Raw genomic sequence first — 255,034 nt, forward strand, 5'->3', positions numbered from 1 at the left:
GATGTAGCGTCTTCATCATTCACATTTCATAGATGTTATCTTCTGACAAATGACACTTGTCATTGTTACATTGTCTTCCTTAGTTGCAGTCATAAACACTCCTCCCATTACTGTGTAGGCTCAACGAGAAGACAGACCTGCCTCTGTCATTATCAACTGTATCCCGCACCCATGAGGAAGCCTAGAGTCAGGCAGGCATTACTGTCTGCCTGGAAGGCTGGGGGATGGTGGGGAGACAATCTTCCTCAGGAGGCTGAGCATACAGGAAGCTGAGTGAGGCAGTACAGTGAGGGAAGGTGCTGGGGGATTGGGGGTTTAAAGTGGCAACTGAACTGGTAGCTAGCGGTTAAGTGAGTTCTCCAGAAGACACAGATCAGAAGAAGGCAGAGAACAGGGTCTGATTGTTCTTGTGAAGAGCACAAACAAATCTCAGAAAAACACATTAAAATATCACCAGCAAAGTGAACATCAAAAGGACAGTGTTTCACTCCTGGCAAACTAAATTAGGAAAAGAACAATCCAAGCACAGACTCTAGCTTTCCATAGACCAGAGATTATGAACTAAATTCCACAGTGTTCCTCAAGGATCTAATCCTTTTGTGACCTGGATGAATGGCAGAGCCAAAATAATCCAAGGTCATGTACAGACCCTATGCTCATGAACTTTGCCAAGTTACTTACCCTGAGTCTGTAGACGTAAGGTTATCGTGTAATTCAAATGCTGATTCTGTACCGCCATATCTGGTTGCAATCCTTGTTCTGAGAATCTCCTGTCTCAATGTTGTGTAAACACTGCTCCCCACTGTTGCCTGATATACCAATAAAGGAGCTTACATCCAGTTATTGAGCAGGAGAGAGAATAGGGCTGGACTTCCTGCTGGCCAGGGAAGGAGGAGTTAGAGGAAGAAGTAGGGGATTCTCCCATGGGCAGAGGTCCGGAAGACATCAGAAGAAGGAGCTGGAGCAGGAAAGCTACAAAATGCAAGTATCTCTGGGAGGCACACTGGGAATAAGCCGAATAGCTTAGAGGGTTAAGAACGAAGTTAAAACTGCTCAGCTCTTGGGCTGTGAAGTTGCTGAAATATTATAATAGAGCATCAACTATTTGTATGATAGCCAGGTTAAGAGAGAAACTGAGAAACAAACACGGTTTTGTAAAAATAACTGTAACATAAGTCTGTTTCTTCATCAGCAAAATGAGAAGCAGCATCTGGCCCTGGGGGGGGCTACAGAGATTTATTATGGTACCGGCATTTGTGTAAGCCATTAGAGGAAGAGGACACCCTGGAGAAATAATCCTTGGCTCCAACTGGGAAAAGATGGAGGCTAATGATGGACCAAAATGGAAGTGGGTTCCATGGTGAGAGCTGAGAACAGACCAGTAGGTTCTAGACACCTTGTCTAGGACTTGATGGCTGTGTTCTAGGTTTGCTGGAGAAGCAAAGCTAGGTGTGGGGTGTCTCCTTGTGCAGACAATGGGCCCACTGGGAGGTAGTGCTGTGCTGAGAATTGCTCAGCTTCTACACCACGGTTTACAACTTTAGTACACGTTGGTGTCAGGAAGCCAACAGCCCAGCCTTCTGTTGCTTTTGTCCATCAGACCTGTGAGCAAACAGCTGTCCCCTAGAGCCATCGCTGGCAGCCCTGTGCTGTGGATCTGAAACTGGCAATCTCTTACATTTTAGTGGAGACTATTTCAGGAACACTTAATATTCTGTAAAGAATTGCCTTTAAAACTCACAAATGTATTCAAGTATGTAGATGAGTTGTGCAGAAGTGGATGGTGCTTTGTGCATTAATATACCATGCAATTTCTGAGCCGGAAGAGGTCACTAAAGCAAATCGGGAAATCAGAAGAGGTCCCAGTGTTGAAGGAGGCTGAGAATGCTGGGCTATAGGACCCCTCTGCTGTTGAGCAGAAGAGGTGTGCACGATCTTTTTCTGATCACCCAGGGAGTGGGTGATCAACTAGCATCACATAGGCTGGGAGCCAGAAACGGCATCCATGTGAAAAGGCTTTGCACAGAAACCCCTTCTCATAGGATCCTGGGAAGTGATGGCTGAAAGCCATAGCCGGGGCCCTTTTCAAGGGAAAAAGAAACAGCTGAAATGAGAGCCATGGGCATATCATATCTGTTACCCTTTCTTATCTGATTTATTTTTTCTTCTTAGTTTGGATAATTATTTTTTTGGAACTCCTCAGCTAGGGTCTAATGCAGACAAAACTCACTTTTTTCATCACCAGTGGTATAGTGTGGCTCCTGCCTGTCCTCCAAAAGCCTACATGTCAAAAGATTGGCACAGAGACTGGTGCTACAGGGAGGAGGTGAAGCTCTGACAGGCGGGGCTTAGTAGGGGGTCTGAGGGATTTGGAGGCGTGACCTTGAAGAGGATTGAGGGACCCAATCATTTCCTCCTCCTCTCTTCATGTCCCATGATGAGATGGATGGTTTTGCCAATATTTGCTGCAGTGATGTTATCATTAGTCATGTTTCAAAATCATGAGCCCAATCCATCCATCCATCCATCCATCCATCCATCCATCCATCCATCCATCCGTCAGTCAATCAATCAACCTCTTTCTCACATTGTATGGTATGGCATGGCACGGCGCGGCGCGGTATGGTGTGGTGTGGTGTGGTGTGGTGTGGTGTGGCGTGGCGTGGCGTGGCGTGGCGTGGCGTGGCGTGGCGTGGTGTGGTGTGGTGTGGTATGGCATGGTATGGTGTGGTGTGGTGTGGCGTGGTATGGTGTGGTGTGGCATGGCATGGCATGGCATGGTGTGGTGTGGTGTGGTGTGGTATGGCATGGTATGGTATGGTGTGGTGTGGCGTGGTCTGGTGCGGTGTGGTATGGTATGGTGTGGTGTGGTATGGTGTGGTGTGGTGTGGTGCGGTGTGGTGTGGTGTGGTGCGGTGCGGTATGGTATGGTATGGTGTGGTGTGGTCTGGTGCGGTGCGGCGTGGTATGGTATGGTGTGGCGTGGTATGGTATGGTATGGTATGGTGTGGTGTGGCGTGGTATGGTGTGGCGTGGTATGGTGTGGTGTGGCGTGGTCTGGTGTGGTGCGGCGTGGTATGGTATGGTACAGTATGGCATGGTATGGTGTGGTGTGGTATGGCGTGGCGTGGTCTTGTGCGGTGCGGCGTGGTCTGGTGTGGTATGGTGTGGTATGGTGTGGTGCGGTATGGCATGGTATGGTGTGGTATGGCGTGGTCTGGTGCGGTGCGGCGTGGTATGGTGTGGTATGGTGTGGTGCGGTATGGCATGGTATGGTGCGGTATGGCATGGTATGGTGCGGCGTGGTATGGTATGGTACAGTATGGCATGGTGTATATATGTATGCATATAGATGTAAATGATGCAGATGTATGTCCCTGTTTGAGTGCACATATGTAGAGGCCAGGTCAGTTTGAGTGTTATTTTTCAGATCCACCTACCTTATCTTTTTTAATAATTAATTTTATTTTATATGCACTGGTGTGACAGTGTCAGATCCCTTGGAATTGTAGTTACAAACAGTTGTGAACTGCCATGTGGGTGCTGGGAATTGAACCTGGGTCCTTTGGAAGAGCAGACGGTGCTCTTAGCCACTGAGCCATCTCTCCAGCCCCTCTGCCTTATCTTTTTACATTTTAACTTTGAGGCAGTCTTTTCTCAGGGCCTGGGGCTTGCCGTTGGCTAGGCTGAGGCCAGCTGCAGCCAGGGTCTCCGTCTCTTTTACCCTCTCCTCAGCTCTCGGATGGCAAGGCTCCTTCACCCTTTTTATGCAGGTTCTGGGCTCTAAGTCCTGCTTACAAGGAAAGTGTCACTGGAACCATCTCCTCAGCCCCAACCTTTCCTCTAAAACTTTTTGAGAAACTTCAATTTTGAGAATTTCACACATGGATACCAAGAGAAGAGGCTCCATTTTAGCCATTACATTTATTTACTGTGTGTGCTGGCTGTGAGCACACCAACATTGCATGTGCAAACACCAGAAGACTTGTTTTTAAGAGGACTTCTCCAAGGGGTTTGCTACAGTAATGGGGAACTGATGCGCACACTGGTCTCTGTGAGCACACGTTGGCTGTCCGGGGTCTGAGGCGATGAGACAGAGGACACTGCCTGATTGTGTGGTGGGGCTTCTCAGAGGAAAGCAATGTTGGCCCTTTCAAAGCTGTGTAAGTGTGGACTGGGGCTGTGGGAGAGCTAATGCCGGGCCAGGCAGGACAGAGGATGAAGACATCCTAAGGCAGCGCCTTGCCAGGGCTCGAACACGTAAGGCTTGCTGCCTCCTCTCCCATGTCACAGTGTCAGTGGACGGGCGATTGCAGGGCCTGTGAAGTGGCTCTAAGTGCCTCAGAGCTGATTTGACCTGCACAGCTGTAGGGTAACGGGCCAGCCACGGCTCTGTGGGTGCAGCTTGTGGGCAAAGTGGCTCTCTAGAAGCTTAAGCAGGCTTCTGCCGCCCAGCTGAAACGCTCTGCAGCTACTTTAATTGGCTTCATGTCTAGAATGAGGGGCTGAAATGGAAGTGTGGTCCTCAGGGGAGCTGTGCGGGCACTCGGTGGCCGGGGAGCTGTGCGGGCATTCGGTGGCCGGGGAGCTGTGCGGGCACTGGGTGGCCTGTCGTATTTCTTTTTTAATCTGCTAGTCTTCTCCTCCAGAAGAGGGAGGTGATCTAATCATCTTTTGAATCAAGCCTGTGCCACAGTCTACCAACTTGGGCTGTTCACAAGATGGAGCCGCAAGTGTGGGTGTGGAGATGCCATGGGTACCATGACCTTTCCTGCCAGGAGACTGCCCCCCCGCAAGGACTGTCTAAGGCTACCAGAGTTTACCTATGTGCTGGCCTCGTACAATTTTTTTTTTTTTAAATCCATCCTCTCCTTGGTGGTTTGACTTTGCCCCAACTCTGTGGCTTCTCTGAAACCCAGTCTCTTCCATGGCAAAATGAAAAAATTCCATCTTGAAACTGCGCTTGCAGTGAGAACTGACAAGATCAGGTCATGAAGCCTTGCTGCCTTGTGCGTGGTGCATGAACTCTTGATGGCCAGCAGCTGCTGTCCAGGGGCCCCTCAGGAATGTGGCCGCAAGGCTGGCTACATCCTGGCAAGAGCTGACCCCACCTCCCCTGGGCTGGGAAAGCCTGGGCTGGAGCTGACTCACCGGGTCTCCAGCCGCTGGGTGAGGGGTTTTATAACTCCACCGGGCACACAGCAGCAGGTGCCTGGAGGGGTTCTTCCCGAAATTGAGGCAATTAATCTTGCAGGAGGTGCTGCAGAGAGGCTGCCAGTGCTCTCTGGGCTGTGTGGGTGCTTCGTTGGCTGCAGCAGGAAACTTCAGCCCTAAGGGAGCTCTGCGGCAGCGGGTCATCGCCTCCTCTCTCCATAAAGTAAGGCTTGGAAGCTGAGCACTCGCCGCATGAAGCAACCTGAGTTTACTCTGCTGCTGCTTCTCCGAGACACAGTAAAACTATGTGGACATATAGTCCACGAATTCTAGGTAATGCCTCTCTCTCTCCCATTGAGATCTATCACGGTCTATCATCTGCTTATGATCAATGGCTCTTTTTCTTCTATTTCTGTCTACTTATCTCTAACATACATTATCATCTGTCCACCGGTCATCTAGTTATACCTATACTCTAGAGCTATAATAAATTTATAATCTCTTGCCTGCTTATCAGCTATTGTCACCTCTATATCTGTCTGTCATTTATCATCACTTTTTGAATGTATACTGGTAAGACCATGGTTTCTATTATCCCATATTTTTCCTTCCTACTTAATCATTATAAAAGCAATCATTTTCAGCTTATTTGCATATGCATTTTAAAAATAGTTGCATAAGTTAACAGGTTTCTGGGGAATCAGAAGTTACCTTCCTCAGTAGTTAGCCATGGCTAAGCTGCCCACACTCTGGAAAACAGCCTCCACTCATGCTTACAGAAGTAACCTAAGCAAGCCAGTGGGTCATAAAAACACCAGTAGGGAAAGGGGCTTGCTAGAAAGAGGCCATCAGCAGGAGAGGGAGCAGACAGCGAAGGGCGACGGGGTAAACACACTGGACACGTGTTCATACATTGTCAGGAACTTAAATAAAAACAACAGTGGCCGTGTACAGCTCCCTTTCCTGGCCTTTTCAAGTTATTCCACTATAAATCATCCTGGGGAGGAAACACTTCTGCATGGATTTGGGGATGCTGCAGAAGGACTCTGGATGGACTTCTTGCAGCAGGACTGTGGCTCCCAGGGTGTGAATATTAAATCAGGACTCTTCCAGAACGGAGTTTCCAAGGCTGCAGCGTGGTTAGGCTGCTTTGTGGTGAAAGCCCTCACTGCGCAATCATGAAGACCAGACTTCAGATCCCGGCAGCCATACAGCAAGCATGGCATCCTAGCAAGGGCTTGCAACCCCCACTTCAAGGGCTGTGACACCCTCTTCTGGCCTGCATGCACTCACACACATGGGCCTGTATGTGCTTGCACACACAGTTTTAAACTTCTTTAAAGGAAGATGCTGTTCTCTGCCCATTTATGCACCCATCTGAGCAGTCGGAGGCCAAGGCTCACTTTACTTTTTAAGTGTGGTGACCCCCTCCTCTGCCAGCCTGGGAGAGGATCTTCCCGAGCCTGAAACCCTCGGTGCAATGCGCACAGTGGTTGATGGGACTTTTATGGCTACGCCTGCTCATATCTTTCACATCGCTGTGTTTTCGTTTATGCTTTATTTATATCACCAAACACAGGCAGTCTTGTATCTTGTTCCTGTCACTGTTTTTATTTGCTTTCTTGGCATTTCTCTCAGGGTTTTATTAGACATTTCTTGTTTCGGCTCCTAAAATTTCTATCACCAGTGTCTTGGGGACTTGGCTGCGATCAGAAGATGATTAGAATATGAATGGATGGCGCAGGTGGAGGGGCCTGAGGGTCCCCAGGTGCTCTGCTCTGCGGGATGCTGCCTCCTTGTTTCTTCTGGTGGGAAGACCCTTCCTCTGCCCACCTCTAGAGCCCCAGCCCTTCCTGTGGAAGCACCGAGCAGCTAGAAGTCATTTTTCTATGTCACTCTCCCTGAGAAGCCCAGAACATTTTGTTTTACAGGTCTGAATGCCTGCAAACTTTTAACCCAAAAGGACCCAGAAGTTCTGAATGTAATCAGCCTTAATTGGCTATTTGACATCAGGCACTGGAAACAAGGCAGGAGGGAGTCCCAGATGGATTAACAACTCAAGAGAAAATCACCAAAAGCTGAGGCTGGCATGGGCCACAATGGAGAAGCTATTGCTGGTGTTTTGCTTGATGGACAAGATATGGCTCTCAAATGGCCTTCTGAATATTTATCTTTATGCTTACAAAGTCCTGCTCATAAGCAAGGCTTCATTTTTGCTATGGGCAGAGACTCATAAACAGTCACAGTACTGAGGCTGTGTGGCAGTTGAATGCTTATCCCTAATGGGACGCCCCTTCCAAGACCCAAGTGATATTACAGAGAGGGCAGAAACCCGCGGGTGGAGTGTTGTGGAATGCCGTTTTCTGGGCACGGCACGGCTGTTGCACTGTGGTGTGGTCAGCAGCTGAGAGAACCTTCACAGGACCCACACAAGACTGCGCATCTGTCATGAACATGGAAGAGGCTCAGGAAGCCCTGTCCCTCCCTGGGGGCTTATGGTAACTAATGGTTGCTAAGAAAGGCAGGCATTTTCTTCAGTACTGTAGCTACCAGCAAGTATCCAGGCTTCTGTAAATAAGCCCTCACCCACGCTCCTGTCAGCAAAGCTAATTAAACTCATCAAGTACCCAAAAGGCAAAGCAACAGACACGTAAGAGGAAAAGAGGGGTTAACTGAGAGAAGGACAGGGGTCAGCAGGAGTGGGCTGACAGGGCAATGAGGAGTAAATGTGATCAAACGTATGTTCCATACATGTATGGACAGGGCAATGAGGGGTGAATGTGATCAATGTATGTTCCATACATGTATGGACAGGGTAAACAGGAGTGAAGGTGATCAGACATGTTACATACATGAATGAAAATGCTGCTGTGAACTCCACAGTACCAGGCATATGTTAATAATGTGGTCCCAGAGAAACCCAGAGGAGGCGCCCTGCCTCGGTGGCACACAGCAGCCAGTACTCCCTGCCCCTCAGGCTGTAACAGTGAGTACAGAGGCATGCGGCAGTGGAAAACTTCTATAATGGCACTGTGTCTAAATATCCTGCTTCACCCAGTCCTGATGGAAAAAGGACACAAGTGACAGCCACTTCACCAGGATAAGAGAACTTTGGGGTAGCCATCTCCAGGTCCTATTACAGAGAAGACTCTGAGCCCTCAAGTGACTTCCTTGACCAGGCACTGACCTACATGCTGTAAGTAAGAAAAACATCCCATCCTGGAGACTTGTGGAAGAGTGGGGAGGACAAAGGGAGGAGACAGGACCTCCACAGGAAGTCTAACAAACGTAACTAACCAGGGTCCAGGGGACCTTATGCAGACTGAAGCACCAACCAAGGACTCTTCATGAACTGGACGTAGGCCCCTACACAGATGTACCCAGTGGGCAGCTTGGTCTTTTATGGGTTCCCTAGAAAAGGGAGCAGGGGCTGTCTCTGACATGGACTCTGCTGCCTGCCTGTCGATCACTTCCCCCTGGCGAGGCTGCCTCACCACGGGGAAGACAACGTGCTTGGGCGGGTTGCTGGGGAGGCTCCCCTTTTCTGAGAAGTAGGGGATAAGAAGAGGGAGGGAGGGTGGGACTGAGAGGAGAGAGAAGACTACAATCAGGATTTAAAGTGAATAAACAAAATAACAAAAAATCGCCATTCTAAACAGCTGTCTATTATAAAGAGAATATCTGTAAATCTATATGAGTCACTCACTGCATATGACGGAAACCCAATGATGAATCCCAATGATGCGATTATAAAATTGCTTTTAGCAGACAATATAAATGTCAGCTGTGGCCCCTACACTAAACCAGCTCCTCTCGGAACTTTCAAGTGAGCCATCATTTTGGGTCTAAAATGTCATTTCGGCCCATCGAAGTGAACACTCAGCAACGTTTAGAAGTGTTTGAAGACAGGGTGCCCAGGGATACTGCCAAACATTGACGACGGCCAGGACCTGATCCATCTTCTCCACCCAGGACCTCTCCTCTCACAAATGCCAGCAGTGTCCACATTGGGAAGCAATGACACAAAGCCTGTATTAACTGCATTGTGTCCTTTATGCTCTGCCACGCCAGAATAACGGTGTCCCCCTCTTGTAGATCTCTGTACCTCTTGGGTGTCAGCCTCCTGGGCGTGGTGCTGCACACAGCTCCAATTCTAGCACTGGAGACACAGAGGCAGGCCGAGCTTTCCACTAGGCCGGCCTGGTCTACACAGCAAGTTCCAGGACAGCCGGGCTACACAGTGAGACTTTCAAAAAAGAATTTTTTTATTAACATAATTTTCTAAAATTAGGGTAGAAGCAAAAGACATCATGGTAACCATTATGGTCTGAATGTGACAGGTTCCTCACTGGCTTGTGTCTTTGCACTTGTGGTCCCCAGTTTGTGGCATTATTTTAGGGGGTTCCAGAACCTTTAGGAAGTGGGGCTTAGCGGAAGGACATGGGTTGCTGGATGGTGGGCCTTGAGGGCTCTGGTCTGGTCCCACTTCCAGCCTGAATTTTCTGATTCTTGACCCACAGAGCTGTGAGGAGTCACAGCCCACATTCTGGTATCACGGTTCTTCAGAGAGGACTGTGCCATCCCAAACGCCACGCTGACGTAAACCCTAAAGTTGCCTCTGTTGGGGATGTTGTCACCAACACAAGAAGTGCAAACCACTGTTTTATATAAAAGAAAAGAATGTTTATTATGGTATCTGGGGTGGAGGGGGCCAAAGGAACTACATACATTCTGGAGGGTTTGAGCAAGAAAGAGGCAAACAAAAAATTCAAACATCCCAGAACCTGTGCCAGAGTTCACACAGAAAACGGTGTCCTTCCATGCGCAAGTGGTCTTCTGAAGCTCAAAGCAGTCCACGCAGCTGTGAAGACGTGTGGGCGACCTGGGAAGATTCGAAGCTCAGCAATTTCCCCCCAGGAACCCTGGCTGCCAAGATAACATGGACAGCCTGCCTCTCCTTACCCGACTCCTTTGCCACGCTCACTCTTCTCCCCTGGCTCTCAGGAGGCTGGTGTCTGGACCCTTGCTCAGGTCAGAATTCTAAAACTACCCTCTGGACCAGAAGCTGTCCTTGCCTCTACCTGCATAGCTCACCTGCATGACCTAGAACTGCAGCATCTGAGACATGCCCTCGAGTTAGGAGGAGAAGATGCACCAGCACCACAGCACTGGGAAGTACAAGAGAAAATCCCGCATCCCAAATCCCACACAGCTTCCCAGCAGGAGCCGGATTAAACGGAGAAAATAATTTCCATATCAAGGGATAATGTGCACAAGGCAGGAAACTCTTTCAAGCAAGCTGTGTGATGAACAGCATTCCCTTGTTCCCCGGGTGAGGGAGAAGAGAAAAGGTAGATCATTAGGAAAGCTGCAAGGCTCAGGATTTGGGGATCTGAAGCCACTTTCCAACTCTCTGAGGACACCAGCTCTTTCTGAATCCAGAAAACTACAGCAGAAGGGCTTGAATGCAGCAAAGCCCCAGCCAGGGAAGGCAGGGTGTCTGTGATTTGCCCTCTCCTCTCCCTCTCTCTCAGCTGCAGCTGAACAGTAAAAATCCAAATTCAGATCAAGCCCACCTTTCATGCCTAGATGATCCCTGCCTGGATGAGGAGATGGAGACAGGTGGGGCGGGGGAGCTGGTGGTATTGGAGATCCAGTGTGTAAGGAGGCGCTGTTTGCCTTCTCCTGGCCCTACACCCACCACCACACTGACCTGTTTCCGGTGCCGCTCTTTACTAGTAAAAACAAGAAACCTTGGGTTTCCTACAGGGCTTGCATTAGGACTTTCCATTTCGTTGTCCCATGAACTTAGGGGTCTGTGTTCCATGTGGTGGGCACCCATGTTCCTTGTACACATCCAGAGTTTTGCTGTTTAAATGGACCCTGATGAACAGCACCAGTAGGATGGGGAGTGAAAGCAGAGAAAGGAGAATGAGAAAAAGTGTAACACACTGACGTGTGGATGAAAATGTAACCACGAAAGCCGTGGCTCTGCACGCTAACTCGGTTAATTCTAAAGCAGCACTGCCTTTTGCCATCCCACCCAAAGCAGCTCTGCGGCCCTCCTGCCTTTGCCCTGCAGCCGGCTCGGACCTCTGAGACACCCACACTGGCGCACCTGTGCAGCCAAGCTCATGGCCATCTGCGGCTCAGACCACGGGGTACGTTTGTGTCCCCCACACAGAGGCCAGCTTTGCTGTGTCCAGAGGGATGGAGATGCGCCTCTTGGAGACCATACCCATAGTCCAATAACTATAAGGATGGTATCAGGCTGCAGGACTGTAGCAGTCTGCCAATCTAACGAGGGCTGGGTCTCTGCGGGCTCACTGCTCTGCAGGCACAGGTCTGTTGGGATCAGATGGTCACATTGGGGATACGTGTTCCCATCTCGGCACCCAGCAGGCATGGTCATCTGAGCACCTTCCTCCACTCAGGGCGATCTCAGTACCTCAAGAGTCTACCGTAAGGGCCATTCAAGGCCAGAGCAGGCATGTGACTGGAGGCCCCCGCTGTCATGGAGCAGAATGAAGCCCTTAGGTGTCTTGGTTAAAGTACCTACTATGGGGCTGTGCCTCCAAGGGGAGGCAATGAACTGGGAAGAGCCGTGTTCAGACTCAAGCTGTTCGTTTCCGGTCAGGCTCCCAGCATCTTCTATAAAATAAAAAGTGGGGACTAGTAAGAAAGTTGCAGACTGCTGAAGAGAGAAAGCGCAGAGAATCCTTCTATTGATGCCGGTGCTGAGCTCTGCAGCTGCCCTGTACTGAGAATGAGCTCCTCCTCATGGCAGTGGGACAAGATGCTGACACTGGCACCTGCCAGAGGCAGGCAGCCCAAGTCACAGCTGCGTGGGTCAAATGAGCTTGGAGACAGACCCCTCTGAGGCCTTGGCGGCCATCAGCAGGCTGCAGCACTCAGCAGGCGCTTTATTGGAGTTGGGTCTGCATGCCTTCTCCACCCCTCTGGGCTGGGTCTCAGAACTCATCAGAAATGCAGGTGGTACATGCAGATGAACAGGCTCCCTGAGCCGCCTCCAGGAAGAAGAATGGGCCATCAGAGAGCCCCAGGAGTAGCAAAGGGATTCCCTTTAGGATGTAAGTGGCAGGACACCCCAAGAGAAGGGGGATCTCAAGAGGAGGCAACGGTGGCTCCCGAGATAGGTCTCCTTTCATACAGTGAACACATGATGGCACACGGTGGATTCTGGCGGCACTTAGAGTGATGGCTGAAGGAGGGATGGAGGAGACTGTGTGATGTGGTGGATTCTGGCGGCACTTAGGGTGATGGCTGAAGGAGAGATGGAGGGACTGTGTGATGTACACAGATAACAGGAAAGGGAACCCAAGGGCTTCAGTAACGAACAGGAAGGGAACTGAACCAACTGCAGCTGAAGACAGCTCTCCTCGGGAGATAAATATTCTACGGAGTGATGCCAGGACGGAGGCAAACCCCATGGGAGTAAGGCCTCTGCAGTGACTATTATTCTGAGGCAACAGTTATTCATGAAGAATCCTAGACAACAAACTTAAACTCGCTCAGTAAGAAAAGCTGTGTCAGACTCAAGACAAGTCAGATAAAGATGTGAGCTTCCCTTGCTCAGGAAAAGAAAAACGTAGCTTCGAAGGTTAGCTGGCCACATCAGCTGGTTTTCAGTTCACCCAGACACTGACCCCAGCTTCCTGTCTACAGAGGCCCTCCTGCTGTTTCAGGACACTGGCTCTTTTATCAGGAGAAAGGCCCTCCAGTGAGAAGGTCAGGAGAGCTGCCCCCCATGGCGGCTCCCTGCTGCCCTGGATTCTGCTGCATTTCTCCAAACCCTGTGAGCTCAGGGCACATGGGCCCCGTGGTGCCCAGGTCACGGTGATCCACTCATCAACTGCCACTGTCTGTGGCCTTTCTTACAGAGATGCGTCTCCCAAGGTCTCATTTGCTTAGGCAAAGAGCACAAGTAAGATCAGTGGAGAGGCAGGGCTGCGAGTCTCAGAGACCAAGACAGCACTCCAAAGTCAGACTGTGAACTCACTTAAGCAAGCCCTCTGCCCCACACTGATTCAAACAAGCCCTGCGTGTCTGACTGTATGAATAAAAACTTACACTCCACAGGACAGCCCCTCTGAGTCGACTGTATGCAATGACTGAAGTGTGTTTATGTGGGAATCTAAGAAAACAATTTGCTAATTATACAACCCTCCTCTGCTTTCACGTCTCTTCCTAACTACAGACTCAAGCACACTTCCCCCTCTCTCATTTCTCTGACCCAGCAGACGGGGTGTTCTGGGGTGGCTGATATGGAGACAAGGAAGCTCATGGGAAATGTGACCTACCCTTGACTTACAGGCACAGACAGCCCTGTACAGCCCAAACACTGAACTCAGGCCTTGGGAGAGCTCGTGCAGGGATGAACTCAAAAGCTGTAACTTCTGAGACATTTCTGCTTAACTATACGATATGGAACTGCCTTAAAAATAAAACGGAAGCCACCCTCCAATTCCATCTAGACACAGTTTGCTTTACTCGATTAAAAATAGCCTATGCAATTTCCAACGTCTACTCTTTCTGTTAGAGATTTGAAGAAAATCAGATGTGATAAAAATAAGTGGCCAGCACTGTTGTGCACCACCCTCATGCTTTCCTAGTGCACTCTGCTGAGCACACCTTCCCTCCTGTGCTCTTAGAAAGACTCAGATGGCATCTGTTCAAGGACATTTCAGACCAAACTGAATGGATGTGCTTCTGCTCACTGAGGCTCTGCCCTTGGTCCCTCTCTGGAGCAGGGCAGGGCTGGGCTCTGAGTCACTCTGTGGACACAGCTGTCTGTCGCACTGGCAAAACAGGGACTCCAGCCTCAGCAGACCAACCCTGGGTCTGTGACAAGGGACCGAAGAGGGACGGGAAGCAGTGGAGCTTTTGCTTGTCAGGGCTCCAGAGGAGGTCAGGCACACGAAGACTGCCACGTTTCCCTGCTCTGGTTTTGCGACAAATCACTTTCTCAAGCTCACAGTGGCCAGCTGAGATCACAGCGAACGACAGGACTACTTACTTAGTTCGGTTTTGTAATGCTCTCTGACATGTGTCCCCAAATGAGGCCTTTCCCTCTCTTATTTAATCAGCACCTTGTTTTTCAAATTCACAATCTGGTAACTCTGATACACTTTTATTTCTGAAAGAAAATGAGATTTTTTGTTGGTGGTGGTGGTGACAGAGATTTTCAAGGTTTAATTTGTAGGTTGCCTATCTATGAGTTCGTGCTGAAGGCCGCCCTTGTTAGCATGGAGCCCCTGTTTCCTCCTCGGTCCTCTGAAGCTAATTAGAGCCGCAGCGTACTGCAGGAGGGATCAACAGCTTCCTCTGGTGGATCACGTCCAATCTGAACCATATGCAATTAGTCCAGCGCACATAGATGGATATACCTCAATTAAAATGAAATATGCTCAGGAAGGGATGTACTTCCATTCATGACTGACATCCTAAATGTTTCGACACAAGGAATGTGTTTATTCAAAGTCTTCATGGAACTTCCCACCGATCAGGTCAGGTACACTTGGTTGTTGGATGCATTCTTCTAGAAGACACTTTGAAGTGGAAAAAATGTTGCTGCTGAGTAATTTACATTGGTATTCATTAACATTTGGATATAAATACACTTCAAAAAACAAAAGAGGCCCTCCCCAGGTGAACTGTCATTCCTCCAAGGCAGACCTCAGAGAACACGGTAGGTGTCTGTACAATGCATACACCAGGGCTCCCTCTGTCTGAGGGTGGGAAGCAAGATCATACTTCCAGGACTCAATGAGGGGAAGGCCCTCCTCTCCTGTATTCACTTTGGGGGAGGCACGGTTGCTAGTACACAATCATTTGCAGATTCTGAACCTGCCCATGCAGAGCAGACTTTCGATCTATTCCTAAGGGCTCTGCTCAGGCAAGGAGGCAGACTCCAGGAGATGGTGTGTGTGGTCTAAACCAGGTGTCAGAGTCCCATCCTGTCCTGTGGATCTGCGCCAACCAATTCACCAGACCCCATGCTGGCCCTCTACATCCATACACTACCATTCCTTTTTTGCCTGGACTGTCCATCATGAAGGTCCTAGAACCAGATACAGAAGATGCTTGATGACCTCAAAACCAAACTGTGCTACGTGGTGCTGCAGTCAGGGACAAAGACACTGTCTCCTGGCAAGGGTCAACTTTGAAAGAGAAGGCAGCCCATCTCCATCTCAGCCCTGTGCCAGTCCAAAGCAACGGCCTCTGCCAGACAACATGAAAATAGAGTCAGGCCCGGGACTGTGTCATCTGCCAAGTAGAGCCATCAAACAGTGACGCCCTCGACCTGCACAACCTGTTCCACGCATGCACACAGCTACAAGACATGGGCTGGCTGCTCTGCCTCCTCCTCCCCGTGCACACAACTGGGACCTGCTTTTGAGAACCATATCCATGAAGTCAGTGCTGGAGCTAGGACTACCGAGGAGAGGAGAACACATGGCATGTATTGAAGCATCAGTTAAAAATGAGGACAGATCCGTTACTTCCAAAATGTAGAAAGCCAGTATCTGGAATCACTGAAGAGAAAAGTAACCCCTTCTCTCCATGTAGCCTCGTAAGCGTGGAAAGCATTAGGAGTTGCTGCGCTTCAGCATGTCTCGCTCTTGTGAGTTTAAGGGCTTCTCACTCAGGCAAAGCTCAGTCAACTGTCAGATGCTGTGTGAGGGCCACACCCACTCTCCTGTACTGGACTAAATGACCAGTTCTCCATTTGGGTGTGACCAGGGATTCTCTGTTCTGCTGGAAAGCACGAAACTGTGTGTGGTACATACACACTCCATGGAGAACACACAGAAAGGTGAACAATAGGGCAAGTCACAGTCCACAGAGTCCACTCCTGAGGCTGACCTTCACCTGCCACCCACATTAGGCTGCAGTCATGTCATCAGGATTCAAAGCCATCACATAATATGTGGGGGAAGCTTTATCAATCGCATCTCCTGCTCTAGCCAGTGGAGAGAACAGGGTTTAAGCTGTTAAAATCATCATCTCCATCACCATCACCATCAAAAACATAACCTCGGCTTGCTTCACAGCCCCGTGTACAAATGGTCCCCTTGAGCAACCCCACGCCCCAGAGCCTTCTGAGTTTGGAATTAGCCCTGCAGCAACTGTTCCACAGAAGCCCCTAAGGGTCACAAGAAGCTTTCTTAAAAACAAAAGAGTTCCAGTTGGATGAAACCGAGCTTTTAAGACTGGATTTTCAGATATACAAGAGGACAGGAAACAGATTACTTGTTTTTCTTTTCTTTCTCTTTTGTCTCTTCATATTGTTTTCTGAATGCAGCTACGATGTTTCGGCCAATGATAGAGATAACAGGGTGGCCAGAGAGGTAACCACCAGCAGTGCACCCCGGCCGCAGCTGGGAGGAGCAGCCATTGATTTTGTGGTTATGTGGCTGGACGCTCCAGCGAGACCATCCTTTTCGTAATCATGCTGTAAAAAAGAACGTTTTCATTATCAGCCACAGCACGTACCCACTCCATCAGGTTGTATTTTACCCATGCTCTCTACCAGCTTCCTCTCTCCCTAATGACCAGCTCCTCGCAAAAAGCTGACCTGAGCTTTAACCACTGAGCTTAAGCTGGCTAACTTTTGGTTTCACGAGGACGTGAAGTTGGGTAAGAAGTGGATCCTTTAGATCAACAGCTGGCCGATGCTTGCTGCTCACCCCTTCACACTTCCTTTCTGATGGGAAAGGTTTAAGCCTGGGGGGCTAATGTTTAAGCCTCTATGTCTTTCCCTATGTCGCCCAACAGTGACAAACTCCTGGCTTCTTTCTGGCTCTTCCCACTAGGTGAAGGCACAGAAGAAGCATCTGGGGATGTGTAGGAGAGGCAGCCAGACCACAAAGAATGCCGGGGCAGACAGTCACCACAGCCTTTCCCCGAGTCCCCAGCCTTTCCCCGAGTCCCCAGCCTTTCCCCGAGTCCCCAGCCCGCCCCACGGAAGACTTCACGTGAGGTCAAAGGAGCTGGGTCCTTGTGTCAGGAGGCAGAATCACTTCAAGTAACTGGTCACAGAGTCTCAGCAGGGAACGATGGGCTTAGAGCAGAGGCTGCCTTTCTGGTAAACATCACTAGTTATGCATTTAGTTCTAACTTCGCACTGAATCTTAGTTCTGCACCTTGCTGCAAAGGCAGATCAGCACGGAGGCTGATGAGACTCTTTCTGTATCCAAGACCTTATTGGTATTCAGATATTACATATTATATACCCAGAGCCAAAAGTCTATGTCCTTATAAAGGTAAAACAATAACAAAAAAATATCACTTACATCAGAAAGACAGAGATGTGTATTGCCCGACACATTGGATTTCAGCTTCTGTGCCTGGAGAGAGACAAAGGCGAGAAAAGCTCTCAGACATAATAGGGAAGAGTAATTAATTATAATCCATTAATCAACAGTCTAGAGCAGAGTGAGATGATAAATACAGGAGCCACGACTGTGAGCCTGTGTGTAATTTACAACATTCAAGTGCCTACCTAATAAAGAGGTAGCAGGTAAGGTTAATTTTAATTATATATTTTATTTAACCAACTGTATTATCATTTGAACATGAAATCAATATAAGAAATTAATGAGATATTTGGCGTTCTTTCTTCCCAGGTCTGTGACTGTCCTATTTCAGAGCTCAGTCGCTGCCTGTCACCAGTAGCTGTCTCAGGGACAGCACAGTCAGGGCTGGGACACTGAAGAGAGAGCTTTGACATGGCAACTCATTTATCTTTCTGGGTGTTAATTTGAGGAAAGTGCTTTTTGCTTTAAAACATCACAACAGACACATCCATGTATTAGTAATATGGGTACTCCTGGAAACCCTCTTCTTTGCTTATTTGCCAACCCCTGGCCCCAGGCAAGAAATAGCAAGGAGCTCTCAACGTTCCCTAACGCTGGGCCTGGGGCAGAGGAGCTGAAAGGACCCAGTTCCTGGGGTCATGGGGTTCCCTGTTTCCTGGCCAACAGTTCCACAGAGGGGTTAAAGCATACTGCAGAGCCTCCGGGACGTGCGTCCTCCAGGAGTCATGCAGCACTACAGACCCTATGGCAGTCTGAGTCAGAATGGCCGGTGGTCTCATACCTTTGAACGTTTGCTTCCCACCCAGTGAGCTGTTAGGAAGGACTTGTTGCGGGAGGTGCACCGGGGGGTAGGTTTCAAAAGCCCACACCAGACCACTGTCTGTCTGTCTTTCTCTGCCTGCCTAAGTCTGTGGGTCAGGACACAAAGTTTTCAGCTACTGCTGCAGTGTCACACCCACCCGCATGCTGCCATGCTCCCTGCCATGAGGATCATGGACTAACGTTCCAAAACCGTAGCCAAGTCCCCAAGTAAATGCTTCCTCTTCTAAGTTGCTTTGGTCACGTCTCCTCACAGCAATGCAACAGTAACTGAGACAAATCCCACACCAGAAACTCAAACACTGCCCCCGAAGGCAGCTGCTAGAGTACTGAGCACTGAAAGCCTTAAGCTCTCTTCCTCTTACTGGACCAACTCCCCCATTGGTCTTATGCTTGGTGGCAGGGGTGCTTCCATCACTCAGACAAAGTGCAAAGAACAGACCTTGAAAACTACCCACTCAGTACAACACTCACACTACAAACAGACAATTCAAGCCCAGGGACATTAAACGGCTGATGTGCCTATAGAGCCAGGATGCAACCCAGACTCTGCAGTGGACGAAAATACGCTCTTTCCTGGATCACAGACTTCTTCAGTCTTTGTCCTCCCAAAATCCACACAGGAACTCTTCCCATGATACCCACCCTTAGCCCGAACAGCAGTGGCCCTGACACCAATGGGAGCCTGTCTGACGGGAAGGCAAACCCTGGTAAAGAGGCAACACCTGTGAATCAGGCGGTGCCTGGGCAACCGGCTCTGAGGGCTGCCTGTGTGCTGTGAGCCGCTGTGACTCACCAAAGATGCACGAGGCTAACATGACAGCACGCACACCCAAAGAGTAATTTGTTGACCATAATGCCACTGGGAAAGCATCATAATCTTTACCTATATTTGCATATGCCAGCAGTGAATATGAAATGGAAACCTTTAAGCAGGCTTCAAGAACAAGACACTGTGAAGCACCCCGGGCTGTTCAAAGGTCACTAAATGTTATGTATAAGAAGATCAGAGGGGAAATTGGAAGCGGAATTGAACTTACTCAAAAGCCTCCTTTTAATCTATAATAACAGCACACCTGATCCACTGCTCGGCTACCTAGAGAATAACGCGTAGAGCATCAGGTTTCATTTCTTGTCAAGTTTGGAAGTGTTCCCAGACACCCGAATGGTCCTAACACATTCCATTCTGATTTTCTTCACTAGGACAGAAGATAAAAGAGACAGACAATCCATTTTCTGACTGGTCTGGGGAGGCAGTGGACCCCTGGGCTGTGATACAATGTGGCTTCAAGCTGTCTCTGTCACCTGGTCACGGCAAAGTAGCCCCTCCATGGACACTGGTGGACACTGGCCTCCACGAGCTCGCAGCAGGGTGTCTCTCTCACCCGACTCGCACCTGTGAGCCTGGATTTGCTCAGCATACTTGTAATCTGTGATCCTGTCACTGTGGAGCCAGGGACAACCTTGGGACAATGTTTCCACGGTTAGGTGATTATGACGGGCCTTCCAGTAGCTAACCAGAAAGGGCTGCTGTCTTTCCGCCTGTTTTCATGGGCTTCTCCACATGAGTACACACCTGTGCCCTATCACTGAGGGCCTCACACCAAATTAAGTGTTTATGAGCCAGCACTCAGGGAGGCAGAAGCAGGTGGGTTGATGTGAGTCTAAGGCCAGCCTGGTCTACAGAGTGAGTCCAGGACAGCCAAGGCTACACAGAGAAATTCTGTCTCAAAAAATAAAACAAAACAAAACAAAAAAATGTTCATAAGCTCTCCAACAGGTCACCATGCCTTAAATAATCTGTCAGCTCATGCGCCACCCAAAGAACGGCTGCTGTGATTATTTACTGGCTCTGGAAAATGCACTTACAACACCCCACATCTGGAGCATCTATGGGCTCCTGCTCCCCAAAGTAGCACCTCTACCAGTTAGCTCGTAGCCTGGAGGACCATCCTGGAGCCTAACTACACAAAATGCTTAATACAAGTGAGAATGTGGTGCCCTACCCAGAGAGGCTTCCCGTGGTAGCCTTCCCAGGGCCAGCACTAAGGCCAAGGCAGGTCTCAGCTCTGCTGCCAGGAAGCACTTGACAAGCTTCCTGTCGAGGGCTCTGATACTGGGGATGTCACTGCCAGCGTAGAATAATGCAATGGTCCTGCAGGCACCCCAAACCTATCGGGGACACTGTAAGGTATGTGGTATTAAAGAAAAGGTGAAGGCAGATGGCACTTGGGCAGCAAAATCAAAGGCCTGCTCACAGGTGTGAGGCATGTTTAAGCCCCTCCCCCCCAAACCCATGATGAGATGCACGCCAAAGGATCCAGGCCTACCCTGGAATTAACTACAGGCCAAACATCTAGTTACCCTGTCCATAGGTGATGAGCAGCAGAAGGGCAGAACTGGACCCACAGGTGATGAGCAGGTGGGTGGGGGGGGGAAGGCAAAACTGACCACACAGCTGTGCCCAGTGGCTGGTTGCACGGTTAGGAGGCTTGTACTCAGCATGAATCCCAGTGACCACTGAGGATCAGGAACAGCCCACTGCAGTCCCAGAATCTCCGTAAGAGAAGACGGGTCTTAAAGCCCACTGTGTAAGCCAAGGGACCTGTTACTTGAGTGCTTGCCACATACTTGAAGTCTTGTTTCACTGCTGGAAACTGAGATGGAAGCAAGGACATTAAAAAGAACACCCTCCACACACACACACACACACACACACACACACACACACACACACACAAAACTTCTGAGACTTTGAAGAGAGTAAAATGAGCTTGAAAGTGGGAAACAGCTGTCATCACCAATGCGTGAACAAGCAAGGCCAAGGGCTCCATAAAGACAGCACTGGCACAGGGTGTGGGGGGAGGGGCCCTGTGGCGCCCTGCTACCCGATGATGGGGCGCACATCACCTGACTCAGAGCTCAGGCCGTCCACACCTACATGGACCCTGACCCAGTAGTCACAGGCTTCAAAATAGGGTATGTCTTTAAAAACTGTTTTTCTAAGGGTTAATTTGAACAATTTTTACAGTAGGCTGAAAATTTCCAAATTCTTCAGTGTCTTTTGGGAAAGCGTATCCCTATCTGCTCACCCCTAGTCCTGCGGTTTGGGTGAAGACTCCCGACTGCTTTGTAGAAAATGCCCACAAAGATACCGTCCCTTGCAGCTTTCATCTCAAGGACAAAATGGGTGAACACAGGCTCTGAACGCCTTCCTGACATTCTAGAAAACTGCAGACACTTGCCCTTAGAATCTCCACAAGCTTGTCCCTCCAGCAGCTGTGACAAAACTGTCCCTGGTGGTAATGAGTAAGTCCAGGCATGTCACGTAATAGAATTTCCAGGGCGCTGTAATTGGGAGGCCAGACCCTAGCAGTCCCTGGCAGCAGAGGGTTAATAACTGCATTAGATGCTGTTAACCTCTGGTACCTGGAGTCAGAGTGGCCTCTCTGCCTCTTACCTCAGGCATCAGCAACTGGAGAGCCAGTCTTGGCGGCAGCCGCACTCTACTGTGGAATACACAGGCACACGCGTAATTCCTGGCCGGCAGTGGGGTCTCCACCTGCTTCTGCCCGCAGCAGGCCCTGCAGGACTTTGGGAACAGCTCAGGTTTGTGAGCAGCAGGCCTGCTCTGTTTATGGAACTGGAGACTTAAAAGTGCACCCATGTAGAGCCTGGGCTTTGCTTCCCCAGGACTTCATCTCTGTGGGGAAGCCAGTGTTTAATCTCGGGTTTTTAGGGAGCTGTCAGCCAGCAGGGCATGGAACATTTCTCTGTTCTCCTCCATGCAGGAGAAAGCTGTTCGTTCTCTGCTCTAACTCCAGGAAATAAACCAGAAGAAACCACCCTACCCAATAGCAACAGACTGTCCAGGCTACAGCCAAACAGTCATAATTAATGTGCTCTGGTTCTTCTCTCTCTTCTTTCCTGATTAGAGATTTGCTATATTAGGAGCCTGTTTGCTTAATGACAGAATACAAGCAATAAACAGAGAAATCGCAGGCTGTAAAACACAATCAACTTTGCTCTCACTAAGTACCTGGCTGCATGTATCACAGTTGTCAATACCAGCTCATTAGCACAGGAGCCTCTTCTACAGCACGAGCTGGACTCTGGCTGGGGAGACGTTCTGAGAGATCTTTCTCGAGTGTCCGGAAGTGAAAGCCTAGGACTTGAAGCCACTTCTCAGTTTGAATATGCGTATTTGACGTTCTCTTGTGGGACCAAACAGAGGGAGGGAGGTGTGCGCCTGACCCCAGAGGAAGCCGACAGGGTAACTGGCTACACAGGCCCTATTTCCTCACGGTACTTGAATTGCAGATTCACCTGATGATGGGCGTTCATGGTTCATTCTTGTTAGGAGTCCACCGTGTAAATGACCTGCATCTACCCATATCAACTTCTGCACGTAGAGAGGAAACAGAAGGAAGAAGCTGCCTTTGGGTAGTCTGGTGAAGTTGTGAACTGCAGTGTTCTCCAGCCTTTCACAGTCTGCGGCTCTGCAGACTTCTGACTTTTGGGAGAACTGGAGAGGTTTTTTTCATTACCAATCTGGTCACAAGCGGTTGGCCAGCCTTCCTGACATCTCTCTGCTGTCTATTCTGAGACTTACCTTCCCAAAAACTTGGTAAAAAACTGCTTGTAGCCACTGGCTTGAATAATTTGCAGTGCAGTCGGCTTTGCAAAGCAAGTGAACACATAAATACGGCTGCCTGGAGCCCTCCGGGCCATTTGTCTTCTGGAGCCTGTGCTTATTAGCAGGGAGGGGACCCACTTCTCCACTCTGTCAGGAAGAGGAAGGGACTGGGAACATCCCCCAGAAGGGTTAGCCACAGCTGTGCTTAGCAGTCCCACCATGGAGCCTGCGTGTGACCCTGACATCCTCCTGTCCCAGAACATGTATCACCGTTGCCCGAGCCTCGGCCAAGGCCTCTGACCGTGAGACACACTTAGAAGGCTAAGGGTCCTTCCTCAGCGAGGGCCCTGAAGACCCAGCATGGGCCCTGAAGACCCAGGGTGGCAGGCTCTACCAGCTGGGAAAGCCACGCCTGGTCAAAGGGCTGGGTGACAAAAGTCAACGGAGGTGACTTCCTTTCCAGGAGCTGGACTGACCCAGACTCCAGGAGGACCCTGTATAGATGAGGCTCCCAACAATGCATCCTGGAGATCTAGAAGTTAGTCAGACTTGTGTGGGGCCTCACAACCTTCAAGGCGATGGGGAAACAATCTAGGAGGAGTCTTGTGTTTTCTCATGTATTCAGCTAGTTTGTCTGAGATCAATTACTCCTTATTGTGATTCTGCTCATCTACAAGTTACTGAAATAAGTTTCATAAACAGTATTCTCATAAACAAACTGAGAGCAAGCACACTCGGCCCTGGATGCCTACGTTTCCGCCAGGGAGGGCAATGGACGAGGGTGCTGGGCACTAGTGTGCAGACCAGAACAAGCTTGGACCTTCAGTTGGCTTTGCGTGTGAGTACATCTAGGGAAAGGTAGGCTGGCTTCTCAGAGAGTTGCGTGAAAGTCGGTTAAGATAGCTTCTACCATAGTTTGGTACTTGGTCCAGGTACTGGCTTATCGGGTTGGGAAATGCATGCGTGTATACATACGCGTGTGCAGAGGCATGTGTGCATCCCTGTATGCAAGTGGCAGACATCAGGTTAGTCACGTTCTATCTTATTTTTCAGCAGAGTCTCTCGCTGAACCCAGAAACCAGCAGTTCAGCTGGACAGGTGGCCCAGAAAGCTCTGGGGATGGCCAGTCTCTGACCTGCACTGCTGAGGTTACAGAGAGGCCGCTGGCTTTTGTATGAGCAATGGGGATTAAGACTCAGGCCCTCGCGTGGGTGTGAAGTGCATGACCACTGAGCCATCTCTCAAGCTCCACGACATTCTTTGAAAGCTGCTGTTGACATGGCCTTATCCTCTCAGTGGTCTCTAGACAGTCTTGGATTGAGACAGGACATTATTATTAGAATAGAATAGAAAATGCAAATGAGGTTAATTTAGCTTGAGAGAGAAGTAGTTCATGGTCATCCTTAGATTTTAAAAATGGATGCCACAAAAGATACAGGAAACAGACATACATCTAGGAAGACGCCAACACTCCCTGTGAGCTAGCCATCCCTCGGTGTCACCATCAGCCTCCTGTACATGGAAGGATGCTCGAAGCCCACCGCTGTCATTCAACACCGGCGGCAGAGTGGCGAGAAGCCATGTGTGGCTGTGGCTGGAGCTCGCCAGGGTGCTGCAGCTGGCTCCCTCTTGTTTTATAACCCCACACAGCCATCTTTGTTTTGTTCTTCCCCATGTTGTGGTAAACACGGGTTGCAAAATACACAACACAACTTCGTGCTTTTATTCATGGTTAGCTTGCTTGATTAGTAAGATATTCAGACAAGAAGCAATTACAGGCTGTAGTTTGAGAATTATGCCCAATTAACAATGATGCTAAACAATGTGTGAAAGACACTTTGGTTCGGTCTGCTTGGGGAGGAGGGGCATTCTGTAGTGCAAACACTGCCACCATGGCGCAATGGCTCGATAGCAGAACGTCTATTTTCTAAGCATATGGTTGGCAAAGATTTCTAGCTGTCCCCCATGAGAAGTGCGTGTGGCGTGGCTCATGGACGTCACCCTAACGTCAGCAGAAGGCATCTACTGAGCGTCTCACTCTCCGAATCGCGTGCACACCCACGTGGCTCCCTTTGTGCAGGTTGGACCTGGGGGTTCAGAGCGCGGTTTTTACAGAAATCGGAGCACACTTTCTCAGACCTTGACACCCATAAACATTGGCTCCTGATCTGAACCCTACCATTAGTTCACATATTTCTTACTTGAAACTTCCAAAAGAAGTCGATGTTCTGAGGTTTACTACGGGGGCAATTACTACAGGGGCAGCAGTGATCAGGGTCCCACATCCAACATGACAGAGCTAACTCAGACAGGAACAGGGCTGAGAGGACCTCCCAATCCCGAATCCCAACACTAGGAACAATGCTCGGAACTAATGCTAGGAACACTAGGAACCAATGCTGCTGTGAGAAGCTGAAGGTCAGCTCAGGCCGAGTGGCTTTTCTTCTCTAAAGGGTCTACGATGTAACCGCCCTGCATCATCTCTGGGGTCCCTGGAATTATAGCAGTGGACAGAAAGACAACCATTTGGGAGGGAAAACTCCCTCAACATCTGTCAGTGCCCGATTACTTATTTTCCCCTATAGATAGCGTCTTCCATAATATGGCTCCTGTAGGGCCTGAAATAAGAGAGGCAATGGCGGGGGGGAAGCAGAGGTTCAGAGCACATTTCTCCATAGTGAGTCCCATGTTCCAGCGCTGTGGAGCCTATTATCCAAGGAGGCACGGATGGTTGGAAGTCCTAAGGATAAAAGGTCAGTAGGGAATTGAAGAAATTGGATTTATTTATAGTATGTGACTAAGTGTACTCAGAGGTTTTCTCGTAGGTTTCCCGCAACAAGAGAGCATATTTATATCCAAGATAGGGCAGACATCCTATTCCTTTTTATTAAGCGTGTTTATTACCCAGCAATTGGGTTAAGCAATTGTCCAAGGCCGCATTACCGGCCTTCGGATGAGCTTGGCCACGCTGCTCTCGGGAACCTAGGCAGGTGATTCACGGCTCCTTCCTGAATGTGGTGACATGGAAGTGAGTCTTCAGACCCCATCTCAGTTTTTGAGACAGGTGGGTTTTAAGCCTACTAGGGAGAAGATGTAGTGTGCAGGTGAGCACAAACACGTGCTTTAACCCAAGCCACTTCTGCAGGGAACAGACGGCTTTGAAAGGCTCAGGTTTACTTTCCAGAGGAATCTTGCTGTCCTATCTGCACAGGTCCTCCTGTCTCATGGTCAACAAGGGTCACCCAGGAACAGAAAACTGTGATAGGACATCCTGCCTGGAGCCGGAGGGTTGTCATCTGTTTAATGATCCCAACCCTCCAAGGCAGCGGGGCTTTCGGGCTCCCCAGGAGAGCGGACAAATCAGAGCATCTGGGAGATTAGAGGACTCTTCACAGTCTGTGGGGCACCCCAATTTCACTGTAGTCCATCAGCCTCATCCCCACCAGCAACTCCAGCACGCCATCACCTGGAGGGCCGACATCTCTCTCACGTCTGCATGAGCCTCTGCCCGTCCTCAGCACACTTGCTGCTGCATTTGGTTGCTTAAGAGAGATTGGCTTTAAATGCCTTTAACGGCGGTTTCAAGAGTACTTACTGCTCTTCCAGAGGATCTGAACTAACAGCCTAACAGCCACACGGAAACTCACAACCACCTGTAAACTCCAGTACCTGGAGATCATACCCCCACCGGCAAAGCATGCATGTGGTACACAGGCACACACTCAGGCAGAACACACACACACACACACACACACACACACACACACACACGACTCTAAAATGCATTCTGTCTTTGGGAAAATGGATGGAAATGTTGCCTGAACTCACCACAGGCCATGGGATCAGTAAGCACAGCCATCTAACCCCATGAGAAAACAGAGCAGTGATGAACTAGTGCCCCAGATCCCTGGACTGTACCCCAGAGAGAAAAGAGCCCTGTGGCAAGGGATGTATTCTGGCAAGTACCATTTTCACGAGCCGTAGACAGGGATCTGATCCAGGTGCAGTCAACGGAGAGCCACACAGGACTCTGGGCCCTGCTACTGAGTCTCTGTAAGGCAAGACCCTGTTTGTGGACATGGCCTTCAGCCACTTACTGTATTGATGCTGGTTGTCCAACAACATTCCCACGCCATATTCCAAAACTACAGTAACCTACACTACAGTTTCAATGACAAAGTGAGATGGGCCCTTCTCCTTGATGCTGTATGCTAACATTTCTATGACTCATAATGACAGCACATATTTAAATTATTATAATGCAAGGCTCCCATTTTTGCTACTCACTTTACAAAACAGTGGAGAACAAGCTATCTGCAAGTGTTAATAAGAGTCTCTGTTAGACTTAGGAACTGGAGCTGAGACTCTGTCATCAAGGAGATGTCTATGAAAAGGAAAATACTTCTGAAGAGAGAAGCAATTTATTGTCTGCTCAGCTGAGGCTATCCAGCCTGGCTGCTCACTCAACAAATAGGTTTATTCTATTTGCAGGAGATTAGGGATAAAAGGGGGGAAGAGGAAAATTGTAAGCCAGAGTTACTGCGCTATGTGTGCTTAATTGGGAAGGTATCTAGTTGAGAAAAATGGTCTCTGTTGAAAGGGGGACATCTGGGCTCATTAAAGGTGTGCAATGGATTTTGATAAAAGCTATTTTTCTAAGTCATTAAATTGGTTTTAAGGAACTTTATATTCTCCTTCATTTGAACAATTATTAAACTATAAAACAGAATTGCACAATTGCAAAAACTGTAATCTGAAATTTTACAGCCAGCTATAAAATGATGTATTATTAACTATACTGAAGATGCTCAAGCCCATTACAACTTTTTAAATGAATTACAAAAAAGCCTTTACCGCTGATAAAATAATCTTAAATTACGGCATTATGTAGTCTAACAATATGCCGAACCGAAGCTTGCTACAATACAAACGTGCCAATACAAAGAAATGGTTTCCTGAATTAAGTTTTTACAAGCCCACAATCTGATAGCAGCTGCTGCCCGGAGGCAGCGCAACACCTGATCCGCAGGCTGCCTGGGACAGCTTGGCTTCTGTGCAGGTGCACCTTCTGACGTCCCTGCGACCTCAGGCCCCGGAGTCAGAGCCTCAGCGTGGAAAGGCCTCCCGAGTGACACTTAGCACGACTAGTAAGAAGTTGAGGCAGAGAGGATAAGTACCCTGCCCTGGTTTTCACGGCTGGAGGACACCGAGGGAGCCAGGCTCACTCTCGAGTCCAGTTCCTTCCATCAAGTCTGGCAGCATGTGTCGAGGCCTGTAGCCCCATGTTGAAACAACCTGCTCTGATGTGTCCTTCTGCCTAAGAAAGAGTGTGACTGGCTTTTCCCCTTGTTTCTGAGAGACAACTTGTAAATCCTTCAGCATTCTTGACAGTGTCTTTACTCGTCAGCCCCAAGAGAGTACCTGAGTGTGTGTGAGGAGATACCTCAAGATGGAGGCCGGCAACCAGAAAAGCCAACCTTGGGTTTCTGGGGCGGAGCTTTGAGTCCAGGAGTCAAGCTGACCTGACTCCTGAGACTATCTGAGGAGGGCTGGCGGTTATCTTCAGTTGGGATTCAGTTCCTACTTAATGCAATTCCAACAGAAACATCAGCCAGTGGTTTGCACGAAGCTTCGTGAGTAGAAAGCACATTCCTGTGACAAAATACTGTGTGCTCAGTCCACAGGGAAGGGCATCCTGAGAAATCCCTGACGAAAGCCCTCCCGGACCTTATTTATACCGTCATTTGGCCGGTCCTGCTTTGCATCCTTTACAACAAAGCTGTTAACAGCAATTTTTTGAGTCCATGAGTCGTTCTAGTGACCAGAGCCTGAAGCTCCTGCAAATGTCTGCATCTGTAACCAGCTGGTCAGACTGCATAGGGGAGGAGAGCCCAGAAACGGAGCTGGCATCTGAAAACGGTCTGCATGTGGCCCACGGCCTGACAGCAGAGCCTGGCGGCAGGGCCGAGGTCAGGCTGTGCCGAGGCACACCAGCGGGCCTCAGAACAGTCATCGTCACCTCTCTCTCCGCTGGTTTATGGGCCATACGACACTTCAGTGTGCCAGATGTTCAACAAGAATTTAGGGACTGATTTAATCTACGGTGATGAATAACGTTAGCGGGAAGCGAGATGTTTAAAGTCCTCTGATTTAGGTAACACGGACAGGCACGTTGAAAGCACGGAGGAGATTTCGCTTTAGCACATCTCCTCTCCTGGTCAATGTTGTCTGTTCCTTGGTCTCGTCCGAAAAACAGACAGGGTAACAGTACTGATTTCAGGGGCTACTCTGGGCTCATTCATGGACGCTGGTGTATACAGCCGGGCTTATTAACACCAAACTGTTTCACTCTAATTTTAATATGCTTGTGCACCTGTGTATGTGTATGAGGAGGGCAGGAGTGGATTGCACACGTGTGAAGGTTCATGTACACATGTTCATGTAGATGACAATCTTGTGTGCTGCAATTCAAGCTGCCATCTGCTTTCTTTCTGAGACAATGTCCCTCACTGGTCTGGAGCACACTAAGCAGGCTATGATGGTTGACCAGTAGGCCCCAGAGATCTGCTTATTTCTGCTTTCCCAGAGCTGGGATTATAAGCATGTACACTGAGTACACAGAATCCTTGATTGCACACATGCTATTAAGAGCCTATGATGGATGACCTTTTATAAATGAGAATATCAAGATAATCAATCTTAAACCCAGACTGCGCCACATTGAAATGGGAACAGCTCCAGCCCTGGGCTGTGACTCCTGGAGACGGGGACGGTTCTGGGACACCATCTCTTTCTGTAACTAAGAGCGTTTGCTGCTAACACTTCTGACCACGCCAGCACTGGTCAGAAGCTCAGCGAGGCTCTCGGCAGACAGACTCTTTCCTGACCTGCTGGATGGTCTGACTTACACTGCTGCTCCAGGGAGCACTGTTAGGACAGAGCTACCGAGAGAATTACCTAGTTGCCAAGATGGCTCTGGAGCAGTTCTAACCCCCTAAGAAAGACCTGGGCCTTTCTCTTCGGGGTTCTCTTCCTTTCCTGGCCCAGAATACGAAGAAAACCCTACCCACCCCTTGGCTGTCTGCTGATATTTAATTCCTTCTAACAAATAAGAAAACAAAATCTAAAGAGCTTCAGCATCTACTGCGGCCTCCTCCCGCATCCTCAGAACAGACTCTCCTTAGCAGCTTGAGCATTCCCAAGACGTCTCCGAGGCACTGAATACACCTGTGAGGAGTACAGACACTTTCCAAGTGCCAAGGGCTTGGCTGGCCCCGTGCACACTTGAACTGTTCCTTAATAAAAGCCAGAAACTCAAAACATGAATTGTGTTTGAGAGCAGAAATTCAGAAAGGTGAAGGAACCTGCTTCACTGACACAAAATAACAAGGAGGCGGGAGTCAGGTCCACCTGACTCCATAGGTCTGCTTCCTCCCCAGGAAACAGCTCCCGGGTTATCCAGCACACTTAGGAGGAAGGTGTGAGAAATACCCGGGGCTTCTCCAGGGTGAAGCAAGTAACAGAGGAACTCAGAGGTCTGAAGAGCCTGCTCCAGACAGACCTGGAGTAGAAACGAGGCCCCTCCTCTCGGCCCCAGGGCTGGCTGCCTGCTCACCAGGCAAAGCCCTACCACCATGGGCTCTCTTGTGTCTCCTCACCGACAGAAGATTAACAGGACGCCAAAGCACCCCATTGCTCTGCAAGCATAAATTGCAAGAAAAACATTTAGAATATTGATTAAGTGCTTCATGCTCGAAGATTTAAATTTACCTCCTGTATTTCCAGGATTAGCTGACATAATGGGGTCAGTCTGCCGGCACAAATGATTTACAGAACACCCACTGGCAGCTTTCCTTTGAAAACTCGACACTTAGAAATTTGCGCTTGGTCACAACCAGCAGAGCCCTGGGTATTTAGCAGTTTGGGATAATCACCTTCTTGCTGGGAAGTTTCAAAACCAGTTCTAGACAGGTCTGGCCCTATCTGGAACAAATGGATTGTGTTTGGAACCCATGAGGTACTGGGGCAGAGGAGGCAGGGGAGCCTTCTAAATATAGATCCTAGCCAATAGTCCCAGGCATAACACGGAAGAGTTAAACCAAACGTCCTCCCACATGCCTCTGATCTGGCCCTAGGTGGCTTCCCATCAGATTCAGCCTGCAGCGAAAGATGCAGTAAGCTTAGCTCTGCCTCTGACTAGAATGAAGAGTTCAGGCGACCCTGCTGAGAACCACTCAGAACTGATGAGCTCTAAGAAGGAGAGCGCACTGGTGGGTACCCATTTCGGGGTGCAGGGGCAGCAGGCAGGCTGACTCTGCATTGCTGACCAGGGCAGGAACCCTCCTGACAAAGCCTGGCCTGACCCACACCTTTCACAACCCCGACAGCTGCTCTCCCGCTCCTCTTTGCAATGCTGTCTCGGGCATGAGGGGACGCACGTCTTGGATCAACGCCTGGTAGACTTCCGTGTCTCACACACAGATGTGCTTTGCTGGGCTCACAGAAAGTTAACATGGGGCCTGCACTGCTGCCAATGGCCCGCAGCCGTCCTGCTGGATCTGGACTGAGCATGTGATCTTTCACCTGTGGTGTCTCGACCTCAGGCCCAAGGCTGGGCTTGTTTTCTGGCAAGACCGCTCAGCTGGTAAAACATGCCAAGCAAACACTGAGGACCTGCCACACGCTCGCACGTCCAGCACCAGGGAGGCAGAAAAAGGCAAATCCCTACTGTGGTCTGTGGAGCAACCAGCCAAACTCAATCTGAAAGTTCCAGATCAAGTGACACACTGTCTCAGAATAGGGTGGATGGCTTCTGAGGAATGGCACTTGTACACACACTCACACATGTACACTGTACCCCCGTAACAGGCATGCATACAAGACTACACACAAACTGAACCCGATTAAGGTATGTTCACTCATATGTAAAATCCAAGCACTTGGACTACTGAGGTAGCCAGAATGAAACAGATTTAAGGTCACCCTGGAGTACAATGTGAGACCCTTTCCCTCTAGAAAGAAAGAGGGTGTGGGTTTTGGTAATCCTGGGAGCCTCCCCCTCCTGATATCCAATGCAAAACTCCTACAATTAGACACTGCATAAAGGGTCTTCGCTGAGGCGCTGGAGCTAAGCAGTGTGTGGCGACTCCCAGCAACAGAGCGTCTTCACGGGGCACTGGAGCGAACAGCGCGCAGATTCCCAGCCAAGGACTCTCCACTTACATCCCCAGAGGTGTTTGCTTTACCTAGGCGACAAGTACACTCTCTTGGTTTAAATACTGCAAGTGTTTCCAGCTGCCAGGCACTCAAGTGCACAGATGATGAAGTAATTGGTAGAATTATTAAGGTTTCTTCGTTTCTCCTGTGACCGTTCCGTACAAGCCAGAGAGACAGGCTAACAATAGCCCAGCTTGCGTCATGCTTGTTACTAATATGCTGCCAATTAATCCTGACATGGGAGCTTGGCAGGTTACCCCAAACCCGGTATTTTGTCACCTCAGGGGGCCAGCACTTGGACATTGCCTTGACATTTTGTACTAATCAATCAAGTTGTTTCTTAAAGCAGATCCTTCCAGTTACCCGCGAGCCCGTGATCTCCAGGCCCTGCACTGCCCTTTCCCAGGTGGATCTGCGGCTGGTTTACCGATGATTACACTTCTAAGCAGACTTTTGAAAAAAACAAATGCATATTCTTGTTTCTTTCCTTCCAAGGGGGAGTCTCTCTCAAATGTTAAGACAGGTCCTCCAGTCCCCAAGAGTCTCCTCGTGTTATTGTGTATTTAAAAATATTACAAGAGGGCGCTTCTCACGGGAAGTGAACTTTAAGGCTGCCAACGTCTTTGGCTGTCTCCAGATCTGTTACCAATTGATTCCAAGATGGTTCAAGCAAGTCCTGTTCTGAGTCATGACACAGGCAGCAGGGACAAACAGCATTTGAGGATATTTCTAGGACCTCCTGGCAAACGGTAATCCAGCTATCCACAGCCAGGCAGGCACAGAGGAAAGGCAGACTTAGAGAATGCGCCTCCTGGGAGTCCTGTGCTGAGCAGAGTCCTAAATCAGCCGCAGGGACCATGTGCTCAGGTGACGGCCCTTCACTTGTCACTGTCATCAACCCTAGTCTACGGCCTCAAACTATCTTTCCACCATTCTTCATGTAGGTCACCCTGAAGAGGTCACAGAGCTACAAAGCTTTCCCTGGCGAACTTTCAGTCCTCCTTCCCTGTGTCCTGGACGTGAATCCAGAACAGCCCTGAGTGTGGGCTGCAGATCTGCCCTTCACCCCTGTCTTGACCTTCAGTGGGGCAGCACCCTTGTCTTTCTTTCCTGCCCTCTGCTTACTCTCACTCTCCATTCCTCATGTGGAAATGAGGCAAAAAGATACACTGGCCTTGGGATTAGCCTGCCAAAGACACTAGTTTCAGGGAAGTCACTATCCTCTCGATTGTCTCCCTGTTCTGAGCCGTGACACAGACAGCAGGGACGAACACCATTTTATTTCTAGGACCCCCTGGCAAATGGTAATTCAGCTATCCACAGCCAGGCAGGCTCAAAGGAAAGGCAGACTTAAGAGAATGCGCCTCCTGGGAGTCCTGCCCCACAGGGGTGCTCTGACGAGAAAGGGGACAGAGGGGCCACATCTCTGGAATTGTGCAATGCGCTGCTCTCCACCCACCAGCTCTGCCTCACACCAGTGCTCCTCAGCACACACAGACTCCCAGCCCGGAACACAGCCAAGCAGAGCCGTTCGTTCCTGTAACGGACCAGTCATGTGGCCAGCCGACTCAGGATCAGCCAAGTCATCCTGGAGCATCCCTCTGGCCCTGTCTCAACTCCTGCAGCTAGGCGATCCTCGTGCTCACAGGACAAGGAGAACAAGAATTAGCATGCCCCCTATGAGCACAGTGCTAACGCCCTCCTCCATGTCTTAGGCATAACCACAGGTTCAGTGAAACCCAAGGCCTCCTCTCCCAGACGCCAACCCCTGCTAACCTTCCCTGTGCATCACAAGGAGGGGAGGTGTGTTCGTCCTCAGTCCTGGCCAATCCAGGTTCTTTGGAAGTCAACAGAGGCAGACCTGAGATAAACGGCCCTCTTTAATTTCATCTTGTCCCTCTGTTTACAAAGCAGAGCGCCTGTCCTAACACAGGAAGTGGAAAGACATGGTTTCTGGGGAATGAAGCTCATGTGTGCCTCAGTGTTGCCAGGGTAACTGTACGGTGGTACACAGAGTCTCCTGGTAGGGAGGGTTGGCATGGCATATCTGTGCTGGAGGTGACACACGCATCCTAAGAGCCCAAGCCAGGAGCCAGGACAGGGAAAGGAACTGGGAAGCAGAGGACACATTTTATGGCAGACAGAGTCTTCACCACTCAAGGAAGGATAGAACTGCAGCATCACGGTTTCCGGTGATTCATCTGAGATGTGGGCAAGCTGCACCTGGCCTGATAGATGTCATTCACTGAGAAGTGAACCTTTGAGTTAGTTCTGAAAGCTCATGTCTGTGTAATCTTTAAGTCGCCTTCTGCGTCTCCAAGTGTGTATGGAACGATGCAGGTTTTGCTGAAGCAAAAGCTCCCTTTCCTTACTGATCGGAAAGCATTCCTGGACGACCCTCAGTGGCTTATGATGACGAGGTCCTGACCTTCATCCAGTCGCTGGGTTTACCGACACTAGAGTCTAAGTGTGGGAGGCACAGAGAGCAAAGGCTGACTGTGTGTGTTTGCAGCAGGAAGACAAGGTGATGGGGACTGCCATGTTTATACTCTGCTTCTGCTCAGGCACACCAGGGTTGGTCTTCAAGAAGTTTGTTGATCATTTTCACTGGTTCTGGACACACATGAGGTTTTCCATGGCACTGTGCAGCTTCCCTTAATCTGGGAAAACTTTTTTTCCTTGCATATAACTAACTTTTCAGGGACTCTACACAGCAGCTAGTAACACTGCCTCCGACTTCCCTTCAGAGACAGTGAAATACTCCAATAGGTTTGAATGGCTGTAATGGTAACAAGCCAAGAACTCCCTTTTTTGATATGTTGCTGCTTTATCAAGAACACAGAATCAGCCACAAATATAGACAGCCAACTCACTCACCTCTACCACCCCCACCCCCAGAAAAATCCTCTGTGGTGCATCTGCCCAGACCCCTCACTTCACAGAGCCTTGACCGAAGTCACAGCCATGACAAGTGGCACTCAGCTCCACGGTTGTCTTTCTCATCACTCTGAGACATCACGACTCCCAGATGAAATGGGGCTGGAGAGATGGCTCAAGCAGCTCAGCACTAGTATGCTCACCATACATTCGTGAAGACCTGGGTTCAGATTCCCACAACCCATCAAAGCCAGACACAGTAGCTTGATGTGTAAGCTTACAAGGCAGGAGGCAGAGATAATACCCAAGGCTCATACCTAGCCTGGCTTACACAGAGCCCAACAAGAGCTCTTGTCTCACACAAGATGGAGGAAGATGGCTGACACCAAGGTTCCCACATTGTATGTATGAACACAAGTGTACATGCCAAGAAGCTTTCTCTGAAAACCTTCAAATCTGAGTGACACCTTTCCATGAGCGCAGCTCCTCCCAGAATGCAATTCTCACAGGAAACCCAGGCCAACTCCTCACCTGCAAATTTGCACAAGGTGGCAAAACGTGTGTGGGGATTTCATTCTCAGACCCTGCTGGCCCTAGAGGCTTGTTCTTGACCCGGAAGGCAGTGGTAGTGGTGGCAGTGGTGGTCTGTGCTGGGAGGGCTGGCTGCCACATGGTCACATCGGAGCCATTGCCAAAGGCTTGAATTGCATTTTCTGCAGTAAAACAAAAGGAAATCCCAGTTCAGAGGCCAGCAGCAAACATAACAGGCAGGACCAGTACAGCAAGAGGCACAGGAGCAATTTTGGTGATAGCACTGATGTCTCAGAACAAAACCTGTCCCCCATTCCCCCATCAACCCTACCCATCCTCCCCCTTACCCGCCCCACCCCCCCACTCACCCCCACACAGCCTTCCCCCACTCACCACCCATGCCCCCACTCGCCCCCATCCCACACACCCATCCCCCCGTCCCTAGCCCCCTTACTGGTGCTGAGAACCAGTCTCTTGGATCAGGTACTCAAAAATCAATCCACTCATTAACCACTGAGCAGGACACTGGCTACACCCCCAGCCAGCAAGAACTCACTGTCAGCCCTTTGAAAAACATCCACAGACTCAGAAGTGGTGCCAGTTTCATCATTTTCAGGAAAAAGAAAGCCCTGCGCTGCATTAGAGCTCTACACTGAACAGAGATTTGCCAGTGCCATTTTCTTCACCCCAAAGCAGCGCAAATACTCACTTGGCAGCAGAGTGCAGCCAGTTTCTTTAGAAGAAAAATCTACCCCAAACCTCATCGGTATCTAGTGAAAATTTAAGTATGATTATTTTTCTCCTTTCTGCTTCCAGTCTTCCAAACAAAATCTGCATAATTAGATAGGCAAACCCTGTCTAAATGAAAAGTTTGAAACGTGAAACTTTCAAAGCTTATTATAATTTCATGGGATTAGATTGTTTTTATGGCAAGAGTAAATTGGTTGTGTGTTGTTCCCTTCCCAAAATGAATAAAAAACAGTTTTTAATCAGGTCTTTAGGGATTTGCCCTGGATTTACGATTTTTTTTTTCATAGTCACTGTATAAGAAATCAAACCCCTTCATTTGGGAGCTGAAAGTGCACACTGCTAATACATGACGCTTACTCGGCACTTTTCGATATGTAAGACAGAATAACGGAGCCCCGTCGTCCCTGAAGAAGTGACATTTTGTCTTAAGGTTGTCACCCTTCAGGTTTAGGAGAACTGGAAGCTTGCTTTCTGCGACTCCATGCTGGGGCCGTGGGGTCTGTGCGACTCCACGCTGGGGCCGCGGGGCCTGTAGGAGCCCGCTTCCAAATGATGCAGCTTCATCCTCCAAGCCTGGCTCTGAGGTTTGAGTGCTAAACAGACCACGGAGAGAGCCAAACCTGAGGACCAGATTCCCCAAGTGGCCTCAGGACAAGGACAACAGAGCTGTCCACGAAGCCCACTCCCCAGCTGTGCCAGCCCCAGCTTGAGCTCAGCTGTTCTCCTGCTCAGTTACTGAAGTGTTCCTGATAAACCCACTCACTTCAAGGTGTGGCTCCATGTGCTAAACACAAGGTCTTGGACAGCAGAGACAGCAGCAGAAGACCAAAGCCACACCCCCAAGCACAACTATCACCAGGAAGGCAAAAAGCAAAACCTACCCCACAAGGGTGGTGCAGACCTCCAAGAGACAACAAAATCTCTCTTCCTTACAAGTCCATCTGCCATGCACTTGGCTTTAAACAGACCATTTCCCATTCATAAACCATAACCAAATGATGCTGCAGTTGCACTCATGGTAAGGGACTTGGAGAGAATGCTGGCTTAGCTGGCAGGACGCGGAATGAGGGGTCCACATCTGAGTCGTGTTCAAGAAACTGTGACGGCTTCTGCTTCAGGCCCTCTGTGAGACACTGTGTTTGCAGTCCTGTGCCCCATGCAGACCAGGGTAAGTGGACCGATAATGAAAGATTTTGGCTTTGGCATTTGTTTTTATTCAAAAGTCAGTAATAAAACTATTCTTCTCTTTACCAAAATATTGCCAAAGAGGGACAACTTTAATTTCTCTCTAAGGAACAAATTTTCCACTGCTTTATTTTTGCTAAAACTTGCATTCAAAAAGAAGAGTACAAGATGTTTTAAAAAAAAGAAGATGCATAAAATGAAACCCAAACAAAAGGTCCAACTGTCTCACACTGGTACACCCAGTGTTGAGCAAACGCCTCCATATTTATGGCTCCTTTTCCGAGTTTGAATGGTACCTAAGAACTCAACAGATCATTTTGTTTGTAGAAGAACCAAACTAGAGCATTGCAGCTACATTGTTCAAAGCACGTATCAAGAAAGCTTGGGTTTTACTTTCCACTGGAGGGACGATGAAGAAATTGAAATCCCCATGAGATGTTTTCCATATAGTCGGTAAATCACAAGCTGAAAGAAGCCAAACTTGGCCCTGATATCTAGATTACACTCATGACAGCAGATCCTTTGGTACCAGCCATGAACAGGTCACTGGGAGTCAGGGGGCTATGCAAGGGCCAAAGCTTTGGACCATAACTCTACCACTCAGGGTCCGTAAGAATGTTACCCTTTTACCCAGCTGTCACGTGGATAAGGCACGTGGATCTCCTAGGGTCCTCATGTGGAATACAGAGAAGGAAACTGCATGGAGCCCACCCCCTTACAACACTGGGTTGGACTGTCCTGCAGAGGATGCCCACCATCATGGAACCACGTGTGAGAGAGCCGGTGTCCCACCTTTTAAGATTTTCTGATATGTCCATGGTGCACATCTGTATGTCCGTGTCCCTTTGCCAAACAGAATTCCAAAGTGCCATAAGAGTGACCAGTCCTGTCCCCAAAGAGGAATGCCCTGGTCACCAAGGCTCATCAACTCCCAACCAAGATAGCCATATCCAGGGTAGCCCTGCTACATGGCCAGACTCCCCAGCCAAGACACTGCTTTGATTTGGAGCCAGCCCTGACTGCAAGGGACTGATGATCCTGGAGGCCAGTCCTACAAACTCTGTTTGAGCTTTTCACATTACATATTCTTCCAAGCTCTTCAGAACCTGGGAAAGGACTCTCTCCTGGCTGCCAAGACAAAAAACCTCATCTGTGGGTAGAGACATTCTTTCCCCTCGGTTACTAGAATCTCTTGTCCTCACAGGCCTTTGGATCTCCGTCCTAGCAGCACCTGGTTCATCACTTGTGTGGCTCCCTGCTGTGCCACTGAGTGTGCCAAAAGAAGCAGGAGTCACCAACAACCATCAGGAAAGGGAGGGAGAGAGGGACGGAACAGGGGAGCTAACAAAGGGACGGAACTCAGCTCAGGAACACGTGTACGCACTGACATGCATCTTAGGTTTTGAAAACTCACTGAGACACGTATTGTCCTTAAAGAAGTTGAGGAACTTCAGGCACTCCTCCAGGTCATTGCCACTGTTGCTGCAGTCACACCAGGGGGCCACACTGAGGCTGTTGGAGTCTATGTAGTTGGGAGTCATGACTGTGCCTAAGAAAGAAAGAGACAAGCGGTGTTGCCACTGCTGGCCTGTGTGGACGCCACTCTCCTGTGGCCTAAGAAGAAACATATTCTGGCCTGACAGTGGAAATGCCACAGCTAATTGCAAACTCTCTGTTTGCTGGGTGGGAAATTACGTTAAGCGGAGCATTCTCTTAGCAATTTATCTTGAACACATAAAATAATTTACACAGTTACTTTAAAAATTATAGGCAAACTCCTTGGGTTTTATTTTCTTCCTGCACAAATGGTATGGATGTCACGGAGGAGGCGAGAATTAATTTAGAATCTATGAGTTGCCAAATCCCTTGCATTTTCTTGAAAATGTCATTAATCTTCATAAATAGAGAGTTCTGGGTGCACATATCTTAAAAAATTTCTTTAAGGCTTTTAATCCAGTTTTCTCAGAAGTAAGCAGCTTCTTTAGGGTAACTCAGGGAAGAGTAGACGCTTCTAATGAGATCCCCACATCCGGAATGTCTACAAATGTATACAGGAAAGCTTCCATTCCCCAGATGCTCAACTGATTTAAGTAAAATCATGCACAGTGAAAAGAGATGGCTGGTGTGTAGATCAGCTGCTGGGTGTCTGTCCAATCTACAGCATGGCAGAAGACAGGCATGGCGCTGCATGCCTGGCACCCAGAGCTTGAGAGGTGGAGGCAGAGGAGGTCAAGGTCATCCGTAAATAATAAAGACAATCTGCAGTCAGCAGGCTACACCAGACTCTAAGGAAGGAAGAAGAAAGAATACACCAAAGGAAGGAGGGGGGAACAGTGGGACCCCCCACTCAGGGACTCCGAAGTGTTGTCTATGGATCCACAAAAGTTCCCACAGAGATGGTGTGTGGGCGGGCCTTCCTGCTTATGACTCGTGGTTTTTCTGGTGAGTTCTCTGGGAGAAATACACAATGCACAGATATTTAATAAAATCCAAATGTCTTCTCTTGGGTGGCTCACACCAGGCCCACAGACGCCAAGAACTTTCTGTTTTCAGCTGCTTTTGTGGAAGGAAGAAGTAGTAGGTGGTCAGAAATCCAAAGGATGAGTTTGGCTACAAACAGAACAAGAGCCTGAAGAAGCTCTTCTGCGGCCAAGGGCCTACTGTCATTATCCTACTGGTCTATTACTTTTTTGGACTCGTATCTCATCATTAGCATGAGAGTTTGCTCTGCATCTTACAGAGAGGTCTGATTGGCCAGTGAGGAGGTCAAAGCCTCTGCCCTTCGGATGCCACAGTGGATCCATGACAGCAGAAAGCCGGAACGATCTCTGTGCAGGAGTTAAGAGCCACCAACTCAGGGCACCACAGAAAGAAGAGATCCTGACCCAGGACGGAAATCCTGGCCTGCACAACACACTCCATCCGCCACGTGCTCCCTGCGTTTCATCATCCTCAAGCACATAAGGCTTTGCCAAGCCTAGGAATGAGCTCATGCAGATGCTGGCAGGCCTCACCCTGGCCACTCACAGGGGAGTCAATGAGCGTCAGCTCCTGGAAGGACACAGACTGAAGCACTAACAGTGATTGCATCTGGGGGTGAGATTACATCTACAGACTTAGCACTGCCTTCTGGGAGCATCCCTGGCTTTACTTCTCTTTTCGTTTGTTTTCTTTTTAAACAGTACAAACGGCTTAACCGCTTTTGTTATTTCTGCAATTCCTTAATTTCATGTATTATCCCAGGCAGGGACTAAGACCCTCAGTACGGAGAGTATGAATACATTCTGCAGTTCTAACCTTGGTTGGGGCTGTGTAGAGCCACAGAAATGGTGCCTACCTGGAGGAAGTGTATGACACGGCTCAGAGGTATCCACTGAAAACCTGGGAGTGCCTGGGGCAGCCTTGCATTAAACACCCACCCCCTTAAACCAAGGGCTCTCACTGAAGGCACTCTGGTGACGAGCTCAGCCTGTGCTGTCATTTGGAGTGGGAGGTTCTTCCAGCTGGTCATGTACGTGAGCCTCCCTGGGGGGAGATGGAGCTGAGGCAGGGCTGTGTGTCACCTTCCACAGCCAACTGTGATGAGCCCTGACAGAAAAGCCTCAGCCCTCCCTGGCACATGGGGCCAGCGCCTTTCTTCCTGCCAGCTCTATTTACCCCAGATATAAGTCTGCCTCTGTCTGTATCTTTCCCCAAGGAGTCCTGTTTAATTTTACTATTCTCTTGTATACTGAGCATATGACTCGCCTAGCGCCCCACCCCTCCCAAACAAGAAAACGCAGTTCCTGTTTTCAAACAGTTATTTACAGTGGGAAAAAAATCTCAACAATCCCTTGTACATTGGGAGTCACAGGACCAAGAACGAGAATGGCAGGGAGCTGTTCTGAACTGGGTGTCCATTTCCAAAGGGCCATTTCTTGGAAAGTTTCTCTGACTTCCAAGCTCCTTCTCCTCAAAGTTCTCTAATTCAATTAACTCTGTTTGATTTTCTCTCTTCTTCCAAATAGCCACATTCCCTGATTTTGTTCTGTGTGGCCAGTTTCTCAATGCAGATGCTTCACTTTCTTTAAAATTGTGGCTTTCCTGCTCCTTAATTACCAGTTTTTCCCTTTCTCCAGCACTTTCTCCCTCCCTTCTCCCCAATTCTTCCTCCCTGCCTCCCTTCAGGCTACCTTCAACCTCCCCGGTCCAGAGTCCACTAGGAAATTACTGCTGCACAGACGTGGCCTGACGCTGTAGACGGATGTGTAATCCAGGTTCTCCTGGACCCCTCCCCAGGTCTTACCAATCAGTCCTGAGTAGGCCAGGAGGCAGTCTGCATAGTTCTCCTTAAGACAGCTGCTGGCTGACCTGGACTCTGGCTGGCAGTTGGTAAAAAAATCTGCAAGGCGAGATCTGCAACAGAAAAGGGGGAAGGTACACTGAAAACACCCCAAGCCTCTGAGCAGAGAAAGGGGTGCAGGGGGAGGGAGGGCTATAATAGGCTCAGAGGAGCAGCTTCTGATGCTTCACAGCCCAGGAGGTGCTGGTGGCAGTTGCTGACACTTCAATAAGTAGAGGATTTTGGATGTTCACAGTACAAAGACACGATACATTTCTGGGGCAATGAACACGCCAATTAGTCAAATCATTACACATTACATATGCACATGTACTAAAATGTCACCTCATAGCCGATAAATATGTATAATATGTTATGTTCCTATGACAAATACAAAGCACACATGAGGAGGGAAAAGACACTAAGTCTTGGCCAGACATGACAATAATTCCTTTGGCAATAGGCTTCTTGTGCTTTCCCCCCACACACTAAAATATGGGTTATTCTTTCATTTATTCAACCTTCCACCTGCCCCTCCCCAGCCTCCATCTACCTGTGTGTGTCTGCTTGTTTGGACAGAAATCTTCAGGGTTTGTAACTGGAGAAATCTAAGAGGCTTTGAAGTTTCCATTCAATATTTATTTCTGACTAGACTTATTTGCATCTTTAGGAACTACGCTTCTACTCGCTCACCGGAGATCCACAGTGGGAAAATATTTACTTTATACAGAAACATGTTCCTGGCATCAAAATTGGATCCTACAGCCCATCTGTTCCCATAATTCCTAGAGCCTTGAAAAATGCATGCCTCTGTCTCCTGAGGCTTTTCTCTCACCCCAGCCCAGGCACAGGGATGTCCCAGGTGCCCTAGCCCCATGCCACTAGAGAGCTGTTTTGTCTGGGAGCCAAGGGAAAGCCAAGAGGGGTAGCTGAAGCTCTCCGTGGACACAGGCCTGTGGCTGGATGCCTTGTCTACAGGGTCCTTCCACCAAGACATGGCTGTTAGCACTCCCTGATTCATCAGGAAGCCTAAGTGAGTGATGGTGAAGGTGGAGGGCACAGAAGTGAAAGCAGGGAAGCCATCCATCGACTCACTCGGGGATGGAGAGGGCTGGCTGGGGCCACGAGGCTGTTTAAGATCTTCAGGAGATATTGTTGGGACTGTGAAGTGGCCTCCTGTGAGGTCATCTTGGCAGTCAGCAGTCCCTTTTCTACAGGAGAACACAAGGAACATGGGGAGCTATGCCACCCAGCAACTGGAAGACAATGGGCAGCTGTCACAGTTTGCACCTTCACTCTGGCTACGGAGATGTCCGCTGCAAATGTTAGTTCTTCCACAATGAAACTAATTTGCTTAGCTCCATCTATGATGTGAGCACGTCTGATTTTTCTGTGTTCAGCTGGGCCAGGCTGTGGGAGTTAAAGATTTGTAAAGGCCCAATTTTTTCTCGGTTTTGGGTGGGGGAGAGGGTTGTTTTGTTTTTGAAATAAGGTCTTGCTGTGTAGTCCAGGCTGTCCTCAAACTTGTAATCCTCCTGCCTCACCCTCCCAAGTGCTAGAATTACAGGCATGAGCTACCATGCCGAGGATCTTTCCCACCATTTTTCTGGAGAAGGTACCCAAAGGCCTGGCCAGTGGTGGAAGCTTACAGCACCATGCTGGGCTCTGTGTTCTGGGTGGCAGGGGCATCACAAGGGGTCTGGGAACAGGTGTTTGGATCTGCTTTGTTTTCTCCACACTGCGTGGACACTCTTTGGTGAGCCTCTCGGCGCACTTCCAGAGCAGGGCCATGTGTTCAAATAACCTTTCCCCTACTCGGCAAGACTCTGATGTGTGTGAGCACCTGGACCACAAACACAGACAAGGCCTTCCTGCTACCCTCTCCCTTCTACTAAACACATGAAAGAGCAAAGACCTGGCTATGCCCATAGGCTGGCCAAAGGGTTTCTTTTCTTCAGGAAATTCCTAAAGACACCTCAGGCTTTCTCAACTGGATCCAATGGCATACAGCTTAGATAGAGTGTTGATTTCAGAAAAAAAGTTCCTGGTCATGAAAGTTAATGATCTAATGACTCTGAGTTTCTAACTCTGCAAAGCCCACTTCCACAGAACCTGGCTGGTCATGGTAGCCAGCCAAACATACCCCGACCTGTAGACCCCTCCCACCCCCTGCTCTCCAGTGAGACTGAGTCACTAGTGCACACTGGTAACTGATGATGCTGTGATGTGAAGTACAGTCCCTCAATACAGCTAACACCATCAGGCTCTCCCCAGAGCCAACTCACAACTGGACCCTGGAATAAGAAGCTAATTGAGTCAGTATGTTGCAGAAAGCATAAACCTGGTTGTGAGAATCAAACTGGAACCCCAGTGACTCCATTTTGAGAGGGAATTGTGAAGATCCCAGCTCAGAGACCAGGAAGGCTATGGACCACAGCTTGGAAGCAGAAGACAGCAGCAGTAAGATTAGCATGAAAGAAGTTAGTGTCCACAAGAAGGCATTATCCAAAAGCACTATGTGCCCCAAAAGCACTTAGGTAATACAGAGGGAGGTGGGGATCTGAAAGACTAAACAGCCACTGCACGAAGGATGATGGTTCGGGGGCTTTTTCCTCAGCTCATCACCCTCTTCCATTCTTGGGCGTGCTTTCAACTTCAAAGATATTCTTATCTAACTTAAAGAATATGACTTTTCCTCCATCTTTCTTCCAGGCAGCAGCCAGGATTCTCACCTAACTTGTACTCTATATTTTCTCTTAAATGCGAACAAAATTGTCCTCAAGACTCCTTCTGAGCCTATTTTTAAATTATTTTGCTAATGGGACCAGTAACTCCAAAAGGGAACCTCCGTGTCCCCAGTAACAAAACCCGTGCACCATGGGCAGAGTTTCAGAATCCAGGTGGGTATGGGGTCACTGTCAGAGCAGCCACGTTTCTAGGGAACTTCAGACCTGTTCCACACCTATTCCTCGCCATCACACTTGGAGATGACATGGTCATGTATTATGAATCATTCATATATATCATATATAATGTATCACATATTCCATATGCATATTGGAAAACTGAAATAAGAAATCCATACAGAATGCTGGAGTCAGCTCACTGGGCCGGTGGGCCATTTTGAGGAATTGTGGGAACTGGCTGGCATCAGAATAGTGGCTTGAAAACACCACAATGAGAGTATTTACACCATGGCAATCAGCAAATGCTATAAAGCAGGTTGTTCCTGGATGATAAATGAGCACCATGTTGAAGAAACATGACAATGTAGTTCGTCCTACAGATAAAGACCTTATCTTGGCTGTCTGATCCCAGTCCGCTGGGCCAGGCTTCTACTCCTATTTGTCCGGTGCCAAATAAAACATCATGGCACAAGTCCAATCCTCAAGTCTTTTCCAAAGAAAAAGAACTATTCCTTTCCAACACCTCTCCATCACAGTGCACTCTAAGGCTCCTGTAGTGTTGCTGAAGGTCACATTGGTCAAGCAGCCAGACTGTGCCCGAGGTCAGAGACTGACAGCCATCTTGCTGCTCCTGACATGAGACAAGGGGACCTTGTCTTTAGCTTAGGTCTCTGTCTAGAAGCCGTAAGAAACATGTTAGAGAATTGTAATAATACTGTGGTTAGTTTTTTATTTGTTTTATTGAAACAGGGTCTTACATAGCTCAGGCTGGCCTCAGCTGGATACATAAAGAATATGTAAGAATGACCCTGACTCTAATCCTCCTGCCTCTACTTCCTAAGTGCTGGGAGAACAGGCTTCTCTTTCACAGTCAGCGAGTCCTTGAAACCAGTTAAGAAAGGCTTCGAAGAACAACGAAACCAAAGACAAATAAAGAATGGAACAGACAGTTTTACAAATGACCTAGTTTTTCCTGGCAAGTCTAATGCGGTAGATAGTTTGTTGTTGCAAGTTTTTGCTTTATTTATTTATTTTTAATGGTTTAATTAGCACACAAAGTAACAGGGTTCCCTGTGGTATTTTGTAACACATAGTTAGGGTTAATCTCCCTCACACGCAAGCCTTTCTGCTACCTCCCTGCCCCACCTCCCACCTCAAACCCTAATCCTAAATTTATACTTGAGAGAAGTTAAATCTTCATTCTAGAGGAAACAATAGAACCTGGACTTTAAAACTACGCACTAACCCCCTGCCCCCTGCAAATGTTTTCAACCCAGAGCTGCAATGGCTTCAGAGAAGTCATGCTGTAGGCACTGAGACAGAAGGAGGGGCCCACTTGCTGGGTAAAGGCAGAGGAGAGTGTGGCAGGCAGAAGGAAGTGCTATTATCATGTCTACCTAATTCCAGGGCAATAGTTATGAAGGATTTGCATGTGCCGGGTCCTGCTTTTTATGCTCAACGTGCAGTCATAATTCAACTCTTAACAGCCTTACTACGTGGTAGCATGGACCCCATTACCTAGACCCTTCCGAGTTATAAAACGTGATGGCTGGGATTGGGGGCTGGCCACCTTCCACCCAGCTCTGGCACCAGAGAGGACCCTCCACCTACACTTCGCACAGCTTGCCTGGAGCACTGCTAACCATTTCAGCTGGGATGGGGAGCCTCTGGCATGCAGGTGAGCCTTGAACTGAGTTTAGGTTTTGTCCTGAAGGCATGGGAGCCACCAAAGGACTTTAAACTGGTAAGTAGAATGACCATGTACATGTGTAAAAATGACTCTTCCTTAGGCCTCTCAGATGTTCAGCAAAGACTTGCTTAGGTCCTATGTGTGCCCACACTGCCTGAGCAGGAATGGGGCACACAGCATGTGGCTCAGGGCAGCATATTTGCTTTCCCAGAAGAACCACACCAAAGCACTGAGGGGCAGGGAGAGATACAGAAAAAGAGAATGTGTCAAAATGGCGGAAGTCAAGATGCAGAGGGCAGCTGGCAAGCTAAGAAGGGCTCAGAGTATGGGTAACACATCACGGGAATAACACATCAGAAAATGGTGTGGTGGGAAACATGGGGATGGGTTTGCAGCTTTGGCTCTTCCAAGTCCATGGCATCTTGAGAAATCAAGTTTTGGTGGGTGGTTAGATCACTCACTCTCATATCAGCCCAGCAAGCATCCACCACCTGAGCACCACTGCTCCACAGCCTCAGCAGCCATGGTGCACACACACACACACACGCACGCACGCACAGGCATTTGAGCATGTACGCACGCATGCACACACACACACGATGACCCTGAGTGATGAATCATGCTGTAATTAGTTTCAGTGGCCTCTCTGCCTGCACTGCTGTGATCTAAACAAGGAAGCATAAATGTCCAGCATGGGATTAACAAAGAAACTCCACGGCTGGGTTTCTTATGGAGACATGAAATCTCCATGACTACAGCAGTGATGAGCGCTGATTGTTTTGCTCTGAGAAAATGAAAAGGAAATGAATAGGCACTAATGTAGAAATGTATCGCCCCAGTCACAGAAAAGCCCCCACCCTTAGGGAAGAAGAAAGGGCTGGCAAATGCCATGAGGCCCCCAGGAAATCTGTAAAATGGTGGTTGATGCAGAAAATAGCATATTAAAGGGAACGTGCTGCTAAATGGAGACAGAAAATGATTATGAAGTCTTTACAGCCTCTCCTTGAACAGCAGCTGGTCTCTGGACAGTGGGCAGGGGACCACTTACACACTTCTGGAACTTTTAGGAAAATCGTGTTATAAAGACTACACAAACACGCATCAGCAAGGCTGGTGTAACTCCTGGACCACTGGAACCTCTAACTGCTTTTCTGGAACAAACCCCATCGGTGAGAGCCATGTCGCTGGCGTGTTGAGCCTGGGTGAAGAGCTGATCCTGACTGGGGCCAGGAAAGCTTGGCACCGCCTAACCACAACTGCTAAGTGTGTCACTTTGCTTAACATCTTAGTGCTGGGCTTTCCTGCTAGAAATATCAGATCTGCAGCCTGTGGGACACCAGACTGGCCAAGATGAACAGCAGCAACTCCCTTTTGTTCAAGTGGTATTGCTGTTATCTGAATCCATTCTGCCACTAACCATGACCTTAGTGTCAGGACACCTGGCTCCCTCTGAGGGTACGGAACAAGACTTCTCCAAGGGGCCCTGCACCAGCTCACCAGGCAACAGAGGCTGCAGCGCCTGCCTGGCGTCCCAGAGCAGGTGGCCAGCACTGGCTTGCTTCAGTAGCACCTCTACAGGGGCCTACAGATTTCTTTCCCCTGGAGCCTCGAAGTCATTTAGCATAAGCTTGCTCGTCATACTTCATCCTCATGACCCCCTGCCTTTAGAGGTGGCGGTGGGACACTGTAGAAGAATATGTGGGGGGCAGGGTGACCCTATTCATGAATCAGGCTCTCTTTTGGTTCTTTGGACCCCAGCAGAATCCATATAGTCCTGAAGGGCTTGATTATCCAATGAAAATCTTTTTTTTTTGTTTGTTTGGTGTTGATTTTGGTTTTTGGAGAAAGGGTTTCTCTGTGTAGCCTTGGCTGTCTTGGATTTGTTTTGTAGACCGGGGCAACCTTGAACTCACAGAGATCCACGGCCTCTGTCTGCCTGAGTGCTGAGACTGCAGGCGTGCCTGGCTTCAATGAAAATCTTGAATTGTTAACATGCCTGCCTGGCACACCTGGAGCCCTGGCCTTGAGCCACAGTATAAAACCACGTGTGGCGGTACATGCCGTGATCCCAGCGCGTGGGAGGCAGAAGCAGGAGCTCAAGGTCAGCTTCACACAGGATCCTGGGCAGGGGGGGAGGGAAAGGTTAGAAAATTTCTGGAAATGTCCTTTAATTCAGCCTTGCAAGTTCTGGTCCAGATCACTTGGCTTATGGAAGTTCTCTCAGTGAATATGCTGGTGGCAGGCTCTCTGTTCTAGGAACATCTCTGTACTTCAAAGCCCCTCTCTGACCCCTTAGCTGTGACTGGACTTCTCCAAAATTTCTTTCTTCACTTGGAGGACAGGGCCAGTGCTGTGTAAGCCGCTGACCATGGCTCCTGTGGGACTAAATGGCAAACACACAGAATTCTTCACAACTTGACCTGTTACTCAGTACAGCTTTGTTCCCATCATCCTTTGCTCCTAGATCCCAGACAACCCCAATGTAAAATGTCTGCCATAAAAATGTGCAGCGAACCCAGGTGGAGAAACACGCTTTTCCTCCACAGCCCCCACCACATGTGCAGAACAGGACACACCTGTGAAGCTGGGGGCATCAAAACAAAATGGAGACCTCTGAAAGCCAAGAGTGGTATGGAGTTCCTTTACAGCCTCTCAGTCAGAAGGACTTATAGGATGAAGACATTTCAAATTAAGCTACTTTATGGAAGGGATGTAGAGGGAAGGAAACCCTTTTCAATGACTAAGTATCACTGTTCTTGTTACTACTTCTAATAGCTCCTGCAGGATGAAAACAGCCTGAACCACAAGCTTCTAAAATTAGCCCAGGAAGGACGACGCTGGAGAAATGCAGTGGTAATTGTCTCATACAGTGACACAAAACAGATTTTTCCTCCTTCTGTTTTTAGACAATTACCTTAGCTGCTGTGCTCCGGCAGCCCACTGGGGTGCACATCTGGAACGGATCTTTCAGGAAGTCGGAGCCGTATTAAATACATTCTGCAGGAGGTGTTGTTTTGTGTTACTGGCCCTCCTCCCTGGCCTCCCAGAGCAGAGGCTGGAGGACAGCTGTGGGACTGAGCCCGAGTCTACCGCTGCCTAGGGTGAGCGTGGGAGCCAACCCAAGCTCCCCTGCTGCCAAGGCTACAGCTTCACGCACCTTGGGTCCACCTGCCTCTACCTTGAGTTGTCGCTCATGGTGGGAAGAGTAAGCCTGGAACCGATTCACGAGTACCTCAGCCACAGCGACCGTCAGATGACTACTAGATCCAATGGCCTCTGGCACATTCCCCTGCTTTGCTTCCTGCATCAGGCAGGTCTGTGGTTATGCTGTTCTCAATCCCTGTCTTCCCAAAGCCGTGATCAGCTCTATGCTTGTATTTTGGAAGCTGACAAGAACCATGGGGTTGTCCTGGTCATTCCCGTCCCCTCAGCTTCCTTGCGGAGGTCCTTGGCCAGTCCTAGGGGCAAGGATTCAGCACACTCCATGCCCAACCCCCAGGGCTTTCTGCAACTCGTGAGGAAGGAGTTGAGTCTTAGGGGCATATGACTGTACACCCCCCGCCCCCCGTCTCCTGCCAGGTGGAGCTGACAAGGCAGGCTGCAGGGGTGAGGTGACTGTGTATCATCCCTTCAGACCACACCACATTGCAGTGGCCCTGAGGGAAGTCCGGGCAGCATCCAATCAATCCTGGCATGCCTCCTGAAGCCACCTTGCATACGCACTGACAGCCATCACTCAACATCCACCTGGTGGCTGACGTGGCTGGACAGCTACTCTCGCACTGGCAATTTTGCAGAGTTAAGCTCTGGGTGCTGGCAAGCTAATCCACCCCAACCAGGAAGGGGCTTTCCACAGCCTGGGATCTGGTGTTGCAGAGTTGGCCTTCAGCAGGGGGTTCCTCCCCTGCTACCGGCAGAGGACCCCTCCCGGTGGACAAACTGATAACCAGACTGTCAACAACAGCAGGAGCACAGAGAGACTGCACACGGCCCTGTGCTGCATCTCCAAGTCAAATACAGCTGTTTGCATCGCCCATGCCATGCTTTGTCTATTAGTGCAGAAAATCTAGCTTTTCAGCGCTTGTTTTTAAGGGGAGAAATTGAAGGCGCAGAGAAATTGAAGGCTTTCTGGCTGATGAAACAATCACAAGGCTCTTAGCCACCCAACAGTTGTCTGCTGGGATAACCGCAGGTGACAAATATGTTAAAACCCTTTAGAGCAAGTCTTAGCTTTAAGCCCTTGATATTTCTGCAGGGAAAATTAATAAATCAAGTTTTGTGACAATTTGGCCACGGGGAGAAATAGAAATCTAGATGTTCAACCAATCTTTCACCAGTAGAGCTATACTGTAAGGCCCCAGACCAACACGGTGTGAATTCACATCACATGGCATTCAGCGCCCTGTGTTCAGGGGAGAATCTCACCAGTGGCCTCGCATTCATCCCGAAACTCAAGCCTCACATCACCAACTGCCCAGGAACTGTGGACAACAAGGGTCACCTGCTGCAGTTTCCCGTAAGTACTGATGCTCACTGGCACCTCAGCCACAATTTGGGTGTAGCTGCCCCACAGCAGGGTGGAGGGAAGTATTAGTGAGGGGCTGAGGGGCACAGGCAGGTGACAGAACAGAACGCACACACCCCTGGCTGCGTGAACCCTGCGCACCAGAGGAGCTGAGCTCTCTAGCATCTCCAGGAAGAAAATTCTAACACCACTCACGACACCCAAAAATTTAAAACAAGACGCATGTGTGTGAGGAAACCACGTGTGAAAGCATGCATGTTGACTCATGGGCCACTTTGACTCCTGAAGTTGTCCACACGCTGGTGCCGGGGCCTGAGACAATGCTGCCATACGCAGTGAGAGGGGCTTTGCGGCCGGGGCCCTGGAAACCCCAGGGATCCTTCCGAGAGAAAGTGGGGCACCATGTGAGGCCGACGCCACAGTCTTCCAGCTCTGGAAAAGGAGACCTCAGGTGTAGTGTGTGTGCTGGTAATCTCAGAATTCCTGAAGCCAGGCAGGAGGGTTGCAAATGCAAGGCCAGCCTGGGCTACATAGGAAGATCTTGTTAAGAAGCTGGATTGAGAGAAAAGGAATAAAAGGAAGAGGAGAGAGAGAATGATGACAACAATATGACAGACAGCAAACACAACTATGAGCCAATAATCAGAGCAAAATATGGACATGCCAGAAGAACTTGGCCAAGTGCCCCAAGCACAGCCCAATGTGGCCATGGTGAGCTGCTGCCCCACAGACTTGTGGGAGGGCAAGTTTAAAGCCGCCAGGTTTGTGCTAACATGGAGAGGACACACCCCTAAGCAGCTGAAGAGCAGGAGCACTGAGTACCACATTGGCTGATGGGCTGGAAACTGTTTCAGTTCGGCTACTTACTAACCATACCATTGAGGCCAGTGCCCTAATTCCTCCGCTATCACGGGGAGGCGGGGCCAGGCATGTCTCGCTTGTCACACCTGTTTACAGCTGCTCCTGAGTCCTAGGCAAAACCTCATGAGCACTGGTTTCTGCAGTTCTGCTCTGGGCCAGCCCTCACACACCACACTGACCTTGGGACCTTGGTGAAATACTAGGGTTCACATGACCACCCTGAGGCTTGTGGAACCTGTCAGCTAATGATGTGGTGTACAGACCCCTGTGTTCAAAGTCTGTGAGCACTCAGCAAGGTCAGGAGTGGCGCCAGGCTGGCTCCTCCACTGAGCCTTCCTTCAGCAAGCTTTCTAAGGACTCTGCCACCACAGGACATCAGTGTGTCCTTCAGGCCAGTGAGAGCACAGTCCAGCATCTGGTGGAGGAAGCACAGCCCTAGTGTAGCTTCAAGCTCGGATCTGAAGCTCCGCCCTCCAGGCCTGTGCTCGCTCATTAAAGGGGAGCTGACTGCTTTCAGAAGGGTGTGGAGAGACCAGTAACCTAATATCGTGGTGTTTACAGCCCGAGGGTCTCTCTGAACTCTAATCAGCTCTGGGAACCACCAAGTCAATTCTAGAAATTATCCTGGTGCTGCTTCCTTCAGTCAGGCCTTGGTTCTTTGGGGTTCCCAAAAGATGAAAAATTAAAATTGCATACTCTCTTAACTTTAATAATTTGGAAAGCCCTCCCCTCTTCCCCTGACTCTCCAAGGCAAACGCTAACTACCTCTGTGGAGCCCGGGCCTCAAGCTCTGTTCCATGGGCTGTTGACTCACCTGTGTCCCATTAGAGGCGCCCTAGAGAGAAGCAGAGAATGTGGAGAGAAATGGCTGTCTGAGTGGCTAAAGACCTACACTCCTACAAACAAAGCTTAAACAGAAACATGAAAATAAGGTCCCCTATTAATCTTTAATGAGCTTCCAGACTTCCTAAGGAAAATTATATTCAACAGTAAATATACACTAGGCCATTTTTCTTTTAGGCAAGTTGTTTTAGAGTCAACAGACTTTGAGCTGAGCAAACAGCTGCTCTCTAATGTCTTCCTTCCATGACGGGCACAGAGAATATCACAGTTGTGCAGGAGGCAGGGGCTCACGGGTGTGCATCGTGAGTGTGAATCGCTCTACGAGCAGAAGACAACTCCCCGTTTCCAGGGACTCCTTAGCTCCTGTTCTTAGCGATCCCTTCTCCCCAACATCCTCTTGGAGCAGCACCGCACCCCAAACTCCTTCCTGCATTGTATATCAGCCCTCACAACTGCTCGCAAAACACTCTTCTCAGGGACAAAGACGCAGAGTCCCAGGCCTTCAGCCATTCTCTAGAAAGGAGCCCCTGGCCTCTCTGCCTAGCTTGCTGAGGAAGTGACTGGCTCCTCCAGGGAACCTGTTGGCCCTCCCACCAAGCCTCTTCTCCGCGTCTGAGCGCCCACCAGTGTGCCAGCTTCAGCTCTGATGTGTATAACCACTCTTTCAGTTGCACGCCAACACCATGAGAAAGTGGGCGCCTGCAACTATGGCGCAACAAAGTGGGCATTTAGTAAAGATTTGGAATGCGAGCAAATAAATCTAAGTTCCAAAGACCAGGGCTCCAACCACCTGTTATTCAAGCTTACCGCAGATGGCGTGCGTTTGTACGTGCATCGGCCTAACAGGCTCAGATGAGGAGACATCACCCCAAGGCCAGCTTTCTAGACTGTACTACAACAACCACATTCCCTTAGAACAAAAGGTCTGACATACAACAGCCTTCTTAGCTGGGTCAGCCTTAATCCAAACAAGGTCTGTATAGAGTTGGAACTAGACTTGGAGAAGAAGCCCAGAACTCCTACAGCAAACACAGGCACTGACTTCATGCCCTGTCTCTTCAGCTCTTGAACTCCTGCCTTTCTTCTGAAATGAAGTCCACATGTATGAGGCTGGAGTCTGGTCTGAATGTCACTGATCTTTACTAGGCCCCATAAAGTGCAATGACAGAATTGGTGAGCACGGTTTCATACTGCCTGCTATTGGAAAACACAAAATACAGCCTTTGTTGGGACTGTTCAGTCAGGCTCCACTAGCAGCTATTGGCCCAGTCACGTGGAGACGTCATCTGGGTCTGGACCCTACCCCTCTGTGCAGCCTGCTCCCCAGGCTGTGCACTGCTCATCCCAAGGGAGCAGTCAGACCTCAGACAGCATGGGGTCCCAAAGCCTGCATCACACTTGAGCTCCCTAACCCCCAGTAGCCTTCCCTCACTGCAGGAACCTCTGCAGGGCTAGTGACGGGAAGCACCAAACTGGAGCTTGCCCTGCCAGGCCCATCTTCTTGTCGGCCACCCTTGGAAGGGGAGACCTATGTGGACCTTCCACAGAGTGGGCAGGTGTCATGCGGTTGTGGGTGGGAATGTGTTTGTGTTTTGGTCCCAGGTGTGGGATGTGGGGCTGATTCAGATGGTCCACAGCAGCCAACTATTTGCCAGGTGTGGGCTCTGGGAGGGTTCTTTGCCTGCTGCAGATAGTTTAACTCTGATGGCTCTTGAGGGGGACTAAAGGCCAGAGCCCAGAGAAAGGAGGCGCCAAGGAAGAAGGCTGGCGATGCTTGCCCCCCGCTGCTCCCAGCTGCTGCTGCTGCAGTGTGGTGGGAAGTTGGAGACATCCTGAAAGGAAGCTTGGACTTGCCCCAAGGAACCCAGCAACCCTAACCAGCAGGAAGTACTAAACAGAGCTCCCCCTCCTCTCCTCACTCACCCCCTTTCTCTCCTACCCAGGATTGGGATGGAGAAGAGAGGAGGAGAGGTAAGAAACTAAAATAAGGGTTAAAAAGCAGCATCAACACTGAGCTCCACGGGAAAGCGCATGAGGCCTCATGGAGGAAACGGTAACTTTCTACCAGCCACTTCTTGGTCTCCCTGTGCAAGGTGTGCCCTCGAGGGACATCTCTGAGGAGAGGGCACAGGGTCAGGGCCTCTGTCCCTCCATGGAAGGTGCCCTGGCTATAGTGCTGCTGCTCCTCCCATGCCCATGTGACCATCAGAGAGACCCTGCAGCAGGAACCACGCTTCCTCCACAGGAGGGGCAGCTCAGAGGACCAGGCAGGGCTCCAGACCCACAGGAGTACAGGCTTGGCAGAGACAAAATACCTGATAGATTCTGGAAAAGCCTGAGGAAGTGCCCTCTGTCTTTGTGGGAACAAGAACAATTGCCCTATCTTCGAGGTGGGCAGGGAGGCTCTCTCCAGCTTGGCATCACACCATATTTGGTGGCACTTCTTGGGCACCCAGACACACCCCTTCATTCAGCCAAATGTCATTCTCAGCCCAGCCCACCTCACACTCCCTCCTGAAAACCACAGACGTGTCCACACAGAGGAAGGAACAAGAGCAGGACAGTGAAACACAGCTCAGGGCACAGGACTGCTCTGAAGGTCACTTTTGGAAGGAAGGTTCCTTTCTAACAGGTGCCCTCAAGTCCTCTGTTCAGGAACACATTTTCAATTCTAACTCGGCCAACTGCATTCCTATTTCAGGTCAAGGTCAGCTTATGGACAACTGCTTCTCTCCTTCATGTACAAAATGAGGATGCAGATTTGACAGGCAGCAGGGCTAGCCCTGAAAGGACCTAAGCCCGTGGTTACTGCATTGTTACGGTCTGACGAAGTGTGCCCCAAAGGCTCATGTGTTGAAGCCTTTGTCCCTGTTGACAGGACTATTTTGGGCTCTGGAAGGTTCAGGAGATGTGGCCGAGATGGAGTAAGTGGGTCACTGGAGGTGTGTCCTTAGGAGCTGTGTCTTGTCCCAGCTCCCCCTCTGTCTAGGCCACCAGGAAGTAAACAGACTCTCCCAACAATGTCTTCCCATAGGGCCAGGGCCAGAGCGAAGTGATCCTGGGTTATGTCTTCTCCCTAAGTGTGGCTCAGATATGCTGAGGTACACACAAACATCTCAGCATCCTGCGTGTGTAAGGAACTGTCACCTGACTCCTCGTAGTGGATTGCCTCCCAAGCATTGTTCCCCGTTAGGGCAAGGGCTCCCCACCTACTCCCCTTGTCCCTGACTAACTTTCTGGCCTCAGTCCCTGCCCTTCCGTTCATGGCCCACTGTCTGCACAGTCCAGACCCCAGCCTCAGAACTATTCCCTTCCCATCCCTCACCCTGAGCTCATATCCCAGCAACACTGATCTAGACTTGAAATTGGGATATGACCACCAACCCAGAGCACCTGGCCAGCATTTCCTAGATCAGCTCCAGGTGTAGACCGCAGCAACAGTGGCATTGGCCTTTCCACTGAAGACTCTCTGGCCCCTCACCAGGCCTCCTGCATCAGAACACATCCCAGGACAGGGTGGAACAGGAGCCCTGTGACCCTCCTGAGAACTTCTGGAACCATCGTCCCTCCAGGCCTTCTGCTGCGACAGACATCTGTCCTTGCTGGTCTCCTTGGTACTGAGGACCCAACACCCACCTCTTAACCTTCGCCTCTCATGAAGCATTTGTGACTGATGAACTAGCCACAGCACACAAAGCAGCCAGCCTAGCAAACAAGGAGGCACTGTAAATAGCCATGGACCTTATTTATAACTGAGCGTGTGCCGGGAGCCAAAGCTATCTAGTGGAGACAAAGGTAGTTACCAGAGACAAAGGTAGTTACCAAATCCAAAGCCAAGGAGAGAGCAAAGGTCATTTAGTGGAGACCTAAAACTATTTAGCGAAAGAGTTATCTAAGACCCTAAAACATCCGTTTGTTAGAGCATCCTTATGGTATCTTGCAGATACAATATTTAACCCATGAAAACACTCTTCCTATGTCCTGCAGCAGATTAACCTTCCCCCTTTCCTGCCTTCTCCCTAAGCTGGGTAAAAATTTCTAATAAACGAGGCTTTGATCAGACGAACAGACTTGGCTTCATTTCTTGCACTTCTCGTCCCTTCCCCCCATTCCTTCCAATCTCCCCCTTAGGAACCCCGTTGAAGCCCCGAGGGTCGGGGAAAGTGTGGTTCAGCGCCAAGTTCTGATTGGGGTTTGATCTCTAGGCCTCTGTCCTGTCTCCACAGAGAGGCTGTCTATCATGGTGTCTAACTCCTCTGTTCCTGAAGGGAAGGCATTTCCTCTACCCAGAGCCCTGTTCCCAGAAGCTTCAGGCTGCTATGTAGAGCCAGGTAATACTGCAAGAGGAAATCCAGCTGCTGGCTGATCAGAGGAATGGGGCATTCCAATTCTAAGGGTTGTCTTAGGTCAACTAGCACTGCAGCCTTTTCATTCCCTGGGGGGCAGGGAGGGTGAGGCCAAGAGAGCAGAGGAAGGCTGTATCTACCATCCAGACAGCACTCTAACCTGGGAGCTTACTTTCGGTCATTCTGTCACCCTGGCCCACAGGAGGGTTCCAGTGCCTACTGCCCCCAGGTACAGACACCTTGCCGGCACGCTGAGCAGATCTGCTCAGGTGGGAGACAGTGGGAAGGAAGGTACACAGGCTCAGGCCTCTTCCCCAGAAGGTCACGGTCCGTCCAGTGTGGAAGCTCTCTAAGTGAGGTTCAGTTCCCTGCCGGCCTCATGGAGCCTTGCTGGGGTCATGTGGCTGTTTTGGCAGTCGTATGAAGCCCTTCCTCTGTTATTCTCAGGAAAGCAACAGGACAAGGCCAAAGCCCACCCATGGGAAAATGCAACAGACAGAATGTAGGAGCCAGCCGGCTTCCTGCCATACACCAGATTCTGAAGAATGTAGAAATCTCCCATGCACTTCTCTACATATTCTTGTTGTTTTACTTGAGAAATACTAACAAAATAGATTTTGTTATTTAAAATAGCACACAGTGGGCTTCTTGATGTTTTCTTTAAGTGAAATGTAAATAGAGCTATTCATTAGCATGTAAACATTCCCTCAGCTTTGATGTACTATGGGAAGTATTAATAGCTTTAACCCATATAAACAAGGCCTCCTGGAATTCACAGTGGTTTTTCAAGAGTGTAAAGTAAAAAGGCTGAAGATCTGCTATTTTAATGAGAAATGAAATATACTTCCAACAGGTGCTGGAGCCCTGTCCAGGCAGGGCTAAGGCTCTTACTCAAACATTCTCCTTTGAAACAAAGTTCTCTAGCATCTAATCTCATCCTGCACAGTGTCTCTGGCAGCCACACAGGCCGCTTACAGGACGGGCGCCCTTTGGCACAGCAGTGGGTGGCACAGATTCAATATGTCGGGCTCTGCACCCACCAGGCCTCCTGAGCTCACATTCCAGTCTCAGCACTTGGATGACGCGTAGAGATCCAGCACCCCCAGCCTCCCACCCGGCCCTGCTGGAAGGAACCCAGCACAGTGCGTGGCACCCTGCAAATGTCAAGTCAATGCTGCTCACCCTTACCCTACACTCGGCTGCTGCTGACATTCACACATTCCTCGGCAATGTCCCCAGGCCCCCGTGTGACAAGCCACTCAGTCCCTAGCTGTGGCTTGCTGCCTGGTGGCGTGATAGAATGACTCACTGCAAGGAACCCCCAGGGGAGGCATGTGTGGGTTCTGTCCCCCTGAGTCAGTCAGTGCCCTTTGCCTGGCCCCTCTCTCACTGACTCACACCCAGCACTCACTCAAAGGTGAGTGCTGTTTGCTGTGGTCACTTTTCCATGCCCACAGCCTGCCAGTCACATCCCTGAATGTCACATCCTTAATAACAGTGAGTCTCGCTACTGTGGCCCAGCTCTCACGGCCAGCTCTGCTCACATCTTACTCCATGTCTGATAATAGCTGCATGTTCTACGGAAAGTGTTCCGGAAATGACGCATTTCCCAGATACCTCTAGACTAGCGTCCTATCTCTGTCTTTCCGCTTTTCCTGGAGGTCCAAACACCAAAAGGGAGCAGAGGGTGACATGTGAAGAACAGTGGTGTACTCCGGAAACAGTGCTGGCATTTCGGTGAGCTTCTCAGTGGTGCATTAGTGGTGGTCAGCAGCAGGACTCTGGCCAGCCTTCCCACAGCCCACCGTCGCTACTGGACAGAAATGTTCCATCTGGAACATTTTGTAGAAAACGTTTAGGAGAGAGGAGTGCATACAACTGAGAGTCCCATGTACTCTGTGGCAGTTATCAGCCCCTGAGCCTGCTTCACTTTAACCTCCAGCAGCCCTGTGAGGATGGAGAGGGGCCTATCCACAGAAGGGAAGGTGGACTCCACGATGCCCACATCATGACCAGGATGGAAGCCCAGGTCTGCCTCACATGCCCAGCACTGACAACTGTGAGGGGGAAATAAAATCCCCAGATGCCTGCAGAGTGCGGGATTTTTCATGTTGATAGTTCTTTTAAGTTCTTGTTTTCCTTGGATGTGAAATTTTCTGCATAATTAATCACCTTTGGAAATTAGAGAAATTTCTTCTTCATTGAGTTGGAAATGCCCACAGAAATGAAAATGGCAGTGTGCCCCCAGGACACCCTGGAGGTGTGCAAATGTGAGGAGGGGCAGGTAGCAGGATGCCAAGTCTGTGAGACCCAGGCCCACTACAGACCACACAGGAGGCTCAGTCAGAATTCCAGGCACAGACCCCAAGGACAGAGCCCTTCTGGCTCTGGAGGACGGGTCACAAGGTCACACTGCTCGGGTCCCTTGCCCTCCACAGGTCCTCAGCTCATTAAACACACGGTGTGCCCCCTCCTGGCTCACAGGACACAGGGAAGGACAAGCAGGTACAAGAACGAGAATGCTTAGCCCATGGACTCAAATACCAACTATGCTCGGGCAAAAATGGAAGTAGTATGTGAGGGAGCTGCACATTCTTAGGAGGCAGCCAGCAGCCTGCTGGGGATGGCCCTGCCCGGTAAACAGGGTCTGTCAGGATGAGGGCAGTGTGCCGGGATGACTCCGCCCTGTTGGCAGTCTGGATGACAGAGGGCCCTTCTGGAGGCTGAGGTCCACTCATCCCTGTCCTTGGCTCAATGGGTGAGGCAGCCCTGAGAAGATGCAGCGGAAGATGGAAGCCCCGCCTTTGGAGTCAGGTGGGACCTCAAAGACCCGAGTGCACCTGTTTAGTTTATGGGCCTGGTGGGATAGGATCCTTGTTTGTGAGGCCTTCATTGCTGTTGAGGTCAGGGGGCAGCAGAGAGGATCTCCCTCAGCTGACCACAGCTTTAGACAAGGTAGTCTAAACTCATGGACCCAGAGACCTCCCTGTCCATAAGCTCTTCCTTCAGCACACCCAGGAAAGATCCTAAGGGCTGTCCCCACCTCATCATTCCTGCAGCCCTATACTAAGGTGCTATCCATTTAGCTCAGAATTGTCTCTGTAATGAATGCGGTAGTCTTGGGGCACGAGCTTAAGAGTGCGGATTATTTAGAGCCGGCATCCTGTGTGACAGCCAAGACTTCATCTAGACCCTGAAATGCACAGCCAAGGGTCCCGACATGCACTGCTTTGGGCTAGGTGGGAGTCAAGGACCACATAGCGGGAGCCTGTGTATTGGGAAGACACATGACCCATATGTCCAGGACCCAGGCTGTTCACACTCAGTGTGCCCAGAGTAAACAGGGAGCTAACAGTAATCATTCCACGATCAGTGTGCTGTTGGACCCTGTTTTCCTGTTTGTGGAAACACATCTTTCAGAGTCATAAGCTGTGGCAGAGTATCTGCTCTGTAATAGGCTGAGTGCTGGGGAGGAAATGAAATAAAGCAGACACTTAATGAGCACATGCTACCTGGGAAGTCACCTCCACTTTTCAAGTGATGCTCAGACACTCTGGCGGGCTATGCTCTCAGCTCCAGGAAAGCAGTCTTTAAAACCAAGGAAGACTTAGTTACTGAGCCATACAGTGTCTGGACTCAGAACCTTCAGTTTATCTGTCTGGAACTAAAGATAGGAAGGCTGAACAATGTCCAAACATTGTATTATTGCCAGAAAAAAAAATAATTCTTTGCAGCTAGTGACAGGAATCAGGATGCGAGTTAGAAAGCTGTGTTCACTCCAGGCGCTGTGTGGTGAGGCTGTCCTATATGGCAGCTGGCATGACCGGAGACTCACTTGGTCCCGAGTGAGGGAGGTCCCATCGTCAGTGTGGATGCTGGGAAGATGCAGTGTGGATGATTCAGGGTCAGGTGGGATCTCGGAAGAGTGAGGTCCCATCAGTGACATTGGTAGTCTGGTGACGGTCCTTGCCAACGCCCGTGGGAGTGCTCTTCTTCTCAGGCCTTTTCCAGTACAGCCCAGGCCTCTCCAGGACAGCTTCTCTTCCAAGCAACTCCCTCCTCCAGGAAGCCTTATTAACTCCACCCTTCTCTTTGTTCTCCCAAAGCACCCCACGGCTCCCTGACCAGAGCCGACCAAGTCATCCTGGTATAAAATGTGTGAGCTGCAATTCCAGGGTTTTACCGGCTCCCCCTCAGTGCAGCCCAGATGGGGGGGTGGAATGGGTATGTGACTGGAGCGCAGCTAGACAGACACCAATGAATAATGGGCAACACACACACAGTGGAAGAATGAGTGGGTAAGTGGATAGACTATCCCACATGGGGAGAAAGGAACAGTCAGAATGGCTGATGGAGGGCTGGAATCTCTCTGCACTAAACCCCAGTGTCCCTCTGAGCCTCCCTCCTTAAAACTGGTATCAGGGACTCTCACCTTTCCCTTCTGGAGACTGCCTGTCCCAGCTTCATTCAACTCCCCAGATTCCTGGCAAAGGCTTCTTCAGACCCTTTCTTCACAAACTCCAGGTTTCCAGCTTTTAGTATGTAAGATATTTCTTTTCTCATCCACCATCCAGGAGAAAACAATCCTCCCACACCCTTCAACAGCCTCTACAGAAGGTTCTAACTTGTCCATTTGCCAGCCTCCATGTCCTTCCCGTTATAGAGTTGTTCATTCATTCACACATTCAGCAAATATTCACTAATTACCTTTGCTGACAGTTTTGAAGTTTTCCAAATGTTTATCTGTTGGAGGAGGGTCTGTGTTTTCAGACCCTGATTTCAGGGGCCTGAGATCTGGTTACTTCCCTGGCTTGGGTATTGTTATGCACCTCACACCATCTCCTGTATCCCTGTGATGTAAGAAATACTCCCCACACCCAGCTGGTTAATACAGGTGCTGACCCTGCCCACATGGCCTCCTCTCCAGACCCTGCCCAGCTAGCCTCCTCTCCAGAGCCTGCCTATCTGACCTTCTCTCCAGACCCTGACCAGCTGGCCTCCTCTCCACAGCCTGCCCAGCTGTCCTCCTCTCCAGAGCCTGTCCAGCTGACCTCCTCTCCAGACCCTGACCAGCTGGCCTCCTCTCCAGACCCTGCCCACCTGACCTCCTCTCCACAGCCTGTCCAGCTGGCCTCCTCTCCAGAGCCTGTCCAGCTGACCTCCTCTCCAGAACCTGCCCAGCTAGTCTCCTCTCCAGAGCCTGTCCAGCTGGCCTCCTCTCCAGAGCCTGTCCAGCTAGTCTCCTCTCCAGAGCCTGTCCAGCTGGCCTCCTCTCCAGAGCCTGTCCAGCTGACCTCCTCTCCAGAACCTGCCCAGCTGGTCTCCTCTCCACAGCCTGCCTACCTGACCTCCTCTCCAGAGCCTGTCCAACTAGTCTCCTCTCCAGAGCCTGCCCAGCTAGTCTCCTCTCCAGAGCCTGCCTACCTGGCCTCCTCTCCAGAGCCTGCCCAGCTGACCTCCTCTCCAGAGCCTGCCCAGCTAGTCTCCTCTCCAGAGCCTGTCCAGCTGGCCTCCTCTCCAGAGCCTGTCCAGCTAGTCTCCTCTCCAGAGCCTGTCCAGCTGACCTCCTCTCCAGAGCCTGTCCAGCTGACCTCCTCTCCAGAGCCTGTCCAGCTGACCTCCTCTCCAGAGCCTGCCCAGCTAGTCTCCTCTCCAGAGCCTGTCCAGCTGGCCTCCTCTCCAGAGCCTGTCCAACTAGTCTCCTCTCCAGAGCCTGCCCAGCTGACCTCCTCTCCAGAGCCTGCCCAGCTAGTCTCCTCTCCAGAGCCTGTCCAGCTGGCCTCCTCTCCAGAGCCTGTCCAGCTAGTCTCCTCTCCAGAGCCTGTCCAGCTGACCTCCTCTCCAGAGCCTGTCCAGCTGACCTCCTCTCCAGAGCCTGTCCAGCTGACCTCCTCTCCAGAGCCTGCCCAGCTAGTCTCCTCTCCAGAGCCTGTCCAGCTGGCCTCCTCTCCAGAGCCTGTCCAACTAGTCTCCTCTCCAGAGCCTGCCCAGCTGACCTCCTCTCCAGAGCCTGCCCAGCTAGTCTCCTCTCCAGAGCCTGTCCAGCTGGCCTCCTCTCCAGAGCCTGTCCAGCTAGTCTCCTCTCCAGAGCCTGTCCAGCTGACCTCCTCTCCAGAGCCTGTCCAGCTGACCTCCTCTCCAGAGCCTGTCCAGCTAGTCTCCTCTCCAGAGCCTGTCCAGCTGACCTCCTCTCCAGAGCCTGTCCAGCTGACCTCCTCTCCAGAGCCTGCCCAGCTGACCTCCTCTCCAGAGCCTGTCCAGCTAGTCTCCTCTCCAGAGCCTGCCTACCTGACCTCCTCTCCACAGCCTGCCTACCTGACCTCCTCTCCGGAGCCTGCCTACCTGACCTCCTCTCCACAGCCTGCCTACCTGACCTCCTCTCCACAGCCTGCCTACCTGACCTCCTCTCCAGAGCCTGCCTACCTGACCTCCTCTCCACAGCCTGCCTACCTGACCTCCTCTCCAGAGCCTGCCCACCTGACCTCCTCTCCACAGCCTGCCCAGCTAGTCTCTTCTCCAGAGCCTGCCCAGCTGGTCTCTTCTCCAGACCCTGCCCACCTGACCTCTTCTCCAGAGCCTGCCCAGCTGTCCTCTCCACAGCCTGCCCAGCTGACCTCCTCTCCAGACCCTGCCTACCTGGCCTCCTCTCCAGAGCCTGCCCAGCAGGCCTCCTCTCCACAGCCTGCCTACCTGACTTCCTCTCCACAGCCTGCCCAGCTGGCCTCCTCTCCAGAGCCTGCCCAGCTGGTCTCTTCTCCAGACCCTGCCCACCTGGCCTCCTCTCCAGAGCCTGCCCAGCTGGCCTCCTCTCCACAGCCTGCCCAGCTGTCATCCTCTCCAGACCCTGCCCACCTGGCCTCTTCTCCAGAGCCTGCCCAGCTGGCCTCTTCTTTGGACCCTATTCACCTGGCCTCCTCTCCAGAGCCTGCCCAGCTGGCCTCCTCTCCAGAGCCTGCCCAGCTGACCTCTTCTCCACAACCTGCCCAGCTGGCCTCCTCTTCAGATGCTGCCCACCTGGCCTCCTCTGCCACTCTCTAGGTTGTCGAGGGACAGAATCTAGCACTGAGCATAGTGCCAGGAGCCCTGTGGTCTTACCTGGAATCACTCTGAGTTTCCCCTGGCTCCATACCTTCTGCCCCTCCCAAGCTCCTCCATTTTACCACCTCATTTCTTAGCCACCAATGACCTGAACACTTGTTCCCCTGTGATTACCCAGAAGCCCCTCTCTGGCTTCCTGGGCATTGCTCACCCACATTCTTCTTCATTTGCTTCCCTACTCAACAACGGGAAAGACAGGCCTTGTGCCAAGATTCCTTCCAAATCCAAAAATCAACACGGTCTGCAGATATAATAAAGGGGGTTTCTGATTCTTCCTGTCTCTGAGCTAGTGACTTTGGAGGGTGCAGACATGTCGGGGTGGTGACGGTGAGAAGGTCCAAGCGCAGACAGCAGAGACCCTGAGCTTGGCAGGGGGAGTAGCAGACAGAAAAGAAGACAGAGCAAACCCACCCAGGCTTTTCTTTTAAAATAAAGCCATGGACTCCAGGAGAAACAAACTGCCTTACTCTCACTTCTGTGGAAGGAGAGATAAAGAGACAGGAAGATGGTGGACCAGGGTGAATGTGGGTCACACACCCCTGAGGTGGAGGCCCAGAAAAACCTATGCTCCGCTTACCTGAGGGTCAAAGCCATGGGGCAGTGAGTGTTGAAGGACTCCTGGCCCAGCTTTCAAGGTCTGATGAGCCTGTGTCGTGCAGACACATACGGGGGGGGGGGGGGGGGACTCAGCTCCTGAGGTCAGATATGTTAAAAATCAGACATCTGGCACCTTGAATGCACTGCTGAAGACACCCATGTACTCACGCGAAATGAAAGCTGTTCAAATGGACTGGAAAATGTTTGACTTGTGTTTTCTCATATTGCTGAACCTTTCCTTTTATGGTTCAAAAGTTTGCATTGTCTAATTGCTGATTTCCATTTGTGAATGAATCAGTGTAAAATAAAATTAAGTACCAAATCAATCTTACCAAATTAATCTACCTTTAGGCATTAATTATCCTCTCATCCATTTTCTCTTGAGCTTTCACACATTTCATGACAAGTCCGGGTCTAGTGGTATTGCATTTGGTTTTTACCACAGAAGCTTACACTCAGGAAGTAGAGGGTTTGGATTTCTAGAACCCACAGTTTGCTGTGCAAAATGATCTTATCCCAGGTAAACGTTCTAAAGGTGTTCAAGCGCTGTGACTACCTAAGTCACTGGGGCAGACATCCCCTCTGTCACTCTGTGGCCTTTATCCCCAGGTACCCCGCAGACAAATGAACAATGCCACACTTCCTTTATATGTAAGAGAATCACCCCCATGTGGCACAGGAGGTCTTAACTGGGGCAGAGTTCAGGAACTGCACGTGCTCTTCTGGAGCCGTACCAAGCGACAGGTGCCTTCTCAGCTCTGCTACCAAGTCCCCAGGCTTCTAATAACAGGATGTTGTGTTTACAGGGGAAGAATCATATACTCACCGCCATAATCAAGCTATTTTGAAGATACGACCTACAGCTTGGCACCAGGAAGAGAAAGAAGAAGTATATTTCTAGGAGACCATGAGTGGTTCAGACAGAGGTCCTGAGGCCTCCACTCCCTCCTTCAAAAAATATTTTTAGGGACTGGAGAGGTGGCCCAGAGGTTTAGAGTAATGACTGTTCTTCCATAGGTCCTGAGTTCAATCCCCAGCAAGTACATGGTGACTCACAACCATCTATAATGAGATCTGATGTCCTCTGGTATACAGGCAGGAGACTATATAAATAATAAACAAAAGTACATTTAGATTTGTTTATTTTTATGTGTGACTGTTTTGCCTGAATGTATGTGCACTCTATGCACACCTGGCACCCACAGATCTGAAGGGGAGGAGGGCATTCCCATGGATCCATAGTGATGGGTGGCCTTGATCCCCACGCAGGTGCTGGGAGCGAACCTGGGTCCTCTACAAGAACAGTAAGTGGGCTCAACAGCGGAGCCATCTCCTTAGCTCCAAATAACTTTTGAGACAGGTTCTCAGTATGTAGCCCTGGCTTGCCTGGAACTTATTATGAAGACCAGCCTGGCCTCAAGCTCACAGAGCTGTCTTTCCCTGCTTCCCAAGTGATGAGATTAAAGCAAGGTCCTCCACACCCCACTTCTCCATCCTTCTGATGTTCAGCATTACTAGAGTAGTCTAGAAGGAAGAAGATAACCATGACCCAGCATTAGTGCAGAGAGAACACTTTCTTTCCCTCTAGGTCCATGCTGCCAAGCAAAGGGAGCCTGGGACACTGTCCAAGGTGGATAGCTGCCTCTAGCTGAACCCAATCCCCTAAGGCACAAAGCCTCAGCTTGTGGCACACGTGGCCATCCAGTGCTGTCTCTCTCTGCTGCAAGCGCAGAGTGATCACTGAGCCCCAACCACTCGGTAAGACAGGTGGCCTGCTCTACAGCCTTAGGCTCCCTCTTCGGTTGGCACTGGAAGAATGGGGTGAAACTACCTCTGTGAGTCTTCAGTGCAAGCTGGAGCAGCATGCTGAAGAGGAGACTCTCCTGGCAGTGGGAACTGCCAAGCACCTGAGTGACTAATTAGAGCGCTAAGAGCAATTGAAGCAAATCTCTGGTACCCTGAGTCAGGACTCGAGTGCAAAGCTTACTCTGAATGTTGGAGTTTGGGAGGAAGGGAGGGAGCAGGCACAGTACAAATTTAAATAATGTATATAATTTGCATCAGGAATGAAGGACATGCTTCCTTTAGGACATACTAGGTACTGTCAGCTTTCCAGACAGTAAGGTAAGGGAAGCAACCATAGGGAAGCTGGCATGTGAGCTGTGGTGCTCCAGGGGAGGAGCACGAAGCTTTCAGATTTCATCACAGCCATCTAATAACATCTCGGAGCATACTTTGCTGCAGAGAAGCTTGGAGGCCAGAACAGTCAAGCTCACTCCTTCCCCAACCACCCCAAGAGGGAAGGAGCCTGTCAGCTTCAGTAAAGAAGAAAGGAGGGAAAGGAAAACAAAAGCAGAGGCAAACCTCAAGTTGCTCCATATCTGTTTGAAGGCACAAGGCAGAAGAGAGTCGGTTTTATGCAGAGGCACCATGGGACCCTCAGGATGGAAACCTGAAGGCTGCAGTAGGAAAACATTACTTGCAGGGTGGTTTTAATCAGCTTGAGCAGCTCTTTGATAGGCAAGGATGGTAAGCCAGAAGGGCTCTCTGCAAAGTCTGAACACGCAGAGGGGTTGGCATTTAACATGTGGCGTCTCCTCCTGCTACCCACAGCAGAGCCAGAGTTGGGGCTGGAGGGGTAATTAACTCTAGCAGATAGCCCACAGGACCCCAGGCTCCAGCCACTACCAGCTGCTGCCCTGGGTAGGTGTATGAAGAGTTCCTCAAGACTGACTGAGACAAGATTAATACAACCTTCGGAAAGAAAACACCTCTGGCAACTTAGTGGCTCCAATTACACTGACCGAATCAGACAGGGAGGGGATAATCACGAGTATTAAGTCCAGGCTCTGGAGAGAAATTATGGGCTAACGAACCTAACGAGGGGTAACCAGGGAAGCCCCTAATCACATTCTCAGGAAAGGCTCAAAACAGGGTATCAAATATCAACCACACTGAGATACAGTTCCCCTGCAGGGCTCGCTGAGAACTGGAGCACTGCCTCTCATGACCTCTGCATCCCAGGCAGAGCAGCAACGCCTGGGTGTGAACACCACTGCAGGCCTTACCAGGCTCACAGGGTTCCCACCCCATTGTGTGACCTCCTTCCCTCCCACTCTGGCCTTGGCAGAGTTGGGGCGCTCAGTGTGAGACAGGACTGTCCTAGTCTTGGTCCATATACATTTCTGCCCATCAGCTCACTCTATTCCTGGCCTATGTGAGTCTCTCAGTATCTTGAACTTGTTCCTGTGTGGGGTTGGGTCAGAGCCTCCAGATCGCAGCCAGAGCACTGTATTATCTACAGGTTCCTCCTGCCACTTCCCCATAGGCTTCCAAGTCTCCACATTCCCAGTTCTCCTCCCTAGCTGAGCAGGGGTCCATCGTGATGTAACAAATCACAAATTCCTAGAATCTGTCTTTAGCAGCACAGGGCTGTCTGTGTGTGTGACAGGTGTGAACGAAGTCCGCTCACGGTGGGCTTTCGGCCCATAGGAAATGTGTCTCAGACGAAAAGAAAGGATTCGACCCCTTGGCCGATCCCTCCTCCACTTCTGCCCTGTTTGGCCCTCCTTCCTCATCAGAGCCCAGGTCTCCTTCCTCAGACGCACAGTAGGTAGGATGATGTCTTAGGAAGGAAGTGTGTGGCTTTAAGCCACAGAAGAGACTAGAAATCAAGTCCTGCTCTCACAGAAGGGAATCCCTTCTGCTCAAAGGGAAAGGCTTCTTCAGAACTCTTGACCCTTCCCATCCCTTCATGCAAGGCCATGCCTCCATCACTGCTCCCCACCATGTCCTCAGCTTCTTTACTTTCCGGGTTCCTGGCTGCACTCTATCCCACCCTCGGCGCTCAACCCCACACTCGGGAAGCTCCACCCCATCCTTGGGGTGCTTTGCTGCACCCACATCTCCCTGTCTCCCTAGAAGAGCCTGCTGGACCCTGGCTGGGAAGGAGACTGATGCCTCTCCACACAAGCTGCTGCAGCAAGGCTGTATCTGAGTCACTCAGGAACAAGCAATCACTTCCTTCAACCAAGCAAACGAACAGCAGCATGCAAGGACATTGCCATCATCCTCAGAAATCTTTAACAAGAGGCTTGCCGTGTGCACAAGAAGACCTGAGTGTGAGTTCCCAGAGACCGGCGTGGTGATGTGCACTGTAATCCCAGAACTGGGGAGGCACAAACCCCAGGGTCTCAGTGGCTGGCCAACCCCACTGAGTCTGTGAGTTTCAGGTAAAGTGAAAACCAGGTTCCAAGAAACAAAGTGGACTGTGTCTTGAGCAGGCACATCCGAGGCTAGCCCACAGGCTCAGCACATGCACAGGCATGCTATGTGTAGCCACCCTGGCATACACAGAAAGAATGAATGAATGAAGAAATGAAGAGGTGAGGGAGAAAGGGCAACTTGAGCATAAGGCAGTTATGCTGATGACGACTTTCACTTTTCCTTTGGTTACTCTTAGAGCTGATGCTAGGAAATGGATCCTGTTTTACCAGAACAAGACTAACTGCTCGTCTACACTGACACATCAGGCACAGTGCTTTTCCTTGGCCTCTCGTCTTTAGAAACAGAATCTACCATAACAAAACAACAGAGCACCTACTCACAGCTTCACCCATCTGCCCACCGAGCTCTCAGCACGGGGCACGAGGGGTTTACAGAGGCACCGACGTCCCCTGTGCCCTGATGACAAAGGGAAGGTGTACAGATCTGCAGTCCGGCCTGCATCTTCAGGTCAGGGGCCAGCCTGCTCTGCTGAGGCTTGCAGAGCTGCTCTCCGCCCCAACAGTGACTGACTTCAGCTCTGAGTTCTGGAAGCATGTACATCAAGCTGTCAACAGGGTAGCTGCAGGGCTGGGGTAAGACAGAGCTAATGCAAGGCCCACCCTCTTCTCTCTCTCTCCACAGAGAGTGTTCAGGGTCTCCTTCAAAGATTAAAAATGAACCAATAAATGGTCAAAACAAGAAAGGAAACAAATGTTTTCTACAACATTACAATAACACACACACACAGCTGGATGCAGCTGATCCCCACTGCCTGGTCTCTTCCAGGTTTCTGCACCTTTAGATCAAGAGCCCCTGTCCCCGGCAACCTCCCTTCCTGGCTTGCCAGCCCCTGGGATGCCGAGTGAGCACGGGCCTCCAAGCTCACCTCTCCCGGTGCCCTCCTCACCTTGGAGGGCTCCTCTAACAGTGGGCCTTCCCCTTCTGCTCCAAATACCCCGTACTTAAAGATGGAACCGTGCCCAGGGTGACAGCAGGAAGCTGTGAAAGCGAGGTCACACTCTTACCCATGCATTCAGGGCCTTTCCCTGGCTCTGCGCTCTGCCCTGGGGGCAGCACGGACCTCTGGCGCGCAGCAGCTGGCCGGGGAGGCACTGGCTGCCGGCACTCTCACCTGCAGATGTAGTTGGTCCTGCAGGAGTCCTGCAGGCTCAGGCAGTTGGGCTTCTCCCTCTCCTCGTAGGAGCACGCGGGCACGATGGTCTGCCGCCGGCGCTCGGTGCAGGCAATGTCCCGGCAGGAGCAGAAGAGCATGCCGTAACTGTGCTTGGCGGGAACCTTGTCGAAGAACTGCCTGAGGGCCTTGTGGCACTTGCGGCGGTTGCACACCTCGTTGGACATGCTGGTGGTGCAAGGCGTGATGTAGGCAGACCTGTGCTTCTTGCACGTGTCATCCAGGTTGCAGGCCTTGGCTGCATCCAGACAGTTGTTCCCTTTGGAGATGTGTTCCACTGCAAAGCAGAGAAAGAGGGCTGATCACGGTGTTGTTCCTGAGCGTCCCCACGTTTGCCCGCACTGGGCTCTTGCCGTTTCCCTGGACGTTACACGCTCTGGGACTCAAGAAGTTTCAACACTAGTGACATAAAAGTCCATCATAAAAAGAAAGGTGTGAAGCATCACAGCCTGCAGGAGGCCCCAGAGGTCCTGTGGAGCTATGGATTCAGGCCATGGGAACCCGGGCACCTACCCAGCTACCAGGAAACAAGGCAACTGAGAAATGTTTTCAGCTCTTGCTTGGTAAACCAAAATCAGGATCAAAAAAAAAAACAGCAACAAATTACAGACTTGTTCATGATACAGTATATAAAATGATATGGTGAATGCAAGTATAATTGCCATGCAATCCTCCAGGAATATAATTATGTAATAAATGTGTTTAGAACATGCTAATTACTATATGATTACAGAGTAATTACATGGTTATTTGCGCCCAGAAGACAAAATATTATGCCAGTCTCTCTAAGCAGGAAGAAGCAACTTCAGAGAATCGTGTCTAAGTTTTAGCTCAGAGGCCATTGAAAGAAAACCAGAGTAAAGCACTAAAAATCTGCAAGCCCCAATCACCACCAACTCACCACATCCAAAATGTCGGCTCTATGGACACTGAAGTCCCTGATTAGGAAAACTCAGCTAGGGTTTTGGATGGAGTTTCACTGGGCTTACACTCCACAGGCTTTAGAAATATCTCCGAGCATATGCTACCCTCTGCTCAGGCTCTCTATGCCCACACTGCCTGGAGCCCAGCGCTGCCCACTGGGAGTGCTCCTGCATGGTCTGGGTGAGATTCCAGGAGGCAGATGCCGCTGGGCGGCTCCACCCGCTGCCCTGGCCAACTGCAGTGGGAACGTTTTATGTAAAGGTGAACGGACAAAGGGAATAAAGCTCACGTTGTAGTCTGTGGTTGCTGTGACAAACACCCTGACACAAAGACAGCACAGGAGAAGGTTCGTTTGGCTTACTGTTCCAGAGCAGTCTGTCATGGAGGAGAAGCCAAGATAGGTCCGAGATAGCTTCCCACAGAGCCGAAAGGACAAAGACAGTTCGCCAGCTTTCCTCACTCTTAGAGCCATCCTCTTCCTCCACCCAGGGAACTGTGCAACCCATAATGGGATGGGGCTCCCCCAATCAATTCCTTCCATGAACTGTCTAGGCAAGCCCCAGAGATGTGCCCACAGACCAGCTGAGACCCTCCTCAGGTATTCTGTGAGCTGGCACGACCCACGGGCAGGAGTTTCTCTGAAGAAAGCGAAGGGAAGGGACCTTCTAGAACCCCCTCACTGGCAAGGAGGCCCCAGCAGCAGCAGCGCTGGTAATGCTCCAGCAACCCAGCACTCTCCACTCAGGCCCAAACCACAGATAGCGGTTTGTGGTTTTGCCTGTCTACAGTCCGCCAAGTTCCTAAACTGTGAGTGTTTGATGCTAACTGAAAGTTAATTAATAAACTCTATTCCATCATTTGGGGTTAGCCCCTAAGGCTAGCTGGTACCTTCATGTCTGCACTGATGTCTAATGAAAGCTATTTTCTAAAGTCTACAGAAAACAAACATAGCTGTGACACAGATGTGGTTTACATACAAGACATGCAGCTAGTGACACATGACGCAACAATGCGTGCAACCTCAAATGGAGAATAATGGCGAGGTGTCGCTGCGCGCCCCCGGAACCGCAGCCCTGCGAAGTGCAGTGAACCTGTCCTCCCTTCCAGTGCCAGGCTCACGCCGATGGTAGGAATTAACTTAGTCCCACCAAAACACTGCCGTTCCTTACATCAACGTCATCTGTTTGCATTTCGATGATTTTAAAGCGTTGACCTTTTACTGTTTAATTTCTGCTGCTTTTATAATTGTGTGAAGACAAACAAAGGCTCTTTTTGTTTACAAATCTAAGATAATATCATAACAAAAACAAGAAGTCAACCTATGACACCATGTTTCTTTTTTTTTTTTTTTTTTTTCTGAAAGAAATCTGTGACACATGCGCTTGGCTGGTGTGTAGCTTTTTGTTTCCGTAACACTGTTGCCTTTTAAACATTTATAATGTTACATAAACTATTGAGTTTTTTATTCTTTGTGTGTTTGTCTGTGCATGTGGTACATGTTTATGTGTGTACAAAGCCTGTATGTGTGTGGAGGTGAGAGGTCAATGGCAGCTGTCTTCCTCCATCACTCTTTGTAGAGTTTTTGAGACAGGCGCTCTCACAGAACTTGGAACATAAACATTCGGCTACACTGGCTGGCCAGGGAGCTTAGAAACCCGTCTGTCCCTCTCTCCAGGCTGAGATCACACAATTACATTTGGCCACCCCTGGCTTTCACATGTGTGCTGGGCATCTGAATTTAGTTTCTCATTCTTCTGCAGCAAATCCCTGTAGACTGGTCCAGTGCCTCAGCCCAGTTCTTCCCCGCTTCTCCAGGTCTTACATAGATGAAGCAATAGTCTACGGAAAAGCTTCACAGGAAGTGAGAGCAATAAACCACTGTTCAGAGCTAACTAGTTTAGCAGTAGGTATGACTCTGCCTCACTTTCTGCTGATTCCGTTTTCTTCCACACATAAGCCTTGACAGGGTTTTGTCTCCTTACCGTTCTTTTAAAGCCTGTGACAAGTTCCAAAGTTATAACCTGGCACACATGGAGGGGCAAAACCAATTTCTTTCCACCTCATGGTCATGTGTGAGTTCTTCACATGTCTTACCCTGACGAACACAGAACACTTCCTCCACCACACTTCTCATCTCCATGAGACTAGCAAAATCTAAACACAAGGACCTGACAGCAGACTCCCACTCCTTACAAACACAGATGGAAAAATCTCCCCCAAATCTGAGCTGGTTGTTTAGCAATGTCAGGAAGATAACACACCATTTCCCCCAGGATCCAAGATGACTTTGATGTTTAAAAACCAATGTGATTCCACAGTAACAGAATTCAAGAAGAAGAAAAAAATACAATATTTTAGTAGACAAAAAAAAAATGCATTCAGTGAATTTCAACACTCAAAAAAATGTTCAGCAAACTAAGAATAGAAAATAATTTCCTCACTTTAGAAAGGGTAGCTATGACACGCAGACAAAATCAGATCTCATATTAAAATAACGCCTCCACCTAAGATCATGGACAAAGGACATGCATCCTTCCCTTTCAGAGCCAGGACTGGAGTGGAGGTCTTAGCTTTTGCAATGAGGCAACAGACACATATAAAAAGTACTAGAGAGGAACACACACACACACACACACACACACACGTCTGTTCACAAATGACTTGGAAAATAACAGAATATACGAAACTACTAGAATAACTAATTTTATATGTTAAAGATATAAAAGTAATATAGAAGTCAACGGCACCTTCTTGAGTTCACAAATCTGTGTTATTAATGACCTGAATCTATTTAGTGTTCCCCATATGCACATGATGTGTGGCTACCTACCGGGGCCATGGACAGAACTCAGTGGCCATACACCTAGAGGAGAGTGATTCTGTTTCCTTCCCTCCCTCCCCAGCAATGCTGGAATGTTGAGCGGTTTGGTCACAGCCACAGCTGCTGCACTGATGCATGCTTGTCACACCCGCCGTCAGACTTCAGCACCACGAGCTTCATTTATAGCTGACAAACGATTGTAGTGTGCAACATAATGCTCTGATGTGTGCTCAACCCTGTGGACTCATTAAACAAACCTTAGTAGCACACCCATTCCTTTTATGTAGCTACAAACCATGAGGGCAATTTAAATTGCAATCCCACTTACTACAGTACCAAATAACAAAATAAATAATAAATAAAAACACATGCTACATCTAGATACTGAAATGTAAAAGGTGTTCCTGATAAAAATTACAAAGACTTATAAATGGAAATCCATACCATGTTCATGGATCAGAAGAACCAACATAATTAACATTTTGGTTAATGCTACACCTTATAGAATGGGCATTCACCTTCTAAAACTCACATGTACACGTAAGCAATGCAGAACAACAAAAGCAGCTTGAATAAGGATGATGCTATGATGCTCAAGATTTACCATAAGGTCCTCAAGTGAGTGTGGCGGAGGCCTAAGCAGACTGCACAGAGAGCAGAAGACAGAGCTCAGGGAGGTGCCCACATCAGGCACCCACAGTTATTTGAGTTTTGAAAACAAATCACACTAAAGAAACTTAATGGGGAAAATGTCTTTACAACAAATGGTGCCAGAATATTGAAAAGACAAAATAATCCCAAAGTCTCAACCCCCACTTCACACCACATATGAAATTGGTACATGACAAATCACAGAATGAAATGTAAAACCTAAAATCATGGCTTTATTGGAAGATAAAATAATCTGGGCACTCAATAAATATAGGACTATATAATACAATAACATCAAAGAAAAATTTCTCTATGTTAAAGTTCACAGAAATTAAAAATTAAAAATTCCTGCTGGTATAAGAACACTGATAAGGAAAAGGACATAGAACCCTTAAGGGAAAATAGTCACAAATATGTATCAGGTGAACTACCACCATCTATAATACATAAAGAATGCCTACAACTTAACAGTAAAGGGAATGGACTCTCCTTAAAAACACACTAAATATTTTAACATATATGTCACAAAATAAATGTGTAAGTGGCCAGTGAGTGCATGTTATGTATTCAACATCATTAGTTTTGCCAAAAAAAAAAGAGGCAAAATAAAATGACAATGAGATATTTTACTCAGCATCACAACGACTAAAACTAAAGACCCAGCGACTTCAAATGCAGAACAAAGGTGCAGATTCTGGCTGTCTCCTGTGTTGACGGGGATGGAAAGTCCAACCTGAGGGAAAATACCCGAGTTTATAAAACCACACATGATCTACTCAGTGCTCGTCACACTATCAGTCATAGGTAAGTATCTATGTGAGGAACTAGGACCACAAAGGCCTACGTTGCTGACAGCACGCAGGACTAGGAGGAACTAAGTGGAATGGACCAGACGGTCCCAGAACCAACTCTCCTAGCAGCAGATGGTCCCATGAGAGAGGCCCAGGACACCTGCTGCTACACTGACGGTGTGCCCAAGACAGGACGGGAAACAGGCACCCGTGAACGCTCAGCAGCTACCCAAACAAGACCTGCATGGTGACAGTGACAATCCCCACAGCCACTCCCAGAGGAAGAGCTCCATGTGGGCAGTGGCTGCTGGATACGGAGAAGCAGCTTTCTCCTGTATCGCTTGTCCAATCCTAACGATCGACCCTGGACTCAAGTGTGCAAAGAGCAATGTTAAAAAGACTCAGCAGGTTGTGTGTGTGCGCGTGTGTGTGTGTGTGTGTGTGTGTGTGTGTGTGTGTGAAGCTCATGTATGTATGCAATAGTTATGTATGTATGTATGTATGTATGTATGTATGCATGCATGCATGCAACAGTTAGAAGAGGGAATGAGTTTGGGAGGGAGGGGGCAGACAAGGGAAGTGGTGATAACCAAAAACAGGTACTGAGATAACCCAAACTGTGAATAGCCTACATATCACTGGCAGGAAAACAGGCAGACGATGAAATGCCACTGAGAAATATGAAGTAGAAACAGGTCAACTATCAACACACACAATGACATGGATGGATCACAAAGACACTATGCTGAGAGGGAAAAATGAAAGCCTCAGGGCCAGACACACCCAGCCACTTGACATTGTAACATGAAGATGTTTGTTATCTACAAAGTTCACACCTGAAAACTGAGTTATAAGAAAAAAATCCAGCCACGTTTGAGGAAGCCAGCAGTTTTGTGTTGGGCAGCAGGTGTACCTCTTCTCTCTACACACAGCCCTTGGCCGCCAGTGGACTGTCCTGCTGTGGGGAAAGAAAACACGCATGCTGTGCAATTCTCTAGACAGGAAGTTTTAAGATGGGCCAATGTAAGTGAACAGCAATGAATTACTCCTGGAGATGGCACAGAGATTGACCAGAAGGAGCTAGAGAGAACTTCCTAGAGTCATGGCAATACTCTGTACCCTGACACAGGAGCTGGTTACACAGTTTGGGCCAAAGTTTGCAAGTGTGGCACACACAGGTCTGTGTATATTTAAATGTCCCCTTCCTCTCAAAAAAGGAAGTAGGCCAAAGTGGAGCACTGGTTCATAATATGTGGGCTGAAGTATTTAAAGCATGGGCACTCCAGCTGCACCTTAGAAACTCAGAGGGGCTGATGGGTCAGTCTCACAAAGCAAGCACCTTCAAATGCTGACGACAGCCTCCACGGGTTGGGAGGTGTAAAGTATAAATGGTCTTCCACTGTCCCGTTGGCTTGCAAATGTTCCCAGTAAAATATTCAAAATTATAAACATATGTTACGCCACTTTTAAAACAGGTCTTGCTTAGGCAGTTATGTACTGACAGAATAGCTCTCAGCCCCTTCTCCTGGGTCCCTCACAAGCTTTCCAGCTCTCTCTGAAATCCTGGTGCCACAAGTCTTGCTGCAACGGACTTTGTAAGAAATGCTTCTGCAATCACAGAACATACAGGGGAGCCAACTTCAGTCTGGAAGAACACTGAACCTCTGTACTATGAAACAAGCGATCTCCTACTATAAACAAACAGTGTCATGACGGGCAGGGGCAGAGAGCGCAGGGCTGAGTCTGGAGCACGCACGTCGACCCTCTAGCCCTCAGGTCCACGTGGAGCAGCAGGAACGCTGGGAACCATTACCCTCTGGGCTTGTCACCTCGTTGCTGGTGGGAAGGCTGCAGACAGCCTCCTGTTAGAGCTTGGCATTACCATCTTGACCCCCTCCCACCTCTCATCTCTCCCTCCATCTGCTGTTATTCCTTTTTTAACTTGGCAGAGAGTCTGCGGTGCTGAATGGGGATGTTCTGAGAACGAAGGCTGTTTACCAGAAACCCTCCCTTTATTTCAGGGGGACGGGGCAGGGCATAGGCCAGTAGGTTGTGTGCTATGTGTTAATGTGTTCCTCTACAGCTCAGGCTCTGACACTATTTTATGGAGGATGCCACTGAAACAGCTTTTTATTTCAAAGCTCAACACAGCCATGTCAATGTTCTACAGGTTACAGTTCACTCTGCTTAGCCACACTGAAAACCTTTCTAGTGGGAGTGCATCAGGCTGAGAGTTCTGTTTTGATTTTTGAGCATGAGATGGATGATATTCATCAAAAATGGAGGGCCAGAGCCCAAAACGAAGAGTTGGGCACTGCCAATGAGTAATGGATTAGGAGTCAGAATATCCATCTATCTATACATGTGTGAATTATCTATCTATCTATCTATCTACCTACCTACCTACCAAAGCTATCAATTATCTATCTACCTACCTATCATCTATCTATCATCAACCTTCTATCATCTCTCTACCTTTCTATCTGCTTTTTAAATAAGTCCATAGCCCATGCTGTCCTTGAACTCGACCTAATCCTTCTGAGCCAACTACCCAAGTGCCTAGATTACAGGCATGGGCCACCAGGCCTGGCTAGATTTTGGGCTTAAGAGTGGTCTGATCATCTGTCCATCAATGCATAAGTCAGTTTCACCCCTGTGTACCCTACCCCACTTCTCCTATCTTCCACTTCAATCCTCACTATCCCCTGGCTGGATATACAATATAATTTGCTTTTTCAAGTTGTAACTTTGAATATTAAGGATGACGACCAAGGACAGAATGAAACCAGAGGCGGAGGTTCTATGCTCTCATTGGCTTCTGTTGATCCAGGAAGTACACTGACCCAAAAGTCAACCCTGACCTGCAGGCAGGGCAGACAGAGGACCATCCCACCCAGGGAGAGTCATATGTCAGGAATGCACAATGGGCAGAGAGAAGTTTTCAAATTCAAAACTCTCTGCAGCAAGGACCTACCCTTTCCCCCTCCAAAATAATCATCTCACTGTCCCAAATCAAGTAAGCCACCCTGTCAGCACTGCATTCAGAAAAATGCCGCCACTGCTGGTCCACAGCAGGGACAGCTTCCCCTCCCGTGTTATTTAGGATGAAGCAGTGATGGAAACAAGTAGCAATGCATTTCTGCAGACTGTGAGATGGAATCACATAGAAGTACATTAAAATCTGCATAGGTTGCATACAATATGATGGATTAGGAGGAAAGTTTGCAAGACACAGTGAGAGGGTGCTATTTACAAAGGCTTGCCAACTTCCGGCCATCTTTCTGCTCTTCTTTGTGGGGCTGCACAATGGAACTCACACCTCCTTCCTTCTTTCTTTCTGACTTGATGAACTGCCATGTTAACACAACCACTGTGCTTCTTCCAATAGACTCTCTCTAATGTATCAGCCCAGCCAACAAAAGATGAGCAGAAGGCGCCAAGCTTCCCCGGGGCAGCCCAGCTTTTCTGGACGCTCACATTGACACTCACCCATACTGGAGTGGATCAGGTGGCAAAATCTGATCACACAGGATGTGACCCTTGTAACTGATCCTTCGTGACTTTGGCCTTTTGCAGCTGAGGTACAAAAAAATTGCCCTGACGATACATGTGCTGGCCGTTTGAAGCCATTCTTCTACTTTCACGTTTCTGACCTGTTGTATTTACACAATGTACATTGCCTGCTCCCTCCCCCCCATCCCTTTTTTATATTCTACTTGACCACAGGAAGCCAGAAGCCATAACTAAGCTTCCTCTGGGGCTGAGACTAGAGGAAACATTTTTGATACTTACGAATTTGGAAACAATTCTCCTACCTGGTGGAGCCAGTTTCCACCATTAACCGCAGTCAGTAGCGGTGTCCACCCCTTGGACTGCTCATGAGCTGCCTCCCAACTGTCTCCATACCTTAAAAAGAGTAGATGTCTCTTCTAAGTGGTGCGCCAGTCCCAGGCTTGCTGCTTCGGTGATTGAGAGTGCTGCCTCAGCAAACGGGACCATTACATTTTTAATTAACCCTTCTAACCTCCCCCACCCTTTCCTTTTGTTATACACGAGCTCCTCCAAGTTTTCTATTTGTTTATGTCCAACTAGGTTTGCAACAAAGGCATGACAAATGAGCAGAGGTGAAGCCGGGGTCGGCCCTGCAGGTGAAGTGCCTGTGAGGGATGGTACCTTCCAGTGCAGGACCTGGGGACAGGCGAGGAGTTCCTGGTGGCCGGCTTCCCACCTAATTTTTGTTTTGGCAGCTTAGCATTATTTAATGGTCCTGGCTACCAGGGAGCTGGCTTTTTAAAATCCCTCTCAACCTAATTATAATTACAGTGTATAAATCATAGAATGATCAATTATAAAAATCCTGGGTTCATAAATATTTAACTTAGCATTTAAATCCACACTGCAGGAGTGCATGAGATTTTGGAGCCCATCTCGCTGCAAACAACTGCTTTGTTACAGCCTCACTGCCAACAACTGCCAATGACACCAAGTCTGTCTTGCAGCACACTCCAGCACAAAGCTGGGTATAACGCCTCTCCAAGTGCCAAGATGCCATGCCGAGTTTTCTCTAAAATATGCATGCTTTCCATTAAAGAGATTTTTTTTTCAGACACATATCACCATCTTTTAATTCCTCAAGTTAGGAGGTGTGGTTATAATATTAGACATAAAAAGTCATTAAAGTTATGTTATCTAATGTAAGATTGATTCCAAGATAATTGAGGTTAAGATTTATTTGCAAATGTATTGTGACAAGTGCAAATGTTGAGGCCGAGGGGAAAGGATCTTCTAGGCGGACTCAAGCAAAACAGCTAAACATTTTTCAGCAAAATCATAAATGCATAATTGGATTTCAATTTGGAAATAGTGGACCTAAGACGGGCCATTTTTAATAATCTAATTATGTGCTCAGGGCCTACCCCAGAACTCAGCCACGGCTACAGAACTATTAATTGTGTTCAATCCTGCTGCATCTTCAACCATGAAATTTGCTATCACATGTGGGGCTGTTTCCAGTTGTGCGACTTTCTTCTCCAACCTCAGACACTCTCATGCTGTCCAAATGTGCTTGCTCTTCTCATTTTCCCAAAGCAAAATCTCTTAATGACTTCTCTGGACCAGAAAAGTAGCTCAGGCTAGTGGTCTTTCCACAAACACCATATACAGTGGGACCTACAAATATTTCCCCTGTTTTTATGAAGGCACAGAGAGCAGTCCTTGCTTTTTTCTGATCTTCATTAGTTAAAGGTATTTAATTGCTAACATCTCATCAGCAGTAAAATTAATGAGCACTTCAACTACCAGAAGGATCCGCATGATAAAATAAACCTAATTCATTTTATGGAGTACAAAAGTAGCTCCACTAATATTTAGCCTATGCAAGCTCTACTGATATTTAGTGAGTTCAATGGTAAAAGACTAAATACATCTTCAAAACAGGTGCTGCTTCTCCTCAGGGAAGACAGCAAATAGGGGCCAGCACACTAATAAAGACTCCAGGCCTTCCCTCACTTCCTGCCAGAGTACTGCCACAGAGAAGACCAACTAGAAGGAATAATAGAAAATGGCTTTAAAAAAATAATTTTCTAAGTTGCTGTTACTAAAATGCGGTCCTTAAGATAACACGCCTGCATTTGTAAAGTAGCTGCGGTGACTGTTACCACAATGACCAGAATGGAGCCACAGAGGCACTCACATCTCAACACGAGGGAAGGCCAGCCAGGCCTGGACCTTAGAGAAGAGCCCACGACTGCCACTTCACTGGGCCAGTGTAATTCCTAACTGCATCTAGATGGTTATCTTTATTCCCAAAGAAATATGTTCCTCTCACCACCCATCAAAGAAGTTTCTCTTTGTAACAGATGGAGACCATTACAGAAAACCACAACCAATGAAAATGCAGAGAACAAGAAATTATGTGGTGCCCAATATCCCAAATGACACAGCCACTCCAGAAGTCCTACACCTAAGACAAAGGGAACATCTCAGAAGAGGAGGCATAAGGACGGAAAGAGCTGAAGGTCCAGGAAATGCCAGGGAGGCCACATCAGTAATAATGGCCACATAGCAAGATCTGGAGAAGAACATCACCAACAGACGTGCTAACACAGAAGGAAGGTACCACAGGGCAACACCCACAGACAGAGAACTACAGGCAGCTAAGGAAGGCTGAGAGTGGGAGATACAGTTAGAGACCAGCCCCAAACTGGTTACTCAATCCCAAGGGTCGGCCCTGATCAAGTACAAACAAGTAACACCAAGTGCACTGAGCAGCGCTGACACGCTGAATGTGCACATATAGTTACTAGAGAGAGACGTAAGCACACACACCAACACACCACACACACACCACACACCACACACCAGCACACACACACCACACACCACACACACACACCACACACCACACACCAGCACACACACCACACACCACACACACACCACACACCACACACCAGCACACACACACCAGCACACACACACCAACACACACACACCACACACCACACACACACCAACACACCACACACCACACACACACCAACACACCACACACACCAACACACCAGCACACACACAGCACACACACCAACACACACACACCACACACCACACACACACCAACACACACACAGCACACACACACCAACACACCACACACACACACCAACACACACACACCAACACACACACACACACCACACACACACCAACACACACACACACCAGCACACCAACACACACACCACACACACACCAGCACACACACACCACACACACACCAGCACACACACAGCCCCAGGGATGAGGCTGAAGAGCCAAGTGTCACTTGGCAGTGGGTGTTGAAAAAAATAGGTGGTAATGTTAGAGGATGCTTGAGCAGAGGAAAGGGATGGGTCTGTGGCGGGGCTTTTTGTTGCTGTGGGTGACGGATAAATCACTTCCGAGAACAATTCTTCCCTGACAAGGCGTTCTCAACATGGTGTTCTACCAGGAGGTCCTCGACACCCATCTGGTTGGAAGGAGTGTGTCTGGCTGAATGATGCTTTGTGAGCTCCTTACCCAGTTACAACGTTCTAGCCCTGAAACTGCAGGAACTGGACACGACCGGAAGATGGGCAGGCCCAAAGGTTGCTAGCACCCAAAACTCTCAGAAATTGTCCTGGCCTCTAGACACACAGAGAAGACAGTGCATTTTAAAGCCAAGGGATGTGCTGAAGCCATGAGGAGCGGAGAAACTGAAGACCTGGAAGCAGCTGAGATGACTCTGGATAATGAATCTTGATGATGCCTGCAGTTGCCAGGGCCTCACAGCGTGGATTTCAGTGAAGATAAGCTAAATATCAAGTCTTTATTTTTAGTTAAAGAGCATAAAATTCAATGCCTTTCCTCCCACGAGCCTATTTACATACCTGCTGTGCCACCTATTCGCCTTCGCCTGCGTTCCAATTAATACCCCATTAAGCCCTCCACCTGCAGTGGCTGCTCCTGTAGCCACAGCCCTGGAACCGTCCCTCATTTGCTACAGCTCAATTGTTTCTTTTGGGAAGATAAACAGGAGCTGCATGAATAATAATAGCAAGGCTTTGCATTTAAAGGGCTTTGTGTTCATGGAAGGCAGAAACCAGGAGCTGTGGTCAGCATGGAGAGAGGCCCTAGTGGGAAAGGCATCTGCAGTGCGGTGGAGGAGGAATGACCCCTAGTGAGTCAGATATGCAGATTCGGGTTCCGAATTCCAGGTCTATCTTTTTTCTAGGGTACATGGTGTGTGTCTGTGCGTGAGCCTGCACAACTGGGACTTCCTGCGTGTTCCTGTGCGTGGGCTTACATGCATTTGTGTGCAGGTGCTGTGAAGGCCTGAAGGTGACATCAAGTGTCTTCCTCACACTTCAACACCAGGTGTCTTGCTGAGCTGGGGGCTCCACTGATTGTGTGAGTCCAGCCTGCAAGCTTTCTTCCAAACTCCTCAAAGTCTCCACCTTCCTCAAAGTGCAATTACAGGAGGGCGGCCAGGCCCACACAGCTTTCACGTGGACTCTACCAGCTCTGGCCATCGCCCTATACCCAAAATCAGTATTTTAAAAGCGTGTTTCATTGCAGTCAAGGGGTTAGATTTCATTTGGTTAAGGGCTTTATGGGATCCTCGTATTTGCAGTAAATATCATAATTTCTCTTTTGCATAAACACATTCTAATATTCTATCTTTCTTTCCAGGAGTTACCAAAGCCGAAAACCCTTTAGGAACTGGTGTTTTCTACACAGCTCCCCATGACTCCCAACAGTCAAGTCTGGAGCTGGGTGACCCTTCCACAGCACAAACCTTCCCTTTTGGCTCTCCACCTGCACAGTTACTTATCTCCATGGCAAACCCCAACTGGTTTTCCATTTCCAGTTGCTCTGGGACACATTTTCAGATTTGTGGTCAGTAGGAAGAGGCTCCTGGTGAACCGTTCCTTCAGCCATCAGCCCAGGAAGGGCCAGGGACAATGGAGTCTTTGTCTATGTCTCAGTAGAGTGGACCAGATGACCCCAGCATGTACACTTTCAAGGTGGCCTAACATAAAGCTTGTGAGCAGGACAACCCCTCTTGTCTGCTTTCAGGAGCCCAGCCCTCCCCCGAGCTGTAGAAACAGGAGACAGCAGAATGACAGGACTGTGTGCCCACACCTGAATGACCCTGTGAGCATCTGTTTGATTTTAACTGGCTGCTGGGGAGTCTTTCTGCTTCCCCACCCTATGCCCAGCTTTAGATTTAAATACAGTCGGTCACACCTGTACCCTCTGATCCCTGTTAGATCCCTATTTGGCAGACTACAGCATTTAGCCCAGAGACTGTTCAGAGCCAGGATTTTTTACATGAAAATTCCTCACTCCTCACTTGCACTGCAGCTTGGTAGCTTTAAGCTTCTGCTCTGTCCCCCAGGGGATTTGCAGAGTAAATACAGTTGTGGCCTCATGGTCTGGGCACCCAGCCACTTGCTCTAGGGAGGGAGCTTCTCTCCCACCTGGTACCTGTCCACAGATGCTGTGAGTCTGCTGAGGCAGATGGGCACAGCCCTCGCTGCTGCTTCTAGGATGCAGCTTTCCTTAGCATCTTACACCAGAGCGTCAACATTCACATTCCCGAGTACACAGACACCATGTAAATTAAAACTCGAGGGTTCAATGAGAACTATGCCAACATCTGAAGTTTCTATTCCATCAGGATGTTTCTGCAGTTAAAAACAACTACCATTGAGGCCAAAAAGCATGTGTTCTGCTGAAAATTTCTCCAAGCTTCACAGTGAGCCTTTTCTAATAGAGAAAGGTAGCATAGCAGCTAGCTTTTGTGAGAAATGTCCACATGAATGGTTTCATTTAACTCTGGGCAAGGCCAAATGTGAGTGTGAGGTCAGGATGATTCCATCAGCTTTATGCCTGGAGAGATCAGAGTGACATTCAGCACAAGTGCCCTGGATCAGGTCAACTGCTGCACACATCACCCGGGACTTGCCAGAGGTACTGGGTCACCCTTGGCGAGGGCACCCTGGCACAAGAGAAGCAAAAACTGCCAGTCTCAGCATGGCCAGCCACATGCTCTTCTGTGTAGAAGCCACTGAGTGTTGAAAAGCTGCGGTGGCTGTTTACCCTACAGGATGTCCTGGATCCCTGTTCCTGTCCTTATGAAGCAGGCTCCGTGTGAGGAAGGCAGGAGTTCTTGTTCTCAGACACAGAAAGTGTCACAGGAGCCTCATCTCTGTGACTGTTCCTACCGACTCACCGCCCAGCATGGGTACCAACATGCCTTCTGCCCTTTGGCCTCAGGAAATGAACGCTGCACATCTCCTGAGATCAGAACCTGCGAGTTTGTCTAGAGCTGGCAGCAAAGATCCGGCAACTCTTCCCCCCAGGGGCAGCAGTGAGTGAGCCTAGCCGAGCGCATGGGGAAGGTGCTAACCGCAGCTGGATGTGGCTCCTGACGAAGGAACACGAAGCTCACAGTGGGGTCACGAGACTTGCGTCATGGGTCTTGGGAAGAAAGTGGACACTTCCATGAGCCAGGGTGTTCCTTCCAAGAAGTCTTCAATAGAAAGCAAACAGAAGCCAAGTTGGCTTTTTTGTTGGGAAATTACAATTTCTCCAAGTTTTCAGTTGACTTGTTGTGTGAGACAGGAGACTATCAATGTCAGAGTTAAAAGTTACTAGTTTTAATTTAAAAAAAAAATCCACTGAGAATCTCACTGGTTCTCTGGAAGGATTTCACATGAAAAGTTCCTTTCAGTGCGGTTGAGGTTCACAGAGTTCAGAGTCAGGGATCTGAGAAAAACTGAAGACTAATTGGCTTTGAGAAAGATCTGTCAAGCTAGACCAAGATGGCTCAGCAGGAGAGGCACCTTCCACTAAGCCTGACCCCCAGAACCCACACACACGCGCGCGCGCGCGCGCACACTCACACACATACTCACACACTAAATAAATAAATACAGTAATTTTAAAGGCAAGTCAAACTGCAGAACCAAGTTCCCGGAAGATAAGATACACTCTGGATCACTCCTTAATTTTCAGCGTGGTCTCTTCACATGAGAGTGGAAAGACACTGGGCCAGGGAATTTGACTCTCACTTTGCTCAGGTAAGAGGCCTTCTCTGTGTAGTGAGCACTTGTTTCAAGCCAAGGATTCATCGGTACGTTTGAATTTGAGAGAGGAGAGAAAGGAAATGTCAAATGTGCTTAGCAGCCTGCACAGCCTTCGGTGGGAGGAGGGCAGACCTCTGCAAGAGCGGGACATGGCCTGGGGGAAGGTCTCTACCCAAGATTAGTGTGTCAGTAAACATATAAAGCACGGAAGCCCCACATATTTGACATCTGAAGAACAAAGCTATCCATCAATGTCCGGGCGTGGATCGATCAGACAGAATTCCTCTGCTGAAAACCTAACAGCATGATGGTAATGATGTGGCCATAAAACTCCTGGTCTATAATTGACTGCTTCCACTTGAAGTGAGCATGCCTCACACACTGACCAATGCCCACCTAAGAAGTCCGTTTGCGTTGAATGACTATCAGTTTCACGGCACACACTTCTCTGGGGACGGCGTGTGCTGGAGAACCACCTAGAGTGAGGCCCGGAGGTGGTGGGAGCAGGGAGGAGGCGGGTGGTTTAACTCTTGGTCTCAGGTTTGCCTCTTGGGCCCCTGTAGAAGGGACAAGGCTGCCACTTGTTGGCAAAGCCGCCCAGTTAAGATGTAGGAGACTGTGGGGTCAGTACTGTGGTGGCATGCGCCCTCCCTGGGTCATCCATGCCTGCTGGCATGCTGAATAATGGACATGGTGCTCAGTTCACCTGAGGAGCCTTGGGTCTGACCCCTGGCAAGAGGTGAGCCTGTGGACTCGGGGATGGGTCGTGTGGGGTGGGGAGCAATTCTATGCTCTGGACTTTCTACGAAGCGGGGCACCAGATGGGTGAGCGAGGATGCACGTGGGTGTAAGGAGGCCCTCAGTGACGGACGGGGCCTGAGTGGCAGACCGACCAGCGGCAGAGACCGGGCGGGCAGGAAGTGCAGGCCCACCCCGGCGGGCTGCCGCCGCCCTGACAATCACAGCCCAGTGAAACCCCTTTATGCTGGACTTAAGTAAAATGAAGCCACCTCGTGTCTTACTATCCCTGAAGCCCACAGGACCGTTCTGGGTTCCCAAATGCATCCTCAAGTTCTTAGTTTTCAATTCACCGCTCTGTTTGCTACCAAAGGCACTTCTTTTCTTCAGCCACAGCTCATTGTAACTAAAAATTTTAATTAATATGTCCAGTGGCTTCTAATGGGCTGTGAGTGTGTGTGTCAGACTGCTCAGCTGCCCTTTGATGTATACTTAAAGGTAATTGGGTAGTCTTACTGATGTATATTTAAAGAGCCAACTATTGATTAATTATGTTTCAGTATTAATATAACCACTTTGTGTGGATCAAGAAACATCAACAGTGGAAAACCCATATTTATCTACAAATTAACAACTCACTATAGATCTGTTACTTTAAGCTAAATGGGGCGCATCCACTCATCCCATTCCAGTGGGGACTGGGCCCCTCACAATAAAGATTAAAGCCACAGCTGGCCTTCTTTCTCCCCTGCATGAAATGAATGCTATTTGCTGCTTCATGCCCCAGTACAGCTGAAGAATAGTTGCAGTAAAGCCCAGGTCCACTTCCCACTCTGACAGGCTGGTATTTTTAATGCTTTACTTGATGAAAATGCTTCATACTGGGGGAGCTTTAATTGCTTCCTGGGCAGAGCAGAACGAAATAAAAAACGATTGCGCCATTCAGGGTGGAGGAAGGATGATCGGAGCTGTATCCCTGCGTAAAGCCAGCGGTACGGTTCATCTACTCCAAGTGTGCACTCATTCAAATTGAATTACCGCAGAGAGCAACACTGAGGTAGTCAGGGGCCTTGTGGTGAGCCAGGTCCTAAGGCTGGGATTCAGAGCCCTGGGCGGAGCCGCTCTCAAAGTGGAACTCTCAACCCCATGGTCTTTTCCCCTAACGTCCGGAAGGCCACCGATTCTAAGAAGTGATTTGTAATAAAATCCCTTTCTTGTCTTTAGCACAGAATGACTGATCCACTGACCTTTGGGCAGACTATGTAAGCAACTAGTTGAGTATTGAAGACAGCCTATCAACAGCCTTGATGGCAGTTGCCATGCTACAACCCCAAGCTTTTTCTGTAAGTGTGACTTTGCTCAGAGCTGATGACAACATGTCTATCCACGCCTTGCAGCCACCACCTGAATAGTACTCAGATTCACAGACAGAGGTGACACTAGCAGCCTAGGCTCCTCGTCCTAGCTCAGCCTCAGTCTTCGCTCCCTACAGTGACCACAGAAACTTTGACTAGCAGTCCAACAAGCTGTAGAAGCCTCGGAAAGGAAGTGACCCTCCTTGAACAAGAGGCTGAATGCAGGATGAGGTCGGCAGCAGCCTCGGAAGGACTGGCAGAGATAAACCCAGGATCCCACTTCTAGCTGCTGCTCTCACGTGAGGAGGCTGATGGCTTTGCTGAAGGAGGAGTGCTGAGCTGGATTTCCCTCATCACTGCTCTGATTGGCAGAACTAAACCACAAACCATCAAACCATCATTGCTTCAACTTCTTTGAACATAAGAATCTTCTCAAGGAGCAGGGATTTTGCTCCCAACCTGGCTTTGCGGGTAGATCTGGACAATGCTGAGGTTTATTTAACATTCCTTCCATGTGATTCTGCTGGATAAAATCTTTAAAAAAACATACACTACCAAAATAAATTCTGCTCTGGAAACCACAGCATATTAGTAAGAGAAACTTTCTCCATATAAAAGCTTAGGGTAGACCAGTAACAATTTAACCTCTAACTGTACATTGATAACCTGGTATCATTCCTTCACTCATAGTGTGTTCTACTGTTACTTAGTCTGGTGTTTACGCAATATAAAAATTTCCCCTATTATTCCAAGATCAACCACACTGAAATTCAGTGTAAGGTGATGAATATTATCTGCCTAAATGATATGTTCTAAGTACTGTATTGATTATCTATAAGAAATATAAGATAATGGGAGCTGAATAAAAAGTCCCTTCCAACTGAAACCTTAAGAGCTAATATAGCCAAGTATCTTATAGTATCTATACTACATGTGAATATGTATTCAAAAATTATATATGAATTTGGTAAAAATAGTTGAGAAAGGAGGAACTCTTAAAACAACGCTTCAGTGTCTGGCTATCTCCTCACATTGTCCACAGTTCTATCTGAGGCCAGGGTTAGCGGCTCTACGGATGATGTGCTTACCATATAGACATGAAGACTGAGTTTGAACCACCAAAGTCATGTAAAAGGCAGGAACACCAGTGCATGTCTGTGAGTCCAGGGTCCCGAGACAAGATGAGAAGGGCTGGAGGGCCCCTGGGGGTGACGGTTGATCTAGCCTGGCGTGGAAAGCAGGGAGCACACGGGTACCTCGGTCAAATAAGGAAGGGGAGGGCCGACTCAGAGTTACCTCCACAACAGCACATAGGCAGTGCACGCCCACACTCACACATGTGAACATGTGTACAAACACATACACCCACAGACATACAGGTATAAACAGACAGCTGATGACAAGCTTAAAAAAAGAAAGAAGCTTTGAAGCAAGACATGCATTCCTCTAGAGCACAGAGAAAACACTGATAAATTAACCACATCAGGACAGAAAACCGGCACAAAAATTATCTCAAGGGAAAGGTGTTTGAAATCTCAAAGTGGCAAAATACTAGAGCACGGGGCTATAAAAATGCAGTGCTCCCAGGGAAAACTCTGAGGACACAGAAGAAATGAATTTCAAGTAAAACAGACGAAGAAGAACATGTTTAGTCATTAAAAAAACTCTTCGCACTGTTCTGAGGGGGCAGCGGGGCCTTAGCACCGTGTGTCACTGTTCTGATGGAGGCTCTGACGGAGCAGCGGGGCCTTCCTGTGGGCGAATTTGAAGTTCCTTTCCCACAGCCTCTACCTCTGGAGCGGCAGGGCTTATGCTGCACTAACTACAGGCCTGTGTGCTGGCTTTGGCAGTGCCTGGGATTGAACCCAGGGCCTTCCCTTAACTATGTCAGTGCTCTGCCCACTGAGCTACAGCCACAGCAGCCTTAGCAGCTCATTACCTAAAGGGATACTGGAACACAATCTTTACCCTCATTTCACTTCACAACTTTCATTAAATATTATGATCCTTACTTTTATATTTAAATATCTATATCAAAATATTATGCAAACTACAACCTCTTTTCAAATTGCACAAACCAATGTTGGCGTATCTCAGCTGTCAATTAAAAAATGTAAGAGGAGACACACGCATCCACAGTTCTCTCAGCAAGTACTGGAGCAGGAGTTTGAAGGTTTCACTACAAAGAACCTAAGCATGGCAGACTGTCATGTTCGCTGTTTATTTCCAATTAGTCATTATTACGAGCCAAATGCTCACTGACAGGAGACAGGAGATGCAAGTTACAGCACAGTCACAGTGTGAAGGGCTGTGACTGGCAGTGAAAGCATGTGTTAAAAGAGATACATTTCAAAACAGTGTTGGATAAGCAGGCAAGTGGTTACCAAGTGGTTACCAAGTGGTTACCAAGTGGTTACCGTTCTGTAGTAAGTAAACCCTGGAGCACAAGTGGGCGCACACCCACACAGCACTCACTACCTATCAGACCGTGTGCAGAGAAAACACAAGAACACAAGGTCAGGAAAACAGCTTGGGTTAAGAGCACACGCCGCCCTTCCAAAGGACCCAGGCTTCAGCCCTGCAGGGATTCGCAGCAGCTCACAATGAGCCTTAACTTCAAATCTAGAGAATCCAATCCCTCTGTCAGCCCCTGCTGGCTCTTGACTCATGTGCAAAGCCACACACACACACACACACACACACACACACACAATTTGAAAGCAATGAAATAAAATGTTTAATATATTACAAAAACATGTACAAGAATGCTCAGGAGGCCACAGGCCCCGTTGTCTGAGTGAACCCCAGTGTGTCCGTGGCTGTCACTGAGGAAAGAAACGTGGGGTGTGTTTGTAACTGTACAGACGACATCACCGAGCTCCTCCCTGCAGGAGAATGTTCTCAGTGTGAGCAAGCATCATCCAGAAGAGACTCGGCCATGTTTACCGATTTAAAAACTTTCCCTCCACGAGCTTCTGACATCTACTCCCAATCAGGTTTACCTCCATCTCGCCCCTATTAGGTGTGGGCAGCCCAAGACACCACCCCTGCTGCCTCCCACCCCTGACAGGATGATTCCAAGCGTCCCGGAAGCCACAGCTGGCACGTTTAATGGTAAGGTGCCTCACACTACACCCAAACTCAGTTCATCCCCACCCCCAAGCTGTTCTCCAGGTGTACAAATGCCTGAGTACACCCTGTGGGACAGGAAGGGGGGTCGGAGAGGAATGGGAGTGTTCTTCCCCAATCCTCTGTGCATCTCGTGTGTAAGAATCTTCTAACCGCACGGCCGGAGCCTCTCCGTGGACTTAGAAGGGAAAGGTTAGGGGGCAGTGGGGGGAGGGGGTTCAAATCTTCACACCAGACCCACCCCCGGACCAGAGGGTGACAAAGGGGTGTACAAGGATGACCTGTGAGTGGGAAGAAGGACTGCATGTGCAGCTGGGCTAGTGTGTTTGCTTGGACGGTCACACTGTTGACACTTGCTCATACACGAAGGACACTATCCTTAGACACAGGCAGAAACCCGAGTGTGCACATCCTCAAGTGAGCAGGGAACCGACCTGTGCAGAGACCTGTGGAAATGACGTGGAAAGAGCTGTCTGAGCTTGAAGAAGAGCAAATGACTAGCTGGAGCATCAGTCTGTCACCAAGGTCAAGTTCACCCGCCCTCCATGTCATCCCACACCCCTGCATGTGAAAACACAGGGTGACTCCCTGTTCTTTCAGAAAGACCGCTACGCCCGGACCACAGGAAGAAAGGGCACCCGGGCTTATCAAGACAAAAGAATTCACTATCGCCAAGAGGATCTCTGCCACCACGTCACTTCCTATCAGCTGGGGGTGTGTCAGAGAATGACACAGAAAGCTGCCCCTGCCAGCCCCTCACTCGGCACACCTACGTCTTCCTGCACAACGCTTCTGTGCTGTATGTGACGGGGACCGAGGAAACCTCCTTCCTAGAGCTGCAGAGGGGGGAGGCTAGTGTTAAAAACAGGACCATTCCCCCCACCTTCCACTCCCCTCCCTCAGACATCCGCTTCCTGGGACGCCGCAGGAGGTGTCAGCGAGCCACAGGTAGCCTTTTTCTGATTTTAAGTTATAACAATTTCTGCCTAGTGGAAATGAACAGTGTGTTGAGAAATGATAGCTGAAATCCACTGTTGCTGGATTTCACACCGTTGGTGTGGTTTAATCCACTGCTACAGAGAACATGTGTGTGTGAGAGAGAGAGAGAGAGAGAGAGAGAGAGAGAGAGAGAGAGTGTCTTTTGCCTTTTGGTGGCACCTCAAAGCATTTTAAATCAGTTAATCTTGCCAGGTGTTGCTGGCACACACCTTTAATCCCAGCCCTCAGAAGGCAGAGGCAGGTGGATTGCTGAGAGTTTGAGAACAGTTTGGTCTACAGAGAAAGTTCCAGGGCAGCAAGGTCTATACAGAGAAACCCTGTCTCAAAAAACAAAACAACAATAACAAAGAATGATAAAAATTTAGGGCCTAATATGACCTCAGAGACAACCTCGTCTACAACTGTAATTTACAAGGGGGAGAAAGGGTCAGGGTAAGCCTGGAGGCACACAGTGGGCTGCAGGCAGAGCCAGTTGGGAATTCAAGTTCTCCCAAAGCAGCTAACCCTGAGTGGTGCCCAGAGGGACAGGTCACAGCCTCTTAACCAAAGGAACCACACCCCACACTGACACCTAACAGACCCCAGCCCTCACACAGGACCTTCAGCCTGAGGACAGGACCTGCAGTCCTCAAGACTGGTCCTTCAGCCTGAGGACAGGACCTTTACCCTGAGGACAGGTCCTTTGGCCCTCAGACAGGACCTTGAACCTGAGGACAGGACCTTCAGCCTGAGGACAGGTCCTTTGGCCCTCAGACAGGACCTTCAGCCTGAGAGGCTCCTCTATTTCCACACCCATGAATGAGTATATGGCAACAACAGGCCAAAGTACCTCAGGTGATTAGGAAGGTTAAGTGAGATAACAGAGAGGGCACATGTGCCTATGGCTGCTCCTTTGTTTATTAAACAGGTCATTGCTTTTTCTACCCTGCCAAGACTCTCACTGTCCCAAGACTATTGCAGGAAGAGCCTTACTGGGGTAGGGAGGGGTATACTGGCAGCCTTGAAAATAAGAAACGATCGTTCCATAGGATGGCTTTTGTAAAATAATTAGCTTTAATCTTGAGAAAAAGAATTATTAAACAGCAGGAGGAAGCAGATTCGAGGGCTCGGAGAGACGGGTGAGAATGTGCGGAGCAGGCAGCAGGAAACGGGACACACAAGGAACACACGTCTGTAACTCTTGGGACCAGCTCTTAGCTTGATTCAAATTATATTTCAAATGCTCGATTTTCTTAAGGAAAAATACAAAACAAAACAAAACCGTTCTAATACCACAGGCACACAGGCTCTGATGAGTGCTGTTCAAACCAGACGAGGGGCCAGATGAGCACCTACAGCGAGAACCCAGAGGATGTGCGCCTGTGGGGGTAGGGGTGTGTGTGTGTGTGTGTGTAGGTAAGGGGTGTGTGTGTGTGTGTAGGTAGGTGTGTGTGTGTGTGTGTGTGTGTGTGTAGGTAGGGATGTGTGTGTGAGGGTGAGTGTGTGTGTGTGAGTGTGAGTGTGTGTGTGTGTGTGTGTGGAGGTAGGAGTGTGAGTGTGTGTGTGTGTGTGTGTGTGTGATAGGGATGTGCATGTGTGAGTGTGGAGGTAGGGGTGTGTGTGAGTGTGTGTGTGTATGTATGTGTGTGTAGGTAAGGGATGTGTGTGGGTGTGTGTGAGTGTGTGTGTGTGTGTGTGCGTGGGCGTGTGTGCTCATCAGAAACTTGTATGGACTGACCATCCCCAGCGTCAGAAACATTTTAACACATGTGTGTGCAGGACGCCTCTGTGAGACAGAGCCACTGCCATGCTGAAGAAACGATAGCGAATTTAGAAGGACCCTGACACCTGAGACTACTGGCCTGACAATGAAGTCATTACCGCTTACATCCTTGCATTTCAAGAACGAAAGAAATAGCGTCACAATAAAAAAGCTCTTTCGTAACAGCTGATTAGAAAATATGGCCTGCAGAAAACCCAGCTCTCTTGTCGCACTTCCACATTAAAAATCCAAATATATTAGAAAAACGGGATTTTCTCAGACCCTCACAGCTTGAGCACAAAGGATCACATTAATAAGATAGTTTAGATTTGCATATTTTAATAAGCTAGGGATCAAAGAAATGCAGAGCTGAAGGGTGAACTGGGCACATACTAGGGGCTCAGTCCACGCTCAGGGAAGGAGTGTCCCCCTGCCCCACCTGTCATCTCAGCAGTGTATCACACGGTTGACACTTACGCTCTCCAAATGTCTCAACAGGTATGCCATGACTTCACCTGTGCAATGACCAACTTGGAAAGGTTGTGAAGATCCCTTAGAGGAAATGGGCCTATGACTCTCTCTCATGTACACCTCCAGCTATGACTCAACAATGTGGTCTCTTAGTTCCTCAGGCTGGGTAGCACAGGAGTGGGACTCACTGTGTATTCAACCATTATCACTGGGAACAGACCCACTATCGGTCCCAGTCACCAAGAGACACTGACTGGGGAGACGCTTCTATCGCATTCATAAACGACTTCCTGGGCGCTGGGTGTGGCTGTGGCAGTCTAGGGGTTAACTGTCGTTTCTGTTTCCACTAACTGCGCACTTCCTGCGTGCTCACTGCAGTGTCGGCTTGGCATACCACACAGGTCACCTCCTCCTTAAGGTTCAGGAGGGGCAGGGGGTATAGCTCTGTTAGCAGAATGCTTGTCTAGCATGCCCAAGCTCTGGGCTTGATCCACCAGCACATGTAAACATTCATAATCCCAGCTCCTGGGATATGCAGATCACAAGCTTAAGATCTTCTTCAGCTGCAGAACCACACCTGAGAGCAAGGGCACCCTGGGACAGACGAAATCCTGTCACACCACTAACCAACTGACTGACTAAGGCTACAAAGGATGGAGTAGGGCCAAGACTTGAACCTATGTGGATGACGCCCAGAACCAAACCTTGTACCTGCTGCCTCCTTACTGGCCTAATTATCTCTTTAGTCCTCCTGTCTCCTGAAGGTGCCCACCACACGTGGCCATCTCTGAGGTTGGCAACAGGTGTTAGGGTCTTCCTCCTTTGACTCTGACACATACACACTTCCTCTAACATCCTTAACCACCCCACTAACGGTCTTCATCAAAGAAAGTCTTGTTGTCATCCATTTCTTCAGAAACTGTCCAGATGGAGACTGCCAGCTCTCCTTGCCCAGTGCAGTCTCTGAGGCACAGAGCATGGAAACGCCCCCAGGGGTCACACAGCACACCCCCAGCTGTTAAAGCCCACGGCCTCCTAGGAAGCACGCCTGGGCTGGGACCACCAGCTGCACCAGCTGCATCTCGTCTTCCAGAAATCTGGTGTTGGAAAGTCTCTGCAGACTGTTTCCTCCCAGAATAGATACCAGGCAAGGCCCTCACAAGCCCCAGATGTGCTTTACTGCTCTTCGGTTTCCATGGACACGTCTGGGTTCTTATCCCACTCTGTGAATTAAGCAACTTAAGTCGCTTTCTTTCCTCAGAAAAGAAGAGAACACTGAAGCATGCCAAAGAGATACTTCGGGGGTTCTCGTTCCCTGGACCGAAGGTAGGAAGAGACTCCTGGGGTAGGTGCTAGAAACCCCAGATCTACAGTAAGGTCAAGGAAGACACACCAACCGTCACCACCACTGACACTCGGGGTGGCCCGCAGTTACCAACGCCACAGCGGAGCAGAGCCCGCTGTCACTGGAGAAGATGGAGCCAGCATGATGGGGGGAAGCCACAAACTCCTACTACAAGCTGCACTATGGGACATCTCGTACTGCCAAGTGGCACTGCCTGGGCTGAGGCCATGGCCTCAGAGACAGTGAGAGAAGCGGGATACACACACTACTTAACAACTGGCAGTTTGGTGTTAATATCCAGGAGGAGCAGATCCTGGCTGTGTGTTTACTGAACCCATTGTACAGGCTCCAGAAACAAAGGCTGGAGTTGACAGTCTAGTGGAGGACGGGAGCAGCAAGGGAAGCAATCCACTACACAGACAGAACTTACTGTATATAGGGAATAACAGTATGTATGGAGGGCCAGATAGACAGGACAATCAGCGGCAGAGTGTGTGTGTGTGTGTGTGTGTGTGCACCTAAGTGTGAACACAGTGTGTGTGTGTTGCTGTCTTAGGGCTGAATCCACCAAGCCTGGAGCAGGGGACAGCGCGCCTGTTTGAAACACAAGAAATGAGGCCACTATGTCTGGCCACTAGGAAGATGGTGTGAAAGGACGTGAGAAAGGCTTCCAGGGACCAGAGCAGGCTCAGACTCACGGTGGTGGTGGGGTCGTTGAAATGCGGGGCAAATCACTGAGGGCCCCCGGTGGAGAAGTGGTACACTCCAAGTCCTGTTTTGCAATGGCCACTGTGCCTATGGTGAAGGGTACGTGGGTGTGGTCCAGTAAGAGAGAATGAGGTGGCAGCGGGAGACTGTGCTGGTGACAAAGCGCGCACTCAGTATACTCAGAGCAGCGTCTTCGAGAGACATTTTAAATGCTCCCCACACCCCCCCCTGAGTAGCAGCAAGACCACCCTCCCCTCTAGGCAACAGTCTGCCGGATACACTGGGAGCATGGGGCTGGCTTTTCATTTCTACTTTTTGGTGGTTTTGAAACTCACACACGTGATCTTGACACCACTGCTTCAAGGTCATGTGACACTAGGGTCTGGTCAGCACAATTCACATTTACTTTGATTCTGCAACATTAGATCCACTATAGCGATGGCATCTGAGTGCCCGGGAACTGATGTGAGGGACTGTACGAGAACTCGGTCGTGTTTCAGTCCCTCACTCTGTGTTATAAACTTGGTTTCTTTAATTTCTCAACATAATCATCTGCTCAGGCATAGCTCCTCAACTCCTCAATCCAATTCCATCTTCCATGGATTCATCCACCCACCGAGCCATGCACCCCTCTCCCCTCATCACCCATGCATCCATCCCCCCATAAATGCGTACATGCGTCCCCTCCTCTACCCATGTGTCTGTCAGCCAGTCCATCCACCTGTTCGTCCATCCGTGTAGCCAGTCAAGGCTCTAAGCATCCCCCCTTATGAGTCAGCTCTACCGACTAAGAAGCAGGCCCAGGACAGGAAAGGGTTTCTGTGACCATGCATGGCCAGCTTTGTGGAGCCTCGTGCTGGGAGAGCAGGTTTAGAAGGTGGACACAAGGCTCCTAAGAATATATGAGTGGGCAGAGGTGCTGGACACTGATGTCCCTTCCAGACTCCCGGGCTACAACTTCATTGTCTTGCCTCCTTTATGTACCTTTCTGGAACCTCCACAACAGGAGGGGGTTTGTGTAGGTGAGGACCAGGAGAAGATGTGAAAAGATAGTGACCTCCTGTGGGGGCCTGGCCAGGCTCAGGGTTCCTGCCTTTGGAGAACAACAGGCTTTGTCAAATAAGCCCAACGACAGTTTCTGACCAGGTGAGTGCTGCCTACTTCATCCCTTTAAGACACTCTTTGGAAGACTTCCATTTACTGCAGACTTGTTTAGTAAGTTGTGATTCCACCAACTTAAATGACATGGCTTTAGAAAATGGGAGGTATGTGTTAGTCCTCAGGTTTAATCTGTGGATTCACTCAACCAAGGACAAGAAATAGTAAGACAAATTTAATGTCTCAGCATCTACACACTGCATCTTGTCCTCACTCCCTAAACAGTAAACTACAACCATCATTCACGCAGCACTGATACAGTGCTAGTATCAAAGACGACGGCAGCCTACTGACGGGAGGATGCACGGAGGTGCGGTGTGAGACTCCCAATGCCGTTTTAGGTTCCTGCAGGAAATCATGGAATTCACATGGAGGAGAGACTGTGGAATGAGCCAGGACAGGTAATCATGGAATTCACATGGAGGAGAGACTGTGGAATGAGCCAGGACAGGTAATCATGGAATTCACATGGAGGAGAGACTGTGGAATGAGCTAGGACAGGTAATCATGGAATTCACATGGAGGAGATTGTGGAATGAGCTAGGACAGGTAATCATGGAATTCACAGAGAGAAGAGACTGTGGAATGAGCTAGGACAGGTAATCATGGAATTCGCATGGAGGGAAGACTGTGGAATGAGCCAGGACAGGCAATCATGGAATTCACATGGAGGGAAGACTGTGGAATAAGCCAGGACAGGTAATCATGGAATTCACATGGAGGGAAGACTGTGGAATAAGCCAGGACAGGTAATCATGGAATTCACATGGAGGGAAGACTGTGGAATAAGCCAGGACAGGTAATCATGGAATTCACATGGAGGAGATTGTGGAATGAGCTAGGACAGGTAATCATGGAATTCACAGAGAGAAGAGACTGTGGAATGAGCTAGGACAGGTAATCATGGAATTCGCATGGAGGGAAGACTGTGGAATGAGCCAGGACAGGCAATCATGGAATTCACATGGAGGGAAGACTGTGGAATGAGCCAGGATAGGCAAAGACACCTCCAACAAAACAGACCAGTTTGCATAAGGGACAACTCAGAAACTGGACAACATTAAATAACAAACTTCTATTCATCAAACAACAGTGTTCAAACAGTGAGAGACAGACCACTACGTAGGCAGAGATGCCTGAAATACAATCATCAACAACAAGTTTCCTGAGCACTCGAATCAGCAAGAAAAAAGACAGGCAACCCAGCAGAGCAGAGAAAACCCAACATGCCCCAGCCAGAGAGAGAGCCAAGCCCTTCTGACACAAGGAAAGCAGAATGTGGGGCAGGGTTTGGCATCACCAGCCCTCGGGGACATGTGCTGTAACCTACGGGGCCGATGAAGCCGGCCATAGTGGAGAGAGCCGGAGACAGCAAACGCGGCACACACCCAGCCTGGCTGGGAAGGGCAGGGAAAACAAAGCAGAAATCTTTGCTAGTGCTGGGCTGCATGCAAACATCTGACTGGCAAATGTAGACAGATGAGTGTGTGTGTGTGTGTGTGTGTGTGTGTGTGTGTGTGTATGCTTGTGCACGCACATAGACATTTGCATGTTTCTGTGTGTGTGTATGTTTACATTGGAGCAAGAGACACAAGAATATTCATTGCTGCAATATTTGCAGATAAGACCCAAACCCAACGACTGTGCCGTGGATGCTTGTGTTGTCATGATAGAATCACACACAGAATGAAACCAACGAACAATTGGTCCATGTAACAATATGCATGAGTCCTATGAACACTGTGATATTAAACAATGGGAGCCAACTGCAGAGAGTACATTACATGTGATTTCATTTATGCAGAGCTCAAGGCAGACAAATCTAATCCATGCTGACCGAAGCCACGTGGAAGCCAAGTCTGGGGTATACAAGAAAAGAAGGGGCCTTCTGAGTCCCAGGCACCCCTCAACTCTTGACTGGGTGGCATGCTCAGAGCAATTTCCACCATGTAAATTTTACTTCCTATTGGTGTGGTCACGTACACTGCTCAGGGTTGTATGGCGACTCTCACGCGTACATGACGGCCCTGGAGCCGGGCTCACTTCTTCAGCATCACGTCTAGCTGTGTTCCTATGACAGTTTACTCTCCTGTGAGCTTCACTCAAAGACAACCCCTCCTCCAGCAGCAGTTCCGACATCTTTACCACCGTGCTCACTGAGCACCAGTGCACAAGTGATGTCGGCCTGGGCAGAGAATGAGCTTGTGGCTGTGTGGACAACTGTCTCTCCCTGGGCCACGTCCCTGCCTCACAGTCTCTGGCCACCACTGTGAATTGGCCGGGACCGTCCCACACACAGGATGGGCCGGCCGGCGTCAAAGCGGCCATGCAGAGTTCGGGGAACACATACAACCCTCCCTCCCCTCCCAGGTGTTTATACAGCAGATAGAGTGAGCGGAGGCATGTGTCACTTTCAAGTGCGATTACTTTACACATGATGCTGTTGCTACTCCCTTCTCGGAACTTCTGTGTGTCACCCGTGTCATTTCATCTCATTCTCATGTCAGTTCTTCAGAAGACGTGTTGCTCTTCCCGCAGTAGGAACAGGGAAAGTCAAGCAAACAAAACAGGGAAAACCACAGGGTCCCAAGGCCGGGCACAGAGCAAGGCGCAGGTAGTACAGTCTCTGGGCTACGACGACCTCAACAGCTGGCAGTGAGACGCAAACCCTCCTCTCTCCCTCACCTCCTAGTGGAGAAAGGGAGGAGGCAAACAGCAGACACACCTGGCCATGATGAACGCGAGCTGCAAACATCTAGAGAAGGTGTCTGGGGAACAAAGGCCTCAGCCCAGAGCACAAAACCTTACAACCATGGATGAATAAAACAAGGGCCCGGTGAGGAGGCCCAGTTGGTGAAGCCTGCTTTGCAAACATGGGGACCCGAGTTCAATCCCTACAACCCATGGAAAACAAAAGCTGGCATGAGTGGTGGCATGTGCTTACAATCCCATGACTGGGGAGGATGAGACAGGCAGAGCCTCACACACTTGATAATTCCAGGCCAATGAGAGAAGAATCTACAAAGCCAGGATGGATGGCAGCCTTGGAATGACAACTGGTGCTGACCTCTGGCTTCCACACATATGCCCAAACATGTGCACAGATGCACGCATGCGCGCACACACACCTAAAGACAATAAAGTGACTTTTATATCATTCAGCAACCTTCCCCTTCAAGCACAGTCAGGTCCAGGAAAACAGCAATAAAGGCAAAGCCCAGGAGGGCCCTGCTTCCCCAGAACCTCATGAAAAATGGAAGGTCTGGCTGTCAGAGATGGCAGGCTGCTTCGCAGGCACCCGGTCCTCACCCTGGACACACGCTGGAGCTGCAGGCTGAGCCAGAGCCACAGAGGCTCACAGATGTAGTAAAAAGAGATGGCTGCAAAGACTTGCTCTGCGTGGCGAATCTCGAAGGTCGAAAGGGGAAAGCTCTCTGTTGAAGCTGGCTCTGCACACACCTACTTTAAAAGGAAGACTGCCACTCCATCCTGCATGCTTGCGTGCCCCAGGCTGCAGCAGCCTCACCTGCAGCAAGTACCAAAGGAGATGTGATTCTGAGTAACCCATCGGCTTCCCTCACCCCTGCAGAAGACAGAGGCCCTCGCGCCAGACCTAGGGCTCACAGTGCACCTCAGAAAACAGGGCCTCAAGCCATAGGGCTGGTGCCCTGATTCTGGTAACAGCCTCAGGGGGCCATAGGGAAGGACAACAAAAGAATCTTCCGTTTAATGAGAAGGATCTGTCACTGCTGCATCAGTCTCACTGATGTAATGGGACATTTCAACGGAGGAAATGACGGGTCATTAGGAGCCATTTCAAATGAAGTTAGGGGGTTAAGTGGTCTTCCGAAGAATTCACCCACAATTTTATTTTGCATGTCTCCTTCGGGGTAAGTGGAGGCTTGCATGTTAGAAACCACTAGAACCACCCTTTGTCTCTAAACTCGGCCATGCAACCCCACCCCCACTCCCCATCCCTAACCCTGCTCTCCTCCACCCCACCTGACTTGGCACTGAGCTTTGATCCAACATGCCACTCCCATGTATTCTTTATTTGTTTTCCTCACTGGTAAAAACAAACACCTCAATTCCAGGCTGTTTATGAAACAGTCTGGTGATCTGATTCCAATTAGATGGTGAAGAACTACAATAAAAAGGAAACTATAAATCATGTTAACCGTCTGTTTGGGGGCTGACAAAGGCAGCCAATGGAAAGGTTAAGTTGATGTTCTGCATTTAATCTGTGCTATTGTGAAAGTAAAACCCAATTAGAGATGGTATTTCACTGCAGGCTCTCACCGCTTCTCCTTTGTTCTTTAATTGGAATTGTACCCATTGTGTTTCCAAACTCGAGGGCGGGGTCATCATCTCCTCCCCCAGTTCGGGGTAAAGGGCACCCTCTTGATAAACCTAACATCACCAATGCACCAAGGCCTAGTAATTAAACCCAGCCTCTCCCAGAACCAGTGTTTTCCCTCCAGAGTGTAGGAGCTGGCTGTCTTCAGACAACCAAGCCCAGGCTGCTCGGTGGCCACCGGATGAGCGCACACAGGCTCATTAGTCGGCTGACTTGGACTTAGATTGCGCCCCTTGTGGATGTCAAAGTCCGGTGTTGGTGAGTCCCCAGCAGGGCAGAGCAGGGACGGAACGCACAGGAGGGTGAGCATGTCACAAACCTCACCCCGGAAGTCACCACCGGCTGGGCTAGGAAGGCCCCGTGTGGCAGCCTGGTGACACCCACAGTCAGGATGCAGTGGCCCTCTCCTCTCCTGCTGTTTGTGCCTTCCAGCCCTGGGGAGGCTTCAGAGCTCTGCTCACTTGTGTCTTCATGCTTCAGAGCACACTGCCTTGAGCTCGTCTTGTCCTTCCAGTGATCCTGTATCCAGCCTTGGAGAGCACCACTGCCTGCCTGCTGATGTTGCTCTGTCTCTTCTCCCTCCTCCCCCGTGCCCTTCTTCCTCTGCCTCGTCCCCTTGCCTCAGCCTCTACACACCACTAAAGTGAGGGCGGTTCAGGGGTAGCAATGTCCAGAGGCCTGTTCTTACCACAGAACCACCTGAGTAAACTTTATATTCCTGGTGCCATTTGCAATAGATGGCAGCATAGTGGAAGAATGGGAGCAGTGAACAAATGGATGAACAAATCGGCGAATGAATGAACAGAAAGCCCATTTCTTGCCTTGAATCTCAGAGCTGGCAATGGGGGCATATCTGACATGCTCAGTAGACCCTGGTTTTATAGAAACAGCTCAGTCTGAGCATGCCAGAGCTTGCTCACTTGTTTGATGGCTCAGACATTCTTCCTTACAGGGAGGTCTCATCTCCTTTCTGGATCATTCACAGGGTCTAGTCCTCCTGGCACGCGGCCTGCTCTCTCCACAGCACCAGTGTCGTCTCCACATGGGGCATCCCCACACACTTACCCCACACACCCAATGGGCACAGCAGAGGGTAGCGTGCCCCGCTGCCCTGCTGCGAGGAGGACCTTATTCCTGGTCAGCGCACTGCTCTAAACTGAGAAGACTAAAGGTCTTCCTAGACACTGTGATTTGCCGGAATGCCCAGAAAAGCCAGAAGTGGATCATGCCATGCAGTCCAGAAGCCAGACATGGATGGGCACATCGCCAAATTCAGAAAGGTGCTGAATGAATGAATGAATGAATGAATGAATGATGATCGATTCAGGCAGAGACTTTGCAAAGGGGAGAGAAGGTGGCCCCATCTCATTAGACTCATTAGGGCATTCTGCAGGCTCCAGGATGCTTCTCTCTGAAGAGTCACACCCCTGGCCAGGTAAGAGGAAAGCTCCAGGCCTTGAAGTGAGGACAGACACAGGAAGAAACATGCTGCTCCACAGGGGACTCACCCTTGTGTTCTCAGAGTGAGCAGAGCGAGACGGTGCTCTGCAGGCAGCTGGCACCCAGAGACCCCTGGGCTGCCCTGTGCGATGGTAGTAGACACCAAGGGGCATCCACTCAGAGCCCAGGGCTCTGCCTGTAGCTCTGAAGCCCTGGCACTCCTGGGCCCTGGGAAGGAGGTCCATCCCACCATGCACACCTGCAAGGGCTCCCTCGGTCCCCTTAGGCTCAGAGGCTGCCCATCCTCCACTGTGCTCGAGGGAGACTGTCATGGCCGCCTTAGAATAATGCACACTGTCTTCAACTGCTGGCAATCCAAAAGTGAAACAAGGTCAGTGTGCACAGGCCACAGAGCATAGAGGGGAGTAGAAGAAAATGCAGACCCGCTCCTCAGGTGAGCTCACTGCACAGAAGTCTAGGAGACCTGGCCTCTCTGATGACCCTGCCCCTCTGTCTCTTTGAGTGGCATCAGGAGCCACACTCTGACCCAGTTCATTCTAGTCCTCTCACCCAGAAGCTCCCAAATGTGCTCCTCAGAAGCAGATGAGGGTCTCAAGAAGGATTCCTCAGGCACAGACACAAGAGCCACCCTGTTTAAAGGGACCCGAACGTGAGGGATTTCTGCAGTACTTGTCAGGGACTTTACATGCCACCATGGAACAGATGCCCACACAGGCCATGCTGTGTGCTGTGCTGTGTCCCCAGCACTGACTTGTGATGATGACACAGAGCAGGGAAAGTGCTCACGCATGGAGTGTCCAGTCTAGGAGCCTGTTGAGTGATGTGGCTCATTTCGGGGTGTGAAGCTCACAGCTGCCTGGGTCCTGGGTCAGTCTGGGCCAACCCACAGGGATGGCCCGAACTCTGAGGTGCTTGGTTTGCACTGGGCCAACAGGTAAAGTGAAAGATTAGCTGTGGGGAAGGGCCTGGGGAGGAAACCTGCTTTGCTGGCCCCCAGGCAGCCACTGTGACATCATGACCCCAGGCGCAAAAGGCTGGCATATCATCTTCCCCATACCCACCATCCTCCACCATCCATTCAGAACACAGAAACTAGGGCTACCCATAATTCCACAGCTTACAAACCACGAGTCAACCAGGAATCCCGAGTTCTGCTGATCACTAACAATTACTATGATTATCATCATCATCATCTCTTTCATGAGACACATGAAGTTTACTTTTTCTGCTGGCCAATGTTCCATAGCCCTTACCCTGCTGAGAGGCAGAACTACGCCACGTCCACCGTCAGTTTCATTCTCTGCCACTGTAAAAAAATGTTACATATTCCCCAGCCCCCCGTTGCTGAATATAAAAGCCTTTTGGTTCTTGTCTCTTGGTTTTTATTAGTTGTTAAAAAAGCAACATTATAGAACTTGTATCTTCAGGTACCCGCACTGACTTCCTAGAAGATTCCTAGAAAGAAGATTACAGGAGTCACAGCATGGGCTATTTTTGACTTTAGAAGATACTGTCATATTACTCTCCAATGCCACTGTAAACATTTTACTGCCCACTAAGGCTGCAGAGTCGTGCATAGCTGTTTCCAGCGTGGCTACCTGGGTATGTGTCTCTTCCACAATCAGACAGAAAATGCCTTGAAGGCATCAAGCAGCGGCAATCCATCGTCTCTGGGTGCTCATGTCCTTGGCTGATGAAACGCCACTTTCATCTCACTCACAGTACACAGATGCGTAAGGGATATTTGCTAGATGGATGTCAGGAAGAAATCACTAGACATCATTCAAGTGCCTGAACTGAAACAATAACCCACGAGCAATAAACTAAGATTCAGCGTTATACAACATGACAAAGGCATACAATCATCAGCAAGAATAACTGTCCTAAATGGGCTGGAGATCAATGGCCAATTAATGGGCAATATATGTTTCACAGAAGGACACTGTCTTTAACAAATCATGCATTCAGACAACCCCCAGATGGCAGGGGCCACCAGGCACGGAGCCACGAATAGATTGGGAAGCCAGGCGAACACTGCGAGTTCCTGAGGCTCTTGAGAGGAAGGACAGCTGTCAATAATGGCAATGAGTTATTAATTCTCTGCTTATAGGATCTTAATTTACTGCTAGACTCCTCACAGGGAAGCCATGCAGGAATGGAGGCCCAGGCCTCCTCTTCAGGAAACGTCTGGACAGAGCAGTGCAGCAGCTGGTTTCCAGCCCTGAGGGTGGACCTGAGGAGCAGAAGCAGGGGCAGAAATGAGAGAGGCCATGCTGACAGAGAGATGAGGGCGGGACCTTGGTGGCCTGCACTCCATCTGTGAGCACGATGGGAGTGTAGAGGCAATCGGTGAGATTAACAAATGGGAACCTTCTGCCACTCTGGACAGGCTCAGTGTGATGCCTGGAATGTCACTTCTGTAGCTGGCACCATGCTTTTGACAGGCTCCTACTATCTGACTGCTAGGATCTCACAAGCCCCTCTCTCTCCTGACACACAGACGTCGCCTTGGTGAGCCCCACCGTGTGTACAGGACACAGTCTGGCCACAGCTCCATTTCCACAGCAAAGGCAGAAAGCGAAGTTCCCTCCACTAAGGACTAAATCGAAGGGCCAGGGAGACGGCTCAGTTTATAAAGCTGTACAAACGTGAGTCTAAATCCGAGGTTCCAATGTAAAGGAAGTGGGCACAGCAATGTGTGTATATATTTCCAGCAATGGAGAGGAAGAGACAGGAAGAACCCTGAAAAATCACTGTCAGTCCAGCAAAATAAGGTTCGGTTAGAGAGGTCCTGTCTCAGAGAAGAATAATGAAGGCTGACTGAAAAAGACACCCAGTGTTGACCTCTGGCCTTCACACATATGCTTATACATGTGACCACACTGACACAAACACTCAAATACACATTATACACGCACGCATGCATGCACCACAGAGACGGAACACAGCCACCCAGGAAAGTGGAGCTGAACTGCAACTTCAGTGTCCTGTACACTGTGAATACTTGTAGACTGACTTGCAAACAGACCACGTGGTCCTCTGTGAAGAGGAAGAAGCATGTGAGCTCCCCAGGAGCTCACAGAACCATTGCAGAGCCTACCTCGCTCCTCGCTGCCCGCTAGCTCTCAAGTTCAGGGTTTACCAAGGACCACTGTAGGGTCCTGTCTGTCGGACTCAGGCCAAGGCTGCCCACAGCGTGTTTTATCAGCTCAGATCTCAAAGGCACCACGCTCGGCTCCATGGGAAGATGCTGGACTGCTTGATCCATGAGTGGATCTAAGCGGAGTTGATTGAGCCAGCGAAGAGCCCAGATCTCAAGTCTAAACAGAAACAGTCTGACGTCAGCTTCAGCCTCCTGCTCCAGGGGCTGGCTGCATTTCTCCACTGGCTTGAGAGTCCCAAAGAGTGGCCAGGGCTGGGAGCAGGGCCCTGGGGACTGCGACACATACGACAGCTCCTGCGGCTTCCCAGAAGCCCCGGCTACTGGAGCACAGCCTGCCACTGGGATTCCTCCCTGCTGAGTTCCCGTGGTGAGGTGCCGAAGCCCCACCAAAGAGGTCCATCTGCAGAGGTTCCAGAGGATGTGAACACACATGCACACACTCACACATGACAGTAATGCAGCTGAGCACACGTTATTAGTTGCTATGCTCCTGTAAGTGTGGAAGACTGAATTCTGTGGTCACCAAGGCGTACTTCAGAAGAGAACTTTAACTTAGAAGACAGTCCCTGCAGGGCTTAAACATACAGAACTAGATTCACAAGAACAGACCTGGGTTTCCTATGGCTTATCTCAACGCACAACTGCAGGTGAGGACAGCGCTCCATGCCCAGGAATGGCGGTGGCTGGCCATTCCCAGCCACCGCCATTCCAGCGTCACATGCTGCTGCTGCCAGGGGACCCCTGGCCCACAGTGTGGGAAAGGCCGTGTGTCCCGCTCTTAACAACACGGAGACTGGATGAGGAAAAATCAATGTAATGATCCATAAGAGGAGCCTGCTCATAAAGAAGGTCACCAAACACCTTGAGTTATTCTCTGGCTCGAGGAAAGAAAACCCCATAAAACCCCACGAGCAGGGCATAACCCAGGCTCCATTAGTGCACGGGATTGGGGGAGGTGCGACACCGGGGCAGCCATGCCAACATTTTCCTCCCGTCTCCATCCACACCAACAGCCTCTGTCTGGATGCACCTTGTGGTAGCCGAGAGCTCCTAACCAGACTCTTGCCTGGGAAACACCGGAGGCCCACACAGTCTGTCACCACCACCAAGCCCATTTGTTCTCAACAAACTGAAGACACTGCTGGACACAATTTCTCCATGGCCCCGGCATCCTAGCACCGCTCTGGTGCCTTCAAGGCCCATTTCACCTTGGGTTGTTAGCTGCTAACTACAAACCCCAGCCAAGCTACACTTTGAAATTCAGGAGAACTGTAAGTAAATGCAAATGGCTGATCAGAAACATGGCTGCTTCCTGCATGGCCTCCTCAGCCTTGTCCTGGGTTGTGCTATTTCACTTAGCATCAGATGGCCTCCTGATGGGGGTGCATAGAACTCAAAGGGCTTGTCCTAGCAGGGGCTGGGAGGGTGGGTACACCTGCTTTTTGTCAGCTCCCCATTTAGGGTGGAATGGGCATGGTGGAACTTCATGAATCAAAGAAGGTTAGGATGAGTCTTCAGATCACAGTCCTCAGAGTCAATGGTCAAGTTTTCCTCCACAGTGCCTGGCTGAGGACTGTACGGCAACCAGGCCCTCCAGCGTGATCTGTGTGACAGATAAGGAACATTGTCCTGCAGTGGCATCAAGTCCTTGCTGTACACAATCTGTTGGTTCTGCCACCAAGACCCTCCACGCTTCCTCTGAGATGACATCGTTCCTACTCCTGAGGAGGTCTAAGGCAGCACTAGGTCAGGAGCTCCCTGAAGGGACAATTCTTAGCTCTTCTCCTGTCACATCAGCCCCATGGCCACTGACAGAACTCGGACTACTTCAGGCTGACAACCCTAAGCACTGAGCGCTGTGAATGACCTTCACACACCCTCATTCCTCATTTGCTGAAAGCCAGAACGCATTGTGTCAATGCAAAGCAGAACTCGGGGCTTCAATCTACTTACTAGGCTCAAAAATTAGCAAGCAGAGGTCGAGGAGAGGGACTAGCGGGTGAAGTTTTGTCACGTATGCACAAGGACCCAAGTTCAAGCCCAGAACCCAGATAAGGAAAGGTCAAGGTGTGGTGGCAGGTACCTGTAATCCCCGAGACGGAGAGCCGGAGACGGGCTGATTCCTGGATCTGGCTGGCCAGACAACCTAGCATATTTGGCAAGTTCCAGGCCACTGAGAAACCACCCTTTAAAAACAACAAGGTAGACAGTGCCTGGGGAATCACAAGAATAAACACCGATGGACAAACAGGGAGGGGGGGGAGAGAGAGAGAGAGAGAGAGAGAGAGAGAGAGAGAGAGAGAGAGGAAGAGAGAGAGGAAGAGAGAGAGAGAGATCTATACCTCTCAAACTGTGCACTTTCCTTAAAAAACAAAAATCCAATGGTGACCCTAAGAACTCCCACACTGTTTGCCAGTGGGTTTTGTCTAACCAATTAGTCTCTTTTGTACTCCTTGTCCTGCTTTGGTTTGGGGAAGAGGGAACAGCATTTAAAATGAAGGCATTGTTTATTCACAAATCAAATAAGCTCCCTACAGCTGCCCAGTGGCTTCCTCATTCAGTTAAATTAATGCCGGCGGCCTCAGGGTGAACAGGCTTCTGGGGAGAATGTGGGCATTTATTTTCAGATCCCCGTTTGGTGTTGGGTCTTTTAATGCCAGATCCTACTTAATGTACCCATGTTATGCTAAACTGTGTGCAAATTTTTTCACCAACAACTTGACAGAATTCATATTATCAACATCGCGTAGGATTTGCACTGGGAAAATAATGTATTTGCTCCTGGCACCACAGCAGTGTGAGCCCGACAGGAACTGTCGCCCCTCCAAAGCCGGCCCCTGACAGGACCCCAGCAGCCCTGGTTCCCAGCGAGAGCAGCACGAGGATTGCCCCCGCTCATGAAACCCCACTCATTTCTCATAAACCAGGTGCTCTTTTTAAGTATGTGGTCACATGCCTCTCCGATCCTTGCTTTTTCATGCCACCTGAGGAGGGACGGACAGCTCTTAATGACATGTCATTGAGCTTCAGACACATCTTTCAGACTGCATTCTCCTGAAGCCCAGAGCAACTAAGAGGCCATCTCTGAGTCTGAGGTGAGTTTTGATCAAAGCAGAGCCTTTGTCATGTCAATCATTCCACCTTCACCACAGCGTGAGCCCAAGCATGGCAGAGTCCTGACTGTAGCAGACACAGGAAGCCTCGAGACTCCAGACCAGACTCTCAACCATCCTCTCGCTGTGGACGACCAGAAGTCACCCCAACGCGTTTCAGACGTCAGGCTGTCTCTTCTGCAGTAACAGTGAGGATGTCACTAGAGAAAGCCATATAAACAAACAAACACACAAGCAGACAGATGGCGCTGCCTTGGCTGCCGCCCACGGGCTCTGACAGCGATCCGTCTGTGGCTGTGCCCACCATTTTGCTGGTTACCTGACATCTCTTCTAACCAGCACACAGTGACGGGTCATTGTTAGTCTCTTAGCCAAAGAAATTCCAAAACTTGCTGTGAAGTTTCAATGGAATTACACTGGTTTGTTAACTACAGGAAGGAGCACCTGTTGGTTTCACATGGAGGGTCTGACCTTGCAGGAGTTGGTTCTTTTCCACCATGTTGGGCCCAGGATCTAAACCAAGTTCTCAGGTTTCGGCAGCAGTTACCCCTGTACAATCTCATCAGCCTCCTAAACACTGCTCCTGCAGCCTCGTCTCCTTCCCCATCCGCCCTCACTCTCTGGACATAAAAACATTCACATTCACCTCTCCTCAAAGCACCTCAATCACCAGCCATGACCCACTCCCCTGTCATTCCCCTGTCACACCACAGACACAGGGACAGGATCCCTGAACCTCAGAATTCAACAATGTCCCCTTTGAGGACCAGCAGACTGCCGACTGACCTTTATATTCTTCTGAAGAGAGACCAAAAGGTTTGCTCATCCGCCAACGCCTGCCCAAGGTTCCTTATGCCAACACTTCAGCTACAAACCTGTCCCAGTCTGCACCTGAGCTCCCCAAGGCCAGCACTGCCTGCCACGGCACATACCCTCTCACCAGGCTTCCCTTTGTCCCAAACATCTATCCCCTCTTAGTCTGGCAGGGCCCTCTCATGCTGTATGCCACTGTCCATGGCCAGATATTTGGCAAGGTGGGCAGAGACTGCCTCAGGCTCCTGGATTGACCCCAGGGATTCGGTCCTGTGCCTGGAGTAAAACATCATTAGGATCCCCGGTGACTTCATCTATAAGACTGGCTGTAAACAAGTGCATGGCCTTCATTCCCAGGTTCTTGGTGGGACTCTTCTCTGGCGTTGTCATTACACGCTGGTCTTTGCCGTACAGAACCGTCTGGCAGCCTGAGTTTAAACCTGTGCTCCTTCGGTTCCACCGTCAGGAAATCTGCAGCAGTCCAGGTCAGCACATGTGATGTCCCAGTCCCTGTGGAGCTACCACTATGAAATTTGCAGCCGTCACATCCCTTGTAAATCTCTCCAGTCATGAAATCCTTAAGTAAGTCAATGACTGGTGGTGCCGGCACACTCAGGAGGTGAGAGCTCTTCCTGTGCACGCATGAGGATCTGAGCGTGCTCCCTGCACCCGTGCAGGAGTCCAGCGTCCAGCCAGGCACACTGGTACAGACTTGTGGTCCCATCTACTGGGAGGCTGAGGCTGGAGAATTCCTTAAGTGCATAAGTTTGAGACCTAGCTAGGTGTCTCAAGATTCAACCCCAAAATGAAAACAGCATCAATGGTCTAAACTTTGTGTTTTCTATGTGTTATCTAAGTGAGACAGGTAAACATAACAGGCATCTCACAACCTTTCTTAAAAGCCTAGTAAGTCTAAGGCAGCTAAAATGTGGCAGAGGCCCAGGCTCCTGCGAGAGGCCTAGCCAGTGCGCCTACCACGGTGGTAGCATTTATGTCTGAGGCAAAGCAGGGGAAAGAGGCTTTGGGGCTTTCAAAGTGGTCAAAATGCATGCATTGCCAACAAATGCACAAGCCTTTTCACACCAGATGGCCCTGGCCCACTGTGCTTCTGGGTCAGCTACTTTCTGTTGCAAATCTCTACCTGCTGTTCTGTCACCTTTTAGTCCTACCCTCACTCAACTTGCTCACCAGGCCTCAGAAGAAAGGGCATCCAAGCTCTGTTGACATAAATGCTCCAGTCCCCTTTAAGTCATCTCTGGCTCTGGGGAGGACGGAAGGGCTGGCCCAAGGAGTCCTTTCAGGCCCCCAGGGGACTAACCCTTCCTGCTGTCTGTCAGGCAGAGGCTCATGCTGACTCCTTCATGGGCCTGGCTGCTTCATGGGCCTGGCTGCTGCCGGGGTTGTTTTATTCATCATTATTTTTATTTGATTCAACTGTTTCTTGATGCAGTTCACATCCAGCATGAAGATTATATGCATACCAGATTTTTCCCCAAATATAGAATCCACAATCACTCTGCTACATAAAACAATCTCTCTGCGCTGCTTCAATAGCTCCCCTCTGGGTAGGCAGGGTCCAACGCCTGCCCAAGGTTCCTTATGCCAACACTTCAGCTACAAACCTGTCCCAGTCTGCACCTGAGCTCCCCAAGGCCAGCACTGCCTGCCACGGCACATACCCTCTCACCAGGCCTCCCTTTGTCCCAAACATCTATCCCCTCTTAGTCTGGCAGGGCCCTCTCATGCTGTATGCCACTGTCCATGGCCAGATATTTGGCAAGGTGGGCAGAGACTGCCTCAGGCTCCTGGATTGACCCCAGGGATTCGGTCCTGTGCCTGGAGTAAAACATCATTAGAATCATTAGTGTGCCCTGCTCCTAGGAAGTGAGAGGTCTTGATGAAGCAAGTGCAGTGGGATGGACTCCTCGCACTGGTCTGTCTCCTGTCAGCACACAGCCATTGCCCTCACCACTGCTATGCCACTACTCCAATTCCAGGACACAGAGTAAACTCCAAGGAGGATCACTGTTCCAATGGGACAGGGACAAGGTGAGCGCACCCAGCAATTCTGCCTTCCAAAGGTGACTCTGGATCCTAAACGTTCAAATGTTAACAAAAAAGCCCCTACCCCGTACGCTGACTGATCCCCCATCAACCAAAGGATTCCAGCCAAGTGAGTGCAAGGTCAGAGAAGAGAGGCCCCGGGTCTTCCACCGTGATGCTGCGAGCCTCAGTCTCACAAGGAGAACCTTTACCTTTCTGTATGGTAAAGGTGGATCTCACCCTCAGCAGAGATGATTCACACGCATTGTTTAGAGAATGACTTCAGCCTTGGAGCTATTCAAACAAATGTGGCGTCACATGCCTTCCTAAGGTCTTACCCTTTAGAACAAACCAGAGAGAAGCTGTGTGCTCCTGACTGCTGGGTGAAGAGAAGAAACTCTAGGCCCTTCCTCTTCCGAGCACTTCTTTCCCTGTGACTAACCACCACCCCTTAGTAAATGTTCCGGTGGCAATCACCACCACCACATCCATCAGAGCTTGGCGAATTTTGATTTAAGAGGCTTAGAATTCCATCCTTCAATAGCCTCTGCTTTTAATAAGGTAAATGAAACAAGCCTACTGTTTATGTATTAAACCCAGTGATTCATAAAACTGGTCTCAGATAAGCAAGAAAGCCAGTGAGTTTAGACAAGCAGGGACAGATACAGTGTGTGCCCTGAAGGCCCATCTGCTGTCAGGGGCTTTGATTTCGGTGGTGGGGGGACCTTCTGTCTAGGAGCCCTGCATGGACTCACTGGGAATTTCCAGTGTCAACAGAACACCTTCCTCCTGCCCACACACTCCAGCCGTCACTCCAATATCATCTTCCCAGTGTTTTCAGGCTAATCTTCCTAGGTCTGCCCGTGAAAACTGCCCATTGCAAACCCCGCTTTCCTGACAAGAGCCCACGCGCAGAGGCACGCAAGAATCCCAGGCTTCACTAATCCTTTGAGAGTGTCAGGGGTCCCCTGGGATGATCAGAATGAAAGCAAACCCTGCCCTGTATTATGCTATTTCCTACTAATCCTAGGAAAATGAATGTTAATTTATCATGAAAAAGGGTTAATTATGCATTTATTTCCGATGCAGGTACATGAAATCAGGCTCAGAAAAAATACTGAATATAATTCTCTTTTAAATGAAGATTCCATTTTAAGCATTTTTATCACACAGAAGCTGAACCTGAGCAACTGTGCAGAAGAGAGAGAGTGGCCAGGTAATGACAAACCTCAACCATAATTTTAATTAACCTTCTGATCCCGCTTAGATATATTTTGCCTTGTAAAAATCTGTAATAACATCTATTTCAATCTCCTCTGCTATTAGTTATTAAATTGAAAATGGATGCCTAGACTGATTTGGCAAAGATATTTAAGAAATTTTTCTTTATTCTCTCTGTTTTATTAAAGTAATAATTTGTAGCATAAAATTTCTCTGATTAAGTAATTTGGTGTAATTAAATCACCAGATTTATTAGGCTTCCTGGAGCAGCACACACAGCTGGATGGGGTCTGTTGCATGTGGAACCCTGCAAGCTATCTTGGTGTTGGCTTTTCAAATGTCCCGGCTGCTCAGACACAGGGTCCATCCGTGTCACCAGCCCTCATCCCACAGCCCACAGCTCTGAAGGTCCGCTCAGTCACAGTTAGAGGGGTCCTCGGGGAGAGGCTGGGTGCTGGGGTCAGCAGGAGAGCAAGGAAAGAGGTCTGACTGGCTGGAGGCACGTTTCGTGGCCCAGCTCAGCACTGCTCCTCTGAGTCTTGTCCACCCTGGAAGACAGGAGCAAGGTCAGCAACTGCAGCCACCCCTTAAAGTTCTACAGCAGAAGAGGCTGGAACCTGCCAGTGAGTATGTGCACCTCAGCCCCACTGCCATGTTCCCTTGTGGCAACACTCACACTGCAAGCCAAAGGTCAGCCTGTCCAGCGTCCACTGCCTGGTGACCTATGCGCTGTCCCCTGTGTCCAGCGTCCACTGACTAGCAAGTAGGATGCAGCAGCCTACTTGCCGTCCCCAGTGAAATGGTCTGGTAGCAAATCTATTCTCAACACATTTAGACTCTTCTGAGGCGGGATCGCAAAGCCCAGCGCACGGAATGAGCGAGGAGACAGACGTGGTGCTCCGCAGGGTTAGAGTATGCCAAGCCTTACCACACCAATGTAACTAGTGGCACGAATGGGCTGGAGACAGAGGGTCAAAGGACAACCAGGGAAGGTAAGAGGTCTTGAAGCCTTGGCGTGGGAAAGAAATTCAAGTGGGTGCAGCTGGCTTGGAGGAGAGAGGTGAAGACTGGAGGGTCAGCAGGACCCCCAAAACATAGAGCTCTGTCCATGTGGAGACCCTGCTGGGCAGCCACAAGACCCGAGGGTCTCAGCACTGTATGGTTAACTGGCTGAAACAAAACCACCGACTGAAGGACACCTTGATTTTGGTCATCCTGAGGAAACAGGCTACAGAAAGGCACGCTGGGGTGCCAAGAGCCTTCTAGACAGCTGTGAGGTGTGGAGACACAAATCTGATGTGTAAACGCCCTCGCTGAGCCCTGGCAGCACCCTATAGGCACTGACCTTAGAGCACTGCTCACTGGGTATATAAATATTTGCGTTCACACAACAAACATTAGCTGTGTGTCTGGCATCACATACAAGTATTTGTATTCAAGATGCAGGATTGCTGCAAGTTCAGCCTCTCACATCTGTACGAAGCACGCACCTCACACACAACTCTCTCGTGTCCCTGTTCGAGCAGCCCATGTGTGGAGCCCCTCAGCTCCCAGTGCCAGCGCCATGTGTGGGCCGGGCCCTTCACCTGGATGCTGCCTGCATCTTGTTTGTGACGCTGGCTTTGAGGATGTACACGGCCTGGCGTTGGCCAGTGCCTTCTCCCCAGCGCAGCCTTTCCCAGCACGCTGCCTCTGGCATCAGGCACACCTCAGGTTCTTCACACACACCTGTGTGCCAACCCCTTTCAGGCAGTGCCTTTCCAATGACGGCTTCTTCCTCTGTGTGTCAGAGCTTACACCGTCACCTCCACGGACCTGAGAAGGATCCTCAGCCTCAGTCAGCCTTTGACAATGTAACAGCACTGCGCTAGAACTTCCTTCCAAACTTCAGACCGCTGCCAGCCACCTGCTTCCGTGCACTGGACAAGGCTGGTTGTTTTTCCAGGTGTAGGAAAGAAAAACCACTGACTGACCAACCCGACCAACCAACCAACCAACCAACCAAGAGCAGCTAGTGGACAGATCTGCCAGTCGTGACCTTTTCAACAAATGAAGCTTCTCAAAAAAAAAAAAAAAAAAAAATTTAGCTTTGGCTTTTTTTGTTTGTTTGTTTTAAACAAACCCTTTGTCCCTTGCACACTCAACTCGGATTCCATGTTTTCAATCTCTGAAATATCACCATGGAACCAAGGTAGCTCTTTAGATTCTGCTGTATCTCTATTTCTGAAAGGAGTGCTAAGTGAAATCTAACAAACAAAATGAGCTAATTCTGTGGATCTTCCAACGAGTCCTTTCCCTGAATTCTTCTCCTTAATAACCTATAAATTTCAGTCATGTGACCCATTCCTCAGCGTCTGGGCAGTAAAACTCTCGCTGAAAATCAATATTCTGCCTACTTTTGAGACTTCAGCGTGTTGAGAGACGACAGAGGCTTGCTTTATAAAACTCTGTAATGACCTAGAACAGATTTGAGTCTAGAAATCAGAATTCTCACACTTATAGGTTTTCATTGGAGAAGGCTCTCCTAGCTGAGAACAGACTACCAAATGGGTTAGATTTTTCAATTTTATACCTTAGTCCATAAGTGCTAATTTCTCAGTGGAGCAGTCAGATAATATACTACCAGAGATTACTGAAGCCTCTAGTCACAGTTGTGAATTATTAATTTAAAAGGTTATGCACCAGTGCTAATATAAATTATCTTTAAAAACTATCTATATGGGTAACATTTTAATAAGCCTTAAAACACAATTTTCCTCTCTCAATACTGAAAGCAAAATATACCACCTAATGGCTCCAAGCAAGCTGAGGATTTATTGTACTTTTTTCCCTGAAAGATTTGCATGTCATTCCCCATACAGACCACAAGGCCTGGAGCCAGCCAGGGAAGGCCCTGCCCTAATCAATTTAAGGCAGCCGGGGCAGAGCCCAGGGCAAACTGAAGCCTCAGGCTGTGAGGAAGCACAGTGTTCAGGCTTCAGCTACGTCCTTCGCAGGGAAGCAGCAGGATGTGGCCAGGCCCCAAGGGAAAGCTCGCCCACGGGGCGGCCTGCAGAGATGCCAGCTCCCTGCAGGCTAACAGCCTTTGTTCTGTGCCCGCTGCAGAAGGCATGCCGGGCCTCACACTCAACACGGAGCCGTATCCTTGGGAAAGAGGCGGACGTGGAGGAAAGATGTGACTACTTAGCTGTCTAACCACGTGCCAGCTCCCAAAGATGGCTTGACATTTATCAGGAAGCCCGAGCGAGTCGAACGCAGCAGGCTGCCTTCCGCCAAGGACAGAAGAAGGGAAGCACACAATGGTGGATTACCATGCATAGATCATTAAAGGGAGAGATTAATGCTGGTTGATTTTCCAGTCGAGCCTGGGACCATCATCTAGAATTTCACTGTGAGCTTTGCTTCCTGAGTGAAATTCAAAGTTTCAGAAACACGAGTGAAGGTCGCTGGCCTGGACCTCTATTTTTCTTGGGGTTCCCTTTGTTTGACATTGCTCTACCTAGGGAACTGCCCCATCACTGTAGTTATGAGATGTAAATGACATTACCTTAATAAAGAAAACAGAATTCAGCCAGCTGCAACACTTTTCAAAATCCAGGAGGAAATGAAAGCACTCTTGCATTTCCTCTTTTTAATGGGCTCTGTCTTATTTTTCAGTGGGTCTTTGCCCATTTCAATCTTTCAGGGCCTGCATGGCAAGTCAAAGAGCAGGTCCACCTGTCAAATGGAATGCCCAGCTGGGGGACAAGGCCTGCACCTCTCATTGTTTTCTAAGTGGATGTTTTTCTGTCTTGGGTGTTTATCATTCAAAAATTAAAAATATGGACCAGTAATGTCTGGTGCAGACAGCCATCCCCACAAATAGCCCAGCAAACACAGTAGTAGTTTTTCAGAGATGTAAAAAAAAAAAAAAAGGAAAGGAAAAAGACAAACAAAACAAAAAGGCATAACATAATCTGTGCCTTTATAGCCAGAGAATTTTAAAGGATTTTTTTCATAAACATGTATCACTCTAGAAATATCTACTGAAAAGCGACGGTTAGCAGGGGTCTAAGGCAGCAGGTGACACTGTCAGGCACCGGGAGGGGGGAACAGAAGGGCTGCATGTGCATGCTGCTGCTTGTTGCGTCTGAAAGGAATGCACGTGTCCCTGCATCTCCACCACCTGCTTTTACCTTCCTCCCTGGCTGTCTCTCACAGCCCATCCTTCCCTGGCCCACTCTTCCAAACATCCTCATGTCCAACAAGGCCAGGAGCTCGCTGGACCTGGCACTAGACTCACCCACCTGACACACACTACAGTGAAAGTGCTTGGAGTTAACTTGCAAGAACAGAGAGGCAGGAAGTCAAGGACCTGCCTTGCAGTGTAGCAGCTGAGGTCACAGAAAAAGGACTTTTGAACTTGGCCTTAATGGGTGAACTAGTTTCCAGCAAGGACACAGGGGACGAAGACCACAGATGGCAGGAGTGACCGCGGAGCCTGGGTGTGTCTCTGGAGTGTGAGTGTGAGGCTGGGGACAGGCTGAAGGCCCAGCTGGGAGGGACATCACGGTCCTGAGGAGACGTGCAGGCTCCTGCTGGGACAGTGGGACGAGGGTTCTGCAGCTAGACAGCTACAGGAATGAAAGGTGACTGTAGTGGCACATGGCGGTCAGAGGTCAGGAGACAGGCAGTGGCTCTCGAGAGTATGCAGGCCATGTCTGGGCAAGCTAATGCGGTCCCAGACCAAAAGAAAGATACCAAAACCATACTGATGCCTACGCCGTGAAAGTTCAAGGTCAGCAGGAGATGGGTGGAGGGAAGGCCTGGAGAGGGAAGCGGCGCTGAGCCTGGGAGGCCCAGAGAGAAGGGGAGGACTACAAGGAGCTCGCCGTCGCTCGCTCGGGAGAGGTGTGAACTAGACTGGCAGCTGCCAGGCAGCAACTGAAGTCACACAAGTGCTAAGAGGACAGAAGGGGTGGTGGGGACACAGTACCATCCTCCACAGAACGGAAGTGCCACTAAGGAGGGCATGATTTGCTGGGGAAAATGAAGTACAAATAAATACATATCAAAACCAAACAAAAAGCAGTAAAGCAGAGTGTGCTGTCCTAGTCACATCTCCACCCACCCCGCAAGTACTTTACCACACATGCGTGCTGGGGCACACTCAGAATAAACCCAAGTGTCGCCACCTGAGCCAGAAGGAAACACCATAAAAAGGCATCTATCAATGAGCCCAGGCTCAAGGCAGAAGCCACAGTAGAAGCAGAGACCTCACGTGCCCGGCTCTGCCACACCCACTGACGATAGGGTCAGTGGGCACGAGGACTGCACACTGGGAGTCTGCCTTCACTTCACAAGTACTCAACACCTTTCAAGAGGAGAGGACTGGTCTGCTGGCTGCCTGCCTACCGTCTGAGGTGCACGCAGATCGTGTTTGAGCCTGGCCTCTTCACAGCTGCTGAGTAGTTCTGCCTCTCACATGTGGATGAATGATTAAGTATTTGTCTCAGGAACCCTACACGCAGGGAGCTTAGCTGCGCTAGGAGACCTTCCTTGTTGCGGCCCACAGGCACGCAGGGCCAACACAGCTTCCGTGGTCTGCGCTGCCCTGTACTGGTAACTGCCTCCACTTTGAGTTTATTACTATTTAATTGTTGCTTGGCCAGATACCACGCTTTTTGAGAGCAGGTGGGGTTACAGTTTTCTGTGTGTCACAAAGCAGGTACTTAAGAGACTACACTGCTCTGGAGACCTAATTCAGCAGTTTAAGGAAGAAATCCATAGTTGCAAATTTGGATGCAAATGAGTAACTGCACAGAGTGCTTCAAAGAGTTAGGCCAAAGAGTTAGACAGGGGCGCCCCAGAGGAGGGCAGCTATACCTGGCATTGACTGGACTCATCTGTGTGTTGTCCTGTGTATTTCCAAACTCAGATTAAAACAGGGTTCTCTCCCTCTTCCAGAGATGGGAGGTTCCCAGCTTCATGCGTCATCCTTTCCTGGTCACTGAAGAGAGAGCCTCTGTCCACTCTGAAGGCTTGGGAGCACCTCTGCACTTTTTGTTGAAGCTCCCTGACCTGTTTTCGCCCCTGCTGTTAGCACACGGGATGCAGTGGCCCTGCATCGGGGACTGCCAGAGCAGAGGGAAGTATACAGTCTGGGAGAAAAGGCAACATGCAGCGCAAATCTAACCAGAGACAGTATGCATCCAGAATATAGCCGGACAGTGCACCCCAAGTCTAACCAGACAATGCATCCCAGATCTAACTAAAGACAGCATGCAGCCAGAATCTAACCAGACAATACACCCCAAATCTGATCAGTGTACACCCCAAATCTACCAGATAGTGCACAGCCCAAATCTAACCACTGACAGTGCACAGCCTGAATCTAAGCAGACACAGTGCAGTCTAATCTAAGCAGTCTCAAGCGGCCCCACTCTCCAGATGTGGCTTCACACATGACACCACGTTCAGCAGGAACCAAAGAACTTCCCAGATATTAAACCTCCCTGTGAAAACTCTCTGGGTTACACCCCTTCATCATCACTGTAGCAATGAGGAAACTGGCTTAGAGATGGAATGGTGGCCCAAGATTGAGGAAACAGGTTTAGAGATGAAATGGCCAGGCCAAGACTGTGTAACTACTTAGCGGTTCAGTCAGGATTTGAACCTGGGTAGAATTTCTTCTGTTTCTTGCAGTTTATAACATCCTTCCCTTTTCTCAGTCAGACCCCTAAAGCCAGGTACTGGGGACAGCAGACAACACGACCTTTTAGACAAGCGGTCTGAGAGCAGAAACTGTGGCTTGGGCCTGGAATGATGGATGGAGTTTGGATAAGCTGAGAAGCCTAGGGAAAGTCACTTGCTTCAACAGAAGAAATGCCAGAAACAAAGCCGTGCAAGCCTGCCAGCAGAGGCCACTTTGTCCCTCTCCCAAAGGGTCTGGAAGGCTGCTAAGGGTTCAGAACAGTGCAGACGTCACATACACAGGTGCAACTTTTGTGCCCACAGAAAGGCAGACACAGCCTCTGGGGTTCTCGGGGTTCTCGGTCTGGAGGCCGCCACGGGCACTGACCCCCTGAGAGGGCACAAGCAAGCACTATGTCGCCCACATGGACCACACAAAGGAAATAACCTGATTCTCCTGAGAGTTTGTTACTCTGGCAACACATACTTTGTCAAATGAATTAGATTCCTTAATAATCATTACTCTAATCCAAGCCTGTCAGCAAACACTTCTTTGCAAACAAGTATGTGAGTAATTCAGACAACACCTTTTTGACTCAAAGATTTTAAAGTGTCTGGCTGAGGTGAACACTCAGGGAAAAATAATATCAGTTCCAAAAGGAAATTCATGCACAGTTGAGTTTACAATATTGTAATAAGACTCTGCAGCATAAATTCCAGCACACTGGACAGAAAAGCTATTTGTGTAGCATGTGGGAACATAAATAAAAGCCAAATACTTAGACTGTCCTCACAAATATGAAATTTTCTTTTGTGAATCTGCGTGCCTTGACATGTATTCCAGGAAAGTTGAGTCATGTGACCAATGCTGTGACTTGAAGGTCTTCATCAATATCGACTCTCATTCTCATTATTTGGTTACCCAATAACGAGCAGTAATAATACTGTCACAAGCAACACAATGACAGAATTAAGGGAATGTACCAGCCTTCAGTCCATTCTCAGTCACGATGAGTTTTGTCGCCATCTTTAACTTTTCTGGTAGTAGGACTCATAACCTTGCCAATACTTGATTCTACTCCAGCCAGTGGGTGCGACTGGCCCCTCTTCACACCTCCTATGCTCCTCTTAGCCACTCTCTGTGGTGTCTGTGGCAGAAGTTCCTCCAAAGAACAGCATCTGCCACTGAACCTTCATAATTTTCTTTTGTTTCTAGAAAACATGAACCGACACCACATTGGAACATGGAGTTTGGGGTGACAGCAGCATAGATTCAGCTGCTCCTAGGCGATGGTCACTGCTACCTGGGCACGGTAAGCTGCTTCTCACCCCCTCTGGTTCTTTTTGGTTTTGAGCTCTGGTTGGAACTGCCTCGCCAACACACCATTGTGTGATGGGAAGCGCCCTCTCTCTGGACCTCCACTCTGCCCCATCACCACCTCACTAGACCAGTCTTTAAACCGTGTCTGCAGTCTCTTTTCTTTTTTCCTAGAAAGTGTCTTTGTTCCACTTCTGACTGGCTATTACAGAGACATGTTTTAGCCAGGAGGGGTCATGGGTTCTGAAGCCTAGTCTACAACCTCCTCCTGAGTCTCTACGTGACGCTAAGGCCCCTCAGCCTCCATAAGTAACGCTCCCTGGTCCAGTCAGCTTTGATGAGGCTCTTGAGGTGGTGAGAACCATGAGCTGAAATAGACCCACGGACTCCTTTCTGAGGCCCCACGAAACAAGACGTTATTATCCCTATGTCAGCATGAATTCATCCTTGCGCCTGTAGGAACAGCGCGCTTGCAGGGTTACTCTGCTCTGTGTGGGCGGGGCAGCCATTTTTTGCTTAGTAACAAAGAGCAGGAAGCACAGGTAGGAATGGTTTGTGCGCAGTCCTGTGTGTGAAAGTGAGAGAGCCAAGCAAGACAGCAGGCAAAGGCAGATTGCGGTGACTCTGCTCCAGGGGCCCACAAAGGTGCCACCACGGAACCCTCAGACCACTGCACAGCCAAACCACGAGTCCACTCACTGGGCTGGTGGCGGAAGGAGCACCGCACCAGAGGGAAGAGGGAAGGCCTGACTCAGCCGTCCATGTCAGCACAAGTCCTGTGCTTCACACCCTCGTTAATTTATCTGTGAAATGGTCACAGCAATACCTCAGTAAGCTACTCGCCTTTCCTTCCTTCCTTTTCTCCCTTTCTTTTCTGTTCCAAGAATCAAAAGCTTCCAAAGAAGAAGCTACAAACTACAAACATACCAAAACATGGGCTCATTTCTTTAGAGTTTGGGCATAAATGGGTGAAGAGATAACAAGCTCTACAGCACAGCAGCACCTGCATTTTTTAAAAAAGCGTATAAAAACTACCTTACTCAAGAACACACATGTACAAAAACATGGTCAAATACACGTGTGGGGGCAGCAATGGTAGGGAGGGAAGAGCTGAAGGCGAGGCCAGGGGTCACCGTCGGGGTCACCCTCAGTAAGCCACAGAGAGGCTGCCCCCAGACAATGAGCTGCCCACAGCACCCCATGAGCACCCTGCTAGAATAATGACCAAATGATGCTGACGAAGACGACGAAATCAGCAACTGTCTTCATTTCTAGAGCCCCAGGAGGAAAACCTCCCATAAGTGTTTGCTGGACAGTGGTCATGGTTCAAGCATCACGGCTCCACTTGAACATTACCCCATCTGTCATCACTCTCAATCTAGGCAAAAAGCCTAGGGTGCCCAGTGGGCAGGTCTGGAGACTTCCTGGTTCCAAGACCGGGGGCTTAGCTGAGGAACATTCAGGAAGCTCTGTGAGGTAAAGATTCCACCGTGACCTCGACGTTCTGTATGTTTGAAGGAGATGTTCTAGAAACTGCCTGACAACTCAGCAGTTACTCACCTGTCATTTGCTGAGGTCTGGGGAACCCAGCTCAGCTATAGGTGAAAGGAAACACAGTCTACCTCCAACTGTTCAGCAGTTCTGAGAGTCTCTGGTCTGCGCTTGGACGGTCAGTAGAAGGTGAACCAAGTGCAAGTCTAAAAGTTCTAGTCCCAAGCCCCCTTCAGAGCAGAGCGCTCCAGGACTCTGTTTCACAAGAGTCTCAGCTTCCTGCTTTCCTTGACGTCCAGCTGAAGGCAGCTTTGTAGTTTTGTGGTGATCTCACTCGTACAACTTTGCTTCTAGATTCAAGGGCAACCCAGATCAAAAGTCAATGTGGGCACTGGCCATTCTAAAATCTTTCTCCCACCCCTGCCCTTTCTGGCACTGGAGAAACGGAGCCTGATGGACGGACGGCACCACTCTCCTGAGCCATCAGCACTAAGAACATGGCACATGAGGAAACAGCAGCATCCCTCCTCCCCTCTAAAGGCCCAGGAATTCATATCCAGACCAGGGTGTTCCTGGTCTTCGGTCTCTCTTCCCTGACTCGTCCTCTTCATCTGTCCTCTGTCTGTTTGCCAAGACTGATGTGGCCTGGCCCATCAGCGGTGCCCCACCCCTCTCCATCACTCCAGGCTGCCGCTCTGCCCCCTCTCCCCCTGCGCTCATGGGGCTCTGCAGAGGCACAAAGATCTGAAGTGTGTGCACTGATCTTTGCTCCCTAACCACCTGCCCTGTATCATGATCCGACTGTGGGCCAGCTCTCCAGAGGAACATTCTTTGCCCCGCCCCACTGACTCTCTGGGGAATCTCTGGGATCCAGGGTGATGGCCTCAGCTACCCAAGCTGCACCCAGCATTACAGGTGCTGGTTTCCTGACACTACAGAGGCTGTCTCTGTGTGCCCAGAATGTGGCCCAGCCCCCTGGAAATCCAAGGAGGGCGCTGGCTGTGTGTCACAGAAGACAATCAGCAGGCCCTTCATCCTCCCTGCTCTCTAACGACTGGTCCTGATGGACAGCCTTCTGACCCTCCCACAGCTGGTTCACGCAGTTTCTACACACCACAGAGGAGCCACCTGCCGATGGCCAGAATGATTTCAGGGAGCCCTAAAAAGTCACAGGCCTCCAGGACCAGCTACCTGCTGGCCAACTGTCAGAGGAAAGATCTGCACAGTGTGGGAAGCTGGAGACAGCCTTCTCTGGCCCCATGTGCCGGCATCCCAGTATCTTCCCTGCTTTTCAGATCTGCACAGTGTGGGAAGCTGGAGACAGCCTTCTCTCTGGCCCCATGTGCCGGCATCCCAGTATCTTCCCTGCTTTTCAGAAATGCCACCATTTACCAGGCTGACTATGCTGACTGCTTCCCCAGGGGAGCAACGTGTCTCCTGTCATTACGCCCGGCAGAGCCCCGCCACCTCTGGGTACAGCCCCAAGCCAAGCCCCATCTGTGTGGTGGTAGCAAGTGGCTACAGATATTGCTGCCTCCCTTGCCAGACCCTGGCATGGAGAAGAGGTGGCACAGCTGCTGGGCTTCCTGGCCAGCTGCTCAAGCTCTAATTGAAATGTGTCCGCAGAGGGTCACGGTAGAGACCTGAGGCCCCTGGCACATCTGCTCTGCCTAGACACAAAGCTGGTTTCAAAGCATGAGGCCTGGGAAAACCCTGCTACAACAATCTGGTTCGTGGTTATTTAACCAGAGCCCAGCACGGTGGGCACCAGAGCAGCTGCCCTTTAAGCCAGGAAAAGCGTATGGTCTCTGCACTAGAACATTTATTTCCCTACATCCCCAGAGACACAGCATCTGCAGAGTAGTGTCACGATCTTCCACCCTCTGAGGCCTTTGTGTGGCTGCAGAGGGCCGCTCGCGAACTCAGTACTTCTTTGCATCACATATCAGCTTTTTCATATCCCCTCTGTCTCTCTGTGGTATGCTGTGTTTGTGTGTGCATGTGTCTTGAACACCATGAACACAGCAACTTGAGGACAGAAGCGCTTTTTTGACCTACCTTTCCTTATCACTGCCCATCACTGAAGGAATTCACCGCAGGGACTCCGGCATGGCAGGAACCTGGAGGCAGGAGCTGAGGCAGAGGCCATGGAGGGTGCTGCTTACTGGTTTGCTCCCCATGGCTTGCTCGGCCTGCTTCTTACAGAACCCAGGACCACGACTGTCTGGGCCCTCACTCATTAACCACTAATTTTAAAGATGCCCCGCAGCTAGACCTTATGGGGGCATTTCCTTTCAGAGGACTAGCTTTGTGAAGCAGACAAGACCAGCCAGCACACATGCATGCGGAGGCCAGAAGCTGACATTAGCTGAGTCTCCATCTTATTCTGAGAGACAGGCTCCCCCAAGGGTCTCCACTGACTCTGGAGCTTGCTGATTTGTCTAGGCCAGCTAGCCAGCCCATGGCAGGAATCCTACCGTTTCTACCCACCCCCACCCCTGGCACTGAGATTACGGCAGAGTCTGAGGTTTTACTGGGGTAGGGGAGGTCTAACTCAAGTTCTAGTGTTTGCATGACAAGTCCTTGGCTCATTCCTTAGCTCCCCTCACACCTTCTTCCTTGAGGCATTTAATGTCCTCAGAGGTTGTAAAGGGAAATGCTCGTTCTAGAGCACATCCTGCTCTGAACATCAGCACCCACATCCCCTCAGATCTCATTCATGTGCCCTTTACTCCATTTCCCAGCCGCCGTGCGAGTGCTGCTTGCTGGGAGCCAGTGCCTGTGGCTTTCGTGAAGCCACCCGTGGCACGAGCACTGCCCAGCCAGGGGTGCACCGACCAGAACTTCCGTAAGAAAGACTGCTGGTATGGGCTTGCCGGCACAGCTCCGCCCCTGCCCTCCAGAGCCACGCTCAGGAGCCCGGTCTCCCCTCCAGAGCCGCGCTCAGGAGCCCGGTCTCCCCTCCAGAGCCACGCTCAGGAGCCCGGTCTCCCCTCCAGAGCCACTCCCAGGAGCCCGTTCTCCCCTCCAGAGCCGCTCCCAGGAGCCCGGTCTCCCCTCCAGAGCCACGCTCAGGAGCCCAGTTCTGCCCTCCAGAGCCGCGCTCAGGAGCCCGGTCTCCCCTCCAGAGCCACGCTCAGGAGCCCGGTCTCCCCTCCAGAGCCATCAGGAGCCCGGTCTCCCCTCCAGAGCCGCGCTCAGGAGCCCGGTCTCCCCTCCAGAGCCACGCTCAGGAGCCCAGTTCTGCCCTCCAGAGCCACGCTCAGGAGCCCGGTCTCCCCTCCAGAGCCACGCTCAGGAGCCCAGTTCTGCCCTCCAGAGCCACGCTCAGGAGCCCGGTCTCCCCTCCAGAGCCGCTCCCAGGAGCCCGTTCTCCCCTCCAGAGTCACGCTCAGGAGCCCGGTCTCCCCTCCAGAGTCACGCTCAGGAGCCCGGTCTCCCCTCCAGAGCCACTCCCAGGAGCCCGGTCTCCCCTCCAGAGCCACTCCCAGGAGCCCGGTCTCCCCTCCAGAGCCACGCTCAGGAGCCCGGTCTCCCCTCCAGAGCCGCGCTCAGGAGCCCAGTTCTGCCCTCCAGAGCCACGCTCAGGAGCCCGGTTCTCCATCTCTTGTTCTGTCTCCTCTCCTCGTGTATGAGTTTCTTCAAGCAATTTCTGAATAATTACTTGCCAGGGGAGGGCTCTCATCAGTCCACTTAACAACATCAGGCCAATAAAAAATGTACACAGGTATCATGAGTGCTGTTTTGGTTGTTAGTGAACACCTTGCAAAGCCTGGGATCAGCAGGTCCCCTGGGCTGGTGTCCAGGCGTGAGTTCTGAACAATCTCCCCCAACCCATGGTTTTGATTTTTTTCATTTTAACATTTTTCTTGGTGGGGGAGAAGGGAATAAAAGAATTTATTCTAGAGCTTGGCGTACAGGATCAGCCAAACGCAGCACCTGTCAGCTGACCAGGCCCAGACAGAGGACACAGACACAGAAGCAGAGGCAGAAGTTTCTATGTCAACTGTTACACAGATTCTTGAGAAGGCCCGAGCACCGCAGCGTCATGCTCCTCTGTGCTTCCTGCCACGCCAGTGTGTCAGCCCCAGAGGGCAGCCGCTAGCAGAGGACCGTGCCCAGGGAATGGCGGTCTTCTTGTGGTGAAAGCGCAGTAAGCTCAGTCTGCACAACCTTGCCACTTCCAAACAGGCTTGTATTTCACCAGCAACAAAATGCAACTCACCCTACCCCACTGGCCCCAAGGAACTAAGCGACAAGAGAGAAGAGCCACATTACTCCAGGAAGACATGGTGGCAGCCTCTAATTACTGATGCACCACTAAGCAAGGTTTTGCCAACAACTAAATGAGGGTGTGCACTCACAAAATGAGGGCACGGGGACAACTGACTGCCTGGCACATTCGTCTGCGACACGACACAATTCAGAAAAGCAATCTCTCTCTAGAAGCAAAGGAGAATGGCTCCTTTCTAAAGTCCACATTTAAATGCCATATTGTTTCCTATCCAATTATCTCAGCGCTCTGCAAACAGAGAAGAGCTCGTGCTGTGTGCTCATCTTAGGGCACCTACCATCTGCTTAATTAATAGCACGCAGACTCTTCTATTTGTATTTCAGGTGAGCAGAGCAGAAAAGAAAAATCTCCTGTATTTATAAGGAGTATGACTTCCTCCCAAGGAAACAAAACAATTTCTGCTGGCATTTGCGTCTAAAGCCTTCAGAGCTGTGAGCAGACTCCCGGCCCCTCTCCTTCCCTCAGCTCAAGCAATGCCTGCTGCGCTGCTGCACCGCAGCTGAACGCCATCTCCGTTACAGGCCCTACCCTAGTCCTGTTCCCAGGACTCTAATGTGCCTTACAACAGACATGTATGTGTGTGCAGGTGCACACGTATGTTTAGGTATGTATGTACTTGTGTGTGAAAGCCAAAGGTACATCTTGGGAGTTCTTTTCAGGAGTCATCCACTTACTTATTTTGGAGAAACGGCCTTTCACTGGCCTGTAGCTCACCGAGGAGACCAGGCTGCTGTCCGGTGAGCCACAGGGAAGTGTTTCTGTCCCCCAGCCTGAGCTCTGAAATTACGAGTGTGCTCCACCATCTCTAGGAGTTCAGGACTAATCCAGATCTTCATGCTTGTGAGCAAGTGCTTTACACACTAAAGTATGTCCTTAGCCCTGAATCTGAACTTCAGTATTAGAACCAATGAAATAAAACTCAAGGATTTTCACAAATGTGCTCAACTACCATGCTATGTGAATGGTCAAAGCTCTGTATGTGAATTCAAGACAGAGCTGTACAGGAAGAAGAGTGATGGGTGGGCGAGACAGCTCGGCCAGTGAGGAGTGTGAGCCCAGCGCTGAGGACCTTGAGACACGTAGAAGCCCGAAGCACTGGCCAACCAGTAGCCCACTCAGTGAGCTCCAAGTTCAGGGAGCCCAGTCTTTCAACAGGGAAAACTCTGGGGAGGACAAAGGAAAGACACCCCCTATCAAATGTGGGCCTCCACACTCGTTACCTATGTGACTGCACACACATACGTGTACCCCTCCCCAAAGCCAACAAACAGAACAAAAACCCACCAAGATTCTAGGAAAAAGACTCATTCTCCCAAATGCAAATATTATGTAAATATTTCATATTTAATTGTCATTGTTCCATTCAGAAAGGCCTCCTTGAGGCCACAGGTCTGCAACTCTGAGCTAAACATTCTGTGCCCTCAGTGTCTTTGAGGGTCCTGGCCCCTGGTGTCGCCTACCTGCAATCGTGTCCTTCGTGCACCGAGTGACCTGGATGGGATCCGTGGAAAGGCACCTTCCAGAACAAGCAGGCCAAGACCTCAGGCATCTTAGGGAGGTATATTCTAATCCCTCAGGCCTGAAAACTGCTATCTTATTTTTAATATTAATAAAGTCCAATTATAATAATCTAAGAGCCAGTGGTGTGGATAATCCAATGAAGGAACTCATCCAAAACTCATTTCATCTACTTGTGTGAAAACAGGGACCAACCAACTTTTCTGTGGCACATTTTTGCTTGATTATGCTTTACTTGGATCTCTATTAAAGTTTGTTTACTTTGTCTGAGCACACAGTCACATGGGTCCAGCTATGAGAGGCAAGGATGTGAAAATCCAGATATTTTCCAGGGAAGACCTAGGGAGACAACAAAGACCACAGCAAGAACAGACGCCCTAAGTTTGCATTTATCTCCGAGGCACCTAACACCCAGCTGTGCAAATGGTTTCCTGGTGGCCAAGACCCAGGCATGAGGCAAGGCTGGTGATGCCAACAGGTCTTCGTGCTGCGTGCTCCTCCTCACCCGGCCTTCTTCCCGTTCCTAAGTGTTGAGTATTCCTTGTATCACCAAGCGAGCCTACCTGCAGAAATGTGGTTCTCCTGACACTTCAAGATGGACTAACTGTCCTTCCCCTGAGAAGACAGGGGTCTGGACACAGCTGTGCCTCCCTGCAGATCACAGGAAGGGCTGTCTCTGAGGACTGCCCTGGAGCAGCACTCTTCTGACTGAGGAAAGTGTCCCCTCAGCTCCAGCTGCTCTCTAGCGCCTCCTTTCTCTCCTGGTTTCCTCCCTGCCTCCCTACTTCCTCTGCTCTCTTCCCCAAGCTGTGCTTGAAACATATTTGCCCTTGAGACTGGATCAGTGAACCACAATACCTTTCTTTCTCTTTGTCCACCATTATGTAGGAATTATTGAATGAATTCATTCACTCGCTCACTCACATTATTACTAAAAGAAACATATTTTAGGCCACAGAAATAATTAAAAAAATAAGTAGATTGGAGGCCACTAATTTCCACAATTGTATTCAGTGCTGAATTGTATTCACCCAGATTTTCAGTTTAGACTTCCAATTTTATCCTGTATTCTTTGGCTTGTTTCCAAGCCAAAGATGAGAGGTTTTTATGAACTCTGATGTATCATAGTTCTCTGTCTCTCCATTCATAGCACTTGTCATTTAGAAGGTCAAGGCAAACACATTAGGAGGGGTGGTTTGTAAGATCTCTTCCTGATGAAAGTAAATACGGGCATGATGCTCCATGAGAAGACAGACATCCCCACCCTCACCGCTGCCACCCCCAAGAAAGTGTTCCAAGCTTAGGGAGAACTTCAGGAAAGGCAGACAGGGATGCCAGAGCTGGGGGAGAAAGCAAGGCTGGCAACTGGACAGAGCCAGGGACTTGTCACAAGACAAGCTGACTTGGCATGCACCCTTCCCACTGGGGAAGAAAAAAAGAGATCCACCATTTAACACACAAACTGGGCTTCTCTTTACTGAACACTAAGCCAGCTTCTGGAGGGGACCCCACCATCACAAACCTTCCAAGTGCGCACTGCTCCACCTGGCACAGGACAGGTAGATTCAAAACCCGATGGGCATTCAGGTCAAACTTCTCAACCCAGCAGGACAGGTAGATTCAAAACCCGATGGGCATTCAAATCAAACTTCTCAACCCAGCAGGCACTAGGCACTAGACATGGGACTCCTGGGAAGCAGGTGCCCACCTCTGCCTCCTTTGCCAGCCCCTGCAGCCAGCAAGGGAGTGCCGGGAAGCTGGGCCCCTGTTGCTCTTGGGGCGTCCAGCAGAAGGAGACCCCTGCAGACTCTGCCAGCTTCCTTCTCGACCTTCTCCCACACCACCTCCTACAAAACCCACAGCAGGATCTTCTTGCTCCCAACCCTTCCTCAGAAACCCCAAGAAGTCCTTCCCTAACCACAGACTCATCACCTGCCAATCCCCAAAGCCATTTCCAAGATGCCTTGAAAGGTGGAAGGGGTGGGGAGGAGTTTGGGGCAAGAGAGAAGACAGCTGGGTTTGTCTTTGCCTAAGGGGAGAAAAAAAGTAACCAAAGCTTTTCCATTTCCCCTTGTACCCACTGATATGCATCATTTATTTGGTGACAAAGCTCCAAATGCTAATTGACTACATTAAAGCCATATAACCCAATCCAGACCATTGTTTTGCTGTGTTTTTGAACTTCTCATGTGCTCAGCCACCAACAGCTGAACAAGAACAGGTAACAAGATCTCTCCGAAGTAAAACTATGAAGGAGCACGAGGGCGGAAGAGCCAGCACCTAGATGGGAGTTCACCGGGTTCCCACGGAGAAAAGGGCAGCTGCCTGGTGCATGGCAGCTTGGCGTCAATGCAGGATTTTTGGATAGCTGCCAACAGTAAGGTTAAAAAGCAATATTACAAGGCTTCTGTGATGACAGCCTACTGGGAGACATTTGTTGGAAATTGCTTTGCCTATCATTTAGTCAGCAAAAACAGCCCACAGTACTAGTTACGCAGGAGCTCTGTTGAGTGTGCATCTATAAATGATTCAAATTGTGAGCACACAAAGCCCCCATACAGGTACATATAATCACCATAAAAGCCTGGGCCTCAGCCCTGCTCCTTCACACTGATAGGCCACGTAAATTTCCTCTTCATGCTGCCAAATAAGTGGCATAATTATAAAGTACATTCTGAGTTTTAAATCCAACTTTTCCTGAAAATGAAATCAGAATGACTTTTTTAAGCACCAAGCAATAAACTTCTGGACAGCTGCATTGTGAGGAGCCGCCTCTCAGGAGCACAGCCTGAGCGCGTTTTACCAGCACCTTTTCTTTCAGTCTTCGTGAAGGGGTAATGCAGGCGCTGCCAGGGGGGTGGAGATCTTAACCATACCGTCTCCTCCAGACTCTAAACACCTGAAAACGTTTTCAAGTGAGTTAAGGCACGTGACAAGAGAATGGAGGGCCAGGCAGTCCAGCCATGAGGGCTGGCGTGAACTAAACCCTTTGCTTTCAGGAAAGGGAAGGGGAGAGCTTACAACTGCCGGATCCTGGAGAGGTCTTTCTTTCACTTTTTTCTCTAACACCTGAGGAGTAAAATGTCTTTCTCAGCACCTTGGAACTCTCTGCTTACCTTGACAAGGACGTTCTTGCTCAGGAGTATCCTCCCCGAAGCACACTCACTCATGCCTTACTCCCGAGAGACAGCAATCATCTGAGTGCACGTGCCAACAGATGTGACAGTGAGGTCTGCAGCCTGTGGAAGGGCATCTGCAGGCCTCTGCTCAGCCAGTGCCTCAGGCCCACAGGGGTTAGGGCTGCATTTGTTGAAGGGCTTGTTGATCTGGATCACAGTTCAAGGGCTGGGAATCCCGGGTACATGAGGAACCTGCGTGCTGTGCATCCTTAGTCTGGAGAGATGAGTCCCAGCCTCTTGACCACCTCACGCTCTCCTTAACCACTGGGTGACATCACCCACATGTGGACCTGGCCTTACTTCCTGAGTTAACCCCTCTGAAAACACTCAAGGGAGTTACCTCCAAACCCCATCATCAACATGATTGGAGCCTCCTGGTGGATGATGGGTGAATGGATGGTCCATGGCTGTCACATGGCTTTGCTTGCAGACTGTGAATGGAGACTGTAAATAAGCCATCTTTTGTCCCTTTGCCTGACGGGGAAGCCTGTCTTTCAGGGTGGACCAACTCCAGTCCATCTGGCCAGGCAGCACTCTGACTGCATCAGAGTGATGTCAGACATCAGAAAGCATAGGCATATGTGTGAGTGTGAGCTAGGCCCTCCACAGGGCGTGTGAAGAGACCACACAGTCAGTCTGGTTGCTCAGCAGCTACGATGTCATGGAAAATGAAAGAGTAAGAAGCGCTTTCTATAAGCCTTAAAAGCCCCAAGAAACTGACACTGTCCAGAAGAAAACTAGAAAACAAGTTGTGCACGTGTTTCCTCCCCCACCGGGTAAGAGAAGGCACAAACAGCTGTCACCTCGGAAGTCCCTACCTCCCTGGGCACGCTGGGAAAGCATATCCGTGAGGTTCATTTCCAGAAGTTACTAAAGTGGCGGCAAGATGGAAGTCAAGGAGACTTGGGATTACAAAATAAACACAGATTTCTTTTTATTATTGAGGCATTTTAAAAGCAATTATGCTGTTGCAGTCATAACAGCCACTCGTACAAACAGCAGGTTGAAAAGCACAAAAGAGCCTGCCGCTGCGACACCCACTTCAGGGGCTACCAGAGTCTGGGGGGGGGGGCAAAAGAAAGTATGCTTAAGACTTTGGGGCTTCCCACTGAGTCTTAAAAATCTATTAACATATTCTTTTCCATTCAAAGGAAAACAGAGCCAAGCCCATTTGGGGGAGATGAAGGGAAAACAATTTCATAGAAGGGGCAAAAGAGAGGATTTTATCCCAAGGTCCCAAAGTCACAGAAATGTCATCTCCCCACTGATCACATCTGTTTTGTATTCTCTGACGTGGCCAGCCAAGAAGGACTTGCCTCCTAAAAGACACAAATACCATTTTTATTGGGAAAAGTCTGGCCAGTGACCCGAGAGGACAGTGACAGTCAGGGTGACACACTGCCTCTCTGCCCACCCCAGCCTGGGGCGTGCACCAGCCTTTAGGTCATCCTGCTCTCAACCCCATTTCCCAGTCCCCAAGCGGAGAGTCAACAACCTGCAGAAAGAAGGCTTATTATAAAACCTTAAATGAAGAGCTAAAGCTTGACCAGGGTTTCTGACAGTTTGCCGTCTCTCAAGCGTCTGTCTATGCACAAAGTAGTTTTCAAATATTCCACTGGGCTTGTTTCACTATTTACAAACTGGGCCTCTTAGGTAAATCAATGTTGCCAAAGTTGACTGATAAATAAGAATAGAATCCCTGAAAATAACCCCTCGAATACCACCCGACAGACAGCCAAGCAAACAAAGCCACTTCCAGAGTCCGTCCAGACCCCGCTCACCTTGCTGGTTAGTGTTAACTCCCTCCCTCTCACTGCAAAGGAACCCAACGAATGTCTGTGCTTTCTGACACATCCTGAAGAACTCAAAAAGGGATTTGAAAACTTAGTCAAAGTCTCTGTATGCTTTGTCCATATGTAACTTAATCATGCAATAGTAAGCCATCAAGAACCTAGGGCATTATGGAGCCAGCGATACACAAAAGCCAGGACATAGAACAAGAAGCATACTGCAACACTGATGTGTGCCTTCAAAGCAGTAACAGCATTCCAGATTCTGGAGCCAGGTCTTTTTCAGAACAGTCCTCACTGTACGGCTATACGCCATCTACACATGCAGCCACCTAGCCATCCATCAGCCAATTCATTCGCTGTCTGCGGCAACGGCTCCATCTGTAAAGTTTGTAAGCAGAAGGAGCAGAGCTCGGCCCCCAAAGTCCATCCTTTAGAGAAGCCAGGAGCGGTGCCACAGTGTGAGCCCAGCACCAGGAGGCAGAGATCAGCAGGTCCCTGGGGCTCACTGACCAGCCAGCCTTGCCAACTTGGCAAGTACCAGGCCAGAGAGAAACACTGCCTAAAAGCCAAAGCAGACAGAGCTTACAGCAGAGCTTACGGAATAACGCGAGGGTGGCTTCTGCTACACACATGCCCACAAGTTCAGATTCATCCAGGCACCCGTAATTATGTGCCGTGTCCCAGGCCTTAGAGGTGAGATGCTAAGCCAAGTGATGCTAAGCCTGTCCAAAGCAGTGTCACAGGGCCACAGTCTTCTGTACCCCCAAGGTGAATGGACTATGTCCTCCCTTGTGATCTGCTCATGATAGTTAGCAAAATGAACTTTGAATGAACTCTGGGTCCTTTTCAAAAGCCTCAGTGAAGCACAACACACACTAGGAGGGGACCTGGACATCCAGAACAGCTTTTAAGGCTGCCACAGACAGAGTGGCGGGGAAACCTGGTCTTCAGCTGCCCCGCTGTGCCCTCTCCATGTCTGAGGGGCTGCGGGAGAGCCTGGACCTTAGTGCCAACTCGGCTAAGTGTGTGACATTAAACACATTAATAGACCTTCATGGTGTCTGTCTCAGTTACCGCGTCCATCAATGGACAGGTTCTCAATGAGCACCTACTATGTGCTTGGCCTTCCCGGTGGTGAGCTACAGTCACTGGCAACATAGCTCGCCCTTACATCCATGTAGTGAAGATTTTAGCTGAAGAGACAGGCAGGAACCTTCCAGACAGCATGGATGGCTGTGCTAGCCACGGGACTGCTGCATGGACTCAGGTTCTAGGGAGGAAACGTGGCATCACCCAGCTTCAGTGGAAATGCGACACGGATTCCTGCCTGTCTTCAGTCTCCCTCTGCACCCTCTCCGTGTCTCAGGAAACACCTTAGACCCATCTGATTTCTTCTCAAGTCTAGATGCCCTGGTCTGGAATGTCCTGTTCCTCCAACATCTGCATGCTGAAACCTAACTCACAGCATGACACTATTCTGAGGTGGGAGAGTTTGGGAAGTGACTAAGTCATGGTCATAACTCTCAGAGGTAGGGTCAGTGCCCCACAGACGCCCCAGCAAGGCCTTCCACCCTGTGCAAACTTAGCTAAATAGCCTGTCTATCAGAGACTGAGCTCAGACACACCTCAGCCACCACTTTGCTTTAATCATCACCTTTCCAGCCTCCAGAACTGTCAGAAATTACTTTTTATAAGCCACTCAATGTATGGCGTTTCCAGACTGCAGTTCAATTATAATCGCGGCAACCCTACTTCCGAACATTCTGAGCTTAAAGTGAACAAATATTGGGTGTTGGGGGAGCGGAACTAGTCAAGTGATAACAAAAAAGTTTAACATGAGGTAGTTTTAAAACGAGAATGTCCAGGGAAGGCAACTCTGAAGAATTCCCTATCTAAATAAACTGCTGGAGGCAGCTTCTAGGGCCCGAGTAAATGTAGCAGCAGGTCCAAGGAGCCCGAGGTAGTCACTGAGCAAGGTGAGGAGGTGGGGGCTCTCCAGCAAAGGCTGTGGAGCAGCAGGTGGCTGTGGCCAGAGACTGTGAGCTGGTGTGAGAACTGGATGAAGCTGAGGGTCCCCAGAGGCAGGCCTGCATTAGCTCCCACACACAAAAGCCAGGAGGCTGCGTTTGAATTCCATCGCCATGGAGAGTGGGTGGTCCCAGCCCAGGAAGCAGAGAGCCACAGCGGGCCTCCGGGCCCAGAGAACATTAATTTATAGGCCTCTCCCCCCACACAGGTGTTTCCTGATACAGGATATTAACTCTCAGCCCCTGGCGGTCCCTAACCTCACACTGGCCTGAAAGGTTTCCTCGGGTTTGGATAAGCCTCAGATAAGCTGAACTTTCGCAAGCTTACGAGAGCAGCACCTGCAATCCTTCCGAGATTCCTTCGTCATGGACCTTAATCCACCTCAAATAAAACCCACCCGTGTGCGGCTGTTTAACAAGGAAGGAGAACAGCTCTGTCTGCTCCGAGAAGCCTCCTCTGTGTACTCGACACCCTTGGATTTGATTTCTGAGATTTACATTTTAATTCTTTACGATATTCAGGAGATAGGTAGGAGGATAGGACCACGGTGGAGACACAGCCAGCCGCCCTGGCATGCACACGCTCTGGCCGTCTGCTCTGTTCTCCCTTATTAAAGCCACACTTCCCTCCACATCCTCGGGGCACACTGCTACCTTCCTTCCAGAGTCCCTCTTGCTTTGCGTTGAACCTGCCTTTGAGCCTCCCCTCACTCTGCACTTCAGCCCAGTTTCTCAGCATCTGCCAAAGGCCCACCAGGATACAGCGACCCCAGGATACAGCCTTACAGAGCGTCAGTGCCTACAGGTGAACAGCAGCCAAGTGAACCCTACACCCCAAATGGCTGGTGTCCTAGGAAAATAGACACGTGTGGACATGTGCGGTGCAGCCACAGGCCGGGGTTGATGGAGCACCGGAGCACCCGAGCACCCGGAGCCGGGAGGAAACAAAGACGGTTCTCCTTCTCTGGAGCCACCAGTGACATCATGTTCCTGATGCCACCAGCGAGACTGCAGGGCTGTCTCTGCAGCCGTCTCTCACACCGGCCCTGCCTGTGCCCGAGGGGCAAGGCTGCACACTCTGACTAGAATCCATCCGACTTTCTTCCTCTCAGTATTTTACGATGAAGTTTTCAGGTATGGAGCAGAGCTGATGAATCTCCCCGTGTGCACCCCGCCTCCGCCCTACGCTAGCTAACAGAGCACTGCACTACCTGATTTGCCGAGTATTTCTCCATCTCTGCGCTGCATGCTGCCCAGGTATTTCTTGGCTGTGTTCCAAGACAATTTGCACACATCGGCCCCCTTCCCCCTCAGTGCTTCAGTGGGCACATCATCCACACGGTTCATACCTGCTGTTTCTTTATTCCGTCTAAGGTGAAATTTACAAAAGGCATATACACAAGTCTTAAATGCTCCTTTTCTGGTTTGGGCAGGTGCACACAACTGTTGAAGCCAAACCTAATGAAGACAGGGCACACCCTGCCAGCCTCGATGATCCTAATGAAGACAGGGAACATCCTGCCAGCCCCGATGGTCCTAATGAAGACAGGGCACACCCTGCCAGCCCCGATGATCCTAATGAAGACAGGGCACACCCTGCCAGCCTCCATGGTCCTAATGAAGACAGGGCACATCCCTGCCAGTCCCGACGGTCCTTTTTGCATCTTCCAAGTGGGTTTCCACTCTGCGCCTCCATAATCAGCCACGGGCCAAGTGTTCCCAGCATTCTTGTTCTTGAAGCTTCTTATAATGACCAACCAGAGCTGTTTTCTGGGAAGAAACCCTTTTTTTTTTTTTTCTGTTATTACATTTTCTAATACAGAGATCTCTAGTAAATCAGTTTGAGAAAAGTCATCAAAAGTATTTTTCCATCATATTTGCTTACCATCACTATACATATAAGAGCAAGTATCTCCATGAATTGATAAATATATATGAATATTTTATAAAATACAACACACATTAACCTATATGTAAAGGTAAATACATATTTATATGAAGTATAATGTGTATATATAGTTATTACATGTAGGTAAATGCATATTTGAGTAGAAATTTCTTTTGAAAATTGTTAATAATTCTACATCTGGCTACAATTATAATTTTGCTAAAAATAATTTTAAAAAAACAAGTTTTTCTCTTTTTTCTTTTTTTCTACTTTTTTATGCATTTGTTTGTCTGTTTTTTAATTTAATTTTATTTTATTAATTACACTTTATTCACTTTGTATCCCCCCCATAAGCTCCTCCCTCCTCCCCTCCCGGTCCCACCCCTTCCTCATGCATGCCTCTCCCCAAGTCCACTGATAGGGGAGGTCCTCCTCTCCTTTCTTCTGACCTTAGTCTATCAGATCACATCAGGAGTGTCTGCATTGTCATCTTCTGTGGCCTGGTAAGGCTGCTCCCCCCTCAGGGGGAGGTGATCAAAGAGCAGGCCAATCAGATTATGTCAGAGGCAGTCCCTCTTCCCATTACTATGGAACCCACTTGGACACTGAACTGCCATGGGCTACATCTGTGCAGGGGTTCTAGGTTATCTCCTTGCCTGGTACTTGGTTGGAGTATGAGTCTCTGGGAAGACCCCTGTGTTCAAATTTTCTGGTTCTGTTGCTCTCCTTGTGGGGTTCCTGTCCTCTCCAGATCTTACTATTTCCCACTTCTTACATAAGATTCCATGCACTCTGCCCAACAGTTGGCCATAAGTTTCAGTGTCTGCTTTGATAGTCTGCAATGAAGAGCCTTTCAGAGGCCCTCTGTGACAGGAAGAAGAAAAAAAAATGGGAAGAAACTTTCATGAGGTATTTTGGTTTTTAATCTCTCTCTCTCTCTCTCTCTCTCTCTCTCTCTCTCTCTCTCTCTGGGGGGGGGCACTGGAGGTCAGAAGAGGGCATCCCCGCAACTGGAGTTTCAGGCAGGTGTGAACCTGCTAATGTTTGTGCTAGGAACCAAACTCCAGTCTCTTCCAAGAACAGCAAGCACAGCTCAGCCATCTCGCTAGCCCTACAATTTCTTATTATTGTTGTTCATTTGTTTTGTTTTGAGACAAGGTCTAACTGTGTAGCCCAGACTGTCCTTAGACTTGCAATCCTCCAGCCTCAAAATCTCAAATGCTGGGAAAGGTCACTAAATCTTCGATAAAGATTCCACCTTAATGACTGACCAGGCTTCCAAAGACCCTGCTCCCAGTACCACAGGTTCAGAGGATGACATGAACTTTGGAGAAACACAGACATTCAGTCCGTAGCTGGTGTCCTGCAGACAGGAGCTGAGTTAAGAGATGTGAGGAGCTCTTGCTGACAAGAGCCTCTGAGAAAATAAGCAGGACAGTCATTTCCTGCTGCCTGACAGCCACGTGGGACGGTGAACACCTTTCTCTGCTCGAAATCTCCAGTGGTGGGGGCGGGGCTGCAGAGAACTGCTCTAAATTCTGCCGCCCAGATATCTAAAATATCAAACGCCTTATTTTAATGGATTGGAATTCTATCAGCCTGGGAACAGAAGACTCCCTGTACTAACCAAGAATGCAGCGTAGCTCACTGGTAACTGATGAGCAACAAAAGGTGTAATAAAATCAGTAATAAAAAATAGGGAAACTCAATAACCAATACTATTCATTTAGGAGACAAAAATCTTCAATCATACTGGGATTATTCAGGGACACGAGAAAACAAAGGGGCTTTTCAACAGTAAACAAACTGTGAACATTCCATAACTATCTTCAATAACTGTCCCCATCTGATCCCAGAATCGGTCAAGTTTGTTACCCTAGCAACATCCCATAAACACAATACCATGCATGTCTCCCAGCCGGCCCTCCTCTGCCCTTCACACTTGCAGGCTAGCACTTTATCCCTTGGGCCATCTTCCTGGGCCTATGAACACATTTGAATCAACTTGGAAATGCTTCTCCAAACATAACCTCAGTTGCAAACAAAGCATGTGTGCGCTGGTTGCTTCTGTGTCAGCCTGACATCAGCTAGAGCCATTTGGGAAGGGGAGCCTCAACTGAGAAGATGCCTCCTCGAGACTGCCCTGTAGGCATGCCTGTGAGGCATTTTCTGACTTTATGATTTATGTGGAGGTGCCCATATCACTGTGGGTGCTAGAAGACAGCAGGCTGAGCAAGGCATGAAGAACAAACCAGTAAGCAACACTCCCCTAGGGCCTCTGCATCAGCCCCTACCTCCAGGTTCCCGCCTTGTGTCCCTCCTGCCCTGACATCCCTGAACGACAGATTACAAGCCATCACTGAAACAAACTCTTTCATTCCCAAGTTGTTTTTGATCATGGTCATTATCACAGCAAATAGAAACCCTAAGTCAGACTGTGTGCTGCAGCAACTCTGAGGCCTGGAGTGTTCTCTCGGCTCCCACAAGGCCACACTGAGGCCATCCTGACCCTGGGACACAGACAGCCACGCCCAGCCCTTGACCGCTGGAGTGGGGAGTGGCAGGTGTACTGGAGCCGCTGCAAAGCCGCCGCAAGGAATCAGGCAGGAGGCAGGTCACACCTGTCCGCCAGCTGGCTGCAGCTGTCACAGCGTCTCCAAGTCAGGACACTCCTCCCACAGGGGTGCTCCCATAGGCACCGGGGAAGGCCGGCAGAGAGGAGAAGTGGGAGCTGTCCCCTAACATGGCATGGGGGGAAACTGGTGGCTGGGACCAGAACAAACAGATAAATATTAGTTTGGTGCAAAATAACTTTTGTGTTTGCATTATTAAAAATTACACTTTAATACCGGAGCAGACCCTTAATAAATGAGGCTCTGTTACATGCATCATTTAGGCGCACGCTTCCGGCTTCATGTTTTTTAATAGTGACTTATTATTTGCTGTTTGTTCTCTATTTATTTTATACTATGGGAAAAAAGCTAGGCAAGAAGCAAACTGAACTTTTTTTTTTTTTTTAATTCAAGTCAAGGATAGGTCATAGAGCTACAGAGACACCTCTCCAAATTCAAAGGCATCTGCCCAGGAACTGCTAATGAGCACGCAGAACGGCGGTCGTCCGACAGTTCTGAAGAACATGAGAACGTGGCAGCGAACAGTGAAAGGCCCTGGAAGCTGACAACGACCAGCTGAGAGCACCAGCGAGGCTGACACATGCGAAGGCGCCAAGGAATCCGGCATGGGCCACGCGGTGTTTGTTTGGCACTTGACGCTCAACAGTAAGTGAATGTTCTCCTGAGCTTACCAAAAGCCAAAGCTAAAAAGGTCACTTGAGCTGCTGTCTCCTTTCGTCATTTCTTGATCAGCTTGTGCCACACAACCCAGATGTGACACATGACAAAGAACAATGACCAGCTCCCTGGCCATGGTCATGTTTGGCTGCTGCCTGAGGCCTAAACCATACCTGAGCTACATGCTCAGCAGAACAGTAACATGTGCCACACATGGCCACACCTGCCACTAGCACTGCCGGCAGAAAGGCCCAATTCTTCTCCATGACGAAGCCCAACTAGACTTCACACAACCAGCGCTGCACGCGTTGAAGGCTTTGGGTTACAAAGTCTGAACTCCACAATGTTCACCGTCAGCTTTTCCAACCATCACTTCCTCAAACATCTTGACAACTTGCTGCAAGGAAAATACTTGAACAACCAAAATTATGCAGAAAATGCTTTCCAAAAGTTCTTCAAACCCCAAAGCGTGGAGTTTTATATTACAGGATAAAAAACAGTTGCTTACTGTTCATTAGCAAAACTGTGCCGAATGTGATGGTTTCTTTTTAATTAATAAAAGTGTTTCGGGGTCTAATTACAGCGATTTAAAATTCTCTGCTTGATGACACAGGCCTTTAATCCCAGCACCTGGGAGAGGGGGCAGACAGATCTCTCCGAGTTTGAGACTGGTCCAGATAGTGAGCTCCAGGCCAGCCAAGGGCACAGCGCTATCCTATCTCAAAAAGGCAGACTTGTGATTCACAGCCCCAAATGCAACGCCTTTAGCATTAACATCATGTATGTAGCGACTCACCTGCCTAACACAAACCCTCATCATCCACCTGGAGAATGAGCTGCAAGACTTAAAGGGTGGCTCTGTACTTGTTGTCTAAAGATAAATCCATCCAAGGAGGCCACGGGGATGTGAGCTGTCAGCATACAGAATGCCATAAACAGACCAGCTGCTTTGTCCCTGACTCACCCAAGATAAAGCGAGCAAAAGGACAAATGCCCCATTCAGAGGCAGGTCTCCAAGCAACCAGCCTCCAGTCCAGCCACGGCAAGCCCATAGTTTGCTTCCAAGCTAGCTGCTGGAGGAGCCAGGAAAGCAGGCCTGGGTCAGGTGTGGAGGCAGAAGGGAAGCCTTGAACCTGCCCTTCCCTGCTTGTACAGTCATGTGGTAGATGATTGCTCCTTCCGTACGGATTGGGACAAGAAAGGGTAGAAGACATCGGAGTCAGACAGCCTGGGCCTGTGTCCTGGCCCACAGGAACCTCCAAAACAGCAAGGACAGAATGCCAGCAATATCTTTGTGGTAATGGACTAGCTGGAGACTTCAGTAGGATGTGCTCAATTTAACACAGGGACACTTGGTTAACTCAGAGATTTTCAGAGGTGTGTGTGTGTGTGCGCGCACACACACACACAGACACTTGAGCCATCAGCTAAATTGAGGGCATAAACAAAATGATACTCCACTAGTAACAAGCAAAATTGTACCAGATTTTAGTTTTCAGAACCATTTTCCCATCAGAGCAACCAGAGCACCATGAAGAAACAGCTGGGAGGCTGGGCTGGGAAGGAAGCTCAGAACATCTTTTGGTGCCACACACAATATAGCATAAGAATGCAAAATATATATGTTCTTGTTCTTGATTCCTACTATGTCAAGGAGTTTCCAGTAGCCCAAACTGGAGCAACCTGAACAAGGAAATTAACAGTACAGTGATAATACAGAGTTTGAAATAAATACCCATGAGTTCACATTAATTGGTATTATGAATTATTATAAGCATTTTATCCTAGTAAATACACAAAGTTATGAATGGATTATTAAATAAGGAGAATGTCTCACAGGAAAGAGCAATCCATGCATGAGGTGAAGTGTAACTGACTCCTTGGTGTGGGTTTTGTGGAGAATCTTTCCAGGGTAACAGCATGAAAGAGAAAAGCAACCTTACAGATGAGGAATTTGACAATTATCATTTCAGTCAAGTGACCGAGACCCGAATCGATGGTCGAAAATCCTGTCTATGGTGATGGTGGTGATGGTATGTCACATAACAGGATGGAAAGGTCACACTGCTTCTGTGCAAATATCCATAGTTCTGGTCTAATCATAACAAAACGGGTGGAGAGATGGCGCTCGGGTTACAGCACCTGCCGCCATGCCCGATGGCCTGAGTTCAATCCCTAGGACCTACACGATGGAAGGAGGGGATCGATCCTTCAAGCTGTCCTCCCATCCCCACGTGGGCGCTCGCACGCCACACACAAGCAGTAACACTTTAAACATAACCGCGAGTCAGCAGCAGGCAGCCTCTGCACCAGGGCAGCAAGGCGGAAGCCTGAGGGGCGCCTGGGAACCATGGTGTGACCTCATCACAAGAGTGACAGCCCCGGCCAGACCCCAGCAGAGGCAATCCCACAGGCCATTTGGGGAGTATTCCACGAAACCATGGAGCATTTATAAACAAAGCTGAGAAACTGCCTGCCCTCATCTGAACGTCTGACCCCTTGAAAGCCACGGCTGACACAACCCCGAGGACGGTGGTAAGCAGATGGGAAGTCAAGATTAAGGCACCGTCAGGCTTGGCATCTGCTGAGGACAAGGTCTGACACGGTCCCTGCTTCCAGCTGTGTCCCCACACAGAAAAGAATAAAGTGAGTCTCTGAAGCCCCATTCTAAGGGACTGTAACCTCAGTCAGTGGGTGGAGCCTCATGACCCGGTCGCCCTCTAATGCCACCCACTACCAATCATGGGGGGAGCTGAGCACAGAGCACGTCGGAACACTCTGCTACCTTCATTTCTGTTTATAACTTGGGCGTTTCTGTAAAGCAGACCATCAATTACAGACTCAGGCCCAGCTCACCCATCGCCAGTTACGCAACTCTCACAAGGACAACTCCACCCTGCATTGCTTTTCTCCTCTGTGAGATCAGATACCAACTATCACCACTTCAGAACGTTTGAGTGAGTCAACAGAGAGCAGTGTGCCATGGACCAGACCAAAGCTTGGACTACAAAAATCACCCCGCACCAGCATTATTACCACTGCCTTCTTGTTGGCTTTCTTCTTTTCTTATTTGTTCATTTCACATCCCAACCCCAACCCCACTCCCTCTTCTTCTTCCAGTTCCACCATCCCACCCACGTTCCCCACCCCACCCCCCGGGTACCAACCCACCCTGGCACATCCAGTCTCCTCAGGACTAAACTCATCCTCTTTCACTGAGCTAAGACAAGGAAGCTCTGCCAGGGAAACGGGACCCTGAGGGAGGCAACAGAGGCCAAGTCAGAGGCAGCCCACACTCACATGAAGCTGACAGGCCGCCTGGTCCTCAGGTGGGTCCCAGTGGCCTCTTCTGAGGCAAGGTCTCTTCCTAATGTCCACACCGAGCTCTCTTCAAATCTGACATCCTCTTGCCTCGTGGACTGGGGTTACGGGTGTGCCACGACACCCGACTCTTCAATAAAAATGTGAAGGACAAACTGCTATTTTTATAAAAATGTGAAGGACAAACTGCTATTTTTATCCTGAAAAGGGTCAACGTTTCCACCTTTGCAGGCAACTTTGAAGCACAGGGTAGTGGTGAAAGAGACTACGGGCCTACCCCAACCTCGTCCTCCTTCCACAGTGGACACAGGACAAATGCACTGAAGGGAGAGCCCCAGAACAAAGTCACCTAGAGGGAGAGGACAGTCCTGCACATCCCACATACAGAATCATAAAATGACGTAGAGAATGTGATTGTTTACACATGGTTATGGTTTTACACACACACACACACACACACACTGAATCTGTGTAAAATTAAATGCTAATGTTTACCTTGTGCTGGGAAGATGCATTTCCTACATGGCACAGAATATTCTATTAATTACAGGCAGAGTAAGGACATGCATGCCTCCACAGTGAACACCAGCAGAAAGGGCAGTGTGGCCAGGGAACCGAACAGTTCCCACCAGGGTTAATATATCCTCACCCTCACTTACACATCAACAATCATGCGAACATCTTGGCACATTTGCCTAAAAATGATAACAGATTTAATTCGTCCACCCAAGTCCCAGACTGATAAGAAGAACAGTATTTCATAATGGAAGGCGTTATCAGAGGAGCTATAACTCGTGGCTAAGGGGCCAAAGCTTCCCTCCTAATCGAAGGCTTGCTGAAGTGGCTGCGGAACACGAGATCCGGCCACAGGGTTAGAGCAGTGAGTTCTCAGTATGAGGAAGAGCTCGTTATAAATGACCGCGGTCTCCTGTTGCTGCAAGCCCACCCCAGCGATTAGCAAGCTTGGCTTAGCTGCCACAGACCAAACTATGATTTATTGTTCTCTTCAAATTACTAAAAGCGTCGTCACCCACTGTGAACCCCAGGGTGCACAGGCAAACCCTTACAGAGCGATGTTCACACTCAGCCCCACAGACAACCTAAGACTGCTGGCACGAAGGCAGCAGGGCAGGCTCCCCAAATCCCTGCATTTTACAGATGCAAGGCTATGTTTCCCAATGTACAGAGAAAGTAACCTCCAGCGGGAGCAGACCGGAGTTCCCCGGGGACCAGCCACCCACCGAGACCAGAGGCTCCTCGCACAGACCCAGTTTACCTCACTTGTCTAAGCTTTATATGAAAGCTTAACAATTGAAGCCCTGCACATTCCCAGAGCTCTGGCTTCTCTTGAAAACCCTCTGTTCAGGGAGACCCAGATTCTCCTGTGGTTTTTATCTGGTCTGGGGCCAGTGGATCCACGGGGCTATAGGCCCTTAGGTGCACAACCCTCTTCCCATACAGCCAGGAGCATAGGAGCACTGCCTCAAACTCAGTCAAAGTGTGTGTGTGTGTGTGTGTGTGTGTGTGTGCTTATACATGTGTACATTATGTATACATGTATATACATATGTATGCATGTATGTGTATGTATGTATGTATAGATGTGTGTGTATACCCTATTTTTAATTTGTTTTCTTTTAGTGGTCTGTATGTGTGTGGGTCTATACACGTGAGTGCAGGTACCCCAGGAAGCCAGAGGAAGGTGTCAGACCTCCTGGAGCGGAGTTACAAGCAGCTGTAAGCTGCTGCTGTGGCTGCTGGGAATGAAACTTGGGTCTTCTGAGAGCTGTGTGTACTCCTAACTGCTGAGCCATCCCTGCAGACTGTTTTCAGACTGATGGTTGTTTCCAGGACACTCCGGAGAACTCCAAACCTGCAGGTGCAGGAGACCTTATTTAAAACAAACAGAAGTTGCACACAACTCCCGTCACTTTAAGTCGTCTTTAGGTGACCTTTAACACCTAAAAATGCAAGTGCTTTGCAAACAGCCATTGGGTATGCATAATTCAGGCTGAAATGACAAGAAAAATACCTAGAGCCAAATGTAATCTTACTTATGTATCGGGGGAAAAGCATTTACGGGCTTCACGACATACAACTTACACACACACACATACACACACACGTATATACATGTGTACTGGACAAAGGTGGCTTTGTAACCTGGACAGAACACAGTTCTGCAGCCTAGGTGGGAAGAGGCTCGCTGCAGGGCAAGAGCAGGGCCCGGTGGGCATGCAGCTTCAGTCTAGTTTTCATACACAGCTACTGTTCTTCTGCACTTATCTGCTCAACAGCCAGAGGGCTGTTTTAGATGTAAATAGGATTTGAGCAAACTGAAAAGCTCTTTCCAGCTTCCTCTGCCCGAGGCCCCGTCCCCACTCTTGCCCCAGTCTCCTTGCACACTTCACTTTTTTCTACAGTGACCAGGTCCTGCCATGCCTGCTGCCCCTGGAACCCAGGACACAGGGCACCTGCTGGAAGGGCTTTGCTTTAGCCTCCAGACCTCACTCCATTGCTCCCAACCCTCCCTGACCACACTACATAAAGTGCCCCTTTTAGGCTCCAAAGTATCACCCTGGACCCTGGACCCTGGACCCACTCTAAACTGCCTTATCTTCTTGCTTCCTTGGCTACCAACTACCCTGCATGCCCGACTGTGAAGCTCATGAAAATGAGAAGTTGCTGTTTTGCTCACTCCCCAGTCATCAAGCCCTAGGAAGTTCCTGACGTCTATCCACAGCTACAGAATAAACACGCAACAGAGGAACCAGCCCTCCCTCAGCACAAGTCCAGCTTTGGGTGGAAACTGGATCGAGGCGGGCTTTGCTTATGGCCTTGGGTTGTGAAGGGACCTCAGTCCAAAGAGAATTAACTCAGTGGCTAAACCTAGAGCCTGTGCCCACATGTACTTAGAAATGCCCCACAGAGCAACAATGTTCTAATTCTAAAGTGGCTCCCCAGGTTTCTGTCCGATACTTGAATCAAGGCTGCATCTATGGATGAGCGCATTTTCAAAAGGTGCTTCAGCAGCTTCAAATGAAACCTGCAGGCGTATGTGCAGGTGTGCCTACAAGGGCGTGTAGGCCTGTTCACCATCACCAAATGACTGGTATGAAAGAGCTTTAAGAGGGCACATGCATGTGTACAGTGTCTCAGTACATGTTTGGAGAGACGCCAGGTGCGAGCTGCCAGGGGCTCACGAGCGCTGTGAACAGGAAGTGTGCGCTGTGGCCCTGTGGCCCTGTGGCGCTGTGGCCCTGTGGCCCTGTGGCGCTGTGGCCCTGTGGCCCTGTGGCCCTGTGGCCCTGTGGCCCTGTGGCCCTGTGGCCCTGTGGCCCTGTGGCCCACTGACCAGCTTCAGCCCCAGTGCCTGAGCACAATGGCAGTAGCATTTCTAGAAGAAAGCACCAGAACAAGTACCAAGATGGCACCGGAGCAAGAGAGAAGCTCACGTGCACCAACACGCCCTGCACACGCTGTGGGAGAGACCCAGCAGGAGCTGCCACACTGTCGCCTCCCGTAACAAGATTGATCTGCAGTGAAATAAAAGATAACGTAATCCAGAGGAAGTAACTCGGATTTCCTCTGAGAATGTCTGACGTTGTGAGCCGCATGCCCGCTCCCCTGCCTGCCACCAAGCACAGCAGCACACAGGAGGCACCCGGGCACACAGGCCTCCCTCCTGCTGCCAAAGCACACCTGCAAAGCACTGTCTCTTCCCCCTTGGCCAAGCCACAGGATACGTTCCTGAAGGCAGAGCCAAAGTCAGCGGCCACCATGACACGGGGCTCAGAAAAGGACCCGAGTACATACATTCGCCTGCAAACACTAGATTTCTGCTGCTTCTTTCAGCCACAACTTACGCCTCCTGGGTTTCAGGTTGTAACAATCATGTCTCCAGAGTCTGTGTAAAGGATGCAGAATGCTTTGGCTTGGTTTCCTGTGTTTGTTACCATTATTTGGAACATTGTTTTATAGGCAGAGGCCCTGGCAGAGAGTAGGTATCAGCTGTGTAAGCCCTTAGCTATCATTTCTGAGGCATCTCAAAAGGGTCCTCTGAAAACAGAGCAGTGTCTGTAATCAACAACAGTTCCACTGTCCCAATAATATTATTTATGTGTGTGCTTTGCTTAAAATAAAAATGTTTTATAAATTGTAGAACCTCAACAAATGCAATTTCAAAATTCTGGTATTTAGGGTAAAAAAATATTCACTATATAAAGTATGGATAAAAAGTTTATAAATTTCATGAAAGCTGAAAAATATTAAAAATCAATAAATAGAAATTAGGTATACTGAATCTGGTATATACACTTTTTATTGAGAATGTCATAATTCATGTAATGTCATCAAATCCCCATTTCCTCCCCTCAGACTTCTCTCCTGTTCCCCCTACTACTTTTCTCTCCCCCTCCTCCTCCCTATGGGCTCTTATTGCTGCCTGCATGTCCGCTGGTACAGGACCATCTACTTGAACATGGCTTGAGAGTCACGACTAGAGGGTCAGCAGAGAATGAACGGCAGCTCTGAATGGCACAACTGCACCACACCCTTTCCCCACAGCTCAGGGATCACTGGGAGAGAGGGCAGAAAGGCTTCAAGACCCAGAGGTAGCACTGCCTGCAGCGAAACAGTACCTGTAGGACAGTGCAGTTGCCCTGATGAAATCCAAACAGCTATGGCTGCACAAGACCTGTGCAAGACCAAGCCAGCCCAAACCCCAGCATGCAAGGAGGGGCTCCTGAAATCCCCCTTAGCTGAGCAGCTGTGGGCACCTGATGGCTCTGGAGAGAAGATGCCATTCTTCGGCGATGCAGACCCTAGTCTGTCTTAAGAATGAGGCCCCACGAGGCAGCAGACAGCTACTGGCCATGGGACTCCTCTTTCAGATGCTATTAAGTCTCAATAGCCAGTGATTTGTAGATGATTATAACTTTTACTGTGTGTATCATTGCAACTGACAGGCAAATGCCATCAATCAAATAGCATGACTGATGAAAAAAGGACACAAATTTGACATCAGCAGTCTGCCAGGCATTCTTTATATCAATTATAGCACTCAAGAAGGCTCACCGCGGCACAGACAAAGGCAGGCCGACACAAAGCTCCCCTCTTCCCCGCCACCAATTGCCTTCAAACACACGTTCCCAGCCCAAGCCTTTGTGTTCTGAGGAGAGAGACGCCGTTTGGATCTGGGTGGTGTTCACACTGCAGTTCACATAAGGGGGGGAGGGTGGGATGGTCTACTTCCCAAGTGTCTCACTGAACCCCCAATCTGTCAAGGACGAGAACTCACTGCAGCAATGGTCACTGACAGCAGCACGCTCATTACACCAACAGCCATGACACCTTTTCAATTTTGCTCATCTCTTAGTCTCTAGTCAAATGGAACTTATTGCTTATAGCTTGTTGCAATTTCATGAATTATTTATGAAAGTGGTCTACGACGCCAGACTCTTAAAAGGCAACACAACACAACCCTCATCGTTACCCACAAGCTGGCTTCTATCAGAGCGCAGATATTCTCCGCAACATGAGCTGCATGTCTGGGGTGAAATAGTAGTTGTGAAGAAAAGACCGAGCTTTTAAGAATATCTGGGAGATATTTATGGAATGCCTGGGTGTATTTTTAAATCTTTACTGTAAACCAGCTTTGGGCTCCAGAAATATACAACAGACAAATTTCTCAGCTTGAATACAAACAACTAGAGTCTTCCACTGTTACACAGCTAGACAGAAAGGCAGTTCCCCACCATGTGCACCTAGAAGGTTCCAGCCAGGTCATGAGCCCGGAGTTCCCTTGTTCAAAGAGCTACATGGCTACACACAGCAGGGACTGAAACCCAGCAGGGAATGTGGGTTTCAGCTATGCATAGCGAGGACTAGAACCCAGCCAGAGACACCAGCGAGCAAATGCCTGGGCTTCTGCTGCCCAAGCACCGGCCTGGGGTTGCTCAGCAGAGGACACCGCTCACTATCACATACTCAGCTACGGGAGCTGAGGGCAGGTGAGGTGCAAAGCCGCAAGCCAGACTGCTCTGCCACACCCCCATGACCACGTGTCTGCTCAGCAAAGAAACTGCTGCTGGGGCTGGCTTAGGAGCCCTGAGCGCAGGAGCCGCCTGAGAGTCTCAGAGGACAAACACCTCCAGAGATGCCTGTTCCTCCCAAGCCTGTGGCTTCCCTGTCCTCCTCCCCAGAAGTTCCCACATGCAGACAAGGTTCAGAGGAAGAAGCAGAGGCACAGAGAGACTAATGGCACTTCCGGCCATTAGTCAAAGGGTCAGGAATTTCCAAAGACACATTCACAGAGAAGCCGGCTTTCCCCCACCAAACAGCATAGCCAATAGAAGAGCAACAGAATGCAGTGACACTTACCTTGCTGGAAGACATCTGAGGCCAGGCGAGGAAATGCAAGAGGGCAGGGGAGAGAAAGAAAAGAGAATGTTAGTGGTGGCAAAGGAGGAGGTGTGACAAGCAGCTCACACGTGCTGGCCTGGCTAACTGCTCTCTACACGGCACACCCTGCGCACCAAGCGCAGCTGCGGGTGAGACCACGTGGGTGTAAACGGTGGCCAGTGCTCACCAACTCTGCGGCAGAGCACAGGCAGTGTGACTGCACAGGTTGATCACGTCAGGCCCTAACTCTCAAGGCCTCACAGTGCTCGGCACGTGACACGCAGGACAAAGGTGGCTACTGCCGCCACAGCATCACTGCCAGAACAGCTCAGGAAACAAGCCTGGCAGTGTTCTTGTTTTATAGAGAAACGGCGTCTCTGGGAGGCTCGGGGACCCAGTCAGGCGCACAAGGGTGGCACAGCACAGGCTCAGGCTGAACCAAGCCTGCAGCCAGCAAGCTCTGAACAGCTGCCTGATTATTTCTGACAACAGTGCCTCACAAAAGCATCAATAGAGAGGGTCTGTGAATCCAGGGTCACCCTTAAATCACACGAACAAAACACCTACACACTCCCCATACCGGGAGCCCGTGGGTAAGAACACCATGCCTCCACTGTAAACCCTCCCGCCAATGTCCGCTAGAAAGATGGAGGCACATCCATGCATCTTCTCCAGCAAACGCCTGAGAGACTGCTGTGTGCCAGGTTACCAGCAGCCATGACACCACCAAGAAAAGACCCACAACATGCGGTCACCAGTGTCCTCCCGGCACGACTTCCAATGCCAAGTGTATTTTGACCTTTGAGTCCAGCACGCACGGCCAGTAAATCCCCATTTTTTCTTCTAACTGTGGCCTCTTTGCTCAGTAGTGCAGATGAGAACCAGCCGCAGCAGGTGCTCGTTTTCCCGGCTACACAGGACTCCACTGTGAATACTCTGCCTTTGGTTCTCCTTCCTGATGCTGCTGCACGCTCAACTCATCCTGGCACTGAGCCGTGAGGACACAAGGTCACCGCTCTCCTCTATGTCTTTCACTGGCCACAGGTACACGTAGAAAGCGCCTTTTCTTCTCTCCTATGTACAAGGGAGCTTGCCTCACACTCATCTCTGAGGTTTGGCATCTTCGGGAATCAGGGAGCAGTGACATACCATCACCCAGATGGAAGTTAGCACCTGCTGGGGCTGTCTGCAGGGTTATGAAAAGAAGCTTCTAGAAGGCAGTTTGACAGCATACACAGTAATGCCCAATCTGCATCCCTGACCAAATAATGTCACCTATGGGTTTTAATCCAACCAAACTCCTAAAGATATAAAAGCAATCTAGAGAGAGGGTCATCAGTGGATTACTTACGCTGAGAAAACCGGGGACGCTGCCAGCGGTCAGCAGACAATCCATGGAATGCACCTGTGCATGGCTCGCTGTGCAGCGGTCAAATGGCTAAGGAGAACTGGTTAGGAGGACCAGGTAAGGCCCTCATCTCATAAGCCTGAGACCCTGCCTTTGAGCCTCGGAATGCATGTAAAGGTGAGAGGAAAGAAATGACTCCTCAACTGTGTGTTCTGGCCTCCATGGGATGCTGGTGCCCCCTGCCCCAACACACACACACACACGTTTTTAAATGGTTAAAGACGTTCGCTAACCTTAAATGAAAATGTCGGCAAGGTGCGCATGTAACCTGGAGTACATTTGTGCGCCTGTCTGCGTGTGCTCAGCTGCACTGACAGAGGGCTGCAGCAATGGCCACAGCTTCAGCGGATGGAATTCGGGGTTTTACTCCTACGTAGATTTCACATATTCATTTAACTCTTAACAATGATGTACACCTTATATTTATAATCTTCATTTAAAACTAAATTTATTTTCATTTAAAATCCAAGTAAGAAGCCAGGCACAGTGGCACACGCCTGTAATTCCAGTACTCTGGGAGGCAGAGGCAGGTGGATCTCTGTGAGTTTGAGGCCAACCTGATCGTCAAAGTGAGTCCAGGACAGCCAAGGCTACACAGAGAGACCCTGTCTCAAAAAAACAAAACACAAAAACAAAACAGAATAGATACAAACCAAATAAAAACTGCATTGTCAGCATCAAGTTTATGTTTCCATCACCAGAAATACCAGCTCCTGTGGGGTCACGAAGAGCCAAGGGCCGTGAGCAATACAGACATTCTCCCGGTGCCTTCCAGATCAGGAGACTTGAGGCTGCAGACTTCATCCCCCACCACATACACTTTTATGAATTAAACCTTTTCCTGACAATTTCACACGCACACACAGTGCAATCAAATTGCTCTCACTCTCCCTCTCCTCTCTCTCATCAATCCCTCCTCTTCCCTCCATGTCCCCTTCGAGAGTAGCCATGCCCAGCAGTACACAGGCTCTCCCAAGCACACCAGGCCAGTCGCTCTGGCCTGGCTGAGAACCACAAGTTCCCACTTCCCAGACAGTGAGAGGTGTCTCCTCGAAAGCCACATGGGGGGAGAACAGGCCACACCCACCGCAGGATGGGGACTATGGTTTCCTCAGCTCCTGGTGTCAGTGCCGTCTTCGCCAGTCATCCAGCCCTGGACTGAAGACACGTTTTCCTGTTACTACGTCCTAAGTAATGCATTACCGTAGCTCCCGATTCTGCACTTGCTGCACTGGGGTTTAGCAGCAATCTAGAGGTGACTTAACCTATGGAGAAGGCGCTTACACAGTTTATGAGCGCACGCTGTGCCATTTGGGTAGGGGCCCTCCGCAACCTGTGGGTCCCAGCAGCACACACCTCTCCCCCACGGCGGTACGGAGTCTTCTGGCCCAGCAGTGAGATGCCGCTGTCCAGGGACTGAGGAGAAGGCTGTGGGCAGCTCCTGAAATAGTCCACTCCCCCTGCACTTGCTTCCGGGACCCCACACTTTGAACACCTACTCTCCGGCCTGCCTGCAGTCCTGACAGGACTCTCCCACTCAGCCTTTAAATGTCACAGGCCCTGTGAGTCGCAGGACCCAGCGTCTCCACCTTGCTGCCCCCTGTGCTGCAGTTATAGCTCAACCATAGCTGGTTATCTATGTAGACTGGGAGCTCCTGGAGAGAAGGGCAGTGAACCTTAAACTCCTACCCAGGTCCGGATGGCTGGGCAGTGTCACACTGAGAGGGAGGGGAAGGGGCTCCCTGTCTGACAATGCCCTTACTGTACAGATAAGGAAACTGAGTCTAGGATAAACGAAAGCTTTCCTAAAGCCACACCCAGAGTTCAAAACTGAGCCAGGACTGCATGAGACTCTTCTAACCTTAAAGTTCAAATGCTCATCGTGATTATTAGCAAAGAACAAATTAGACATTTGTCATTCCCCTTTAATGAATACAGATAAAAACCTTCACCCTTGACAACATCAGGAAAATGAGATTAGTCTCCTAAATACAGATCCAGTCCCGACATCCGCCCAGAATCCTCAACCTCCTCTCCACGGTTCTGACAAGGAACGCTTCTTCTGAAACTCACAACTGACTTAAATTGGAAAGCATCAGCAGGGTGTGGGGAAGGTAAGTCAGGCTGACTTCCTGGCCTTCTTCCTGTCAATCCTACTTCGTGTTTCAGATCTGTGCAGACCAGTGTGTACAGAATGCTATTCCAGCTTTCCAGGCCCAAACTCTCCTGACATTCACGTGGCTATTTTTTGTGGCTGTTTCAAAAACCTTTTCAGACATATTTTCATTTTCACTTTTTATTTAGTGTAAATTTGCATAAACACTACACATGCCCTGTCTTGTAACTTACACTCTAAATCTATGTCTTCAGGGGTGTACGGTTTAAATCATCCCATTCTTAGGAGCATTTCCTTTCCATTCTCTGTAATAATGCCCATTCATCTTTTAAAACTTCCTGTTACCAAATGAAACAGCCACCCAAGCTCAAGCTGGAGTAGTTTGTAGATGGGATCGCGAAAATAAACAAGAAGAAGAGAGTGACAGCTTCCATGTGGTTTAGCCACGTTACACCCCAACATACACACACACACACTCATGTGCACACTCATGCGCGCACACGGACACACTCGTGCGCACACACACGCACACACATACACACACTTTCCCAGAATAATGGATGTTACAATATATTAGCCCTCCAAGTTTACCAAACCATTCTGTGCTTCAGTGTTTGTGAGCAGGACCTCCATCTCCAGAGCCATCAGCTTTGCCACTTCTCAAGATGAAAGCATCCAGAATGGGAGTGTGAGGTCTTGGTTTCCATCTAACCAACCACAGAGAATTAGTGAGGAGATGGCCTGGCCCCTCTGACCTCCCATTCCTTGCTTCAGCCCAGGAGTACTCTAATACACTCCACAGTACTGGGAAGGTGAAGTTCACTGAGACATTTAGGCCAAGAAAAGCCGCCCTGAGGGTAAGACATTGAGGTACTTCCCACCCTCACAGGACTCACACATCCTGGGCAGGGAGCTGCCGCTGACCACCAGCCCAGCCACAATTAGGCTGAGCCCAGAGGACACCAGGGACACTGGTGCCGAGGAAAGAGCTCCTTCAGACAAAGATCCACTCAGACTCACTTCCCAAGGGAGGAAACCTCAACCCCCATCACTCACGTGAACAAAGAAAGCCTGTTCCCCAGCCCCTGGCCCCAGCCCCTGGAGCCCTTCTGGTCCTGGAGACAGATGAAAGGCCATGTGTGAGCTGGCCATTCGGACGTGGGAAGAAAACAAGAAGGAATGGCCCCAGATCTGCCTTTCTTAACCTGATGAAGACCAAGGATGTGTGCCCCTCCCCCACTGCTGTGGAGGGATTCAAACGGAGCTCTTTAATGCATGCAGTCCCCAGAGACTGGGGCCATAAAAAGACTCGATTATTTATTATTATTAATAAGTTATGGCAATTAGGCTGGATGATTCCTAAACGTGTCTGATGATTTTCTTGAGTACTGCTCAACTACATGGCTGGTGTTTACCCCTTTTAAAAATGATTTAACTGCACTCTGGGTGAGCCCGTGTCTTGCGCCTGAGTTAATAATTAGCAGCACACGAGCTGTGCGGGTTAAGAGACTGGCTGTCCTTTATTTATCCATTGCTTTGTTTTACGGGGATGGCAGTCTTACTGCCCGTTCGGTCTGCTAGGAATAATTTACTGTTTCAGTCTGCAGTCCCATATTGCAGGTAGAGCAACCTCACCGTGATTGCAATATCACACTTACCCAACTCAGCACAGTGTTCACAATCTGCCACAGAGAGCGCATGCACAACCTGGGAGCCTGGGGGAGGCGACCTTTCCACCGCCCAAGCAATGCAAGCACGCCCCTCTCAGTTCCTTTCTTTTCCAGGCTGAATTATATATGAGGGCAGCTTAGTTTCTTGAAAATGCACGCACTTAGCTCCCATTTAAGAAGTCTCACCTGGGGAGACAGCTGTCTCACCCGTTCTCTTGTGGTTTGAGCTACAGAGAGAAAATCCTTTTTCAAGTCAGGGGTTTTTACAGTAAAGCACTATAAATTTTACTTGCACCCAACTAAACAGAACTGGGAGGGACCCAGAGAGCAACTGGAGTGAAAGCTGCTTCCTTGATAGGAGTCCTATTTGCCATTAACCAAAGTCACATTCGGTCCCAATAGAGCCATTCCCATCATGGACTCCGCAAGCCCAGCCAGCCCCATCCACGGTTCAGAGCTCACCAGAATCCAGCTCAATCAGGCCAATCAGAATAAATGAAATGAATTTTCTTCTGCATTGAACAGCTGGGCCCACTCATGCCTCCTCTGAGGACCACCTCTGTTTTTATTCATCATCTGATGCTTTATTTCAAAATGTGTTTGTTACCTTTGCTTGTTATACACTTGTAAGTGCTGGTATGTGCAGGCGTGTGTGCAGTTTCGAAGTGCACACGCCTGAGCCTGAATGTGTGCTTCCATTCAGAGGGGGGCAGAGATCACTGGCCAATGGCTTTCTTTCACCTCTTTCTACCCTTTTTGAGACAAAGTCTCACTGAGTCAGCGAGGCTGGCTGGTCAGGGAGCTACCTCCGCCCAGGGTTACAGGCGGCCGCTTCGATACCTGTCTGGTTTTATGTCTATGTCCTGGGGGCCCAAACACAGGTCTCCTGCTTCTAGAGCAAGCTCATGACCAGCTGCACCACCTTCCCAGCCCCCACTCCACTTCCATTTGACGTTGACAAACTCAAGTCCAGCTCTATCTCATCTGTGTGCTCCTCCCAAAAAAAAAAAAAAAAAGGACAGCACATCACCCTGAGGGTGGCCGCTGCGGACCTCCCACCAGGCAGAGCCAGGATCTGCACTCTGCCCTGTCCGTGAAGCAGAGGGACAGCCCCTTCACTTGTCACAGGACTCACGGGAACCAGGCTTAGCACCTAGTCAGCACACACGAGGACAGGAAGGCTGAGCCCTGGCTGAACCACTGTCCTATCCAGCCCCAGCTGGCTGCTAAATCCTTTAACTCTTGGGTTCCTCATCTGTAAGGACAATAAAACCTATCTTTCTTTCAGAATTCCCATGAGCACAATCAGGCTCTTCCATATGTAAAAATCTTGGCACTTGGAAGTTGGTCCGTGGTATGTATTTCAAAGTGGAGTCATTGTCATCACCATAATAAACAGAACAGAGCAAGATGAAAAACTGATGTCCAAAAGTCAAAACAGGTCCTGCATCTGACCATGTGGCCTTGGGCTAATTTTACAGCCTTGGTCTTCTCTGAACAGCAACGTTCTATAACGATGTCCTCAACCCTAGGAGCCAGCCAAAAGGACTCCATGCCAAAGCAACAGCTGACTTTGCTGAACCCTCATCAACTGCCATGCACACTAAAGTAACGCGCGGGAATGAAAAACGTCTGGGCTACGTAAGGTCTTCTATACGCTACAGCCCCACTGCTCAAGGTGTTGTACCCTCATTGACTACTTTCTGGAAAACCTGTGACAAACGAAGTTCTGTAGAAAGAGCACAACCGAGATTTACTATCCTGTCACCCTCCAGCTATATGCTGGTAAGAAATGCCAAAGGGATTCGCAAACATTATCTCAGGAATATTACCTCATGAATGAGTTATTTGGGAACCTTGAGATGCGGGACTCCATGCTATCCAACCTGCGGTGCCAGTGTAGGGATGAGCAGATCGCGAGATCTGAGAATCCCAGGGCCTGGCCCTTCTGTCCAGTACCCTCTGGCCTCACCTGCCTCTTCTGGTCCCATCATTCCTGAAGGTCCCCATTAAAGAGGCTCCCCATGGAAAGAGCTTTCTATTGACTAAAGGTCAGAGAGGTAGAGGTGCCTTGGGACAGCTGAAAGAATTCGCCTGAGAAGACAGTTTCAGTACTTGGTTAAACGTGGGAAAGTTTGAACATAACAGCCTTAAGCAGAAGCCCTTCCTGGCCGGCTGCAGGTCTGTCGCCTGGAGCCCTGCCAAGGCCATGCCCTCCTCCGGAGGCTCACCCTTGGTGGCACCATACGGGCTGTCATTAGCTTTAAGTGTCTCCAAAGCCAGACTACTCAGGCAGCTCCATGCCACACAGCCAGTACCCACAAGGCTCCCACTGCCGCCTGGCGCACACAGACAGTGAACAGAGCCCTGGCAAAAGCTTCTGTGAGTATCTCGAAGGGCATGGATGCCCCAAACTAACCCCCATCCTTTGGCGCTAAAAGACCTTTTGTCTCCTTCTTCTTTTGCTCTTGTCTTGTTTCAGCTATAGGTCCAAGAAAGTTCTGTTATGTTCCTCTCTCCTGCACTTACCTCAGCTTTAGTCATGTTAAAAATTAAGACCCATACTTTGCCTGTCACTGGGCTGTTGTCTGAAAGCACTGTGCACTCAGTAAATGCCTTTTATTTGTAGATAAGAAAGAACACAAAATGGGAAAAAATCCAACAACAACCCTGAAGTATCTCCCAGCCCCACTTTAGGGCCTGCACTGCCAGCATCAATCTCCAACCTGCACTTGTAACCCACCAGCCTCCACTCGGGCAAGCAGTGCGAAGGACGGCCAGTAAAGCCCCTAACATTTTATGACATTCCATCCCTAGTGTATCTCACTCCTACCACTGAGGTATAAAGCTCTTAACTACTGAAAGAACATAAAAAAATAGATTTAGAATAATACTTTTTATGATTGCATTCTGTATACCATGAAAGTTATGTCCAAGTCTACTGGTGCTTTACGGGGCCGCTAAGGCGGAACGGTGCGGCTTGCCAGCCCAACCAGGTATTAGACCGCGTTCAGAATATTTTCAAATTGAATTACTTTCTGAGTAATTATAATAAGGCTAATCTAGGCTTAATGAATTCATGTACAAATAATTTAGACCTTGTTATTAAAACCCCTATGACATGACAGTTTTAAAGCAAACGTCTCTAGCAGTCAGTGGTTTTCTTTGGAAAGAAGAGCACACATGACTTTCTCTGAATTCTTCTAAGCCTGCTCAGAAACTCTATGAAGCTATGCTAATACCCCAACAAAGGAGGAAGCTAAAGAACTGACATCATTCTGATTTCCCTAAACTTAGGCAACTGAGGATTAATTAAGAGTCATGAAGTAATTTTACTAAATATCTGCAAATGCCAAGAGCTGAGGAGGCACCTTACACTGCAGCAGGAATGCCACTAAGCTCTGATTGGCTGCAGCAGAATTGCCACTACGCTGATTGGCTGCAGCAGAAATGCCACTACGCTGATTGGCTGCAGCAGAAATGCCACTAAGCTCTGATTGGCTGCAGCAGAACACTAAGGTTGGATTGGCAAGGACATGAGACTAGGATTACTAGACATGACTAGTGGGCAATAAGCTTCATATTCTCAAAAGTCTCCAAAGCCGGGATGGACCCCTCTGTGTCCCTGCCCCCCCGTTGCCCCCAGGAGAAAGCCACTGCACCCCCTGGGGCTCTTTTCTCTGTCTGCAAAATGGTGTGCTCGGTGCAGGCTGAGGTCTTCCAGTTCTAAACCATGGTGGTTTATGCTAAAATTACACACATTCCCCAATGGGCTCTTGTTGTGAATAGCTTTCATCACCTTATCTAAGCTAAATTACATTCAGGGGGGGAATCACTGCAATTCACACACATCCACAAACACATCCGTAATATAGGCTATGATTCTGAATTTACCCCAAGACATTATCTCCACAGTAAGGTATTCTGCCCATTACAGATGAATTATAAGCCATCTGAAACCTCTAAGACTACCGTAGCTCATAACCTCCATCTCTGATCCCCCAACACCCACCAACGTACTCTTCCTGAGGCGTCCTCCTTTGCCTCTGCTTTCAAGTCAACTAAGTTCACCACAGCCGTATTCCTCAGACAGGCCTGAGAAACCCAGGTTTTAATCAGCCTCCTAAATTCAGAGTAGGCATTTACAAACATCCAGAAGAATAAATCTGTTTCCCTGAGAGGCGATCATTACCAGGATGGACAACTTTAAAGCAACCAGGACAATGGCCATCATCATTATCTTGATGGCTTGGCACAAACTGCCACCAGGAGAGCTCCCAGGAGCCAGAGACAATTAAAGTGGGAGGTCTGAGAAGCCGCCCCTAACAGGAAACCCTGCTGCTGGCCACGAACAGGTCCAAAGCCTCACTGAGGACTGGACACATACGCTCTAGGCTGGCCTCCATCGCCAGACGGAAGAGGCTCCAGCCCGGCTCTGCTCTTCATCACCTGGATAAACCTGAGCAAGACCTGAAGCTCCCAGGGTGTTGCAAAGGGGATCCGTAAGAAAATATCCACTCTAGGGCCAGGAAGTCGTGTGCCCCCACAACTGAAGAGTGGCTCCTGCAGCAAAGTATTTGCTGTTATGAGCATGAAAACCGGAGTTCACACAGCCAGCACCCATGTGAGAGGCTCAGTGCAGCAGTGCGGACCTAACCCTGGGCTGAGGACACAGAGACAGACTGATCCCACAGGCTGAACAGCCATTCCAGCTGACTCAGCCCTGGTTCAGCAAGAGATCCTGTCTCAACAAACACGGTGGAGAAGGGCTGAGGAGGACACCGAGTGTCACTTACGGCCTGCGCACGCACACAAATAAAAAACATAGTTTCTAACTTCTAGAACAGGCAGCATGCCAAGACCTCTCACGAGGCCCCTCTGTGATGGTGCTCCAGGTCCCAGGAACACACCTGCCTCCTGAGCACTTGGATACACCCGCCACCTTCATTCTCTGTCTAAGCTAAGAACGCAAGGTCAGGGATATGCTCACCTCGCCCACCGCAGCTTACGTTAATGTTGAGAGTCTGTTTCCAGAGCTTTCCTCGCACCTGGCACCGTTCTAAGTTCTTTACACAGACCAGCGGAGCTCTCCCAATCACTCTACAAGAGAGCTCTTCTGAGCTTGTTTTACGGAAGTGCAAACACAGCCCCACCAGGGTAAACTGCAGTTGTCAAAGGTGGGGGAAGGAAGCCAGCCAGGACTCATGCTGAAGCAGTCTGGTTTCAGAGGCCAGGGCTGCGCACTTTGCTGCAGGGTCTTTTCTGAACCCAGCAACTGCACAGAAGGAAGGGCGCGCAAGAACATCCTTCTCCAGCATCTCAGAAATGGCACAAATGACCAGCACGTTTAGCATGGCATCATCCATGTCTCTAGATGCACACACATTTGTCACGTTGCTCTGCAACACTCTAAGTGAATTTGGGGTCCAATTGCAGAAACGCCTCAATATACACTCCCCTTTCTAACTTTAAAATCTCTCTTTTTTAAATTTATCTACTTTGATAGTTTAATGGCAAAGGCTAGTGTCATGCAGAGAAAGGGGCGTCTGGGATTCCCTTCTCTGTACACCCCAGCAGGGCTCATGGAAAGGGGGGTGCTCAGGGTGGAGCACAGGGATTCCCTTCTCTGTACACCCCAGCAGGGCTCACGGAAAGGGGGGTGCTCAGGGTGGAGCACAGGGATTCCCTTCTCTGTACACCCCAGCAGGGCTCACGGAAAGGGGGGTGCTCAGGGTGGAGCACAGAAGAGCGCCCTGTGACAGGTGCCAGGTGCCTGCCGTGCGCAGGTGAGCTCTGGCATGGAAGGGCTTGAATGGATCTGCCCTGGGAAGGCCAACCGGCACCCCTAAGCCTTCCATCGCCTCTGTAGAATGGCAGGGGCTGTTGTGATGACTGGAGATCAGTCTTCCAAGCACAGATCAACAGACGGTGCTTCACACACAGAGAAGGAGTGTCTACAGCACCAGGCTCAGAGGGCTGGGAGCTAATCAGCCTCTCACCGGTGTCTCAGGTCACGGCTGTGTCCAGAGCGAATGCGGGGCTGAACTCTTCTTTAACAAAATGGGCGTTTTATGGAGGGAAGAATGAGCAAAGAGCTCACGATACTTCACCACTCCCATCTGCAGCTGCAAAAGGAGCACAACCCGAGCGTGCACCCTCGGGCGGCCAGGGCAGTAACCACTCCCCGCAGCGCGCCCTCTCACCTCCCGGTCTACGGTCCTCTAAACCTGGGAGCTGTTATTCACCAGTCACACACAAATCATAAAGTGTAAATGTCATTTTCACGATGGATTTGTGCAGCTGGCTTGCAGGAGCTCCCTGAAGAAAGAATTCTAACATATCACAAAGCCTAAAATGTTTAAATCATGCTTTATATTTGGCGTTTTCAGCACGGTGGTTGGCACAGAGGTCCCCTGGCCAAGGCAGGCAGCACTGAGAAGCCACTTGGAAACAGAAGGGAGTTCATCAGACAATCAAGACTTCTGGCACCTCGACCTTCAACCTCTCAGCCTCCAAAATCTATGAGAAAATACACCTCTCTCATCATGAATTACCTGGCATGCTAGTTGGTTTCTGTCACTGATACAAACCTTGCCCAGGAGGAGGGAATCTCAAATAAGGAACTGTCTGCTGAATCAGCCTGCGGGCACCTCTGTGGGTGGTTCTTCATTGTTGATTGATGTGGGCGGGTCCAACGAAGGGGACTGGAACCATCCTGGTGGTCCAGGCTGTGTAGGGAAAGCAGCTGAGCACACCAGGGCAAGAACGCCTGGAAAGCAGCATTCCTCCGTGGTCTCTGCCCTGAGTTCCCACCCTGGCTTCCCTTGATGGTGACTGTAATCCTCAAGACAAGATAAACCTTTTCCTTCCCAAAGCTGCTCTAGGTCATGGTGCTTACCCCAACAATGGAGACTAGGACTAACCCCGGATCTGGCATTTTCTTCCAATAGCACAAATGGAATACAACATATGGCCGTATTTTAAAACAACGTGGTAACAAGGGTTTGTAGTTATTCGAACACTGCTGATGAGAGTACAAAATGTTAGAGTCATTGGAAAATAGTCTAGAAGGTTCTCAAACAGCTAAACAGATAGAATTTTCCACATGACCCAAGAATTCCAGTCCTGGGTATATGCCCAGTGACATGATTATATGATCTGGAAGATGGATTCCCAGATGAGATGCCTGTGGCACACACATGAGAGCTGGAGCTTGGGTCCTCCAACCCCACAGAAAAGCACTCCACCAGGGGCACATGGATGGCTAGACTGTGCCACAGAGAACACTGAGCTCAAGAAGAGACTCTGTCTCCATAAACAAGGTTCCGAGTGACCAAGGGAGACACCTGACATGAACTTCGGGCCTCCACACTCACATGCATATATGTGCAACCACACACATGCAAACAAACACACATACCATACTCACAAACACATGCAAAAGCGGGAAAATACACCCACACAAAACCTTGTACACAAATGTTCACTTCAGCATACTTTCTAACAACCAAAATGGCCAGGCCATTCACTGATCAGGTAAGCAACACAGAGCATGTGCGTACAGTGGAATGCCAGTCGGCAATAAATGAAGTACTAGCATGGCTAGAACATGGATGGTCCCTGAAGACATGATGCTAACCGAAGGACGCCAGTCACTCAGGACCACACAACATGAATACAGGAATAAACGAGACATTAGTCCATTTACATCAAATTCCACACAGATAAACCCACAGACAGAAGAGAGGTTAGCAGGTGTCATGGGCAAGAAGACATGCGGGGAAAGGGAGAAGGGAGCCACTTGTACTGGGTCCCTTTCTAGACAGTGAGCACATTCTATGAACAGGCAAAACCCCTGCGAACTGCGTGCTTACAAGGGAAGTGAGAGGCTGTGAATCATGTCCAATAAGGCTGCCTGGGAAACTGAATTCATTTCTAATTTCCTGCAGCCACAAACTCTGTCTCTCCAAACTCGCAACCCGCCAGCAATGAACCATTCAAAGAAACAGACACAGGAGCCATGCCCAAATGAAACTCTACAATCTAGACAGATACTGTCTCTCTGCGGGCCACAGCACAGCCTGGAACTGTCCAATATGGCATCCTCCAAACGCACGTGACCCCTGAGCAAGAGCAAAGAAAGCACAATGACACGCTTTCAGTGAACAGATTTCAGTGCCTTCCTGGGGGGGGGAGGGGAGGGATATGTAATAGCTCATTGGTAATTGTTTATATTCAATTATATTCTGAAATATGTTCAATGATTCCGGCTAAACGTCTGCATTAAAGTTAATTTCACCTGTGCTTCTTAAGTTTTTAAAGTACATGTACACATGGCTTACACTATACTGGATGCTGCTGGCCTCTTACTGATCTTTAAAGTACTTGAAGATCTAGTATTTATTTATAATAAAGGAATAAGTCATTGAAACTCTCCTGATCCCCAGTGTTTTAGAGGATTATTTTATTCAGACTTCTAAATGGTAATTAACTTTGAAGTCCACTCAGCAGTTATAAAATGCCTGCTGCTCTGTAATTACGGAGGCACAAACACTTCCTTGTCTGCTCCCCACAGCCAAGCGCTTCCCTGAACTAGGGTGGAAGATGTTAGCCAAGGCCTTTAAAATATTGGCGTGCCCTAGTCCACAAAGCACGAATGTTCCCCAAATAAGACAGGCCCAGGAAACTTTGCCTGAACTCTTTAACATTCATGATCAAAGGGTCGCCTTTGTAGAAACAATTAAAGCTCTTGGCTGGATGACAGACCTCTATTCACAGAGAGGAAGCTGCTTCTCAAAGGCATTTCATCTAGAAGAGCCGCACGTCATCTGCAAGGACCCCTCATCTCATCCCATATGTATGAACCGTGCAATGTTTAGGGGGCTTTTTGCTTCCTTGCAGTACTCTTTGATCCACAAGTCCAAGGCAAAGAGAGCATGCCGAGGCAGTGAGTCAGTGGCTAACAGTGGCCCTGCTCAAATATTACTTAAAACTGCACTCAAAGTGAAAGATAGAGGGTCCTAGAGACTGAGCTACCATCATGGCATCAGAACCAGATCCTACCATCCTCTCCAGGACAACATCTCATTCATGTAGCCCAGGTTACCTCCAACTCTCTATGTCACAGGTGATGGCCTTGAACTTTTGATCTTTCTGTTGTTGCATATCGTGAAACAATTCCTTCTGAACCAAAATATTCCATCCCAGAGGAAAGCTCAAGAGTCAGAAAATAAACAACTCACATGTCTCAGAAGTCCCTAAAACTTACCAGATTCACAGATTCCTTTTTTTTCCAAAGCTATCTAAGCAGCCAAAATGTCTAAGGAAAAAAAAAGACCCTGTGAAGCTCTTTGAGTGCCTGAAGACAGTGGGAGAAATCCGGGGTTCTGGATTTCACAAGTCAACAATTCTGGAGTGAGCTTTGGGAAATGCAGCTACCTTTAAGTCATCCATATTTCTGTAAGTCACCCTAAACGCCTCCCTGGCTCACCACCCTTGACTCTGTGGTGTGGATACGCTGGTCTGCTAACAGGTTCCCTACATTTGCTCATCTCCTCCTGGAGTGACAGCATAAGACTACCCAATCCAGTGTGCGCAGATCACAGGCATGGGTTAGATACGGCCTTGGAGTCTAAGCTTGGTGTCTGCCGAGCACTCTACCAGCTGAGCTACACCCCAAGCCCCTGGCTCTACTTCTGTATTTTGCCAGTGCCCAAAGGCCTGTGTCAATGCCACTGTTGCTCCAGCTCTTTGGAGATATGGGAGAAGATACAGAGGTACAACCATGTGGCCAAGAACAGTGGTGAATGACACAGCCCTGCCTGATAACTCATGCCCTTGACAGGCGCACACAAACCCCACCACCTGCTGTGCACCGAGGGAACAGAAGTAAGAGAGATGCTTCTTAAAGATACAAGAACCAGAATCCTACCACTTCTGCAAGACTCGCTTCTATCCCGAACAGACTTGTATTCAGAATCCCCAGACAACTAAGTCTTAATTGTCTGCACTCAGAGCACTGGGGAAAGAGAGCAAGTATTACTGGGATCTTAATGTCTTGTACGCAAGCAGTGGGTCCAGGAGGGAGAGAGACTCAATCCCATCTCCGGCTCCATTAGGCCATTTCCTCTAGCGCTCAGAAACTGGAGTGCACAAGCACTACACCTGCTGGAGTGCCCTGGACAGGCCACCCGCTAAGCTCAAGCTGGGTGCAGGCAAGGATGAGCTCACCTCCAGCCTCTGCTTCCCAGAATGCTCCTCTCAGCCCTGGGGCCTGGGTGGTGAGCAAAGCATGCTATAAAAAACAAAGCCCATTTCTGGAGCTGGTTTGTGGCTTGAAATGTCTTAAAATTACAGATGTTGTTACGAAATGTACCTTTCACTTTGAAAGAACTGGCTGTAACGTGGCTATTTCTAGATGGACCTTTTCAGGCCCGATAATCAAAGCCTTCATTTTCCACTCTTCCTCCCACCACTCCTATTATCTAGGCATGGTAGTCAGCAAGCAGCTAGCTGCCTTAGAATGCCCTGGGTGGTGCGGGTTGATATGATGAGAACACTTCTGCTGGACACCAAAAATCTGGAGTCCCCTGATAAAGAGATTTGACTGTGTCTTATCATCTCCAAGGGAGGCACTCCTGGGAGGCAGCCAGAATAGACAGCTCCACAGGACAGTGCTGGGCCCAACCCTTTCTGTCTCTGGCTACAGTAAACAGAGTAAGGGATTCCAAAGGCGCGTGTGGGCTGGGGATGTGGCGAGTGCCCGCCATCTGCAAGGCCTAGCTTGGCCTTTCCTCGCTCGCCTTCTCCCACCCACCGCCCCCGCCCCCGCCCCGAACTTTCCCATTTGCAAGACTTGGTCTTATGGGGCCAAGATGTTGCAAGTTAAGTTAAAGATGCTACAACCAGAAGACCATTCTGGATTTTCCAGGTGGCCACTGCCATGGTTGATACTGACAATGTGACAGGATCGGGGCAATCAAAGAGATACACCTCTGGGCAGTCCTGCAAGCAGAGTACTAGAGTGTGTGAAATGCAGCGGGAAGGCCTAACCCTAAATGTAGGCGGAACCATTCATTCCATGCCTACAGAAGAAATTCCTCCAGCTGCTTCCTGACTCTGGGTGCCATGACCAGCTGCTCTGTTACCATGGTGGGCTGTGCCCTCAAACTGTGAGTCAAAATGAATTCTTCTTTCCCCAAATTACTGCTGTCGGGTATTTCATCATAGCAACGGGAATAAACAATAGTCACCTTAACTATTTGAATGCACAACAGTCCCGACTTCTCCTAAACAGTCAAGAGGGTAGAAGAAACGTTGGCAAAAAGCTGTTTCTGACTGTGAAGTTGGAGAAGGGAGGCCACAAAGTCAAAAAACAAAACAAAGAAAAAAGAGGCTTTGAAAAGCTCTTGCTCTCTGCTGCTCTTTTGGGCATTGTCGTGGCGTAGTTTGACTAACACACGTATCAAACACGGAATCCGCCAGATAGAGCACAGGCCTCCTGCTGACACCTCACTGAAATGCATGGTGGCCTTGTAGCCTACAAATGCTGGGTAACACGATGCAGCCACAGGAAATCCATACAGCAGCTTTGTGCGACTCCACGTGGGCTGACCCAGCAATGGAGCCAAGCAGCCAGTGCAGTCACTCAGGAAAATAAACACTAGAGTGAATCACAAGGTCATGTGGGCGGCTTTCCTCCTGGGTGGGAACACGAGGCCACAGGTCTGTGGAGAGTCTGATTGCCTAGGCCCCATGCTGCTCTGGAAAACCTCCACTATCCGCTGAATTAGATCTCACTTAGGTGTGCCAATGAGGCCACTATGGAGGGATCTGGCAGCTGCACGCATGTGGGTGGTTGGGCACCTGGGGGAACAGGAGTGACTGGTGTGAATGAGACTTCACCAGCCTCCAGCTGGTGGTCCTCAGTTAGTGACACTCTCGGGAGGAGGTATGTCACAGGAGGCCGCCATTTTGAATTCACTCTGTTTCACGTTTGTGGTTCAAGATGCGAGTGCTAGGCTCCTGCACCCGGCCCTCACTCACTATTGCAGACTTGAACTCTCAGAACTGTAAGCCCCAATGAAACTCTTTCATCTGCAAGTTGCTTGTGTCATGGTGCTTTGTCACAACAGACAAATGACTAGTACAAAGAGTAAGGAGAAGGAATCTCACCGACCCACGTTCACCTGGTTCCTGAGAGGAAGTGAGCAGCTTCCCGTGTCCTGCCTCTCCTCAGGCAAAAGCAATGGTGTCACCCCGACTCTCTGAAACTGAGCCAAAATAAAGCTTCCACTAAGATGTTCTTCGTAGCGTCTGTCACAGCAATGGCAGCTGACTAATATACACATACTAAACAAACATAAATACATTGTTCAGTAAAGCTGGATGTTTGGGGGAATGGGTAAGCACCTTCCTTTTCTTTTCTCCTTTAGATACAAGTTTATCTTTTAAAACAAGACTTACTTTTATTGTACACTGGCGAGTGCTGTGTCTGCCTGCAGAGCCATGTACCACAGAGTCCAGAAGAAGATGCTTAGTCCCTTGACCTGAAGCTACAGATGGCTGTGAGGTGCATGAGGGCGCTGGGAGCTGAGCCCATGGCCTTTGCAGGAGCGGCCAGTGACGTAGTGGAGGTTTTCCAGTGCTAGGCGTCCCCACCCACAACGCTTACCAGGGGGCCCCTGGGCTCTTCTCTGAGCTGTCCATAACTGTGTCTTTTGCTCTGGAATCTTTTCTCAATGCCCTTCTGTTTCAGTTCAGAACTGCAGTCTGAACTGCTGTTAAACTTCCAGGGGCGGCCTCTAAAGGTAGGAGGGAACTGAACTCTCAGATTCAGGCTCAGGAGCCTTCTGAGTCGAGCTATCCAAGCCACCTTGCTCTGGACTCTGAGGACAGTGTATGGCCTCTCTGTACTGGACCAAGCTGTGCTCCTGAGAGTCAGCATGTGCCATGCCAACTTTCCGGGTCAGGGTTTCATCGCATCGACCCACAGGGCATCACCAAATGGACATGAGACTGAGGATTTCCTCAACTAAGTGTAGTTCCTGATGCCCTGCAGCGCAGGCGGCACCCACACCTGCCTCTCGTGCCATCCTCACACACGTTCTCCGCCCGCTGTAATTTTCAACTCCTGCTAAGGGACAGACAGCACATTCGCATCCCAGATCTAGGGAACCGGAGACTAACTGCTTGCTCAAGGTCACAGCCAAAGCACAAACAGGTCTCTCATGGGCTGAAGCCACGTTCTCCTAACTCGGTGGGGCGGGGTGGCTGTCAGCAGAATGCATGATGGCTGTCCTTTCCCTATTTCAACTCGAGCCCCCCTCACAGCACGGGCAAAAGCTTTTGGTATAAACAAGCTCTTTCTAGCCTAGAAATATTTACGGAGTGACCATTACAAAGGTGCTGTTCACATAAACAGACCAGAGCCTTCATTCCTCACTGAGGGAAGTAGGTGCCTGTGTGTGACACGCACTCGCATGCACACACACGTGCTCACACATGCACACAGGCACCGTGCACACACACACACACACACACACACACACACACACGCAGATACACACAAGCACCACGCACAGAAGGGGAGAATGGAGGAGGGAGAGAGACAGGAAGGGCAAGAAGAGGGAACTCCAGAAAGGGACCCTCCACAGGCTCGCGGTGGAGCAGATCCTCCCAGCTCTCTGCTTCCCGGTTCCCTGGCAGGAGGCTGCAGCACGCCTGCTGCCCTGCCTTCCCTGCCACACTGCTGGGAGCTCTCTGACCCTGTGAGCCCCAGCACACCTGTCCTCTAAGTGGTTTCCGCCAGTACATATGTTCTTCCCCATCAAGTGTGTGTGTGTGTGTGTGTTGTGCATGTCTCCCTATCTCTCTCATGCACACACCTTGCCTTAGCGTAAGAAAGGGACAAATACTTTATCACAGCCATGGGTCAGCATGGTGCTACAGAAATGAGTTGGAGCTGCAGTGGGCAGAGACAGAGGAAGAACACTCGGGAAAGGGAAAAAGCAGCACAGACCGTCTCTGCTGGACAGGGCATCACTGTGTTCGAGGCCAGAGAAACAGAGAGGAAGCTGCAGAGCGCAGGGCCACTGCAGATAACAGACCAGCGAAGATTTCCTGGTGACGTGCAGGACTAACTTCCCGGTGACGGTGACGTGCGGGACTAACTTCCCGGTGACGTGCGGGACTACCTGGACTTGACTTTCCTTATGAAAAACACCCAGGTGGGCGTGGTGGCACGCCTTTGATCTCAGCACTCAGAGGCAGAGGCAGGTGGATCGCTGAGAGTTCCAGGCCAGCCTGGTCTGCAAAGCAAGTCCAGGACAGCCAGGGCTACACTGAGCAACCCTGTCTCAAAAAATCAAAACCCCAGCAAAAACAACAAAAAAGAAAGCATATACACACTTAAAATTTATTGAATGAGATGCACAAAGACTTTCTAGCTGGAAAGTAAAACAGAACAGTTGAGCTGAAAGCTGATTCTTAAAAGTGTGAGCTCAGACAAGGGCAGATGGGCCCTTGGGAAAGGTCCCCACCAAGCTCAAGATGTGTCTCTTGACTCCACTCAAGAACCAGCCAGATCTGACTGACAGCCTGCACTTCCGAGTCCCAGAATTTTCACTGATTCTGTGACATGAATTAAGTCAGACTCTGTGAGCCTTGGCTTCTTCATACCTTAAAGGATAATATGGTTGAGTCACAGCAATCTCCAGTGCGTCTTGTCTCAAGGTCATAGGTTCACTATAAACTCATGTCATTTACGGTATGGCTCTAAGTCTTCCTCTGATGACTTGGGTTCGCTGTGGATTGAGATTGTATAGTTGATAGAACGCATCTGTGTAGTGTGTGTTAAATAAGTGCCGGGCACAGCTCTCCCAGTGACACTGAGTAGACAATACTTTCCTCTCCTGCTTTGGTAAGTATTCCCTCTTTCTCCTTTCCCAAATTCTAGACCATTGTTTTTCATCTTACCCAAAAACATCTGCCAGCCTTTTCCCAACTCACCTGCTTAGTGAAGAAAAATAATCTGCTGTAATGCACCCGCCAATCTGAATCCTAACTACTGTATAAAAGCTAATGCCCTGTGACAGGCACTACTTAAGAATCCCACATCTACACCAACACCGCACACAGGCGTACGGAAGACTAATTCCACCGAGTTGTGAATCTACCACACCTCCTTCACAGACACGATGGATTAGGGAAATCTCAGGAAATGGGCCTGTCCATTTTGTGGCCTCAAGTGGAGAGAACAAAGAAAAGAGGATTAATGCTGGCATTCCCTCCTTCCAGAACTATCTGCCCTCTTCTCTCCAGCAAGCTCCTACCTGCAAGAGTTCCAGGGAAAGAGGAGGACTCCCCTTGAGGCCACACAATCCCAGCCAGGGTGGCTAGGCTCCAGGCTGTACTAAAATAAACAAGTTAAAAATTAAACACACTCCATGATGTTCAGAAATAACATGAACAAAAAGCGCCGGCTGCTCCATCTTCCTAGAGGGTACCACAGGGCAAGGGGCTGGCACACCTCCAGAAGCGTGTCTGTGATGGCCTTTGGATGATTTAAGGAGATGTTCTGACTTCCCTTTAAATATGCCCCGTCTCGATGAACCACTTATTATCGAGGCACTGTGTTGAAAATTTCATAGCTCAAGTAAAACTAAGTTCTCCGCCATTTTTCAAAACTTTGAGATATTTAAATGATTCTTAATTTAAAAAAAAAAACTAACAAGAAAACAAAACAATCTATGTTTAATGGTAAAGGAATTCCCTATTTTTGTAAAAAGTTGTCCACAACAGTAAGCTTTTATAGGGTAATTAAACAGTACATTCAGCGTAGATATGAAGAAACAGAGAACTGCAATTACTTCTACAGCTCTTTCTGGGTTTGCTGAAGTGGAACATATTTTAATCACTAACCTTCCTTGCAGGTGTTAAAAAGGGATCAGGGGCTCTGTGTGGCCAGGGCTTCAAAGCCTCAGCTCTTCCAGGGTCTCCTCTCAGTGCTGGCAGTGGGAAGCCCCACCTCCCAGGAGCCCCTGGGCCATCACTGTTGAGAAGCCCTGTGCTGAACCCTTCAGGAGAGCTACCAGCATCTCTGACCTTTAATTAAACAGGATTTGTTAGTTCAAGTGAAAGATTTTTTTTTTCCTGAGACAGGGTTTATCTGTGTAGCCCTGGCCGTCCTGGAACTTGCTCTGTAGACCTGGCCTGGAATTCAGAGATCAGCCTGCCTCTCCCTCCTGAATGCTGGGGTCAAAGGCATGTGCCACCACTGCCCATCAAGACTTAAGTTCTTCTAAGTTAACATCTAAGTCAAGATTCTAACCACCTTCAGATCAGATCTGTCCTATTACTTAGAAAACATGATTGTGTGTGTGCATACGTGTGTGTTTGTGTGGCTGTATGTATGTATGCGTGCGTGTGTGCGTGTATATGCGCGTGTGTTTTTGCACCTGAGGGTCTGTTTGTGCGTGTGTGTGTGTGTGTGTGCATGCGCGTGCACGCCTGGCATCAATACTGGCACCTATCCCTCAGGCATTCATGAGGAGCGGCACATGTGAGGCAGGCATCAACTTTAGGCGTCTTCCTCCGTTGCTGAAGACCTCTCACTGGGCCTGCGCCAGGATTCAGCCGGGCTGGTGGTTAGCTCAGGGACCCACCTGTGCCTGTAGCACACGCCCCACGAACAGGATCACAGACACGGGCTACCGTGCCCAACTTTTACTGTAGTGTTGGGGATCTGAACTCAGGTGATGATCACTGGCCGATATAGCCATGTTCCCAACCCGGCACGTTAAAAGAGACAGACTCCCTGCCTGAGGTATTCCCCAAGACGAAGGCCCAACAGCTTAGCTACTCAGCGCTTCCTCCACACACAATCCGGGCAAATGCTGGCTAACATGACCAGGTCCCACCCAGATGCCGGGTACCTCGGTTTTAAGTGTCCCTAGATCACCGCTCTCTCCTAGGACACCCACACCAGGAACCTATCTAGTGCTCTTGCTGCCTGCTGCCACTCACCACCTCACTCAGGGCTGTCACTCACCAGCTGCTCTCTGTCCGAAGCTTCACCTCCTGCCCGGCCACCTGTTCTACCAGCTTCCTCTCTCAGGCCAGAGCCCTCTCAGTCCACTGTCTGGTTTCTTTTAACAAGCACATTTGATTTCTCCTCTCCCCCAATATTAATTATGCATAAAGAGCCAATATAACAAAAAGCACAGAGGTTTGTGTGGGAGGGGGATCTTCTCCTTAGACCACAGCAAATATGGCTTTGAGGAAGGATCAGCCATTTGCCGTAACTGTCATCCCTTCCCACAGAAGCCAGGAACAGCAGCTGCCTACCGAGGCGGCAGGGCATGTGGCTTCTCCGTCTCTTTCCTTGGCTCTTGGAAGGAAGAACATCTTTAGTAGCCCCTTCTGGGGAGAAGGCAGCCCCCCCTCCCCAGTGTGATGGACACTGGCGCTTATGCTGAGCGGAATGCAGACGGCCGCTGGAGTTTCTCCCTGCTTCTTCAGGACAGCGCTGACCATCGCTTGCCCTTGCCTTCCCTCCAGGGGAGAGATTTCATCTGTGGGAACCCATTCTTTCCTGGTTGGTTCTGATCAGATCTGCTCATGGCTGGACAGCTTCTCAGAGACCCACTAGTATGAAGAGACGGGCTGAAGTGGGCTTGGGAACCAGAACCTGATATCCTGGGCTGTAACAAGTGTGTCTCGCCTGGCACAGTCCCTCCTGAAGCCCCCATGTGTAAGTCCATGATGCCTGGAAAGAGCCGTGACTCCAAAAGTTCCATTCATTTAACTCAGTTTAGAAAAATATACTTAAAAATGAAAACGAAAAACAAAAGAAGTCTTTGTTGACATAAACCAACTGTTTTGTTAGTCTCCTCCAATTCTGAAACATCCCATCCTTCAGGGGCGCTCCTTGTAAACAACTCACAGTAGTTTCAGGAAGTCCCTGAAACTGACGAGATCCACTAGGCCCCTTCCCTGCTGGGAGGAAGTCTGCAAAGACGACTCAGACCAGACCAGATGTCTGGAAGACAGTTATTGCCATGGTAAACCCCCATGACCAGGACAACTGTAGAAAAAGGATTTTAACTGGGCTCTGGATAGTTAAGACTCCAGCAAAGAAGGGCAGTGAGGTACTGAGGAGCAGACCTGACAACATTTTCAAAGCAAAAAGCAGTGATAGCAACCACCCTACGTGGGTACGCCCATGAGCACCCAAAGCCTGCCCCCAGGGATGCACTTCCTCCAGCAAAGCCACAATCCCAAACCTTCCCCAACAGTGCGACCAACTGGGGATGAGTGCTCAAATACCTGAGCCGTGGGGGACGTGTGAATTCAAACTACTCTCAAACATACACAACGATATACCTGGGGCTTCTGCCTAGATCACAGGGCTAGAGCCTTTCTTACACCACAACCTGGAGAGAGCTGGGGAACAGTACTTAAACACTGGAGCTCGTTGACCAAAGTCGCTCATGGAAGCCATGAGCTTCTGACATTATGGTATGCAGAGACTGAGCCTCTGGGAGGTAAGTAGGTTTGGATGACGTCACCAGGGTGGGTCTCCTATGATGTAAACAAAGCAGATGATTTCCTTCTCGTTCCCTCATCCCACACAAAGATGTCACGTGAGCATCTCACAAAATGGCAGCCACCTACAAGTCCAGGGCAGGGTGGAGTCACACCTGCTCTACCAGCACTTGGCTGACCTCAGCCTTTGGAGTCCAGAGACACATTTCCTTCTCTGAAGCCACCCACTCCAGTGTTAAGACACTGGACCCACTCTATTATTAAGACAGCTTGAGCAGGCCAATAGATAGCTGATCTCTGGCCCAGAGGAGGGTCCCAGGATATGAGTAATCAAAATCACAGGTGTAGCCTTTCCTTGTTTTTGTTAGAAGGCTGTGACCAGCGGGCTGTGAGTGTGGGTGCCCCCTAGTGCCAACCACGTATAACACTCAAATAACCTGAGGCTAAGGTGCGCGCCAGGGGGTGGCAGGGCTGCTCCCTACTGGAAGGGACCCAATGATACCTTCTCTTGTACAAAGGAAGAAACATGTATCCCTTTTGCGTTTATAAGGTGACAGAGACAGAATGAAATCCCTGGGAAGAAAGGCCACAGCCCTCCAGGACAGGGGTGATATGAGACAAAGACGATCCAGCAAAATGACTTGTAAAAGCAAGCAACAGACGAATCCCCTGTGAGGGAGGACGGAGAGCTCACGTTTAGGAAAGTTGAAGATGAAAAGTCCTAGGTGCCTCTGTGAGGGCCCCTCTCCTGTGCCCTCCCTCAGAACTGAGGTACACCCTGCCTGGCTCCTAACTGCAGCCCCCCTCTCTCTGAAACAGTGGGTACATCTCGCTACCCTCTGTCTGCAGCTAAACAGGAAACCCTTCATCTCTGGGAAGCAACTTTGTTTCAACACTGCAGCAATAGCAGCCTCGCTGAAGAGTCTCGTAGTACCTTTAGACCCAGGCACTGCGGAAACGACTGAGGAGTTGATCCCCACGAGGAACTGACAGAAGGGGTTGTTTACAATGTGAGGCCACATATAGTTAACACAGGAAAAGGCACAATGGAGTTTCCCCTCACTGTGCCCCACTGCTGACCAGGCTCCCCTTCAACCCTGTCATCAGTGCTTGTCCTGGTGTCTTAGTATCCTCTTAAGCTTTGGTGTACGCCAGCCTCCACACTAGTTTCTCTGCCCCTTGAAATGCTTAGCTGTCCTGGAGATCTTGGCAGAGATGGCATACATCTTACCGCGGTACACAATCCACTCCATGCTGGCCCACTGAGCATTTAACCACGTCTATGAATGGATCTATGAATCTCTGTGCCGTATTTCACAGGTGAGGAAACCAGGGCTGAGGAAGTCACATGACTTGTCTGAGGTCAGAAGCCCTATGTCTGATGTTGACTAGAGCTGAAGCTGGTTCGGTTTCCACCAGAGCTCTTAAGCAATCTGCCATATTTACCGTCTGGTACAAAGTATTAAGTAAATACTTCAACTGATTAATAAACCAACAAACCAGTCAAGATAACTAGATCAACATCAACAAAGCAAGAGGAGTGTCTTCCCTTTCCGTCATTTTTTTCCACTGATCACTCCTTTCTGTTCCTCTTGGGGCACTTGCCCCATCCTCATGACCACTTACTCCCAAGTAAGCCCTGGCTTACTCCAATGACCCTGAACTTTCTGGCCCAGGGCCCTAAAGCTCTGACAAGGACAGGACTTAACTAGGGAGATGGGCTCCTTCGGGAACACCTGTGTTATCTCCCCAGTGTAACAGGCTATATCTGAGGGGCCTGCTTATCAGACAGGCCAGCCTTTGCTCTCCTCTCCAGGGCTCACAATACTGGTTGCCCCACAAGCAGACTTCCTGAGAACCTTCAGCTCCTTCCAAATGTGCCAGAAAGCTGACACTAGAGCCTTGTTTTACGCAGTGTTTTACATTAGGCTCAGTCTTCCAATAAATTTAACACCAGAATTACACACAACATGGAGAGCATGGAGGCCTGCCTGCCCCCTTCCCCAGCTCCTCTGGGAGCAGCTGCTGGAGCAGGGCTGTATGTGCCGACAAGAAACCCTCGTCTTTCCTCATGGAGGGGCCCCAGGGAAGACACAGCAATGTGACCTCCCTGTGACCTCCCGATGGATCAGAAAGACTTACTCCATCTTGTGAGTGTCAGAAGAAGACAGCAAACTCCTCCATCTGCCTCCAGCTCCCAGCACGCCTTCCTGAGGACTACACCAATGACCCAGAGCACACGTGTGTATTCATTCACACACACACCACCTACAGCCCACATCTCTACGGCCTCAAAAGACATCTGTCTGTGGATGGAACCTGTTCAGGCTCACACAGAACTCCTGGAGAGGCCGGGATTAACAGAACAGCCTACCAACTTTTCCCCTCCTCCATGATCGATCATAAGAGATATTTATTTAACAAGGGCTCAGAATTACGACTTAATTGGTTGTAATCTGCTCAATGAAGGAATAATGTCGTCTGCCATTATTCCAATCTGGTCCATTTAATCTAAAAATCCATGGGACATTACAGATTTTTCTGAGGCAGAATATTTGAATCTCTTTCTCTACATTTACGTTTCAACTATTGACATATATAACAAATGGCCATTTCTAAGGCTGAGATAGAAAAAAGGAAAAAGAAAAGGGAAATCTATAATTTTCACCCATGCTGAATGTCAGCACTAACTATAAAACCAGATTTGTTGTTCTTCTCCAGTGAGGCCCCAGAGCGCCTGTGCCTGCTTTTCTACTCCCTCCACTGGGATCACACTGAAGTACACAGACTGGAAATGCCATCACTTTACTTGACTCTGTGTGTATGTAGATATGCACGTCAGTGGAACATGTGCACATATGTGGGCTGAGACCAGAGAATGCCAGTGTCCTGCTCTCGTGCTCTTGGCTTTATTTCCTTGAGGCAAGATTTCTCTCAGAACCCTCAGTCAGGGTGGCAGCCCTCAAAGCCAGTGAGCCTTCTGATACCGCAACAGCTTGCAGCGTGTGAGTGCGTGAGTGTGCCTGTGTGCCTGTGTGTGTTAAGGTATGTGGGTGCTGGGGATTTGAACTAAGGTCTTCACGCTTGCACAGCGAGCACTCTAATCTAGCCATCTCCCTAAGCCCTAGAGTGCAGATCTCAAAGCAGGTGTATTGTCACCTGTGTCCAGTTATTTTAGCAACAGAAAGGAAAATGCCATTTATGGAGGAAGGAGAGAGGGATAGAGAGAGAAAGGAAGAGGGAAGGGAGGAAGGGAAGCATGCTCACTGGCTCATTGCGTTTGTGGGTTTCCATTAAAATGTTCATGTTTACGGTCCCTCCTACCATGTCATGTTGACAAATCTCCTTCTTGATGCCATAAAGCCTCATACTTCTTAAGTTTCAGAGTCAAAATGCACATCACGACAAAGCCATTTCTCCTCGTTTTTGTTTTATAATTATTACAACACAATTCTAGTGGGGTTTTGCTGGATATATATCAGAGGCAAAAATCTTCTTGAAGTAAATCATTATAAACTCTCTTCCCTTACACCATGCTGGTAGTGCCCTGTCTGAAGGTCTTTGGGGAAAATGAATAATGGGAAGTTTGTTATTGATCTCATGCAGAGGCAGTGGATCTAATGAGTTATTGTTATTTTACCCCGAGCAAATATTATGAGGTCCAAAATAATAACATTCAATTAAAGAAAGCCAGCCTGATAGGATAGAAGATAAAAACGTAATGTAACAATGAAGTCTTTTCAGGACTTTCTAAATGCTAATTTAGCTTGTCATACATTTAGAGTGAAATTCTTTGCAAAATGTAGTTTCCCATGCCACCATAATAATTAAAGTGATTATTTATCTTGTGATAGACAAGCATCATCCCCAACAAAAGGAGGTTGCTGCTCTTCATTAAAAGATAATTTATACTTTAGATTCCTTTTTAAGTGTAGCAATAACAACAGAAGCCGGTAGCTGATAGCCAGGTCCCCCAGGATTTACCCGACTTTTTGAAGAGTTCACTCTGAGCAAAAGTATGAAAGCGGTTTTGAATGTGCTGCCCAGCAGAGCCCTGTTCAACAGCTTGGCAAGGCCGCAGCTCAGTGCCTCTCAATCGCAAGGTCACCGCGTGCTCTGCAGAGCTCAGCTGGGCCCAAGACCCTGTGGCATGCCACAGAGGGGAGAAAGGATGCCAACCAGCAAGTGCCCTTGCCAGCCCTCCCCGTGGTGTGCTGTAAAACCTGGGGAGGCCCTGCCTACCAGCATGCTGCTTCTGGTCCATCAGGCCACCACGAAAACCCGACTTAAGTGCCTGAACAAAGCCCTCACGGTCAGTCCCCACACTGACCTAATGTGCGGCTCTACCGCTCCCACACCACACGTTCAGGGCCTCCTCTTCACCCTCCCCACAGTGAGGAGGACCTGGCCCTCTTGATACACAGTGAGAACGAAGGCAGAAGCGCTGGCAGCAGGGAGCACCTTCTTTCTCAACACCATCACAAAAGCCTCATTTACAAAGACGCATTTTTCAGGGGTGATGGCTTCCTTCAAGGCTTCAAATCTCAGCAGTTTCCCCAAGCCAAGGGCGATAAGAGTTAGTGGGAGCCAGAGAGATGTCTTAGCCAGTGGGTGAAGAGCTTGCACCACATGAAAACTAGCTGTGGTGGTGGTGTGTGCTCGTCCTCAGCCCCTTGGGGCACAGGCAGGTGGATCCTGGGGTTCTCTGGCCAGTACAGACAAAACGCAAGCTCCAGCGAGAGACCCTGTCTCAAAGACCACAGTGGAGAACAACAGAGGAAATCGCCAGTTGTTACACACACAGGCAAGTGCAAACACAAAAACACTTGTGCACCACACACACATCAAATGAATCCTTTAGACCACTTGCCCTTTGGGGACATCTCGTGTAACATGTGTGTAGAGCACATACTTGAAGGCCTCCTTCGGGTAGGTGGGAAGTCGCTGGAAAAGAACATGTCCTGCAGTGCCCCATCGTGTTTGCCCCACTCACGTCTTCACACCTTACACTTTTCAAAGCCCTTACCCTACACTGCATGCAGAAAGGGCAGACACAGCCTTGGTGCTTGGCATACAGCCGACACTCAGCCACGCATCTGCAGACTGAAAAACAAAGACAAGCAAAACCTTCTCAAGAGCATGTGAGGGCTCACTCATGTCAGGGAATTTGGGACAAACCCATGAGGAGGCATGATGAAGATGTCCCAGTTAACCGATAGTGAACCTGAGTTCAGGGAGGCTCTAGTGACCGGGGGAAGATGGTGAAGCTAGGACCTAGATGCAAGCTGAATCTTCTGCCCTCAGCCATGTGCTCTTAAGAGTCTTAACAGACTGATGAAACAGTCCTCACAAACAAGGCCCAGTGGATGGTTTAAAATTTCACAACTCAGGAGATTTCTGAAGTGTGTGGCTTTGCAAAAACAATACTCCCACACTTTGGAGTGACTATGACCTCTGCCAGAACAATCCAAAGCACTTGTGAAACCAACACCAGGAGTAGAAAACCAATGAACACCTTTCCAAGAATCTGTCACCAAGACTTCATGGCCCCCAGGCTTCATCCAACCATCTCGTGAGCATTTCGAATTGCCTGGAAGAGACCAGGAAAACAGGGGCCCTGGAGAACCAATGTCTGTCAAAACAAATCTGCGCCGTGTAATTTTGCTGTTTCATTGTGATGGGAAAACACGAGCCCTCGCAAGCCTCCAGCTGAGGGCCCGCATTCTCTGGACCACATCTGCATCTTCAGCTGATCCAAGTGGCAGCTCAATGGGTATTAATACTCCGCACCACATGACGCAGATGAGCTTGGGAATGGAATTAGAATGTGTTGGCTGAGGTTCCGCTTTGGCACTGAACAGAGGTTCATCAGAAACAGGTACCATCTGGAATTGAGGGGATAGTCAAGATTGGATATGTCTCTCCTCACATGAAGCTATTCGCCATGCTCTCTGTGATTTTACAGAGAGGGCACAGGCGGGCACCGTCATCTGCACTACTCATCCTGGAGACCAGCCAGAGGATCACTACATCTGTGCAGACATCCTCAAAGCTAAGGACACAGTGAGTATCTTGCTAACCAGCCTGGACAGCACAGAAGAGCCAAGCATCTGAAACATAGGAAGCACGCCATTCCCAAGCAAGAATTAGTATCAGGAGCCAGGCAGGCAGCTCTGTCAGCAGAGCCAAACAAGCTTGAGGACCTGAGTTCGATTCCCAGCATAGCACATGCATCTGCAGTCCCAGCCCTGGGGAGATGGAGACAGGCAGAGTTCTCAAGCGCCCTGGCCAGCCAAGCCAGCCAAGTCAGTGAGCTCCAGATCCACCAGAGCCGACCTCAAACACTAAGGGCAAAACTGATGCTGGCCTCCAGCCTCCATACCACACATGGGCACCTCAGACACGTGAAGCCTCCTACAGAAACACACACGCACAGAGTTAGAAGCTTGAAAATGGTTATTTTCAAGAGAGGAGTTTCTAAAGTTGTCAGTCACAGGACAGCTGTGTTTATACACTGAATGGAGTGGAAAACTCATGCAATTACCCAGATGCTTTTCATCAAAACATTCCTGTAACTAAAATCTCCAGAACACTGAAGATATCACAGGAAAGATTCTTACATTTGGGGCTTGGGTTTCCAGACAACTCTCCTCTCCAGACCTCTGTAGGCCCAAGCCCGGCCTGTGCCCTGGCAGCCGGAGGCCATTTGCAGATGCTCGTGTTTAGGCATATGACAAGCACAAGCAGATGTCCCTCCGCACACCAGACCCGAGGCTGAAGTTGTAGAAGCTCATTTTGAATCTGTGACTGTACTGGGACTATTCCTTCCCAACCCAAGCCCCTGTAAGCAGCCACTTAGGCGGGAAATGTCAATTGCCCCAAACTAATCAAATCAAGTAAAATGTTTTACTAATGGCGCCCTGATTTGATTTTGTAAGACAGACTCTGAAAACAGGTTTTTAATAATTAAAACTGGACCCCTCAGAAAACTGCCTCTATTCGTGCAGGAAACACTCTTGCATAAGCAGCTGCCCTTTTCTTTACTGTGTGTCATTGCACTGGCTGTATTCCTAGTGTGTCCTCTGACGCACACTTGAGGCCACAGGGTGACTCTGTGGGGCTGGTTCTCCTCTCCCACCATGTGGCTCAGGTTCCCAGGCTTCCAGCAAGCCCCGCTGAGCCCTCTCACAGCCTCTACTGTATATTTTTGAAAATACACGCTATGATGCATCAGTTCACATCGGCTCCGCAGAATGGCCATCGCAGTCAAACGCATTAACTTAACCAGCTAACGTTTCCTTAAGGCAACTAGGAAAACTACCTTCTGCCTCAACAACTCCCTTTCACCCTTGGCTTTTAATGATTTACTGTACCCCCTGAAATAAACCTCCCGTACTATCTTCTGTGGCCTTTAAAGTCTTACTGCACGTCTGCTCCCACACCTTTGAGGCACTGGCTTTGGGACTATTCTCCAGCTCCACAATCTGCTCAAATGTTCAGCGCAAAGGAGAAACACAGAACGCCATTAACTCAGATCCAACCCCAAAGTACAAATTCATTTTAATTAAAGATATTTGATAAGCGCCCACGCTGAAAGAAACAGGGTGGCAGGGGGAGGGTACCAGAAAAAGACCTGTCTTTAGCAGAGAAATTAAAAATCCCACGAAGAATTCAATAACCCAGGCAGGTTTCTGGAAACCTCCTATTTATGCATGGTGGGTAAAGGGTTAAAATATAGTGCTTGTCATTTGGGACAGAATGGTAACCTGAAATGATACAGGTACACAGATACCAAAAATAAATAAATAAAAATAATCAGAAACTAAGAAACAACTACATTCTGGACATGCAGTTATTTGCAACCTAGCTGCACATTTAGAATGGCCTGGAAGTTTAAAAATAATTTCTTGCCAGCCTCTCTAGATGACAGGGCATTAGAGATACCAGAAAATGCCAGCATGCAGCTCATCCCCAGAATAACAGTGCCAGGGCCTAGTGAGAGCAGCCATTATGGGACCCTCATGAAGGAACTCTTGCCACGCTCCTAGCATGCACCCAGAAGCCCAGGAGACCTCTGCTGGGTGACCCGGGACCAAGGTACAGAAAGAGGCAGAAATCCTGAAGAGTGTGCCTAAGGATGCTGCTGCACAGAATGACGAACAAGTACCCCTGTGGACACACAGCAAGTCTAGATTAACTCTGACAGCTGCCTTTAAGATTCTGTATTGGACTCCCACGGAAGGCCACTGTCACCAAGGACAAATGGGAAACAGAACAGCAGAACCCAGGCCAACGACTGTGACAACAGCTCAACCTGAAAGGCTCTAAAATAACTAAGACCAGTGAGACAGAGAAGGACTAGATGTTACAAACAGGTATCTCCAAAGGGGCAAAGCTGGAGCTGGGGAGGCAACTCAGCACGCACCTACCCACAAAGCTGAGGACCCGAGCTCAGCGCCTGTGTCCCTAAGAAAGGAGAAAACTGGCCCTGGAAACCTGTCCTCTACCTACCGAATATACATGCCCCCCCGCCATACACATGCCCCCCACAAATGTAATTTGTATCTTATAAAATAGTAGTTTATGAATTTAAAACTTAAATATATAGTAATTAAAATAAACATTCACTAGATGGCTTCAATAGAGGAGACAATAAGCAGGAAGCTAGCCTTGAACACGTGTAAACAAAAGGTACATCAGAGAAACAAAGACTGGAAAACACAAGTCTGAATCGATGAAACGCAGAAGGAAGAATACGTGGTTTACGAGGAAGACAGCTGGGAGAATGGGAAGCATTAGGAGGGAAATTAAGCAGAAAATCTGAAGCTGAAATGAAGATGTATTCCCACTGGGAAAAAAGCATTGCACAACGCCAAATGGGAGAAGCTAAAAGCAACGCTTGAGGCAGAGGACAGCTCAGTGGGTGAAATGCCTGTCAGACAACTGTGAGGATCTAAGTTTGAATCCTAGATCCTATGTTAAAAGCCAAACGCAGCAGCCAACGTGGAGACAGGAGGAGGCATGGACGCTCATGGGCCAGCCGGCCTGGCCCACACAGCAGTGGCAAGAGAACACCTCAGACAAGGTAGAAGGCAAGGTTACTGATTACTGCACACACCTGTGGCACAGGCTCACAGACCACACACAAACGCAATAACAAAAACAAATCCGAGTCTAAGTATCAGTGAAACACAAAGAGTATAAATGGTCAACAGAGAGCAAGAAAATATGATTATAGCTCAAAGAAACAATACTTAGATTGACAGCAGACTCTTGTAAAAATGCTGAGATGGTTTCACAGTGACACGAAATCTACTCTCACGCATCAGTGTGAGCTGCTGGAGGACCCTTAGGAGACTGAAGGATCCCTGGGCTGTCTCTGTCCATCACGTCCACTATCTGGAACTCTCCAACCTGACCAGGAGGGTTCGGAGGGGCAAGGTGCCGGCTGCACCGTCCGTCTCGTGAAGCCCAGCCTTCACTGTCTGATGCCCTGTGCGGAGAGCACTGTGGCAAAGCACATTACATACCCAGATTCAGAGAAAATGACCCCCAATAAATTAATATCCGAGAACAAAGAGCAAACCCATGCTTTTGCAACATGCCCAGGGCATGTGAACAGAAGAAAGCATCAATTATAACCTGGTTAAAAACTGGTAAAAGAAATGTGAAGACATCTCGCACAGAAGAGAAGAAACAGAAGATGTTCAATCTCATACAGCGACACAAAGCACAACCTGGCGATCCTACTCTGTACACCCAAGAATGGCAAACTCCAAGATCGTGGTAACACCAAACGCTGGTGGAGATGCCCAACAATGCTCAGTCACGGCGGCTGCAGGACAGAGCAGCACACTCGGAAGACAGTCGCCAACCGCTGGATTAAAGGACAACTGAGCCCTCACATATCAGGCACCTACCCAAGTGAGTGAGACATCTGAGTCTGTAGCACAAAGGCTATAGGACCCAGGATGGCTTTCTGGTTGCAGTGACGTCCTTCTCCACAGGAGAAAGCCACATCCATGCTGCAGAGCTGGCTGAGAGGCCTGGGTGGGAGCTTGTAGGGCTCAGCTGCTGTCACCCTGCTGAACGTACGCGAATCAAACTGCCCTCTACATCTGTCTCCACAACCCCAGGTTAGTGCAGCTCCTGGGCCTCTGCAGTGATGCAGCTCACGCAGAAACTCCAACGGTCAAAGTGCAGCGAGGCAGTGTCAATGGACCTCGGCCAGCAAGCCTATGCCACGGCCCCTTCCCGAGACTCAGGGCCCGTCACAGAAAGCAGGTGAAAGATGGCAAGGGCCAGAGGTGGGGGAATCGGGGTGCCTTCTGGATGGCAGGGAGGCTGCACCCACGACTCACAGCAACTGTGGCTGCCTGCTCGAGCCCGCCACAGCACGCGCTCAGGAGCCCACACCCCTAACCGAGGAGCTTTAAAATGAAGTCAGCTCACTTCAAGATTTACTTATTTTTATTTTATGTGGATGAGCCCTGCACGTTTGTGTACCCTGCGCATGCAGTGCCCTTCAAGGTCAGGTGTGGTCCCTGGTATGCCACCCTCATTTCAGTGGTGGAGCCCAAACCCATGCATGCATGGGCAGCACAACCTGGAGTAAGAGTAATTAAGAAAAAAAAAAAGACTATGACTCTGACAGACGGTAGAGAGGTAAAGGGTAGATCTGGGAAGAATCAGAGGGAGAAATAAGGGTGAATAGGATCAAAATACCCTTTATCAACTTCTCAAAGAATTAATTAAAATATTATATAAAAATTAGGCCTGACCCCAAATTTTGAGCAAAAATAGTTATAGCTTTATTCATAATCTGCCAGCATTGAAGGCAGCTAAAACTTGAGCCAAGACATCTATCAACAAGGGGATGGACAAACTTTCATGCTCCCTGTGGGGCAACAAAATTATTCAGCAACTGAAAGTGAACCAACATTTAAAAGAAACATTAAAAAAAAGTGCTAAGTGAAAGAAACCAGCCTGTAAGGCAGCACAATTGCAGTCAAACTATGAAGACAAAACAAGTTCCTGGCGAAGAGAAGGGAGAGACTTTCAGCGCCATGACACTGTTCCGTGATGACGGAGTACACACTGGCGGTGCCGGCGTACAATCCCAGCAAGGCCAGGAAGACTGAAAACCAGCAAGTTCAAGTCCAGCCTAAGCAACGCAGGGAGGCTGTTTCCAAATGTTTAAAAGATAAAAGTGATATGCATTTGTCAAAACCAGGGAATTTCATGGTGTGAATGCATTCTTTAGGAGTAATAATGCGTTCACACTATAACATTATAAGGTCTTGACTGTAACAACGTATCACACTACTACAGAATGTGATGGGGTAGATAGGGAACTCAGAGCTCGGCTCAAGTTTTCAGAAGATTTAAGCTTTTTCCTAAAAATAGAGCCTACAAAGAAGGAAAGGGTGATGGCAGTAAAGATTGTCATAGTGTGCCAACAAAGACTCCACTTAGGGCAGTAAGCAAAGACGCTGGTTAATATGCTAGGAAACTGAAGGATACGGCAAGTTCTTAAAAGCAAAGCAGAACAAAACTAACTTTGAAGGACTTAAGAGGAAGGTGGAAACCTGTACCTTTGTATGTGACTGAGTTCTATCTCGTGGAGCATGAATTCCTCATACCCTCAGTCCTTCCACTTACAGGTAAAATACACGCGCACATATTTTCAGAGGGGTGGTCACAACAGTAACACGGTTGCAGCAACATCTGTCATTTCAGACACAAAGAAGCAACATAAATGGAAATCTTGGTAACACACAAAGAAGAGAGACTGGACAAACACTAGCTCCACAACATCAGGATCTGGAGGGCCCGAGATTTGCATGGACAAAACGGCATGCTGCGGTGAACGCGCCCAAATGGAATCTGAAGTTGCACCCCAAATCAAGGAAAACCTTGCAAAAGGCACTTCGGGGTGCACAGGTGAACAGTGCAAATGCTCAAAGCCGACAGGGCCTCCCTGGCTCCTCTCAACCTGCCCCAAAGTCCACCCTGCCCTGCCGCCTGGCCCCCTCCACACACACCCAACTCCCCCACCCGGCTGAGCCCCCAGGAGGTCTGCAGTATAGGCTGCTTCCTTCCTTGTCTGCTTGCAGTCAGCAGATTTCCCTAAAGCAAGAACACAGTTAGGACAACGACTTCCCCCAAACCCTCCAATTCCTTCCGGAGCCTCTCATCACACTTGGACCTTCATGACCCCCAAGGTCCTGTAGCCAACTGCTGGTTTCTCCAGGCTGTCCTGTTACCCTTTCTTTCTCACTGGTCTGTTCACACTCACTCAGACCACAAGAACCCCTTCCATTTGTGGGGCTGAGCCCTGGGTATCTCTCCAAATTCAAAAGTTCTTTACCAAACCTCACAAGCTTGTGATTCTCCTTAAAACAGTCCCCACTGAGGCTGGAGAGACGTCAGCCATTAAGCACACCTGCAGTTCTTCCAATGGACCAAACTTTGGGCCCGGAAGCCCACACACGTGGGGCAGTTACAACCACGTGCAACTCCAGCTCCGCGGCATCTAAAACCCGTGGTCTCCTTGGGCACCAGCCCTCACAGCACACACCCACAGGCAGACACACAATCCTACACATAATTAAAATACAATAAATCTTTTGCTTTCGTTTTGTTGTTTTTTTCCAGACCAGGTTTCTCTGTGTAGCCTTGGCTGTCCTAGGCTTGCTTTGTAGACCAGGCTGGCCTTGAACTCACAGAGATCCGCCTGCCTCTGCCTCCTGAGTGCTGAGATTACAGGACTGTGCCACCACGCCTGGCCAATAAAAACAAATCTTAAGAAAGAAAACAACAGCAGCACCTGTTAGTCTATCCTGCCCCCTCCTCTCTGCCCTCACAGATGACGGGTGTCCCCCATAATCAGAACGTAGGCCCTGTGAGGCCAGCATGTGTCTGGCTGGGCAAAGGCTCTTCCTCAATCACTCAATGCCACTGGAGGGATAACTCAACTGTTTCCATGGTGACTGTTTCTTTAAGATGGTAAGAAAATGATCACATGTGCTCATCACAGGTGGTAAATACTGGGATCCTCTCACCTTATGTATATCTGACATAAGACCCTGAGCCTCGGCTGTGAAGAAGCTACCCAGAGTTCCACAGCCTGAGTCCCTCTAGATCTGTGCTCCTGCACTTCTGCCAGAGAACCCTGATAGCTAGGGAAGAGGGGAGGAGATGGAAGGGGAGGGGAGGAGGGGAGGGGAGAAGGGGAGGGGAGGGAGGAGAGGTGGGAAGAGGAGGGAGGGGAGAGAAGGAGAGGATAGGGAAGAGTGGGAAGTAGAGGGGAGGGAAGGGAGGGGAGGGGAGGGGAGGGAGGGGAGGGAAGGAGGGAGGGGAGGGAGGGGAGGGGAGAGGAGGGAGGGGAGGGGAGGAGAGAGGAGGGAGGGGAGGGGACGGGAGGGAGGGGAGGAGAGAGGAGGGAGGGGAGGGGACGGGAGGGAGGGGAAGGGAGGGGAGGGGAGGGGAGGGGAGGGAGGGGAGAGGACAAGAGGGAGGGGAGGGGAGGGGAGAGGAGGGAGGGGAAGGGAGGGGAGGGGAGGGGAGGGAGGGGAGGGGAGAGGACAAGAGGGAGGGGAGGGGAGGAGATGGAAGGGGAGGGGAGGGAGGGGAGAAGAGGGGAGAGGAGGGGAGGGGAGGGGAGGAGATGGAAGGGGAGGGGAGGGGGGGAGAGGAGGGGAGAGGAGGGGAGGGGAGGGGAGGAGAAGGATGAAGCACCCCTGGAGCAGGAGCCCAGAGGTCTTCTCAGCCATATCACCAAAGCCTCCAGACTCAAGCTTTGCCTCCAACACACTTTCCCCAAGCACATGGGACAAAACACAGCTATCCCTTCCCCCAGAGTCTTGTGGGTAATAAACAATGCTCTGCAGGAAGGAGGGGAAAGGTGGCTGGCCTCAAGATGACTTTCAAACTTCCCATGCTTAGACAGGACAGGGATTCCCAGCCCACTTTCTGCACTTTAACCAAAAGCTTCTCTGGGCTCCTGTCTCAAAGGGCTTGGATTCAGTGCCCCAGGCTGCTGGGTCCACCCCCTCAGACTGCCACCAGAATGTCAAAACTCTAGTTTTGCCCTCTGTTTTTCTCTAGGACACATCTTTCCAGGGCCCATAAACTTATGATGCCATTAGGCAGATAACAAAACAACTCCTGCTGAGGAAACTGAGGCTGGAGGGTGAATGAGATCTGCAGCACACAGGCCTTCTGCTTTCCCACGTGGGTGCAGTTGGTCCTTCTCAAATGTGGCAATGACGACAGCTCTTGCCACGGTACATTCCGAGGTTTAGCACCAGGCTGCAGGCCTGTCCCCCCCACACACACACACACACTGCTGCCCATCCCTTGGCTCATCTCACCAGCCTGTCTCCTGCCCCCGCATGCCACACACTCGTAGGCTTCCCGGACACTCTTCCCACCCAGCCAAACCAGTTCCCTGTTATGTTCCTCTTAGCAACACCTGCTTCTCCTGGATGTGTGTGGGGGGCACTGTATAGTCAGGACCGCAGGGCCATGTTCGGGATGCTGTAGGGGCACCCAGGAGACTCCTGAGGTGCCTGGACCCGTCTGCACCCAAAGCAATGCACAGATGTGCTGGGAAACGCTGCTCTGCTGAACTCTGAATGACATCCTCCAACATGAAGAGCGACACAGAAGTCATCCTCTCAGTGACAGTGCTTCCAGAAAGCTGCCTACCTGTGGGTGAACTGGGAGGTTCTAAAGCCAGGTTCCCCGGGAGGTGTGGTCACACACTCCCGTAATCCCAACCCAGAGGGTGCTCAGATAAGGGCACACCCGGGAACCCAGTCCACCCTCTCCAAAACCTGTGACCCAGCCACAGAAAGAAAAAATTCCTCCTTTCCCAAGATCCCTCCTGGGAGAAAACCCTTCCTGCTTGGCCGTATGACTATGCACTCTTGTCCTGGGTCACCTAGGTGCTGGGCACCCAATGAGGACACGGTACCGAACAAGGACTCGGGAGTCTGTCTGCATCCACTGCCAGCTCCCAATGCCAGGGACGGAACAAGGACCAAGGCAAAGGAGGTCCTTGCTTTGAAATACCATCACTGTAGTGAAAGACACAGCACATAAACAGAAAAATGCAGCATCGATGGGGCCCTTTCTGCGGACACGTGATCGGGGGCCTGGAGGCATAGCTGAGGTAAGAAGGGCAGCAGAAGGGAAGAACACTGTCCTGGAGTGCGCTCACCTAAGAACGAGCGACACGTCAAACGTGTCCACCCGAATGGCCTGGGGACAGGAGATAGCCCCACCCTCACAAACAATGAGATGTGGCTAAGGAACATGGGTCTCCCGGCCCTAACGTGGTGCCAGGCCTGATTTTCTAACATCCCTGTGGTCTCTGGCTTCAGCCTTCTCCTGAAACCTGATGGTGGCCTGGCCCCATGCTTTCCAGGGTAGAGGTCCTTGCCAGCCCAAAGCCAACCACCACTGGCCTATTTTACCACAAGGCCTCTGAGCTCTGCCAACAGCCATCTAAACTGGTCCTCAGAATGGCCAAAACTTTGAAACTCACAATCTCGGCTCACAGCGACCTCCTCGGAGAGGCTCTTCTTGGCCCTCCCGTGCAGCAGGGAGCCCTCTGCCCTCTGCCCTCTGCCCTCCAGTGCCCTCCTCATGGTCTGCTTTTTATTAAAGGAGCTGCCTGCCGTCAGAATACGCACTTTAATCATGTGTGCTGTAACCCCCCGACGGGTAAGCATCATCAGTCTTGCCCACACTGTGTTCCCAGGACAGTGCCTAGCTTCCAGAGCATCTGATGAACTGAACTCCCAGAGACCCTGAGAAGACACCAAGTATACGCGGTGGGGGAGGCATGCAATATGCCAGGCATTCCCCAGGTGCAACGCCAGCCCTCTAGAGTGTAAACACTTCAAGAGAGCTTTTTTAACCCTTGAGCCTCTAGGAGGCCAAACCTCCAATCGCCACCAGCACATCTGCTTGCTCAGGTGACCCCGAGAGCACAGGTGCGTGCTGCGCAGCAACAGTCAGGGCCACATAGATGGTGGGAAACGCTCAAATCCAAGCACCTGTGAGGAAAGGTGTCTGGTGGGGGAGGACATGCTCAGGCGTGGGGTCACGGTGCTGGGCCCCCTGCCCTGTAGGGAGCTCCTTGGAGCACGCTGGGCCCTTAGTATTTCCTTATTGCTCACAATTATGAAACATAAAACCCTAAGTGCAAACTTTTCTATTTTAGGACCTTCTAAACATTTACCTTTGTGTTGTACATCTACAGTAAATATTTGCCAGGCGTTTAGGGCTACATCAGCGTTGCTTATCTAGCAAACACTCCACTTACAAGTTCTGTTTTTAACAGGAAAATTAAATCCTCAACTCAGGCTCTTCTCTTTCCTGGGAACCCATACTCACTTGCTTTCCCTCACTCTCCAGGCTCACCACACTTTGGTCAGCAGGCCAAATCCTCACCAACAACCATTTCCAGAGGGCTATTCTATCTGTGCTTTTTCTTAATGACGGACGTGGCATGGCAGGCCAGTGACCAACCACATCACCTCTACCCTCTGACAGACTGTAACAAGTAAGGTATACAACTGGTGTCTACTTCATGGCGGAGACACTCATTTTGCACACAAACCAGGGCAAGCACACTTCCAGGACTCCTGAGCTCCACCTTCACTTCGCTAGCTGTGAGGGGGCTGAGACGAGGCCCAGCCTGTGGAGGAGATGCCGTGATGCCGAGTGAACTTCACCATGGCGAGGCCCCTTCACAGGGGCGACCCTGAACACGGAGTGTCACAGAGCATCCACACCTCTCCCTAACAGACCACAGACCACGAGAACCAGCCTCACAGATTAGTGGAGTCGGAGGCACCTGGGTGTGCTACACGCCCGCTTCCTTCACCACAGTGCTGCTCCCGAAGCACACGTCATTCCAGGATCTGAGACGCCTCTTCCTTAGCCCAGGCTAAGAAACGGGGCCTGCTCATCATGGCAGCAGGGAGACAGCTGTCCAGTCACCCTGCTGAAGTGTCTAGCAGGCAGCTGGACGGACACGAGGAGGACACCTCAGCTTCCACGCTCAGAGTCCTCACAGAACCCATCCACTGACTCCCCGGGTCCTCAGAAACTAAAGCTGGAGGTGGCAGCCTGGATATGAAGGGCTGGGATATCCTGGGAGGGTACCAGTCACTGAGCCAAAGTCAAAGACAGGGACCAGCCACTGGCCACACCCAGGGCTCTCTTCCTAAGCTTTCTACGATGAGACATACAATTATATTTTCTGTTCGAATATAAGGAAGGTTCTTAGACCAGAGGCAGTTGAGAATCCATCTTGAATTCAGTTGTTTCTGTTCTTTCAAAACACTCAGAAAGAGAGAAAGCCGCGAAGCTCTTACTGTTGGACAAACATGGCTGGACTCAGGATCTTCTACCAGCTCACGGTGAGCAGGTGGGTCACGGGGTCTCGGGACTTGAGTCCCCTCCTGTGTAAAATGAGATGAACGTCCCAGCTCCTGGCCACCACTCAGGCTTCAGTGACAATCCCACAAAATAGCCTCTTGCATCTTATTTATGGGTACTCAGCAGGCATGCCAGAGTCAAATGATCTCAGCAGCTGCCCACAGACAACCAGAACTAGCTTTGACTGTGACCTCGGGCTTGGACCTTGGATAGAAGGCTCCCCAAACACCCCAAGCTCAACCTTCAAGCTTGAAGTTCCATGGAAGCCAACACCCTCGTTAGCAGGGTTAGCGGGGCGGCATCTCCACACAGCCTGGGTACTTCAGAGGCCGACACTTAGAAAGACCCGTGACCAGACACCCCGTTCACAAGAGAAGCTGCCTTCAGCCTCCAAAAAGACGCTAGACAGAGGAGACACGTGGGCAGAGCTTAGGATTCTTGACCCTCACCTGACCCCATGCACAATACAGTCCCAGTAAGACCACTTTCTCCCTGGGCGACCTAGCCACAACAGCTGCGGAATGTCAAGAACAGAGCTGTGGGGTCTAAAGTTACCCCTCCTCCACCACAAGAGAAAGAAAACACATTTCTGTGTCTCTGACTTTATGTTCTTCTGCGGAGGAACAAATGTCGACAAGATATAGGACGCTCTGCCCCGCCTGCCACCCAAACGCAGAGAACATGATTTTATACAACGCTACGCCCGCTTAATTGTGGTGCATTAAGTATTATGCTCATTGTTTCTGAAACTGGGGAGAAATGAATAATTTATTCCAGACAAAGGAAACTCTTGAATATGAAATGCCTCATCTTTTAAAATTACAATTTGGAAGACAAGAATGAAAAAATACCCAGAGCCAGTGAACCCTCCACTAACAGAAAACAGTGCATCGGCTGCTTCTGTGCTGTTTGCAAACATTACATTTTTAAAACCTTCTCCAGCGTAATGGGGGAGGGGAAACAGTTTTCACCATGCTTGCACCCGCCCTGCACTGGGCTCATGTATCCAGTGTGAGTGTTCTGTGCTGGGTAAACCTTTTCCTCTCCCACTAAGGTGCCCTCGCTTGCCAGAACTCCCCCCCACCTCCTTCCAGAACAATGCTGTCCACCTCGCTCCTCCCTCACCCCGTCCCCAGGCCACCTCACCCCCCTCTGTACTAACTCATCCCCACCTCTCCACCCATTAGTGCTGTCTGGCACAGAGAAGGTTCTGGAAAAGGGCAGCTGCTACATTCTGTGAGGAGACACTGCATTTTAAACAAGGCGCTCAACGGATGAGTCAGTTCTGGCACAGCTACTAGTGGTCTTTCCTTCTCTCTTTCCTCTTCGTCTTCTTTTTACCCATCTATCCCCAGTTCATGCCAACAAGCCGAGGCAGGAAGCGAGCAGGGTCTGTCCTAGCCTGCTTCTGGCTGCTGTGAGTAACACAACCAAAGGTGCGCTGCAAGGGGAGGGCTTGCTGGACCATGTGTCCACGCTGGAGCTCAGCTGCACAGGGGCCAGGGCAGATCTGCAGCTGAGGCCGTGGAGGCACACTGCCTGTGGGCTTGCTCTCCAGGCTTATGTTCACACACCTTCCTCTGCCCAGGGAAGACCTACCCAGGGCTGGCGCCGCCCACAGGGAGCTGGCCTACCCACATCACTGTCACTTATCAATCACGACAACAGCCCCACAGACTTGCCTACAGCCAATCTGATGAAGGCACTTTCTCAACTGACCTTTCTTCTTCCCATGACGCTAGTTTGTGTCAAGTTGGCTGAAAAACAACCAAGACCGCATTAGAAATTGCTTGTTTCACCCTCTGTAAGCTGCTTAGCAATGCCAGAGTATGCTAAGCAGGCTGTTACCTCCAAGTCCTCGTGAACTGGACACCGCTGCCACCACTGACATGAGAGCTGGAAGGTTTTAAAGGCACAACAGGGAACACGCTGCACACAAGCAGCCACAGCCAGTGAGCGCTGGAGCACATACCGCCACCACAGCCAGTGAGCGCTGGAGCACATACCGCCACAGCCAGTGAGCGCTGGAACGCAGACTTCAGACCAGGTGTGCTCAGCTGCACACTGCCCTGCGCTGCAGTGCTTTCTTCTAGAACCATCTGGCCCCCAGGCCTCCCCAGCTCTGCCCCCAGCCCCCCTGTGGAGGGATGCTGCAGGCCTAGGGCACAGCCAGAGCCAAGGACAGCACCAGCTGCCCCACTCTAGGAGGCCATTAAAGCAATGGCACCCCTACCCCAGAGCCAGCTTGGGAGGCTCCTGTGCCCTGGAGGGAGTGGCACCTCTTCATCCTGTCTCACCACGTGTCCTGGGTCAGCAAGTATCCCTACCATCAGCGCTGAATCCCTGCGCTGACAACCTGGAGGCTCTCCCTCAGACAGTCTTGGCACAGTGTCCTGGGCTCAGTCGTGGAATGCCCAGAAAACAGCCCAGTGAGATGTGCACACAAACGCCGGAGGAAGAAAACAGTGACAAGAGGAAAAATGGGAATGTCCATTCTTGGATGCCCCACTCCCTCAGGGACCAGCAGGGAAGGTTGCTAGTGCCAGCTCTGTCCTTCAGGGTGTGCACATACGCACACGTAAGTACTCACACATGAAGGTCTGAGGCTGGTGCTAGAAATCCCCCTTATGCACTGAGGCAGGGTCTCTCCAAACCCAGCACCTGCCACCGTGGGTGAGTCTCACCAGCGAGCTTCTGGGGATGACCACGTGTCTCAGCCTTCTAAGGCCAGAGCTGTATGCGGACCACCGTGTCCACCGTTCCGAAGATAGGAGCATTGTCTTCCTGTTTGCCAGCAAGCACCCAATCACAGAGCTGCCTTTCTACCAGGAGGGTGAATGTGCTCTGGCTGTACTTGGGTGTCGGTCACCACTGCTACCACGTGGGGCCCGCGTCCTGCCCCTCAGCAGGGTGACCAAGTTGCTGCACACAGAATGCCCAGCCGTGCGCCTCACTTCTCTTCTCCTGAAGGGCCACACTGAGGTCACCAGAGTGTCTCCAGGGTCCCCATCTAGTCACTGCTTCCCCAGCCAGCTGCCACCTGCCATTCCTAGGCTCTGAACAGACGGGGCTCCACTGGGGACCCCCAAGATCTGCTTCATCAGGGTTTATTTGAAACTCGTAGGAGCAAGATCAATGAACCATTTCATAAACATGAGCTTTAAGAACCTGGCGGTCTATCCCTACCAACATCACAATCAATACTGATTTTCATACATCAGTAAATGTTGGTGAAATGACACTGTGCAGAGGGAAGAGAACACCTGGCTGCTGCTCCCTGCGCGATTTGCTGGGCGTAAAGACGGGGTGCCAGCATGGTGGAAGACAAACGAACAGCATATTAGGTCACCTAAAAGTGGGACTCAAGTGTGCGTTCCTTTCTTTGCCACAGTGTAATGCTATTTATATGACAACATGACAAAGAGTGGCCCCAGGCACTCTGCTCTACTTTAGAAAGCTTCCCGCCTCACACAGGAATGAAGAAAGACAGAACGCAGAAATTGCTTCTTTGGTTAATATTTCTGCAGTTCCGCCGGAATGGTTTTAATAGCGTGCGTGTTCTGGATTCCGGGTGTCAACTAAGAACCCATCAGAATGCAGGGCCAAATATTAAAATAACAGATACTGGCTTATATTTCCACTTTAAAGGCCCTTTGTCAAACACTGTCCTAACACAGCAGGCAGAGGAAGAGCACTGGGAACTGAAGACGGAAAAAAGGACTAAGTATCTCCTTTAGGGTGAGGCATCCAGGTCCGTCCTTCAGACGCCAACAGGAATAGCAACACACGCACTATTTGGAATCCCGGGAACAAAACGTGTGCTCTTCCAGGTTCAGGCTGTTTGGCTCTGAGAGCACTGCTCAGCCTCTCTGAGCTCAAATTTCCTCCTCAAAAATGAGAAGGCACAATCTTATTTGTAGCACACCGGGACACAAAAGCAAAATGCACATGTGTGCGCTGTTCAGTAAAAAGTCACACAGCAGTGACTTCTCTGCCACAGACCCCTCCCCTTTCACTCCCTCTTTAAAAGGCAACAAATCTAAGACCCATGGGTTCAAGATGGCCGAGCCCCACGTGGAACCATGGGTTGACCAAAAATAGGCCAGCTGACCAAATGATTAAGCCTGCCATATGCTAATGCATCGACAGGGTGGACCCTGGCCAGTTTAGCAAGAGTAAATTACAATTGATTTTCAAAGGAATTGCTTGTTCTCCTTGCCTTCCTCGGCTGTGTCACATGCAGCTGCCTCTGTCTTTGTCACAGCCACATGTCAAGGAGGAGCTTTTTGAGGCCAAATGATTGATGAGATGGCCGTCCGGAGCTGCACGCATTGTAAGTGCACACCCCAGAGCAGGCAGGCAGACAAAGGTGCCCAAATCTCTACGTGGCAGCAGTGGGCGCATGTTTCTACAGTTTTCTGAGGTGTGTGGAAGCCAGCCCACCCCAGAACCCGTCAAGCATCTCAGGTTCCTCTGCAGTGGAAAAGCAAGCTCTCCCGTGCTGTGCAAGATCGTGACAGAGCACGCCCCAAAGTCTCCTGAGGGATTCTGCAGCCCTAAATGAAACCCTGGGCACGAAGAGAAATGGTTAAAAGATCAGAGAAGATGAGAAATCATCAGAAAGGTTAACAATGGCTGCTTTCACCCCTAATTTCTGATATGGTGATAGACCCCCTTAGAACATTAATTAGAATGGAAGGAGAGATGAAAGAAATACCCACGGGACATAATAAATTAGCCCCTTATGCAAATTATCCATTCATTTCCATCACTGACCCAGCTAGTTGAGTCTCTAAATTACAGGAAGTGGTTTGCTTCACTAACATAAAAAAAAAAAAAAGATGAAAGATTAAGTTGGATTTTTTTAAATTATTATTTTGAGGGCTGGGAGGACTTAAAGCAACAAATAATTCCTTGGCTTTTTTCCCCCTCATAGAAACTCTGAATAGGGGCAAAAGATGAAAAATTAACTCTGCCCAAAGTTTGGCTATGAGTCTCGGTCTCTGCTTTGATACCTTGATCAGTAGAGTCTTTCAGAGAATCTTATGAAAGAAGGAGAAGATAGAAAGACCTGGAGGGAACAGGAGCTCCAAAAGGAGACCAACAGAGCTATAAAAACTGAGCCCTGGGGGCCCTGAAGAGACTGATACCTCAACCAAGGACAATGCATGGAGAGGACCTAAAGCCCCAGCTTAGAAGTAACCCATAGACTCGGTCTCCAAGTGGGTTCCCTAGTAAGGGGAGCAGGGACTTTCTCTGGCATGAACTCTGTGGCAGTCTCTCTGATCACCTCTCCATGCTGGGTACAGCCTTGTCAGGCCACAGAGGAAGATGATGCAACCAGTCCTGATGAGACCTGACAAGCTTGGGTCAGATGGAAAGGGACGAGGACCTCTCCTATCAGTGGACTAGGGGAGAGGCATGGGAGAAGAAGAGGGAGGGTGTGTGGGATTAGGAGGAGACAAGGCAGGGGGCCACAGCCAGGATACAAATTGAATAAATCGTAATAAATGATAATAAAAAATATTGCAGCCATCCGTTCTTGCTGCAGGGACTGTATCAGTTAACCCTTGTTCTGTCTGAAACGGTGGTCAGCTGCCCCCAGCCTGAGCCCACACTGTAGCACTCAACCTCCCGCAAGACAGAAGGGCCCAAAGGCCTGGACAGGTCAAGGACAAGTGAAAGGAGGCACGAACGTGCCAGGGTCTGGAAAGCTTCAAATAGCAATTTCAAAACAAGCACACTCCTAATTTGCTTGTCATCATTGTCCTCGACAATTTATGTTCCACTGTCTCATAAATTTATGGAACTCTCAGTTTTCTTATCAATAAAATAATAAGGCTGGATCAGAATGACCTCCAAAAGTCCTGCCCAGACACCTCTGTTTATCCGTGTCAAACAAACATGACCTTTGTGATGGTTTTACTCATTTAAAAATACTTCTACAGCTGTGTTCTGCCTACCTAACTCACTTCTGGGTTCATTTCCTCTTTCCTACTTTCATTTTCCTATTTCCCTTTTCCTAACATTCACCATTATCTTCTCTGTATACATTTAGTTAATTGACTAAATTGCAGTTTATAAATTATATATATATATACATACACACACATTATACAATGTGTGTGTGCATGCGTGTACATGTGTGTGTGTGTGTGTGCGTCAAGATCAACAGTTTCTTTGGTATGAAGAAAGGAGGGCAAGGCCCATACAGGTGTATGATTCAGTACACAGACTCTTCAAGAGTGAGCAGAAATCTGTTAAAGGCCAACCTAGTCCAGTTCCTTCTCACTATCAGAGACTCGTGTGGCCTCTTGGAAAGGTGGACAGTAGCTCGAGGTCCTCAGCTGGTCAGGGTTAAGCCAGCAGGTCCCTAACCCTGGACTAAGGCACTCTTTGGAGAAATCTGCTCCACTTGATCCCGTCAGAAAACAGCAAAAACAATGTGTGCAGTGTTCTCTGCAAGGATCAAGCTTCAACAGCAGAAAATGAGGAGACGACAGAAAGAAATACTTCAGGAGACTAAAGAGAAGGAACGAGGACAGACACATTGGCTATAAATAATTCTGCACCTTGTTACAATCTTCAGCTCGTGCAATTACCTGTCACTCAGTGATGCTTTATCTCCTTTCTGTAAAACAGGACCTCCAGGATGCAAAGTGCTGGCTGCCTCCACCTTGCCAGCCTTCACTGGGGCATGCAGGCTTCCGCAGTAAAGAGTGGAGACCACAAAGTCCTACTGCTCTATTCCTAACACTGACCGAGGTTCACACGTAACCTAGAAAGCACGATGTTGCCTGTAGGATGTGACCAGAGACCCACAAAGACGGTTTCCTCAAGTCACCAGGCAGGCAACAAGCAAGTAAGGAAAAACTAAAATGAAAACATATGCACGTGTTTTTACACAAGTGTTTACATGTTCAACGACCCTACACGGTTCCTATTACTAGACTTCCTTAGATTGGTTATCTCTTCCTTTTGAACCTGTGTGTAATTTGACATTGTTCTACCATAAAAGCGGGCTGCCTCAGGGGCAGGAAGGGGAGAGAATAAAACCCAAAGTAGTGGTGTGTGAAAGTGAACCGTGAGTGTAGAAGGCTGAGGCCTCGGAGGTGGAGTCTCTCCGCGCCCTTCGCAGGGTGCAGTAATTCTTCTGCCGGGGACTCCGGGAGATTTATGGGGTGAGGTGGAGAAATGGGAGTCAGTGAAGCTGAGAAGGGAAAGCTGATCACGGGACCTTCGGTACAGGAAGGATTCTTTCCCCCGGTGATCACCACCACCCCCATCTCCCACCCAGAGCCTGCACACCAGCAAGAGCAGCAGCAGGGACTGCAGCATGGGCAGGGCCCCTCAGGAGGGCCAGCGAGCCCCATGCCTGGCCACGAGAGCAAGGCTGTCCTCCAGAGCCTCTGAGATAGAGGCAGGTCTGTCCTCTCTGTTGCTGAGGGGTCAGCATCCCACCCTCCCCGGTCCCTGGATGAGGGAATATGCTGTATGGGAAAGAAGCCAGTCAAGAGAGAGGCTGCAGCGGAAAGAGCCCAGCAAGGAGCTGAAAGTGAGGAAGACTTGTCGGGACCAATGATGTTTCAGGCACTATCTAAACATTTTACATAAAAGCATCATTAACTCACAAGAACCTGTAAAGCAGATGTGCTCATGCCCTGATTTGATAACCAAGGCTGTGGGCGGAGCCGAGTCACCAGGGGTGCTGAGGCTCAGGGTGTATGTGCTCTCTCCAGCACTGCTTGTGGCAGAAGTGGTCCTGTGCAGCTCCCCTGAGCACTGACAGAAGACTAGATTGTCGCTGTGCCCTGTCTATGACACGCTGAATGGGGTAAGAGCGACCAACCATGAAATCTGGGAAGTACGGCTGAAGACAGGCCCACGCTGCTAGCAGGTCAACAAGGTATCTGACGATCAGGAGGAGAGATGACGTGGAGACAAGCCAAACCCAAGCTGATGAGTGTCAAGGCCAAAGTTCAAGTGAAAGGCCAGATGGGAACTCTGGGGATGGACGGGTGGCCTCCCATGTCCTTGCGGCCTAGAAAATGTCCTGTGATGAGTGAGGACAGCAGAGGGCTGAGAGCACCCCGGAGTTTACTATGTAACACACTGGGCATCCAACAACACCGCCACGTAAGATCAGTGCCTCGGGAGGAGAGGGCACAGGAAGAGAAAGGGTAGAGGACACTAGAACCATTTCGGACATGCTAGGTTTGCCGTGACAGGTAACGATGGTCCAGAACTCAGCTGCAGACTGTTTTAGAGCCGGGAAGATGCTGGGGGAGAAGGCCCCGAATGGCCCACATAGCAGGCATCCCAGGTCTCCAAATAAAAAAGGTAAGCCCAGAGCATGCAGCAAAAATAGGCCACCTCCCCCCACACAGCAGAGCCCTGGCGACTGCAAGCAGTGTGGTCCTTACCATGTTTCCTCTCTGCAGGGGTGTAGGCTGGCCTACACCCCCAAGAACACTGCCATGACCAGCAGCCACCTGTGGTCAACACATGTCTGCCTCTGGACTGGAAAGGGTGCCGGGCCCTGAGTAGACACAGTGCATAGCAAGCAGCCGCCGACTTCCAGTGGGAAAGACAGACACATAAATAGTCCTCTCAATGTGCCATGATTAACAGCTACCATAAACTAAGAGCACAGGAAGCAGGAGGAAGCCCTAAGTGAAGGAGCTGGCTAGGGGATTCCAGCAAGACTTTCAGAGATGAAACCTGATTGCAGTCTTGAAGAACTGTTAGAAGCTTCTGAAACAACAAGGCCGTGAGCAATGGCCCAAGAGGGTGAACCTGGCTGGAAAACAGAGGGAAGGGCTTGACTGATGAAGCCTGATTGGAAACAGGACATGAAGCTTCCAGGAGGGTGGTAAGAACAGGCTACAAAGGGCCTCCATGGCCTGCTAAGAGCAGACTCAGCTCAGGAGCCACAGCCGGGAGCTCCGGGGGCAGGAGAAAGGGCTCAGCGCTCAGGAGTGTGGATTGCTCTGACAGAGTGCTGGCGTCTGGTTCTTAGCACCCACACCAGGTGGCTCATGACACCTAAACCCCGACTCCAAGGGCCCCAATGCCCTCCTCTGGCCTCCTCGGGCACCCACATGTATGTGGACAAATGCACACACAGACATAAAAATTAACTAGATCAAGAACTGAGTAAACAGGGCAGGACCCCAGCCTCCAGAAGAAATAGCAAGGCGGCACTGAGGCTCACCTGTAAGCCAAAGATGATGTCACAGTCATGAAGCAAAGTTTCTAATAAAGTTTTTTAAGGTGGTAATGTACAGATGATGGCGAGTACAGCCAATGATGCACAGCCTTGCCCAGAAATTCAGCTCAAGAAAAGTGTGGGTGCAGCCTACCTCTGGATCAACCCATTCCCAAAAGTCAACGTCCGGAGACTTTGGGAAAGGTCTAAGACACCCACAGGGCCTGCTAGGCAAGGGCCAGCCAAGATGCAGCCTGGGTAGTCTCTCTCCAAGTCATCCATAGGAGGTCCGGGTTCTAACACACTACACTTGACCTGCTTACACGTCAGTATCCACATGGTTCTAAATGTGAAAAGCCCAGCCACTCCAGACTCTTTCTAAAATGCAAGCTCACAATCAGGACTTGAACCCTTGCAAGGAGGTGTGCTCAAACCTGTGAAAGCCCTCTTTTTCTTTTTCTGCTTCTCTTCTCCCACAGCCTCTCTTGGCTCCCACTGGACTGTCCAACTGTCTCCATGCATCGTTCCCCTTTTATAGAGAGTCAAAAGAAAAAAAATGGCAGCAGCTTCACCATCCTTTCAGGCTCATGTCCAGTTGCTGCTGCTGCTGTGATTAAACCTTTGGGAAGAACACAGAAAGCAAACCAGAGTTTAGCGGGCAGAGGGCTGTGGCCAAGAGAGAAGGAGATGCCAAGTCCTCTACGATGGAGTCCAGTGTCCAGGTCTCCAAGTGTTTGCACAGCTCTGCCCTCTTCATGTCCCCTATCTACTTCAACACTCTCCCACACTGGCTCATTTTCTCTTTGTGCAATTCAGGCCCTGGAGCCTTGGAAACCACACTGGAGAGTCCACAGTGAACATACCTCCCCAAGTCCCTCTGTATGCCTGAGAGACCAAAGGCTACAGCAATCAAATCTAGGCCCACCAACTGCCCACTCACACACTGGCCTGAATCAGAGGCTCCATTTCCCTTCTGCAGTTCAGAATCTTGGGCTTCAGAAGAGAAAACTGTTTTAGACCATATTTTACTGCTGTTCTCTTCCTTGTTCTTGCCTGGCCACATGTTATATCTCCACAAGACCGTCTATCCATTAGCAAGACAGCTTTGGGCTTGAAGACTCCAAGGAGATCGAAAACACGTGTCCTTTAGGGGGCCAGGGTTGCTTCCGTGTACACAGATGCACTCAGCCATGTACGTGTGTGTGGAGGCTAGCCACCTACAACTCTCTCCCCCTTATTTATTTATTTATTTATTGAGACAGGGTCTCTCTCTGAACCTGAAGCGTGGTGGTTGGACAGCAGATCAGCCTGTCTTGGCCGTCTTGTGCTCAACGCTGAGGTTGGAGGTTTATACATCACTGAGCCAGCTTTTTGAGGGTGCTGGTGACCCCAACCCCATTCCTCATGTTCACACCTCAAGCACCAACTCACTGAGCCACCTTCATTGCTGTTCTTGCAAACATGCCAATGGGAAGATTTAGCTCACACATATTTTCAGTTCACACCTGGCATGGTAGCACAAACACGGGACCCCTGATGGTTACTTCATATGTAGGAGTCAGCTGTCCCGGCTTCCTCAGAGACTAGCCCAACACAGAACAGAGACTCTACAAATTCAAAATCCAACAGTGAAGGGCTACATTTGCCATCCTGCTTCTCCAGCAGCTATTGGACTGAGGCTATACTAACGTGGCAAATTCAATGACTCCAAACCCCTCAAGGCTCCATTTGGCTTTACCATATCCCCTAAAGGAACACAGTCACTGTCAAAGGTCAAAAGCCCTCAGGGGCTAGAAACTAAGTCCAATGCCCTTGAGAGAGCAAATGCAAGCTCTAAAGGAAGGCTTCCTGCCTCTCCTGACCTCATTGTGACTTTTAGGTCCTCAGCAGGGCTGGCCTCACACACTCGGGATCCTGTCTGCTGTGAAAACAGATCTGACTCCATTTACTTATCTAATAAACGAATAAAGAGAAATCTGGTCAGTACAGAAGATTTTTCTGATACTCATCAAGGAAATTCAGACACATCAGTGCAGTTTCAAGGCGGTATGGGAACTTGGGGGCACAGAGAGGAATTGGAGGTGACCCCCGTCTTCCTCCAGAGCTGCAGACTGGAGAGCTGAAGGTTACTTATTCCAATTATACCCCGGAGAGATGAATGATAAGGCAAGGGCCAAGTCTGTGCAGAGCTCCACACAGAGCTCACTGCTGCTCTGAGAGTAAATCAAGATGGCCCTTTTCTATAAGGTGGGTGACACCCTTCCTGCCATCCGTGAAAAGAGGCATTTTCATGGCAGCAGCAGGTAAGACGCACAGAGGTCAGAGGTCAGTGCCCCCCCATCAGTTACACCCCATCTTAGCCCCTCCATAGCTGCTTCCTTAAAAGCACACTGTCCACACATTGCTCTCTCTCAGTGCTTAAGACTGCCTTTTCTCTGCCTTGCAGGCCAGGGAAAAACAGTCAACATTTAGAGTAAAAATTATCAGAAAATTCAAGAGAACATGAAGGTCTCAGATAGCAACTCACAGCCTTATGTCTTAACCCAAACACACATACTCACTCTCTTTCTGTCTCTGTCTCTGTCTCTGTCTCTGTCTCTGTCTCTCTCTCTCTCTCTCTCACACACACACACACACACACACACACACTGAGGGGTGGGACAGAGAGAGACAGAGCGTTTTCCTCTAACCTGAGAGACCAGAGAGAAAATCTTGTACAGAAGTGCATCTCAGGCTTCATGCAGCCAGGAAGGACATCCATGTGAAGCTTGCTAAAGCGCAGATTCTGAGTCAGTAGGTGTGACTGCAACCTGAGATCCTAAATTCCATGTCGACAGTCAGTGCCAACATTGGGTAGATGAGAAGCAGTAACACCTTCCAATCGAACACATCTGGCTCTGCGCTCTACTTCTTGCATTTGGGAACTCTGACTCCAGTCTACTTTCCCACCATCCCTGGGCCTCAGTCTGCTTGCGCACAGAGTGTGAGTTAGTGATGAGGAGCTGCTGACACAATGCTTGGCGTGTCCTACAGGCTCAGGAAATACCAGCAGCTGCCTCTAAGATTCGTGAGGACTGGGATGACAGCTGGCTTGAAGCCAAAACCACAATAATGAGAACACAGGAGATGTCCAATGATAGCTGGCCGGTGAGTGCGGCACACTCACACATGTCAGTGTGCACAGACTCCCCAGGTTCTCTGTTCCTGCATGAAGCCTGAGGCATCTGAAATCCTAGAGCACGCTCACCAGCACCTCACACAATCAAACTCAACACTACCATCGTGTTTAACCACTAAGACATGTGTAATTTGTGGTGGTTATATGTACTTGAGAAAATTTCTTAAGTATAAATAAGTAAAGACAGCATCAGGCTGGAATCTGTATTTTATTAAGAGAAATTACTGCCTTGCCTGTTATATGTGGGCTGTCTGAATGCAGATGCTATGGAAAAGAAAAAGCTTAATTCTTCATTTCCAAACCAAATGCAGAACTGCAAAGAGAGCCCAAACAAGGGCAAGGAGACCACAATTTAAAGGGCCATGGGCAGAAGTGCACAGTTGCTCAGGACAAAACAGAAGGGAAAACATGAACAAAGAGGACAATGTCAGCTTTTAAATCAAAGGCAACAGTCTACTCCCAATTTCTCAAGGGATTTTTGTTTTTGTTTTTGTTTTAAATCTCCACTATTTCCTGAAGACAGTGGCTTCGTAACCACGGATCCTCTTACTGGGTAAGGTAGGCAGCAACAGGAATATGATTGCCACCTACAGTCGGAAGCAGTGTTCCCTCTGCCAAGAGCTGGCCAATCACATTTTATTTTTTTTTTAAATCAATTCAGTCACCTCCCTCCAGGCTCTTCCAAACCAGCACACATGGCTTCACTAAGAACTGCTCTCCATGCACCCATGCCAGGCTTTCCACCTCTTCATGGTCCTCACTCCACCCCCATTTCCCAGAAACACTCCTCGCACACGACAGCTCAGGAGACGGCAAGCCCGCAGATGCAGGCCGACAAAGGAGTCGCAGTGGAAGCGAAAATCATCTTACCTGATAGGAACGGGACTGCCCGGAATATATCCGATAACCTGCTGTTAACCGGCTCGTACGGGGAATCTTCCAGCAGGTCATTTCCTGGAAATGACAGGAAGGTTAGGCACAGCTCGAAAACAGGCACGTTTCAAACAGTGTTCCACTACTCAGACAGAACCCCTAATCACGTTAGACTGTGTACCAAGAAGACGCTGAAGCTCTCAACGATTTCACATGCATGCTTGGGGTACGGTTATTTCCTTTTCATTCCTCTATCTCTGCTGTCCTTGCTCATCCCAGTGTGCCTCAGTGGAGCACACCCCACCCACGATTGCCAGAAAACTCTCCCACTTTTTGCAAAGGAAGGAGCCCATGACGTCACAAACTTTGCTTGCCTCCAGGAACCAATGAAAGAAAGGTGACCCAGGAGATGCCCCTGTCTCTGTTAGCTGGCCACACCATGGCCTCTGGCCTGCCAGTAGGAACACTGGCTACTCATACCTAGATGATTTCTAAACACAGGTTTTCACCATTGGAGTCTAGAAGTGGAGGCTGACAGTTCAAGCTTCTGTGTTGTACGTGTTCAGTGAGTGTCGGGAGGAATGAAGGTTTGGGATACAGTCTGTCCACTCACAGACTCCCTACCTCCGACTGGAACGGGCAGCTGTGATGGCTCCTTCTCTGCTAACCACGGCTGAACCCCAGCAGCTGCTTTAAAACTCCACTAATCTAAGATGACAAATGGTTTTCACACGCGTGTCTTTGAGCCGGTGTGAGGGGTGAAGACAGAGCAGAGTTCACTGCCTCTGCAATACTTCTTTATCTCATGTCACAGGGAGGAAAGAAGGCAAACTCCATGCCAGGTGCCTTTGTGTGATTACTGCAAAGCCTCAGGCTGGCCAAGAGGTGGGTTCCTCGGGAAGATGTAAGGGTCCCCCCTCTGATGTTCTGACTAGGTCTCGGGAAGATCAATGGGGTCCCAGGGGTGCCCCCACCCCCGCGTGGATTTTCCAACAACACTGCTCAGCTGCAGCAAACACCAGCTGCCGCTGTCCCTAGGGGCCAATGAAAGGTCTTCATTCCGCAGCTGGGAGAAGCGAGAAGATGAGCTCAGCCAGCTCAGGCCTGGACGGACTGGGGTGCTTGCGCGGCCTCCGGAGAGGCGCGCGACAGGCCGGGGGCGGCCGGGCGTACCCTGCAGGCTCTGGTACATGCTCCAGTAGATGCGCAGGCAGTTCTTCTCCTTCTTCATGCCCCGCTTGCAGCGGCAGTTGTAGAGCGATTTCTGCTTCAGGGCCTCCATGGCGCTGCGGCACTCATCCTTGGCCTCGAGGCCGGATGTCAGGCTGAAGTTGGTTTCCTTGCCCGCCACGCACTGCCTCAGCGTGCGGTACTTGGTGCTGCAGCTCTGTTCCTTCAGGCACTGGTCACTGGCCTTCACGCAGTCCAGGCGGTCTCCACTGCTCACCTCGGCCGACAGCAGCAAATCTACAGGGCGGGGATGGGGGGAGAAGGCTCGAGGGCGGCACTGGTGGGAACCGGTCCCGGGCGGGGCGGGGGGCGCGCGCCCGCCTCCGCCATCGCTGTGAGGGGCTCTTCTGGGCGGCCCTGGGAGCCCACCTTCCCACCTCCGGCACTCCTGCCATCGTGCCCCTCCCTGGCCCAACAAGGAAGGCAGTAACAGCTTCCGCTGGCCGCCCGCCGCCCGGGCGCCCCCAGGCAGCAGCAGTCCTGAACCCGGGGACCAGCCGGCACCCGGGACTGCAGAGCCTCCCGGCCGCCCTAGGCGGAACGGCGCGGAGGGGCGCTCGGCACCCGTTGCGCGCCGGGCGAGGGGCGAGCGAGTGGCGCACGGTGCCCCGCGGGTGCGCAGAGGCGTTATTCCCAGAAAAGTTTTCCATTCCAAGTTTGCTCTCCTCCCGTCCCCCTGTACGTCCGACCACACTCCACCTGCCGGAGCGCCTCCTGAGCTCCTTGCCGGCCTAGGGGAACCAACGCCCCCGGGGTGGAGGCCTCGGGCTCCTGGCTTCCCCTTCTGGCCGGTATTATCAGGGACACAGCTAAACAAAATCGGCTGCGCCGAGCCGCCACCGCTTCCCAAGCCCCGGCCGTCTTGAACCTCTTCACCCCTCGCGAACTTCTCCCACCCTCGTCAGGGCACCCCACACAGCAGTTCCGGACCCCGCTGCACTGCGAGAGAGCCAGCGGCGGCCTCGACTTACCCAGGAGTGGCAGCGCGAAGTACAGGGTGGCCAGGAACATGGTGCCGGCGCGCAGCTGGTCCCCGCCCCCCCAAATCCAAAGCGGCCGCCGGGTCTCGCCGGGAGCTCAACGCGCAGCGGCGCCCGGGCGAGCGCGCTCCTCCGGCCGCGGGAAGTTCAGCTCCATCCAGGGCAGAGGAGGCTCCGGTCGTCCGCCGCCTGCTCCAGCTCCGGGGGGGCGCGAGGGCGGGAGGCGGGCCCGCTCGCCGGCCTTCAGCTGCGACCCAGCCTGCAGGGAGAGCGCCCTGAACTGAGGCCGGGGTGGGCAGCCTCCCGCCTCTCCCCTCCCCCGCCCCTCCCCGGGGGACTTCCCAACGCCGCCCCACGCGGGGCCCGAGCGCGAGTTCGCCGGGCCCGGCCGGGGCAGCTCCAGGGCCCGCGGCTGGGGGCTGCCAGCGTCCGGAGCGGCGGGCTGCCCCGCTCAGCCCGGGAGGCTGCGGGCAGTGAAGCCGGCGGGACTTTGGGAGCGAGCGGCGGCGGCGAGCTGGCGCTGCCCCGGGTCGCAGCCGCGGCGGCGGCGAGGGCCCGTCGCCCGCGCGGCCGGCCCGAGCCCCGCTCCGGGAAGTTGGCCGCCCTCCCTGGCGGCGCTCGCCGGCTCCCCCGCCTCGAGCCCTCTGGATCCCGGGCACTGGCCACCTCCGTGGCCGACACCCCCTCTCCCGGACTAGCGTCCGCTCGGGGAAACCGGCATCCCGCCCGGAGCCGAGAGCTGGCTGCTGCGCCCCTACCCCTGCCCGCCGCGCGCGCTGGGCTCGCTCCTGGACACCGGCGCCTCACGTGCGCTTGCCCAGCGCCCGAACTCCTGCGCATCCACACCGCTGCCCCGGGAGAGCGAGCCGGCCCGCAGCATCTGCGCGCCCCAGCAGGTGCAGCCCCGCGCCGCTAGCGCCCCCCTGGCCCCAAAATTGGAGGATGCCAGCAAAATGGAAAGGGATGGTGGAGCCGGGGCGAGGGCGATGGGTCCTCAAGTGGAAAGAGAAAACTCCTAAATGCCACCAACCTGGACCCAGCTGACCCGCGTCCGGCTGCAGCGAGTGTCCAGTGTTTGTTTATTTATTCCTTGGGGTGTCCCCGCCTCCTCTTTCTCTTTCCGGGCTCACTTTCCCCGCGCTAGGGAAGAAGAAGATGCCATCCTCTGCTACAGAGCGGAGGGCAGAGTTGGCCAGGACGACTTCCGAGCAGACCTCCCCGCCCGGCTGGATGCCCGTTAGGGGTGGCGGCGGTTATTGGAAGCGGCGGGAGGGCAGCATGCCCACACTGGTTTGGTCTAGAGGACCCTCGGGCTGCCGCTGCTCCTCTGTGCGCCACAGCCGACTGACAGGCGGCCTGGCGGTGGGACCCGAGGCCGGCACGCACGCGGGCTCGGACCCGCAGCGCCACGCCGCCGCCGCCTCGGAGACTGCACCCCCTCCGTGCACAAGGGCCCTTTCTTAGCGCAACACAGCAGCCCACCCAGACCCGTTGAACGCAAAGTTGTTTTTTTCCTCCTCGTCATTCGCGGCTGTGACTCAAGACTTGGCGCGGAGCACGCTCACTCAGACCTGAGCCCCGAGCGGCGGTCCGGGAGGGATGCCCCCACCCGTGGATCCACGCCCGAGCGACCCCACGCCGCCCTCATCAGACTCCCACGGCGAGACAAAGCAGTCCCCAGCCCACCGCACTCAAGTCTGGTCAGAGCCAGCTCTGGGTAATTTATGAGGTGACCTCCATCTTGACTGTTTGAAGAGTAAAATTTTTTTCAGAAACCTTTTATAAGCGGAACACATCCCTAGCCCTTCACCCCAACTTCTAGGGTCGCTCCAGCGGTTTTGCTGAGCCTATTCCTCGCGAACCCCGCTGCCCCTGAAGGGTGGAGAGGTCTGTCTAGAGTGTGTCCGCAGTGGCTGGCGACTAGCTCGCTGCTCGGGGCTTGTGTTGGAGATCTTTGCTATGTCCAAGTTCATCTCTCAGGAAAAGCGAGTTTGAATAAAATCTGTGAGCCCAGCTGTCAGTTCTGCAAACCTATCACCGCAGACAATGGGCCGCCGGGAAGGACAGAAAGGAAAGGCTCTTTTTGATGCAGGGGGTTAATTGAAAAGGGCAAAGGCTTTAGTGTAAGTCTGAGGCCAGGGTGTGAGGGCAGAGAGACTAGGAGGAGGTGCGTGGCTCTCCTTTCAAGTACTATCCGCCAGGCCAGGCGAGCCCTTCAGCCGCAGCGGCTGCCAGTGTGGCGCTGTGCATTGTTCAGAGTCCTCAAGAGTGCTGCGCCTCCGTGAGCGACCCAGGGGACCCGCTAGCCTAGCTCCTCCCCTGCCTTGGGTAGGTAGGAAGCGAAGCGGGTGGTACCTTCACCTTGAATCCTCCCCCCCTCCCCAGTTACATTCAATCACACAAGACACAGATTTCAAGCTCAGTGTATCAGTTTACACTCGGCAGTTGAGAAAGCATATGTCACATTTTCTTGCGACAGATGGTTCAGTCCGAGGGCTACTTCCGTGCTTTCTGGAGACATAGTCACAAGTTTACGGTGGGGACTGCTGCTGGAGATGTAATGCAGTCCTCCCATACAGAGGCGTCTTTCTATGTTTTCACACCAAAGCAAAAGTACCAGGGAAGTGGATTTTAGTGAGGAGACTTATCTGAAGACTCCCTTGGACACTCGAAACTAAAATCGTTTTGCATTGCCCTAGTTCATAAATGGGTAAGAATGGCCTTCTGTCAAGTTTGTGCTTATCTTTGGGGACCACTTGGGGCTGTTGGAGAACGTTTAAATTTCATTTAAGACATCAACCATATCTTTTCCAAATAGTGTTTGTTTGGAAAACACTTGGTTATCCTACTTGCTCCACAGGAGTTTTAAAGTCTACTTTTAACATAGAAGAAAAGGCCGATTTAAAAGTTCTCCAAACGTAGGCTATAGGACTCCTTCAAAAATAGTTGTGGCTTCAAGAATATTTCAGACCCCTTCCTTACTCTAGCCTTTAATATGCAATAAATGATAAACATAGACATGATGAAAATAGACTCCTGGGGTTTGGCTTGGTTTGGGGGGATTATTAATTTTGTTTTTGTTTTTGTGCGTGCCCTGGCCCATGAAGGACAGAAGAGGGGTTCAGATCGCCCAGAGCGGGAAAGTTACAGGTTGTTGTAGGCTCTGCGTGGGTGCTGGAACCAGACTTGGGTCTTCCGCAAGAGCGGTAAGTGCAGTAAGTGCTCACAAGTACTGAGTCCAGCTCTTCGTTTAAAATATTTAATAATAATAACAACAATAATAAAGCTGACTAGTTGCTGCAGCTGTGTTGACCAACACTCAGACTACCAGTCTCCGTGTTACTACTATGAATTTAATTACAATTAAATACAAGATAAGTATGGCTGGTTCTTACCAACCCTGGCCATGCACAGCGGTCGTTTCCATACCTGATAACACTTAGAAAACCATTCCGCAATCACAGAAAGATCCACTGAGCAGCACCCCACCCTCTAATGTTGCTGTCAGATTAATGGATATCGCTTTTATATAGAATAACAGATCAGCAGTGAGTGCTTTATAAGCAGTGGAATAATGAGAATTGTGAGGGTGACAATAGTGGTGATGGTGGTGATGGTGGTGATGGTGATGATGGTGGTGGTAATGGTAGTTGTGATGATGGTGGTGATGGTGATGGTGGTGGTAATGGTAGTTGTGATGATGGTGGTGATGGTGGTGGTGGTGATGATGGTTATGGTGGTGATGGTGGTGGTGGTGATGATGGTGTTTCTGATGTTGGTAGTGGTGATGATGATGCTGTTTTGTTTTCCTCCTGAGGAACCTGAAGAACTCTACCAACACACAGCCCAGTTAGGTTCTCAACACAGAATGACATAGTGGTAATGAAGCAAAGGAGAAGAGGAATGGCCATGTGAAATTTCATCCTCCAAGAAGAGCTGTAAATAAAAAGATGCAGCTCATATTCTAGTGTAAGATGTGTCACAGTAGGACCCAACAGAGAAAACCCCTGCCTTAATTTGTGCTAACATTAAAGGCAAGAGAGATGCATGGCCAGAAAGCCTTTGGAATACGGAAAACAGAAAGCATGGCATATTCTATTAGAACTGTTTCCTTGGAGCTTATCCGTGCCATGAGCATGGGACAGATCTCAGGATAAAAGGTGACATTGAAATATCAAATATTAATCATTATAAAGGTTCATGCAATCCTCTGTGACATGTTTTCTCAGTGGAAAATTGGTTTTAATGCTACAAAATTAGGTTCAATCCACCGGCGAGCACATGAAGTGAGCAATCTTCTTGTATTTCTTGATGTAAGTGTGTTTTCATAAGTTAACAGATGAGTCTGGATGAAAATGACAGTTTTATCTCATGTGGCATTTTGCCTCTTTCTCTCACTGCCTTTGTCCTATAGAATATAATGTAAAATATATTCGTTCCCTAAAATTATACTGCTCAAAAGTCATTCAAGTTTATTTTTTAATTCAAACTACTTCATCCTCTGACATTAGATGGTTTGACAGGCGTGCGTCTGTGACTACACAAAACCAGTCACCGAAATGTGTTTATCTGTTCCTGTTCCTTTCATGTTTGCTGTGACTTTATTGCCCATTCTCTTCCATTTGCCCATGAAATCCTACATCTTGGTATTTTGAGGTTCGGCTTAGCTGACTCGGCCACGTAAACATAGCAGAGGCCCCTTGATGAGCTGATTCCACACATTCATCCACAGCCCACCGGAAGCTCTGCCGTGTCCGTGGTGACAGCTGCCCCGACTGGACTGCGAGCGCGCTGAAGGCGAGGGGATTTCTAGACATCATGTCTGCAGCTCTCACATTTAGGCTGTTGACTGACACGCTCATTCCCCGTGAATGCGTATTGATTGCATGAATAACGCGTGGTGCTGGTCCTCATTCTCTCTGACACCATAATTTTACAGAAGGATTTACATGAAAATCCCTTTACTGTATGAACAATACTAAATGTAAGTACCTCGTGTGATTACTGGTATTACAGTTCCAATAATAGTATCAGATATGTATTATTCCTTTGGGGATTTGACATTTAAATTTTTTAAACAAAACCATTATTATAATAGAATGCTCTTTTTCTGCTTCACTTTAATAGTAAAATATGACATATTTCATTTCTGGGAAATGATAGCTTGCCTTAGGTCATATTTTAAGGCAGAGAGCCAGAGGCAGAGTAACGTTCCCACCTGAAGTTCTCTAATCATCTAGAAATGTACCTCTCTCTGGGAGAGAGGCCAGATCACAGCCACCATGGAGCCTTTGTCTTCAAAGGCAAATTTTTAAAAGCCAAATTGGCTCAGAATTATTTTTAAAGAAACAACTCTATCATTACAGTTGCAAAACCCTCTTGCGATCGTTTAGGGAAAATGAGAAAACGCCGATTGGCCAGGCCTGAAAGCTGGCTAAGGATCACCCCACTGACAAAACCTTCACCTTCTGAGCTGCACTTTGACCCTTTTCCCTTTGGTGGTCCAGGAAGGGGTAGCACTCTCAGATCACAGTGCCCTTACCAGAAGTAGATGAAGATGTCTCTTCTGGACATTATTTGCAAAGGGAAGTGTTTTACAGGCTGTCGGGAGGCCTGACCTCTAGGAACCTAACTTAGGACACCTTCCTTCCTCCTTGGTTTTCGGGTAATTTTCATGTCTTAGGACTAATAAGTCAGTGGCCAGGGTTTTAATGCATTTATGGAAGAATATTCTTGAGAGTTGAAGTCATTTGTGCTTTGGCCTTCTGCCACAAAATGCATAAGGTGCGCGGCCCTGATGAAATAAAGTGCCTGTCATGCCTTATTGCTTCAGTATATGGCGGAATACAGCCATCTTCCGAGGACTTCGGAGGGATTTACTCCTGATTGCCAAGGTGCTGGATTAAAGGCCCCGCAACTGTCAGCCCTCTCGATCCAGCCAGGGTGGGAATGCCTGCTGGCAGGAGACTCCCCTCCTCAGCACTGCCTTCCTCATCACCCCAAATCCTGTTCCACAGGGAGTACTGCTTCAGAAGGGCAGGGGGAAGCTTAATCCCCAGCTTTGTCCAGTAATTAGCCTGTCTCTGTCTCTGGAGGAAGCAAACACAGATGCCCATCCGGATGCATGCTAGGAGGTGGAATGGAAACAAGACTGAATACATTGACTCCTTTCTTTGGAAGCCTTTTAGCAGCCTTTGGGGCCTCACAGAGTTCTCGTTTCTGTTGATGTCGTGATATCTGAAGTGGTCAGATGAGGCCCTCCCCACCCTCAGTGCTTCAGGACAAGCAGAAACTGGACCAGAGACTTGGGAGATGCACGCGTGCGGGCCTCCGGCAACAGTGAGTGCTCTGTACAGCGCTGCTGCCTTTGTCTTGCCTCTTACCCAGGGGATTTTCAGGAACTGCCATGGAAATGCACTCTGACCACAGTGTAAGCCTCTGGAAGCGCCCTGGTAGGAGACCACTAACGCAATTAGTTTGCAGTTAAGGACTATGCTTCTGCCAGAGCCCATGAGGCCAAGGGTGCTACCAGAACAAAGGGTTGGGATGTCTGTTTTCAAGTGCCTAAAGTGACATCATTTGGAAGTCATTTCAAACTCCTCCAGAATTGATACTCTGAGAACAAAGGCACTGCAATGTTCCTAGAGCTGTTGGTTTTATTTTCCCCTGTCAGAAATCTGACGAAAGTCAGTTCAAACCACCAAGAGAAACAGCATCACGTGCTATGAGGTTTCCTGTCACACAGAAGGGGTGACAGGTCCGTTATATAGATAAATCTAGCACAAAAGTGGATTAGGAAAGTCTAGGAGATACAAATTACAGGGCAGATGGGAAGCTGCCCTTGATAGGGTTCATATCTCTGGGACCATGATAGAGAATTAAACTGAGGGGCCTTTGAGCTTAATCTGAATTGTCTTTTAACCCTAAAACAGGGAAACGTCGATGGAGTGGGCAACGGGACAGATTTTATTCCCCACACAGCACATTAAGAGAGGGCTGGGGGCTCGCCTTCAGGTTTTGGACTGTCAGCAGAGTCGTTACCTAGACCTGAGAACACTGTGCTGTTTGAGAGGCTGATGGGGCTGGTGCATTCATGTTCCTGTGTCTAGCTTGTGGCTAATACTGTGGCATGCGCAGCCAGACCTGGAGGCAGGGTTTTCCGCCACAGTTAGGTTGAGTGCTTCCTTCTGAGGTGGAGAGTCCTCGGGTTCTCCCTCATCTTCCTGTGGTAGTTCCTTTCACATTGCGAGCCATGTATATGTCTCAGTAACAAGCAGCACCTGTTTTAAAACACATTAAAAAATATCCAAGGTGGAAATGACGATAGTTACCCCACTGTTCTGTGTTGTTCCCATGTATGTCCCCACTGTTCTGTGTTGTTCCCATGTATGTCCCCACTGTTCTGTGTTGTTCCCATGTATGTCCCCACTCTTCTGTGTTGTTCCCATGTATGTCCCCATTGTTCTGTGTTGTTCCCATGTATGTCCCCATTGTTCTGTGTTGTTCCCATGTATGTCCCCATTGTTCTGTGTTGTTCCCATGTATGTCCCCACTCTTCTGTGTCGTTCCCATGTATGTCCCCATTGTTCTGTGTCGTTCCCATGTATGTCCCATTGTTCTGTGTTGTTCCCATGTATGTCCCCACTGTTCTGTGTCGTTCCCATGTATGTCCCATTGTTCTGTGTTGTTCCCATGTATGTCCCCACTGTTCTGTGTTGTTCCCATGTATGTTCCCCCACTGTTTTGTGTCATTCCTATGTATGTTTGGTCCTATACATCATGGGCAATATATTTTCTACTGTGAATTGTAGTCTTAAAAGCCTGAAAACCATTGCATGGCTTTAAAATTGTTTTCTGATAAAAAAAAAGGGGGGAGGTGGGGGGAGGGGAACTTGGACATTTCAACCAGAATAAGGATTTCATTTCCCATCCTCCTTTGCTTCCACCTGTGGCTGGGACAGAGTCTGATGTGTAAGATAAGATGAAATGAAACCAAGAACCTCAGTGAACGCCTCACCTCCACGTTTGCAACATCACTCGCTGTTTGATTTGCTACTTGGTACTCCAGATTCAACCAGGCACAGAAGAGTCATTTACAGTGATGTCTGTCTGCCTTCCCCAGACCCTCTCCACACCATGGTCAAAGGACAAATGCATGTCTTATTTAAACTGTTATATGTATTAATAATCTGATATTAATATATTAACTATGTAATAATTAATACATTAATCTTGTATCTACAATGTGCAGAGCCCAGTCTTAAAGAACTGCTACAGCCAATTTCCAATTAAGAGGAAATGCGTTTCATTTAAAAGTATTTTCTGAATATCTACCGTAGAGCAGCCTTTAGCTAGGATGCGTTAGAAAACATGCAGAAGACTGAATGTGAAAAGAGGTGCAGTCTCATTGGAGAGACAAGTTATGTAACTGAAATTCCATTGTATGTATAATTTTATATTGTATGCATAATGTATAAATTTCAGTTATCCGGAACTACTGTAAAGGGTTAGAAGAGTCATAAATACGAGAGGATCTAAACACGAGGCTGTACATGAAGGAGAGACGGGAAAGTCAAGAACGATTGTGACTGCGAAGGTGAGTGCGCGCAGGCAGAGCACTGCTTGGGGCAGGGATGGCCACAGAGTCCCCTGTGGCAGAAGGCTGCCTGCAGCAGTCTTTCTCTTGACTCTCCTTTAGTTGGGGTGTTTAGGCCTCTACCTCCCTTCCTTCAACCCCAACCTTAAGTAAGGGAGAGAAGGTTAGTGGGGAGAGGACCCAGACCCCTTTACCTCTCCGGGCCGTATAGGGCCAGGGGCTCTCTTACGGCTCTATACCAGTCTGTCTGCCACAGTTACAGCCCGCATGCTCCTCCTCGCTGCTGGCCTCAAAGACTTTCTCTCCATCTGTCTGCTCCAGAGACTGTCTCTGGTCTCTGCTCTCCAAACTGCTCCACACATGCCAACACAGAACGCCACCAAGCGCTTTCTTTCTCAGCCTCAGATTTATAATCTCAAGAGTCCTAGGTCATGACCCTCTCCGTGGGGCACATGGAAGGCCGTTACCAGCTGGCAAAGATACACGTGACAATTAACAGGTGTGGACAAACTATTGCCCAACTAAAATCCCACAAAAGCATATCTTCATAACATACAAAGAAAGCGAAACACCCATTACACGTGCATGTCTAGCTAAGCAGCATTGGCAACAGATAGCTTCTGGAGACGAGTCGGTTTGCTTCAAAGGCATGGCCCCTCGTGTTGACCACACTCCAGTAGATCACACCACACCTGAGTACATGGGTGCACAAGTTGGGTTCCATAGGTTTTATAAACAAGCAAAAGAGGTTGCAGAGTTGGGTGGGTGAGAAAGAGAATGCTCGGAGCATTTGTGGGAGTGACTGTGCCCAAAGCACATTTACAGAGTCCTCAAAAACTTACCTTTATCTTTCAGTCCTTGACTGATGCTCAGCCAAAGTAAACAGCAAGAGCCTGTGCTATGGCAAAGTGACCACTCTGTCTGTACTTTTCATGTAGTTGGGAACCCATTCCCACTTGCCCAAAAGTCTTATGATTGCAGAGCAGAGGCTCAAGGCTCCTTGCTAGAAACTTAGGTAAATGGGGATACTGTCAATGTGATGTCATTCTGAATTTGGTGACAAGGACTTTTTGTGGAAATCATACCCATCCTCTTCAAACACCTCTCTATGTGTGGGATGAATGAGGTTTCTTTTTAAGCAAAATTAGAATTTACTAAGAAAAATATTTTAGTGCAGATTTAAACAGGAGAGAGGGGAGGGGAGAAAGAGCTGCAGAGGGGGAGGGGAGAAAAATAGAGAAAGGGGAAAGAAAAGGAGAAGAGGAGAAGGAAAAGAAGAAGAGGAAAAAAGGAAGAGAAGGAGAAGAGGAAGAGGGAAGGAACAGGAGAGGGAAGGAAGAGGAGGAAGAGAAGGAAGAGGAAGAGAAGAAAGAGGAAGAAAAGGAAGAGGAGGAGAAAGAGATGGAAGAGGAGGAGGAAGACAAGGAAGAGGAGGAAGAAAAGGAGGAGAGGTAGCATGAACCCCTGAAAGGAATGCTGCCAACACTTACTTCTAGTTTAAGAAGCGCTGGCCAGTTGCTGTAGTCTACAAGTTTTCAGTGAAGCTTCTGCTATTTTCCAGGTCATTTGAACGGCTAATGATATGGAGATTCTAGAATTCTGTTTCTGCATACCAACTAGTAGCCATTTAACCCCGGGCCCTCCCTTCTCCGAAGACACATGACTCCAGGATGCCTGGCTGGCAAGGCAGGAGTATGTTAAAAGGAAAAGTGTTATTTCAGCAGACTCACCACAGAGGTATGTGTTAATTAAGTTAATTGTGCCATCAGTGATTCAGGCAATGACAGTAACTATCCCAGTAATGGGGCTGGGCTATTGCCATCATCTATTAAACGTGCTGGTCTTCCTAAATGCAGCCATTTCCCTTATTTTTAAAGCATGAGTACTCACGTGTGTGCGTGCACGCACGCATGTGCACACACTTTTACAGGAGTTAACTTATGTGGTTTGGTCTTTACCTTTTACCAGCATAAAAAAAGAGAAGTTCTTTTCTTTTTCGAGCAGATGAGGAACCTGAAACTCAGAGCTGCCCCACCGCTGACTTAAGGTACTCAGCTTCTTATCTAGGGGCGGCATTCACACCCATCGCCACCCTGCTGATCTCAAAATCTGCCCTAGATTCCTGGTAGTGTAATGAACAGAAGTCAAGCCTTTGAATTTTTATTTTGTGTTCTACTGGATTAATAAATCTTAAAAAATAATAATTATCTTTGGAATTTTATTGATGAGTTAGATTTTTTCCTTTAACAATAATAGTACTTAAGTTAATAGCCTCATGTGGGCTAATCAAAACCAGACACAGGGCTGGCACAGTGGGTAGAACGCTCTCTGTGAAAGCACAAGTATCTGAGTTCAAATTGCCAGAAGCCACGTGGAAATCCAGGAAACTGTAACATCTGGGGCACAGAGACATGGGGAAGGCTGGAATTGCTGGCCACAAGCCTAATTCCAGCTTAAGCAAGAGATGGTGTTTCAAGGGAACTCGGTAAAAAGGAAAGCAGCACACCCAATGCTCTCCCCTTGCCACTGTGTACAGGCACGCACAGGTGTATGCACTGACACGCATCTGCCTAATCCACACTTGACACACTCACACACACATACGACCCCAACAATCTAGATAAATAGAAATAAAAATCATTCAGAAACTTGACATTCTCGGTCTTTTCCTTGTATGTTTTCTAAGAGAAGACGAACTTGGTGGAAGCTGAATTATTCTTACGGTAGATATCGATCTTTTTCTGGAGTCCGTGAGAAGCTGGCCTACCAGATAAAGGAAAGACGCCCACACGGCAGGGGTGGGGCTGCAGCGCAGGGGTGGGGGCACAGGAATGGAGGGCCAACGCTGCTGAGGTAGATTTGGGCCAGAAGTTGCTCTGGATTGTGACAGCAAAACGATTTCTCAGATGTTTATTTAGAATGCCTCACCAGAAAAACAACATTATTAAGCCGGAAGAAAGCACAGCACTTGGGAAGCTGAGTGTCTTTGTTAGGGTTTTGTTGCTGCAAAGAGATACTATGATCACGGCAGTTCTTTTAAAGGAAAACATTTAATTGTGGCTGTCTTACAGTTTCAGGGGTTTAGTTCATTGTCTTCATGGTAAGAAGCATGGCAGCGTGAAGGCAGACATGGTGCTGGAGGAGCTGAGAGTTCTACATCTTGACCCAAGGGCAGCGGAAGGAGTCTGTGTACCACACTGGACAGAGCTTGAGCATAGGCGAGCTCAGAGCCCGCCCCACAGTGATGCACTTCCTCCAAACAAGCTACACCTACTCCCACAAGGCCACACCTCCTAACAGAGCCACTCCCTATGGCCAAGCATTCAAATGTGAGTCTGTGGGGGCCAAATCTACTCAAACCACCACAGTGAGGCAGTGGGATTATGAGGTTGAGGCCAGGTGGAGCTGTAGGTGGAGGCCGTGTCCCAGCAAGCAAGAAAGCAATCAGAACACCAAGAAACAGACTGGAGGCCGGGGGATTGAAGAGGCCACTGCAAAGTTAAGAGCGGGAAAAACTGGAAGTCTAACACCAATGATGGCAGCAGTGAGGCAGGATGCAGTAAAGTCCAAAGCATGCACACATGTATTCATAACTATACTCGTATACTGACATAGACTCCCAGGTAAACCTCTGTCTACACCTATACTCTAGCCAGCTGCACGTAATTGAAAGATTTCACAGGCAGAGACATTTCTTTGCCTTGCTGGGAACACTGGTCTGGGAGCCGTATCATGCTGGGGAGAGCCTGTTTGGGTCCGTGTAGATGATGCTGTAAATCCTAAGAAACAGGTGGGGACAGCCTGTGTGCTCTCACCAGCCTTACCTGGCATCCACCCCCTTCACTTTGTAAGCCCCAGACATTTTGACCTTCTTTGAATCATACCCCAGACCTTAATACCTGCTGATCCCTTAGCCTGGCTCTCTGCCCAGCCCTGGCTGTTGAGCTTTTTATTAGGCTGAGGTCAGCTTTACAGAAACATCCCCCGGAAGGCGCCTCCGCCTGTCCCCTTGAATGCTGTCATTGGACCGGGGCTTGGTTCACTGTCCCTCTTTTCTGCTGGATCCTAACTTCCCTGAGGACAGGGATCATGGCTGTTAGGTTCCTGCTACGTCTCCAGTACCTACGCGAAGCTACACAGAGCACGTGCCCTGCAAGCTGAATGGATGGATGGAAGGATGGGTGGATGGATGGATGGATGGAAGGATGGGTGGATGGATGGATGGAAGGATGGGTGGATGGATGGATGGATGGAAGGATGGGTGGATGGATGGAAGGATGGGTGGATGGATGGATGGAAGGATGGGTGGATGGATGGATGGAAGGATGGGTGGATGGATGGATGGATGGAAGGATGGGTGGATGGATGGATGGATGGATGGAAGGATGGGTGGATGGATGGATGGATGGGTGGGTGGATGGATGGGTGGGTGGTTGGATGGATGGGTGGGTGGATGGAAGGATGGGTGGATGGATGGATGGAAGGATGGGTTACCACACAAAATGGAGCTGAAGGAATGCATAAAGGAGGTGACAAACTAGAACAGTGAGCAGGTAATGTGAAGTTCAGAAGTTCAGAAGCCACTTTTAACAATATGAATTTTAAATTTAAATAAAGCCAAAGTTAAATTTTAAGGGTTTATATTATTTACTATCGCCCACAGAAACATCTATTTCTTCATGAAGAAAAGAGAAATCCCAAGATTTATTTTTAAAAGCTTTGTAGACATCAAATTACTGCAAAGGAAAGGAAAGGGCTGCGGTAGGTGCAAAGGTGCAGCAGGAGCATGGGAGCAGCGTTTCCCTCAAATCTCTTGGGTTTGCAAATTGAAAAGAAAGGTCTGGAATAAAACACTTTTTCTATTTTCCTGAAGTCAGTACATTTGGGAAACAGCAATATTTGGTGCATTCAGGAAACTGAAAATATGTGTGGGTGCTTGTTTAAGTACTTATTTCCAGTACTACATTAAAATGGCTGATAAGAAGGAGGAAGTGGGCATTTAGCATTTGAAAGAAGCCAATTCAAATTATTTTTTTTTTCTGTGTAGCTTTCATACAAGAGAAATCTCCCTCTGCCTCCAGCCTTGACCACAATCAATATTTTTTAGGGAATGGAGGCAGCAGGGAATGGGGTATTCAGCCTTTTGTATGCGACTGAGCTGTGAAAACAGGATGAAGACTTGGTAAATCTGTCCAGTAAGTGCCTCTAAGTGCTTTAAAAACGTGACTCAAAGCAGAATGGAGGGCATAAGGAGAAACCAGGAATTAAGACTAAATTAGTACATTTCAGTGTCTCGACAGTGGAAATGTCAAGAGGAAAGCAGCAGGAGTGGCAAGCAGAGGCAGTCCAGATGCGCACTCACGCCTCTTGTTGAGCAGCCCTAGCATCGGGGAAGTACTTTGGACTTTTAAGTGGCAAATTATGTCATTTTGACAGAGAAATTATTTTTTTGTTATCTGTCAATATCGACATGTAGTTTACCTCTAGATGTGCCAGATAAGATTCAAGTCAAAGAACATCAGCTGAAACGCACCCTATGGTGGCTTGGCACGGCCATCATTTCCTAATCCAGATACTTTACAAACATCGCCCACATAAAATCAAAAAAGTTTAATAGAAGAAAACCAGGGAAACAAAGTAAATAAGTCAGCAAAGAATATCAGTCACCTTGCATGTGGATTAAAGTGTTTCTATTACATCAAAGTATTAATATTTATAGGCAACAACGAAGAAAGCCTTTCCTTTTTAGACTTGCAAATGATAGCGTCTCCATCTGTATCTGAAAGGTGGACTACCAGAGCCCCCTAGCTGTGAGAACAGATTCTGTCCTTCCCCGTGTAGGTAAGAACTAATGGCAAAGGTAATGAGTTCACCAAGAAGCCTGCAGGAAAAGCATCACCCGCCACCATCCCTTCACACCGTGGTCCTAGCATGCAGGTCCTAGACAGCACTGAGAGCATTCATGACACCCATGAACTTCAGTCACAGCAGGCTAATTATGAGGCTGCAGACACCACCCTTTCTTCCTCTTTTGATGGATTAGAACTATTTAGTCTCCCAAATCCACAGTACAGTGACACAGACTGAGGTGAAAGACACTGGTTCTGTCTGGCACAGCCTGAAAAGGATGAATCAGCAGAAGGAAAGTTCTAGCCTCTAAAAACTATGAAAAACAGAGTACTTTGATATCAGTTTGGTGTAAGCCTTTACACAGGCAGCTTACGTGATTAGGAAATTCCAGCCAGGTGTGGTGGGACACCCTTTAATTCCAGTACAGGAGTCAGAGGCAGGTGGATCTCTGGGAGTTCAAAGCTTCCCTGCTCTACAGAGTGAGTTCCAGGACAGTTTGTAGCCAAAGCTACAAACATTGAGAGATCCTGATTCAAAACAACAAACCCCATTTGGCTTCTCTTGAACAACCCAGACAGCAGACTTTGGGTATGAGCACTCACTGAGCAACAGGAAGTGCCCAGTCATGTGGCATGTACATTCTAATCCGCCCGGCTCCTCCAGTTCAGATTTTGTAACAGGACGCTAGCGTGCTGAAAGTTCTCACACTGCCGAGTGTGCATTAGTCAGGGTTCGCTAAGGAACAGAACCAAGGGAATGGCCGTATGTTTATGAGTCCATTAAGTCACCTTATTTTAAAATAGGAACAGCTGAGTCCCGCTAGAGAGGCTGAGACCTGGACAGTCACGTGGTCCTTGGGGTAGGTGTCTCAGCAGTCAGAGTAGCCCTACAGGGCGGTCTAGTACTTGCTCTGTCCACAAGGTGCAAAACTTTTCCAGTCTGTCTGCAGCCACGAACAAAGAGTCTTTAGTCCATGGTAGAAGCCTGGAAACCTTAGTTCTGCCGTCAGAGAAGCAGCAGCAGCAGCAGCAGCAGCAGCAGCAGTGACAGGTCAGCTCAGCAGCTCAGAAACAGCAGGTCAGCAGCAGCAGCTCAGCAGCGGCAGCAGGAGGAGGGAAGGTGGTGATCTCCTGTCCGCCACGCTCTTCTCATCTGAGTACTACCAGAACATGCTGCCCACTCTGCGCCAGGTCTTCCCACACAAGTTAAGCCAGTCTGGATGGTTCCTTGGGTGAGGCTCCTACTTGTCATGCTAATCTGTGGTCAGCTGACATTAAAACCAACTGTAATAGAGGGGAAAGGGTCTGAGTTTGTAACTCGGCCCAAACCTTGAACAAGTCAAGGACTCCTCCCAGCGGTAATAACCGAGTCCCGGGACAGGAACTTTACTCCGACTCAGACCCCTTGCAGGATTCGCCCAGTGTATGACCTCAAATCTTCATCATAGTAATCACTCCAGACCATTACACTTATTTTACAAGAAACAGAATGCTTATGTTCAAACAAAGTAACACAACAAACACATAGTGAGGTAAATGCCGAAAATGCCACACTGAACAAAGGCCTCCCCTTCGCTGCGCATCCACGGAGCTTCAGCCAGGCCCATAACTATGACATGAGGGCGCACACTGCCGTGGAACTAGGAAGCAGAGGAAGTTACTGTGGAATGCCCTGGTGTCTTCTGTGTGCACCTTACTCACGTGGAGAAGGTGGACTTCCTCCTTGCTCACACTGCCCTGTCCTCGCTCCGTGTTCTGGCTGAACGAGCCACGGCTCACTGTTTCCTTTCACTGTTTCCTTCCGAGTCGAGCCTTGTTATGGACCTGGTTATAAGCATCAGCACTTTCCATGTCCCTGTCCACCTCCCTCTCCCCTCAGGTAACACCCATGTTCTCACATGATTCAGGATGTTTTTTCTTCTTAAGACTGACTAAGATTGTGTGTGTGCACCTTTCATTTGGGTTCTGGCCACCACTGGCCACTCTGGGCATTGCTGCTCCGTGTGTAAGGACAGTATCCGTCCAGCAGAGACCTGTGTGCTCAGCTCACACGACTGGTACAGGCAGAGCAGGAGCCGGGCATTGGCAAGTGGTGGGAAGAGCCCTCCAACAACATCAGACTGCTCTGAGAGCTGAGTAGCAGGGAGCCAACGAGGTGAGGGGAAGCTGGGCTCCTTATCTAGGAAACCAGGGCAGCAGACTTCTACCAGCCACAGAACCGCTGAGACGCCGGGACCTCTGAGCTCATTCATCTCATGACGACTACAGATGAGAGGCAACCAGGTGAGTCCCTCAGACAAGTATTCTTCATCAATCTCTCCTTCAACACAGATGTGTTAAGTGCACTCTGTGTTCCCAAACCTTGTTAGGTATAAAAATTACCATGGTCATTTATCCACCCCATTCCCTCGCAGTGAGCCAGGCACAGTGCTAGGCATCGAGAATTTATAGGAACTCTCCATTCTTTTAGCTTTATTGTTCTCCCAAGCCCACTTATGCCACTTGTAAATATTAATAATTTTCCTAAATGCTGTTCCCCATGAAAGTCAAAGAATCTCTCAATAGTTAACTCACCTCTCTCTAGGCACCAGAGCTACAAGTGAGGGGATTATTAATTCCTCCTTTTGTCTCTGATGAAACATCAGCATTGATTTCTTAGTTTCTACATTGAAAAATGAATCCCACTTTACCAGAGTCCACAGACACTGTGATGGTGCTCCTGACATGTTCATGAGGAAGGGATGGTTCTTTGAGAGAAAAAATAGAGGAAGCCTTTCCGGCCTAAATCATTTTGGCAGACTCAATGTTATAAAAACTGTCTGGTGGCAGGAGAGCTACCAACACTTGAGGCACAGATTGCAGGCTTAGCGTTCTTCAAGGTGTGTTCCTTCCTCCCACCCAGCGGCCAGAGGTGGGGAAAGAGGTTATTAGGAAAAGGGGGTTATGCACCATTTTAGAAGTATTTCCTTGGGCGGGTCCACTCTTTGTTGTCCAGATACCAGCTGTCTGGTCCATTCATGTCTCAGCCGATGAGGTTTTTCATGGTCAGCTGTGATCTCTGTAAGTCTTGTTGGTAACCATATTTTTTATTCCCTGTATAAGCATAACCATGTCCCCATCTCCAACCATTGCAGGTTTCCATCCTAATGTCAAGACCTCCTTATAGTATACTGGTTGACTTAGATCCATAGTTTTCTCTATAAGCCAGTGTTTCTCAGCTGCTGCTGTTTCTTTTTCAACATTTAAAAACGAATTAGAGTTAACAAAGCATTATTTAGTTTGTCCCTGGGTTTTTTTTACTCTACCTTTTTGTTTAACAAGCATGTCTTTTAAGCTATGATTGGCTCTTTCCACAACTGCTTGTCTTGTAGGATTGTGTGGTATACCGTGCTTTATATTGTAATATAAATATATGTGCTTTAAATTGCAATATACAAAGAATTCTTCCATGTTTTTGGATACATATGTGGAGCAGTATCAGTCTTAATTTGTGCAGGTATCCCCATGTGCAGGTATCCCCATGACAGGCAGAGGTGTCAGACCACAGCAATCACTTTCCTGAGCACGGCATTCACTAAGCGTGGGTGACAGGAACCACCACCCGCTCTGTGCTATAGAATTGTGTTTTACCTTATGGATTTCAAGTGTCCTGAAGGTAGGAACTATTTCCTAATCATTTCTGAAGAGCTCTCAGCATCAAAACTGGGTGACTCAGAGAACAGAATAACTCACAGTATCTTGTACACCAGACATGGATGTGATAAAAAGATCCTCAATAAAAGTTTAATGTTCAGACAAACAAGTAAGTATGCTTCACAGCAAACCATTCGGAAGGAACCAAATCCAGACTCCATTTGTTTACCTGGGGCACACGTTTGTGCTACAGAGGGCAGCAACAAAGCAAACATTGCATGTCAAAACTAAAACCAGTCTCCGGAACCCACACTGGAGAAGATGAACTATCAGCCAGGCGGGGTGCACATGCCTGTGACCCCAGCACTCTGTGGCAGAGCAGGAGGAGCTCTGTGAGTTCCAGGCCAGCCTGCTCTACAGAGTGAGGCCAGGACAGCCAGGGCCACACAGAGAAACCCTTTCTCCACAACAACAATGAACTCTGTTAAGTTGTCCTGTGACTTCCACATGTGCACAATCAGGAATCCACATGTGCACACACTGTGCACACACACACACGTGCACACACATATGCATTCACACACACTATGTCCACACATCACACACTACCACATGTGTATACTTGTACACTGCACACACATATCACCACGTAATGCACACACACATGCACACACAGACATACCACATGCACTGACACAAACACACACAAATGCAAGAAGAAAAGAAAACAAGATACAAAGAAAAAGATGTTTTAACTTAAGTTTAAAAGTTTGTTTGCTTTGTTCCAGAAAGTAAGCATTTAAACAAATTAAAGCAGAACAAAAAAATCAGGCCTTAAAATATCATCTTAAATTAATTTAAAACACTGTCACTTAGAGTAACCTTTTAAATATGTGTTATATGGACATACTCACATGTAACATAGCCCAGACTGGCCTCAAACTTATATCCTCTTGCCTCAGACTCCTGCATGTTGGGACTGGAGGCACACACCATCATGCTTAGCTCTAGTGAATATTTTAGAATCCACCATTTTCAGAAGAAAAAATCTTGAGATCAACATTGTTGATGTCTATGCTCTCTTGGGTCTGCTTTCTTCTGGTCACCAACACCATTCTCGGGGCTATATGACACCATTCGCAGACTAGATCACACCGTTTTGTGACTGGATCACACTGTTCACAGGCTGGATCACATATTACAAGTCACTACTTCACTGGTTTTAGTGGGAAGTTGAGATAATTTTTGAATTTTTTTCTTTCTGCAGATTCTTAGTAACTGTTACCTTGAGCCTTCTTTTCTACTGTCCAGTGATTCCTGGTTTTGTTTTATTTTGTTGTTTGTTTGGTTGGTTTGGTTTAGTTTTTAGCCACATCTGACCAGAACACTTTACTATGGAGAAACTTCAGCTAGGCCAAATTCTGTCATCTATAGGGGTTCTTACTGACTTAGTGAAAAAAGGACAGACTCTAAGAAGTCAGGAAACACTTGGAAAGACAGAGGGAAGAATTTGCAAATCCCTCAGTTGCTCTTCAAATGCCAAAACCCATAAGGTCACTCTGGCTGATACTGTGTAGCTAACTTAAAGAATACTGTTGCCAGAAAGGACAAGGCTTCCACATTTTCCTGTCTTCTCATGGGTTGACCTGGGAGCTCTTGTATGACAAAACTTCCTGGTGAGATGCAACAGGTCCAGAAAGGGAACCCGCGGCAGGCTCAAGTGTACATGCACTGAATGAAGTCCAGCTTGGTGAGCCAAAGAGTTTCACTTCCAGCACTCTACAGCCCCGCCAAAGCCCAGGCTCAACAGTCTGGAGCACATCCTTTTCTAGTGCTTCAGTTCTAAACCTCATCCAGGCAGGTCGGTCAGCTTCTATTTGTCTCCAAGTCTTCTTCACATCTAAGCTTGCCTGAGTCTTCTTAGCAGCTGATGAGTCTGAGCAGGAAGCTTGGCTTTTATTGCTTCCTCTGGAAGGGAGGGGCCTAGTGAATCTGGTCAGTTTCAGGGATTTCCTGAAGCTGTTTTGAGTTGCTTACGTTCCTGTTTAAGGAGCTTCCCTGCAGGATGGACTGCTTCAATCTAGGAGGGAACTGTCGAACACTTCACCCCTTTCTCTGCTTTCTTCTTCTTCCACCTTCTGCAGTGATCCGTGAGCCTTGGAGGGCGTGACTAAAAAGGTCCACCTCTGGCTAAGAATCAGCACAGTGACAGTCACTTGGTCAGCAGCCTCACAGTGGTGAGTTGAGGCTGACAACAGTGATCTATGAGTGCAGACATACATTTAGAAGGCAGTTTGACAGGCTCATCACATCCATCTAGAAAAACCATGCTTCTGGGACAAGCTTGTCCATCTTCACCTGCAGTGTTCTATCACGGGCTCTTCTATGAACTGCTCTTCATGCTTTAACGCAGTCCAGACTCCCCTTACACACAGTTTGGCTTTCTATCAGGCTTTTCTTAGGAACTCTTGAGACAGAATCCTGCCACATAATCTGTGAGTAACGCAGGCAGACCTCTTTCTCTGCTTTGTCTTCTCTTCCAGGCTCCTCTCACATTGCAGAGTCTCTTTACATCTTGCTATAAGCCACTGAGATCTGTCAAAGCTCTTCCTACTTTATAAAGATCTTGTGCCACCAGAGGTCTCAGCAAAGCCACTAACTCTCCATACCAGCCATGAGGTCCCTGCTGGATCAACCTTTCCTTTGACTTCTCTGTGAACACAGTTCTACCTGCCCCAAGGAACTGGAGTTCACACACAACATCTTGTTCCTTCAATAGCACCTCTCTCTTCTCTTAGGTACTTCGGCCCCTGGTGTTTATGGAGCCCTCAGACGGAGAGAGCCAAGTGTTCTAATGGCTTTTGTAAGCCAGTCCACCAGACACCGATCTCCCTCACACAGTCTCAGGTCACGGGGGTGAAGGTACATCACGAAGTTTTCCTACCTCTGGTCCCATGCTCTCCCGTGTCACACAACCTCACAAACCAGGCTGAAACAGGCTCTTTTGTTATGTGTTAAAAGCTTTCCCTAATCCAGCAGTCCAAGCACTGAGCAGCCCCTGATAAAGAAACCCTCACTTCTTGTACTAGCCCATTGTTGAAGCTCCAACCGGACATCAGATCACAGACGTTCCCTCTTTCTCTACTAAAGATTAGACCTGAGTGCTATCCTCTGTGCCATTGGCCAGCTCTCCAGGGTCCATAACCTCACGTTTATCTAAGTTACTTTCCAAGTCAGAGGCTAGCACAGACAGTGTTAACTGCATCTCTCTTTCTTGCTGCTCCTTTGTGCAAACAAGTTCCTACTTGGCCACCGATTTTTGTAGCTTAAACACTGTTGCCTGTTGACGATTTTATGGAGCTCACCTATACTGCTAATGATATTGTCCGCCTGCCTAGGTGTTTTATAGCTGTTTGCCACACCGCTGTTCACCACTCCTTATCGGCTGCGCCATGCTCCCCCACTGGGTAAGCCGTCCTCAGCATCCTTCCCTTCAATCTTATGACACAGCTCCTAACATTAGCCCTCACATTGCGCAGATATCCCTGGAAACAGTGAAGCATTCAGGCATTTTCACCTTGCGAGATCAACGTTCCTGGGCCTAGTGGCATGTTGACAGGAATATAAGGGATGAAAGCTAAGGCCACGTTCCACTGGAAACCGATTTTGCTGGAGCAAATGCCTGAGGATCACAACCCTTTCTCAAGTTGCTTTTTGTAGACTAGACCTGGCTCTCACTTACGTTTTTCAGTTGCTCCTGAGGGTACAGCTACATCCTAGGAAAAGCAGAACACACGACAGTAGGAAGCAATGCATTTACATACTCACACACTCTTACTTTCACACACTCTCTCTCACACTCACACAGTCTCCTACACACTCACATGCAAACTATCGTACGATTCACACACACATACGTACACTTTCACACACTCTCTCATGTACTGCCATGCTGAATGGTGAATTGTACGCCCATGCTGTACAGTAAAATGCTAACTCACACCTGCCTAATTTTTGCAAGTTTCTCATATCACCGCAATAGGAGAATGTGGCAAGAAAGGGGCTTGTCTTGGCACAAAACTTAAGGAGTGAATGAAAGAGGACTCAGTTATCAAAAGAAATAATGTTTTAAGGAGAGATTTAAATTTTTTTTTACACATGTGTATTTTTATTGTTTTTATCTTTTTTTTAAAATTTTTCATCAATTACACTTTATTCATTCTGCATCCCCCCATAAGTCCCTCCCTCCTCCCCTCCCAATCCCACCCTCCCTCCTCCCTCTGCTTGCATGCCACTCCCCAAGTCCACTAATAGGGGAGGTTCTCTTCTCCTTTCTGATCTTAGTCTGTCAGTTCACATCAAAAGGGGCTGCATTGTCCTCTACTTTTTTATTTATTTTCATTTTATGTCTTTGTGTGAATGCCTACACATGTGCATGGGGACATGTTCATGCCTGATACCTGTGGAGGCCAAAGACCGGATTTCCTGGAACTGGCGGTACAGACAGCCGGAAGCCAGCTGCGCCCGAGCTGAGAACCACATCCAGGTCCTGTGCAGGGGCAGCAAGAGCTCGGCCATCTTCCTGTCCCCATCCCGTGTGTTCTAACTGTGAGTGTTCTCTTTTACAGCTAAACAAAGTGAGGCTGGAGACGTTAGTGTGGGGCCTTTGCAACCGTGCTCCACTGGGAAAGGCGCCTGAGATTTGAATACAGGCCGCTGGACTCGCAGGAAGCCAAGCTCTGAGAAAACGCTCAACAAATGTCACTCCTCTTAACAAAGAAGTATAAATACTAAGGGTGGACCAATATGGGGAAGGTGAGGAGGTGTGGTCCAGGGCGCAGCTGTTAGCCGCGGTCCTTTCACTTTCTCAGAGCCCTGCTTTCTGTCAAAGGCAAAGCTTCTGAGGCCTCGTAACGCACATCTGTCTTACTGTGCGAGTCCTCCTCGCTGCACACTTCTCTGGCACTCGCTAGGCTTCAGGGGCATTCTTCACTTTCCTTGCTCCGCCCTCAGCCTCTCTGCGTTTGTCCTCCCCGGTCAGCTCCTCGGTGATCTCATCCATTCGCCCCAGTGTGGCTGACTCCCAAGTCTTCCTTCCAGCCCCGTCCTCTCTGCGGCCCTGCGTTCCGGCTGTCTGCCGGACTCCCTGCCTACCTCCCTCTGAATGGCAGCGTGTCCACAGTCAGACGCCCCCTCCCACCCTGCTGCTCTCCTGGGCTCCTCCTCTCTGCCCCAGGCAGGCCATCGAGACCTGAGGATTTTACCTGCCATGCGCCTGGCTGCCTACCCCTTCCATTCCCGACCCCCATCAGTCCCCTGCTGCCTTCTTCCTGGAGGTCTCCCCCAGTCTGTCCTGCCCTGTGGTCAGAATGGGCTTTCTGGCCTCTCAGGAACACTTAGTGGCTTCCCAGTTCCTGCCTGCCATTTCCAGTTTACCTCAGCTCCGCCTGACCACGAGCTTTAGGAACACACAGATTTTCCTGCTCTTCAAGTGCTGTTCCCTTGGCTTGACATTCTTTCCCTCCCATCTGTCCAACTCAGGCACCCCTTTCTTTCCAAGGTCTTCTCGATTTCTGAGGCAGAGATCACCTTTTCCTCTTGTAAATATTTACAGCATGTTGTACATCTGCAGGTCATCCTGCACCATCCTGTATTATATACATCCACTTTTCATTCTCCCATATTAGGGCCTCATCTTCCAAAGGGGTCGCAGCTCTCACCCCTGCAGCTCTGCCTCCAGCACCCTTTCCCTTCACAGAAAGCGCTTGGAGAAAAATCAAACACTTAATGACTCCATTTAGTTTAGGGTTTTTTGTTCCTTTGTTGTTGTTTGGTTGGTTTGGGCCTGCACCTGCTCCTGAGTGACAAGGATGACAGGGCCCAGGTCCCCACCCAGGGGCAGCAGCCTTGCAGGGACGGGCTTGCCTTGCCCTCAGCCTGAGTCCTGCCTCCATCCCAGCCTGGGGCATCTCACTTCATCTCACGAGAATCCGAAGCTCTGCTGTTCCTTCCCAAGAGCCGTTGCAGCTCTCAGCTGACATCTCTTTGGTCTTTTTTCCTCCCCTGGATTCAGGTGTCTCTTACAAGGAATTATCACTCAAGGTAAGCAACTATTTCAAACCCTCAACCAATGCAGAAGTGAATTTTTTAAAAATACGTTTTTATTACTGTGTTGAGAATTTCGTACAATACATTTTAATCATCTCCTCTTAGCTGCTCCCGGATCTGCCTCACCCAAAACTGCATGTTTTTCTTTTTCTTTTCTTTCTTCTTTTTTTTTTTTTTTTGGATGACCCACTGAGTCCGGTTTTTGTCCCTCATATGGAGCTCATCCACTGGATCATGGCTAATGTAAGAGGCACCAAAACTTCAAAAGACAGCTGACCCTCCCTCCCCCAGAGGCCACCAATCGTCCGTAGTCATGGGGGTGCGGGCTCATGAGCCCCTCCCCCTCCACCAGAATATTGAGTGGCTTGACCTCGCGTGGGCAACCACAGGGGCCTTGGGACTCTGAGAGCAGTGGCCCTGCGTGTCCTGAACCCGCTGGTTCACTCTCTTCCGCCCTGATCTCTGCCTCTTACACTCTTCCTGTCTCTTCTAAGGAGGAGGTCTTAAAAACCTCATCCTTGAGTGTTATGCATGGGGCAGACCATTTAGGCAAGGTAGGGAAAGGCTTTAAACGCAGTCTTCGCTGCTCTTAAGATGATTAGCTGAGAACACGAGTGAGACTTAGGACCGATGAAGGCAATGTCCCTGCTGCCTGCGGAACTGGGCTGAGTCAACCCGAGCACTGCGTCATGAAGATGAGTGAGAGGGCTTACTCAGTGAGAGTGGTTTCTTCTTGCTCTAACAGCTGAAAGTCAGCTTTAGAAAATGCATTTCCTGCTTGGCTTTGTCCTTGGACTAACAACTGATTATGGAATTTTAATTTAGTATTACAGCATATGTCACCCTTCTGAATTTAAAAAGTCTATGACTTGCCTCTGAAATCTTTTCAAGTTCTGTAGAATAGTCGCAAAAAAAATAATAATAAGGTCATCAGTGGTAATATTTATAATAAATTTACAATTTCTGAAAAAAAAACAGAATCAATATATACAATTAATATTGCAGATAAACGTCAGAATGATAAACTTCCACCATATAAAGGAACCTTGTTTCACACATAAATGTGCTTTGTGGCAAAGGTTCAAAATCCTTTTTCTTCAACAGTAAGCAGATTGAATGAAATAAAAAAATGATGTGCCAGAACTTAAAGGTACAAGCGGTACAGACTTCAAATTATTGATTGCTGACCATGCTTCCAGACATCAAACAACGCTTCTTTAAGGCATCTGTAAGAGTTTACTTCAATGGAGACGAGATACATTACAGGAAAATTGAAAATGCCGGGTCTTCTTGACTGCCCATCATCGTTTGAGGTTATTCAGGTTTGGGTCCTTTTCTTAAGGTTATATATATAAAACCATACAAACAAAATGAAATCTCATTAAGTTCAGCTTTTTCTTTCCCAGAACCTTGATTATAGCTTGAAATGAACCAAGATGTTTAGTCAGAATACACACTCGAGTTTTGTTAGAAGTGCACATTCTGGCAGGATGCATGGGCTGTGACACCCTTTGATGGAAGTCCTAGCAGGACACAGCTATCCCTCTTTTATTTGAAACTCAAAATGAATTTATGTATATCAAAGCTTAACTCCAGATTTGTGCATGAGCCATTTGCTTCGATGGAGTCTGAGCTCTTACAGCAGGCCACCCCTTCCAAATTACTGTTCAGCGTGTCTTCCCAAGAGTGATGGTCACGTACAGCTTCAAAACTAAGTCCATGATCTTGCACATGAAATGTTTTTTTTTTCTTTAGCTTGGAAATGGAAAGCAGATCTGTGTATTAGGGAAATCTGCTGGTTGGACCTCTTTCAGTTGCTAGCGACAGAAACCAAACTCAAACCAGTGCAAGCCAAAAACATAATTTATTGTCTTGGATTATTGGAAAGTTCAAGTCAAGCTGGAAACAGGAGTTCAGGTGATGTCACTGGGAATCTGTCTGTTTCTCTCCATCTCTCAGCTGTGCCTCTTCTGTGATGGATCCATTCCCAAGTTTCCTGTAACCATTTGGAGGACCCCAGATAGTCAAGAGACAGGCCTGGGGAGGTTTTCCCCACCCTGGTGTTCCCAGCAAGAACCCACTGATCAAAACATCCTTGCAACAGCATTTGTTCTGATGCCTGTGTGTGCCCACACCCAGAGCAGCCTTGCTCATGCCCACAGGGCAGTCACAGGTGCTGTCTCTCTTTGTTGGTACCCTTTACTCTTCTCAATGTTGTTGCTTCTTTAGCCAGACTCACAAACCATCATGGACCAGCATTTAGGACTTCACAAGGTAGTAGTCCATCTTCGTTTCTCTGTCTCTCTCTGCCTGCTGCCCCTAATCCGACCAAGTTCAAAACTGAATACCCGTTGATTCAGCACTGGCCAATGGTCCCCAGTAAGATGGAATTTTCTGATGTGCCCAGGGCAGGGCCAGTCTCATGGGAACTGGATTGTCTCTTTCTTAATAGTGCAAACACGACAGGATGAAAGAAGTGTGTGAAGGCAGGTGTCCTACCACACCCAAACAAGAAACAGATAGACACCACGTAACCACAGAAAGCACTGTGTGAAATCAGGATTGGTCTATGCATGTAGTTTTCTGGGAATCCAGACTTCTGACTGAGCTAAGAGCCACCAAGCCAGCCGAGATGAGCAGAATATGGAAACTCTTGCTGGGAGCAAACATGAAGGAAAGAAAGGCTTGTTTCTTCTCCTGCAGTGGCTTGGGATTCCTCCTCTCCATAAATGCATTGCTCTCACAGGATTCACTCGGTGGGGAACTGAGAGACTGGGCAGCAATCTGGAACAGGAAGTGGAGGGGCCATCAGTATGGGTTCTCATTGCATAGACTCTGACCGTAAGAGAGGGAGGCAGCACCAGGAACAGTATTTCAGACAGAGCAAATAGAGAGGACGGGGAGGAAGCAGCACGCAGGCTAACCGTCACTGGCCCTGCTTCCATGGCCAGCACAAGGGGGAGGATTGAAACAATTATTGAGAAAATCATCTCAACCTTTCCTTTTCTCCTGGCTATGGAAATTTGGCCATCACTACATTTTTGTAAGAGAAGAGAGTCTTGATTCCAGAGACCACACAAGGTTAAGTGATGGAAATTTTATTTATTTGTTTTTTAGACAGGACAGAGAAAAACCACAGCACCAGAATTCAACTGGAAAAATGCAAGTTTTATAAGAAAAGAAATGTAAAATCTTTCATATGTCTTGTCTCACATGTCACCCACTCCCCGAGTTCCCTCTGTTTCTGAGTAGGAGGAAGACATTTTATTTGAGCCAATCTATGGACCAAGAACTGTAGGTTCAGGTGTATTTACTGCCTTGTGAAAGCCGAACACATGCCTGTAGTAAGATCAGGGTAATTATTCAAATAAGTTTTTTTGAGAATTGACTAAAACCAAAATCAGACTCAAGTACAGTTCCAGGAATTGACTCTTTTGCCCTTTTTCCATTAAGCCATCTCCCCAAATGTCTCTATAGATTCTTAGCATTCAACACTTCCTTTTAAGATTAAATAGTATTAAAATTTTGCCTTACAAGGAAAATTATTATGAATTTGTGTGAAAATAAAGTGGGCAGAGATTCCTGCAGAAATCTGAAGCCCACAAAATATACCACAAATGAAGAGACATTAGATGGACCTTAGTTTTCGTTTTAGCACCATCATTTATGAACTACTCAATTATGGGACTGTCTCTTCATATCCTTAAGTCTCCATTTTAAAAATCAAGGTGGAAGAGTGAGTGTGTGTCCAAGGAAGAATTAACAAACAGAGCTTGACAGCACCCAAAACAACATTATCTTAAAAGTACAGAACTGCCCGCAGGAACGGTGTGAATCACGGAGCACACTGTCACTGCTGTCACGTGGTACCGTCTGCCTGACTCCTCCTCCCCCTTAAAGTGTTGTAGCCATTCCTCTCTGTGGCTGTGATTAACACTTGGACCAAGTGCACCTTAGAGGAGAAAGTCGGTATTCCAGCTTGTGGTTCCAGAGGTAAAGAATCGTCATGCTGGGAGAGTCATAGCATGGCAGCAGGAGCGGGAGACAGAGAGCGCAGTTCTATCCTTACACAGGAAGGAGACAGGGACAGGGAGAGAGCACAGGGAGACCAAGCTGTAAACCCTCACCGCTCACCCGCTGTGCGGGGCCTCCTCCAGCAAGGCTCCATCTCCAGAAGGCTCCACAACCCACCCCAGACTGCTGTCCTACCTGGGGACTTACTGTTCAGGTCCCTGAGCTTATGAAGGACGCTTCTCGTTCAAACCATCACAAAAATGTTGGAATTAATACGGCTTCAAAGATGCTAGCATGACACTGATCCATGATAAGTACCACCAAAGGCTGACCTTGAGTGGTTTGACCCTCCTGATACTTGATGAAAGGAAAAAGAATAGCACTGGAATCCCTTCTCAGAAAACCCTGAACATCTGACATCACAAGTGTTTGACTGTAAAGAAGAATGGAGGGAAATATAGTATGATACCACCACCCAAGGCATGACAACCTTTCACTTATTCAAGGGAAGATTTTCTCTTTTTTATAATTTTTATTTTGTATATTAATTACAGTTTATTGACTTTGTATCCCAGCTGTAACCCCCTCCCCCATTCCCTCCCAATCCTACCCTCCCTCCCTCATCTCCTCCTTGGCCCTTTCTAAGTCCACTGATAGGGGAGGTCCTCCACCCCTTCCATCTGACCCTAGCCATCAGGTCTCATCAGGACTGGCTTCAATGTTCTCCTCTGTGGCCTAGCAAGGCTGTTCCTCCCTTGGGGGGTTGGGGGGAAGGAGGTCAAAGAGCCAGCCACTGAGTTCATGTCAGAGACACTCTCAAGGGAAGATTTTCTTCTGTTTCTTTTCTGTACCTTTTAAAGACAGAGTCTCGTGTACCCCCAGGTGGCCCCAAACTTGCTATGTATGTCTTAGTGGCTGTTTTATTGCTATAGAGAGACATCAGGACCAAGACAGCTTATAAACGGAAGCATTTAATGGAGGGCTTGCTTACAGTCTGCCCCCCCCCAGGCCTGTGTGCACCAGACTGGTAGTCATCCCAGACCATCTCCATGGTGACAGTCTGGTGGTCATCTCAGACTCACTTCTGGCCTACCCCGTCCGAGTGGCCATTTGTCTCAAGGTCCCAGGCAGGGCTCTTCTAGTCTCCGGTTGAAGCAATCACTTTTTAAAAAATTATTTCTTTTATTCTTTTGAGAGTATAACATAATTACATCTTTTGCTTCTTCTCTGTCCTCCCTTCAAACTCTTCTACATACCCATTGTTGGTCTCTTTCAAATTCATAATTTCTTTTTCCGTTTATTGTTATTACATACATATATGTATATGTATATATGTTTATATGTGTGTAGAAAAAACCTTGCACAGAGGTGTCCAATAACCAGTTGTTTTGAAACTGGCAGAACTGAATATAAGCAAGACATCTTGGTTGGTTCAAAAGTCTGTTGTGTAGCAGTTCTGAGGAGAACTTAAAACCTAGAATATAAAGAAAAGTAAAACAACAGTATGTTTTAGGACAGGCTGTTTACAAGGAGGTGAGACAGGGTACTCCGCGGTGTTGAGAGCACGTGGAAGCCTCCATCCGGCAGGGAAGCTTCCTTAAGGCTTTATTAAGTGAACAACTCAATGGCTTCCCAAAGTTCCTGAAACTAACCAGATTCTCTAGGCTCCTTCCTCCCTAACAGTAACCAAACAGTAGATGTGTGTATACTTCTAAATACATAATAACCTGATCAATATGTGTAATGTATATGTTTTCGTGATGACCATTTGGTATTAGGAAACCGATGAGTGTGCCCCTCCCTAGGGAAGATTGCTTCTCCCACTCTGAGCTCTCCTGAGTTTCCTGTAGCTCTTTGTGTGGTGGTCTTTCCCTGTACACTTTATCAAGGCCATCGCTGTTATCCTTGAACTGTGTTGGTGAGCTTTGTATGGGTGTAGCTTCTCACATTCATGGGAGATACAATCTCAGAGCCAACTCCTGGCTCCTCCGGCTCTAACAATCTTTCCACCCCCTCTTCCTCAATGATCTGTGAGGTTTTGCTGTGACAGCGTCTTGTAGATATGTCCGTTGGGACTGGGCTTCACTGCTCTGAACTTTGATTGGCTATCATGTTCTAAAGTGGCCTCTGTCTGTTAAAAAGATAAATTTCCTTGATGCAGGAAAATCAACACTTATCTGAATACTGTGTTAAAGTTCAACCTTTGTCTTGAACTGTGTGTTCATAAGCACCTCACTAAAGTACAGACAGCTAACAGCTGAGTTGTTGTGGTTAAAAAGTAATAAAAATGGCATGGTATTGGCATAGAAACAGACTTTTGGATTAATGGAAGCAAATTGAAGACACAAAAATGAACCCACACACCTACAGACATCTGATTTTATACACAGAAGCCAAAATCACACAATGGAAAAAAATAGTAGCTTCAATAAATGGTGCTGGTTTAACTGAATGTCTACATGTAGAAAAGTGCAAATGGATCAATATTTATCACCCTACACAAAAATAAAGTCCAAGTTAGTCCAACATAAAACCAGACACACTAAATCTGTTAGAAGAAAAAGTGGGAAGATCTTAGAACTCATTGGCACAAGAGACAACTTCCTGGACATAACACCAACAGCACAGGCTCTAAGGTCAACAATTAATAAATGGGATCTCATGAAACTGAAAAGCTTTTGTAAAGCAAAGGACACTGTCAACAGAACAAAACAACAGCCTACAGACTGGGAAAAAATCTTCACCAACCCTACATCTGACAGAGGGCTAATATCCAGAATATATAAAGAACTCAAGAAATTAAACACCAACAAACCAAATAATCCAATTAAAAAAATGGGGTACAGAGCTAAGCAGAGAATTATCAACAGAGGAATATCAAATGGTAGAGAAACACTTAAAGAAATATTCAATGTCCTTAGTCACCAGGGAAATGCAAATCAAAATGACTCTGAGATTCCATTTTATACCCATCAGAATGGCTAAGATCAAAAATTCAAGTGATAACACATGCTGGAAGGATGTGGAGAAAGGGGAACCCTCCTCCATTGCTGGTGGAGAGGAGAGAGGGTGGAACTGGGAGGAGGTGAGGGAGGGGTCTACAACCAGGATACAAAGTGAATAAATTGTAAATAATAATAACAACTAATAGTAATGTAAATATTCCTTTCATATCACGTTTAAGAAGGTGCATAATTCAGTATTGCAGCTCTTTAAAATGTATACCTGACTGTTGGAGGTCTTGACTTCCAAACTGATTTCTTACAAAGGAGCTAAAATATTCTTCAAAAAAAGAACTTCTGTGGAAACAGAACTCAGAACAGAATTTCTGGTCATCTGTACGGTGACTAGGCTTTGTTGTACCTTATTTTTATAGTTAAATATTTCAATGGATTGTTAATATATTTCACGTAATATACAAGAAACATGGTGTGACTTTTAAATATAACATTAAAATGAATATTTGAGAGGGTGTTATTTTACCCACTGTCATATTGGAGATAAATCACATAATTCTCCTCACTTACCCGCCATTTGAATTTCCATATATATATATATATATATATATATATATATATATACATTCAAATACATATATACCTTCAAATCCATGTGTTGACCATGATACACTGCAAGAGCTGAACAAAACAGATTTTTCTGTTTACCTCATTCTGAATAACAATTAGGTACAGACGTTTAGAAAAAAGAGCACTAGTAAGATGGAACAACAAACCATACCATAATTTCCACTATCACGAAAATTGAGAGAATAGTATTTAACCAGGAAATCATACTAGATATTATATTTTATGAAATCAAGCAAACAGTACTGTGCACAATGAGGAGAAATCCATTCCTCTTACACACTTACGCCATCATTAAATACTGATTTCTTGAGTCAGATCTGCCTATGGTCTTCGGCTATTTCTACCCTAAGTCTTCACATATTTTTTTCTGATGGACAAAGAAACTATATACTTTCTTCTCAGATTAAAAACAAACAAACACAAACAAATCAAAAGGAGGGGTTGATTCTAAGCCTACTCTGCACACCAAAGCCTCAAGTTTTTTGATACAGACCCTGTTCCCCAGGCGACCCACAGTTTATCAGAATGCTAACCTAGGCCAGGATCACAGTTTTCTGTGTTCTTGGCTCAAGGGAAATGGAATGGCCTGTTACCAAAGCTCCAAAGCTGCCTGACCAGAAACCCATACTAGGATTTAAGACAGGAGTTGTCTTGTTGACTTTAACAGAGTTAAACACCTCTTGTGAATGGAAGGGTCTCTTGGCCAAGTGAACTGGACACTGTGTTAAACGGAATGGACCAGGCATCTTTGCTGCTGCGACACATCAGAACTTGTAAGGAGTGAGTGCACACCCCACCCACGCCTCCCAGAGCTCCTTAGATGTTCCAGTTTCATACCTGATTTCCTTGCTGAATCATTGTATTTCCCAAGGCATGGGAAACCCTTGGAGGTGAATGAGAATTCCTTGGGCTACAGACTAAAAAAAAAAAAACAAAACAAAAAAAAAAAAAAACACTTCTTTAAGGACATAAGGACATAATCCTTCTACAGTTTTGACCTGGCCTTCACCGGTAGAGCCACAAAGCACCAACCACACCTTTACGCATTGTCTGGGGGAGTCTTCCTGGGACTCTGCATCCTTACAGGAAGGTCTTGGGGTTGCCTTCGCTGCAATGAGTTAATCCTAGCTTGTCAGTGGTTTTTAAAGGTGCATTTCCCAAGCTCTAGAGACTGCTGTAGAACGTATACCAACATGCAATGTGGAAACTCGATAAGAGCATGAACTTTTTGGAGCCCTTCTTGAATAATTTAGAGATGATGAAAACTTTTTTGTATGGAATAAAACGAAATTGTTAACTGCAGAGCAGAAGTCGGGTCAGGCAGATATACAGCTCTGGAGAATGTGCTGATTGCGATTTGTGTTTTATGGTAGCTGAAGGGTTTGAGCTGCTTGCTAATGAGATCAAGAACCATAACATATATTACTGGCATCCTCAGAAACTGCACATTCATTTGGAAATATCTTTCTGCTACATTTGTTCAAAGTATCGTCTTTCTGTTAAAAGAATTCACCTGCACATTACATTTTCCCTGTAATATACTACTGATTGTGTGAAGAACTATTTCTACCTGTCTCTTTGTCTGAATTTGGAAGCTGTGCATTTTGAGTTCCATTTTCTTCTGGAAACGAGTTGTTGACAAATAAGACTGTCACAGAGATTGCAGGACTGAATTACTCTACTGATTTCCTAATTCGTTGCTTGAATTGTAATGTCTCAAAATAAGTGCAGTCTCTCTAAAATATTTTGTCATCTCACACTGTTTTAGAGATAAATGGTCTTCAGTGGGATGGTTGCAGAAATTCTGTGTTAGAATGGAAGTCCTACCATCAGGTTTTATAGGCATCAGGGACTTCTCTGATTCAGGGAGGTTTTCTAAACACAGCAGTAGAATTTTGGACTTGAGTCTTAAGTAAAAGAGAAAGATAAAGGAGGGGGTTTCCAAGTTAAAGAACAAGATCGTGTATTTAAAAGAAAACAAGAGTGAGGTCATCTGCTCAAGGCGAACTTCCTTTTGTATATTCCAGAAGTGGCTGAACATCTGTTCTTACATTTCTAACTTCTTGAAGAGTGTCCATATTGCTTTCCACGATGGCTGTCCAATTTTCATCATGTTGTTCCCATTACATATACACTTTTTTTAATTTGTCAAATATACATTAATAAGGCTAGGGTTGTGCACTGTAGGATTAGGGTTCAAATTTGTGGGGAATCCCTTGATAAACCAGGCAGTTGTCAATTATGAGTAAAAGGGAAGAGACCCCAGTAATCTATAAAACACTAATTTTTTATTGTAAATTGAATATGAACAGAAGAAAACTTGAGCAGTGATTTCTCAGGTGCTGCTCACTTTTTTTTTTTTTTTTGACACAATTTCTCTTAGGAGCCTGGAACTCATCAAGTAGACCAGGCTAGCCAGCAAACCCCAGAAACCTGCCTGTGTGTGCTTCCTCGGGCAGGGTTTGCAGCAAGAGTCGCTGTGCCTGGGCTCGTATTTAACCCTGAGCTACAGGGAACAGACTCGGGTGCTTATACTTCAAGCCCTATGCCATAAAGTGCCTTCCCAGCCCCCCTTTCTCAGTCCCTAAGCACAGAGAAGCCACATTGTTCATAATCATGAATTCTTTCTTCTCTGGCTACTTCCTCACATGTAGATTAGCAACAGTTATTGTTTCAGAGAAAAACAGAATCTATGGGTTGGACCTAATTTTTTGCCTAGAATTTTGTATATTACCATTGGGTGCCTAGATTTTTTTTTTCATTTTGCTACTTCTCATTTAAAAGACTATCACTTACTGTGCCTATAAGGGATGCTATCAAGGCTCAATGCCAGTTTCAGGGAAAAAGTGCGAAAATTATTTAAAGGACTGCTTTTTGATAATGGCAGTGCTTTGACAGTTCTGACAGGCAATTTGGAATAATGCAACCTCCTGGATTACAGCCAACCTCTGAAATGGGTTATAATTTAGAATGATGGCAGCGTCCACACCCTCTATATTGAAGAGTCACTTGAATTAAAACAGAAAAAAAAATCTCCAAACAATTTAGGTCTCTATCTGAAAACCTAGTTAAAATGTTCTGATATGGAACCATTTCATTATTGAAAGGGGTTTCTCATGTAGTGCATAATCCCAAATACTTATTCTAAAGTGGGAAAGATTTTTCTTGTGGGCGGCTGTGGGCACACCTGCCTCTGTGTCCCGGGTGATGTTAGAGCGTGAGTGTTTATAGCTGCACTGAGCTGTCACCCATCTGAAGGCACATTCTGAGCTACTGCAGCATCGGGACCTTCTCTTCCCACACAAACGTGCTGGCTCAGGTCTTGAATTTGACTATACTGAAAAACAGGTTCGATTACTCTCTTAATTCTGAGAGTTAAATGCTTTTTAAAGACTTGTGCAACTTAAATATGAGCTGGGTCTTCAGGGTAGGGTTTATAACTGATCCACAATTCTCCAAACATACCAATATATTCCAAAATTGCCAGTTGTAGGGCATAAAATATTTACATTGCAGAGTTAATAATGCATGTTTAGTAAGAAATGATGAAATATTTACAGTTTTCTAAAGATACTGTATGGGTTTTCCCCTCGGCCACAGCCATTTTTCTTGAAGTAGGCAAAACAGGCAACACCAGAGCTGTGGGGACCGTGGAAGCATCTGCAAAGGCAGAGCATGCTCTGGGGCCACCAGTGGGAGGAAATGCCAATGGACCGAAGGCGGATAGAGAAGCACACATTTCCTGTGACTGCAGAGCTGTGGAGGAATTAGCAAGCAGGTTTGGGATCTTCACCATGCACTGGAAGCCTCCCCAACCCATCATTGGTTTTTGCCAGCGCTCTTCTGTGGGAGTAATTCTCCAACGATGGTGCAGCCTTCCAAGCTTCTGAACAAATACTTTACCCCCCGCCACACACACACACACTAGCTTTGGCCTTGGCCATGCCACCATGTCTTTACCACGCAAGCCTCAGGAGTTTTCAACAGATTTGCAAACAGGGAACCCCAGACTATACGTTCTGATAGGTTGAATGCCTGCAACCTTCATTCTTACAAGGTGTTACAGATCACGGAGTCCAGGGCTTGGAAGTCTAGCAGGATGAATAATGACTTCCTCTAACATCCTCTTCCAGTCCCTGGAGCCCATTGGTGGCCCACTACCTTATATAGCACAAAGGAAGTTACAGATTTGATCAAGGAATCTGGGATGAGGAGGTTGTTCCAGAACACCTCAGAGTGTTTTTGTAAGAGAGAGACGGCAGAGAACAGAAGGTAGCAGCGGAGGCGGGGATACCGTCCTGCTGGCTGTCAGCACAGCTCCAGTAAACATGGCCACCTGGGAAATGGGGAACGACTGAGTCTGTTTCCCAAGGAACAAACTTACACTCATGCTTGGCCTTCCCCAGTCCTGCCTCACCTTCAATTACTTCTTTCCTGTGCTGGAGGTTTAATCCAGGACCTCACACACACTCTGCAAATGCTGAGCGCGGCATCCACAGCCCCTGGTCTGGCCCCCAACCCTGTGGAACTAGTTTTGGACCTCTGTTCTCTTGAACTACAAGGGGGTTTGTGTGTGTTACTACAGTCAAACGTGTCTGTGAGTCTGTGGGTGCAGGAGCCATTACCCCAAAACTTCAGCCCTAACAGATCTTCATTGCTAAACACACTCTTCAAGCCATGGCTTCAAGGCAGCAAGGCCTAAGCTGGGCCCAGGGGCTATTGATACTGTGTGCCCCTCTTTCCATCTGCGCTGAGGATCTCCTCACAGTCCTATCCCCTGAGGACCCACAGCTGCCATAAGTAAGGCAGTGGTGAGGGCTTGTGGACAAAAACCACATCTTCCAAAATCAGACCTCCATCCACAAGATTCATCAGCCTCCTCCTGATGCTCAGTGCTCTGCAAGCTCCTGAGGGAAACTGAGGGAGCAAGGGGTCACTCGCTCCTGCTGAGCAGAGACAGCACAGTGATTACAAACACTCAGGTCGCACTTCCAGGAATGTCAAAGCGGAGGCTCCCCTGCTGCAAAGGATTGTCTACTTCAGGGACAGGACAGATGCATCATTGCTGTTTAAGGGAAGAGATGATGTCAAAGCATGGGCTTACCACTCACACTCTGACTAGAAGAGCTGGAAATCCAGCCATTTCCCCATTGTTTCAGGAACCCGAGTGTATGGGGTGTATTCCAAGGTTGGTGAGAGGATGAGTGTGTGTGCTGGGGGTTGGTAGAGTCTGTGTGTTTTATCAGTACTTGTTCCCATCAGAGCGCCTCAGTAAAAGGATGAAAGTTTAAAAAAAGAAAGGAAGAAAGAAAAGAAAAAAGATGGCAGCTGCATGGAGCTGAGATAGCATCTCGTTTCTATGGCAACAGGTCTGCTTTGTTCCCAAGCACCATCTGGGATTTTCAGGCACACCAGGCAGGTAGCATGCAAATGCCTCTGGGGTGGGGTGGGGGGAATCGCAGTGAAAATGGTTGGGATCAAGCACAAGTGGACCTACAGCAAGGCAGTGCCCTTTCTCAGGCTGTGAGAGGGTCTGGCAGCACTGCCATGGTAGCCCTCACTCAGTGTCTCTCCCTTGCTCACTGCTGAATGCACCACGGAAAACACGGGAGGCACTTTTCGCTCTTTCCTGTGGTCCCTGGGACCCAGAAAGAAAACTGCATTTAATGCAGCCAGTGCAGACGTTGGCCGCTCCCATCCCAGCTCTATTTTGAGTATATTTGTATCATGAAAGAACCTCTCTTGTTTTCCTAAGTCCAGCTATAAAAATAGAATGTCTTTACAAAGTCATGATTTACCTAAAGCACAATGTAACTTTAAAGATTTATTGGCATGCTATATTTGAAAAGCACACTGAAAAATTATTTGTTGTTTGCCAGACATTCAAGTTTAATGGGACATGGTGTATTTTTATTTGACAAATCTTGCAACTGTATTTGTAAATCAGAATATAGGCCTTTAATATCATTTTATCACTTAGGCTTTGATTGGGTGTCTGAAAGCACAGATCTACTGAACTGAGTATTGATTTCCTGTCTTTTCTAATTATTCAAACATTCGTTGTTTTCAGTGTACAGTGTGTGTCTACCAATGTGTACATTCCATTTCTTTCTATTCATCCAACACCAAATGGCTGTATGCCTGCTACTTCTTGACCCTCTGGAGGCTGCGGCCAGCAGGTGTGTAAGGTCCGTGAGTCCAGCCTAGCGTGGACGCAGCCCCTGGTTTATTTCAGGACATTTACTCCCACTGTCTACAAGTCACTGTCTGACACACAAAGACCCATCAGATAGGGCCCCTGCCTCCCCAGAGAGGATAAAGTGCAGAGATCAGCCACCCCTGCAGATCTCAGCCTTTCCCCAGGCCTCTTGAGCCAGCCCCGTGGGCGCCGAACGCGATAGGCAGTGTCATCGGCTCCCACCGTCCATGTTGTCCTTACAGCTCCTCCTTCGGTGCCTCACAACTGGCTGTGGAAGAGTTGCCGTGCACACGATTGATGGACAAGCCTCTTCTTTTCCTCACGAGACCTGATGACTTGAGGGCTCTCCTCCAGCTGGCTCCCTCTGAGAGGTAACAGGAAATGTGGGCCTTGGCAGTGAGACAGACAAGCTTTCCCCTGTTTCCCCAACTCTGATCTTTTTTTAAATGGTTTCATATTGGTACCTACTAACTAAGAAAAGCTAGTTCAGTCTGCAGTGCTCCAGAGAGCTCTTGAGATGCAAGTCTGCGTTCAGGTTTTTTTATGTAGCTCATGCTCTTTTATTTCAGATTTTGTCTTTTGATTGTGGCACATTTTTGGGAGTACTCAGAGTATCTTAACAAGTATTCTAAAGTGTGGTGGTTAAATATATAACCACTATGGAGAGAGACTAATGGTCCTAATGATGTCTTCAACTCAATCCCCAAAGGGATTTTGAAGCTGTGATGAACTAAGGATTTTGAGATAAGCAGATATACTGAGTCAGAGGATGCAAGAGAGTCATGAGGTCTGGGGTAGCAGAGAACTATGAGGATATTACCTTGCTGCCCCAAAAGAAGAAACTGGAGACCAATGAGCGTGAGAACTATTTCTCAACTGGGCACAGCAAGAAAAAGTATCATCCCCCAAAGACCCTAGAAGTGCTGTGAGGACATTAATTTTGCTCGCTGACACAGACCTTGGTCAGACCTCTGGGACTGCCGTATCACACAGCATGGTTGTCTTGGTAAAGATGTTTTTATATTTGCAATGATTTGGGATGGCAGCTATAAAATGTCAGCACCTCTGCGGGTCCGGGGGCTGCGCAGTTAGAACTGGCAGAGAAGGGTCCCTGGGGGTCTTGTTAAGCAGGGTGCTACCTGGCTACAGGAAAGGACGTGGGAAGACTTTCATGGTGGTGCAGCGGGACAGCAGAAGCCGGTGGCCCTGGCGCAGCAAACACGTGACTATTTCCAATACCTGTGTGAATATTTCCACACATTTCCAGTCAGAACAAGTATGCCAATGGATTTCTGCCATATACAGGCTAACACACAATTGAATTTAAAGGATATAAAGAGAATTCTGGCATGGATCTTGAGTTTTCTCTTCTCTAAGATCTTGATATTGATCTTTAACTAAGGTGGTCGAGGCAGTGGTTTTAATAAATTGTGTGGCTCTTGTCTGTGTCCATCGCAGTCTGAAATTTCCACTTGTAAGTAGTGAGTCTCTATTTCCTCTTCCTCTCTCGTGTTGCTCCCCGTTCATTGACTCCACATCTTTCTCAAGGCTACTCAGCTGGTTATTGCCGAAGGGAGCCATGGGCCTGGGTCAGCTTGTCATCCTGTCCACACCACACTTTGTCAGTCCACTTACAGAGAAGGTTTGTCATTATTTCCTTCCTAAAATGCAATAATTTCTCCAGATAAGCCTTTAGAATTTTGAATAACATCCACAACTCTCACATCATCTCCTGAGGCCCTCATCGATTGCGCCCAGTGCCCTTGGGCTCTCACTTCTGTGCAGCAATGCACTGGCTTTTTCTCCATCCTGCAGATGCACCACCTGCCTAGTCTGAGGACCAGCTGGGGGGCTAAACGTGGCATCCTCAGGCGCCTGCCCATGTTAGTGTTTGAGACCTGCATTGCTGTGTTTGCATTAAATGAAGGAGTCTGCGTTTTGTCCCTGCAGAATTGGTTCGTGTAGAACACCGCTTTTGTTCACGGTTGTGCTGCGGAGTCTATCACACGAGGTCCCCAATAAACACTGAGTGCCGTCTGTATCAGTTCCCGTGGACGCACGCAAAGGCTTCAGTGCCACTTCCCAAGACGCACAAAAGCTAGTCTTGTCAGCCTTCCAGGTAGTCTGACAACCAGAAGCTGGCACCGAATAAAAGAGAGAAAACTGTTTGGTCCGTTACATAAAATGTGACAGTGGCGCTGGAAGGAAGTGAAAGCCCGTTGCGTGACCTCTGTGGTAATCAGCTTAGGCTGAAGCAGACTTAAATCTCCTCATCTAGATGAGAACGTCATGTCTCACATACATTTCCAGCCTCAGGGACAGAAAAGTCACATTTTATGAGTAATAGCATAAGTAAGAGAAAAGACACCGCCAAAGAAATGAAAGCATTTCAAATACAACAATTACCAAAATAAAATCGTCGTGAGGATGTTTTTTTGACAAGTTCTCTCGGGCTTTATTAATTCCTTCTAAGGATATCAGCATGAATCTCCTTTGTGAGCGTTTGGACCCTGCAGGCAGTCCTTGGGTCACTTCGCTGGGGCTAAGCCGTGAGCGGCCTCTCTGCGGGCTCCTGTGGCCCCTGGTCACTGCCTTGAAAGGGGAAAGCAAGATTAGCAAACAGGTTTGGAAGCACCTCGCGCATGCACACAGTTTATGAGTAGAGCTGTGAGTGCCGGCTGAAGATGATACAGCTCCTTTGTCATCCTAACATTTTACAATATTTCCTTATAGGTCTCGGACACTGAATTTCCTTCATTTTTTTCATCCCATTCAATTAATTGTGAGATACTTGTGATATTCTTAGGTTTAGGTGGTGTGCATGCTTGTGTGTGTGTGTGTGTGTGTGTGCACGCACATGCGCTCATTTATTTAAATGTGAACTAATTATTTCCTTTAGCTCCCTCCAAGAGTTTTTGATATTCTATTATCAGCAGCCTGCAATGTCAAATAAAAGATAAGGTTTATGAGCCATGTACACCATGATAAAACATTTTGAGCTGTCTGTGGCATTGTAGAAGGAAAATAATAGCAGTGTCTGGATTATATAATGTAACACTATTGTACTGAGGCCAGTAAGGTCATTTCAAGCATTGAAAGCATAAAGTAATTTTATCCTGATAAATGAGCAACTTAGCAGAGTTTTTTAAGAATAAATCAACTTTAGAGCTAATCCTACCTATTTATGGATGGGCAAATAAGTATAATGAATGTTTTAAATGATCCGGTATCATCGTGAAAAATTCAGAGAAAATAATAGCAATATTAAAACTTATCCCAATGTCCCAAATAGTCACTTCCATTTAAAGGAATACAAACATCATTCATAGAAACTGCAACCACGAAGTAGATACAAATACAACACGTGGTTAAGTTTAGGCTCAGTAGTTCAGATCCGCTGGTTTAGGAGCAGGGAGACAGCTCTCCACCCAGGAGCACTCACTGCCCTGTGGCGACCCCAGTTCACCAGGCTGAAAGGCCTGGAGCCCAGCGCAGTCCCCATCATCCCACCTGTGCTTCGGCAACCCTCCCCACAGAAAACGTGTAAGAGTCACCCGGCCACCGGGATGCACTAGGTAGGCAGAGTGTACTCACAATTTAAAAATACCACTTTTTCTTCATTTGTGTGTGTGCGTGGGTCACCCACACGGGCAGGCCATGTGAAGGTCAGAGGACACATTGCGGGATCACATCTCTCCTATCATGTGAGTTCGGGGACCAGAGCTCAGGCCATCAAGCTGGAACAAATGCCTCCACCCAGGTCCATAGGAATAATTTAAAGATGAAATCAGTAATAAGAAAAAGTCTTTTAGTTTCTCCTTTCTTCATTTATGTAATCCAAACCACTAAATTTTGTTGTCATAGAAACTGCAACTTGAACCCCTTATCTCGTTCATCCTGTCCTAACACACCCCTGCTTGCCTTGAATATTGTACTTACCCAATAGATATTTGTTAAATAAATAAATGAACTGCATGTGGCAGAAAATAGGATTTCCAAGTGTTTTGTTTTTGCTTTCTAGTCCCTACTCGCGTGGAGAAGGCTTCTGTGATCTTATGATAGAAAGCTCCCTACCCAGACATGCTATGAATTCTCCCCAAAGACTTTGACATTTAACGACCCTCAAAGAGTTGGTAGAATTTTTCATACACTCTGTGTCAGAGCCAAAAGGAAAGTTTTCTGTCAGTTCATCAGTTAGTCAGTGATTAGGAATTGGCTGTTTGGGTAGGCCTATGGCTGGCTAATCCCAGAATGCCACAGCTAAAGGCAGGATGATTTAAGGTCAGCCTGTCTATATAGTGAGTTCCAGGAAAACCAGGGCTGCACAGAGAAACCCTGTCTGAAAGAGAGAGAGAGAGAGAGAGAGAGAGAGAGAGAGAGAGAGAGAGAGAGAGAGAGAAGACTGTAAATTGGTTTATTATTACTAATTTTAAAGATTTCCTTTTCTTTGTTAATTGTGAGTGTGCGCATGTGAGGGTGTGCACACTTCCCCGGGTGCCGGTGGAGGCCAGAGAGATGATTCTCTGACAGCTGGAGTTACGGGTGATTCTGAGTCACCCAGGGTAGCTGCTAGCAACTGAAATGCAGAGCAATGTGCACTCTCAGCCCCTGAGCTGTCTCTCAGTCCCCGTGGGGTGTATTTCTACAGCACCTTTAAACCACCAACTGCCATGACTACAATATTGAAAAATCTGTTTCATTTGGGAAAAACAAACAGACAAACAAACGAACAGTGAACTTTTCCAGTCTGTTCTGGGTGGAGTGTCCTGTCAAAGGACGTGCTGAAGCCATTGCTCTAGCGCTGCCGGGTGTGGCTACCCTGGAAACTGGGATGTTTGCCGGTGAGTGGCTGAGACCAGGCCGTACTGGCAAGCTAGATGACTGGGGTTCTTTAAAGACAAAAGGGGGAAGAGCGAGGCAGACAGGGTGGCGGGGACGGGGGAAGGATGCCAAATGACAACAGAGGAGAGCACAGGACTTCCATGTCCAAGGAGTCCACAGCAAAGGCCGGAAGGTGGGAAGAGCAAGCGAGGGATTCCCTGCAGAACACCGGATAGAAGCGAGCATGCCGACACCTTCGTCCTCATCTGTGAGAGCGCACAGCTCCCTGGCTCGGAACCCCGGAGTGTGGTTACTGGACGGTGTAATACGGAGCACTGACCACTGACGCTGTACCACAGAGAGCTGATGAGGTACCGCACGGAGATTTCTGCTCCAGCTCCACACAGCCGATACACAGCTGGCTCAATGTTTCTAGAGGCACGGCCCTCGGACACTGCTCTTGTTTTCTCTTTCCGTTTTTTCCTTTTCCCTTCCTGCCTTCCTGCCTTCCTGCCTGCCTGCCTGCCTGCCTTCCTGCCTGCCTGCCTGCCTTCCTGCCTGCCTGCCTTCCTGCCTGCCTGCCTGCCTTCCTTCTCTTTCCGTTTTTTCCTTTTCCCTTCTGCCTTCCTGCCTGCCTGCCTTCTCTTTCCGTTTTTTCCTTTTCCCTTCCTGCCTTCCTGCCTTCCTGCCTGCCTGCCTGCCTTCTCTTTCCGTTTTTTCCTTTTCCCTTCCTGCCTTCCTGCCTTCCTGCCTTCCTGCCTTCCTGCCTGCCTGCCTGCCTGCCTGCCTGCCTGCCTTCTCTTTCCGTTTTTTCCTTTTCCCTTCCTGCCTTCCTGCCTGCCTGCCTGCCTGCCTGCCTGCCTGCCTGCCTGTCTACCTTTAAATGAAACAGATGCGGAAAAGATCCCTCGTGTCTGGAGGTTTTAGAGACTGCAGAAGCTCATGGGTGATGGGACACCTGCCCTGATTCTGCCCTCCTTCCTGCTCCTGACGATGGCCAGCTACCCAGCTCTGTGCCCAGAGTTCCACAGACACAGTGATGTTGTCGTCAGGTTATTGGGTAGATTCTGAGGATTCGTTCACATCAGTGACTCCCACAGGGGTTGGCTCACAATGAGTGTGAAGGTTTGTGTCTCCCTCTCCCCTTCACCTGTCTACCTGCAACAATTAAGCTGTTGCTACTAGAAGCGATGCTTTGACGAGCCAATCAGATGATGAGGGCAGGGTGCACATGACTGAAACTCGTGAAAAAAGCTGCGCAGTGCTGACTGATTTTTTCTACCCTGCAAGAGTGAAGGCCCTGGGATTCTGTGAACTAGGAAACGGACCTACACAGAATGTACAGTCAGAGTGTTGAATTTCACTGCTTCCAAAATGGACAGAAATAAATTACCAGCTTTTATAAGCCACCCAGCTTACAGAACCCTGTGACAGTGGCCTGAGTGGACGTGTACAGCTCGCTACCCAGTATTCGACAGGCAAAGGGGGCCTCTCATGCTAACCCACTGCTCACCAGTGATTCTGTTCACGTGCTGGAAGCAGTAAATGAACCTATATCACTACAGCAAAAGGTGAAACACCTGATATTGGGTCCCGTGGGGCTTTCTATTTATGCCTTCTTTTCTACCAGAAGTCTGACTTCCACTTACCTCTACTGGCAAGTCTTCCTAGATTGTCTATGTCGGACATATTCTCCCTCCTCTATCAAATTTTGAAAGCATAGGTGTGAAAATGTTGTCAAGAGTTCATTCTGAACTTATTTGCCTAACCTCTGCCCCATTTGATAGTCTGTGACCTCCAGGAAGCAAGGCTGGTATCTTTTCAAGTTTGAAGCCTTCTTAGTACCCAGGAGAGAATTCCACACTTATTAGATACTCAATAAATGGTTGTTAAACTTGGTTGAACTCACTTTTTTTTTTCTTTATGGTAGATGCCCTAAGAAAAAAACATAAAATAAATGAATTACTTTTCTTCCTTTTGTTGCAATATATATGCCCTGGGCTAGTGGGTATTTGCAAGCCTGGGTTAGAACTTGGGAAAGCCATCAATCTAAGAAGGAAGAAGAAATGCATTTAAATCACAAGTGCAGTAGAGCCTTGTATCAGGCCTTCTAGCAAAACAATGGTTGATGTCTGCATAGCCCAGGTGCTAAGCGTCTGAGGTTGAGAGACAATGAGTGAATGATCCCCACTCGTGTTCCATAGGTAGGTAGTTCCGCGAAATGTACACAGATGGAAAGTTTAGGTCTGAGAGGCATGTGTGGGTGTCATAATGCAAATAATTGACTTTCTTTCCGAAGAACAGCTGTTGAAGCATCTGAAAGCAGTTGTTTATCCTGCTGCCAAAATGCTGAAAAATATAATAATTCTCCAATGAGGTTAGAATTATCCAGGGGAAGAAAAATGGTTTTCTATGTAGCTCTGTTTTTATTAAATCTTGTGGTTGTTTCTCTAACATGGCACATAGGAAATTTTAAGTAATATTTGTTGAATGAATGTATGAATGTTGAATAAAAAGAAAAAATTTATTAAACAGTTGTTGAATGAATCATTTCCCATTTTTAGACTCAGAAGATACAGTTTTAGAAAATAGTATGCCCACAAAGTTTTATCATGTCATATAACATTTTTATTTGGCATAAATTTAAATAATACCAATCTTGCTCTGTAGATTATGAGATGTAATCAGCATACATTGCTATTATAGAAAAACTCTCAACACTATACAAAATGTATGAATAAAGTTAGATTTTAATATCTTAATGTTACTGTATGAAACTGTAAAATTTGAAAACTGTAAAATGTGAATTGCAGGCTTACATAATTATGCTTGCTTCAATAAACAAAATTAAAATTTAAAACACTGCTAATGTCTATAACTTGTACCTCTAAGAAGATTCTGAGATTTAGAAGCTCTAGAATGTTCTGAGAGTGTGAAGAAGGTGACTGCAGAGCAGGACACTGGCGTTTCTCTGCGTTTCCAGTGGCTTTCCTCTGTACTCCTTTGTAAGACAGGCAGGTGGGCTTCCAAAGACTTCCAGGAATCCACTCTGCCAAGTTCAGTAAAAACAGAGCATGCTGAATCACTGTCAGATTTTGAGCGTAACCAATAAAATTGCAATGTTAAGAAAAAGTATCATGTTTTTTAAAACCAGCGCTTTTTGTGAAGACAGAGCCTATACAAGCCCACAGGAGATATCTCTGAAGGAAGGAAGCAATGCTATTTAATTACATAGTTTCTCCCCAGCAGCCCCTTACTTTGGTGGTCATTGTGACTCGGTTCAGGAACATTTTTTGAGTGCTCAAAAAAAAAAAAAAAAAGTTCAAGCCATAATAAGCACCATCTTCATCCTTGAACAGACAGAAGCGTCTGGCTTCTTTCTGTATATCTCAACTATATGCACACACACATATAACAGAGGACTATGAGTTACAAAGTTTATTTATAAAGAGTTTTAAATGAACTGGTAAGTTCACTGTGGTTATGATGGAATAAGAAATAGCTGATCCCAAAACTGAATTCACGGCTCTCAATCTCTAATTTCTTGGTTTCAGTTTACTTTCATGTACAGAGTATGCCTCTTCATGAGACACAGGGTTTGAATTCCAATTTTTTTTAATTAAAAAATATTTTAATTAAGGCTAGGCTGCATCCTAGCCTCTCTACATGACTGTGGACAAGTTACTTAGGTCTTTTTGCCTCGTCCTCCAAGTAACAAAAACATAGCTACAATAGGATAACTGGCTTGATTAAAAGAATTAATGCACATCAAGACCCCAAATAGTGACTGAACTAGTTGACTGAACTCAGTTTTTATTGGCACACTTTGTGTCTGTCTCCTTGGCTGTATTAGAAGAGGAATGACAAAATCATCTCAAATAGACTTTTGAGTCCTCAGAAACATAGGCTTAGCGAACAGATAATAGTTAACTACATAATAATTATTACAGCAAAACCTAAGTAACAAAAGAACATTAGTACTCCTTATTCATGGGACTTCACAGTTCTAAGTAAAAAATGCTTAGCAAGAAGGGCTACCCAAAAGACAGTGGAGAAATTTTCACCAATACTCGCTTTACGAGCTCTGAGTAATTCTTTTCCACTTCATTACAATTTTCAGTATGTAGTCTGATGGTTTAAATATTAAATTTTATGCAGACATGACTTGATGAAAATTAAGGCACAAATTTAGAATAGGATAAAATTTATAACACTGTATTATGGCATTAATGGGGTATTAATTAACTATATTGTATGTGACAAAATTTTTACTTAACTTTAAACATATTCAAACTAAAACTTACTTTTTAAAAAGTGTAGGCACTGTAAAATTTACATTCAGAATAAAGTCAAATGTTTATTACAATGTCAATATTTTGACCTACCAAAACTGAAAATATTTTTTAATTAAAAAAAAAATTCTCATGCAAGAGCCACAAAGGTGCCTTTCACATTTAAGCTTTAATTAGCAACCACCTTGGTCTCTGACACACATCGTGCAGATATTTAAGTGTTAATATCGCCGAGGCTTGATTACAAAAGGTGATGATTAGTTTCGGGGCAGGCAAAAAAGATATGCCCTGATTACAAAGGAGTGAT

At 48.9% G+C, this 255,034-nt stretch overlaps 1 protein-coding gene across 3 annotated transcripts; it reads right to left on the reverse strand.

Moving 5' to 3' along the window:
- Positions 1-9,534: 9,534 nt before the first annotated feature.
- On the reverse strand, positions 9,535-208,796 carry Gfra1 (GDNF family receptor alpha 1). 3 transcript variants are annotated; one of them, XM_021639198.2, is made up of 11 exons: positions 208,659-208,796; positions 207,620-207,887; positions 206,592-206,885; positions 205,416-205,499; positions 150,942-150,956; positions 70,095-70,431; positions 41,795-41,904; positions 38,924-39,058; positions 35,575-35,756; positions 17,472-17,525; positions 9,535-16,630 (listed from the first exon to the last, which is right to left on the reverse strand). In XM_021639198.2, the coding sequence occupies exons 2-11, from the start codon at positions 207,657-207,659 to the stop codon at positions 16,481-16,483; spliced, it is 1,401 nt and encodes a 466-aa protein (XP_021494873.1). In that variant the 5' UTR covers positions 207,660-207,887; positions 208,659-208,796; the 3' UTR covers positions 9,535-16,480. The 3 variants fall into 3 exon arrangements, with proteins under 3 accessions (XP_021494873.1, XP_060247727.1, XP_021494874.1); XM_060391744.1 differs by lacking the exon at positions 208,659-208,796 and adding an exon at positions 208,387-208,506; XM_021639199.2 differs by lacking the exon at positions 150,942-150,956.
- Between the last annotated feature and the right edge of the window lie 46,238 nt (positions 208,797-255,034).

The sequence above is a fragment of the Meriones unguiculatus genome, chromosome 1 (genome assembly GCF_030254825.1).
Source record: "Meriones unguiculatus strain TT.TT164.6M chromosome 1, Bangor_MerUng_6.1, whole genome shotgun sequence".
Taxonomy (NCBI): domain Eukaryota; kingdom Metazoa; phylum Chordata; class Mammalia; order Rodentia; family Muridae; genus Meriones; species Meriones unguiculatus.

Excerpts from the sequence above, each read along its gene's own strand:
- Gfra1 (XM_021639198.2), bottom strand. The coding sequence starts at position 207,659 with ATGTTCCTGGCCACCCTGTACTTCGCGCTGCCACTCCTGG. Across the intron at positions 206,886-207,619 it reads CTTCGCGCTGCCACTCCTGG|ATTTGCTGCTGTCGGCCGAG; the intron begins GTAAGTCGAGGC and ends CCCGCCCTGTAG. Across the intron at positions 39,059-41,794 it reads GGCCTACTCAGGACTGATTG|GCACAGTCATGACTCCCAAC; the intron begins GTAAGACCTGGG and ends TTTCTTTCTTAG.